This window comes from Hyperolius riggenbachi, chromosome 1 (assembly GCF_040937935.1).
Source record: "Hyperolius riggenbachi isolate aHypRig1 chromosome 1, aHypRig1.pri, whole genome shotgun sequence".
NCBI lineage: Eukaryota > Metazoa > Chordata > Amphibia > Anura > Hyperoliidae > Hyperolius > Hyperolius riggenbachi.
In genome coordinates this window covers 298,064,339-298,352,696 of record NC_090646.1, presented here as the reverse complement: position 1 = coordinate 298,352,696, position 288,358 = coordinate 298,064,339, and the positions used below count along the sequence as shown (strand labels likewise).

The 288,358-nt window shown below is 44.3% G+C and overlaps 2 protein-coding genes across 4 annotated transcripts in view; one reads left to right on the top strand and one right to left on the bottom strand.

Moving 5' to 3' along the window:
- The first annotated feature begins 51,730 nt into the window (after positions 1-51,730).
- LOC137508598 (rho guanine nucleotide exchange factor 18-like) lies at positions 51,731-219,868 on the top strand. Of its 3 annotated transcripts, none has more exons than XM_068233766.1 (19): positions 51,731-51,865; positions 57,506-57,612; positions 68,348-68,488; positions 69,859-70,106; positions 91,256-91,381; positions 99,557-99,674; positions 102,165-102,410; positions 108,406-108,482; positions 122,966-123,144; positions 125,269-125,357; positions 125,478-125,663; positions 126,723-126,851; positions 149,071-149,153; positions 155,717-155,770; positions 173,145-173,192; positions 187,994-188,458; positions 191,960-192,296; positions 205,881-206,003; positions 216,575-219,868. In XM_068233766.1, the coding sequence occupies exons 1-19, from the start codon at positions 51,801-51,803 to the stop codon at positions 216,736-216,738; spliced, it is 2,985 nt and encodes a 994-aa protein (XP_068089867.1). In that variant the 5' UTR covers positions 51,731-51,800; the 3' UTR covers positions 216,739-219,868. The 3 variants fall into 3 exon arrangements, with proteins under 3 accessions (XP_068089867.1, XP_068089868.1, XP_068089866.1); XM_068233767.1 differs by having other exon boundaries at positions 102,162-102,410; positions 187,994-188,398; XM_068233765.1 differs by having other exon boundaries at positions 102,162-102,410.
- Positions 219,869-268,514: 48,646 nt separating this feature from the next.
- The window catches only part of ZAP70 (zeta chain of T cell receptor associated protein kinase 70), a 188,315-nt gene continuing 168,471 nt past the window's right edge, over positions 268,515-288,358 (bottom strand). Inside the window, exon 13 of the mRNA XM_068233768.1 lies at positions 268,515-268,681. Within this exon, the coding sequence (XP_068089869.1) occupies positions 268,561-268,681 (121 nt within the window). The 3' untranslated portion in view covers positions 268,515-268,560. The remainder of the gene's footprint in view (positions 268,682-288,358) is intronic.

The window sequence follows — 288,358 nt, the reverse complement described above, 5'->3', positions numbered from 1 at the left end:
CTTCATTTCACTTCTCAAATATCACTGTTTGTGTGTCTCCTATACGATATTTAACTGACATTTTTTATCATAACAACCAACGATTTATACAGGAAAATCATGACGATTAACAAGTTTGCCCTACATAAACATATGACTATGGTAGGGATTAGATTGTGAGCCCCTCTGAGGGACAGTTATGTGACAAGACACTCTGTACAGCGCTGCTGAAGATGTCGGCGCCATATAAATACTAAATAATAATAATAAATAAAGACAGGACAAAAAAAGATGAAGTAATATATACTTTTCTATGTGCATTTTAAAATCTTAAACCCAATTCCAGCAAACAGAATGTGCAAAACCCACCACAAGATCCTCCCCGTCAGACAGTCAGCATCCATCCGCTATACACCAGCAGACTTTCTGCCAATGTGCTGAAAAGATAGATTCCTCTCTGACAGACATCAGAGAAGGATCTATCACTGCCACACACTGCACAGCATTTTTTTTAATGTATTACAGCATGGTATCTATTAAAAATCAATAGCACTGCTGCTCCCCAGGTGTCCTCCTTACTAATGCTGTTCTCCCCAAGCTCCCTGCAGAGTATTAGCGCATTGGACCTGTCCGGCTGGTGTGCTTCCATGGTCTCCTGATGCCCGTACTGTGTGACCCAGAGGTGCTACCCCAATTTCAATATGCTGCTGGGTCACACAGTACGGGCACTGGGAGATGACGGAAGCACACAGGAAGTAGAGCACCAGCCACACGTGTGTGTGTCAGATTGTTCCACACTATGCTAATACTCTTCAAGCACCGGAGAGAGCAGTAATGGGGGGCAGGGGAACCACACCTGCAGGGCCCTTTACTGTCCCCTCAGGTACATACCACTGTGGCCCTGCCTTTTCAACAAAGAAACCCCATCCTGTCCAATTCGTAATGACAATCAATTCTGGACAGAATTGGATGAAAAATGACAATCATGCATCATGTTAGGGTATTGGTCTTCGGCACTTCAATGCATTCAGCATTGGTTTTCGGCACAATCTGCTGGGGATTACTGTATAGTGTACGTGAACCTTAAAGAGACTCCGTAACAAAAATTGCATCCTGTTTTTTATCATCCTACAAGTTCCAAAAGCTATTCTAATGTGTTCTGGCTTACTGCAGCACTTTGTACTATCACAGTCTCTGTAATAAATCAATGTATCTTTCCCCTGTCAGACTTGTCGGCCTGTGTCTGGAAGGCTGCCAAGTTCTTCAGTGTTGTGGTTCTGCTATGAACTCCCCCATCCAGGCCCCTCTATGCACACTGCCTGTGTATTATTTAGATTAGGGCAGCTTCTCTCTTCTCTCTTATCTTTTACAAGCTGGATAAATCATCCTCTGAGCTGGCTGGGCTTTCACATACTGATGAATTACAGACAAGGGCAAAGCTCTTTGCAGGAAGCAAAGAGCAGCCTGAAACTTTAGTGCATGAGAACTGCAGGGGGAAAGAAACACACAAATGATCGCTTGAGATTCAAAAGGAAGGGTGTATACAGCCTGCTTGTGTATGGATGTATTTTCTATGTGTGGACATACTGTACATCAACCTACTTCCTGTTTTGGTGGCCATTTTGTTTGTTTATAAACAAACTTTTTAAAACTGTTTTTAACCACTTTTAATGTGGCGAGGAGCGGCGAAATTGTGACAGAGGGTAATAGGAGATGTCCCCTAACGCACTAGTATGTTTACTTTTGTGCGATTTTAACAATACAGATTCTCTTTAAGAGGTGCAAGGCTGTAAATGCAGCTATTATGGGTAGACCAGGTAATTATGGCACCCTTTTACTTTTTTTTAAGCCTCGTGACAGACAGGCCTCTAAAAAGTTTTAAAGCACGTTTTTTGAGGTAAACCTCAAAACCTACCTGTTTATAAGCAAAGGTGGGCCACTATACTCCAAGGGAGAAGGGGTGAACAATTGAGGCGTGGCTCTTTCCTGGCTACAAATATTGGGGGAGTATATATAAGGTATTTTTTTTTGTGGCGGGGGGGAGACTATTGAATACTGCCCAGCAGTAGCATATGATCAGGCAAGTCTTTTTCAGTCCCTGTAGCCCAAGAGTTAGCATTCTACCTTCTGTTACAGTTCTTTTTATTTCTTTGTAGTAGAGGTTCTGTAGTAGAAGTCTTTCCTCAGCAGCCTATGTCGGGAAGTCCAAGCCTATTCAGCGGTCTCCATCAGTACTATGACTGGTGCAAGGCTCTGTGTACACGAATTCGTGCCCTGGCGGCCGCAGAGTGATGATGTCAGACATCGAGCCGTGTGTAATGCGCAGGAGCGGGGAAGGGAACCCGGAAGAGACTACAGGGTAAAAAAAATATGTTACGAATGTAGTTTCAGTGTCCCTTAGACTGGTGGCAGTATGGAAGTGGAGGGCAATTCTACAGAGGGGAAGCCTAAGACCACACAACCAGCACCAGCTCAAGTTTCGACCACAGGATCGGTAAGAGGATCGTGCTTTAACCTTGTTAGGAGCTGTTATCTGTCAAGACTATCTCAATTGAGCCGTATGATGTGTTGTTGCAGGTCTCCAAGGCCAATAGAGGACTTCAATCATAAAGATGTCCTCAATATAATATATAGTTTCCTTCGGCTACTCCCACCAAAGTAGTTTGTCAGAACTGTACGAACTCTCTAACTAGATACAAGCCCACTAACGTTCTGAAAGGATTTATAGTAAACTAAAAGATGCACGTTATTTTATAGTTGTTCTGAATACTGACAGCATTCAACCTCTAGAGAGTCTTCTCCTCCTGCTAGATTTCCTTTGCTGCAACCGCTTCCCCCCACCTTTTTTTTCCTTTTTCTTTTTAGAGGAGAGTGAGTAACCTGAAGAAAATGATCTTTCCAAGAGGCAAGACTCTGGGGTTAAAGTGTATCTAAGGAGTAATAAACTTGGAAATTCATATACATAAAGGACAACTGAGGTCCATAGAGGTCTATGGAGGCTGCCATATTTATTTCCTTTTAAAGTATACCAGAACTGTAAAGAACTGTAAAATAAAAAAGGAAGATTTGTCACTTACTGGTGGCTTCCTCCAGCAGCATAAACATGTGTGAGTCCCACCCTGGCCTCCCGCGGTCTGCCATTCAGCTGCAATCAGCCCCGGTAATAAGCTCAGTCGAATCCAGTCTGGGTGTTCTGTGCATGTAGACCTGGACTAACACGACTGAGCCTATTACTGGGGCTGATCGCAGCTGGTTGGCAGACCGCGGGAGGACAGCGTGGGACTTACATGTGCTTATGCTGCTGGAGGAAGGCGTGGGTGAGTATTGAATCTTCTTTCTTTTACAGCTCTGGTTTACTTTAAAGGAATCATCAGGCAGTTTTAATATATGTCCGATTTACTTACCTTGGGCTTTCTGGAGCCATTCGCAGCTAGCTGTCCCACGCTGACAGCTCAGTTCGCAGCCGCCGGCCCGGGGTCCCTGCACGGTGCAGAGGACGACCTCGAGGTCTTCCTTAATGCGCCTGCGTGTAGCGATGCTGTCAATCCAGCTCATGTTTTCTGCGGCGTACTGCACAGTTCTGTGCCTGCGCAGTACGCCACAGACAACATGGGCTGGATTGACAGCGGCGCTTCACACAAGCACAGTAAGGACAACCTTGGTCATCCTCTTCAGTGTGCGGGGACCCTGGGCCGGTGGCTGCGAACGGAGCTGTCAGCTTGGGACAGACAGCTGCGAGGGGCTGGAGAAAGCACCAGGTAAGTAAATCGGATATATATTAAAACTGCCTGATGATTCCTTTAAGCAGTAGCAGTTGCTTGATAGCCCTGCTGAGCTATTTGGCTGCCGTAGTGTCTGAATCACACCAGAAACAAGCATGCAGCTAGTCTTGTCAGATCTGACAATAATATCAGAAACGCCTGATCTGCTGGATGCTTGTTCAGGGTCTGTGGCTAAGTATTAGAGGCAGAGAATCAGCAGGACTGCCTGGCAATATGTATTGCTTAAAAGGCAATAAATATGGCAGCCTCCATATACCTCTCACTTCAGCTATCCTTTTAAAGTAAACCTAAGATAAAGAATAAATCATACATACCTGGGGCTTCCTCTAGCCCTCTTCAGGCTAATGGGTACCTCATTGTATTCATCCGGGCCCCAGATATTACACTATAGGTCCCAGTAGCGTGCCGGGAGCATTCTGTGCCTGTGCAGTAGTGTGCCTGCGCAAATTGCTCCTGGCAGTGGGAGAGTAACATGGGAGCACGCGTGGCCGGACTGCACCTGTGGTGACTGGCCAAATTACCAGGACCCGTAGCGGAACATCGAGGGGCTGGAGGAGGACAGGGAGGGACCAATTAGCATGAAGAGGGCTGGAGGAAGCCCCAGATATGTAAACATTATTATTATTTTTTTTATCTCATGTACCCTTTAAAGAGGAGCTGTCAGCCATACTATCTCAGGAAAAAAAAACCACATATATAAGGAAACAAATACTCTACTTACATAACATACAGTGGTTTGCAAAAGTATTCGGCCCCCTTGAAGTTTTCCACATTTTGTCATATTACTGGCACAAACTTGAATCAACTTTATTGGAATTCCACGTGAAAGACCAATACAAAGTGGTGTACACGTGAGAAGTGGAATGAAAATCATACATGATTCCAAACATTTTTTTACAAATAACTGCAAAGTGGGGTGTGCGTAATTATTCGGCCCCCTTTGGTCTGAGTGCAGTCAGTTGCCCATAGATGTTGCCTGATGAGTGCTAATGACTAAATAGAGTGCACCTGTGTGTAATCTAATGTCAGTACAAAAACAGCTGCTCTGTGACGGCCTCAGAGGTTGTCTAAGAGAATATTGGGAGCGACAACACCATGAAGTCCAAAGAACACACCAGACAGGTCAGGGATAAAGTTATTGAGAAATTTAAAGCAGGCTTAGGCTACAAAAGATTTCCAAAGCCTTGAACATCTCACGGAGCACTGTTCAAGCGATCATTCAGACATGGAAGGAGTATGGCACAACTGTAAACCTACCAAGACAAGGCCGTCCACCTAAACTCACAGGCCGAACAAGGAGAGCGCTGATCAGAAATGCAGTCAAGAGGCCCATGGTGACTCTGGACGAGCTGCAGAGATCTACAGCTCAGGTGGGGGAATCTGTCCATAGGACAACTATTAGTCGTGCACTGCACAAAGTTGGCCTTTATGGAAGAGTGGCAAGAAGAAAGCAATTGTTAACAGAAAATCATAAGAAGTCCCGTTTGCAGTTTGCAACAAGCCATGTGGGGGACACAGCAAACATGTGGAAGAAGGTGCTCTGGTCAGGTCAGATGAGACCAAAACAGAACTTTTTGGACAAAATGCAAAACGCTATGTGTGGCGGAAAACTAACACCGCACATCACTCTGAACACACCATCCCCACTGTCAAATATGGTGGTGGCAGCATCATACTCTGGGGGTGCGTCTCTTCAGAATGGACAGGGAAGCTGGTCAGAGTTAATGGGAAGATGGATGGAGCCAAATACAGGGTAATCTTAGTAGAAAACCTCTTGGAGTCTGCAAAAGACTTGAGACTGGGATGGAAGTTCCCCTTCCAGCAGGACGACAACCCTAAACATAAAGCCAGGGCAACAATTGAATGGTTCAAACAAAACAAAAAACATATCCATGTGTTAGAATGGCCCAGTCAAAGTCCAGATCTAAATCCAATACAGAATCTGTGGCAAGATCTGAAAACTGCTGTCCGTCTAATCTGACTGAGCTGGAGCTGTTTTGCAAAGAAGAATGGGCAAGGATTTCAGTCTCTAGATGTGCAAAGCTGGTAGAGACATACCCTAAAAGACTGGCCGCTGTAATTGCAGCAAAAGGTGGTTCTACAGAGTATTGACTCAGGGGGCTGAATAATTCCGCACACCCCACTTTGCAGTTATTTTTTTTTTTTTTTTTTTATGTTTGGAATGATGTATGATTTTCATTCCACTTCTCACGTGTACACCACTTTGTATTGGTCTTTCACGTGGAATTCCAATAAAATTGATTCATGTTTGTGGCAGTAATATGACAAAATGTGGAAACCTTCAAGGGGGCCGAATACTTTTGCAAACCACTGTATGTATTGCACTGTCCACTTTGATTTTAGTGATTTTTCTATAGTAAAAAAAAAGAGAAATCCTTTATTATTATTATTATTATTATTATTATTATCATTGTATTTATAAAGCTCCAACATATTACGCAGGCTTCTCCTGTTTAACTGTGTTTATCTTGAAGCCAATCCTGATGTCATTTCCTCCCTTACTCTCCTCTTCCTGTTTGTGTATGCATTGCCTGCCCTCCTCCCAGTCTTCATGCACTCCCACCTAGCTCTGCAATAGAAAGTACATTGTCTCAGCATGAGACATATTGGCCAATCAGAAAGGAACAGAGGTGTGGGAGGGGAAAACAGGAGGGAAAGAGGCTTCAGCCAATCAGGCTGCATTAGTTTGAGGGGAAATAAAGAAGCAAAAAGAGACAATCCAGCATGCCCTGCAACTTCCTTTGTGCAGCAATGCACCAAATAAGAGCCTTTAACTTTTGGATTGCCTGGTTAGCATCCTTATTGTTTACTTGATAAAAATAAAGAATTGATTTTTTTATTTTATGCCCGACAGTTACACTAGGGAAACCTCTGGCTCCTAATGAGGCTTCCCTTAGCATTCTGCCGTCCCCTGTTGTCTCTTGTGGTCCCATCAAAGATTACCAACAATGGCTTGTTTGTAATCTGATTGGGGGCATGATTCTCTTCTGGCACGTGTGTGGCAGGGTTGCCAAATCTAAGTTATGCTGGTTCTGGGACTCCTTGCACATAATCAGTGCCTTAACTGCAACTAACTAGCCACAAGACCTGTATAATTCACGTGTCAGTATTTAAAGTGAACCTGAGATGAAAGCCTTCCCAGGTTCTATACTTACCTGGGGTTTCCTTAAAGAGACACTGAAGTGTCTTTTTAGTTACCTTATTTTCCTCTTCAGCTATGTTCATCCTGTGAATCCAAGCTAATTTGCCGCATTCCCACAGAAAAATGAGGTATTTATACCCCTGAAATAAACCTGCAAAGTTCCACTTCTTTGCAGGTCGTAGAATTAGCTGCCCGGGAGAGGCAGGAAGAGGCAGAGCTGTGTGCAGTAGCTCTGCCTTTTGCTGTGTCAATCTCTGCCATCTCCACCTCTTCCTGCCCCTCTGATTACTGTGCCCTTAATTATTCCTCCCCCTCAAGTGCACCCATGCCTGTGAGACTCCCTGCACAGAGTGAGTGAGTCAGTAAGTTGCAAAGAGGGAGAAGCTGCGGGATGTGCAGCCATCCGTGCGGAGATGCGCATGACCAGGTGCATATCATTAGCATAAAATTAGCCGGGCTGGAGCTGTGACATGGAAACAGGAAAAGGGGTTGTGGCAATTTTATCCAGGAAGTCCTGGATTTTTGAAATTGTTATAAAATGAAAAATAATGGGCTCAGAGCGGCGGTAAGAGGGGGAACAGCATCCTTGAAGTAAAAGCTTTACATTACTGTCATTTAAAAAAAATAATAATAATTTCACTTCAGACTTTCTTTAAGCCCCCTTTGAGGCCGCTGGGTCTCTCTCTGTCTCCCCGGGTGGCTCCTGTCATCTGCAATACAGCCCAAAAGCCTGGCCGAGTAGCACTTTGTTGCGCATGCGTGTTCCAGCCATGCGCGCTACCCATTGTGCTCCTGTCCCCGGGAGCGTTCTGCGCCTGCGCAGTAGTACTACGCAAGTGCAGAATGCACCGGTTGGGCCATGCATGCACAACAATTCGCAACTTGACGCGGCTTTCAGGCTGTATTGCGGGTGACAGGAGCCACCCGGGGAGACATCAAGGGACTGAATAGCCTCCAGGGGGCTTAAGGAAGCCCCAGGTAAGTATGGTACCTGAGATGGCTTTCATCTCAGGTACACTTTTTAAAGGGTTGAGTTGGCAAGAAGTGGTTGACCATAAAAGATAACTCCAACTGCAAGGTGTTCAATACTCCAAAATGTTGCAAACAAACTAGGTTGAAGGGAACCAGAGGTGAGTTATATGGACAACTGTAGTAAGTATACCTCTTACTACAGTTGTCCTTTAACATCTTAGTAATTGAACATTGGCAAATGGTTTTTATTCATGAGTTTTCACCATCAGCAGAACACAGAACAGCAATCTTGTGGATGACAGGGTAGCAAGGAAAAAAAACACTGCCTACCTCCAAAATATTGCTAACCATATATTGTTTGCGACTATAAGAAAGTTTTGTGGTCAGATAAAGCAAATTAGAACTTAAAGGACACCTGAAGTAAGAGGTATGTGGGGCCTGCCATATTTATTTTTTTTTAAACAATACCAGTTGCCTGGTAGCCCTGCTGATCGATTTTGCTGCAGTAGCGTCTAAATAACACCAGAAACAAGCATGCAGCTAATCTTGTCGGATTTGATGCCAGAAACACGTGATCTGCATCTGCTTGTTCAGGGTATATGACTAAAATATTAGAGGCAGAGGGTCAGCAGGGCTGCCAGGCAACTGGTATTGCTTAAATGGAAATGAATATGACAGCCTCCATATCCCTCTCTCTTCAGCTGTCCTTTAAGCTAGTACACACCTGTGTTTATTACCCTGAGGAATCTTTAGGGGACTAACTATGGAAACCTCTTTGGTGTCCAATCCCCTCCCTCCATCTGTAGAGATTGGCAGCTGAAAGCAATGTTGAGCAAATGTCATTCATTTGATCCGGAATTATTGCAGACTGCCCAAACTTGTGTTCCGTTTGTCGGAACTGATTTTCCCCGAAAGGACTGATGTGAATGGATCCTGATGTGAATGGAAATTGCTTTGCATAGGATCTGTTTCATTCTACTCAGTGGAACTTTTTTGCCGCCTCCATTACAGGCTCTCCCTGCCTCTGCTAGCTTCCTTCAATCGGAAACCAAGCCACGACCCTGGAAGTACTCCTGGAAGAAGCTAGCAGAGGCGGGGAGAAGTGGGGGGAGACTGTAATTGAGGCGGCAATGCAAAAGAGGCTCATTGACAAGCCTCAGTTAAACAGACGGCTAGCGACAAGCAGATTGTCGCTAGTCTGTCGATTATTTTCAGGGGGGACAGCAGAGCCATGGGGTGGACTAGCAGAGGCGATAAGACACAGAGGCATGTCATTGTGCACATGACATGCCTCTGGGTCCTATTAAGATTTAAATATTCAGCCTCGGTTTCTCTTTCAGCTCTAGGGTTTTTTATTTATTTGTGCGAGGGATGCTATGTATGTGTTCATTTCATGAAAAGTTTTTATCTTGGAGTCGGATCAATCAGTTCAGTGCTAAAATTTTGATTAGGTTCAAATCCAAGCTACATACATTACATTTTGTAAAATTAACATACAATTTGCATGTGCTTGAAATGATTAGTCTCCTTGACCATTTCTAGTTTAAAGTGGACCTGAAGTCTTGCACAGGACAGAAGGAAAACAAACAGAAATGCACCCTGTATGTATGTAGAGAGTTTAGCTTGTCTAATTCCCCCTCATTTATGTCTATCACAAGTTGTAATTTAATTTCTCCCCTGTTGTCACCTGACTGCCACGGCAGATGAGCTCATTTGAAAGCACAAGATGTTAACAATATTCTGATTCCGTCAAAGCAGGAAGTAGAAACAGTGCAGATTTATTGCAGTATTTGCATTAGCTGTAACAAAGAAATGTTTTCCTTTAAAGGTTATTATGCTGTTGCATATTTTTCAGAGCAGAGAGGAAGTGCTGAGTTCAGTTCCGCTTTAAGGCCCTATTTACACTTAATGCGCTGCGTTGCAACCCATTTGCCAAATGGGACGCAACGCATCATATTAAGTGTAAATAGGGCCTCAAACACACAGTAATGCAGTGAGGGAACCGACTCCTCAGTTTATGAACCCACTAACTTCTACTCCAGGTACCCAAAATTGCTCTGACTCCTCTACTCCGACTCCACAGCCCTGGATGGAACAGACAATGTAACTCCTGCTTGACCCACCCACAAGTTGAAAAAACAGATGTCAGTTTACAGACAGGGGGATCTGGCTGATGAAAACTGTTTTGTCCATGGCTTTGCTTCTATACACTGTTTGTATTCACTTAACAACCCAATTGCTTTTAGAAATTTCCTTGTTCAAATGTGGGTTTGGATGCTATGACAATCCAAAGACATCACAACAAAAGTTGTTTAGGTGATACCTTTAATGACTAACACTACAAGATTTCTTTGCAAGCTTTTAAAACTTGAAGTCTTTTTATCAGGCATGATATTATTATTGATTTATGTAGCACCAGCATCTTCTGTGGTGCTGTACAATAGCATAAAGCAAATAACAAAACAAAATAAACAATACTAAAGTTAATACAAGACAATAGTGGAGTACAGCTGATGCAATGAACAAATCCACTACATATTTTTACACAGGGGTGGATGATATGCACACACATTACACAGCTTTGTGAGACAAAAGGGGAGAAGGGTCCTGGCCAAAAGGCCTTACAGTCTAAAGGTTTAAAGGGTAGGACAGTAGGTAAAGGGAAGCTGTGTATGAGGTGGTAGAAATGGTGGCCAGCGGACGAAGTGTCCTAGGTAGGAGAGTATGCTTGCCTGAAGAGGTGAATTTTTAGATTGCGCCTAAAAAGTGTAGGTGAGTGGCAGATGTGTTAAGGGAGAGTGTTCCAGAGGAGGGGAGAGGATCGAGAGAAGTCTTGTAAGCGGGAGTGAGAAAAGGTGACCAGAGAAGAATTCAGGAGAACATTGTTAGTAGAGCAGAGATTGCGTATAGGATACAGAACTGGATCAGAACCGTACAAAAGTAATGTCACCTACAGAGGCTTATATATGACTTTCTAAGGTATACAGCAATCTGACACCATGTTATATAGTCTTCCTCTTTTTGAAATGTAAAGGATCTCCTCAAAGTTTAGATCTGTTTACCCTGATACTCCGAGAGCCCCATAAAAAGCCCCATACACACGCTCAACAGCGGTCTTTTATGCAGCACAATTGTTGAACAACTTTTGTTGTGAAACAAGTTGAAACAGCTAAAAAAAAGTCTTTTGCTATTGTTCAAAAAGCTGATAAAACTGATAAGAAGTCAGTCCAACAGTTGTGCTGGGAATACACATTACGTTTTTTTTGCGGAAAATCATTCCAATAGATGCCTTTGATGATAAAACATAAAATCCGACATGTCCGATTCTCTGCTTTATTCTGTTCCGCTCGATTTCTCATAGAAGTGAATGGAAAAAAAGATAAGAAAGCGGAAGATAAGAGAATCGAGCAGAGAATCGAATGGCTAATAGATCGTGCGGAGAATCAAACGCGGAAAACGCAACGTGTATTCCCAGCATTGGATTGACTTCTTATCAGCTTTTTGAACAATAGCAAAATACTTTTTTTTTTTTTTTTAGCTATTTCAACTTGTTTCACAACAAAAGTTGTTCAACAATTGTGCTGCATAAAAGACTGCTGTTGTGCGGGTGTATGGGGCTTAACACTGGAAACTTTGGTGAGATCCTTTACATTTCAAAAAGAGGAAGACATTGTGTCAGATTGCTGTATACCCTAGAAAACCATGTACCATATTTTTGGGACTATAATGCTAGGTACACATGATACAATTTTCTGACAAATTTACTGTCGGATTTATTATTTCCAACAAGTACGATATGATTTCCGATTGATTTTCTGATCAATTTTCCATAGAAGTAAACGGAAAATTGACGGAAGTCAGATCGGGCCTGTTGGAAATAGTCGATCTGACAGTAAATCTGTCAGCAAATTGCATCGTGTGTACCTAGCATACGACGCTCCAGACTATGAGATAAAAAGAGAAAAAAATATATGCCAAACCTGGTGCGTCTATGGTCCAGGGCATTCATCCCGCAATTATTGTGTCCTCCTTCTGTCCTCCTTTGTGTCCTTCTAATGTCACTATTTGTGGCCTCCTAATGTCCCCTCTATGTCCTCCCCCTGCCCCTCTCCATGTCCCCTATGTCCTCTTGCACTGTCCTGCACAGAAAGGTATCCCTCACCTGATCCATAGACCCCACAGCGATCAGCTTCTTGTCTCTCTCACAACTTCCGCCTAGTGCAGTGATCTGCAAACTTGGCTCTCCAGCTGTTAAAGGAGAACTGTAGTGAGCGGTATATAGAGGCTGCCATTTTGGATTCCTTTTAAGCAATACCAGTTGCCTGGCTATCCTGCTGATCCTCTGCCTCTAATACGTTTTGCCCTAGACCCTGAACAAGCATGCAGTAGATCAGGCATTTCTGATATTTTTGTCAGATCTGACTAGATTAGCTGCATGCTTGTTTCTGGTGTGATTCTGCAGGCAGATAGCTCAGCAGGGCTGCCAGGTAACTGGTATTGCTTAAGATGAAATCAATATGGCAGCCTCTATATACTTCTCACTACAGTTCTCCTTTAAGGAACTACAAGTCCCACAATGCATTGCTGGAGTCTGACAGCCACAGTCATGATTCATAAAAGCAAATTCATTGTAGGACTTGTAGTTCCTTAAAGAACAAGTGACACCCATGCTAACCTAGAAATAAAAACCACAAATATAAGTAGATAAATACTACCTCTACTTACATAACAGATGTATTGTGCTATCCACGTAATGATTCCTGTGAATTTTACAAAGGAAAAGTAGCAAATCCTTTTCTAGGCAGTGGCCATCTTGCCAAGCTGATGCTGACATCATATCCTCCCTGACTCTTGTTTCCCACCTCCCTTCTCTTGCTCATTGTGTATTAATTAGCGGGCCTCCTCCCAGAGTCTTTTTTTTTTTTTTTTTTTTTTTTTTTTTTTTTTTTCTTCTTTCTTTACACATCCAATCACCGAGTCACCTCAGCCTTGCTTGTAAACACAAGTGATCAGCTAGGCAGGGAAATAAATGGAAGATGAGGAATATATTATAGATAAAAAGAACTCCCAGCATTCAACTTTTTGGCACTGTTTGGCACTAGGGCCAGTGCTCCTATTGTATGTAATAACTCCAAACCATAACAGCAGAAAAAAGTTTTGAATGCAGGATTAGCATCTTTATCACTTAATACCAGTTGCTGTTGAAATTTGATTTTTATGGTGACAATACCGCTTTAACAGCTGGAGAGCCAAGTTTGCAGATCACTGGCCTAGTGCCAGCACTTCCTGGTTGCGTCATTACGCATGCGCCCGACACTAGGGGGAAGGAGTGATAGAGAAAAGCAGCTGATTTCCGTGGGCTCCAAGGATCAGGTGGCTGCCGCCGCTACTTATATTTACAGAGGGGGAGCTGGGCAGGACACCAGAGACAAGGAGGACAACACCAAGGACATGTAGGGGGACAGCAGCTGATTGCCGCGGGCTCCCAGGATGAGGTGAGTGATAGTGGCTGTCGCTGCTAATTACATTTATACAGGGGGACAGTGCAGGAGGACCCTGGGGAGTGCAGGGAGTCCCGGACATGGCGGCGGGTCGGCAGTTCGCATCAGCGGGCGATTGTATGTCAAGGACTCTATATATTCGGACTATAAGACGCAGGGACTTTTTCTCCCCACTTTTCAGGGGAGAAAATTATGGTATAAGTTTCTGTATGTGACATTACCTTTGTACGGTTCTGATCCAGTTCTGTATTATGCCTGAAGAAGAAACTTAAAGTTTTCAAAGCTTGCAACAAAATATTGTACAGTTAGTAATTAAAGGTATCAGCTAAACAACTTATGTCTTCATATTCTCTCCATGACTAACAAACAGACCACACGCAGTTGCTTTGACAGTTTTACTTTTACTCAGATATGTATTTTTAAGGAAATATACCAGCAAATACATTGTTAAATGTTATGTTTTTTAGATTGTGCTGTAAATGTTCATAAAACCAGCAAGGCATTACTCCCTGAATGTAACAGCAGCAAGCCAAAGGTAATTGATCATTATTATTTTTTATTGCATTACATTTAGTAGCAAACCTCTATATTCAGGTTATTTGCTGCAAGTTACCATTATGTTTAAAGTGTGCCTGAACTCTAAATGATTTTTATTTTGTTCAATAAATAAAGGTATTTGTAATTTCTCTGAGCCAGGATTACTGGTATATGCATATTAGTAAATGTATGCCCATTGGGCATTGCATAGTTTGGAGGATAGGTTACAGTGAGGTTGATTAGTACTATAGACATGGGTATGGGCAAGTTTGAGAACAGTAGAAGTAAGTATGAGTATAGATATTGTATACACCATGTATTGAATGGAGTCTGTACTGCAAAGTAGAGAAGCACTGGTGCTATGTGGTTTTAAAACTTGCACGGCAACCTGTATTACAGACCAAAGCGATGGTAAAATATTAACTGTAAGTATGTGTGGGAAATTGAGCGGCGTGTTTGTCTCTGTGTGTTATTGTTTGTTGCAAATAAAGTTAGTTTTAAAATATGTACTTTTTGTGCTGCTTTTTGAATCAGTAAAAATGTGTTTATGATAAACAAACTGTTGGTTTTGGCATTAACACTTGAAAGCTACAACCACTAAGGGCACACTCGGTAGGCCATCCTGGAGCATTAGGTAGTCCTGACTAAAATCCTGGTCTCCTGTGTGAAAGGTAGTTTCTTTAACTAGTACACTATTCAGCCACTTCTGCTATTGCAGACCTCATAAAAGAGCTCATTAACCTCTAGCCATGAATGCGGCAGTATACCTACACCCTTCAGTAAGACTGTTCCCATCCCACGGACATAGATATGCGTCTTCTACTTCTAATCTGAGGCGCGTGTGCATGCGTGCGCCCATGACCTCCCCCCATGGAACAGTATTAGTACACTGATCAGTGAATGGGAACGCTCACTGATCAAAGTGCCTGTTATCAATGATCTTCGGCATCAATGAGATGCCAGTGGTCATTGACAAAGTGAAAACTTGCATTACTTCCTGTGTACTGTTCACAGTACCCATGAATATAAAGTGGGGGACTTCTAGTGGCCAAATAGTAAAAATACACACTAATTAAATAAAAATAAATCCCCCATTGAAATTAACCCCTTATCTCCCCCACTTTCCCATAGTTACCAAAATAAAACCTTTGTATATTAAAAAAAATGCATAAATAGTTATTTAGGGACTCAACTTTTTTAATATGTATGTCATGTTGGTATATTACAGTTATTTTTGCAAAACTGAAAAATACACCTTTATTTCCAAATATAATATTGTCGCCATACATTGTACTAGGGACATATTTTGAAAGTTGTAACAACCAGGACAAATGGGAAAAAAGTGTGGGTTTTATCCACAGTAGCACACTTTATTTTAAAACTATAATGGATGAAAACTGATTTTTTTTTTTTCCCATTTTTTTCTTATTATTCCTATTAACTTTTTGGTGACAACAGAAAGCTCTGTTGGTGGGGAGAAAAGGGTGGGGGAATCACTTGTGTGCTGAGTTGTACGGCCCTGCAGCAAGCCCTTAACCACCCTGGCGTTCTGATAAGATCGCCAGGGAGGCTGCGGGAGGGTTTTTTTTTTAATAAAAAAAAACTATTTCATGCAGCCAACTGAAAGTTGGCTGCATGAAAGCCCACTAGAGGGCGCTCCGGAGGCGTTCTTCCGATCGCCTCCGGCGCCCAGCATAAACAAGGAAGGCCGCAATGAGCGGCCTTCCTTGTTTTGCTTAGATCGTCGCCATAGCGACGAGCGGAGTGACGTCATGGACGTCAGCCGACGTCCTGACGTCAGCCGCCTCCGATCCAGCCCTTAGCGCTGGCCGGAACTTTTTGTTCCGGCTACGCTGGGCTCAGGCGGCTGGGGGGACCCTCTTTCGCCGCTGCTCGCGGCGGATCGCCGCAGAGCGGCGGCGATCAGGCAGCACACGCGGCTGGCAAAGTGCCGGCTGCGTGTGCTGCTCTTTATTTGAAGCAAATCGGCCCAGCAGGGCCTGAGCGGCAGCCTCCGGCGGTGATGGACGAGCTGAGCTCGTCCATACCGCCAGGCTGGTTATTAAAGCAGTAGTGGGCCAGTTAGTGAAAAATGGCCTGGTCTTTACAGGGGTTTAACACTGCGGTCCTCAAGTAGTTAAAATACATTTTAGAATAAAATAATTCTTAGCAAAATGTACAACCCAAAGAAAGCCTAATTAGTTGAAAAAAAACCCCCAAGCTATAGATTATATCGTTGTGATAAGTAGTAGGGCTGCACGGTTTTTCGGTTTAAAACCGAAACCGCGGTTCGTGGCAAGACGATCTGCTGATCGTCAGTACCATCGGTTTTTTCGGTCTGCTGTTTAATACTTTGCTTCTGGCCCCGCTGTGCGCGGATTGGCCAGAAGCAGTGAATATGTATGAGAGTTAATGAGCGGGGGGGGGCGGATCCACTCCAGCGAGCGGCCGGGCACATACAGCATTACCAATCACTGGCTAGCATGGAATGACGGCAGCGGTAGGCGGAGCTGTATGCTCTGTACAGCTCCGCCTACCACTGCCGTCATTCCATCGCTAGCCAGTGATAGGTAATGCTGTATGATGTGCCTGGCCGCTCGCTCTAGTGGATCCGCCCCCCGCTCATTAACGCTCATACATATTCACTGCTTCTAGCCCCGCTGTGCGCGGATTGGCCAGAAGCAGTGAATATGTATGAGTGTTAATGAGCGGGGGGCGGATCCACTTGAGCGAGCGGCCAGGCACATCATACAGCATTACCTATCACTGGCTAGCGATGGAATGACGGCAGTGGTAGGCGGAGCTGTACAGAGCATACAGCTCCGCCTACCGCTGCCGTCATTTAATCGCTAGCCAGTGATTGGTAATGCTGCATGTGCCCGGCCGCTTGCTGGAGTGGATCCGCCCCCCCTTCCCCGCTCATTAACTCTCATACATAAGTATTACGGACAGGACCGGGCAGTGCGGACCAACCTCTTCCCCCCCCCCCCCCCAGCATTTGAAAAAAAAATCGGGGAAAAATCGAAATTGCAATTTCTGAGAGAAAAATCGCAATTTCGATTTTTCCCTAAAATCGTGCAGCCCTAATAAGTAGTGATAAAGTTATTGGTGAATGAATGGGAGGAGTGCTGAAATTTGAAAATTGCTCTAGTCCATAAGGGGAAAAACTCCTTAGTGGTAAACTGGTTAAAAGCAAAACCAAAATGTCAACCATGACTATTTGTTTAATGCGATAGGCTGCAATGAGAGCACTGCCTTGGAAATGATTGGTGATGATTGATTGTGTGTGCCTGATTCAAAGTAAAGGTGCGCACACACGTCGGATTTGCGCAAACGACCCGTTGTTTGGACGTCCAAACGACCGGTCGTTCGGATGTCAAATCGGGCGTGTGTACAGTCTGTCGTTCAGCTGATAAGAGTGGTGGATCGCTCAAGTCCGCTCTTAACAGCTGAACGACAGACTGTACACACGCCCGATTTGACGTCCGAACGATGGGTCGTTTGCTCAAATCCGACGTGTGTATGTACCTTTAAGGCATGCTGATTGGGTATTAGTGTAATTATGCATAACTTTCTAGGGGCACAAACCAGGGAGGTGTGCGTGACATCATAATCGGTCATCCTTCAACTTTACAGCTTTAGAGTGCATTTTAAATAGGTATTCTAGATATTTGCGTGAAATTAAGTAGCATGTTCAGATGTCTCTGTATGTTTAAGTGTCTGTTCTAATTACATTTTGTTTTAGAAAGCTGCAGCCACTAAATGCACACACAGCAGGCCACCCAATAGCATTGGGAAGCCTTTGCCAAAGAATAGGTACTGACTCCAGCCGGGATACAAACCCTGGTCTCCTACGTCAGAGGTGGTTTTTCTGACCAGTACACAGACGGGGTTCTTTCAGTTGGTGGTTTTTTTTTTTTTTTGGTTGCTGAGGAGGCATAAAATCGCTGATAGTTCTTGTGGAAATATTTAGGAGTGGAAGATTTAGAGAAGGGAGTCTCTTGGATGCAAATTAATTCAGGGTGACATTTCTGGTAATCAAGAAACGCTTTTCTATGTTTGGCTGGGCAGTTTAGACCTTTTGCATTTTGGGATATGATATTAAAGGTGGGTGTGTTGGGGGTTGGGATTGAATGCTTAAGTGGTTAAAGGGAACCTAAACTGAGAGGGATATGGATTTTTCCTTTTAAACAATACCAGTTGCATGGCAGTCCTGCTGATCTCATTCGCTGCAGTAGTGTGGCTTAATCACACATCTGAAACAAGCATGTGGCTAATCCAGTCTGACTTCAGTTAGAGCACCTGATCTGCCTGCTTGTTCAGGGGCTGTGACTAAAAGTATAAGAGACACAGGATCGGTATGAGTGTCAGGCAACTGGTATGGAAGAATCCATATCCTGCTCAGTTTAGGTTCCCTTTAAGTAGAGAAAGAGTGGGAACTCAACGTGCCATGCCTCCTGAGCAACTCTAAATTGGAACCCTATTGGATCAATAAAAAATATAACATTGAAAACATAAAAACAGTGGAGCATTAAAGCTCCAAGTGAGGTTAATATCCTCAAAGTTATGGGACCCATTGACAGCAGAAATAATATACTTAAAATTCCACACCCCCTCATGCCAATATGCTCACCAGATAAAAACCACCTCTATTAGGTGAATATCACGCTTTGCAACTCACAATGTGTCCCTTGCACTCCTATCTCCTGCAGACTGTTCAATCTACAATGAAAATACTCTCGACATAGGGTAATACTGTTATGACACTTATCCACAACAACCAGTGACCCCTGCCAACAGTGATGCACTTCGTGTTGTCACACTCCCAACACCAAAAATTTTAAACGCTCACCAGATGCTGCCCACCTCTCAGATAATAGGTGGAAACTGCACTTGTGGTATTAAATCAGCTCTGGCTAGACGACACTTCTTGTAGCAATTCTTATGACCTGGTAGGTCCTGGTTTAGTCCATAAATCGGTCTCTCAAAGATAAAACATAAAAGCTTCCATAGCGTAAAAACATTAACCACTTCCCGACCGCCGTATATACAATTGGCGGCCGGGAAGTGTACCCTGCGAGGACCGCCGCATGTGCAAATGGCGGCGGTCCTTGTACGGGCATGGGCGGCGAGATCGCGTCATTCGCGGCGCGATCGGCCGCCGGCGACTGGCTCCGCCCCCCTCACGCTGTAACCCGCCGGCCGTTCGGAAGCGCCGGCGGGTTACTAGCACCCGGATCGCCGCATACAAAGTGTATAATACACTTTGTAATGTATACAAAGTGTATTATACAGGCTGCCTCCTACCCTGGTGGTCCCAGTGTTCGAGGGACCACCAGGGCAGGATGCAGCCACCCTAGTCTGCACCCAAGCACACTGATTTCCTCCCCCCCCTGCCCCCTGATCGCCCACAGCACCCCTCAGACCCCACCCCCCCTGCCCACCCCCCCAGACCCCTGTTTGCACCCAATCGCCCCCCTAATCACCCATCAATCACTCCCTGTCACTATCTGTCAACGCTATTTTTTTATGCCCTAAACTGCCCCCTGCTCCTTCCTGATCACCCCCCCACCCCTCAGATTCTCCCCAGACCCCCCCCCCCCCGTGTACTGTATGCATCTATCCCCCTGATCACCTGTTAATCACCCGTCAATCACCCCCTGTCACTGCCACCCATCAATCAGCCCCTAACCTGCCCCTTGCGGGCAATCTGATCACCCACCCACACCAATACATCGCCCGCAGATCCGACGTCAGATCACCTCCCAAGTGCAGTGTTTACATCTGTTCTCTACCCTAAACACCCACTAATTACCCATCAATCACCCCCTATCACCACCTGTCACTGTTACCCATCAGATCAGACCCTAATCTGCCCCTTGCGGGCAACCAATCACCCGCCTACACGCTCAGATTGCCCTCAGACCCCCCCTTATCAATTCGCCAGTGCAATATTTACATCTGTTCTTCCCTGTAATAACCCACTGATCAACTGTCAATCACCTGTCAATCACCCATCAATCACCCCCTGTCACTGCCACCCATCAATCACCCCCTGTCAGTGCCACCCATCAATCAGTCCCTAACCTGCCCCTTGCGGGCAATCTGATCACCCACCCACACCAATAGATCGCTCGCAGATCCGACGTCCGATCACCTCCCAAGTGCAGTGTTTACATCTGTTCTCTACCCTAAACACCCACTAATTACCCATCAATCACCCATCAATCACCCCCTATCACCATCTGTCACTGTTACCCATCAGATCAGACCCTAATCTGCCCCTTGAGGGCACCCAATCACCCGCCTACACGCTCAGATTGCCCTCAGACCCCCCCCCCCCCCTTATCAATTCGCCAGTGCAATATTTACATCTGTTCTTCCCTGTAATAACCCACTGATCACTTGTCAATCACCCATCAATCACCCCCTGTCACTGACACCCATCAATCACCCCCTGTCACTGACACCCATCAATCAGCCCCTAACCTGCCCCTTGCGGGCAATCTGATCACCCACACCAATAGATCGCCCGCAGATCCGACGTCCGATCACCTCCCAAGTGCATTGTTTACATCTGTTCTCTACCCTAAACACCCATTAATTACCCATCAATCACCCCCTGTCACTGCTACCCATCAGATTAGACCCCTATCTGCCCCTAGGGCACTCAATCACCCGCCCACACCCTCAGAACGCCCTCAGACCCCAGCCCTGATCACCTCGCCAGTGCATTGCTTGCATCTATTCCCCCCTCTAATCACACCTTGAGACACCCATCAATCACCTCCTGTCACCCCCTAGCACACCTACCCATCAGATCAGGCCCTAATTTGCCCCGTGTGGGCTCCTGATCACTTGGCCAAACCCTCATATCCCCCTCAGACCCCCTTCCGATCACCTCCCCAGTGCATTGATTGCATCTATTTTCCCCTCTAACCACCCCCTGAGACACCCATCAATCACCTCCTGTCACCCCCCTAGCACTCCTATTCATCAGATCAGGCCCAATACAACCTGTCATCTAAAAGGCCACCCTGCTTATGACCGGTTCCACAAAATTCGCCCCCTCATAGACCACCTGTCATCAAAATTTGCAGATGCTTATACCCCTGAACAGTCAATTTGAGACATTTGGTTTCCAGACTACTCACGGTTGTGGGCCCGTAAAATGCCAGGGCGGTATAGGAACCCCACAAGTGACCCCATTTTAGAAAAAAGACACCCCAAGGTATTCTGTTAGGTGTATGACGAGTTTATAGAAGATTTTATTTTTTGTCAAAAGTTAGCGGAAATTGATTTTTATTGTTTTTTTCACAAAGTGTCATTTTTCACTAACTTGTGACAAAAAATAAAATCTTCTATGAACTCGCCATACACCTAACGGAATACCTTGGGGTGTCTTCTTTCTAAAATGGGGTCATTAGTGGGGTTCCTATACTGCCCTGGCATTTTAGGGGCCCTAAACCGTGAGGAGTAGTCTTGAAACAAAAATGACCTGTGAAATCCTAAAGGTACTCATTGGACTTTGGGCCCCTTAGCGCAGTTAGGGTGCAAAAAAGTGCCACACATGTGGTATCGCCGTACTCAGGAGAAGTAGTATAATGTGTTTTGGCGTGTATTTTTACACATACCCATGCTGAGTGGGAGAAATATCTCTGTAAATGGACAATTGTGTGTAAAAAAAAAAAAAAAAAAAAAAAAAAAAAAATCATTTACAGAGATATTTCTCCCACCCAGCATGGGTATATGTAAAAATACACCTCAAAACACATTATACTACTTCTCCTGAGTACGGCAATACCACATGTGTGGCACTTTTTTGCAGCCTAACTGCGCTAAGGGGCCCAAAGTCCAATGAGCACCTTTAGGCTTTACAGGGGTGCTTACAATTTAGCACCCCCCAAAATGTCAGGACAGTAAACACACCCCACAAATGACCCCATTTTGGAAAGTAGACACTTCAAGGTATTCAGAGAGGGGCATGGTGAGTCCGTGGCAGATTTCATTTTTTTTTTTGCCGCAAGTTATAAGAAATGGAAATTTTTTTTTTCTTTGTCACAAAGTGTCATTTTCCGCTTACTTGTGACAAAAAATTATATCTTCTATGAACTCACTATGCCTCTCAGTGAATACTTTGAGATGTCTTCTTTTCAAAATGGGGTCATTTGGGGGGTATTTATACTATCCTGGAATTCTAGCCCCTCATGAAACATGTCAGGTGGTCAGAAAAGTCATAGATGCTTGAAAATGGGAAAATTCACTTTTTGCACCATAGTTTGTAAACGCTATAACTTTTACCCAAACCAATAAATACCGTATATACTCGCATACAAGCCGGATTTTTGACCCACAAAAAGAGGGCCAAAAGTTGGGGGGTCGGCTTGTATGCGAGTCATGTTGGTCCGCGTGTCCCCCCCCCCCCCCCTCCGCTGGTCCGCGGGTCCCCCGCTCCCCCCACGTCCGCCGCCGCTGCTATTACCTGCCCGCATCTTCTATTCTTCTCTCCGTGCTTGTAAACATTCACAGCAGCGCGCCCGGCGCTGCTACTGTGACGAGGCAGGAGGCAGGAAAGAGCGCGGCTTCCTGTTACTATGGGAACCGCTCTTTCCTGGCTCGCCGCTCGTCACAGTAGCAGCGCCGGGTGCGCTGCTGTGAATGTTTACAAGAACGGAGAGAAGAATAGAAGATGCGGGCAGGTAATAGCAGCGGCGGTGGGGGTGGGGAGAGCGGGGGACCAGCGGAGGGGACCCGCGGACCAGACTATACTACCTACACTGGGCACTTTACTAGCTATACTGAGCGCTATACTGAGCACTATACTAGCTAAACTGGGGCACTATACTATCTATACTGAGCGCTATACTAGCTAAACTGGGGCACTATACTATCTATACTGAGCACCATACTAGCTAAACTAGGGCACTATACTATCTATACTGAGCACCATACTAGCTAAACTGGGGCACTATACTATCTATACTGAGCACCATACTAGCTAAACTGGGGCACTATACTATCTATACTGAGCACCATACTAGCTAAACTGGGGCACTATACTATCTATACTGAGCGCTATACTAGCTAAACTGGGGCACTATACTATCTATACTGAGCACTATACTAGCTAAACTGGGGCACTTTACAAGCTATACTGAGCACTATACTAGCTATACTGAGCACTATACTAGCTATACTGGGCACTATACTAGGGCACTAAACTAGCTATACTGGGACACTATACTAGCTATACTGGGACACTACCTACCCATACTGGGCACTTTACTAGCTATACTGGGACAAACTAGGGGAATAAGGCGGCCAGCATTTCCTACCCCCGGCTTATATGGGGGTCAATCATTTTCCCTTGGTTTTTCAGGTAAAAGTTGGGGGGTCGGCTTATATGCGGGTCGGCTTATATGCGAGTATATACGGTATACACTGAATGGTTTTTTTTTTAATCAAAAACATGTTTGTCCACATTTTTCGCGCTGCATGTATACAGAAATTTTACTTTATTTGAAAAATGTCAGCACAGAAAGTTAAAAAAAAACATTTTTTTGCCAAAATTCATGTCTTTTTTGATGAATATAATAAAAAGTAAAATTCGCAGCACTCAAATAGCACCAAAAGAAAGCTTTATTAGTGACAAGAAAGGAGGCCAAAATTCATTTAGGTGGTAGGTTGTATGAGCGAGCAATAAACCGTGAAAGCTGCAGTGGTCTGAATGGAAAAAAAGTGCCTGGTCTTTAAAGAGACTCCGTAACAAAAATTGCATTCTGTTTTTTATCATCCTACAAGTTCCAAAAGCTATTCTAATGTGTTCTGGCTTACTGCAGCACATTCTACTATCACAGTCTCTGTAATAAATCAATGTATCTCTCTCTTGTCAGACTTGTCAGGCCTGTGTCTGGAAGGCTGCCAAGTTCTTCAGTGTTGTGGTTCTGCTATGAACTCCCCCATCCAGGCCCCTCTCTGCACACTGCCTGTGTGATATTTAGATTAGTGCAGCTTCTCTCTGTTCTATTATCTTTTACAAGCTGGATAAATCCTCCTCTGAGCTGGCTGGGCTTTCACATACTGAGGAATTACATACAGGCAGAGCTGTCTGCACTCTGCAGGAAGAAATAGCCTGACACTTCAGTGGAAGATAGCTGCAGGGGGAAAGAAACACAAATGATCTCTTGAGATTCAAAAGGATGGCTGTATACAGCCTGCTTGTGTATGGATGTATTTTCTATGTGTGGACATACTGTACATCAATCTACTTCCTGTTTTGGTGGCCATTTTGTTTGTTTATAAACAAACTTTTTAAAACTGTTTTTAACCACTTTTAATGCGGCGAGGAGCGGCGAAATTGTGACAGAGGGTAATAGGAGATGTCCCCTAACGCACTGGTATGTTTACTTTTGCGATTTTAACAATACAGATTCTCTTTAAGGGGGGTAAAGCCCACGGTCCTCAAGTGGTTAAACACCTGCCGCTGGGCGCATACAAGTTACACTTACGCTTCCAGCCAGGTTCTCAGCATATGACAAGTGTTCCCATCTCAATGCCCATCCGTCCGGGGATGTTGTGAAGCACTTGCGGCGTTCCGCTCGTCACTCCCCGGTGGTACGTCTGCAGCGTGTGCTCTTCCGTGGCTGGCCGACCGTTCCTGCGTGCGTGGTGATGTCAGACATTAGCTCCGCCCTACACGTTTCGTCCTCTCAACAGACTCATCAGGGGCTCCGCCTCCTGACGTCCCGCTCCACCTTTCAAGGCAACTGGTGCCCTGTGATTGGTCCTGCATCCCGCACCTTCTGTGATGGGCATCGCTCACATAAAATTACATAAAACAATGTATAATTAATCCACATTACTGTGAACCGCTATTTAAACCTAAAACTTGCTAAAATGTTGAAACATTAATATTAGTGTGCCTATACTGTATGTGTCACATATTACCCTATTTGCTGCCCTCCAGTGGTTAGTTGTTAATATTACTGTTTACTTCATATAAATCTGTTTTAAAGCGGTATCGTCACAATAAAAATCAAATTTCAACAGCAACTGGTCTGAGTGTATTAAGTGATAAAGATGCTAAGCCTGCATTCAAAACTTTTTCTGCTGTTATGATTTGGAGTTATCACATACTTAAGGAGCACTGGCCCTTTAGTAGTCGTGCCAAAGAATTGCATGCTGGGGGTTCTTTTTATCTATAATCTATTCCTCCTCTTCCCTTTATTTCCCTGCCAGCTGCTTATCTGAAACCTAATCCCCTACTCACTTGTGTTTACAAGCAAGGCTGAGGCGACTCAGCGATTGGAGGAGACAAGAAAAAAAGTAAAGGGCAGAAATTACATCACAAGTTAGCCTTAACTGTGGGCAAAAGACATGGCCCCCACCACTAACAGAATTCTCGTCATTTATTCTATAACATTCACTGAAATCAAAACGTGGACAGTATAATACATGTGTTATGTAAGTAGATCAAGTATTTATCCACTTATATATGTGTTTTTTTCCCTGGCATAGTATGGCTGATCCTACTGCTTTAACGATATCCTGATTCCCAGTTGTGCCACCCTAGTGATAATATTGCCATACACATATGACAGTGTGATTTATATATAAGTAAAGGGATTTGAATAATTGTATTAATTTGTAATTAAGTGCTGTGGAGTTATGCATGTATTTATATTGCCCACATACATGTAAAATTATTATGCTTCTATTCTGAGTTAAGCATACACCTGTATAGTGGTATTTCTTTCTTCTACCTAAGTAGTGATATAGTGGTACTTTCTCTCATCTAGCTGATTAGTGATGCCCTAATCATTAGCTATGTGACAATTTAGGTAAAATTCTATATTTAAACCTCCAGGTGTGAGGGTCTTAAGGCTAAATATCCATCTTCCTTCTGCCTTTGAAATTTCCTTAGTTAAATTTGATCCTCTCCATTTCTTCATATACTTTTCCAAGGCCATACATTTTAGTCCAGCTGGATTTTGGTTATGATAGATCCTAAAGTGATTTGATACACTGTGTGTCTCAAGTGCTTTTTTGATGTTATGGACATGTTCTCTAATCCTTTTAAATAATTCCCTAGTAGTTATTCCGACATATTCCAGTCCACATGGACACCATAGGATATACACTACTCCTTTTGTTTTACAAGTAATACATAGCTTGATTTTATGAATGCTCTGAGTATTTCTGGACACTATCTGGTCCCCTCTTACTGCTGTGGCTTCCTTACATCCCATGCATCGCCTGCAGGGGAAGAAACCATTCTGTCCCAACATGTCTCCCCCACTGCTTCTGGGGGGTTCAATGCAGCTGGATACCAGTTTTCGATTTTAATGTAGGTGCCTTGCGATATATAAACTTAGATCTTGCTGGGAGTACCTTCTTCAATGTTCCATCTGTTTTCAAGATGTTCCAGTTCTTCACAATTATATTCTCCAGCTCTTTGTGGTGATGATTAAAGTCAAATAGAATGGAGTACTCTTGGTCATTGACCTTGGGTTTAAACTTCTTCTGTAGTAATTCATCCCTATCCATATACCCTACTTTCACCCTTTCTCCTTTCAGTATGTGATCGTCGTATCATTTTTCTTTAAACCTGTCTATCAGTGTATCACTTTGAGTGAGATTGTCCTCCATCTGGGAACAGTTCCGCCGGATCCTCATAAATTGTCCTCTCGGAATGTTGTGCAAACAGATCTTGTGATGGCAGCTGTGTTTTGGTATATAACCATTTCTATCAGTGCTCTTAAAAAAAGTTCTGGTCAATAATCTTCCGTTATCCTTAATGATTTGTAGTTCCAAAAATGCAACTTGTTGTAAACTAATATTCACCGACAACATTCTCAGACAACAAAGATGGTGCTGCTGATGGCCGCCTCGGCACTAGGCTCCTGCATTTTCGGATTCTTTACAGCTTTCCCATTTCTTTCTTTTTTTTTTTTTTTTTTTGTCAGTAGTTAGTAGTAGTTTTTGGTAGTTAGTAGTTGTTAGGATATAGATTAGATAAATAGAGTAAGTTTTTAACAGTGTAAATCAGTCAATAGCTGTAGCTATTGACAATGTGAGCGCAGCGCGGCAAGACCAACCTCACAGCCGACCAGCGATCTCCCCGCTGCCTCCGAGTCCCCCGTGCAGATGACCCGCTGTGGCTCCCAGACTGCCAACAGTCCTCCGGGCGGTGCAGCTCGCCTCCACGTGCCGCCGACAACAACAGAGAGACACCGCTCACTGGAGTCCCGTCCCTCCACCGACATCGGGCTTGCAGACCGCAGCCTGCCATTAGTCCCCTGGCGCCCGGACAGAAGAGCAGCTCGGCACAGGAGCTGCTGATAAGCAGAGGGACGGCGCTCTCCGCACCCTGAAGTCCCGGTCCTCCACTGCCACCTGAAGCCTCCCCAGCCGCTGCCAATCTCTGGCCTGCGCGGCCACCCACGTGGGGTCCACATGGTGCAGCAGAGAGCACTACGGGCCGCTCTCACCACTGCCTCCTCCGGGCTCCCAGCAGCAGTTCAACCTATCCACTGCAGCTGGAACAGCCATACACCAACACCGCTGAGCAGCCCTCTGCCGCCACCTCAGGCCCCCCAAAGACCACCCACGTGGAGGAGCCTGCTACCGCTGGACCACTGGATCACCACCACCCAGGAGCTCATCCATCCATTCCACCGCACCCGGACCCAAGAACTCAAGGCTCCACAGACCTGCAGCAATTGCACCCCTCACAGACTCCACGGAAAGGGTAAGGGGCCTAACTCTCTCTACCACCCTTCAGTGGGCCTGCTCTCTTCCTCACACGTGTTGACTCCCCTATGCCCAGCCTGCTTGCTGCTGCATTCCCTTGAACTGTGTATGCTAGAGGTGAACTTTGTGCTGCTTACTGCTGAACTTTCAAGAGGTGAACTTTGTGCTGCTTACTGCTGAACTTTCAGGGATTTTATTGTTGTTTGCCAGCTTCTGCTTTACATACAAACTTAGGTGAACTTTGTGCTGAACTCTGCACTTAGTGCTGAACTTTGTGCCTGGCCAGCTTGATAACCTAGCTTAGAAAGCGTCTGGCACTGTAGCTTTAATTCAACACAGCAGGTGTACAATGAAGTGGCAGTGAACACGATTAGCCTCCGAAGAAGCAAGGCTCACCCCTACGTGAAACGGCTGTAAGGCCGTGCACCCTCTGGCGCCCACAGTTGCCTTCCCACCCTCAGCAGAAGCACGATAAGTACCAGCACCATCAGCATCACTTGAACTTTGTATTTTGCATATGTTCACTGCCACTTCATTGTACACCTGCTGTGTTGAATTAAAGCTACAGTGCCAGACGCTTTCTACTCTCTCCTTTTGTATGATATGGTCACCATGCTTATACTGTATGCGTCTTGAGCACGTAGATGCTGCTGAGGCTTCCTGCACTGTACTCGATGGTACGATTTCAATCTGCAATTATACTGAGTGCCTACCTACCCCTTTTTGAGTTTGATAACCTAGCTTGCCTAACTTGGTACCTGCTGCTGCGTACCCCTGATCTGCCAACTTTTAGTACCTGCTGCTTGCATACCCCTGACCTTCCAACTTGAAGTACCTGCTGCTGCATACCCCTGAACTGCTTAACTTCCTGGGTCATGTCGTGCCAGTTGTGCCATGTCTGGCTAACTTGCTAATCGCAGTATTTGCTGCCCGCATATCCCTGAGCTGTGCTGTTACCGCTGAACTTCTTGCTGTGTCCAGGCTGAACCCTTTTCGAACTTTTAGGCTGGACGCTGCCCGACCTGTGCACGCTCAGGAGAGGTACACAGAAGGCCTCCACTGCAATGACATGCTCTACCACCCCTCCCTGGCGACCCACCAATTCTTGCCCCCACACCGAGATCCATGGCCCACTCACTGCCACGCACACTACCTACACCAGGGAGCAGCTCCTGCAGTGGAATCCACGTGGCCCCTCTCCCCCTGCAGCCAGGCTCCTGTCTAAACTGGTCTGGGAACACATACGGGAGATCCTGGATCCGGCCCTCGACCTCTGGGCAGGCCAGCGGCGTAGAGGCTGTCGGGCGGGAGCCCGCGTGAGACTTAAGAGGAAAGGTCTACAATCAGCTTTCCCCTCAGTCCTCCTGGCGAATGTGCGTTCCCTTCCTAACAAGCTGGATGAACTGCGCCTCCTCTGTGACAGGAGAGACCTCAGCAAGACAACTCCAGTCCTCTGTTTCACGGAAACTTGGTTACATGGGGACATACCTGAGAACGCTCTCCATCTCCCAGGCTACAGCCTCACTCGAGCAGACCGGGACCCTGTGTTGTATCTGCTTTTATATCAGCTCATCATGGTGCCCCTCTTCATCATTTCTCATCAGGAAGTGCTCCCCTGACCTTGAACTCATACTTATCAACTGCAGGCCATCATTCTCACCACGTGAGTTCTCCTCCTATGTCCTTGTCGGAGTGTACATTCCTCCTGCCGCTGATGCCAAATCTGCCCTGCTGGAGCTAAGTGAGACCATCTCGCGGTGGGAGACATCCCAGCCAGACTCACTATTCGTCATCATGGGGGACTTCAACAAGGCCAATCTTCGCCGGGAAATGCCACGTTACCACCAGCACATGGCTTGCCCCACCAGGGGCATGAACACCCTCGACCACTGCTATACAGCACTGAAGGATGCCTACAAGGCAGTCCCAGAGGCGGCCCTGGGCTCCTCCGATCACTGCCTCGTCCATCTTATTCCCACCTACAGGAGACGCCTAGAATCGGCAAAACCGACCCTCAAGTCCATCAAAGTATGGACAGATGAGGCCAAGCTTAAACTCCAGGCCTGTTTCGACTGTACCAACTGGGAGTCCCTGGAAGCGCCAAACCTGGATGAGTGGGCTGACAACGTTGCCTCATACATTGGTTTCTGTGAGGACTCCTGCATACCAATCAAATCCTTCAAGGTCTACCCGAACAACAAGCCGTGGTTCACCAACAAGCTACGGAAACTCCGAAGGCGGAAGGAAGTCGCACACAAGTCCGGCAACCAGGAGGACTACAGGAGGGCGAGGAACGACCTTAATCGAGAACTGAGGGCTGCAAAAAAGGACTATGCTGAGAGGATGGAGCAAAACCTACGCTCAAATGATTCACGAGCCGTGTGGAGGGGGCTTAGGACTGCCACCAAATACAAGCCCCCCCCCCCCTCAACACGCATCACCCAGCCCAGAACTAGCCGAAGAACTCGGAAAGTTCTACTGCAGGTTCGAGAGACAGGAAGAACGGGGGGAGTGCCTGGAACCTCTCACTCCCCCTCCACGCACCGAGGAGAACATCACGAGCACACTCCCCTCTCTAGCGGTGGGAGAGGCTGATGTCCTGCAACGCCTGTCAACACTAAACATCAGGAAAGCCCCTGGCCCTGACAGCGTGTCTCCAGCCTGCCTGAAAACTTGCGCCAGGCAACTCGCTCCAATCCTCTCCGCCATCTTCACCAAGTCACTAAGCGAAGGAAAGGTCCCCGCCTGCTTCAAGAGGTCGACCATCATCCCTGTCCCTAAGAAACAGGGGGTTTCCGAGCTTAACAACTTTAGACCAGTGGCCCTTACGTCTGTCATAATGAAACCCCTGGAGCGTGCAGTTCTATCCAACCTCAAAGTCTCCACTCTGCCTTCTGGATCCCTATCAATTCGCGTATAGGGCAAACAGGTCCACTGACGACGCAGTAAACATCTGCCTTGAATCTATCTATGACCACCTGGACAAACCAGACACGTACGCCAGAATACTACTCTTGGACTTCAGCTCGGCGTTCAACACCATCTGCCCACGCATTCTGCAGGAAGAACTAGCTGCACTGGGAGTGCACCCAAGCCTACGACTCTGGATCACAGACTTTCTCACCAACAGGACCTAAGTCGTCAGGCTGGGGGACATCAATTCACGAAGTATGACCACAAACACAGGTGCACCTCAGGGTGCGTCCTGTCGCCACTGCTGTTCTCCCTTTACACAAACAAATGCAGATCCAGGGCAGACTCAGTTAAGGTCATCAAGTCCGCCGACGATACTACGATCATTGGACTCCTCACCAAGGACAATATCCAGGAGTACTGTCAGCAGGTGGAGAGAATCTCCCGCTGGTGCAAGGGGAACAGGTTGGTGCTTAACACCGCAAAAACTGTCAAGCTTATTGTCGACTTCAGAAGGTCCGCCCCCACCCCACCCCCAATTCACATTGATGGTACGGAGGTGACAAGAGTACCCTGCGCTCGCCTCCTGGGCACCACAATCTCCAGTGACCTCACCTGGGGGCCCAACATCACTGCGATACAGCGAAAAGCCCTGCAGAGACTATACTTCCTCCGCCAGCTGAGGAAGTTCGGCATGGCCCAAGAGATTCTGACCAATTTCTACTCCGCTACCATTGAGTCGATCCTCTGCTCATCCATCCTGGTCTGGTACGCCGGTGCATCCGCCAGCGACAGGCACTCACTTCAGAGGGTCATCAGGGCGGCGGAGAGGGTCATTGGGAGGCCTCTCCCCTCACTTGCCCTCCTACATAACAAAAGACTGAGATCGAGGGCACTAAAGATCGCTAACGACCCCTCTCACCCGGGCCACTGTTACTTTCGTCCGATGCCACTGGGACGGAGGCTTCGGGCCATCTCCACAAAGACGGCTAGGCATAGTAATTCTTTCTTCCCCTCAGCCGTCAGCCTTCTGAACTCCCTCCACATACTCCCATCAGTGCACCCCTATGATATATAGATCTGTTATGGTCAGAGCTAACTGCCGCTATAGTATGTACAGTGTAAATGCAAATGGCACGTACAATGTAAATGAAACTGTAATGCAAATGTAATCCTCTGCTACTGACATGTGTAACTGTAAACTTCTGCTCCTGTTGTTCTCTGCTACTGACATGTGTAAATGTAAACTTTTGCTCCTGCTGTTCTATGCTATCGATTGATGTCTTTTCTGAGCTGAATGTACTGTGCCAAACCCAAATCCAGGCATGACCCAGTCATGCTTGGCGAAATAAACTAATTCCTGATTCCTGATTATCCTTATTTCGGTCCATATCTTGTTAAGGGCCTCACAAAATTCACTCAGTTGTTCCTCTGAGCCCCGCCATATAAAAAAGAGATCGTCTTTGAATCTAGTCCATATCAATATCTTATCATAAGTTTTTATTTTTTGTACTTGCTCCTCCCACCTCTCCATATATAAGTTAGCTACACTCGGGGCGAATCTGGCTCCCATTGCACATCCAGTCTGTTGCACATAGAAGGATCGATCATACCAAAAGTAGTTGTGATGTAATGAATAATTCAATAGTTGGACAATAAAATTAGTCTGCTCATCTTTCAGCCTTCCCTCTTTCTCCAGGCTCTCCTGAACTATTCTTACACTTTTATCATGCTGGATTACTGTATAAAGCGAGGCCACATCGCCCGTGACCAAATAATCACCTTCCTTTATCTCCAGCCCTGCTATAATTTGAAGCATATGTTCCGTGTCTAAGTAAATTGGGTATCTTGGTTACCTGAGGTTGCAAGAATATATCTATATATTCTCCCACTCTCAGTGTGAGGGATCCCATCCCGCTTATTATAGGACGTCCCTGTGGGTTCTCTGCATTTTTATGTATTTTTGGGTTGAAATAAATTACCGGGATCCTTGGAGTGGTGGGAAGGAGATATTTTAATTCTTCTGTTGTAATGATATTATCTTTCTCACCTGCCAGAAGTATGTCCTTTAACTTATCCTTAAAATTAATAGTAGGGTCTCCCCTGAGTACTTTATATGTTTGGCTATCTCCCAGGATATTCCTCATTTCAGTCTCATATTGTGCCCTGCTCATAACCACTAGCCACCCCCCCCCCCTTATCTTCTGGCTTCAGTATTAAATCATGGTTCTCCACCAGGCTTTTGATTTGTTCTTTGACTCGTTCCCTGTGTTTTCTTGGTTTGTATCTTTTCTAGATCACCAAGGACAGCCTTCTAAAAAGTTTCCACTGTATTTTCTTTACTCAGGTCTTGAGGTTAAAAAGAGAACGGTTTCTCAAATTTGTATGTTTATGGTAAGTGGGGGGAGGGTTTATTTTACTGCTCGGGCCCTCTTTACCTAAGAAGTATTTTTTGATATTTAACTTCTGAGTGTTCTTTTGAATATCCTGGTAGGCTTCAAATTTATTGAGCGGTTTGGGCGGTGCTTAATTAAGTCCCTTGTCCAGGATCTTCAATTGGGGCTTAGTCAGTGTTACCCCACTAATGTTGTATATTCCTTTTCCTATTACGCATCACAGTATGAGGTAACACTGTTATAGATAGTTACTCCAATCACTATAAAATATGGAATAATAAAATTGTCCTAACTCACAGCTGTTTGTGAGGTAGGACAAGTCGAAGTGCACCATTTATAACAATAAAATTTCGAATACCTAATCGTGACTCTTATGAGCCTTTATATCCTGCCAAACAGCTGTGAGGTAGGACAATTTTATTATTCCATATTTTATAGTGATTGGAGTAACTATCTATTACAGTGTTACCTCATACTGCGATGCTTCCTAGACCGGGTTCCTCCTACCCCATTCAAATGTAGTTGACCTTACCTCATATATACCATATATTCAGGGTGATTTAGTCGAGTATCCCGACAAAAAAATCATTTTTCACCAGGAGCAGCGACCAGCTGGGAAGCAAAAGGCCGAGTGGAGACGGTACTTCTCCACCTGCGAATACAAGTGGTTGCCTTTGCTGCAACCTACACTTGTGAGTATATACTCTATTGTTTTTATCGTATCCATATATACTAACGATATTGCACCAGAGTGGGCTCCCGGACCTGTTTGTGTTTTTCTCGTCGCCTTTTCATAGCTTTTCCTATTACGTCCGTTTTTTTTCTGCTGTCTGGTTCCTCCCCTGCACCCTCTTCGTTTCCTCTTTTGCTGCCTCTGCCCCATCTTTCCTCCTCTCTCTCGTGTATGTGTTCCCACTGATTCCATTGATCCAGCCCTAAAAAACGATCCCCGTCTTCCTCCAGGGGCTGGTATCTGTTATAGGTAGGTGGATGCTGGTTTTCTTCTTCAGATCAGTATCTATTGTGGGGAGGTAGGTCTCTGTCTCTAAGGTGATAATATTGAGTTCCATATCTGTCTTGCTTTTGTGGGTATTTTGGGGGTCTTCTTTGTTTTGAGCTTCAATCACAGGGCACCAGTTGCCTTGAAAGGTGGAGCGGGACGTCAGGAGGCGGAACCCCTGATGAGTCTGTTGAGAGGACGAAACGCGTAGGGCGGAGCTAACGTCTGACGTCACCACGCACGCAGGAACGGTCGGCCGGCCACTGAAGCACACACGCTGCAGACGTACCACCGGGGAGTGACGAGCGGGACGCCGCAAGTGCTTCACAACATCCCCGGACGGGTGGGCATTGAGATGGGAACACTTGTGATATGCTGAGAACCTGGCTGGAAGCGTAAGTGTAACTTGTATGCGCCCAGCGGCAGGTGTTTAATGTTTTTACGCTATGGAAGCTTTTATGTTTTATCTTTGAGAGACCGATTTATGGAATAAACCAGGACCTACCAGGTCATAAGAATTGCTACAAGAAGTGTCGTCTAGCCAGAGCTGATTTATTACCACAAGTGCAGTTTCCACCTATTATCTGAGAGGTGGGCAGCATCTGGTGAGCGTTTCAAATTTTTGGTGTTGGGAGTGTGACAACACGAAGTGCATCACTGTTGGCAGGGGTCACTGGTTGTTGTGGATAAGAAGTGTCATAACAGTATTACCCTATGTCGAGAGTATTTTCAATGTAGATTGAACAGTTTGCAGGAGATCGGAGTGCAAGGGACACATTGTGGCTTGCAAAGCGTGATAGCCACCTAATAGCAGAGGTGGTTTTTATCTGGTGAGCATATTGGCATAAGGGGGTGTGGAATTTTAGGTATAACACTGGGCACCGTGAATCACTAAGGTGTTGACAGTTGAACCTGAACGTTATTACCCTATGTGCAGTATTTTGTTCTGTTCTAGACACCTATTGAAGAACGCAGCAGCTATTACTTGAATTATATGAACATTGGACTTTGTTGCAGCATTCCCTAAGGTGGTAACGAGTAATAAGTGGATTCCTACATATTTCTCAAGGACATTGGCGAAACTTCATAAAGTGAGAAATAATATACTGGCAATGTGGCTCATCAGAGTTGGGGCAGCACTTAGAACCTCGAGTAGCAGAGATCAAGCCTATGAAGACTAAATAATAGTTATATAGTGATGGGCGGATTTATTACCAAACAGCACCCAGTATGAACCAATATAAAATAGTGCAATTAACCTGCATAATGTGTAAAACACCTGCAATGAGATTAAGGAATCAACCTGAGTACACATAGTAGTCAAAAGTTAGTTCTAAATATTCAACAGAGAGATAAAGTATTTGAATAACTTGGAGACCACTCTTTCATCTCAAGTGCAACATCTTTTTCCAGGACAAAGTAAGTGAAAAATAGGCCTACAGTGAGGGCACGGGCTAGCTAGAGATGAGAGGGGGGACAAGGCCTCCAAAACAGAAGCAGCTCCCATCCCATCGCTGCCAACAACGGACCCACACACGAGCCAACACCATCATCAGAGAACAATCATCAGAATCGGCCAGATAAATTTAGTTGTAGTTCAGAGTATTTATGATAAAGACATCATGATTATAGATTAAATCTTCAGTCTCAATATGGTGAAGCTATGAAAGGATTACCGGTAGGTGTTTCATGGTGATCTCCAGGTTCAGAGGACTTTGAGGTGCCAGGCCAATTAGCCTCTAACGCATAAAACTGATAGAAAGCAGCAAGCGGAATGGCCTCTGGAGCAAATAGATTAAAGGGGCAGTAGGCCAGAGAGTACTCAGTTTATAACAGGTCAAGGCCCAGGTGCAGAATGGACCACAGAACAGATTAGAGACAGTGGACCAGTTCAGGTTTCTGGAGGCCACGTGGAGAAGAAAAGGTGTCAAAAATGTTGCTTGAGAGCAAAACGTGAGAGGTGAAATCAAGGCAAACGATGTAGGGGAAAACAAACAGTCGTTAAACGATACCAGGTTGGCATAAGCCCGTTGGAGAGAACCCTGGAGAGATCGCCATTGCCCTAGATGGGTGGGCTAGAGCATCCAGGCAGAGATGAACGATGACGGGAGAAGACCGTGGTCCAGACTCTAGCTGGTCTCAGAGGTCTCTGTGGCAACGGTACCTGTGTCATGGGCTCGATTGGGATTCCGGCCTGTTCTAGGTGATGTCTTCCCTCCTTTGCAGATTGAGAGGTGTAGGAGCGGCCATCATGCTGGAAGTTGATGAAGAACGGGAACCCCCATCTATGACGATTAAGGCTTTGGTAAGTGAGTCATGGGGCGCATTGCTCTGCGCTTCTGGATGGTGGTTGGCACCAAGTCTCAGAACAGCTTTACTCGTGCAGTGTTCTCCCCAGAATTTTTTTCCAGCCAGGTGGCACGAAATAGTAGCCAGGTGGCATGAAAAAGCAGCCGGGTGGAGCGAGATGAGAGCATGCAGGGCTTGTGGTTCTGTGCACAAATTTGCTTACAGTATAGGAGGAGGTGAGCCGATGACAGCCGGGTGCTGACAAAAACTCAAAAACTAGCCGGGTGGAGCACCCGGCTAAAAGAGCCTGGGGAGAACACTGTCGTGACTGGGACGCCCGCTAGGGAGGTTAGATTCCTGGCTGCTTCCAACATGTCACGTATCCTCCTCGTATTGCAGTTTAAGGACGTCCCTTGGGAGGCCAGGGTTGTGCGGTCCTACAAGCGATCAATGTGTCCGTACGATTCAAGGTTTGTTGGTTGGATCAATCTGGGGTAGTAGGGCACTGAAGAGGTTGAGAGCAGTTACTTTGAGCTTGGATACCTCCTCCGGCATCCCTGGAATGCGAATGTTAGCCCTCCGACTTTGATTCTTCATGTCTTCGAGCTTAAATTCTAAGTTTTCTATTTAGTTACTTGTTCGTCTATAATGGCTTTGTCTGCTTCCAGGGCTTCAGTGATTGCGTCAGTATGATTCTCCAGGTCGCCCACTTGGCATCCGAGATCACACAGTTGTTGTGAGATGTGTCTGACCGCTTCTTTCAGTTCCGTGTGGAAAACATTTTTAATGCCAGCTACTAGAAATTCCAGGGAATGCTGTGATGGCGGTGGGCCACCGAGATCCTGGTGTTGCATAAAGATCGGCGGTGTAGAGAGTCCAAGCTGTGAGGCCTCATAGTCGTCAGTCGCCATCTTGGATTTGCGGCTGCTCAAGTTTGATTATTCCGCGGGGTATTTTTAGGCGAGGGTGTTGGCGATCCGTCTCCCTTCGTTTTCCTCCGACCCCTGGGCATATCAAGCAGCTTTTAGAGCAGTTCACGGGGTTGTTGGCTAGAGTAAAAGTGCTAAATTAGTAAGTTGTCTGCCACTCGAGCGGAGGGCCAGGAGTTCGGACCAAGCAGACGTGCAGTGCATGCGCAGTGGAACAGGACTAGCCAATTTACTGTAGTTCACCACAGGACAATGCAGAGGCCAGGGAGGACAACTAGGGAGCCCACAGTTGACATGGGGCTAGGTAAGTATGAATTTATTGTATTAACGTTTCGTGTTACCTTTAACAGGTAACTATTATCCGCTTTAAAACTCTTTTTTGCTCATGAAATCAATTTTAATTAAACATATTAAACAACAAAAATAATAAATAAAAAAAAAAATGTAACATATGTCAAGTTTTGATTGCTTAAAACATGTTCAAAGATTATAATGCCAAAATGTTAGGCGTTTCCATTATTTTGTCCAACCCCTGTATGCACTCCCTGCACAACTATCGTGAATCCACTAAATTTTGTCATGTCCAATGGAAAGCCTGACAAAAGAGCTTTTTTTTTTTTTTTTTTTTAAATCGGGGAATTGTGTATAATGTATAGGACTTTAGGAAAAAGGACCATTTCAATTAAATTGACATAGCCCGCAACTGAGAGCGAACATTTGATCCATGCTGATGTTTTAGCCTGTATTAAAGCTAGTAGGGAAACATTATTATGATAGTATTTTGTGGGATCAGCTGATACTAAAACCCCCAAATACTTAAAGGACGTAACAACCTGCAGAGGAGATGCAGAGACTGCCGGATCATCAAGACCCATAATTACTGACTTGCTCCAGTGCAGACAACCCAGAGCAGCTACCCATCTCACTAATAAGGTCAAAAGCCACACGGAGAACGGTGTAAGGATCAGCGAGATATAGAATTGTATCGTCTGCATATTTGCTTATTTTCTCTTCAATTCTTCCAATGCAAAAACCCTACATGCGAAAGCCAGCCCTAATTCTACGAGCCAATGGCCAAGTCAGGTCCTAAAATGTAGATCTGCTCGTTAAGCCAGGTGTAACAAACGTTGGAGAGGCAGCTGCGGTGAACAGCGCTACCACCGCAGCTGCCTCCAGCTCTCTGCCTAGCAATCTGTCCATGCCTCGGGCGTCTAGCACGCCGAGGACGGGTCTGTCAGCTGCACATAGGGTCGCATTGTCGTGCGCGCGCACAGACAGGACCTTTATGCGGGGAGGAGGACGCGCGTCAGCTGACCGGCCGGTCGGCTGAAGTCAGAGGAGACGCTCGCCGCTCCTCATTGGCTGACAGGAGGGGGGTTGCCGAAGGGGTCTCCTCTGCTTTATAAGCCTAGTGGAATCACTCGCAACTTGTCTGCTTAAAGTTTACTTCATTACTTCATTACTGTGATATTATCTGTGTATGACTCCAGCTCATTCTGACTACTCTTCCGCTCAGTGATTCTGTACCTTTGCCCATCTGATCTTGCTGCCAACTCTGCCTGTTTAAACCTTCCTGTCTCTGCCTTCCGATTTTGTACTGCATCTGTCTGTCTGTTGCCAACTCGATTAGACTGACCACTCTACTCTCACCAGAGGGCCCTTGACTCTGGTGAGGGGCTCTGTACTGTTAGTACCCACCAGCTCCTCTGGTGAGGTATATCTCTCTTCTCTCACCAGAGGGACCTTGACTCTGGTGAGGGGCTCTGTACTGTTAGTACCCACCAGCTCTTCTGGTGAGGTATAGCTAAACCTATCAGTACTACTGTTGCATCAATCACTGTACTTGCTATTAGCTATCACATTAGCTGTCTGGTATACTTGCATTATTGGTGATTTTGCAGATCACCATATAATCAGGTATATATCTGTATTATAGGTGATACTGCAGATCACCTAATAATCAGAACTCTGTTCTTGCTGACACAAATTGTTACACCAGGGTTGTCAAAGAGCCCGACGTCGGTAAACCGTGGAGGAGGGAGCCACCGAGTCAATGGCTGAAGTTAAGGTGATGTTATAATGATCTGCTTCTAGTTCATGGTCAGTAAAAGAGGATAGAGTAAGTAGAGGATGCAGAGAGGTTGATAGTGTTTGGAGGTTGAGATTTCAAATGTTGCGGAACTTGTGTACAGAAGTGTGTCGTGGGGATGTGTAGGGACTGGATGGAAGAATGTTGAATTTAAGTAAGATATGATCAGACACTGGGAGGGAAGAGGTGATGAGTTTGGATAGGGAGCAGCAACTAGTGAAGATTAGATTGAGTGTGTAACCGTAGGTATGGGTTGCAGTGGTGAGCCAAAGTGTGAGGTCAAGGGAGGTGGTAAGTGACAGGAACTTGGAGGCGCAGGATTATTTAGTGTCGAAGGGGATGTTGAAGTCCCCTATGAGGACCGAGGGATGCTACATCTGTCATTGTAACCACCAGTTCTGTATTTTGTACCAGTGTCCATATTTCATGTAAATCATTGTCTGTATCATTAGGTACCCCTTGTCCATTTTCCTACTTTGTTCAGCACCACGGGATTTCCAGCTACAAAATCCCAGTCCTCAGAAGCTCTTACGAATTTCCAAAAGTTCCGCCACGAAGACCATGATGGCGCCAACTCCCAGCCTGCGTCAGAGAATGAATCTGGTTACTCGAGAAAACAGCGATGGCCGACTATTGTTAAGGTGTTGAAGGTGATTACTGCGTGTCAATCTAGCCTCATCCAGATTACCTCTACGTTGGACAAGGTAAAGGGTGACGCTTCCTTTTTATGCCAAGACCACTGCAATCTTAAAGACCGCGTCGGGGAGGCAGAAGAGCGCATCGGCTCCCTAGAGGACCCTGAAAGACCCCTACACCTTGAAATGGGCCAACCTCAAAATGGCCTTAACGCCATCACGGATCATCAAGAAGACCAAGAGAATCGGATGCGCCACTCATATATAAGACCACAAGTCAATGAAGAATCGCACACCACCATGGAGGTGCTGGAGCCATTATCCAATATAGCAAAAATCCAAACGGTCCGCACAATCAATGATCCATATATGGTAACATTTTAACCATGATAAGTAGTAGAATAGATTTTAGGATGTTTTAGGGTTGAGGGCTATGTTTTGGCTGGATAGTGTACTGGTTAATGGCTCTGCCTCTGACGCAGGAGACCTGGGTTCGAATCTCGGCTCTGCCTGTTCAGTAAGCCAGCACCTATTCAGTAGGAGACCTTGGGCAAGCCTCTCTAACACTGCTACTGCCTATAGAGCGCGTCCTAGTGGCTGCAGCTCTGGCACTTTGAGTCCACCAGGAGAAAAGCGCGATATAAATGTTCTGTGTTTGTTTTGTTGTGCGTGTTTGTGTATTCTTTTTAGTAACAAACTGAATCAAAAGCAATAACATTTTCGTATATTCTGTACCAAAACCAAGAGTTGTAAAATGAAAACCAATTGACAAAATGTAAAAAAAGAATTAAATTGTTACCTTAGGAACTTGGCTTCAAATGTGTATGCCATGAGGGTATATTGCTGGTATTTTTGCAAATAAGGTCTTGTAATCATCGATAGTGCACAATAAGAAAGTAAAATGCAGAAAAATGAAAAAAAGACACCATTATTTCCAAATACAATATTATATAAGAGAGAACAGAGGCGCCAAAAGGATAAAATGGGTTTCAAAGGAGCTTAAAAGCCAAAACTTGGTAATTAGAGGAGGCAGTGGTGGACTTACCCCCTCCAAGCAGACACAACACGACTGTACATTCAGTCTATTTATTAACGAACTCCAGATAAAACAAAGCAACGCGTTTCACGGGTCAGCACCCGCTTCCTCAGGCAATAGAAAAAGGAGTTACAGCATCTAGCAAAACAAACGACACTCAGGCAGAGGCGCTGAGTGTCGTTTGTTTTGCTAGATGCTGTAACTCCTTTTTCTATTGCCTGAGGAAGCGGGCGCTGACCCGTGAAACGCGTTGCTTTGTTTTATCTGGAGTTCGTTAATAAATAGACTGAATGTACAGTCGTGTTGTGTCTGCTTGGAGGGGGTAAGTCCACCACTGCCTCCTCTAATTACCAAGTTTTGGCTTTTAAGCTCCTTTAAAACCCATTTTATCCTTTTGGCGCCTCTGTTCTCTCTTATATAATATTGTATCCACCCTTGGTGGAGGGTTGTGACCCTTTCTACTATCTACAGAGAGCGACTTCTTATTCCTCAGTGGGGTCAGGATAATCTCCCCACCTGCCTTTACAGTGGTTGCCTATTGGTGACCCATGTTTGTGAGTATAACAACTATTACTCTTTGTCATTACCCCTTTGTCAATACATACTACACTATTGGGGCTCTTGGTGTTCCTCTGTTTATCTCGTTTCCAAATACAATATTGTCACCATACATTGTGCTAGGAACATAATCTAAACATTGTAATAACTAGGATGGATAGGCAAATCAAATTTGTGTTTAACTTATACTTAGCACTGTTTGTTGTAAAGCTACAATGGATGTAAATGGAGAAATACTATGTTTTTTTTTTTCTATTTCTTTCCCCTTATTTTCCCTTTAAAATGCATAGAAAATTATTAAATTATTAAACTAAAATATTACTCACTAAAGGGTCTAATTTGTCCTGAAAAAACAATATATACCGTATTTTTCAGACTATAAGATGCTCCGGACTAAAGACGCACCCAGGTTTAGATGTCAAAAACCAGGAAAAAAAATATACTAAACCTGGTGCATCTATAGTTCTGGGGTGTCTTGTAGATCTTTTTCCCCAAAACTGTCCCCATCTAAGCTTCAGTACCCAGCTCCACTAACCCCTGCTGTCCCCACCAGCCAGACTAAGTACCCTACACTAACCCCTGATGCCCCATGAGTAACATTGCACTATACTACATTACACTTATCCCTGATGCACCACACCAGTTACTGCACTACACTAACCCACCCCTGCTGCCCTACCAGTAACTTTGTGCTACACTACACTACACTACACTACACTACACTACACGACACTAGTCCCATGTCACCACCAGTTACTACACTACAACACCTCTGCTGCCTTATCAGTAACACTACACTATATCAAACTAATCCCTGCCTCCCCACCAGCTACACTAACTAAACATTACAACTGCAAAGTGGATAATCTCACTTATCCAGATGTCCATCCACACACTCTGTCCTTTTCCAGCAGCACGATCCAAGCATCTCCGCAATACCAGCTGCTGTCTTCCATTCCCCCTATACTGGCGGTGGTGGGGCAGAAGAGCGGCGATCAACATGGTGGCTGCAGCAGCTGTCATTTGTCCCTCTCTCTGTACTGGCGGCGGTAGGGCAGAAGAGCGCCGATCCATGTGGTGGCTGCAGCGGCTGTAACGAGTACTGATACTTTTTTTATTTCCTTGTTTACCAGCGCCTCCTCATGACGTATGACGCACATGGTTATGAGGGGGTGCCGGTAAACAAAGAAACACAAGGGCATCAGTACACGTTACAGCCACTGTGGCCACCACATGGATCGCCGCTATTCTGCCCCACTGCCGCCAGTACAAGGGGATGAATGACAGCCGCTGGAACCATATGGATCGGCATTCTTCTGCCCCACTGTCGCCAGTACAAGGGGATGAATGAGAGCCGCTGAAACCACGTGGATCGGCGCTCTTCTGCCCCACCGTTACCAGTGCAAGGGGATGAATGATAGCCGCTGGAACCCTGTGTATCTGCGCTTTTCTGCCCCATCGCCTCCAGTACAAGGGGATGAATGACAGCCACTGCAGCCACCTTGTGGATCGGCGCTCTTCTGCCCTGCAGCCACCACGTGGATCGCCGCTCTTCTGCACCACCGCCACCAGTACAAGGGCATAAATGACAGCCGCTGGAACCACGCGGATCGGTGCTCTTCTGCCCCACCGCCGCCAGTACAAGGGGATGAATAACAGCCACTGCAGCCACATGGATCAGTTCTGCATCTGGTGTTAGGGGACACATTCGGACTATAAGATGCAGCGACTTTTTCTCCCCACATTTGGGGGAGAGAAAGTGCATCTTATAGTCCGAAAAATATGGTATATCGTTTAGGTGTGACAAGTAGTAGTAAAGTTATTGGCGAATGGGAGCAACGATGATATGTAAAAATTGCTCTCGTCCTGAAGTTGTTAAAATGACACATTGCTTAGGTCTGTATCTCATCTGGTTCCTGAGAAAATGGCAGTTTAATATTTCCGAACACTGCAATTTTTTATGAAAATTAGAATAATTTAGTACTTAATAACTTTTGAATGAAAAGCAGAATTTTATATCTCCCATTTCTAATCATAACTATGTAAGGGCACAAGATATAACACGTTTAATCAAAATCTGAGAGGTCAAGGAAGATTTTCATACAAAACTGTGTTGATTTGACATGGAATGACTCATTTTCAACATAAGCTATAAAGAGACTGGCAAAATGCTGGTGTATGGAAAGTATAGTGTTGTGCAAATGTAGTGTGTTGAACTATTTAAATGTTTTTGTTTTGTTTTTACAGAGGGACAGTTCTACCAAGCCTGTGACATCTCCATACATATCCTCTTTTTACCAGCAAGGTATAGTTTTCTCTGAATCTGTTGTGTTTTAAGTGATTTTATTGTATTGGGAAGTGTGCCATCCCAAACCTTGTTAATATAAAAAAACTTAAAGATCTGTCTTACTTTGTTTTTCTGTTAATTTTCAAATTTGATTGCTTCACAAATTTCTCTTGCAGTATCTAGTAACAGTGGAAGATCATTTAGTAAATGTTGGAACAAACGTAAAGGTGAATACACACATGCTGTGCTAAACTCGGACATTTGTTGCCCCATTTGCCGAGAAGCGAGCTTGTGCACAGGTGTCCCCTGAGCTTGTTTAAAGACCCAGAATCCTTGATCTGAAAATTTCAGCTAGCTGGGCGCATCGTTTCCCCTCCCTACCCCATATTGTGTCAGTATACTAGAGTGACACATCTGTGCAGCATTTGTTCCCTACAGTATCATCCCCATCCCTCCTTATTCCTTTTTTCTCTTTTTTGCTCCTTTTATTTTCTCTGTTGGCTAACGGAGCTGCCAATTGGATTAATACACCAACAGTACAGCTCAGGCAGGAAGATTTGGAAAATTATTACTTGGTATCTGCAGCAAGTCCAAAAACCTTGAGGCTGGTTCTACTTAAAAGTAGCATATGCGGAGACATCGCACCGCAACGCACAAAATATATACAAACATATGACTGTGTGGCAGAGTTTGCCAATGGGATCATATGCATAGCGTTGCCCTCCCACACTCCCCTCTCCCAGTGATCTTCTGCCTACTGGACAGTAAGTACTTCACTGGGATTCCCAGGTTTCCTCATCGTATCCCCGCTCTGCTGGGTGCCGCACTGCCATCAACATCAGCCATTGACTTACATTACTTCGGCTGCATCACTGCGGAAGTCGGCTGGTAACGCGTTGTTGAGTTTGCGGCGGCTTGGCGGTGGATTGGGCACTTCCGGCGCAACGCTGTGAGCATGCTAGGCCCATTGCCTTGTATTGCCGTTGTGTCACCCTGCGGTAAAACAGGGTAACACAACGCAGGTTTCCAGTGCAAGTGTAAAAGGGGCCTTAGGCTTGCCTAGTATGTGGTTTTACTGCTTTTTCATTGTTTAACCTTGAAGAACCACATGAGGTACATTTCAAACAGACAAACAACATTCTTAGCATAAAATGAAAATGTGTAGAAGGTGAGCAAGTTATGTGATATATTTGTATGTCTTTTTTTTATCTGTTTGACTTGAATTGAAACAGTGGTTTGTGTGGTTTAGTTGCAGGGAAATTACCTTACAGTGTACTGTACTATTTGGAACAGAAGATGCACTTTTTCTCCCCCAAAGGTGTTGTGAAAAAGTCAGTGCATCTAATGGTCCGAATAATGCATATTCTTACTTACACCTGGTATCCTTTTCACAAGTACTTGTGGCAGCGTCTGATGATGGGAAGGCTCTAAAGCCCTCACCCTTACTTTATGTACCACAGCATAACTACTTATCTTGTTACAATGTGCCTCCCTCTGATCTCACCCTTTGAAGCACTGACCTCTACATCCCCCCCCCCCCCCCCTGTACATACTTCGACCAATCCGGCACACGCAAAACCGCACAAACTGCCCAGCCTTGACCTCTGTCAAACTCTGGCTTTGTCCTGGTCAAAAACCGAAAACGCTTACCGCTCTGCAAACATTCCGACGGACAGCTCGATTGGTCAACTCTTTCTTCTTTATTATTCTTTTCTTCCAATGCTATGTACCCTCTTATCCCCCTGATCTCTATCAGGGAACTCATGTTACCTGTGAATCAAATCACTACAGGCACCCCCCTGATATGACTCAGAGGGCTGCTTCTTATGTATCCATTAGCCGTCTGACAGCTACTGCGTATTACCCCTGCTGATATTCCTGTACACAAACGATGGCCACACTCCGTGATTTCACATCCCAGGCTGTCCTGCTCTTTAGGGTGTATTCTGTATCAGCCCAGCACAGCAGAGGAATCGGCTCATCTATGGGTGGTACCGCACCCACAGGCCTGGCTAGATTTACTCCGCTCTCTTCCCTCAAACCCCCCTCCCTCCTGGGGGTGGGGGTGAGGGTGAGGGTTTGTCCCTGGACTCAAAAGACTCTTCCCATTAGAGCCTCATGACTGCCTGGGATCCGCCCCCAAAGTCAGAGGCACCATTTTGAGTCCTGGAATATCAGACAAAAATGGCCGTTTCCCATAGCAATGCCCTCTACAAAAAAACATGCTTGACACATTTGCATATCACATTGCAACAATACAACTTAATGTTTCGACCAGCTGAGAAGAGAAAAACCTGGATTCAGGAAAAACATAAAAAGATAAAACAGCACTTTCCGGAATTTCACATACACAGAACCCTAATCACCCCTCCCACAAGAAAGGAGGGGGGAAATCTTACAGGCGTTAACAGATTTCCACAAAAATGAAACGATTAAACCTTTCAAAATGAAACCAAATATTCGTCCCTGAGAAATACAAAGCAAACAGATAACTCATGGAAAAGAAAAAAAAATTCTCACTGCTGTGCCCTGCCTAAAACTAAACTAGAAAAAAAAAGTCAAACCTTTACCATTTAAACTGACACGTAGCATTGAAACTTTGCAGAATGTCAAAAAACAAACACTGTTACAGCTCTCTCTCCCTCCACCGACATCTAGTGCTGCCCATAGAAAGCGAGAGAGACAGAGAGAGCGAAGGAGAGAGAAAAGAAAAAAAAAAAAAATACACATTATACTGATACACTTTGCAGACTTCAGCCACTCCACCCCCCCATCTCTGCTGCGGGGGGACGCTGTGCTGTCAAGTGAAAGGAAACATGCATGTTTCCAGACAAACATGTATAACACCTACTCGCCTTGTCAAAACTCCTTGCGTCGCATGGCCTCTGTACCATACGAGCTCTGAGTCTACTTCCCAGCAATCTTGGTGCAGTTTTCTCACAGGCATCCGATGCACTGAAGCTCCTAGTGGGATCTGCTCAAACCCATTGCCTTGGACAACTTCACCTGCATGTACAGTCACAGGCCGCACACATCGGCACCTGCCGCCGGGAAACTTCCAGACTCACTCAGCACTGTGCTTATCTCCTCTTGATAAGCTTTGCTCTTCTCATCTCTGGCCTCCGTAGCCCACCCTTAACTCTTACAGCTCAGCTCTGAGCTTCTCCTGTTCTATTATTGTGCTTGCTTCACAGAGATGTAAGTCGCTGCTTCAAGAAGTCGTAATTAGACTGACTCTTGTGCACACCTGGATCACCAATCATCGATCTGGGATTGGCCTAGGGTTTCAGGCACCAACTGTAAGAATCTATATGTTGGTTGCTATTGGCAACAGCACAACACACCTTTTACTCCGGCACCAGCAACTCATTAGAGCTGCAACTCACAGCGACGGCATACAGGAGATAGAGCTGAGACAGCCACCTTCACCTTTCAGGGGTTTATTCAGCAATCGGGCATCTTTTGTTACATGTTGATTTCTTCAGAGTATAAACAGTCTTTCCTATGTCCTATGTACAGCACACATATTTACAGCATACAGACATGAAGCTAGTATTCTAACTAGGAAGCGTAGAGAGCAGGATAGCATGCAGAAGACGAAGTAGAAGTAGTCTCTCTGCCATCCTGTCTCTTTTATATGAACATCAAAGAGTTAAACTCTGATATCACCCAAGCCATACCCCCCAAACCTACAATTGGCGGGCATGGGCATGTGACCCACATTATCATCTAATGCACCAGTGCTTTATGCCCTAGATGCACGGAATGCAATGTTTTCCAAAGATTGGCTTTGTTTACCGTTTCGTAGACTCAATGTCGGGACATTCAGACCTGAAAACATATTGGGCTTGATTCACAAAGTGGCGCTAACTGTTAGCGCCGCTGTGAAAAGCCTTTAATGCACCTTAAGTAGTTCTGCGCGCACTAATGGCCGCGCAGAGCTACTTCGCGCACAGCCCCGCTCAATGCGCCGCTTCGGGGGCACCCGGTGCGCTGTTAACATTGCACCGGATGCGACGTTTAACCACTTCGCATCCAGACCACCTTTTCACCTTATGGACCAGAGCAGTTTTGCCGCTTTAGCCATGTCCCTACTTAGACAGCCATAACTTTATCCCTACTCAAGACACCTAAATGATCTAGGTATCTGTTTTCTTCAGGACATACTACACATTCATAGGGGGTATTTTGACCCAAGAAAAAAAAAATTCTATGCATTTTAATGGGAAAAAGAGGGGGGGAATGAAAAATTGCATTAATCCTTAGGTTTCACCAATTCTAGTAAAAAAATAAATAAATACTACAGTAGATAACAAACATGCCACCAGTATTACGTCCACCAAGGATAGATAGCTAGGCGTGTCCCCAGTGTCAGCCCCCCCAGTATAGCCAGATGTGCCCCCCAGTGTCAGCCCCCCCAGTATAGCCAGATCTGTCCCCCGTATTTGCTAGCCCCCCATATAGATAGACAGATGCGCCCCCCCGGAATAGGGCCCACCATTATAGCAAGATGTGTCCCTGGGATCAGTGTTCCCCATTGTAGCCAGATGTGCCCCCAGGATTAGAGGATTAGTGCCCCCTCCCCATTATAGCCAAATGTGCCCCCAGTGTTAGGTTGTGGCCCCCAGGACCATCAGATGTGCCCCCCATTATTCCCCACCCCCTGTTACCCTGATGGACCCCAAAATACATTTCAACCCCTCCCCTTTCAGAACACTACCCCCACCCTCCGTTATGGGTAGCCAGATGTGCCCCCCCCCCTTACTACTCTGCCCCCTCCCCCCCCCCTTACTACTCTGCCCCCTCCGTGGCCAGATTAATTAAAAAAATGCCTCTGCAAGCAGAATATCTCACCTTACCTGGTTCCTGCGATCATCCTTCAGCCCCAGCTTCCATTCACCGCGGTGCACGCAGCCCTGTGATACCGAACACCGGGTTCCGGCTTAATGACGTCACCACGTCAGCCCCAGCCTCCATTCACCGCGGTGAATGGAGGCTGGGGCTGAAGGATGATCGCAGGAACCAGGTAAGGTGAGATATTATCCTTGCAGGGGCATTTTTTTTTTATCGATCTGGCGCGGAGGGGGAGAGATGAAGGATCACCGCTGTTTGCTACAGTGGTGATCGTTCATCCGCAGGGGGGTCACTAATTGGCTACAAGGGAACATTTTTCCCTTTCACCAATTAGTAAGGCAGCTGACAGTGCCGGGAGGTGCGCTCTGAAGCGCACCCGATCGTGCACAGCAGGGCTGCAAGCAAATTAGTATATCTACGTCATGGTGGCTTGGAGGGTGCCACAGATGACGTAGATATACTGTAGCAGTGGACAAAGTGGTTAAGGGGCAGTTGGTGCGACATTATCGTCGCACCACTTACTAATACAGGCGCACCCGCGCTGCGTGCACAGTGAGCGGGACTCAGAGTGATGTGTGGGCGCAAACTGCTTAGTGCCGTGGTTTGCACCCAGTAAGTGATAGGGCTCACTAACCGGTTAGTGAATCAAGCCCATTATGTGTCCTTCTAGAGGAAAATGCTTCTTGTAAATGACTATATAATTTCTCTCCGAGAAAATAAGATTAGAGACCCTGCATCTCAAGTCTTTACTAGGCTTTATTACCTGAGGCCTAGAATTCAAGTATACTTACATTATAACACCGGAGAGATATGTAGAGTGCGCACTTCTCTTGCGCAGACTGGCCGCGACTGACCAAAGTTATGGACCTGGTACCGGCGATACAGAATGCTGCGTACAGCGGCGTGTGAGCGATCCATGCACATGGGGCTCGAGGAAGCCCCAGGTATTTATAAACTTTATTTTACATGGTCTCTGGTTTCTTTTAAAGGACCACTATCACAAGAAATATAACATTTAAAATACGTGTACACATATATCTAAGAAGTACATTTCTCACATAAAATGCGCTATAAACTACTTTCCTCCTGTGTTCTTGTCTCTTACAATAGGCGTGGGGTATTTTCAGGGTTTTCTTTGTTTTCAGAAGCACTTACTGAAAGGCATGGCCCCATATGTGCACCATGGCACAATAAAATGACTGATCCTAGCCACAGTGTGCGGAACCTCCTCTTTACCCTTTGTGCCTACTCATTTGCACGCTATTTTGAAAGTTTGACCACTAATGAGTAGGCACAAAGCGTAATGAGGATGTTCCGCACACTGTGACTAGGATGAGTCATTTTATTGTCCCATGGTGCACATATACATACAATCTATGTATACTGAAGATGGTTTTGTCCTGTAATTTCTTCTGTCTGAGATACCTTGACCTTGATAGAGGAAACAGGTGACTCTCTGAAGAGATTCATTTTGAAGGGTTGTCTGAAGACTAGCACGGTGGCGTAGCAGTTACGTTCTCGCCTTGCAGTACTGAGTTCCCGGTTCGAATCCCAGCCAAGTCAACATCTGCAAGGAGTTTGTATGTTCTCCCTGTGTCTGCATGGGTTTCCTCCGGGCACTCCGGGTTCCTCCCACATCCCAAAAACATACAGATAAGTTAATTGGCTTCCCATAAAAATTGGCCTAGACTATGACACACGATACATACAAAAACATATGACTGTGGTAGGGTCTAGATTGTGAGCACCTCCGAGAGACAGATAGTGCAAGATAATATATATTCTCTGTACAGCACTGCGTAAGATGGCGCTATATAAATACTAAATAACAATGATAATAAAATAAGACTATCTCTGGTATAAATGACAGAACCCATCACTGTCCAAACCAGGCTCTCTCATAATGCTGCAGGCCCTTGGGAGGGGGTTCTTAGGGTTAACTACCTGATCCGCAGCAATTCAGACACGTGTAACACAGTCTGTCCCCTCCTCAAGGATGCAGCCGCACCCATGTTTCCGAAGTCTGCTGAAGCTCTTCGTAACCTCCACCAACGTTGCTGTGGGCTGCCCACAGCTCGCAGTCACCAGTTAGGCCATGGCTGCTGAACTAGGGTAGGGCCGCGGCAACGCAGATGGGGGTGGCCAGAGCCTCAGCAGAAATTTGAAAGTACCTGCCGCAGCAGCATTTCCAAGGGAGGGGGATCGATCACCTGTATGAATGGATTATATATATATATATATATATAATCCAACAATCCATTATAATAATATAATAATAGCAAATATAATAATATAATAATACCAATAGCAAAAATGAAGCACTCTGTAAAAACACATAGGCTGACCCATTCCAGGTCAAACAGATCCTCCATGTCTCCACGTCACACGCTCTGGAGCTTGTGAGGCAGTGACATGGAGATGTGGCTGGAGGATTAATTTTTTTGCTATTCTGACTTAACTCTCAATGCATTTATCAGTCTTTACAAATTCAATAATTTGTATTATCTCATGCTGAGATGAAGAACTCTCATTTAATTGGTGTAAAGGAGGCATGCTCATTATAAGAAGCAGTAGAACAGTTTTACACTTGTATGGATTTATCCGTAGATTGCCAGTCTACTCTTTCAACAAAGCAATTTGACACAGCTAAAATTGGCTGTTATAAGGCAACACATAGAATTGTGTTTTGATTGCCAGTCATGCAAGCTTGGTCAATAATGGTTTGTTAAGCTGCAGGGGTGTTTGTAGCGTCATCACTAGAGAGTTCAGCTTTAGAAATCCTGAGATACTAACAGAGCATTTAGAGTCAAGCAGTGCATGGATTCAACATGGGGAATGCCAGCCTCAAAAAAGAGAAGGATAGTGGTTGCCAGCCTTACCCTTCTAAAATTTCCCTGTACAGCTCATTTTCAAAGAAATGGAGCAGGAACTTTGTTTTGGAAAATGAACTCCTGACATTTCGCATTTTCTCTGCACTACAACAGAAAGCTGAGAGGAGCTTCCAACATGATGGTAGTAATTTCTATTCCAAATCTATGTTATCATCTTTTGCAGCTTCATTAAAGGATCATCCGCGCATTTCTATTGTGGGCCTGGATGGTGCTGTTTTGCATGGACGGGGGCTCGGAATGACTGTCACCAACAGAGGGAGTTCAAGAGTAGAAATACAAGCAACATCAGGCTGCAAAACTAGGTAGGTTTCAATTTGCTCATTTACTAATGTATGCTTTTGTTACTATGAGTTTTAAGTGGTAGTACCGTATTTTCCACCATATAAGACGCTCCGGAATGTAAGATGTGCCCAGGTTTAGTACATTTTCTCCCCCAAATGGTGTCCTTCTGTGTCCCCCATGTGTCCCCATGTCTCCTCATGTGTCCCCCATGTGTCCCCATGTCTCCTCATGTATCCCCATGTCTCCTCATGTGTCCTCCTGTGTCCCCATGTCCCCCAATGTGACATCCTGTGTCCCCATGTCCCCCCATTTGGCCTCCTGTATCCCCCATGTGTCATCCTGTCACCCATGTCGTCCTGTGTCCCCCCCCATGTCTCTCCCCCATGTCTCTCCCACTTGTCCTCCGGTGTCCCCCATGTCTCCCTATGTGTCCTCCTGTATGCCCCATGTGTCCTCATGTGTCCCTAATGTTACCCCATGTGTCCTCCTGTGTCCCCAATGTCTCCCCATGTGTCCTTCTCGGTCCCTAATGTGTCCTTCTCGGTCCCCCATGTGTCCTTCTCGGTCCCCCATGTGTCCTTCTCGGTCCCCCATGTGTCCTTCTCGGTCCCCCATGTGTCCTTCTCGGTCCCCCATGTGTCCTTCTCGGTCCCCCATGTGTCCTTCTCGGTCCCCCATGTGTCCTTCTCGGTCCCCCATGTATCTTTCTGTATCCCCCATGTGTCCTGTGTCCCCAGTGTCTCCCCCATGTGTCCTCCTCTGCCTCCATGTCTTCTGTTTCTTCTTCTGTCCCAGCACGTGCCTTCGCACCCAGGGGGCCAGGAGACACAAGGTAGAGGTCCCTTGTGTCTCCTGGCCTTCTTGGGGTGTAGCGTCAGTTTCCTTACCTAATACATGGTCCCCGCGTGGATTGCAGACATCCATCTCCTCCGTGCAGCTCCCTCTAGTGATTGGCTTTTATTGATCACGTCGTCAGTACAAGCCAATCACTAGAGCACAGAGGAGATGGATGTCTGCAATCCCTGCGGGTACCATGTAGTATTAGGCAAACCAGCTGCTGCTGTTACACACCCGGGGGCCCAGGAGACGCAAGGGGGAGGGAGCGGACATACAGGCAGAGAATCTCCGCCATATCGGCGGGAGTTCATAAGTCAGGGACTCCCTGCCTTTGCTATATAAGATGCAGGGACTATTTCTCCCCATTTTTTTTTTCGATTGAGCATATTAGAAAATTGACAACGTTGCACAAAAGACCCTTTGGGTCAGAACAAATATGCAACATAATCCCAATGAATAGTGTCATCAGAGCACAGGAAAAGAACATTAAACACTATGGTCTCGATTCTGGTTGGGTTTTCGAGTAATTTACCGCTTGCGGTAATGAAATTTAGCAATTTTGTAAATTTTAGTCATGCAGTAAATAATGCGGTAATTTGTGCAGTAATTTGCCTTAATTTTACCGAAAATTGCTATTCTCATGGAAATTAGGGGGCATGTTAGCACATAATTTACCAATCCGTATAAGACCTGCCTGTATCTGGTGGTAAAGTCAATTTGTATGCATTTTGCAGTTTTTAGTGGAGTTCCTATTGCTGTTTTAGTGGAGTTCCTATTCAGGCTGTGTAATAGAAAAAAATTAGTAGAAATCAAACTCCAAATATTTACTGAATTTTTTTTTTTATAGGGGATGCCTATAAATATACATTTCATAGGTTGCTACATAATCAAATACACTTCAAATAGAAACTGTCACAACAGAAGGTACATTGACTTCAAGAAAGAAAAGGAAAGAGATGAAAAGAAGTAGAGAATGCTCATGGGAGAGACTTCATCACCCACTATTAACCATGAACCTCCATTATTGCTTTATAATCGTCTGAATATTTGATCTCAATCCTGGTAGCCCATGTGATATTATATGTCAATGGGGTTGTGAGAGATGAAGACCTCTACTTCTAAATCACCATAGTAATTGATCTTCTTAATCCAAGCAGCCAAGGTGGCGAAGTGAGCTTCCAATTTAGTGCTGTTTCACACTGCAAGAGCTTTTATAGTGCTAGTGATTTGAAATTCTATGCAATGCAATGCTATGGGATATTATTATATTTTTTTATAAAATCATATTTCTCAGATGAGAACACACACGTTAGTAAGCGCTTTTCAAATCAAAAGTGCTTTGAAAAAGCTCTTGCAGTGTGAACCAGCCCTTAAAAGGATCAGAAAGTGGGCAGAATTAAATGTATCAAGATAGATTTTTTGTGGGACTTGAACCCTTAAAGGGACTCCGAGCAGTGCAGAAACTATAGAAAGATGCATATCATTTTAAAGCTCTCTTTCTCCTCTTTCCAATGATATATAAACCGCTGCCCTACGCCTTTTAGTTTTCGCTATTTTCGCGATTGAAATTGCCGCGGCCGTGATTTCAATCGCGAAAATAAAGAAAACTAAAAGGCGTAGAGCGACGATTTGGGTGTCGCCAGAAAGAGGAGAAAGAGAGCTTTAAAATGATATCCATCTTTTCATAGTTACATTGTATTACACAGGCCGACTTTTTCTGCTGAATGGAGCTGCTGACACTGGGGAAAGTGTCGTCCTGTGTAATACAATATAACTATGGCTTGATGGATATCATTTTAAAGCTCTCTTTCTCCTCTTTCTGGCGACACCTAAATCGTCGCTCTATGTCTTTTAGTTTTCTTTATTTTCGCGATTGAAATCGCGGCCGCGGCAATTTCAATCGCGAAAATAGCGAAAACTAAAAGGCGTAGGGCGGCGGTTTATATATCATTGGAAAGAGGAGAAAGAGAGCTTTAAAATGATATGCATCTTTCCATAGTTTCTGCACTGCTCGGAGTCCCTTTAAAAAGATGTAGTAAGAATGTCTCCAGAGTAAACCGAATTTTACAACATGAGAACATTTTGACTATCTGGTTGACTTGACTCCAAAACTGCTGCAGCAGTGGATACAATTTGCAAAATTGAACCCTCCTGATTATCACATCACCAACAGCAGCAGCTACAGGTGGAATGAAAATTCTTGTGCGGAATCTGAGATGTTCTATACCAACAGGTAAGTATTTTGTTAAACAAGCTCCTGCACATCCACATGTAGTAAGTTCTTATGGTTGGCTGTCCAGATGTTCTGCCACTGATCTACCAAAAAAACAACACCCAGGGCCCTTTCCCACTTGGTCTCAAAAGAAAATTTAGCATCCCCTTGCGGGGTTGAAAGGTATTGATATAGCAAAGAGATCATGTGCCTATGCTGACTATCTTCCAATATCAGATTCTCAAATTCTGTTGTCAACCTGAATAAATTAGATTTAACTCTGTGGGCCATATGCAATTGACTTTTTCTCGTTCGTTTTCTCCTAGGACATGATTTTTCATCTTCGATTTAATATAACTTTTCAGCTCTTTTCAATTGAAAAAGTACCAAAAAGTAGGTGAGAAGGTACAATCAAAATTATTTTTAGTATTTTTTTGCTTGCTGGTGGTTTAAAGAGAACCAGAGATAAAGCATCCGCATGTATTTTACTTTATAAATCAGTGGGAACATGACAGTAAACACCTAATCTGCCCTTTGTTTCATTGTTCTCTGTGTAATCTGACTGTTATCACCACTGATAAGAATCCCCGACTGAGCAGTCAGGCTGCTCTGTCTAGCTTTGCTACAGAAAGATTATAGCTAAGTCTGTCTTCTGTGGTGTTATTTCAAGCCCAAGCCTGCCCCCTTGTGGCTTTGCTATAATGACTCAGCAATAATCATTCCCAGCAAAGCCAGATTTAATTGCTCAGTCAGCTTGTGACTGCTGCTAACAGACACTTTTAGCAGTGAGGATGAAACAGACAGCATGGTAAGTGTTTTCTCTAATGTTCTTACTGATATACATGGTAAAATACACAAGGGTGCTTCGTCTCTGGTTCCCTTTAAAGGCATTTTATTGGAAAGTCTAAAAATATTACCTATGGGAAAACTCAGGAAAAATGTTAATTGCATATGGGCCTTTGTATGATTCTTGTATAATTTGTATTTACAGGGCTTTTTCCTGATTCTTTTGTATAGGCTTAATTATCTATTGTTCCCGGATATCTAACCAATTCACTTTCAATTGATTGTGTGCAGTTTATCAATCGTAACTCTGTTTGGACATGTTGGAAAATCTCCACCTGAGGGATGTGGGGTGTTTGTTATAGGGTATCAATAACCCCTAGTTCAGTCAACACCAAATAGATTTTGCTGGTACAGTTGTTAGTCTATTGATATTGAGTTTGCCATTTAGGGTAGGAATCGATCACTATCTAGTTTGATTCTTTTCGGATAGGGATTGATCAGCCTGGCATATTGAACCATAATGAATCATGTATGGTTAACTTAAGTTTCTCTAAAATAATGCTTACATTACAAGGGGACGGGAGGGAGGTGGGAGATGCCAGTGTACTGGGGGCAGTTTATTTACATGTTGTCACATTACATCAAGCCACCCAGGCAGATGTGGTATGTTGTCATGTCCTTGTGCCACCGACGCTAAAGACGATGTCCGGAGGGAAGCCACTTTTGTCCCAACAGGCTGCTGGGAAAGGAGCTGCACTCTTACAGGCTGGAGAGTAACAAGCTGCTGAGGAGACGCCTGGTGGAGGAGTGCAGCAAGGAGGAGGGCGAGTTTCAACTTGGCATGCTTTCAGTGCTCATTCAGTATGGTTTTAATGCACACTGTAGTGCTGGTCTCCAAAGCACACTTATCTCAATAGTGGTGGTCAAGGATTGGCTTTCAAGTATTCACCTACTAAAATTCAAAATTAAAATGAGGCTTGATTGCCTCAGGTGTGACCACATGAGACGGGGGGTTTCTTACCCAGAAGTCCGTCGGCTTCTATGCATCTCACTCCCCTCGCACGCGACCTATGGGACGCGTTGCATGACTCACTACCACACTTCCTCCTTCCGGCTTGAAGAAGGAAGTGTGGTAGTGAGTCATGGAATGCTTCCCATAGGTCGCATGCGAGTGGAGTAAGACGCATAGAAGCCAATGGACTTTTGGGTAAGTAACCCAGTCTTCCGTGGTCACACCTGAAGCAATCAAGCCTCATTTTAATTGTAAATGTAAGTAGTTGAATGCTCGAAAGCCCAACCCTGGTGGTGGTCTGTGGCATGCTGCATGGGGGAAGGAGGGGGGGGGGAGATTGTCTGCGGGTCATGGTAATTTTCCATTTTCTTTTTTTTGAGGGGAGGGCAGCTTATTTGCAAGTTTATATGACAACCCTGCTTTAGAGGAGGACATGCAAATGCTTTTTATTCAAATATGAAGTCTAGAATACACGTACAATTGAAATACTTTTGAATTCTGATAGCTGCACAAGTGGCACATATTCACCCTTTTCTCCAGAGCACCAGTTAAGTATCTAACCTATGTGTAGTGTACAAGGGCACTATGGCGAACAACTGTAAAATTTAAGATTGATCTGTACACATACAAATAAGATGTACATTTATCCCAGAGTTGATGCATTATAAATGTTTTACTTTCTATGTAGCTGACTCTTACAAGCATTATAGTCTGCTAATTGGAGACAAACAATACTGTATGTTTCTTTTGCCTTTGCTATATAAACATGAAAAACAATTATTTGTAACATGTCACTTTCTCTTTTGATTCTAGCTCAGCAGATATGGATGAATTGGACTCAGGATTTGGCAAGCTAAAGATATTCACAGATGATAATGTCTCTTTGGCTCCTTCAACTACCGAATCCATATTTGTTGAAGGTAAAGTTATATTTTTATATTTGTACATGTTCATATGTGCTGATAAAGTGCAAATCAGGAGTGGATTTGAAATAAATGCCACACAACTTTGAAGGTAGCATATGCTTTGACAACACACACCTACTGGCCACTTTGTTAGGTTCACTTGTTTAGTTTCTTGTTAAAGGACAACCGAGGTGACATGATGAAATAGACATGTGTATGTACAGTGCCAAGCACACAAATGAGTATGCTGGGTCAGACTATAGCACAACCCTCACTGATAAGAAATTACAGCCATAAAACACTTTCAGTCAACTGTCAGTGAATGGGTTCTGAGAGCAGGAAAGAGATAAAACAGGTCAATAGTTCATAGATCTGAGCTCTGGTATACTTCAGTGAAGGTGTCATTGAGCAGCGACAATAAAACAGTAAAAATTTAAAAACTAGTTTTATATATAAAAGAAAACTGGGATATCTAAAAAAGTCATTTTTAGGAGGAGGAGGATATATATTATTTTTTTTTATCTCATCAGTTTATTTTCACCTCGGATGTCCTTTAATACACATGGCTAATGATGCATGTTGAACATAAGGGAATTTAAATGACTTTGAATGTGGCATAGTTGTTCATGCCATAAGAGCTAGTCTGAGTATTTCAGAAAGTGCTAATTCACACTATTGTTGTTTTTTTTTACAAAATCACATCGCTCCAGTTGGAAACACACACATAGGATAACATTAGCAAGCGCTTTTAAAATCACAAAGCGCTTAGAAAAGCTCTTGTATTTTGAACAAGCCAAACCTGTGGATCTTTTGGGATTTTAACACACAATTATCGCTAAGGTTTGCAGAGAATGATTTGAAAAAGATAAAATATTCAGGGAGCAGCAGTTGTGTTGATGAAAATACCTTGTTGGTGTCTTAGGAAGCACATAAAATAAAGGTGTTAAAGGATAGTCTGAGATAAGAAAGTCTGTCAAACGCTTGTCAATTGTGCCTCCCTCATCGTCCTCCCAGACGGCTCCATTTATCTTAAATTTTCCTTGGTGCAAAAGCTTTAGTTAAGCCAGTCAGGCTGTACTATGCATGTGCGGCCTGGCAGTTCGCGCCCCATTGCAATCCTGTCGCTGGCACGTCCTGCACAATACTACCTGTGCAGGCACACAATGCTCTCACTGACAGGAGTGCGACGAGGGTGCGCACCCAGAGCAGCATGACTGGCACAACTGAAGCCTTTGTATTGGGGTAGATTTAAGACTAACTGAGCTTGCCCAGGAGGACCGCAAGGGAGTCCACGCCGGGAATGGGGCTTGAGGAAGCCCCAGGTAAAGTGCATCCAGAAATTATTCACAGTGCATCTCTTTTTCCACATTTTAAGTTACAGCCTTATTCCGAAAGGGATTAAGTTCATTTATTTTCCTCAGAATTCTACACATAACACCCCATAATGACATTGTGAAAAAAAGTTTTCTTGAGGTTTTGACAAATTTGTTAAAAATAAAAAACTGAGAAAGCGCATGTACATAAGTATTCACAGCCTTTGTCATGAAGCTCAAAATTGAGCTCAGGTGCATCCTGTTTCCCTTGACCATCCTTGAGATATTTCTGCAGCTTAGAGTCCACCTGTAGTAAATTCAGTTAATTGGACATGATTTGGAAAGGCACACACCTGTCTATTTAAGGTTCCACAGTTGAAAATTCAAGCACCGCCGAGACAGGATTTTCTCGAGGCACAAATCTGGAAGGATTCAGAAAACTTTCTGCTGCTTTGCAGGTCCCAATAAGCACAGTGACTTCCAACATCCATAAGTGGAAGAAGTTTGAAACCACCAGGACTCTCCCTAGAGCTGACTAGCCATCTAAACTGAGTGATCGGGGGAGAAGGGCCTTAGTCAGGGAGGTGACTAAGAACCCAATGGTCACTCTGTCAGAGCTCCAGAGGTCCTATGTGGGGAGAGGAGAACCTTTCAGAAGGACAACCAACTCCAGCAATCTACCACTCAGGCCTGTATATCGATCCAAACTACAGCGCACAATCATCAGGCACATGTAATAACAGTCGACCAGTGCTTCAGAACATCACCATGCCCACCACCTGGATTAATGTTATGCTCACCAGATAATAGGTTATCCAAGTTACTAGGTCTTACAGCTCATGTCGCTCCACATAAGCTCCACTGATCTTGGCTGATGGTGTAATGGTTAAGGGCTCTGCCTCTGACACAGGAGACCAGGGTTTGAATCTCGGCTCTGCCTGTTCAGTAAGCCAGCACTAATTCAGTAGGAGACCTTTGGCAAGTCTCCCTTACACTGCTACTGCCAATAGAGCGCACCCTAGTGGCTGCTGCTCTGCTCTGGCGCTTTGAGTCCGCAAGGAGAAAAGCGCAATATAAATGTTATTTGTCTTGTCTTGATCTTGATCATATTTTCCCATATCTCACTGATCTTCGTGAATTGCAAATGTATTAGACCCAGTATGGCATAGGAAAATGAACAAGGTTCTAAGTGTAGACTGTTTCAATATCTTAATCTTTAATCATAAAACATCAAAAAATATCGTCGTAAAGCCGCTTTATATAACATAATGATCACCTGTAAATGATTGCTCCTCCATTTGGAAGTTGTGTCTCTGCCATTTTACTACAGGGCAGGACTGCCTTCATTAATCGGTAATAGTAAATGGCTATGTGAAAAAAGGCTCAAAGCGGAAGTGTTATTTCCGCCATTGTGCCAAAGGACATTGTCACCTCCACGTCAAATATCCATACAGATTAACCACTTGCCGACCGCCCACAGCCCATGGACGGCAGCAAAGTGGATGCCTTAAGGACCGCAATACGCCTTAGGGCGTTGCGTCCTTTTCCTATGCCGGGGGAGCGATCGCGTCATTGATGACGCGCGCTTCCCCCGGCAACTGGCTCTGCCCACCCGCCGTTACATCCCGCCGGCCATACGGAAGCGCCGGCGGGATGTTAACCCCGCGATCGCCACTACAAAGTGTATAATACACTTTGTAATGTATACAAAGTGTATTATACAGGCTGCCTCCTGCCCTGGTGGTCCCAGTGTCCGAGGGACCACCAGGGCAGGCTGCAGCCACCCTAGTCTGCACCCAAACACACTGATCTGCCCCCCCCGCCCACTGATCGCCCACAGCACCCCTCAGACCCCCCCTGCCCACCCCCCAGACCCCTGTTTGCACCCAATCACCCCCCTAATAACCCATCAATCACTCCCTGTCACTATCTGTCAACGCTATTTTTTTTTATCCCCCCCCCTGCCCCCTGCCCCCTCCTGATCACCCCCCCACCCCTCAGATTCTCCCCAGGACCCCCCCAGACCCCCCCCCCCCTGTGTACTGTATGCATCTATCCCCCCTGATAACCTGTCAATCACCTGTCAATCACCCATCAATCACCCATCAATCACCCCCTGTCACTGCCACCCAACAATCAGCCCCTAACCTGCCCCTTGCGGGCAATCTGATCACCCACCCACACCAATAGATCGCCCGCAGATCCGATATCAGATCACCTCCCAAATCCATTGTTTACATCTATTCTCTCCTCTAAACACCCACTAATTACCCATCAATCACCCATCAATCACCCCCTATCACCACCTGTCACTTTTACCTATCAGATCAGACCCTAATCTGCCCCTTGCGGGCACCCAATCACCCGCCAACACGCTCAGATTGCCCTCTGACCCCCCCTTATCAATTCGCCAGTGCATTAATTACATCTGTTCTTCCCTGTAATAACCCACTGATCACCTGTCAATCACCTATCACCCATCAATCACCCCCTGTCACCCCCTGTCACTGCCACCCATCAATCAGCCCCTAACCTGCCCCTTGCGGGCAATCTGATCACCCACCCACACCAATAGATCGCCCGCAGATCCGACATCAGATCACCTCCCAAATCCATTGTTTACATCTATTCTCTCCTCTAAACACCCACTAATTACCCATCAATCACCCCCTATCACCACCTGTCACTTTTACCTATCAGATCAGACCCTAATCTGCCCCTTGCGGGCACCCAATCACCCGCCAACACGCTCAGATTGCCCTCTGACCCCCCCCTTATCAATTCACCAGTGCATTAATTACATCTGTTCTCCCCTGTAATAACCCACTGATCACCTGTCAATCACCCCCTGTCACTGCCACCCATCAATCAGCCCCTGTCATTGCCACCCATCAATAACCCCCTGTCACTGCCACCCATCAATCAGTCCCTAACCTGCCCCTTGCGGGCAATCTGATCACCCACCCACACCATCCGATCGCCTGCAGACCCACAGTCAGATCACCTCCCAAGTGCATTGCATCTGTTCTCTCCTCTAAACACCCACTAATTACCCATCAATCACCCCCTGTCACTGCTACCCATCAGATTAGACCCCCATCTGCCCCTAGGGCACCCAATCACCCGCCCACACCCTCAGACCCCAGCCCTGATCACCTCGCCATTGCATTACTTGCATCTATTCCCCCCACTAATCACACCTTGAGACACCCATCAATCACCTCCTGTCACTACCTGTCACCCCCTAGCACACCTACCCATCAGATCAGGCCCTAATTTGCCCCGTGTGGGCTCCTGATCACTCGGCCAAACCCTCAGATCCCCCTCAGACCCCCTTCCGATCACCTCCCCAGTGCATTGAGTGCATCTATTTTCCCCTCTAATCACCCCCTGAGACACCCATCAATCACCTCCTGTCACCCCCCTAGCACTCCTATCCATCAGATCAGGCCCAATACAACCTGTCATCTAAAAGGCCACCCTGCTTATGACCGGTTCCACAAAATTCGGCCCCTCATAGACCACCTGTCATCAAAATTTGCAGATGCTTATACCCCTGAACAGTCATTTTGAGACATTTGGTTTCCAGACTCCTCACGGTTTTGGGCCCGTAAAATGCCAGGGCGGTATAGGAACCCCACAAGTGACCCCATTTTAGAAAAAAGACACCCCAAGGTATTCTGTTAGGTGTATGACGAGTTCATAGAATATTTTATTTTTTGTCAAAAGTTAGCGGAAATTGATTTTTATTGGTTTTTTTTTCACAAAGTGTCATTTTTCACTAACTTGTGACTAAAAGTAAAATCTTCTATGACCTCGCCATACACCTAATGGAATACCTTGGGGTGTCTTCTTTCTAAAATGGGGTCACTTGTGGGGTTCCTATACTGCCCTGGCATTTTAGGGGCCCTAAACCGTGAGGAGTAGTCTAGAAAACAAATGCCTCAAAATGACCTGTGAATAGGACGTTGGGCCCCTTAGCGCACCTAGGCTGCAAAAAAAGTGTCACACGTGGTATCGCCGTACTCAGGAGAAGTAGTATAATGTGTTTTGGGGTGTATTTTTACACATACCCATGCTAGGTGGGAGAAATCTCTCTGTAAATGGACAATTGTGTGTAAAAAAAAATCAAACAATTGTCATGTACAGAGATATTTCTACCACCCAGCATGGGTATGTGTAAAAATACACCCCAAAACACATTATACTTCTTCTCCTGAGTACGGCGCTACCACATGTGTGGCACTTTTTTACACCCTAAGTGCGCTAAGGGGCCCAAAGTCCAATGAGTACCTTTAGGATTTCACAGGTCATTTTGCGACATTTGGTTTCAAGACTACTCCTCACGGTTCAGGGCCCCTAAAATGCCAGGGCAGTATAGGAACCCCACAAATGACCCCATTCTAGAAAGGAGACAACCAAAGGTATTCCATTAGGTGTATGGCGAGGTCATAGAAGATTTTATTTTTTGTCACAAGTTAGCGGAATATGACACTTTGTGAAGAAAAACAATTCAAATCAATTTCCGCTAACTTGTGGCAAAAAATAAAATCTTCTATGAACTCACCATACTCCTAACGGAATACCTTTGGGTGTCTTCTTTGTAAAATGTGGTCATTAGTGGGGTTCCTATACTGCCCTGGCATTTTAGGGGCCCTAAACTGTGAGGAGTAGTCTTGAAACAAAAATGACCTGTGAAATCCTAAAGGTACTCATTGGACTTTGGGCCCTTTAGCGCAGTTAGGGTGCAAAAAAGTGCCACACATGTGGTATTGCCGTACTCGGGAGAAGTAGTATAATGTGTTTTGGGGTGTATTTTTACACATACCCATGCTGGGTGGGAGAAATACTTCTGTAAATGACAATCTTTAGATTTTTTTACACACAATTGTCCATTTACAGAGTTATTTCTCCCACCCAGCATGGGTATGTGTAAAAATACACCCCAAAACACATTGTACTACTTCTCCAGAGTATGGCGATACCACATGTGTGGCACTTTTTTGCACCCTAACTGCGCTAAAGGGCCCAAAGTCCAATAAGTACCTTTAGGATTTCACAGGTCATTTTGCGGAATTTGATTTCCAGACTACTCCTCATGGTTTAGGGCCCCTAAAATGCCAGGGCAGTATAGGAACCCCACAAATGACCCCATTTTAGAAAGAAGACACCCAAAGGTATTCCGTTAGGAGTATGGTGAGTTCATAGAAGTTTTTATTTTTTTGTCACAAGTTAGCGGAAATTGATTTTAATTGTTTTTTTTTTTCACAAAGTGTCATGTTCCGCTAACTTGTGACAAAAAATAAAATCTTCTATGAACTCACCATACTCCTAACGGAATACCTTGGGGTGTCTTCTTTCTAAAATGGGGTCATTTGTGGGGTTCCTATACTGCCCTGGCATTTTAGGGGCCCTAAACCATGAGGAGTAGTCTTGAAACCAAATGTCGCAAAATGACCTGTGAAATCCTAAAGGTACTCATTGGACTTTGGGCCCTTTAGCGCAGTTAGGGTGCAAAAAAGTGCCACACATGTGGTATCGCCGTACTCAGGAGAAGTAGTATAATGTGTTTTGTGGTGTATTTTTACACATACCCATGCTGGGTGGGAGAAATAACTCTGTAAATGGACAATTGTGTGTAAAAAAAATGAAAACATTGTCATTCACAGAGATATTTCTCCCACCCAGCATGGGTATGTGTAAAAATACACCCCAAAACACATTATAGTACTTCTACTGAGTATGGCAATACCACATGTGTGGCACTTTTTTGCAGCCTAACTGCGCTAAGGGGTCCAAAGTCCAATGAGCACCTTTAGGCTTTACAGGGGTGCTTACAATTTAGCACCCCCCAAAATGCCAGGACAGTGAACACACCCCACAAATGACCCCATTTTGGAAAGTAGACACTTCAAGGTATTCAGAGAGGGGCATGGTGAGTCCGTGGCAGATTTCATTTTTTTTGTCGCAAGTTAGCAGAAATGGAAACTTTTTTTTTTTTTTTTTTTTGTCACAAAGTGTCATTTTCCGCTTACTTGTGACAAAAAATAATATCTTCTATGAACTCAATATGCCTTATTAGTGACAAGAAAAGGAGCCAAAATTCATTTAGGTGGTAGGTTGTATGAGCGAGCAATAAACCGTGAAAGCTGCAGTGGTCTGAATGGAAAAAAAGTGCCTGGTCCTTAAGGGGTAGAAAGACTGTGGTCCTCAAGTGGTTAAAACTGAATTACTAAAAAGAAAGAAAATAATATATATACAGTATATCGCTGTCTAGTTATAGCGCATACACATGTAATATACATATTCATCACTGCGCTGCTGCCCACACATGTAAGAATTGTCAAATCATAAATTCAATACCATATAAATTATCACTTACAAAAAATATCATATAGTAATCATACATTAATTTAGCTATGTGATAAAATGATATATATTCCAAGTTTTCTTCATATATCCTCCAGATCAATAAAAACAATAATCTTGGACACAAACCACATGGTGACTCCCAGCGCCACCATGGAGTTTACAAAAGTACAATACAATTAGTATAATCACACAAATACTTATTCACCAGGTTGTATCATAAATTACTCGTAAAACAATTAGCATCTAGTTCAGCTCATGAATTATCTATAAAGCAGTTAACGTCTAATTCAGTATTTAATCCCAGTGTTAGGCCTAGTGCACACCAGAGCGGTTCTGCTGCGGTTTGCGATCCGCTTGCGGGTGCGGATCGGGTGCTAGGGTAATATATTTAAATGGGCTGGTGCACACCAGAGCGGGAGGCGTTTTGCAGAAACGCATACTCCCGGGCTGCTGCAGATTTAGGATTGCGGATGCGTTTCTGCCTCAATGTTAAGTATTGGAAAAACACAAACCGCTCTGAAAAACGGCACTTCAGAGCGGTTTGCCAGGCGTTTTTTGTTACAGTAGCTGTTCAGTAACAGCTTTACTGTAACAATACATGAAATCTACTACACCAAAACCGCTACACAAAACCGCAAGATGCTAGCTGAAACGCTACAGAAAAAGAAGAAAAAGCGTTTCAAAATCTGCTAGCATTTTGCGGATCTGCTAACGGTTTTTGGTGTGCACTAGGCCTTCGTGTCTTCAAAAGGTACATATATTTAGTCTCCATACGTGATATTCCCATTTTTATTACAACCCCTCCAATGGGGTATACTGTCAGTCAATCCTGCAAAAAATCAATCCACTCTGGTCCTTAGTGTATCGCCGTAAAATGAAAAGGGACGAAATGATCTTCCACTCCCTTATGGTATCAAGTAATAAAATGCTTTATGCCAAAATTCTGGTCACCGCTACTATTTAAGTAAAACTCTCTTCTAGGGGGTTTGGGACAGTGTCGGCAAGTAAAACACTTGCCACACTTATAGAATACATTCGAGTTGTCTAAGGTCGTCCTGCCTTTAACTGGTCATTGAAAGCTAGCAGTAAGGCTGTCTCTTAGGCTAGGAGCTTGTCTGAAAGCCACTCTTCTTCAGTAAGGTAGATTAGGGCCCAATAGGGGGTCTAGCTTCAATATCCCCCAATGTTGACCAATAATTTTCTCATTTTCTCTGAGACTGGTTGAAGTCCATAATAAAATGAGGCCTGTATGATAGTGGCCAGACAGAAGTCACTCCCCAGTAAAAGGCACATGGCAGCCCTCCTGGAGTTTGCCAAAAGACATCTGAAGGACACTCAGACCATGAGAAACAAAATTCTCAGGTCTGATGAGACAAAGATGTCTTTGGTGTGAATGCCAGGTGTCACGTTCAGAGGAAACCAGGCACCGCTCATCATCAAGCCAATACAATCCCTACAGAGAAGCATGGTGGTGGCAGAATCATACTGTGGGGGTGTTTTTGAGCAGCAGGAACTGGGAGACTAGTCAGGATAAAGGGATAGATGACTGCAGCAATGTTCAGAGACATCCTGCTCCACAGCTCTCTTGAACTCAGACTGGGGCAATGGTTCATCTTTCAGCAGAACAACAACCATAAGCACACAGCCAAGATATCAAAGGAGTGGCTGGAGAGATCTTAAAATTGGCTGTGAACCGACCTGTCCAACCTGGTGGAGCTTGAGAGGTGCTGCAAAGAGGAATGGGCAAAGCTGGCCAAGGGTAGGTGTGCCAAAGCTTATGGCATCATATTCTAAAAGGCTGTAATTACTTCCAAAGGTGCATCGGCAAAGTACTGAGCAACGGCTGTGAATACTTATGTACATGTGATTTTTATTTTTAAATACATTTGCCAAAACTCTTTGTAAAAATTTTCACGTTGTCATTATGGGGTGTGTGTGTGTGTGTGTGTGCGTGCGTGCGTGCATGCGTGCGTGCGTGCATGCATGTAGAATTCTGAGGGAAATAATGAATTTAATCCATTTTGGAATGAGCCTGTTGCATAATAAAATGTAGAAAAAGTGATGCGCTGTGAATACCAATATATCAAGTAAGTGTTAACTCATTAGTAGGTCACACTGGTGACAAGCAGCAGCCCAGGGCGCCAGAGTGTGACAGAAAACACCCCTTTCTGGTTACGCACATGGATTATACCATCCAATCCCTGTTTGACATCTGCACACGTGCGGCCCTGGAAAAGCTGCACACTGATTTGGCCTACAAATGACTTGGTAGTAGACTGTATTGTCAGCATACAGAAGCACACAACATGTTTCAGCCATTGCCTTTCCACACCTAAGGAAGGGTAACACCCAAAACCTGTTGCGTTCTTCTGTACGCTGACCAAACAGTCTATTGCTGAGCCATTTGTGTGCCGTCTCCGTTTCTGTTATTTTTAGCCCCTGATGAAGCAGGGAGTCCTTTGAAACTGCTGTCAGGCTGCATTCCTAGCATTTCTGGCCACCTCCTTTCTCTTTCCCTGCTCCCTCCTTGCAGAGTCGCAAGCAGGCGATTATCGGGGTTAAGACGTACCCATTTGCCGCTTCCTGCATCGCGTCTCCATGGTAACTACGTCACGTGTTAAACGCCAGCGTATCACACGCTTGCAGTGAGTGTGTCATATGACGATGTGCATGTGACGCCATTACCATGTAGACACGATTATCAGGAGGCATAGCACAAGAACGGAGGGGTTGAAGATGACGGCAAGGGAGGCCATGGTCCTTGTGGGGTTGGAGGAAGCCCCAGGTAAGTATAAATAGGGACCAAATTACCATCTCAAGTTTACTTTAATACTTACACCCCCATCTTGATTTCTAATGTGTATTCTTTTGGTTGCCAACAGTTGTACAGTTAATATGGGTGTTAAAATGATTGATTTCACTACTCCATAATAAAAAATTTGTCACCATTTTATACCTCTTTTCATTAAAACAGGGAAATCTATTTATTTTAGATCACAGCCTTATTTGCATTACAATCATTTTACAGTTTTCAAAATATCTTCATTTGTTTTTTAATCTTTCAGATGCATTTTATTCCTCTGTGAGATCAGAATTAGAAGCTGATGCTGTTGACCTTGAGGCTGAGTCTTGGAGCAGTGCAGTTGAACCTCCGTTTGCCAAGAAGCAGAAAAAAGAAGTCATCAAGAGACAGGATGTAATTTATGGTGAGAAATCATACTGCCACACAAATGATCATCCAGGCAGTTCAAATAATGTAGAATAGTGCCAGTGCTAAAGGCAAATGGCTCAGCTAAACAACTGTTAGCACTTTGCAGTCCAAGCAGTACAGTGCAGTCCAAAATACGCAAATGAGGCCAACAATTGAGGCCTTTTTTTCTCCAAGAGTTATAGTATTTTGCACCAAGCTAATTTAGGGTGAGAAGGTATTTTCTATTGAACAGGTACCTGCAAGGAGCCCTGTAAAAACAGCGCTGGAGATTTGGGCTTAGCCGGCGGCGCCATAGGCCGTAACAGGAATTACGGCTACAGCGGCGCTCAGTGAGTAATTTGGGCAACGTCATGGTCTTATTTTTAACGGATAAAAACCTAGGTGCAAAGTTTTGACTGCCTTAGGTGGAGAAAAATGTTTATTCAGTGAAATGTTGCATTGGTGAACTCCACTGTTTCCTGCAATCACAAGTGTTTTTCTCAGATACACAGGCGTATTATGACTTCTAATATGGTATCAGAGTATTAAGGTTCCAACTGCACAGAAATAAGAATTTAGGCCTCTAAATGACAGTTTCTTATAGCAAGAAAAAGAGAACCTGAGGCTTATTAGATGTACAAATGAGATTTTCCCTAACACGTTTATCTCATCTTGGGGGTGTATTCACTAAAGTACGGTAAGCAGAATAACATGACTAAAGTTTTACGCATGATGAGTAGAATGAAATGCATTGCATATAATGTGTTGAATTATGCTGTACTCATCGTGCGATAAGACTTTACGCACCTTACTTAGTGAATACACCCTTGTTACAAGTCACTTCATGATCCATTTAAAGAGTACCTGTGATTCCAGTATACTGGCCTTATTTATACTTACCTGGGGCTTCCTCCAGCCTGATAAGGACCGTGGCCTCCCTTGCTGTCCTCTTCGGCCCCTCCATTCTGGCACTATGACTTCCGGAAATCCGGTCAGTCACCACCAATAATGGGCTTCTGCGGATGCTCGGCCTTGCACGCACTCCCGTCCCCGGGAACGTTCTGCGCCTGTGCAGTACTACTGTGCAAGCGCAAAATGTTCTGGCTATAGGAGCACGACGAGGGGTGCGTGCACGGCCGAGCCTTGCATGCACAGAAGAGCGTGGCTGGCTGGAGTACTGGGAGGCATAGAGCAAGTGTGTAGGGGCCGAAGAGGAGGGCGAGGGAGGCCATGGAGGAAGCCCCAGGTAAGTATAAATAAATAAACGCAATTTTTACATCTCAAGTTCACTTTAACTTGGATCATAGGGTGGTATGGTGTTGGTTACTGCACATTTTGCATTTGAAAATTATTTAACTTTGCCTTTTTTTTGTTTTATGTTTTTAGAGCTTATGCAAACAGAGATGCATCATGTGCGAACACTTAAAATCATGTTAAAGGTTTATTCCCGAGCACTTCGGGAAGAACTGCATTGGAGTGAAGAGGTTAACAAGCTTTTTCCTTGTGTGGATGACCTGTTAGAGCTGCATGGGCAGTTCTTGACTAGGTTTAAGGAGAGACGCAAGGAATCTTTAGAAGAGGGGAGCGATCGTAATTACATCATACAGAAGATTGGAGATATTCTTGTACAGCAGGTAAATAGGTTATCATTCATAAAGCCTTAATGGCATAGCAGATGTACTTATCAGTTGTGTAAAAACTTCAAATGCCCTCAGTATTGGAAATAACCATCCCCACTGTAAGTTTCTATCACTTTTGGAAGAGGCTCAGGTCCGTATGCAATTAACTTTTTCTCCTGAATTTTTTCCTAGGTGAAAATGTTTTATCTTCGCTTTATATAACCTTCTAAGCTCTTTGCAATTGAAAAAATATCACAAAGTAGGTGACAAAGTACTATCAAAATTATTTTGAGTATTTTCTTGCTTGCTAAGGGTAAAAAAAGACATTTTATTGACAGGCGTGAAAATTTCACCTTGGAGAAAACTCAAGAGAAAATGTTAATTGCGTATGGGCCTCAGAGTCTATGTACACTTTTATTTTTTTTTACAGTACAATCAGAACATTCAGCACCAGAAGTGTGAAATATATATTAAAGTAGTTTATGGATGGCATGGATCCATCCAGCCATATGATTCCAGAAGTCCAGGCTTTTATTTGTGTTTTCTTTTTATTATCTGTAGCAAACCTTTCTCTTTCTCTTTATGCCACCACTTGGTTTCTATGTCACAATGCCTGTCTCCTTGCGTATGCCACCTCATTCTCCCAGGCTTAACCATCTCTGTTGCCTTGTTTTGTCTCCCACCCATCTTTTCTGACTTTCTCTTCCTCTTGAGGTGCATACACATTTTAGGTTATAATCCCCTTAAATGACCATACTAGATGGTTTGGGGTCTCCATTTCAGAACAGTCGGTGTACAAACATGCTGCTGAGTACCAGACAGAACAGCTTATTATTTTCCTAAAGGGGGAAGACAAGCAACAAGCACTGCTTTTCAGGAAGTGAAGTTCTGCAAGAACAGCTGATTAGTAATTGATCCTGCATTTTTGATCAGTAACAACCTTGTCACTGACGTTCTGGAACCAGTATACACTCTAAATTTTTGCCCAACACTAACTCAGATAGCCGAGGAAAATCTAAATAGTGCACATAGCTTTAGCTGTTTTTTTTACTTCTTTTTTTATCCCACTTTGTGCACTTTTATTTGCTGATCCTTACAAAACTGTCTCATTTTTTTCTTGCTCAGACAAGGACATACATTTGCTAGTTTTTCTCCAAACGGCACATAAACTTTTGTTATTAAAACTACAGTACTTCCTTCTTAACCCAGTATGTAATTGCTTGTGAGCATTTCCATTTAGACCAAATGCAACACCCATTAATCTTCTGTAGCCGGCGCAGTTCTGACCCCTTAAAGGGACTCCGAGCAGTGCAGAAACTATGGAAAGATGCATATCATTTTAAAGCTCTCTTTCTCCTCTTTCCGATGATATATAAACCGCTGCCCTACGCCTTTTAGTTTTCGCTATTTTCGCGATTGAAATTGCCGCGCCCACGATTTCAATCGCGAAAATAAAGAAAACTAAAAGGCGTAGGGCAACGATTTAGGTGTCGCCAGAAAGAGGAGAAAGAGAGCTTTAAAATGATATCCATCTTTCCATAGTTACATTGTATTACACAGGCCGACTTTTTCTGCTGAATGGAGCTGCTGACACTGGGGAAAGTGTCGTCTTGTGTAATACAAGTAACTATGGGAAGATGGATATCATTTTAAAGCTCTCTTTCTCCTCTTTCTGGCGACACCTAAATCATCGCTCTACGCCTTTTAGTTTTCTTTATTTTCGCGATTGAAATCGCGGCCGCGGCAATTTCAATCGCGAAAATAGCGAAAACTAAAAGGCGTAGGGCAGTGGTTTATATATCATTGGAATGAGGAGAAAGAGAGCTTTAAAATATGCATCTTTCCATAGTTTCTGCACTGCTCGGAGTCCCTTTAAGGACTAGAGCCTTTTTTCCAGTTTTTGGCTGTGATCACTGGGATTAGCTCACAGTGATTGCAAAGTTATTGGCTCCTGACCAGCATATGGATCTTCACTGTTATTAGACAGCTGGGTGGAGTGATGATGGTGTCTGGGATGGTGGGAATGGAGATTAACCTCCTGGGCGGTATGCTCGACACTGTGTCAGGCAAGAACATTTTGCTAAAAGCAGTATGCCTGGCACCATGCGGGCATACCGCTAAGGTTTGCAGCAGCAATTTCCCCCCAGGTCAAGTTAAATAACTATAGCAGTCCCAGTACAGCTGCCCCAACCCCGCCACCCCCCTTGCGATCCCCAGCACTGTGTCAGTTACTTACTGTGCCTCCAGCCAGTGCCGATCGCATCACCTCTGCTGCACAGCTCCAGTCTTGTATGTCAGGAGCATTGGGACTTGGCGATGTGATGTCATCAACGACATGATGTTATGACTTCACCGACATTATGTTGCCCAATCCCGATAATATTGCACAAAGTACCCTGCACTTTTCCTCATGATCAGGATTGAGTATTTTTGTGATGCATGTTATTTATGGTATAATGTTTCCAAGTTCATGCAGTACAGTATAATCTCGTTTATAATAAACTCTGATATAGTAAACATTCTGGTATAGTAAACTACCTTTTCAGGTCCCGGCCAATCTCCATTATAAGTCCAGTGTTCTCACTAGAATTTTTTTTCAGCCGGGTGGCATGAAAAAGTAGCGGGGTGGTGTGCGAGGGGGAACACAGGGCTGGTGTAACTTTGCTTACCGCGTAGGAGGAGGATGAGGAGGCAAGCTGATGACAGCCGGGTGCTCACCAAAATTAGCCAAGTGGAGCACCCGGCTAAAAGAGTCTGGGGAGAACACTGATGTCTATAGGAGCAACTCCTGGTATAGTAAACTCTGATTTAATAAAACTTCTGTTATAGTAAACATGTTGTTTTTTTTTGGCCTCTATGTGATGCTGACTCTGGATATATTAAATAGTGTGCGGTGCATGCTTCATATGTCAGTGTGAAACCCATGGTCAGCTGCTCTCTTCAGGCTGGTTGCAAGTGAGTTGATGTCGGATTTGTAAGACAAGAAGAATGGCGCTGGATATACAGTACAGTACAAATAAGCAGCCTGGGGAAAATGAGGAATAATGTGAACGTAAACAAGAGGATGCAGCATTACCACTTCGCCATCACTGATAAAAGTATTGCCACTGTCCCCCCACAGAATTGTATGCACTCCCTTGTATCTCTTCCTTTGTGAGCACTGACACTTCTGGTAGCATGTGGAGCTCAGTATAGGCTTCTTTCACTGGGTGTGCAGATCAGAGTGGGCCTACTTGTTGCAAAACTAAGGCTCAACACACACCATACAATCTTGGTTGTTCAATCTTACCACTTTCATGTAGTATAAGAGCTTATCCAATCAATCATTACAGGTATTTTCAATCTGTTGGCCCTTATACTACATAGATTTGGTAAATCTGTACAACCAAGATTGTATGGTGTGTGTTGAGCTTAAGAGTGAAGAGGAGAGTGCTAAGTCCCGTCTGTGGAGGTATCGAAACCACTCGCATTAAAGATGCGAGTGGTTTATCGTGATTTTCTGTATTTAGAAGTGAGGCTTCATGACTGGCTCAAGTGTGAGCAGAAAGTTTTGCAGGGCACGTGTTGCAAGTGTGAGTCTCACCTGTGGAGGTATCAGAGCCACTCATAGGAAGCGAATGGCTGACTCTATTCAGTGATGGCTGCAAAAAAAGGGCCCTAGATACTGTACTAGCAGTTTGTCCAGCCTGGCTATGCAGTACCAAGGTATACTTAAAGAGGAACTGTTGCGAAAATCGTAAAATGTAAAACACATACAAATAAAAAGTGCATTTCCTCCAGAGTAAAATGAGCCATAAATTACTTTTCTCCTATGTTGCTGTAGCTTACAGTAAGTAGTAGAAATCTGACATTACTGACTACCGATTTTGGACTATCCCATCTTTTCATAGGGGGGTTCATAGGGTTTTCTTTATTTTTAAAAGCACTTAGTGAATGGCAGTTGCTCCATCCAACTGCCAAAAAAGTGTGCAGGGAGGCTGACCAGCATCTTTGTGTAAATCTTTTTCAGGGAATGTCTTTATAAAGAATAAAGGCCATGCTGAGAATCCCCCATGAAGAGATCGACTAGCCCAAGATCTGTTGGTAATGTCAGATTTCTACTACCTACTGTAAGTGTCAGCAACATAGGAGAAAAGTAATTTATGGCTCATTTTACTCAGGAGGAAATGTACTTCTTATTTTTGTGTTTTAAATGTTAAGATTTTCGCGACAGTTCCTCTTTAAAGAAGATCTCCATCCTGAAAAACAAAATCCCTTACACATGTGATGCGCGCTTGCCCTCACCTACTGATTCGGGTATGTGGAAGTGTATTGTTTAAATACACTGTCGCGCATGCACGCCATGACGTTAGGTCGGAATACTGCATTGCAGCACAATTTCTGAAAGGGGGCGGGGGATTATTCTCTGCTCAGTATGTCCCAGTACATGTTGGCCTTCATGGTTCCCACAATGAACTGTAGCACCCCAGTGCCAGCAGCATTCATACAGCCCCAAACCCCCACCATACTTGACTGTAGGCAATTCTTTGTACTCGCCTTGTTGCCACCGCACACACTTCACACTATCTAAACCAAATACGTTTTTTTGGTCTCATCACACCACAGGACCTGGTTCCAGTAATTCATGTCCTAGGTATGCTTGTTTGTAGGCTTTCTTGTGTATCGCCTTTAGAAGAGGCTTCCTTCTGGGATGACAGCAATGCAGACCAATTTGATGTAGTGTGCGGCATATGGTCTGAGCACTGACAGGCTGATTCTCCCCCCCACCTCTACAACCTCTTCAACAATGCTTGCAGGATTTATGTCTGTTTGCAAAAAAGAACCTCTGAATGTGAATCTGAGCACGTGCACTCAACTTCTCCGGACAACCATGGTGGGGCCTGTCCTGTGTAGAGCCTGTCACTTTAAACAGCTGTATGTTGACAACCTAATTTTCAGGTTGTAGGCTATCTTCATATATCCCAATCCATCTTTAAGGTAGAGGAACAATTCTTTTTTTTTTTTTTCCTCAGAGAGTTCTCTGCCATGAGAAGCCATTTTGAACTTCCAGTGACCAGTATGAGAGAGTGTGATAACACCAAATTTAACACACCTGCTCTCCCCATTCACACCTGATACATTGTAACCCTGAGTAACATGACCTGGGGAGGGATTTTGTCTAATTAGTCAGAATGTTGACATTCTTTACTTTAAAGGTGTACTCAGTTTGGCTGCAAGGGGTTCAGACATTTATGGTCGTGTGTAGTTACTTTGGTAGGAGAACAAATTTACACTACATTGAAGCTTTACACAAACTACTTTACATTGTATCAAAGTGTAATATCTTCAGTGTTGTCCAATGAAAAGGTATAATAAAATATTTACAAAAATATGTGAGGTGTACTCACTATTGTGAGATACCGTACATAAAATCAACATAAGACACCTGGTTTAGATGATATTCGTCCAGGAGCATTAAAGTAGCTGAGTTCAGTTATTGATAGGCAACTTTTTAATTTTATCTGTGACTCTCTTTCAAGTTCTCTATAATTAGTGTACAGTAGAGATGAGCTAAACTGAACATGAATTAATAGTGATTGTGAGTTGTAAAATATCTTGCCAAAAGATGCGGTTATGGCATATTTTATATTTGCATTTAAAAGAGACTATGAAGGGCATCCACAGTTGGGATTATCAAGTTAAAGAGAGTCTGTAGCTAAATTATAAAACAAAACAGATACTTACCTAAGGAGAGGGAAGGCTCTGGGTCCTATAGAGCCTTCCCATTCCTCTCCTGACCAATGGGTCGGAGACTGCCCTCTGCTGCTGCCCGAGGCTTCAGAAGTTCATGTTCTGTATATAGAGTAGGGTATAGTACAGTATCAGCTAGGCCTGTTTTTAACATCGAGTCTCAAGCAACCATAAAGTGCACCAGCCAATCAACGTCACTGTTGGATAACGGGGACTTTGCTGTACATTGACCCAGTTAGGCAGATTATTTTTATCCTTGTGACTTTTCTTTCCTCTAGACAAAGGTACAGTGGGGCTAAAGAGGTTTAATTTTGTATATGTTTTTTTTTTACTGTTGAACTATGTAGTTAAGCCTTGTATACACACTTGACAGAAACTCTGCCAAGACGGCCATTGTGGGCCATCCCAGCTGTAAATCATTTCTCAACCTCCTCATGCTGGAGGAACCCGTAAAGTGATACTGAAGTGAGACTAAAAATAAAAACAGATACTCACCGAGGAGAGGGAAGGCTACGGGTCCTATAGAACTTTCCAGTTCTCCTACCAGTCTCCTCGTTTCCCTGCAGGCTCCTCCGTTTGAATCTCCCACCGTGGGAAACTTCTTAAGTCTTTGGAAGCACTCGGGCTCCCGAAGACCAGCGTCTCTGTACTGCGCACGCGGTGCGCAGTACAGCTGGCGGAAGAGAGCAGTCCACAACCGAACAGGGGAGCCTGCGCGGGGAGCGAGGACACTGGGAGGAAGGCTTTATAGGACCCAGAGCCTTCCCTCCCCTATCTTTTTTAAATTTTTATTCTCGCTTGAGGCTCCCTTTAAAGATAAGATTTCAGGGATCCTCTGCGTAAAAGTTACACCTTTTTGGGAATTGGTAATGTGGGAGGAATGAAGATTTATTTTGCAGGAGGCATGGTTTTAAAAATGGTTGTGGTTAAACCCAAATCGTTTTTTGAGTTACAATAGTCTCCTCATTTACCGCCGAATTTGTGGATGTCATTTGCAGTGCACTCATATCATATACTCTGCATTATGTTTTCTATTACAGTAGCCAGATTATATTTTTGCTGGCTACTATAGCACACCATCACAGAGCTCATTATTAAAGTGCTCCCCTATAATATTATACTGCATCCTATTACAGTATTACTGACTGGAATCACTGATGCCGGCTAAGTGTGCTTTCGGGCTACTTGGCTCATTGTTTAAAATGGGCCTAGCTAAGACTCCCTAACACTGCTACTGCCTACTTACCGAGCAAGCCCTAGTGGCTGTAGCTCAAGCGTTTTGAGTCCGCCAGAAGAAAAGCGCTATATAAATGTTATTTGTCTTGTCTTGTCTAATACAGTACTATGCCCTAATCTATATGCATACTATGAACTCTGGATTAAATATTAAATTACAGTGATTGGAAGTGTATTAACCTTGGGGGAGCCTTGTAGCCTTCTAACCCAGTCTCTAAGAACAGCAGAGCCCAAAAAAAGCCTAAGAACTTGGCCTTCATCAACACTGAGTAGTGCCAGCGATTTGTGTTGTGTGGTTGAGAGAGAACTGCTGGCTCCGGTTAATCGGGACTGTACTGCATATCCTTCATAATACTGTCTACATATGGCCGCGCTTATTTTTACTGTGCCTCCTTATTGATTTGGTTTTAGTCCTAAGTGTGACCACTGTACCAGTGGTAAACAAGTAGGGAGGCTAAAACAGGTAATGAATGAAGGGAACACAGAGTAGCCACTTGAGTCCGTTCTCACAGTAGTGTTATAAGGGGGGGTGAGGGGGGCAGGCTGCACCTGGTGATCACCAAGGCAGGGGTGTCACCCTGGGAGAAGCAGTCAGAAGCAATTGATGCTCCAGCCTCTGCAGTGGTTCTGGCCACTGACTGAGTATCCGTGCTGCAGTGTGTGGCGTGTCCTGTCCAGACTGGGGGGGGGGGGGGCAAACAGTTGCTCCGGTGCTGCCCAACTGAGGGGAGGAGGCACCTTTTAAAGCAGGACTGAACAAAAAAAATAGGGTTTTTACACCCAATACCCCTTATTCTACACACACACACACACACACACACACACACACACACACACACACACACACACACACACACACACTACCAGGAAGTACACCACTGGCCGAGGGGAGTGTGGTAGGGGGGGGGGGGCTGATGCTATGCATATGCGCCATACTCTGCTGCAGCATCATATGTTTGTGGGGGCTTTTTTGTGTTGTAATGTGGTGAGTGCAAATGTGAAACCGGCCTCACTGTCGCTTTGCCTGTTTTGGGAGGAACCTCTGACCCCCTGCCTTTGAGTTAGTTTTTTTGCTATGCTCACATCCTCTCATAGCCGTGCCCAATTTTTGCACACTTAATCTTTTTCCCACAAACCTTGCCCCTAGCTACACCACTACATTCTCACCTAAATGAAAAATGCTAGGGAACTTCTGCAGGGTCCTCAAGAAACCCTGGGGTCCCACAGAATCCTGGTCAAGAAAGTCTGATCCTAGCAGATGTACAAGTGTACCCCAAGCTTGTTTAAAGATCTGGAAGCCACTCTATCCTCCCATCCTACCATAGAGATGGTGCACCTGTGACAGTTGTACCCGAGTTGTGCGTTTGCAGCATTTTTTTCCTGTGTGGTTGCCCACAGGATTGAGCTCAATCCTGGTGGCTGACACTGCAAGTGCATATGTGTATACACACGGTTCAGAATACACAAAGAGTATTTGGATTGTGTTTTTTTTTTCTATGTTAAAACAAGGCTATTGCTTTCAGTTTATGAATTTAGCAGCTGGCTATGCTTAAACTCTTCAGCTATTCTGTATTTCAGCTGATATGTGCAACCAACTTTCACATCTGTACCCAGTGGGAAAGTGTACAGCAACATACTTCTGCTGTTTGAAATAACTTAAGAAATTAGCTTCTAGGTAAATTGCCTCAGCTAGGGGCCTAAATGAAAGTTTGGTTACGGACCAGAAACTGCTGGTACTAAAAATGGGGCTTAGAGTCATCACGCCGCTGTTGCCATTCATGCCATTAACCCGTCGCTAAAGCCTATTCGCTCTGACAGCAGAGCTCTGTGAGCTGGTCAAGAGCCGATTTCATTGGCTTCTGACCCTGTGATCAATGTGAGCCAACGTGCGGTGGGGAAGTGGAATTCTGCGTCCAGGCAGGGATAACAGGTCCTAAACGGGGCGTAGATTTCAACTAGCGTAGTCTGGAAGCATTTAAGTGAAACAAGTATATTAGTAAATTCCTAGTCCTCTTTAAGAATTAAACGACTTTTTCTAACTTTCATATTCTTCCTACATCTGGGCCCCTTGCTGATGCAGTCAATGATCTTTGGATCTATAAGGGTATCAATTTGTAACTCATTTTTATATTGCTCGTAACCACTGGTGATACTTTTGCAAGATGCAACAATTGATTTAATATTCTGGTGAGTCAGCATCACAGCCCTATTTGTCAAATTGTGTTGGAAAATACAGTGGGATGCGAAGGTTTGGGCAACCTTGTTAATCATCATGATTTTCCTGTATAAATCGTTGGTTGGTTACGATAAAAAATGTTAGTGAAATATATCATATAGGAGACACACACAGTGATATTTGAGAAGTGAAATTAAGTTTATTAGATTTACAGAAAGTGTGCAATAATTGTTTAAACAAAAATATGCAGGTGCATACATTTGGGCACCACTAAAAAGAAATGAAATCAATATTTAGTAGATCCTCGTTTTTGCAGAAATTACAGCCTCTAAAAGCTTCTTGTAGGTTCCAATGAGAGTCTGGATTCTGGTTGAAGGTATTTTGGACCATTCCTCTTTACAAAACATCTCTAGTTCATTTAGGTTTGATGGCTTTCTGAGCATGGACAGTTCTCTTTAACTCACACCACAGATTTTCAATTACAGTGGTTTGCAAAAGTATTCGGCCCCCTTTAACTTTTCCACATTTTGTCATATTACTGCCACAAACATGAATCAATTTTATTGGAATTCCACGTGAAAGACCAGTACAAAGTGGTGTGTACACGTGAGAAGTGGAACGAAAACCGTACATGGTTCTAAACATTTAAAAAAAAAACGAAAAAACTGCAAAGTGGGGTGTGCGTAATTATTCAGCCCCCTGAGTCAATACTTTATAGAACCACCTTTTGCTGCAATTACAGCGGCCAGTCTTTTAGGTTCTGTCTCTACCAGCTTTGCACATCTAAAGACTGAAATCCTTGCCCATTCTTCTATGCAAAACAGCTCCAGCTCTGTCAGATTAGATGGACAGCGTTTGTGAACAGCAGTTTTCAGATCTTGCCACAGATTCTCGATTGGATTTAGATCTGGACTTTGACTGAGCCGTTCTAACACATGGATATGTTTTGTTTACTAAATTTTTATTGAAAAACAAAGTCATATACAGACAAAGAATTCTCAGTAATAAAATACATCAGCACATTTTACATTGTACACATTGATGTTGTTTTCCAAGCGTATAGAAATAGCTTTTCCGGGTATATGTGCATATATGGTGCGATATCAAAGTGCTCAGAATGGAATTAGCTAAACATAAGAGAATTCAAAATGCTTAATCCTTTAAAGACCAAATGAACCGTCTAAGGGAAACATATACATCCAGGGTCACATATCATTCCTGCCTCCAAGCCGATTTAAGGATTGTTGAGTGAAAAAGTATCAGAACTGGACCACTCTTCCCAATCGTAATTATATTTAGGTATATTGTCATGCATGGTATGAGTAATATAATCCATAAGTCTAATGTCTTCTATCCTAGAATAAACCTGTTCTAAAGGTACCGTGGGTTGTTTCCAGTTTCTCGCAATTGCCCACAATAAAGCGCTGATCATGACATAATACACCCGCTTCCATTTTTTAGGGATACTGGGGTTAGGAGCGAATAATAATACATGATATGGTTCTAATGTGATTGTGCGTACGGTTAATGCACCTAGTTCAACTTTAATCCTGTCCCAATGAATACTCACAGCACTGCAGTCCCAAAACAGGTGTTTCAGGGTGCCTTCACTCTGACATCCTCTGTAGCATTGTGAAGATACTGCTGGAAAAATTTTATGTAAATAGACAGGGGTCTTGTACCATCTGGTTGCTAATTTTAGTGCAGTGTCCTTCAATGCAGGCGTTCTAGTAGAACTAATTAGGTTAAGGCCTACTTTATTCCATTCATGAATGTCCCAGTCAAGCTGCAGTTCCCTCTCCCAGTCTAGCATACTCTTAGTTTTAATCTCTTGTGTTAGATCAATTATGTGTGAATATATTCTAGAGATTATTCCAGAATTAAGTGCTGGAGTGAGATTAAGGTTTTCAAAAAATGTGCAATTAAGTCTAGCATTTGGAGCAGTATTTTTTAAGAAAAAGTTCTTAATTTGTATGTATCTAAAATGTTCTACTGTAGGGGCCTTATAATTAAATTGGATTAAAGAAAAAGGTAAAAATGTATCGCCTATCCAAAATCGGTTTGAGGTTGTCAATGAGTTTGCTATCCACCATTGAAATTGTGAATGGTCTTCAAATGCAGGGGGGAACTCTGGGTGGCCGACAAATGATAAACAAGGAGGTTTCATGGACTGCAGCTTCAACTTGACTCCATGAATATGCCTTAATAAGAAAGAGGCTGCAACTATTAGGTTTAATGACTTGAGCTTTTTATAATTTGCTTTTTTAAGGGGAAGTATAGTTGTTAAGTTAAAAGGGCTAACCGAGTCTCTTTCGAATTGTATCCAGGGTGTTTGTTTTTCTGGGTTAAACCATGCTATTAATTGTGCAAATCTAGCTGCCAAGTGATAATAAGAAAGATTAGGTAAACCAATTCCTCCCTTAGAACTGTGTCTATATAGATAAATATTTTTAAACCTTGCTGATTTTCCACCCCACACAAATTTGTTTAGTAATTTCTGCATTTTGGAAATTATCTGGTTTCCAGGATTTAAAGGAAGGGCTCTCATATAATATAGTACACATGGTAATATTACCATTTTTATAGCAACTGCCTTGCCCAACCACGAGATCCTATACTGTGACCATTCCTTGAGTGTACTCTCAATATTTTTAAGTAATGGCTCATAATTAGCCTTAATAAGGCCATCAAATGTAGGGGTTAATTTAATCCCCAGGTAAGAAAGCTCTTTAGACACCCATTTAAAATCAAAGTTGGCTTTGTATAATTTTATCACTTGTGTGGGTAAGTTTATAGGTAATGCTTGGGACTTTGAGGGGTTCACTTTGAGACCGGACAGTTCACCAAAACGCTCTAGTAATGGAAGTAATGTGGGCATAGATGTCAAAGGTTGTGATAGAAATAATAAAGCGTCGTCAGCATACAAGCTAAGTTTGTATTCTTTATCTTCTTTCATATAACCTTTAATATTGGGATTCGTTTGTATTGCAAGAGAGAGGGGTTCAATCGCTATAGAGAAGAGTAGCGGGGAGAGGGGGCACCCCTGCCTGGTGCCTCTAGTGATCGGTATTGGGTTGGAGAGAATGCCTGGCAATCTCAATTTTGCCTGTGGAGTGTTATACAAAGCTAAAATTGCTTGGACAAATTCTCCAGAGAAGCCCATTTTAGAAAGTACTGCGTGTAAATAGGGCCACAAGACAGAGTCGAACGCTTTATGTAAATCTAAACTCAAAAGGAGGAGTCTTTGATCATTCAGCTTAACGTCCTGTAAGATATTACAGGCCAATCTAGTGTTGTCTGTAGTTTGCCTCGCAGAGACAAAGCCAGACTGAGAGGGAGAGATTAAAGAGGAACTCCAGTGAAAATAATGTAGTAAAAAAAGTGCTTCATTTTTTACCATAATTATGTATAAATGATTTAGTCAGTGTTTGCTCATTGTAAAATCTTTCCTCTCCCAGATTCACATTCTGACATTTATTACATGGTGACATTGTTACTGTGGGCAGGTTATTTAGCTGTTTCTAGCTGCTCTGTCTGTTAGACAGCTAATAACAGCTATTTCCTGTCTCTGAACATTGTTACATTGTGGCAGTTTGCCAGCAGTACCGCGGTATTCAGAGCCTCTTGTGGGAGGGGTTTCAGCACAAAATCAGTCACACAGCGCCCCCTGATGGTCTGTTTGTGAAAATCATTGTCTTTCTCATGTAAAATGGGGTATCAGCTACTGATTGGGAAAAAGTTCAATTCTTGGTTGGAGTTTCTCTTTAAGTATGTTATAACTGAAGATAAACGGATGGCTAGGATCTTTGAGAAGATTTTAATATCATTGTTTATCAATGAGATAGGCCTGTAATTTTGTGGGAGGGTGTGGTCTAAATTGGGCTTTGGTATCAGAGACACAAATGCTCTAGTGAGGTCTGGAGGGAATTTCCGACCACTCAAAGCATCATTATATAAAGAATGGAGCTGAGGGATAAGAATTTGTTTAAATTTCTTGAAATAAAGACCAGTAAAGCCATCAGGGCCTGGGGCTTTTGAATTTTTTAGTGAGGAAATCGCTGCTTCAATTTCTTTAATAGAGATCGGGGCATTTAAGGAAGACTTTTGTTCATCAGTGATTCTAGATAAGGGCAAAGACTCCAGCCATCAGTCTAGGTCAGGGTTTGGTGGTAGCTGAGGGGCGTGAAAGAGGTTAGTATAAAAATCTTCGAATATCTCAAGAACCTTGTGGGGAGCAGACTCAACTGCACCGTGTTTGTTTTGTAGCCTATATAAATGAGGAGGCTTATAGTATTGTGTCAGTTTTCTAGCAAATTGTGTGCTAGGTGAGTTGCCATAAAGTAAAAATCTTGCCCTAGAAAATGTCAACGTTTTCTCCACTGAGTCAGAAAGAAGCTGATTCAGTGCCTGTCTCTTTTCCCGGATCTGGATCAGCCTATCATGATCTAATGTAGAGCTATGCTGATTATATAAATTGTCTAGCTCAGTCGTAAGCTTCAGAATTTTTGACAATCTTTCTTTTTTCCTCCTAGAAGCTAGTTGTATAAGTTTCCCTCTCAATACAGTTTTGTGTGCAGCCCACAAGGTTCCAGCAGACACCTCTCCATTATCATTCAACAGAAAGTATTCTTCAAGAGATGCATGAACTTCTTGTACAATTGCAGGGTCCTGTAGTAATAGATCATTAAGACGCCAACTTTCATGTGAGTATGGCATTCCAAGGAATCCCAAATTACCTGTGACAATGTGATGGTCAGACCATACACAATGTTGAATATCTGAGGAAGTGGCATTAGCCATCAAGATGAGTGAGAGAAATAAGTAATCCAGCCTGGCATAAGTATTATGTGGATTGGAGTAAAAGGAGTATGATCTGTCCCCCATATTGAAGGCCCTCCAAAGGTCTGTTAATTGGTGCGTTTTCAGGCATCTGCGAAGCGTTTTAGGAAATGACTTACTAACCTCTGAAACTGAACTTCAATCAGATAAAGGGTTACTCACGCAGTTCAAATCCCCTGCTACTATCAAATGGCCAGAGATATATTTATCAAGTATTATAAAGAAATCGCAAAAGAATGATGCTTGAGCTGAGCTCGGAGCATATATATTACATAATGTGACATCCTTCCCATTTAGAGAACCTTGTATAATCAGGAATCGACTCTCAGGGTCTTTATATGTCTTTACAGGATCAAAAGCAATGCCATTTCGGATCAGAATTGCAACGCCCCTAGTTTTGTTTGTATAAGTGGTAAAATATGCTTTTTGATAAGCTCTATCAAAAAATCTAGAGCAAGCCCCAGTATTGTAGTGAGTCTCCTGTAGAAACAGAATGTCAGCCTTGAGCTGTTTATACTGATTGAAGGCTTTCCTCCTTTTAGATGGGGAGTTGAATCCCTGTACATTGTGGCTAATTAAGCGAATGGCCATATTGGAAAGTATAGAAAAAATAGCTCAGAATTACTAATGGCGGTGCAATTCTTTTGAGAGTGGCCCAGTATGTTCAAATCGGCTTGGAGTATATGTTTTGTAAATAAAAGCAAAGTGTGAAATATCGACCCTGGAACAAGCATATCATAAACATTCAAAATAATAATGTTAAGGAAAAAATTAAAAAATAAAAGAACAGCAACATTAACAATCCTAAGTTCAATCATTACAATAGAACTAACAGTAGAGTAATAAGTTCAGCAGGTAACAACCCCAATATTATTAGGGAGTGAGTTCCTGTGATACAACAGCAGAAGGGATATAAATCCAAAGGCTGAGGGGGGAGAATAATGCGCTAGGCCCAATCCAGAGGGAGCCGCTGCTATCTGAAGCTTAGTTCAAAATAGGTGCATTATAGGGTAAACAAAGAACGATTCTCATAAGTGTCATCCTGTAATATACAGGTGCAATACAAAGAAGTAATAATGCTTGCCAGTTCCAGTCTCACGTCAAGTAGGATCCTGTGACCTCGAGGGAGAGCTTCTTGCAGAAGAAGAGCCAGAACGATTCTTTGATTGTGACCAGATGAGGGTCAGAGGCCTTCGCTGTGATTGTGATTTCTGAGGAGGCATCCTAGATAGGCCCAGCGAGACCAGCAGCTTTTCACCTTCTTTTGGTGTCTGAATGATGTGTGTCTTGCCGTTCGATGTTACGATTAACTTAAAGGGATAACCCCATTTATAGCGAATTTGTTCCTTAATCAAGACCGAGGTGATTGCTTTCATGCTTTTACGCTTTTCCAAGGTGATCGGAGAGATATCTTGAAAAATTTGGATATCGTGATCCTCATATTTGATAGGCCCCACGGTTCTTGCAGCTTGTATGATTTGCTCTTTGATTAAGAAATCTTTCATGCATAGGATGATATCCCTCGGTGGCAAGTTTGGTGCTGGTAAAGCTCTGAGAGCTCGGTGCATTCTGTCGCAAGTAAAAGCGCCATCAGCCGTATCAGGCAACAGTGTTTTAAAGATGTTATTGACATGCGGGATTAACTCCTGGTAAGATTCCGGAAGGCCCCTAATCCTCAAGTTGTTCCGCCGATTGCGGTTGTCTAGGTCCTCTGACTGCAACTGGAGCGTTTGTACAGACTCCTGCAAAGATCCATGTTCAGCCTGTAGCTCTTTATGGGACTTAAGTAAGTCATCATGCTTAGTTTCAAGTAGGTCTGTTCTCCTACCGAGAGAAGCGATCTCATGGGCTAAAGTTTCTTCCACCCTTCGCAGCTCTGATTGAAACTTCCCCGCAAGCTTAGTGTACATCAGCTCCAGACTGTCTTCTAAGTCTCTTTTAGTAAGAGGTTTTTCCCTTTCAGATCTTGATTCAGTCCAGTCTGGGCCTGTATCGGGCAGGGAGTCTTGTGACGCAGTTGGGCAGCTGCGGCCATCTTGGGTCGACATGGCTGCTACTCGCGGTCTGAGAAAATAGTCTGAGACTGACCTCTGTGTTGATGAGGATTCGGTCTTTCGCCTCCGAGACATGCACCAACAGTTCAGGAGGGGATGGCTTGTATTTTAGTGTCCAGCAGTGCTAAAGAACCCTCCGGTTAGCGGCAAATTGGATCAGTAACGAGCGGAGCTACTCCTCCATGCTTCCTCCTTCCGGCGCGTCGCGCATGCTCCCCCGGATATGTTTTGTTTTAAACCATCCCATTGTTGCCCTGGCTTTATGTTTAGGGTCATTGTCCTGCTGGAAGGTGAACCTCCGCCCTAGTCTCAAGTCTTTTACAGACTCCAAGAGGGTTTATTCCAAAATTGCCCTGTATTTGGCTCCATCCACCTTCCCATCAACTCTGACCAGCTTCCCTGTCCCTGCTGAAGAGAAGCACCCCCAGAGCATGATGCTGCCACCACCATATTTGACAGTGGGGATGGTGTGTTCAGAGTGATGAGCAGTGTTCGTTTTCCGCCACACATAGCGTTTTGCATTTTGGCCAAAAAGTTCCACTTTGGTCTCATCTGACCAGAGCACCTTCTTCCACATGTTTGCTGTGTCCCCCACATGGCTTGTGGCAAACTGCAAACGAGACTTCTTATGCGTTTCTGTTAAAGCTGTTTAAAACTCTGACATTTTCAACAAAAATGTGTTTTCCTACTTTTTATAACCCATACAATTATATTTGCTTTTGTGCACAAGTATTATTATTCATTTAGAAATTATAACTTCCTAAAGTTCAGTTTATTTATTTTTAAAGCTGCTGGTGCAATTTATTCATAACTGTTGTAATTCTGTTGTGAATGCAGCCACCAGTAATTTCTGACCTGTGTTTCACCCCAGGACTCATCAGCTGAAGTCCTGCACAGCCAGAGAATGTTTACATAAATGTATCAAGTAGAATGTGTGCACAAGATAAGCTTAACAGCAGTTCGGATGTGGTTTCTCCTTGCAGAAGAAATATTCAGCCCTGTGATGTAACCCTTTGAATGCTGGTTTAGTAAAAAAAAACACAAAAAAAACCAAAAAAACACTGTTTGTATATTATATGCTGTAAATAATCGTTTAGAGCAAAGAAGAAATTCTGGGTTATATTCCACTTAAACAATGGCTTTCTTCTTGCCACTCTTCCATAAATGCCAACTTTGTGCAGTGCACGACTAATAGTTGTCCTATGGACCAATTCTCCCACCTGAGCTGTAGATCTCTGTAGCTTGTGCAGAGTCGCCATGGGCCTTTTGACTGCATTTCTGATCAGCGCTCTCCTTGTTCGGCCTGTGAGTTTAGGTGGACGGCCTTGTTTTTGTAGGTTTACAGTTGTGCCATACTCCTTCCATTTCTGAATGATCACTTGAACAGTGCTCCGTGGGATGTTCAAGGCTTTGGAAATCTTTTTGTTGCCTAAGCCTGCTTTAAATTTCTCAATAACTTTATCTCTGACCTGTCTGATGTGTTCTTTGGACTTCACGGTGTTGTTGCTCCCAATATTCTCTTAGACAACCTCTGAGGCCGTCACAGAGCAGCTGTATTTGTACTGACATTAGATTACACACAGGTGCACAATATTTAGTCATTGCACTCATCAGGCAATGTCTATGGGCAACTGACTGCACTCAGACCAAAGGGAGCTGAATAATTTACGCACACCCCACTTTGCAGTTATTTATTTGTAAAAAAATGTTTGGAATCGTGTATGATTTTCGTTCTACTTCTCACGTGTACACCACTTTGTATTGGTCTATCACGTGGAATTCCAATACAATTGATTCATGTTTGTGGCAGTAATATGACAAAATGTGGAAAAGTTCAAGGGGGCTGAATACTTTTGCAAACCACTGTAATTGAAAATCTGTGGTGTGAGTTAAAAAGAGCTGTCCATGTTCAGAAGCCATCACACCTGAGTGAACTAGAAATGTTTTGTAAAGAGGAATGGTCCAAAATACCTTCAACCAGAATCCAGACTCTCATTGGAACCTACAGGAAGCTTTTAGAGGCTGTAATTTCTGCAAAACGAGGATCTACTAAATATTTATTTCATTTCTTTTTTTGTGGTGCCCAAATGTATGCACCTGCATATTTTTGTTTAAACAATTATTGCACACTTTCTGTAAATCTAATAAACTTAATTTCACTTCTCAAATATCACTGTGTGTGTCTCCTATATGATATATGATGAAACTTCAAGGGGGACGAATACTTTTGCAAACCACTGTATATTCAGATTCAGCTTTGTCACCGATTTGTCACTTGATTAGCCGCCGGATCGCCTCTTCCGCGTCCCCGCTCGCCGCGCGTGCGCCGGATTCGATTCCCCGCTCGTCCCCGCCAGCGCTGCTTATCTTCTGCTCGATTCCCTGCCATTGTCCCCTTGCGGGGAGCGAGCAGGGAATCGGCGGTGGGGAGATCCGTCCTGTCGGATCTTATCAATCGAGCTGCATCAGCGGCTCGATTGATAAGCCACATCGCCGCCGCATCTACGCGTGTAGATGCGGCTTAACTGCACATTAGTGCTGTTACAGCTCCTCTGATCTGCCGTACTTCTCAGGATAATGACGTACGCCTCTAAAGAAAAAAATGCTCCCCGCTGAGGCCCCCACTTCAGAGAAGCTGGCACAGGCAATGACACCTCTTGTTGTCAGTTGCCGTGGAGACCAGCTTCTCTTCTTATGCACAGGATTTTCCAGCGTCTTGATTCAGCGCAAGCAAGTGCTGTGTAGCCTGTGTCCTGCGTGTTTCTCTGAAGGGGGGGCCTCAGCAGGGAGCATTTTCTTTCATCAGAGCCATACATCATTGTCCTGAGAGGTGTGGCAGATCAGAGGAGCTGTAACAGCACTAATGTGCAGTTAGACACCACTGGGTGAAACCTCTCTACATCAAAGGGGGAGATTACAACTACAGATGAAACGTCTGATAAGGCAGCCTCCTCCTGCAGAATGGAATGTGCTGGTTCAACATCGCTTAGCTTTCTCTGGCGATGGGACTGCAGCACTGATTTAGGGTAAAGCAATATTGAAACAGAGTTTTTTTTCAGCCACAATACAAGTCTTACACATTGCTACAATTGCACATATTTTATATTAAATGACAATATAAGCATCATTTAGCCATAGTGCCCCTTGAAACAATTATTGCGCATTTTCTGTAAATGCAATAAACTTAATTTCACTTCTCATATATCACTGTGTGTGTGTCTCATATATATATATATATATATATATATATATATATATATATATATATATATATATATATATATATATATATATATATATATATATATATATATATATATATATATATATATATATATATATACATACAGGGCTGTGGAGTCGGTACAAAAATCCACCGACTCCGACTCCTCAGTTTAGAATTCCTCCAACTCCTCTAATTTGCATATTACAATCTTGTTAATTAAAAGTATGGAACATGAAATTTGTCTCTTAATTGCCAACGCTTAGAATTTTAGTGAGAAGGATATGTAGACTGCCATATTTATTCCCTTTAGTCATAGACTAAAACTAGTCCTTGGTAAGAGTACTTGTAAAAGGTACAGATCGGAACAAAGGACATCTATCAGGCCCTAGGCAATGTAACTGTGGGTACATGTAAGAGTGATGTGCAGGTACTCTGCAGGGGAATGAGGAGATTCTACCTCTATTACACATTCTTCATGCACAATCTGAACATGGATAAGGGAATGTGACTGTGGGTACATGTAATGGTGGCCATACAGGGTACAATTTGTTCATACAATCTTACTATTTCTATGTAGTATAAAGGTAAATTAAGTGAATATACTAAAAGGATAATTTAGGCAGTTCCCTTATATTACATAGAAATGGTAAGATTGTATGAAAAAATTGTACCATGTATGGCCACCATAAGAGTGATGTGCGGCAGGTACGCTGCAGGAGAATGAGGGGATTCTTCCTCTATTACACATTCTTCATGCACAATCTGAACCAGGTTTATGGGTGATAGACATCACCTCTGTGTTCAATGTGCACAACATTCTCAGTGGATTCCCTGCAGCTCTGTGGTGAGTGCATATGTAGAGTATAGTACTACTGTGTAACAAAGTAAACCTGAGACAGATGAAATTAAAGTTTTATACATACTTAGGGCTTCCTCCAGCCCCCTTCAGGCTAATCAGTCCCTTGCTGTCCTCCTCCGCCACCTGGATCTTCTGCTGTGAGTCCAGGTACTTGAGCCAGTCTTGCATAGTGCATACACTCCACCGCCGGGAGCCTACTGCACCTGCATAGCACTATTGCGCAGGTGCAGAATGCTCCTGGCTGTAGGAGCGGCACGGGGCTGGACTGCGCTGACTGGCTAAATTACCGGGACTTATAGCAGAACATCCAGGTGGTGGAGGTGGACAGTGAGGGACTGATTGGCCTGAAGGGGGCTAGAGGAAGCCCCATGTATGCATAAAACTTTTTTTTTCATCCGTCCCCGGTACCCTTTAATTCGTAGTCACCAAACCAAATTTTAACATATTAAATTATTTGATTTCATGAGCAAAGAGTGCATACATTTGCATAAATCAGCATCAACGCACAATTATTTCCATCTCATTGACCATCTCTATTAGTGACACAGCTACACATCAGGCTTTATTCTTACTGCATAGATATTATTTAAAATATATATAAAAGATTCCTGTGTACACTTCATATATACAGTACAGTCACAATCAGATATGTATATTTGACTTTAAAAATACGGGGACTGCTTTATTGAAGTAGCACAAGTGATTAATTTTGATTGGTTTATTTCATTTTTCTGGACTAAGCACAGCTATTACTACTATATATAAATTATTTATGATGACTATTCTCTGAGAAGTAGAACATTTTATTATATTTTCTATTTTAATTACAGTTTAAATTCATTAGGAGTCGGTGCATTTTTTTCCGACTCCAGGCAACCAAAATTGCTCCGACTCCACAGCCCTGTTTTTATGTACGTTTCTTTTTTGCTTTTGAAATTAGCTGCAGTTTCTTTCTTTTCATTCTTTTTTCTAAAGGGCGCAATTATATTTTAGTTAAATGTTACATTTTTATTTTGTATCTGTAATATCTTTGGTTGATGTTAGTTCTCAGGTAACACTGGCGAGAGGATGAAGACAAAGTATGGAGTGTTCTGTAGTTCTCATAATAGAGCAGTCAGTCACTACAAGTACCTAATGAGGGAGAATAAGAAGTTTCAGAACCTCATGAAGGTGAGTAGAAAATTTGTCAAGACGGTAACATCAGCAATTAACATGATGCAAGTTCTGTATTACGTTTAAGATCTGTTTCCACTAAATTATCTCAGAACTTTTCACTGTGTATATGTTAGTGGTAATTGCATTTTTTAATCAAATGCAAACAAACCTACAACACACATCATAGGTATATAAATGAAAAATAAAAAGTGAAGCAATGTAATAATATTGAACAGACTTCAGTAGAATCTCATTCTAGGAAACTCTGATATATAGTAAACCTCTGGATATAGTAAACTCAGTCCTCAATGTGACATGCACAGTCGCCCACCAATTCCTGTTCCCTTTGCTGCAGTTTACCATAAGGCTGCTTCCACACAGGGACTAACGTGCGCCTGTAACGCTCCCCCAACGCACAGCAATGTAACACAAGTGGGCTGTTCACACAGCCCACGTTGCGTTACATGTAACGCTGCACGTTGTCGGGAAACTGCAGCATGCTACGGCGTTAGAGCGGCTATAGCCGCGTTAGACTGTTTGCACATGCTCAGTGGGGGGCGGAGAGGAGGCGGGGAGATGCAGCTACAGTAGCCGCGCACATGGCTACTTAATATTCACTGCACTGGCGGCCGCTGATTGGCCGGCGGGACCACGTGATGTGGAGTGTCTCGCTCCGCATCACGTTGTCCCGCCGGCCAATCAGCGCCACTCTGGGAGACCTTATAGGGATAGAGCCGCCTAACGCGGCTCACTCTACCGTCCTCTCTTGCAGCACCATACGATGCGTTAGGTGCACGTTATGCGACCTTAACGTGGCACCTAACGCAACGTCTTGGTCTGCGAGTAGCCTAAAGCCTCAGACCCTTAAGGGAACCCTGAAGGCAGTCAGAACTGCAAGTAAAGTAACCTTTTGGATTGGTTGGTGAGTCCACACACAGTCCAATTTCGATTGTGTGTACAATCGATACAATCTGAGCTCTCATATAGAGGCCAGGTCGCTGCCACCAATCCGCAATAAAGCGTGCGAATACGCGAAGTCTAACTCTAGCTAAATCCTGTAGGAAAAAAGGTTAATTTGACAACCTTTCTAGAGATGGCAAAACTAACAATAATTAATATCAAAACCGTTATGGTAACGTCTCTATGGAGATATGAATTAGTTAACGGAGATTTTTCAGAACAGCACTTCGACGAACGATTTTTAATAGTTTATTTAAAGAAATAATGCAAAGCAAAAATATAGCAATAGAAACAAATCGATACAGAAATAATAGGGATTAAATGGGAAAATAGCTATTGATAGTCTGAGCAATTTGTCAAGTTACCGTGTCCTTTGTGATATGAAGTCCAACAGAAGATATGAAGTCCAATTCTGGAAAGTTCTGTGGGTTGGATATTAGTCCTTTTATAATCCAGCCAAATCCGTGATGGTAAAGGATTGCTGGAGTCTCTCCCCAGGCAGTGTGTCAGTCTGTTTTTAACCCTCTCTCTGCCAGAGGGTGTGGATGGTAACAGAGGTTTCTCCACCCTTAGCAATCTGACCTCAGGCTGCTGAACTCCGCCCCTATTGTCTGAGGGACAGAATTGGCAGTTTCTCCAATTATGCCATAACTCAGCGGATATCTGACATATCATATAAAAGCCAACATTTTTCATTCCGTCATCATGTGCTGAACCAATTGATATCAAACTCGCTTGGAGTGACACCTTCCCTGCCTATGTAATCGATATCTCAGGCTGTGAGGCAACTATGTGATCGATTAACATCTCAGGAGGTGTGCTGCGCTGGTCGCATGATGCACTGCGAGTTGTGGACCGCTGGGCCCAAACGGTTCTGCAATATCCATCGAATTATGGACTACTGTGAAATGCGATATCAAAAGCTCATTAAGGGACATGTCTCTGGGTATCTGCAGGACAGGCTACAGGCAGGAATGTCACCTAATGATTTTACGATGCGTTCCTGTATCCTGCTTCTTATCAGAAGTTCTTTGTAGTAGGAACCAGTGACTCTGCCATCATGGTTTATGGACCCCTATCTAGGGAGGCATAAACACCACATCATTTCCTCTAATGTTTGGCTGGCTTGAACATGCAGAATGTTTTCTTGTCCATATGTCTTTTTATCAATACCTTTGAAGTAGATTTGTGAGCTATGTGAATGCTCTAGTTTTTTTTGGTTTATTGGTTTTTTTTGGTTTTTTTTGGTTTTTATTTGGTTTATTGGTTCTAGGGAACAATGACTGTAAAGTGGATCTGTTGCTTTATGGCTCCCTTGCCAGGGAGAGATATACATTTCTTCCCTGTGCATCAGAAGTCTGGGCTTTAACTCGGCTGCAGTTGTGAGTATGGCGTGTGTTTGTTTATTTACTGTTGCTCGGTGATGGCGCTACCTTGATTGGCTGTGAGCGCATCCCCTGTAGCTCTGACACGCCTCCCACTGCATAGAGCCGTGGCTGGATGTTCCCCATTGGCCGCTTGAGCAGCGCAGATGATGGGCTCTAGTGGCCGATCATGTGACTTGATCACGTGACCCGCAATGACGCTCTTCCGGTTTGTATGCGGAGGTGCTTAGAGCGTGATGCGCTCGTTTTTTCCGGAAGGCTGATGGGTGGACACTGGCGGTTCGCCTATGGGATGAGATACCTGGTATGTGTGTATATATTATCCTGTCTGATTGGACGATTTGAATAGGTTCTAAGTTCCCCATCAGGTTTGCTCTTACCTTCCTGCCTGCATACCTTGTTGGGATCCGCCCTAGGGGCGGTGTTTGGGGTATATATAAAGGGTGTTGGTGATGTATGTACACTTTTTGGCATGTTGATAAAGGCCTTAAAGGCCTTAACGGCCGAAACACCGGGCTGTCGCTGCCTTGTCACTTTACTCATGCAATAAAAGTATAAGAGCTTGAAATACATTGGAGTGCGGTGCCTATCATTTGGAGTTGGCAGTTTGTGGACCCTCAGGTACAAGGGTGAGGATTTGGGCACGCCTCACTGAAATTTTCGAGCCGGGTGTGTGTGCTCCTGGATACTTGTTTGGGCTGAAATCAACACTGTTTTCTACAAACAAGCTAAGGAATTTAAGGGGGTACTCCAGATCATATTTTGTGCGCATTTTTGTATGACTGCGCAGATGGCGTGGTTCTGCTGGTGAACCCAACCATCACTCTCAGGTCCCAGCAAATGTGTCTGTATAAATATACAATGTATGACCAATTTTAACATATGGTAAACTTCTGATATAGTAAACTACTTTTCCTGGTTCCATGGAGTTTACTATACAGGGATTTTACTGTAGTATAGTTAAAGGACAACCGAGGTCATGTGACATGATGAGATAGACAAGTGTATGCATAGTGCCAAGCACACAAATAACTAAGCTGTGTTCCTTTTTTTCTTTCTCTGCCTGAAAGAGTTAAACATGTATGCAAGTGACAGTTTCTGTCTGGGAAAGGACCAGGTTAGACTGGGTCAGACTATAGCATAACCCTCACTGATAAGTAATCACAGCCATAAAAAACTTTCCTGTCAGTAAATGGCTTCTGAGAACCTGGAAAGAGATAAAAAGGGTCAATAGTTCATAGATTTTAGCTCTGGCATACTGCAGTGAAGGGGTCATTGAGCAGTTACAATGAAACAGTAAAAACTTAGAAACTAGATTTAAATATAAAATAAGACTGTGGGATAATTAAACAACTTTTTTTAAGAGGAGGATAGATACAATTGTTTTTCTAATCAGTTTTTTTTTCACCTCAGGTGTCCTTTAAGAACACTGTTGGAGATGGCCTAAGATTTTTATTTAAAAAATTGCAAATTATAAATCGTAGTAGTTTGATCTTAACTCCTTCAAGGAACAAATCATATTAGGTAGATACAATATTTATTGATGCACGCAAGACAAACATTTCATGGGTGACTGAGGTCAATACAAAGTGCCTAAGTTGCAGTGTTCACTAGTGTGGGCACCTCTATTAACCACTTAAAGAGCAACTGAAGCCAGAGAGATATGGAGACTAACATTTATTTCCTTTTTAACAATGCACATTGCCTGGCTGTCTCGCTGATCCTCTGCCTCTAATACTTTAAGCCATAGACCCTGAACAAGCATGAAGCAGATCTGGTGTTTCTGACATTGTCAGATTTGACGAGATTAGTTGCATGCTTGTTTCTGGTGTGATTCAGACACTTCAGCAGCCACATAGATCAGCAGGGCTGCCAGGAAATGTGTATTGTTTAAAAGGAAATACATATGGCAGCCTCCATATTCTTTTTACTTCAGTTCCCCTTTAAGCCTAACTGGATGAATATATTTGTCCAGTGTATTTGTGGAGAGTGCACCACCAGTTTGTTACTAAATGATGCACATGTGGTATAATTTTAACCGTGAAGAGCTGTAGAATACATTTTTGTGTGTCTTAAAGCTTAGGCGCATTTCACATAAGAAAATGGGTACGGACAAACTCAATCCAACATAAAAAAGTAATTTTAAACAATATGATCAAACTTGGGAAAGTTGTAGCAAAACTACAAGAGACATATGTGGTAACATTTTAACACTAAGGAGATCGCAAAGGCCGCCAACAGACCAGCCCAACTATTCCGCACAGTTGATAGACTATGTAATCCATCCTGTCTAAAACCCACTATAACTCCCTCAAAGGAGCTATGTGAGAAATTTGCTTGCTACTTTGCTGACAAAGTATCTTCTATTCGGTCTCTCATTCAGTCCACAGCACCCAAGACTCATGCAACTAATAGAAATAGCTGCAAAAACAACCTAACACCCTGGACTGACTTCAAAAGTATTAGTGAGGAAGAGATCTCAGACATGCTCTGTCGTCTCCGCCAGACAACCTGCGACCTGGACCCTGGACCAACTAAACATATGCTGAAATGCCCTGACCTGCTTGGTCCAGCATTTCACAAAATAGTAAATTGCTCTCTGCAAGCAGGGAGGTTTCCCACCTCTCTAAAAGAAGGAATCATCAAGCCCCTTCTTAAAAAACCTTCCATGGATCCAGATGCTATGAGCAGCTACAGACCTGTCTCCAACCTCCCCTTCTTAGGTAAAGTTATTGAAAAGGCTGTCTATCTGCAACTTGAAACCAGGCTGTCAGTAAACAACATCCTGGACCCTCTACAATCTGGCTTTAAGAAACACCACAGCTGTGAAACAGCCCTCATCCAAGTCTGCAACGATCTGCTCATGGCAAGGGACAGAGGGGAATGCTCCATCCTAATCCTGTTGGATCTCTCAGCTGCTTTTGATACAGTTGACCATAAAATCCTGCTTAACAGACTGCAGGAGTACTGTGGCATCAGTGGATCAGTCCTCCAGTGGTTCAGATCATTCCTGACTGACAGAACACAGAGAGTATCCCTAGGACCTATAATGTCCAAACCTGCACCTCTACAATTCGGAGTGCCACAAGGATCAATCCTATCCCCTCTGCTGTTTGCAATCTACATGTTGCCAATCGGTACACTTATCCAACGACATGGCCTGACGTACCACTGCTACGCCGATGACACACAGCTATACCTGTCCTTCAAACCTGGTGGAACAGACCCTACCCCAAAAATAAACTCTTGCTTAGCTGAGCTTCAGGCATGGATGAATGATAACTGGTTGAAACTGAATGCTGACAAAACTGAGGTCCTGTTTGTCCAAAGCCAGTGCTCGCCATCAAAACAGCTCTATCCTAAAGCAACACCAATCAGGATTGGGAATTCAGACATAAACAGCTCCAACCTTGTGCGCAGCCTTGGCGTACTAATCGATGGGGAATTGAGTTTCAGAAACCAAATTTCATCTGTAGTTAAATCTTCCTTCTTTCATCTGAAGAACATTGCAAAGATTAAACATCTGATTCCCCCAGAGGATCTTCAAACCCTAGTCCACGCCTTCATCACATCACGGCTGGACTACTGCAATGCCCTTTATGCTGGCCTCCCCAAAAAGGACCTGCGTCGCCTGCAATTAGTGCAGAATGCTGCTGCCAGATTGCTAACAAACCAGCCTCGCCACTGTCACATTACACCGATCCTTCGCTCACTGCACTGACTACCAATAGAATGGAGAATACTCTTCAAGATTGGACTGCTGACATTCAAATCCCTGCACAATCTGGGCCCTGGATACATGAAGGACTTGCTGAAGCTGCACCACACCTCTCACAACCTCAGATCAGCAAGTTCTATAAACTTGGTCAATCCCAGAGTGCACCTCAAAAAATCTGGAGACAGAGCCTTCTGTCATGCTGCCCCTACTCTTTGGAACTCCCTACCACACCCAGTAAAGACAGCACCATCCCTGGAGCTATTCAAATCCAGACTGAAAAGCCACCTGTTTAGCCTGGCATTTCCAGATTTATAAAATTCTTCCTCTGTACCACGATGGTCGGAGCCATGCTTATGCGCTTTGAGTCCCACGGGAGAAAAGCGCTTTACAAATGTTATTTGTTGTTGTTGTTGTAATAAGTTGTAGAATGGAGTTTAGAGAGTTTTAGGGTTGAGGCCCATGTCTTGTGTATTTTTTTTTTTTAAACACAAACTGAATCAAAAGCAAATTCATTTTCGCATAATCTGTACCAAAATAAAACTTGTAAAATAACTAAGTGACAGAATATAAGAGAAAATACATGTATTTTTACCTTAGGAACTTGGCTTTTTTAAATATGTATGCCATGAGGGTATATTACTATTATTTTTGCAAATAAGCTCTCATCGATAGTGTACAATGAGAAAGCAAAAAACAATTAATCAAAAATTACACCTTTATTTCCAAATACAATAATGTCACTATACATTGTGCTAGGGACAGAATCTAAATGTTGTAATAACCAGGATGGATGAGCAAATAAAATGTGTTGGTTTACTTATAGTTAACACTGTTTATTGTAAAGCTACTGTATATTGCATGTAAATGGAGAAATAGTGTGTTTTTTCTATCTTTTTTACCTTAATTTCCCTTTAAAATGCATAGAAAATAAGGTAATTACTAAACAAAAATATCACTCACTAAAAGCCTAATTTGTCCTGAAAAAAACAATATATAATTTAGGGGTGATTAGTAGTAATCAAGTTATTGACGAATGAATGGGAGCAGTGCTGATAAGTGGAAATTGCTCTTGTCCTGAAGTGGTTAAGTATTATTGCGATATCAATTATTATTGTTAATAGAGGCTTAACTTGGTCTTTTTAACTTGGTTCAAAAAAAATAATGACCTGGTTTCAATCAAGATGATTACCAAACACACAAAGAGGGAAATACTCACTCCCAAACAGTCCTCTGCTGCTTTATAAAGCCTGCAGGCTGCTTATAAGCCAATAAGAAGTGCACACACACGTTACACCTAGTCTGCAGTGATTAATCAAGCAAAAGCTGAGCAGGTCAGCCAATCGTTGGAGAGGGCTTCAGTTGCATATAGACAATGGCTATATGACCAGCAGGGGGCACCAGCGTGCAGGATATTCCCTCTCATCTGCCCCCCTCCTAACTGAACTGAATTTTATTGTAGATTCCCATGCAGTTCAGTTAGGAGGGGGGCAGATGAGAGGGAATATCCTGCATGCTGGTGCCCCCTGCTGGTCATATAGCCATTGTCTGAAGCCCTCTCCAACGATTGGCTGACCTGCTCAGCTTTTGCTTGATTAATCACTACAGACTAGGTGTAACGTGTGTGTGCACTTCTTATTGGCTTATAAGCAGCCTGCAGGCTTTATAAAGCAGCAGAGGACTGTTTGGGAGTGAGTATTTCCCTCTTTGTGTGTTTGGTAAGTTTCAGAGCAGTTGGGGACAGGCTCTTGGGGGTGGCAGCTCCAGGGCTTGACTGCGCTCACATATGGTGTTACATGCTGGTTCTGGGGCCCCGGGCAGTGAGAGTTCCCGGGGCCCCAGGCTAGCTTGTGCACCATTGTTTTTAACAATCAAGATGATTGTCATAAAATACAACATAAATGATCCAATAAACAAAATACTGTAGCATCTGTTCACTGAATAGTGTCATATTTTCACCATTCCATTTTTTTTTGGGGGGGGGGCGGGGGGGGGGGGATTTGAAGTAGACAATTATGTTTATGTTGTTTTATTGTCATTTGTATAATTTTGTTTCTGTAAGTAGTTCAACTTGGTAATGGAATGAAAAATACATTTTAAGTGTTGTATTTTCTCGTTTCCTTGAAACAGAAAATAGGTAACTCCTCTATCGTAAGGCGACTAGGTGTCCCAGAATGTATCCTCTTGGTTACACAGAGAATTACAAAGTATCCAGTTCTTGTAGAAAGAATTATTCGAAATTCGGAAGGTGAGTTATTATTTACTATGTGTTTTATCATTTATACAAAACGAATCATATATCATATCTACTTTGTACAGCGCCACAGAATATGTAGGCGCTTTATAAATCAATAATAATAATTTCATGAAGGGCACATTGAGTGCAACTTAAAGGGACTCCGAGCTCAAAATAAAAATGAAATTGCTACTCACCTTGGGCTTTCTGCAGCCCAGTGTAGGTTGGGAGGTCCCACGACTGCGTCCTGGCTCTTCTCCTAGGCCCCGCTCAGAAATGGCTGCCTGGCGGCTCCCGGTGACACTGGGACCGAGTGTCGGGCTCCTTCTTCCTCATTCGTCATGGCTGTCGTCACCACGCCGGCCGCCTCGCTTCATCACGGGGGCCGGCGTGACAGTACGGCGCATGCGCAATTAAACCGCGCATGCGCCATAAGGTCACGCCGGCCACCGTGATGACGCGAGGGGGCCGGCGTGGTGACGACAGCCATGACGAATGAGGAAGAAGGAGCCCGACACTCGGTCCCAGTGTCACCGGGAGCCACCGGGCAGCCATTTCTGAGCGGGGCCTAGGAGAAGAGCCAGGACGCAGTCGTGGGACCTCCCTACCTACACTGGGTTGCAGAAAGCCCAAGGTGAGTAGCAATTTCATTTTTATTTTGAGCTCGGAGTCCCTTTAAGTACCCTGAAAGTGTAGTTGATTTAGTGGAATACACTGATTATATATGAGTTTTAAGCCCCAGTTCAGAGTCCCTTTTTCTTAATACATATTTTACTGCCTGTGTAATATCTCTTAAATTTTCAAAAGCTTTTCATTAAAAGAGGAGATCAATAATAAAGATTGAACCACACATGATACAGGTTTGTCATTACATTGAACAACAAAATGTCAGTTGTTCAAACAAAATACAAGTAATGAACATCAACAGTATTTTGTGGCATAACATTGTGCTATCTGATTGCATTTGTGCATACAGTTTAATGACGTTAACAGACATCTTAATATATTGTTTTAACTTGTCTAACTGGCATGGTAAATTCATATAAAATGTTTATTAGTGAATATAAAGACGTTCTTCAAGCAATGATCTAAATATACCATAAAATAGCTTTGAAAAGTGTTATTTATTTGAGAGTTACTAGCAGGCTTGAGGATATGCCTACTTGCTTTCTAGAGCATACACTGTATACCCCACTGTTCAAACTGCCATCTAGGTAAACACAGACTGAGATTTCTGAAAAGATTACAGCCTATAGAAATGCAAGTCTCTGGTTGTTGTAGTCAATGTTTTGTAAGGGATTTATTTGACACTAGATAGAAAAAGATATTTCTCCACAGAAAATCAGGCACTGTTATAAATTTCCTACATGGAACGTGGAGAAAATTGGTTCCTGGGTTAGGACTTTAATCACTTTGCAGCCAATCACCATTCTAATGCAGTACAACTATACCAGTTCTCTGCCAAAGTCCTGTTCTAGAACCACACTTGAATTGTGTCTTTTTAAGCCACCATTAACCGCTAAATAGAAAATAACACACTGATGGCACAGTATCTTGGGGGAAAATGCCTGATTAAAAATACTAAATGAGTGAATCACTAGCACTATAATAATGGTTGGTATATTTTGGTACTGAGTGAGGATTTGTAGTGGAAGTAGTCTTGGGGCTAAATCCTTGATGTCTCCCCGTAAACTGCCCCTACTGTCACAGCCAGCTTCCTGTTGGGTCACATCATTTAGCAACCACAGGGATTTAGCCCACATATCATAGGTGAGGGTGTATCTCCTCTTTCATCTCAAACCAGACCTCCCTCTTGGAGACCCTCAGTGATTAGCTAATTTAGTTAGGCAGTATCTATCTAGTAGGCATAGTGTTAACAGCGTTGGTTATATGACTTGTTTCACTACAGGAGGCTTTGTTCCATTAGCATATTTACCATAAAACACTGTACAGGTGCCTGATGATGGAGAGGTGGCTATCTCCCCTCCCTACGTGCTTCCCTCCCACCTTACCTATGTAAAGTCCTGATAAAAGTTGGGGGTTTGTAGGTTCATGGAGGGCAAAGTCTAAGGTGCCAGGACATCTATGCCTATATGCTCATGTAAGGTAAATCTGGGCCTGAGCTGCTAGATAATTGATCAGCAGTTGATGACTGTAACTTTATACTTACCCAGAAAGAGTTTACACATTTCCTTTTTTGGAGCATTTTTTGCCAATTACTACTTGGTACCAATATACATTTCTGTAGTGGCATGAACTGCAAGCTAAGGCTCAATAAGATTTCTATCATATTGTGTTAGGTATGTTTGTGAAGTTTTCACCACCTCTGCAGTTCCCATTTTGATTTTCTGTAATGCAGTCCTTATTAAATTTAGAAATTTTGCAAATCATTTTCTTAACCTGTTTAAATTATATATAAAAATGTTTAGTGTGTTTAGGTAGGCTTGGTGGAGTTTATTTCAAGTTCTCTTTATGTTCTCTTGTGTGACATTGATCTAGAAGGAACTGAAGACTATGATACGCTGATCCAGGCCCTCACACTTCTTAAGGAAACCATTACTGAAATAGACACGTGTGTTCATAAGAGTGAAAAGGGGCAACGTCTGGATGAAATTATAGCTAAAATGGAGCCAAAGTCCTCTGGTAAACTAAAAAATGGTATGACCTTTAGGAAACATGACATGAAACGCCGACAACTTCTCCATGATGGTATACTTTACTGGAAGACTACTTCAGGACGCTTGAAAGGTGAGTACACTATGTAAACCTTTCTGCTAAAAGAAATTGAGACAATGGGCATGATTCACAAAGCTTTTTTTTTTATCTGTTTCCCTCTGTTTTCAGCTTATCCATATTACATTTTTAAGCTCTCAAAGAGCAAATATATAATAAAGGTAAGAAAAGTAACATTGAAATGAGGAATCAGGAACAACTTACTTTGAGTAATAATTTTGCTTGTAAATATGTTGAAATGTTATTTTTATCACTTAGGTGATAAATAAGTCATTTATGAGAAGTTTTGTGAATAGAGCCCATTGTCTCTTTAGTAACCTGTGTAAAGCCAGTCAAACACTAGTTATTCTTGAAAATGTTTGGCCAATTAGTATAGGATGGGGATTATATGCAAATGGATGGCCAACTACAGTATGTAGTTGACCATCCATTTGCATATAATCCCCATCCACATTGTAAAACCGTGTCTGCTAGAGCTTAGAGCTATGGTTTCACTCACAAAATCTCGACAGAGTGAGTTCAGATTCAGTTGTGCATGTGGTTTCTCCATTTTTCACTGGGACACATACACATAGAAACACAATGCTAAGGTGGTGCTTAGCGGAAAGTCAAGTTCAACGGGACAGAAAAATGATCAAAAACGATAAAAAAAAAAATAGAAAAATCGATCGAAATTCAGATAGTAAAGTAATCAATCTGGCAGGTAAATCTAACAGAAAATTATATGGTGTGTACCTAGCATAAATGTTGTTATGCCGTCGAGTATCTTTTAGAGCAGAGAGGACATACTGAGTTCAGGTCCACTTTAAGAGGTATGAAGTTTGGTCTGTCTGTCGCTATGGAAGAGTGGAATTGGATCATTTTTTGGGGTTGCCAATATTTGTCAGTCTTACTCTGTTGACAATTGATTTTTTTTTATATTTGCAGAGACTACAGCTGTTATTACTATATGATTGTAAAAATGTGTTGTAATAGCTAATGTTACTATGGTGGTACCAACTTTACATTGGCAATATTGTGCCTATTTCTTGAAAAATCGAATAAAAAAAAAAAAACACGAAAATTGTGTGAGTAATATGTAGCTTTAATCTGGTTAGTAACATTAGATTACCTTTTTTAAGGAAATTTTGGAAGGACAGTAAATTATTCTGTATCCAACACAATAGAAAGGTAATGGATTTAACCTTTTAGAAAACTATGGGCTAATGTGAGATTGTGTGTAGTTGGATTTTATACCTAAATCTTCTTCAGAGTTTAAGGATGTGGTAAGTCATTGGTGAAGTGTTACATGATTAACTTACCCAAGGCTTCTTCCAGCCCCCTGTAATGGTTCTGGTCCCTTGCCATCGTTCCACTCTTCTCCATTCAGCCATTCTCCCCTCTGAAAGCTACATGCACAGTTCATAAAAATTGCAACTGCGCATGTGCTTAATCCTCCCATCTATGGTGGTTCATGGCCATGGCTGGCAACTGGGTGAGTCGGCCAGCCTTCCAAAGGGTACTTTGACTGAAGGGAGCAGCGCATAATGATGGTGAGGGACCAGGAGGACTACAGGGGGCTAAAAGAACACCTAGGTAAGTTAAACTGTGGATTTTTGTGTCACTTTACATACCTTAGCTAATTGAAAGCCCATGTTTCAGGATCTAGGTCACTGTACTATCTTTTAAAGGAAACATCAGGCATTTAACAAAAATACAGTGCTGCCCATAATTATTCATACCCCTGGCAAATTTTAACTTAAAGTTACTTTTATTCAACCAGCAAGTAATTTTTTGACGGGAAATGACATAGGTGTCTCCCAAAAGATAATAAGACAATGTACAAGAGGCATTATTGTGAAAAAATAATTTTTTCTCAGCTTTTATTTACATTTGAGCGAAAAGTGTCCAGTCCAATATTTTGCATACCCTCCTCAATAATCAATAGAAAGGGCCTTTTTTGGTTATTACAGCAATCAAATGCTTTCTATAATTGCAGACCAGCTTTTTGCATGTCTCCACAGGTATTTTTCCCATTCATCGTTAGCAATGAGCTCCAAATCATTCAGGTTGCAGTCTCTTCTTGATCTCACCTGGATCTTTAGCTCCATCCACAGATTCTCAAGTCAGGACTGGGCCACTCCAAAACGTTAATGTTGGTATTTGCTAATCATTTCTTCACCACTTTTGCTGTGTGTTTTGTGTCATTGTCATGCTGAAATGTCCACTGGTGCCCAAGGCCAAGTTTCGATGCAGACTGCCTGATGTTGTCATTGAGAGTCCTCATGTATTGCTTTTTTTTCATGGTGCCGTTTACTGTGATTAGGTTCCCTGGTCCATTGGCTGAAAAACCACACCAAAAAGCATTAGGCTCCCAGCACCATGTTTGACAGTGGGAATGGTGTTCTTTGGGTTAAAGGCTTCTCCTTTTTTATGCCAAATGTAGGAAACATCATTGTGACCAAACAATTAAATTTTTGTTCTGTCTGACCATAACACAGAAGACCAGGAGTCTACTTCTTTGTCCATATGAGCATTTGTAAAGGCCAAGCGAGCTTTTGTGTGCCTCATCTGGAGAAATGGCATCCTCCTTGGTCTGCATCTGTGGAACCCAGCAATGTGCAGGGTCCATTAGATTTTCTGCCTTGAGATATTGCCACCAGCAGAGCCCAGATTCATCAGGAGGACCTTGGTAATGATCCTTCGATTTATTCTTTATTTTACCTTTCTCACTATCCTCCTGGCCAGCACAGGTGTCACTTTTGGCTTCCAACCACGTCCACAGTGCGGAACATCTTGTATTTTTAATAATATTTTGCACTATAGCCGTTGGAACTCCAAAACATTTAGAAATGGCTTTGTAGCCCTTTCCTGACTTGTGAGCAGCCACAATGTGCAGCCGCAGGTCCTCACTGAGCTCCTTTGTCTTAGTCATAACTGTCCACAAACCAACTGCAGAGAGCTGCTATTTTTCACCTGTTGAGTTGATTAAAACAGCTGTTTTCCAATTAATCAGGTTAATTTTAGAATGCTTTAGAACAGCCTTAACTATTTTGAATGGTATAGAACTTTGGATTTTTCCCCAGACTGTGACAGTTTGTAAAGGGTGTGAATAATTTTGGACTGGACCCTTTTTGCTCAAATGTAAATAAAAGCTGAGAGAGGTTTTTTTTCCCCACAATAGTACCTCTTTTACATAGTCTTATTATCTTTTGGGAGACACCTATGCCCCCCCGCCATGCTTCACACATAGCATTGATCCATGGGCCCAAACAGTTCTAATTTTGTTTTATCAGTCCACAGAACTCTACCACAAAAGTTTTGGGATAGTGTTTTGTGGACCGATGAAACAAAATTAGAACTGTTTGGGCTTTTGGATCAACACTATGTTAGGAGGAGGAAGCAGTTGCAGCGCGCAAGCCTAGGAATGTGACTGAACTGGAGGCTTTTGCCCATGAAGAATGGGCTAAGATACCCGTAGATCGCTGCAAGACACTTGTGTCAAGCTATGCTTCAGGTTTAAAAGCTGTTATAATTGGAAAAGGATGTTGTACTAAGTACTAAGAATGAATGTTACTTGGGGGTTGAATAAAACTGATAATGATGTCAGCACAGAAAAGGCATTTGTGGTTATTTCATTATGAATGTTATGTTATATTTGTCTGACTAACAAGTGCCTCCTTGATTTAATTGTAAACAAGATGACTGAAATGATCAAAATCAACGTCAAACTGGCCAAAACACTCAGTTTCAGTGGAGGTTGAATAATTTTGAACACAACTGTAGCTCAGCAGCTAACAGCATGAAATACTATATTGTGGCACATTACCACATTTTGGGTGTTTTTATTATTAATATTTGCCAAAAAAAGGTCCGTCTTTTTATAAATAGGCCAACACAGTTTATATTTGGACCAACATTGCCATGCTTCCCAAAAATATAAAATTTAAAAGTAGGTCCCTGTGTGTGGTAACCCTTAGCAGTCAATCAAAATATTCATTTAGGCCTGGGACCCACTTGCAGCATTTTGGCCAGCATTTGCTTTTTGAAAAATGCTCTCTCATTCCCTTGAATGAAGATTACAACAAAGTAGAACAAGCTACACATAAATTTCAATTGTTACTTCTCTTAATATATAATTACCATCAGATAAGATATTATGCACAATCGCTCCAAGGCTCATCCCTCTTTAATAAACCTACTCCTTTTGAATTGTTATGTGCAAGGGGGTCACACACAGCCACATCTCATATCTATGATCTATCAAATTATCCATACTCCCCCATTAGATTGTCCTACCACTCATAGATATGACTAAATTGTCACAAGATCTATCCATTGATCTTACGATGCCTATGTGGCAGAAAATTTGGGGGCGTCCTCTCTACTTCCTCTATGCATTACTTACAAGGAAAATCATTTTAAGATTCTTTTGATGTGGTACAGCTACCGGATGTTATCAACAAATGGGATCCTAGTGTACCAGCTGTTTGTTGGAGATGTCAGAATGCCAGAGGCACGTTACTAAATATCTTCTGGGACTGTATGACTGATACACATATTATTCCTTTTTGGGAATCCGTTGCCCAATTAATGAGATTTTGGAGACAAAGGTGGAACGCAAACCACTTTCGTTGCTCTTAGGATGTCTGCTCCCAAAACAATCTCGCAAACTCAATAAGCTTACAGCTATTATTGTTAGTGCTGCTAAATGATCTATTGCAGCCCTATGGAGTCGAACAAGAGATATGCTACTTGATAACATTTTACAGGTGAAGTGAATGGAGGAGATGACAGCTAGACTGAATGATACAGTGGATCAGTTTGATGCTATTTGGCATACGAGGGAGCTGTGGAGAATTATCCAGGACTATGTCCCCCTTACATAACAATATTTGAGTGATGTAGATATTCAGACCTCTTCATAACCATTGGATTTTTATGCTTTGTGTTTCCCTTTTTACTGTTTTTCTCTAGGTTCACACTTGGGCTTTCCTTGACTGGTTACTCTATCTTTTTATTCCCTTTCCCACAGGTTACTGATTATTTGTACTTGATTTGTGGTAATGTCTGATGTGATTTATATATACACACAGTGTAAGCTGCTGTTTAATTGTTTCTTTATTGCATGATTTTGTGATATGACCTTCTAATGTTCTGGCTGTTCATGCTTATGTTGAAAATGTAATAAAAATGATAATATATAAAAAAAAAATCACCACAAAATTGCCACAATTTTTCAAAATTGTGGCAAAATGTTTGCATCAATTTGGATGCATTTCTCAGTCAAGTGAATGAGAGGGCGTTTTTCAAAATGTCAACACTAGTAAAAACACTGCAAGTGGGTCCCTAATGTAAGATTACTTTAAAACCGCTGAATGATTGTTTTATTTTTATTTTTTTACTTTCTGGTCTGCTTAGGGCTGTTGCACACCAAGAGAGCTTCTGAGCACTTTTCAAATCGCCATTGCATTGAACACCACTTGGCTAATATGAGGGTGTTCCCACAGCAGCATTGCGATTCTTCCAAAACTGCAAATGCACTGCATGTAGCATTTTCTGGAGTGATTCAGCTTGAATAATTGAGCAAAAACGCTCATTCAGTCAAAAATCGCTTTAAAAAAAAAATCACAATTACTAAGCTCTAGCGATTGCTATTGCGTTTTTGGTGTGCACTAGTCCTTAGCTGTATTTTGCAAACTGATCAGAATTGTTTTATTTCGCCAAGTACAAACAGAGTCTGTACCCGGAATTGTTTTTGCACATACAGGGTCGGTGATGGTACAGTGAATAGACATGCAATAGTGTACATTCTGTACATAGAAGTGGACAGAACAGTTGAAAATAGAGAGGCCAGAGCCCCAGGTGCTGAAGCTACCTATCTGGTACTATCTTGATTGTATTCATTGTTAAAAGGCCTTGTTTCATGCAGCTTAGAAAAATGTTATTTTTGCTCCCTAAATTATGTTATTTGCAATACTTTTGAAGGTCTGTGAGACTGACTATTCACATTTGTTGTCTTGTTTTGTAGATATCTTGGCTGTTTTATTAACAGATGTTTTGCTCTTGCTTCAAGAGAAGGATCAAAAGTATATATTTTCTCCTGTGGTGAGTAAGTTTGTATTAAAAGCAACCTTTGTTACCTTTAAACGCTCTCTAAAAACACACTTGTTCCAACAAGCATATGCGCTACCTTAGGCCACTTCCCTTTGTACTAAGACCAAATTGCACTCCTACTAGGTATCCTAAAACACAAAGCCTCTATATATTTGCTGCATACTACCCCTCCTCCTGTCCCCCCCCCCCCCCCCCATTCCCTTTAGATTGTAAGCTCGCAAGGGCAGGGCTCTCTCCCCCTTTTGTGTCTTGGTAACCATTATACATTTTATTTATCATGTTAATTTTATCACTGTCATTACCAACTCTCTAATTTGTATTTTGTATCATTCTTTGTATTTTGTCACTAATTATGTATCTTGTATATTGGTGTACACCATTGTCTGTATTATTATGTACCCCATGTTTGTTTCTTACTTTGTACAGCGCCACGGAATATGTTGGCGCTTTATAAATCAATAATAATAATAAAAATTAAAAGAGTTCTAAGCTATGGGGGATACTTTGCTATTTATATAGACAGTTTATGGTTAGGCTTTAAAGAGACTCTAAAAAAAAATTTCAGCCTTATTTATTATATCTTATAAGTTCCTATACCTGCTTTAATATGGTCTGGATTACTGCAGCCTTTTCTAGTTGCACTGTCTCTGTAATATATGTAATCTTCTTTTCTTTGTCAAGCTTTGTGGAGCCAGGGAGGAATTGGCTGCCTCTGTTGTAATGAATACAAGTTATGCACGCCCCCTCCAGGCTCACTCCTGTGTGCTTTGTTTATTACTGTGATGCAGTTTGTGAGGCTGAGGTGGGAGGGAGCTGCCTGTCACATGCTGAGAAACTGTGACAATTCCAGACTGGAGTGCAGATAATTCACTATGTAATGAAAATATACATGCACACATATTAGTGTGTGTGTGTGTGTATATACACACACACACACCACTTCCTGGTTAGCGGCCATGTTTTTTGTTTGTGAACACTGCCCAAAACTGGTGATTAAAAGCCAGGATCGCGGCGGGTAGCAGCAGAAATGGTAAAGAGGGATCCAGGTGATCACGGTGACTCGATTGGTATGTTTTTTATTGTACAAATCGGACAGTACAGATTCTCTTTAAGCCCCTTATTCAATTCACTTTTTCTCCTAAGTTTTCTCCTTGGAAATCATTTTTTTTATCTTCTGTTTAAAATAACTTTTCAGCACTCTGCAATTGAAAAAAAGTTCCAAAAAGGAGGGGGAAAGGACTGTCAAGTTTATTTTGAGTATTTTCTCACTTCATGGTGGCTTAAAAGGCATTTTATTGACAAGGTGTGAAAATGTCACTTTGGAGAAAACATAGGAGAAAAAGTTAATTGCATATGGGCCTCCCTTTAGCTGGGTTAGATTTTATTGATTTAAAGCCACAATTCTTTTTCAGAACAGGCCTTTCGTACAGCAACCGATTTGATGGTTTTGGTCAAAATCAATCAAAATTGGATTGATCGGATCAATTTGATCCAATTTGATCAGAGCGAGCAAATCTACCGAGAATTGCATGGGAAAATTGGTGTGTATGAACACCTTAAAGGGAACCTTAACTGAACGGGGGGTATAGAGTTTTACTTACCTGGGGCTATTACCAGCCCCCTGCAGCAGTCCTGTGCCCTCGGCGCCGCTCTGGAATCCTCTGGTCCCCCGCTGTCACTTAGTTTTGTTTTTGACGACTCACCAGTCGCCGGCCACCATGCGTATTATTGGACGCTTTCACCAATGCAATTAGCGCTATTGCGTTGCCGCATTCCGCACGCGTAGATATGCGGCAACGCTTATTTTTGTACACGTTGCGGTCCGCAATAGCGCTAATTGCATTGGGACCAGAGAATTCCAGAGCGGCGCCGAGGGCACAGGACTGCTGCAGGGGGCTGGTAATAGCCCCAGGTAAGTAAAACTCTATACTCCCCGTTCAGTTAAGGTTCCCTTTAACGGAGTTTGTCTGTTACTAATTACTGCAGATGACTGTTCCTGAGATGAAAGCTTCTTGCTCTGTGTAACTAATGACTCATGAAGGAATATGAGTGTTATTTTAGAGACTGCACTAAATTCTAGTCACTTTGTGGCTGGAAACCTTTATCTGCATTTATAGGCCCTTTCTCTAACCGTCATCCAGGACAACAGGAGAGATCCAGTCCCAACTCTGGATCTGAGGAAACCATCAATCAAGAAAAGATTACAAGTCCCCCGCCCTCCCTCGCTCCTCAGTGCATCTGTGTTTCCCTCCAGGCAACACCTTCAGAAAATCGGCTCCCGTTTGTTATTTTATAGACCTTACCAGAGGGTAAGGTGATTACCGGAGGGGAGGGGCTGGTTGGTTTCCAGAGGGGATCGTTGTCTGGGCCTTCCTCTTTCCATGGCGGGGTTCAGAGCGCTGATGGAGAAAGGTTAGGCGCTCTACACCCGCTCCCCTGCAGCACATGCTGTCTTTCTGGTAGCAGATGCCGGCTGTGTATTGCGTATAGCGGGGATGTCAGATGCAGAGGTGGTACATTGGACAGAGCGCGCTGACGTCATCACGGTGGAAGGGGAGGCGTTTGGGAGGACCAGGAGAGTAAGCAGCGTGTTCCTGGCGTCCTCCGAGCTCACGACATAGCAAGATGGAAGCCTCAGCAGCAGCTGCAAAACTTCCTAGCCAGCCACAGCTGCAAACATTGGCCTCTGGTGGGCTAAGTCCTCCACTTGGGGGATTTTATGCTGTGATTCATATATTTAAAGGTAAGACTCAGTATCCTATATTTGTATCTATATTTTAGGCTAAGACTGAGCCCAAATCTTCTGCTACAGCTCCTGCTCCAGAGAAAAAGTATGAGATGTGTTTTTTGTAGCATTAAAATACCTCTTGAAGCCCCTAAGAATGCATGTCAGTCCTGCATAGATGCATTGGTAGCTTCTGAGACTTCAAACATTTTGAAGGGAGTTATGGATTCTGTGAATGTTAAAATGCAGGAAACTTTAGATAAATTTAAATAATCTTTTATACCTCCACCTGCAGAGTCTGTTCCAGTGCCTTCCTCTGCTTCCCTTCCAGGTCCTTCTCTCTTTTTTTTTTTTTTTGTCTCAGCCTTCCTGTCTGATATTTTGGGGGTTGAGGATGAGGAAAAGGGGGGTGAAGAGGAGGGGGAGGAGGTTTCTCAGATTATATCTTTAGACGAAGGGGAACATCCTCAATCTGAAGGTTCGGATACGGAACAATTGAATAAGACTCGGAGATTTCTTTTTTCACCTGATGAATCTTCTGAGTTACTTAAGGCTGTTTACGCTACTGAAAAAAATTAAGGAAACAGTTACTGAATTAACCCCCTCAGGATTTGGTTTATTCAGGTTTGGCTAGACCTGCCGGCAGGGTTTTTCCCATCCATAAATCTTTACAGGATATTATTTCATCTCAATGACAAGATCCTGTAAGACATGTATTTGTGCCTAAGGTCTGGAATCAGAAATTAAAATAATGTGAGCGAAACAAATAATAATTCAGGTTCCTCAAACGGAGGAGTGCCAAGGTTATTACTCGCATGTTTTTCTGGTGAAAAAGGCGAACAGGGATTTTCGGTTCATTTTGAACCTAAAGTCTCTGAATCCTTTACTAATCTACAAGAAATTTGGAATAGAAAGCATTTACTCAGTGAGAGCCCTACTTCAGGAGAAGGAATTTTTCATCTCAATAGACCTTCAGGACGCGTACCTGCACATTCCGATTTTTTTTTTTTTTTTTTTCAGGCCATCAAAAATTTTTGAGGTTTTCGATCAGAGATCAGTACCAGATTCGGCATTACCAGTTTCAGGCTCCGCCTTTTGGCATAGCGACAGCTCCCCATATATTTACAAAGGTTTTAGCGGAGGTCATGAAGGAGTTGAAACTACAGGGGATTTCAATTGTTCCATATTTGGACGATCTCCTGGTGTTTGCACAGACAGAGGATTTACTGTTGGCACACAGGGATATTGTGATAAATACCTTGACTCGGGTAGGATGGATCATAAATTATGCCAAGTCCTCTCTAAACCCAGTACAGAAAATAGTTTTCCTGGGTTATCAGACAGATTCCCTGGAAAAGAATTTTTTTTTTACCACAGGAAAATATAGTAAAGATTCAGACGGAAATAAGGAAACTGCTGGCTTTACAGAACTGTTCCCTTTGTCAAATCATGAAGATTCTGGGACTATTCACGGCAATGATTCCAGCCGTGATATGGGCTCAGTTTCACGACAGACTCTTACAGAATTGGGACAAATCTCAGGATTCCCTAGATTCTTGGATTTCCCTCCCAGATCCAGTAAGAATCAGCCTACTTTGGTGAATGGATCAGGAAAATCTACAAAGGGGAAGATGGGGGAGACAACTAGACTTGATAAACATTTTCACGGATGCGAGCTCCTGGGGTTGGGGTGCAACAGCGATGGGGCACCATGCACTGGGCTGTTGAACTCCAGCTATAAGAAAAAAGTTGTCCAATTTCAGGGAACTGATGGTGGTTCAAGAAGCTCTTTTTGCTTTTCTAGAATTGATTCAGGACAAACATGTCCTTGTGTTTTCGGACAACGTAACGACGGTGGTTTATTTAGTGAAACAAGGGGGAACGAGATCCAGGAATCTCCTGGCCATTTCCTCAGAAATCTTGTCCTAGGTAGAGCCCAGAATTCGATCTTTGTCTGCAATTCATATAAAGGGGTCTCTAAATTGGGAGGCATATTTTTTTAAGCCGACAAGAGATAAGTCAGTCGGAATGTAGTCTTCATCCGGAAGTGTTTCAGATGGTGTCGGAGACTTTCGGAGTCCCTGACATAGATCTGTTTGCTTCTCCGGAGAATGCAAAGGTGAAACAATTTTTCTCCCTTCACAGGGATCCAGGGTCTCTGGGATTGGATGCACTCAGTCTTCCTTGGCAGTACAATCTGTGTTACACCTTTCCCCCATTAATACTCATAACTCAGGTGTTAGTAAAATTACAAAGAGAAAAAGTGAGAATGATCTTAATAGCTCCCATGTGGCCAAAAAGGCCATGGTATGCAACTCTGTTGAGACTGTCGGAGAAACCTCTGCTTCCTCTACCCATACGCCAGGATTTACTCATCCAGGGCCCTCTGATCCATTCAGACCACCAGTTAAGCTGGTGGCCTGTATCCTGAGAGGTTGATTCTAAGAAAGAAGGGTCTTTCAGAAAAAGTTATTGAGACTCTCATGAAATGCAGAAAGCCTGTAACTCAAAAGATCTATTGCAAAGTCTGGAAGGTTTATTTATCCTAGTGCACGATGAAAAATAAGAATTTTGGTCTCACTAGTTCAGTTTTAGATTTTTTCCAAGATGGTTTTGAGATGAAATTAGCGCCCAGCACTCTTAAAGTTCAGTGCTCAGCCTTGTCAATTTTATTGGACAGACATTTGGCGCAGGAGGAATTAGTAAAGAACTTTTTTAAGGCGGTTCAAAGATCTACGCCTGTCAAACAAAAGATTTTTCCTCAATGGGACCTATCTTTAGTCCTTAACCTCCTCAGCGGTATGGACGACTATACACGTCCATCACCGCCGGAGGTCGCCGCTCAGGCCCTGCTGGGCCGATTTGAGCGAAATAAAAAGCAGCACACGCAGCCGGCACTTTGCCAGCCGCGTGTGCTGCCTGATCGCCGCCGCGAGCAGCGGCAAAAGAGGGTCCCCCCAGCCGCCCGAGCCCTGCGCAGCCGGAACAAAAGTTCCGGCCAGCGCTAAGGGCTGGATCGGAGGCGGCTGACGTCAGGACGTCGGCTGACGTCCATGACGTCACTCCGCTCGTCGCTATGGCGACGATGTAAGCAAAACAAGGAAGGCTGCTCATTGCGGCCTTCCTTGTTTATTCTGGGCGCCGTAGGTGATCGGAAGAACGCCTCCGGAGCGCCCTCAGTTGGCTGCATGAAACAGTTTTTTTTTAATTAAAAAAAAACCCTCCCGCAGCCGCCCTGGCGATCTTAATAGACCGCCAGGGAGGTTAAAGGTCTCATGAAGTCTCCTTTTGAGCCGATTGAAGAGATTGACATTAAACTACTTACCTTTAAATTAGCTTTCTTAATTTCTATCACCTCAGCTAGGAGGCTGAGTGATCTACAGGCCTTGTCTATTAACCAGCCTGGCGTTCTATTAAGATCGCCAGGCTGGCGACCAGATGTTTTTTTTTTTTTTTTTAATTAAAAAAAAAACTATGGCAGGCAGACAACTGAAAGTTGGCTGCATGAAAGCCCACTAGAGGACGCTCCGAATGCGTGCTTCTGATCGCCTCCGGCGATCAGAAGTAACAAGAAAGGCCGCGATGAGCAGCCCTTCTTGTTATGCTTTCCTCGTCGCCATGGCGACGAGCGGAGTGACGTCATGGACGTCAGCCGCCTCCGATCCAGCCCTTAGCGCTGGCCGAAACTGTTTGGTCCGGCTGCGTTGGGCTCGGGCGGCTGGGGGGACCCTCTTTCGCCGCTGCACGCGATCAGGTAGCACACGTGGCTGGCACAGTGCCGGCTACGTGTGCTCCTTTCTATTTGGTGGAAATCGGCCCAGAAGGGCCTGAGCGGCAGCCTTCGGCGGTAATGGATGCGCTGAGCTCGTCCATACCGCCCAGCTGGTTAAAGACCCATTTTTGATTATTTGTCCAGACAGTGTTCATTTACGACTCGACCCGGCCTACCTTCCGAAGGGTGCCTCAGAGTTTTACCATTCTCAGGAGATTATTTTGCCTTCCTTTTTGTGCCAATGCGTCTTGTGACAAGGAAAGAGAATTCCACTGTTTAAACCTTATGCAAGCTCTGTTATCATATTTAGCCAGAACTAGGGACTTTAGAAAATCTAGTAACCAGTTTCTTCTATTTGCTGGGAAAAATAAGGGCCAGCAAGCATCCAGACAGACCATTGCCAGGTGGATTAGGCAGGTTATAATTCTTACCTATCCGAGTAGTAATTCTCCATTACCACCCAATATAAAAGCACATTCTAATCGTTCCTTATCCACATCCTGGGCTGAGAGGGCAGGAGCATTGATGCTACAGATTTGTCAAGCGGCAACTTGGGCAAGTCCATTTACTTTTATCAAGCATTATAGAGTGGATGTACTGTCTCAGCAAGAAATGTCGTTTGGCAGAAAGGTGCTCCAAAAAGTTTTCCCTCCCTAGGTGAGTCTTTTTAAGACTTCTTGGCTACCTCTCCTGTTGTCCCGGATGACAGTTAGAGAAATACTCCTATTAGACCTACCAGTAATGGAGTTTCTAAACGTCTTCCGGGACAACCTCTATAACCCTTCCTTTTCTTCTGAGCACTCTTTCTGATTCATACTATGGGTTGGTTTTACAACACATCATTAGGTGTCTATGCATATCTTCATTTCTTCCGGTGGTTTGTTAGTCTGTTTACTTTTAGATGCACTGAGGAGCGAGGGAGGACGAGGGCATTTTAATCTTTTTTTGATGGTTTTCTCAGATCCGAATGTGGGACCGGATCTCTCCTGTTGTCCCAGAAGACGTTTAGAAACTCCATTACCAGTAGGTCTAATAGGAGTATTTCTGACATTCATTGTTCGATGCAAACCGAAATAAAAAGATAATTTAATGTAACAAATTATAAAAAGACTTGTGTTTCACGTTGTCAGAACATTTTTTATTAATGTGGTAGAATTTCATCATGGTCTAGTTCACAGTGGTCAATTGCATTGCAGAATAATTGTACATGTCAACTCACTGCCTATTCAATTCTATGGATCTGTTCACAGTACTGCGTTGTAACTGATTGTGTTAATCTAACTTGCTGCTTGCAGGCTTTGTATTAAAGTCTATGCCCAGTCTCCATTGCCTTTTACACACATTTTAATGCATAGGTTATGCAATTGACCACTGCGAACCTAGCGTTAATGTGCATTTTATCACCTGTCTGCAGGTGGGTAATCCCTAAACTGTTATTGGTAAAACAAAGGTAGTAAAACATAATTGTATAAAAATAGAAAGCATAGGCAATTATAAATCAAACTATATCCCTTTTGAAATGTAGTGCTCTGAAAAGAGCACACATATCAATCTTTTTAAGTATGTCTATCAGTATTTGACCATGAAAAGTATGGTTGTGTAAAAAATAATAGCAGTGTGTTTAATAACGTGAACAAAGCTCAAAATCCTTCTAATATCTTTTATTTCCATACAAACAAATGCATTGGGAACACTACACATTATATTCCAAATCAAAACATGAAGAAAAATATTTTACATTTGAGTTGTTCCTCTAAAGATATTGAAGAAAAGTGAATATTAGACTGTTTAAAAAAAATAGTGTTTGCGTTCTTCTTTACAAAATCAAACATTCACTATATAAACTGAAAAATGTTTTAAGATTTCTGCTTCTTTCCTTTAAATCACTGAACTAATACAGTGGGATGCAAAAGTTTGGGCAACCATGTTAATTGTCATGATTTCCCTGTATAAATCATTGTTTGTTACGATAAAAAATGTCAGTTAAATATATCATACAGGAGACACACACAGTGATATTTGAGAAGTGAAATGAAGTTTATTGGATTTACAGAAAGCGTGCAATAAGTTTAAACAAAATTAGGCAGGTGCATAAATTTGGACACCACAAAAAATAAATGAAATCAATATTTAGTAGATCCTCCTTTTGCTGAAATCACAGCATCTAAACGCTTCCTGTAGGTTCCAATTAGAGTCTGGATTCTGGTAGTTTGGACGATTCCTCTTTACAAAACATCTCTAGTTCATTCAGGTTCGATGGCTTCCTAGCATGGACAATTCTCTTTAACTCACACCACAGATTTTCAATTATATTCAGGTCTGGTGACTGAGATGGCCATTCCAGAACGTTGTACTTGTTCCTCTGCATGAATGCGTTAGTGGATTTTGAGCAGTGTTTAGGGTTGTTGTCTTGTTGAAAGATCCAGCCCTGGTGCAGCTTCAGCTTTGTCGCTGATTACTGGACATTGGTCTCCAGAATCTGCTGATACTGGGTGGAATCCATGCGTCCCTCAACTTTGACAAGGTTCCCAGTCCCTGCACTGGCTCCACAGCTCCACAGCATGCTGGAACCACCGCCATATATTACTGTAGGTAGCAGGTGTTTTTCCTGGAATGCTGTGTTGTTTTTCCTCTATTACGAACGCCCCTTGTTATACCCAAATAACTCCATTTTAGTTTCATCAGTCCACAGCACCTTATTCCAAAATGAAGCTGGCTTGTGCAAATGTGCTTTAGCATACCTCAACCAGCTCTGTTTGTGCTGTGGGCAGAGAAAATACTTCCTCTGCATACAGCATCTCCTTGTGCAAAGTGCGCCGAATGGTTGAATGATACACAGTGACTCCATCTGCAGCAAGATGATGTTGTAGGTCTTTGGTGCTGGTCTGTGCGTTGACTCTGACTTTTCTCACCATTCGTCACTTCTGTCTATCCGAGATTTTTCTTGGTCTGCCACTTCGAGCCTTAACTTGAACTGAGCCTGTGGTCTTCCATTTCCTCAATATGTTCCTAACTGTGGAAACAGACAGCTGAAATCTCTGAGACAGCTTTCTGTATCCTTACCTTAAACAATGATGGTGAACAATCTTTGTCTTCAGGTCATTTGAGAGTTGTTTTGAGACCCCCATGTTGCTACTCTTCAGAGAAAATTAAAAGAGGAGGAAAACTTACAATTGACCCTCTTAAATACTCTTTTTCATAATTGGATGATTCACCTGTGCATGTAGGTCAGGGGTCACTGAGATTACCAAGCCAATTTGAGTTCCAATAATTAGTTCTACAGGTTTTGGAATCAATAAAATGACAAATTTATGCACCTGCCTAATTTTATTTAAACCATTGTTGCACACTTTCTGTAATTCCAATAAACTTCACTTCACTTCTCTAATATCACTGTGTGTGTCTCCTATATGATATATTTAACTGACATTTTTTTATTGTAACAACCAACGATTTATACAGGAAAATCATGACGATTATCAAGGTTGCCCAAACTTTCTCATCCCACTGTATTTAGTTGTAGTACCATGGTTTCTGAGAACTGCTGTACATCTGTGTTGCATGAAGTCAACTAACTTCTGGCACCTGTGAACAGGTATTCCAACCCAGAATGATTGGACTACATTTCATGGCTCTTCTTTATTTCTTGGTTTTGCCTCAATAACTGCATTTTTGATGTCACTACATAAGTTTTCTCTAGGATTAAGGTCCGAGGATTGGCCTGGCCACTTCATAACATCAATCTTGTTGGTCTGGAACCAAGATAAACTGCTAAATTGGTGCAGTCTCTGTTAAACTGTCGTTCAGGAAGATGGTGCTTAATTAGCAGCCATGACCAAAGGATTCTTGCCTTTTTTTTCCCCCATTTTCCTAACCAATTCACCTCGTTTTTCTCCCCATGTGTAGTGTAGCCTTGGACACTGGTGCGGGTCATGGGGAGTTGAGGACCAGGAGTTTTTTCTACCTTGCCGCTGCCTGAGTCCGTTGTCTGTGCAGGTACAGGCCTTGTTGAGTCCACTGCTGCTACCCAGGAGATCAGGGCTACACTGAGGTAGGACACTGCGCTGATTGGGAAATCTTTGGCCTCGCTCGATGCCGGTTCTATCCATCCATCCATCCATAGGCTGCTGCTGCTCCACTGCAGCTGAGTGTTAAGCTGTGAGGAATACAGGTGCCGTTTACCGCCCCACTGCGATACGGACTACCCAAGCACAGAGTCTAAGTGACCACGGGTCTTCACCCACACCCCCTTGAGGGGAGTGCAGGACTTTGCTGCCTAGTGCCCACCAGGTTGCGCTTAAGGTAATCCCATAGTGGTTTGGAGAACAGATGACGACTCAGTGTGAAGAGCCAGGAACAGAGAGTTCTCGTAGTCGTGGACGGAGCAGAGGGTCAGGGCAGGCGGAATACTGGAAGGTCGGAGACAGGCCGGAGGTCAGGACGGGCAGCAGACAGACGTAATCGGTTAAACAAGCCAAGGGTCAAGACGGGCAGCAATCAAGAGTAGTCAGGGTCACAAGCCAGTGATCAAAACCAGAAATCACGATCAGGGTAACAATCAGCTATTAAGGCACACGCTGTGAGAACTAACAGCACTGCTCAGGAGGGCAGTGCTGTTTAAATAGAGGCTTGGGCGCCAACAATAACGCCTGCACCTGTGCATAGCGCGCATGCGTGTGACCTTTTCGGCACACTGCGCATGCGTGCGACCTTACGTGCGCACCGCACAACGATGTGCTCGCCAAACAGACAGGAGCAGCAATAAAGCTCAGCGTGCCCGCCCGCGCGCGTAGAGAAATGCCCGCGGGAACGCCGGAGCAGACCAGGACGGGGAGTATGACACTGAGACACCCCTGGTTCAGCCCCTCAATGATGCTAGCCACTAAACCAGAAGTGATGGCCACTGCAGCTGGATGCTTCTGGGACAGCCAGATTATCTTGACCAGCCCTGCTAAATGCTGCCCAGGAATCGGGACCCACCACAGAAATTAACACTACTGCACCTTTTGAACTGGAACACCTTGGCCAGCACTGCCAGATGTCAGCAATTAGGATCCTCAGCAGCGTCAGCCATCACCGCAGGTTTCTTTCATGAAGAACTGGGTCATCACTGCGGAATCTTCCCCCTGTCCCCCTCCCCCCATGTCTCCTTAGGGATGAAAGATGTTTGCCAAGTGCAACTGGTGGCACCGTAGTATGGCAGCCTTGGCTCTTGACTTTGAGACGTTATCCCCCCATCCTTCCAGAACCTGCATGAGCAAAACCATTTCCGAGTACCAACCCCCGTTTGTACTTGGCATAAGAAATGATTCTGAAGATGTTGCGTGTTTACTGGTGTGTTTAGGGTCATTGTCTTGTTAGAACACCCATTTCAAGGGCATTTCCTTTTCAGAACAAGGCAACATGACTTTTTCAAGTATTCTGATGTATTCAAACTGATCCATGATCCCTGGTATGTGATAAATAGGCCCCACACCGTAGTATGAGAAACATCCCTATATCGTGATGCTTGCACCTCCATGCTTCACTGTCTTCACAGTGTACTGTGGCTTGAATTCAGTGTTTGGGGTTCATCTGACAAACTCTGGCCACTAGACCCCTCAAATAAACATTCTTCATCAGTCCACAAAATGTTGCCCCATTTCTCTTTGGGCCAGTCAATGTGCTCTTCGGCAAATTGTTACCTCTTCAGCATGTCTTTTTTTCAACATTGGGACTTTGCAGGGGCTTCTTGCAGATAAGCTTGGCTTCACACAGGCGTCTTCTAATTTAAACAGTACTCACAGGTAACTTTAGACCTTCTTTGATTTTTCTGTTGCTGATTGTTGGCTGAGTCCTTGCCGTTTTGGCTATTCTTCTATCCATTTTAATGGTAGTTTTAAAGCTTTCTTCCACCTCTTTCAGGTTTTAGTTGGCATTTTAAAGATTTTGCAATCCTTTTAGCTGAGCGTCATTTTCTACACTTCGTTACATGTTTTCCCCTCTCCAATCAAACTTTTTAATCGAGGTATGCTGTTCTTCTGAACAATGTCTTAAACATCCCATTTTACTCAATTTCAGAAAGAAATGCGCTATAACCAGCATGTACAACATTTGATGCCTTAAAGAAAACCCGAGGTGGGATTTAATTATATTAGTGGGGCACAGAGGCTGGTTGTGCACACTAACACCAGCCTCTCTTGCCCCATGGTGTACCTCCAGGACCCCCTGTGCGCCGCTATACCCCCCGCAGTGCTGGTGACACACAGCATATCGCCAGCACAATGTTTACCTATGCCTGTCTGTTAGCGCCGCTCCCCCGCCTCCTCCGTATCGGCGCTACCCACTCGCGTCCCTTCCCTCCCGCTGATTGGAGGGAAGTGACGCGGGCAGGTAGCGCCGATACAGAGGAGGCGGGGGAGCGGCGCTAACAGACAGGCAGAGGAATAGCGCGTGCACACATACACCTCAAAAAAAATAAAGGGAACACTGATTGACCATAAATTTTGCATGCTGTGCAAATGGAATAGGCAACAGCAACAACAAATTATAGGCAATAAGCAAGACATCGCCAATAAAGGAGTGGTTTTGGCTGATGTTTTGGTAACTTTTTGCTTTCACTCTAGTGGTAGCATGAGACAGATTATACAGCCCACACAAGTGACTCAGGTAGTGCAGCTCATCCAGGATGGCACATTAATGGGAGCTGTGGCAAGAAGGTTTGCTGTGTCTGTCAGCGTAGTGTTTCAAGCATGTGATGCTCCTTTAAACTTACCCGGGGCAAGTAACAGGTGTGGGCAATTTAAAAATCACACCTGAAAGCAGATAATAAGGAGAGAATTTAAAGGGACTCCGAGCAGTGCAGAAACTATGGAAAGATGCACATCATTTTAAAGCTCTCTTTCTCCTCTTTCCAATGATATATAAACCGCCACCCTACACCTTTTAGTTTTCGCTATTTTCGCGATTGAAATTGCCGCGGCCGCGATTTCGATCGCAAAAATAGAGAAAACTAAAAGGTGTAGGGCAACGATTTAGGTGTTGTCAGAAAGAGGAGAAAGAGAGCTTTAAAATGATATCCATCAAGCCATAGTTATATTGTATTACACAGGGCGACTTTTTGTCAAAGTCAGCAGCTGCATTCAGCAGAATGGAGCTGCTGACACTGGGGAATGTGTCGTCCTGTGTAATACAATATAACTATGGCTTGATGGATATCATTTTAAAGCTCTCTTTCTCCTCTTTCTGACGACACCTAAATCGTTGCCCTACACCTTTTAGTTTTCTCTATTTTCGCGATCGAAATCGCGGTCGCGGCAATTTCAATCGCGAAAATAGCGAAAACTAAAAGACGTAGGGTGGTGGTTTATATATCATTGGAAAGAGGAGAAAGAGAGATTTAAAATGATATGCATCTTTCCATAGTGTCTGCACTGCTCGGAGTCCCTTTAACTTAGTCTTTGCATTGTGTGTCTGTATGTGCCACACGAAAGGTGCGTAAACTACTACGGAATCCAGCGACGGGTCCGTCAGACCCTCCCGCTGGGCGGACTTTCAGCCTGCAGTAGTGTGTGTGTACGCACTGTCGGCAGACCGATAAGGCTGTTCCTGAACAATCCACTGAGCAGCCTTATCAGTCCGCCGACAGTGCGTACACACACACACACACACACACACTACTGTAGGCTGAAAGTCTGCCCAGCGGGAGGGTCTGATGGACCCGTCGTTGGCTTCCGTAGTGCGTGTGTACTCACCTTAAGGGCGCCAATAATTTTGTCCAGCTTAATTTTGGAGTTTTGTGTGACATTATGTCCCATTTGCTTTTTTTCCTTCCCTTTTTTTGTTTTGTTCCAATAAAACACACACACACACACACACACACACACACACACACACACACACACACACACACTCACTCACTCACTCACTCACTCACTCACTCACTCACTCACTCACTCACTCACTCACTCTATATAATTTTTATTTGTTTTATGTTAGGATACAAAGCCTCCAGTTATTTCACTTCAAAAGCTGATTGTTCGAGAGGTGGCCAATGAAGAAAAGGCAATGTTCCTTATAAGTGCTTCACTGAATGGTCCAGAGATGTATGAGATTTATACTTCCTCCAAGGAAGAAAGAAACTGCTGGATGACACTGATTCGAGAGGCTGTGGAGAGGTACATTTGGCATAAGCAATGGGTGTATTATTATAATGTTGTTTTCACATCTGTGTTTTATTTGCTTTGACTATGCATGTGAAAGAAAACTAGATGCATGCTATGCAAAGAGAGAGAGATTTTCCATGAATGCACCCTTAAAGGGAAGGTCCAAGCAACATAGAAAAATGAGTTTAACTTACCTGAGGCTTGTACCAGCCCCATGCAGCCATCCTGTGCCCTCTTAGTCACTCACTGCTGCTTCAGTCCCCCGCTGGCAGCATGCCGACCTTGGAGGCCGGCGGGCCGCATTGCATACATTTTTACGCATTCCCGCTAGTGCAGGAACATTAACACATACATTTTTACATGTTAGTGGTTTAATGCGTAAAAATGTACGCATTGAATAACTAACGCATAAAAATGTATGTATTAATGTTCCTGCACTAGCAGGAATGCGTAAAAATGTACACAATGCGTCCCGCCGACCTCCGAGGTCGGCATGCTGCCAGCGGGGGACTGAAGCAGCAGTGAGTACGAGGGCACAGGATGGCTGCATGGGGCTGGTACAAGCCCCAGGTAAGTAAAACTCATTTTTTTTATTTTGCTTGGACCTTCCCTTTAAGTGGCTTTTGGTTAAATGCATTTTATATTCTGAGAATTGTATTAATGTTTTTACAGTAATTAAAAATGTGTGACTCTCAATGCTGACTGCATAGAAATGTTTAAATCCTGGAGCAAACAGTAGCTTTAATTTAGTGAATATTGCTATGCATCTGAGCTCTGATTGTTCTATACAGCTGTGGTCAAATTTATTTGTTCACCTGCAGTTCATTGAGAAGTCAGTTATGCCTCCTGAAAATTAATAACCATCCATGACCCTGGATAGGCCGATCTGTGGATATGGCATTCGTTTTTTTGGCTTAAAAAACTAGGCCATATGTTGTGACCAGTGGGTAAGCTGACCCCTAATGTGCCACTCCTGCAAAGTGCATGTTGAATATGTGCCTGTGAAAAAATAGCTACCTCTCCTCACTCCAGCTTGTATTCTCGCTTTTCCCTATCAGTTTCTTAACTTGCCACTAGAGCTCCAGGCTCAATGTCGTATGCAGTGGGCCTGGAGTTTGAGTGGCCAGTTAAAGTGTACCTGATGCAAATTTTAGCACTTGAATTTATATTGCCTGGGCTTACTCTTTGACTTGGTTCAATGCTTTCTGCCCATAAAACGCCGTTGGTAGATGTCCTTGTCGACAGCCTGTCGATAATAAAGAGGAGCCATCAGCTGCAATGGGGATGCCTAGTGCATACCCATTACAGCCAAAAACACGCCCCCCTTCAACATTCAACTGCGGCACTCCTATTTACATGCCACAAAGAGACGTATACTACTGGCATGCTGATGACTTTGGGACCCCCTCTGTCCCATTGTCACTATTGCCCAATGCTTTTTTCTGATCTAAAACCAATTCATAAAATGTGATTTTATCTGGGAAAATGGCTATGACCCTGGAACTACTACTAGGGCCACGGCCGTCTTGCCAGATACATTTTTTTTTTAGATTTTTGAATTTTAGATCAGAAAAAAGCAGTGGGGAACAGGACAGGGTTCCAGAAGACACGAGTATTCAGGTAGTAGTCTTTTGTTTTTGTTTTTTTTAGGTTTTGCAAACCCACAGGTTTTGTTTTAAGAAGCTTGAATCCTCTAAGGAGATGTAAACTGAAGGGAGTAGAGATGGCTATAATGTCAGGCACACTTCCAACCTGTTCTCTGCATGGTGGGTCCCTTACTTATGGAAAGTACGTTTCTCCCAGATTACTGGGGCTATAAATTAGTTTTCTCTGATGTTGCTTACAGTAGGCAGGAAAAATCTATGGGGGATTCTCAGTATCTACTTTATTTATTTTTTTATAAAAGCAATCCCTGGAAAGGATCCTAAAGCTATCAGCCTTTTTTTTTAATTTTTTTTGTCCAAACCATTATCGTTATTAATTTGAAATGTTCTGTTAATTAAAAACTGGTGGGTGAAAGAAAACACCAAAGATGGGTGGGCTGAAGAAAACAAATTTTTGTGTATGTGCGCGCAAACTAGTGTGTGTTTTTGTGTTGAATTGTTTTTTTTACTAGGTTAATCCATTTTTTTTCAGCTGCCCTGATGAAGAAGAAATAGCCAGTGAAGCAGATATTGAAAGGAAACAGATGTCCGAGCGCAGTGTTAGAATAAGGGAGTACCAAGGCAAGAGAATAATTACAGCTGCTTTTTTCCTACGTGCTGTAATGTATGAAATAAGAAGGCTATAGCACGTATATACATGTATTTCAATGCATACTAAATGTGTTATGTTTACTTATACAGAGCGTCTCAGCACAAAGGATGTAGAACTAATGCAAATTTTGAGTGAAAAACTACAACTTTATTCAGACATGGCTGAGCTTTATGGATTTGATGATACACAAGGGCCTAAAGTGAGACTTCTTATTGGACCTGAGAGCGCAGACAGCCTCCAAGGAGAAAACACACTACTTGCTGCAATATCAGAAGGTATACCGTATTTTTCGGACCATATGATGCTCCGGACAATAAGACGCACCTAGGTTTTGTGGACAAAAATCAGGAAAAAAAAATCTATACTTATCCTGGTGCGTCCATGGCACAGGGGCATCTTCTGGACCTTTTCCCCCAATCCCTCCAAATAATGTCTACCTTGTACCTTTTGTGTCCCTCCTTGTGCTACTCAGCCCTTGTTTTGTCCATCCTGTGTCCCCCTATGTCCTTCCTGTGTTTGTTCTATGTCCCCATCTCTGTCCTGTGGCCTGTTCCTGCATCTCCCACATGGCCCCTTCAGATGCCCGCCGGCCAATCAGATTTCCACCCATCACACCAATGCCCCAGTGGGTCACTCACTTTAATTGTAATTTCCATGTGACCTCCTCCCATATTCTTGCTTCAGATGCCGGCCATTAATGTGGGGGCGTGTTTGACCATGACTGACAGAGCAATGAGGTAAATTCCAGAAAGAGCAAGCCAGCACTCTAGAGGAGAAGACTTGTTAGAAACGCACAGGACAGCCGACCCTGACCCCGGAAACATCAGGCCAAGTGGAAGTGTGACGGCAGGGGTCAGCGTGTCTGGCCGCTGCAGCGGCCATGATTGACAGCCCCCCCACATTAATGGCCGGCATCTGAAGCAAGAATATGGGAGGATGGAAATTACAATTAAAGTGAGTGACCAGCTGGGGCATTGGTGCGGCGGGCGGCAGGGGTCAGCGTGTCTGACCGCAGTATATGTTGTGTGGGTTCCTGGTGCTGGCCCCAATTGTTACCTTCGGACTATAAGACGCAGGTACTCCCACACACACTTTTAGGGGAGAAAAAGTGCGTCTTATGGTCCAAAAAAATACGGTAGTTTCATTTGCAAGAAAAATATCAGTTGATAATTGGTTTGTTTGGTTTTTTTTTTTTTTTTCAATGATTTGTAATGAGGGAATCTGTACTTTTGGCATAAGCAACGGGTGATGCATTTGGCATAAGCAATGACTATTTCCCCATTTCATTAGTCAGTCATGATTTAAATATGGTCTCCCTTTCTTTTTTCCCCCAGCTGAAAAAATTAATTCCTTTGTGCTATCGCTCTTCTCCACTCCATATACTGATCCAACCACAGGAAGTAGTGCTCTGCCGAGAAGATCAGAGACTTTTGGAGGTTATGACAGCACTGGGCACTCAAAAAGTGAGATTATGTGTTTATTAACAAGGAATGAAGAACAATAGAGAAAAATATATAGTGATAACTAATATTTTCACATTTTTGTTATTATTACTTATAGCTTTAATACTTTGTATGTGTTTTCTCATCGGTTTTCTTCAGGGAATTAACCGATTTATTGCAGTTCAATAAAGGATAACAGAGGTGCCAATAAGTATAAATAAAACTTTAAAAAGTTTAAAATGGTAGGTAAAGGTGGACTTGCCTCACCAGGAAAGAGCCAAAAACAATGGTATTTCATATGTATTTTATTGAACAGTTAACTTTACAGCAGTTTAACAGGACAAGTTACTCATGCTCAGCTTTATATAAGATGTTGTCGTATGCAAATAGACAAATGAGTGCTGGCTCAATTGCATAGATTGCTGCAGAGATTAAGATGGGATGGGGGTATTGTGGTTAGCGGTCGTCCCAGACAGAAGCTTCTTCTAAAGGTGATGCACAAGAAAGCCTGCTGAAGACAATCAGGCTAAGGGCTGGATTACTGACTCCATGTTCTGTGGTTTGATGAGACCAAGATAAATGTATTTGGTTCAAATGGTGTCGAGCGTGTGTTGCGGCAACCAGGTGAGTCGCACAAAGACAAGTGTATCTTGTCTCCAATCAAGCATGTTGGTGGGAGTGTCATGGTTTGGGGCTGCATTAGGGCTGCCAGCACTGGGGAGATAACGTTTATTAAAGGAATCAAGAATGCCAACATGTACAGTAACATACTATAGCAGAGCATGATCCCCTCACTTTGGAAACTGGGCCACAGGGCAATATTCCAAAATAACAACCCCAAACACTCCTCCAAGATGCCCACTGCCTGGATAACTGGCCAAGCATGTCTCCATGTTGCAATAAGTACTGGACTTTATGTAATATATCAAAAAAAATTGCGTGAAAATGCAGTGTCTCAAAGATAGTACAAACACTTTATTGATACAAAACACACAACTTGACATGAAAAATCAATGTAACTTGAATAAAGAGGTTTAATAAAGGCTTATTCAAATGGTTTGGCTGGCAGAAAAAAGGACCATATTAGTAGAATTGGCACATCGTGCTCCACACCTAGCTGCCTCCTCTATGTAGTGCCAGTGGATTTGCACATTGTGTACCTGTTAGGCTCAGGTGCCTTTCTCCGTTCTTTGCTCTCTTGGCTCCTTACGCTGGCTGACGCCTCGCAGAAATTGTAAATTCGCTTATTTGGCCTGACGAAGGGTATATTCAGCCCAAAACGGACTAGTGTCATTGCCAATTCAACCATTATGCCAATTCTACTAATATGGTTCTTCTTTTTCTGCCAGTTAAACAATTTGAATAAGCCTTTATTGAGCCTCTTTATTCAAGTTACACAGATTTTTCATGTCAAGTTGTGTGTTTTGTATCAATAAAGTTTTTGTACTATCTTTGAGACACTGCATTTTTGCGCAATTTTTTTTTTCATATATTGAAGTCCAGTACTTATTGCAACGTAGATTATATGGGTATAGTGGAACACCCGCTACATGGACTGTACTTTTTTTGCCTTTAAGTTTTTAAAGGACAGTACCCACAATATATATTAACCACCCTGGCGTTCTGATAAGATCGCCAGGGAGGCTGCGGGAGGTTTTTTTTTTAATAAAAAAAAAAACTATTTCATGCAGCCAACTGAAAGTTGGCTGCATGAAAGCCCACTAGAGGGCGCTCCGGAGGCGTTCTTCCGATCGCCTCCGGCGCCCAGAATAAACAAGGAAGGCCGCAATGAGCGGCCTTCCTTGTTTTGCTTAAATCGTCGCCATAGCGACGAGCGGAGTGACGTCATGGACGTCAGCCGACGTCCTGACGTCAGCCGCCTCCGATCCAGCCCTTAGCGCTGGCCGGAACTTTTTGTTCCGGCTACGCTGGGCTCAGGCGGCTGGGGGGACCCTCTTTCGCCGCTGCTCGCGGCGGATCGCCGCAGAGCGGCGGCGATCGGGCAGCACACGCGGTTGGCAAAGTGCCGGCTGCGTGTGCTGCTCTTTATTTGAAGAAAATCGGCCCAGCAGGGCCTGAGCGGCAGCCTCCGGCGGTGATGGACGAGCTGAGCTCGTCCATACCGCCAGGCTGGTTAACAAGCATGTCTCCAGACAAACCTAAACCCTATTGAGCATCTGTGGGGCATCTTTAAATGGAAGATGGAGGATCTTGAGGTCCCTAAAATCCACCAGCATCGTGATGTCACCATGGAGGAGTGAATGAGGATTCACATGGCTACCTGTACAAGACTAGCAAACTCCATGTCCACGAGAGTTAAGGCAGTGCTGGAAAATAATGGTAGGCACTCAAAATATTTACACTTTGGGCACAATTTTGACATTCTTCACTTAGCAGTCTACTCTATTTTGTTGCCAGTGATTTAGACATTAATGGCTGTGTATTATTTTGATGGGACAGCAAATTTACACTGATCTAAAAGCTGTACACTGATATCAACGTATCATATATACAATGGTGTCCTATGAAAAGATATAAAATATTTACAAAAATGTCAGAGGTGTACTTGCTTTTGTGAGATACAGTATGTGGTTATGATACCTTGTAGTCTTTTTGTGCCTTCCACATACTCCAAATCTTGTATTTTACCCAATGAAGCCGGGTTGTCCCATGAAACATTTATTCGATAAAGTGTATTTGAAATACCATTGCTATTAGCTCTTACCTGGTAAGTTAGGTCCTCCTATACCTACCATTTTAAACATATTTTTATTTTATTTATTTTTTTAATACTCATTGGCACGTGCGTCATCCTTCATCAATCTTGTTTCCCACCCTTAGTGGGAAGGTTGTTACCTCTTGCCACCCCAGAGAAAGACTTATTAACCCAAGTGAGGCCAGGTTTATTCTCCTTACCCTCCCTAATTGCCAGAGGTCATGTGTATGACATCAAAAAAAGAAAAAAAAAAACAAAAAAAACGAAATCTTTTTTCCCTCTACCCTTTCCTGCTTTCCGCCTCTCCCATCCCAAAAATCTCCTCCCCACCCCTGCTCTTTTCTTAATACGGAAGTTCAAAAAAAGGCTAGTTTTCGCAGGATGTTCTAAGTTAAGTAGATGTAGTCCTTCTTCTTTTACATCCCAGACAGCTGAGCATGTCCACCTATTATAAATTGACTTATGTGCCACCAGGAAACCAGTATGAGCTAAATCTGATACATTGAGTCATTGATTACTATTTTATACATCAGGACTAAAATAATTGAACAAGAGCAGAATATGTTCTTAAAAATAATGTAACATTATTAATACTGTACTAGTCAAATAATGAGAAACCTTGACGCAAAAATCTGCAATAACTGGGCATGTCCAGAAGCAATGTACCACATCTGCATCTACTGTACCACATTTGGGGCATTCTGTCTTTTATAGCCTTCCGGACGTGATTTGTAAAGGATATTAAAGGCATATTTTGCATGAAACCACACCAGGAGGTGTGAATCTCTCAATTTCTCACTAACTATGATTTTTCTACCAGTGTTATTACCTTCCATGATATGTTCCTCAAGGTTATTCATCAGGAAATATTTGGACCATCTTTTTAGATTCACAAGGGCGTTAGTTTTCACAGTGAGTTCTTGAAGGCCTTTCTGTATTGCAGACAGGGACAAGGCTCCTCCATCAGTTTTTAAGAATACATCAAATGGTAAAATCTTAGCTATGTCAGGGATGTTGGTAAGATGACTTTTAGCAAAAGATTTAACTTGTGCATAGTGCAAATATTGTGACTTGGCAGATTATAATGACTTCTAAGGTTGTCATAGGTAAGCCATTTTGCAAGCCTTTGTCTTCCCCATGTTGCATTCCAGCCTAAAAGGTTGGACTGCCATATAGATAGATATTTAGAAAGTCTCCATGGAAGATGACAAAGCTTTTGCACATCTTTCCATGTCACTGTAGTATCACAAAAAAAGGCCACTGTGTTTCAATCTAACGGGAAGAGCATACTAGGTAGAGTGCAAAAGACCCGGCAACGTCCATGGTTCTGCTACCTCTTTTTCAATGGCATAATTATAGAAGATACTGGTACCACAGATCCCAGTCCCACAGCGTCTGAACAAGCACATCAAATTGTATCTGCAAATGTCAGGCACCCTGAATCTCGCCCCCCCCCCCCATATGTTTTAGGACTCTTATTTTACGAAGACTTACTCTTGTTCTCTTGGAGTTCCATATACATTTAGAAAAGGCCCTATCCGTGTTTTGGACATCCAGGTGTTTAAGTAGAAGGGTTAAAATTTGTAAGAGGCAGAGGAGGCGTCCAAAGATTTTCATGTGAATCAGAGTTGCTCTTCCCATAACTCCCAGTGGGATTTTGGACAAATGATCGAACTATGAAATCGCTGCCTTTATGTAGTATACAGTAACTGAGGACATATAGTTGAGCAGGTTTTCATGAGAACTTAACCATGAGTCCCAAATAGTTGTATTGTGCATTACTGGAATGCCAGAAATAAAGGCGGGTTTGGGTGCCTGCCTTTGTAGATAAAAAAGATAAAAAAAATAAATAAAAAAAACTCGCTCTTAACCACTTTACCCCCGCGCGTACGTATTTCTCCGCCCCTTTTTCCATCCTTTAACAACCAGGGACGGAGAAACACGTACTTTCCGCGTTCCCGACGCTGCCCGCGCTCCCGCTCGTAAACACGCCGCCCGCCGCTAGTAAACACGCCGCCGCCCGCTCGCCCAGAGATCAATGAACGGGAAAATCCATTCCCGTTCGTTGATCTAAGCCCCGCAATGATCAGCTGCTCTCCTATGGGCAGCGCGATCATTGTGAGAAAAAACTCACGTGTCCAGCCTCCTTATACTTCCTCCAAGCTTCCGGAAGGAAGCTTGGAGGTCGCATTAAAACAAAAAGTTACTGTGGCCATCTTGTGGCCAAATAGTAAACTACACCCTACACATTTTTCACATACAAATAAATGACTTTTACACATAAAATTAACTCATTACCTCCCACACTCCCCATTTTTTTTTTTTTTGTAATTAAAAAAAAATTAAAAAATTTACAATTAAAAAAAATACATAAATAGTTACCTTAGGGACTGAACTTTTTAAATATTTATGTCAAGAGGGTATAACACTGTTACTTTATAAACTATGGGCTTGTAATTAGGGATGGACGCAAAAATGAAAAAAATGCACCTTTATTTCCAAATAAAATATTGGCGCCAAACATTGTGATAGGGACATAATTTACCGTATTTTTCGGACTATAAGACGCTCCGGACCATAAGACGCACCTAGGTTTAGAGGACAAAAACCAGGAAAAAAAATATACTAAACCTGTGTGCATCCATGGTGCAGGGGCATCTTATAGAACTCCCCCCCCCCCCCCCCCAAGCACTCTCCGCCAGCTACAATAACTGAGCTTAAGTGCCTAGCTACACTAAACCCTGCTGCCCTCACCTGTAGAAGTACCCTACACTAAAGCCTGATGCCCCACCAGTAACCCTACCCTACACTACACTACATTACATTACATTACACTAGTCCCCAATTACCACTCCAGTTACTACACTACATTAACCCACCCCTGCTGCCCCATCAGTAACAATACACTACATCAAACTAGCCCCTGCCTCTCCATCAGCTACAACTTGTGATCTCACCTATCCAGCTGTCCATCCACGCACTCCTGTCCTTGATGTCAGCTGTGATGATCTTGACTGGCAGGGAAGCAGCAGCACAATCATGACATCCCTTTATGAGGGTAGATCTCGGTGGGGGCTGCACCGGCTGTCTTCATGTATTGTGAGTGATTCAGGGCCAATTGCAGCGTTAGTCATCTACCATCGTGGTTGATCCTTCTCTGTGCCGCCGCAATAATCCGCCTCAGCCAGCTCTCCAATGCGCCTCCATGGCTGCTTTCCAAGTCCCTGCACGGTGGCAGCTGCAGCGTGGCATTAGATGGGAGATCTTAGGGATAGTTATGACTACCGATGTTTCAGTACTTCCTTGTACTTCCTTCCCCCGCATGAGCGTCAGACGTCATTAGGGGGCGTAAACCAGGAAGTACTGAAGCATCGGTAGTCATAACTACCGCTACGATCTCCCATCTAATGCCACGCTGCAGCTGCCACCGTGCAGGGACTTTGAAAGCAGCCATGGAGGCGCATTGGAGAGCTGGCTGAGGCGGATTACTGCGGCATGGAGGAAGATGATGGCGGCGGGACAGCAGCACTGGAAGCCGGCATGGAGGAAGATAATGGGGGCAGCGGGACAGCAGCACGGAGACCGGCATGGAGAAAGATGATGGCGGCGGCGGGACAGCATCACGGAGATCGGCATGGAAGAAGATGATGGCGGCTGGACAGCATCACGGAGATCGGCATGGAAGAAGATGATGGCGGCTGGACAGCATCACGGAGATCGGCATGGAAGAAGATGATGGCGGCGGCATGGATGGCAGCGTGGAGGCGACTAATAGGCGGCAGCATTGAGGGCGGGTAGACCGGCTGCGTTGAGCTGGGCTGCAGTGGGGGGTACTGAATAAGGCTGGCGAGGAGGGGGAAAGGTGTTTGACTGCACCGCACGCACAGAGAACACTAAACAGTAAGAAACGTTTTTTTTTTCTTTTCCAATTTGTGTACTACTTTTTTCTACATGCGGACTATAAGACGCAAGGACTTTTTCTCCCCACTTTTGGGGGAGAAAAAGTGCGTCTTATAGTCCGAAAAATACGGTAAATGGTTTTATAACCGGGACAAAAGGGCAAATACGTTTCATGGGTTTTAATTACAGTAGCATGCATTATTTAAAAACTATAATGGCCGAAAACTGAAAAATAATTATTTTTTTCCCCACATTTTTCCTATTTTCCCATTAAAACACATTTAGAAAAAAATAATTCTTGGCATAATGTCCCACCTAAAGAAAGCCTACTTGGTGGCGGAAAAAACAAGATATAGTTCATTTCATTGCGATAAGTAATGATAAAGTTATAGACGAATGAATGGAAGGAGCGCTGAAAGGTGAAAATTGCTCTGGTGCTCAGGGGGTAAAACCCCTCAGTGGTGAAGTGGTTAAATTTGTTTATCTTGAACCCGGAGTCTAATCCTATACTGGAAATTAGGTTAAGACGAATAAGATGTCATCGGTGAAAAGCATCTGTGCTATTCATTTGTCATTTATAATTATACCCTGAACTTGTTTATCAAGTAGTCTCGCCATGGGCTCTGATGGTAAATTAAAAAGTATAGAGGATTGTACCCTACTGCAGCTGAAATGAGTCTGATATGAATCCAGTCCCAGCACACTGCATCAAAAGCTTTATCCACATCCAAACTTAAGATCGCCACTGACTTATGGGTCACGGGGGTATGCTTTGACCTGCTCAAGGACAGTCATCAGCTTCCTGATATTAAAGTGAACCAGAGACGAAGCACCTTCATGTATTTTACCATATATATCAGTGGGAACATTAGAGAAAACACCTACCCTGCTCTCTGTTCCTTTCTTCACTGTTCAGCTTGCTTCTTACCAGCCCTGATAAAATCCCAGACTGAGCATTTAGTCTGGCTTTGCTATAATGACTCAGCTATAATGATTCCTGAGCAGAGCCACAAGGGGGCAGGCTTGAGTTTGAAAAGACACCAGAGAAGACAGACTCAGCTATAATGATTCATGAGCAAAGGCAGACTGAATGCTCAGTCAGGGATTTTATCAGGGCTGAAAAGAAGTATGCTGAACAGTGAAGAATGAAACAGAGCAGGGTAGGTTTTTTCTCTAATGTTCCCACTGATAGATATGGTAAAATACATGAGGGTGCTTCTCAAGGCGTAACCACACGCCTTAAGAAAGGGGGACCCTGCGAGGCCCCCGAGACAATTGTCGGTTTCTTGTGGATATGTCAGCTCAATAAAAAGAGCGTGATTTCTTTGAACGTTTTGGAGAGTGCTGGTATATTTGAATACAGACTTTGATGGTGGTTTGCCTATGCCACAATACCAAGCACCCGACTTTTCATGGTGTGCCCTACCACAACTTTCGATACTGCTTCGTCTCTGGTTCATTTTAAATACAGCAGACCTTAAAACACCAGGGCTTCAATTCATCAAGCATTACCGCATTCGGTAATGCTGAAAACAGCTGACTTAACGGAGCACTTTCGAAAATGTTAATTCATCAAAGCTGTTACCGAATGAGAAGCTGAAATGACAGAGCAATGAGATAAATTACCGACATGTGCTCAACACGTCAGCAAATGTCAGTAAATGTTAATTCATCAAGGTTACCGCATTAACTCACACATTCGGTGATTATCTCCAGCTCTCCCCTGTCCTTATAGACTTCGAAAGCCTTCTGTGTGAATGTTTTCATGATTAGCAGGAGCAGGCAGCCAATAGAAACAGCCCCTGTTCTCCTGCAAGTGCCGCTGATAGGTGCTTATTTTTCAGTTTCTCACTTCAGTGCTCACTTCCAGACCCCCCAGGCAGTGAGCAGAGAGAACGGTGGTGTAACCCTTTGAGTCCCTGTTTGAATATGCAAAGATGCAAGTGGTGAAATCACCAAGCATGGCATTTGTAATGTCTCCAGGAAGTTTATTTGTGGCAAATAAGTAAAATGTTAAGAAACACTGATGGACAGATTCAGAGCAGCAGAGGCAGTATAAGTAACAGTAAATATAACACGTTTACATGTAAAGGGATGTCTGGATGCCTTCTATTGTTATCAGCTTGTAACAACACAGAGACATTCCAAGCTGTTCTGCACCACTCTGCCATTATCTAACAGCCTTTGATGAACTGAAGCCGTAGTACTTCGGTAACTTAACGAACCTCTACCTCACATGTGAAAATATTGATGAATTAGCACAGTGAAGTGTAAAATACCGAATGCGGTATTTTAAGGACTGGGATTTTGTTATCGAACACCCTTTGATGAATTGAAGCCCAGGTGTCCAGCAGCTGTATGGAGTGTATGGTATTAGCTAAAGGGGAAAGAGTTGGTTTATACATTGCACCTATGCTTTGACTCGATCTATCTTTCTGGGCACCTATCGTATTCCAATCCCCTCCTACTATACTAATGTCAGTATTGTTGATGCTAAGATACACTGGATATGCTGGATGCAACGAGAACAAGTCTGCATTAGGAGCATAAACATGAATGACCAAGATGTCATGAAGTAAGTTTAGAGAAACACAGGCCCATCCTCCCTCATCATAGTAGATTTGTCAGTACTGTTATTACCTAAACTCTTGCCTATTAAAATTATGACCCCCCTGCTTTTTTTGCTTTTCTCTGGAGAGCAAAAACTGTGCATCGCCCACTTCTTTTGCAAGAATATAATTTTGTCTGCACCGAAGTGCATTTCCTGTAACAGCGCTGTCTGCTTGCAATTCTTTTAAATACCTGGGCTTGCTTGATGGGAGACCTCAGGCCTTTAACGTTCCACAAAACTACCCTAGAGGGCATTGGTAATAAATCTTTAGGTGTGAGGACAAAACAGGCCCATTAAAATGAAGAGTCTTATACCACACATTGCAGAAATATACCTTTACCTGAGAAGAGAGTAGCCCTCTCCAGTCCCCTCCCCAACTGACTGCAACTAGCAGCAGAAGTTCAGTAAGCTGTGCATATAAACATGAACAAAAATAAGAGTAGAAATCCTTAACCAAGGAGTGGACTTCTCTTTTTTTTCCCATAGAGTGAGCTAATAACATAGGAACTTGCTAAATAACAATCAACCAGAAATGTGCAGTTCCATGTGTTCCGCTACAACTGTGCAAGCATATCATGTTTTAATGGTAACAAATCTATTCCTGAAGCAAGTTCAGTCAACCGCCCTATCTTTTGGCTACGGCATATTTTGTCTTTTTTGGTTTCTTTCCTCCTCGGAATCAGTAGAGCAAATTCATGCTTTCGCCTCCTGTGGATGTTGAAAAACGTGAGCAATTGTTCTTGTCAGTGACTCTCTGCACTGCAGGGTGCAGAATTGCACATTTTAACCCTTTGTTGAACAGAGTGGAGCAGATAGGGCTAAAGGTCTGTCTCTGCTTGGTTACTTCAAATGAATATTCAAATGAATATTCTTGATAAATTAAAGCCTCACATACTAACCTGAAGGCATTAAAAATCTTAGCTTTTACATTATATTCAGGGTATCTTACCATGACCATACTGTCAAAAACCTGTGCGGTTCTAGCCTTTTTCATGATTGCTAACTCAGTAAAGGACCAGCCTTTAAAGTGTTGCTATCATATAAATCCGGCATAGCTGGGTCTGAACCCTCTATAACATTAATTATAGATTGACGGTATACCTTGAAATGAATCAGAGCACTCAGTATATGATGTATATAAAAAATTGTATTTGCTTATCATACAGCGTATATACAAAATATGAACAGTTCCAAGTAGTGTTTCCTTCTAACAGTATTCCATCTCATCAAGGCTTTAGAGCCAAGCAATTATCAATCTTCTACATTCAAAAAAGAATATAACCGTTGTGTTATGTAGAATAAGATCAAAAGTAGTCTCATCTGTATCAATAGCTGTGTATATAGTAGCTATGTAAAACTTGTAGTAATAAAAAATAGCTTCTAAAAAAACTTTTTACTAATATTTGAACAGAACTTAATGCTGAAAAATTAAGAAAGTAAATCACCAGAATATTAAAGGGAAGGTTCAGGGACTGTCCCGACCTGGCCAGGCCGGCGGCCAGGTCGGGCTCCTTCCGCGTTCCAAAATGCGCCTCACGGCGGCGCACTGACGTCATCGGACGTCCTCCGGGCTTTACTGCGCAGGCTCAGAACTACTGAGCCTGCGCAGTAAAGCCCGGAGGATGTCCGATGACGTCAGCGCGCCGCCGTGAGGCGCATTTTGGAACGCGGAAGGAGCCCGACCTGGCCGCCGGCCTGGCCAGGTCGGGTCGGCCACCGGAGACCACCGGCAGCGTGCGGAGCGGCGCCGAGGGCACCTCCTGCCTGCCACGGGCTGGAGGAAGCCCCAGGTAAGTGGATGCAGATTTTTATTTTTTTTAAACAGTCCCTGAACCTTCCCTTTAAGCATATTACCCCTTCTCTGTCATCCCTTCAACATCTAGAACCACGTGTAGGAAGGTAGCTTCTGTCTCGTGTGTCTTCTTAGGAGATTGGTAGGCTAGTGCAAATTATGAGCTTTCAGCTCCTACTTTTATAATGATTGGATGCAATATGGCTGCCTAATTTGGAATTTCCCTAAATCTCAAGTTCTGATTGGCTGAAACTTCCATGCGTCTATGCTTTATCATGTTTTGAATACCTAAGTCATAATATTTTTGTTTATAAATTCCTTAATTAACTTATCTTGTGAGAATTAACGTATTTGGAGTGTTTACACATTCTGACATTTGATATCGGGTCATTTCTGACACAGTTAATAAAAAATGGACGTCACCAGCCATCTTGTCTGCTGGTTGACTTATTTGCCCCAGACATTGGGACTTTCAAACATTAAACAATGTCCTTCATGACGCATTTCTAGATAATGTGTCCTTCTGCTAATTTGGAATGTGTCTGTCCTTTCCCAGACATAAGATTAGTCAGGTTGATACTAACACAGACCTGTAAGAGTCTTCAGCAATTTAAGGCTTATTGAAACATACAGGGCTTCTATTATACTTATTTAAATATACAGCTTATTATATAATTTTTCTTAAAACAATCACATAATATATAATTGCACATTAAAATTTCATAATATAAAATCATGTTCTATATATTTGCCTTTCTTATGAAGAAATAAATATAAGAATTTCCATCGGCAGAGGTCACCATTTAATCATGTAAATAAATAATTGGGAAAACCCCTTCTTTTTGCTTTATATTTTTCATATTTTGACTTTCCCTGGCTGGGAAATTGTATCTTTTCTTGCTGGCAGTAACTCCCTCGTAACAAGTACATGTCAACAATCTTCTAGCTTACAAGTTAAAACAATCTTATGAAAGTTTTACTGTCTCATCTATCACTGGCAAAATCCAGCTTTTAACTGTAATTCAAAGTAATAAATTCTATTATATGTAATTATAGGGTTTAACAATAATTATTTCTTTAAAAATACTGTATTGATTATTATTTAGATTAATAATATTTGTATAATAACTGATTGATGTATATATATATGACCGCTGCAGTAATGTGACTTTTAAACTTGTTTCTTTTCTTCACATACTGCGCTGTCTAACCTTGACATTTGAAAGATGCTTGTAACATAAACAAAAATGTTTTCGCTTCTGTAACTAAAAAAATCTTCTAAGTTTCACAGCCTGGAATATGCTGAGATGTCCCAGAGCAATATTTGAAAGAAGTACCCCAACTTTACAGTTTACAATAAACGTTTGCATAGAACATCAAAACTTAAAACCGCTTAAAACAGCTGACAGCTTTTCCTGCATAAATAAACCGCTAGAATTCTGACAATACGGGGCGTTGATATTTGGCTGCTAGGAAGCTCTGTGCCTACAAGTGCACTACTAGTGCAGTGCTTTCTCGACTCAACATGGCCCCTCCACACCGAGGAGTTGAGGAAGGGTAGCTTCACAAAATACCTGCAGGGTACTCTGCTTGTACTGCTCCACAGATTCACAGATTATTGCATCTGGATCAAGATCAAGGATGCTTGTACATGACTCCTGCTTGATCACCTCTTTTAGCTTGGCTGATCTAGATCTTCCTCGCATTGCTGTATATGGCCCTCAGCAGCTCTTGCATGATTTCGTCAGTGCCGTATTCAGATTTTGTCACCGCCGTCTTAATGATGCCCTGTAAGTCCAGAGAGATTTGTTTGGCTACTTTCCTTGCCAGCTACTGGCTGTCCCGACTGACGGATGCACTGCGATTGCCTTTGTTTGAATCAATGCATCAACCACGATGCTCTTCTGCGAGTGCTTCCAGCACATGTCTCGGATGGTGGCGCGCCATCTTGGAGCTGCCTGTAGTGTTATCCCCTTGGCCATGCTTGATCGCTAACCGCCTGAAGTAGAGGTCCATAAAGCTCCCCACTGATGTGGGTGAGTGGGTACTGCCTTTTGGGGCGTGCCAGGTGTGTTGCTGGCACTTGCCTGCCTTGTATATGTTAGCGGCAATGCAAAGCTCCTTTCTCCTGCTTCCTCACATATAGGCGCTGGAACCGGAAGTTCTCATGTATAACCATTTTAGGCAGCCTAAGGCATGTGCCACCAGTCCTGTACGAGCATCACATGCGTTCACCCGGGGATGAGCTGGTCACTATGGCTACACACGTCATTACAGTGCAGCAGGTCACAGTGACACCGCCTTTGTGTGCTGTGCCAGCACCTGCGTGCATTACTAGTAAATGCATTGCCTGCAGCCTAGTCGCCTGGGAGGCTGTCCTCATCAGCACTACCGCCAACAGCATAGAGAAAGGACGCCACGCTGGGACAGTGGGGGCGGAGGCAAAATGCAGTGGAAAATTTCAGCTAACATTAAACATTTTTGTCATGAGCACAAGGCTGTTATGCAGTGTCTGCAATATAAGTGACCATTTACCGTGCATAAGATACTGTATTGACATTGGCAGGCGAAGGTTCCACTGATTCTTTCTCTGCCCAGGGCCATCACAAGCCTAGGGCCAGCCCTGAATTCAGCATAGGGAGTTCAGAACACCTGATTATGCAAGTCATGGAACTTATGTAACATGCCAGTCAGTAACCTCCTACTGACTCTGTCAGCTTGTTTGGTTGTTAACAGGGGTACTCAAGAGTATTTGATATGCTGAATTCAGACACCAACAATACAGTGGGATGCAAAAGTTTGGGCAACCTTGTTAATCGTCATGGTGTTCCTGTATAAATCGTTGGTTGTTACGATAAAAAATGTCAGTTAAATATATCATATAGGAGACACACACAATGATATTTGGGAAGTGAAATTAAGTTTATTGAATTTACAGAAAGTGTGCAATAATTGTTTAAACAAAATTAGGCAGGTGCATAAATTTGGGCACCCCAAAACAGAAATGAAATCAATATTTAGTAGATCCTCCTTTTGCAGAAATTACAGCCTCTAAACACTTCCTGTAGGTTCCAATGAGAGTCTGGATTCTGGTTGAAGGTATTTTGGACCATTCCTCTTTACAAAACATCCCTAGTTCATTCATGTTTAATGGCTTCCGAGCATGGACAGCTCTGTTTAATTCACACCACAGATTTCCAATTATATTCAGGTCTGGGGACTGAGATGGCCATTCCAGAATGTTGTACTTGTTCCTCTGCATGAATGCCTTAGTGCAGAGTCCCCCAACCCTGTCCTCAAAGCCCACCAACAGTACATGTTTTGCAGATAACCACAAACATGCACAGGTGAGGAAATTAGTGTCTCAGCAGAGCTGATTAAACACCTCTGTGGATTTCACTGTTGGTGGGCCTTGAGGACAGGGTTGGGGAACACTGCCTTAGTGGATTTTTGAGCAGTGTTTAGGGTCGTTTTTGAAAGCTCCAGCCCTGGCGCAGCTTCAGGTTTGTCACTGATTCCTGGACATTGGTCTCCAGAATCTGCTGATACTGAGTGGAATCCATGCGTCTCTCAACTTTGACAAGATTCTCAGTCCCTGCACCGGCCACACAGCCCTACAGCATGAGGGATCCACCACCATATTTTACTGTGGGTAGCAGGTGTTTTTCTTGGAATGCTGTGTTTTTTTTTTCTCTATGCATAACGCCCCTTGTTATACTCAAATAACTCAATTTTAGTTTCATCAGTCCACAGCACCTTATTCCAAAATGAAGCTGGCTTGTCCAAATGTGCTTTAGCATACCTCAAGCGGCTCTCTTTGTGCTGTGGGCGGAGAAAAGGCTTCCTCTGCATCACTCTCGCATACAGGATCTCCTTGTGTAAAGTGTGTCGAATGGTTGAACGATGCACAGTGACTCCATCTGCAGCAAGATGATGTTGTAGGCCTTTGGTGCTGGTCTGTGGGTTGACTCTGACTGTTCTCACCATTCACCCCGCTTCTGTCTATCCGAGATTTTTCTTAGCCTGCCACTTCGAGCCTTAACTTGAACTGAGCCTGTGGTCTTCCATTTGCTCAATATGTTCCTAACTGTGGAAACAGACAGCTGAAATCTCTAAGAAAGCTTTCTGTATCCTTTCTCTAAACCATGATGGTGAACAATCTTTGTCTTCAGGTCATTTGAGAGTTGTTTTGAGACCCCCATATTTCTACTCTTCAGAGAAAATTAAAAGAGGGAAACTTACAATTGACCCCCTTAAAGCGGGAGTGTCACCATAAAAATCTAATTTTAACAGCAACTGGTCTGAGTGTATTAACCTCCTTGCCGGTCTAAAAAATCCGGCAAGGAGGCAGCACCGCACTCTTTTTTTTATTTATTTATTTTTAAAATCCTGGGCTCGCTACATGATAGCCGCTGAGCGGCGGAATTCCCCCACCCACTCCGATCGCCTTAGGCGATCAGAGTTTGCAGGAAATCCCGTTGAGAACGGGATTTCCTGCAGGGCTTCCCCGGTCGCCATGGCGACGGGGAGGGATGACGTCACCGTCGGGACGTCACAGGGAATCCCGAACCGCCCCTCAGCGCTGCCTGGCACTGATTGGCCATGTTGCGCAGGGGTCGGGGGGGGGCGGCTCGGCGCAGTGGGTAGCGGCGAATCGGCGGCGATCGCGTACTACAAGCAGCTAGCAAAATGCTAGCTGCGTGTAGGAAAAAAAAATTATGCAAATCGGCCCAGCGGGGCCTGAGAAATCCTCCTGCACAGGTTACCCCGAGCTGAGCTCGGGATAACCGACAAGGAGGTTAAGTAATAAAGATGCTAATCCTGCATTCAAAACTTTCAAAACCTTTTCTGCTGTTATGATTTGGAGTTATCACATACTTAAAGGGATACTGTAGGGGGTCGGGGGAAAATGAGCTGAACTTACCCGGGGCTTCTAACGGTCCCCCGCAGACATCCTGTGTTGGCGCAGCCACTCCCCAATGCTCCGGCCCCGCCTCCGGTTCACTTCTGGAATTTCTGACTTTAAAGTCAGAAAACCACTGCGCCTGCGTTGCCGTGTCCTCGCTTCCCCTGATGTCACCAGGAGTGTACTGCGCAGACACAGACCATACTGGGCCTGCGCTGTGCGCTCTTGATGACATCAGCGGGATCGAGGACACGGCAATGCAGGCGCAGTGGTTTTCTGACTTTAAAGTCAGAAATTCCAGAAGTGAACCGGAGGCGGGGCCGGAGCATTGGGGAGTGGCTGCGCCAACACAGGATGTCTGTGGGGGACCGTTAAAAGCTCCGGGTAAGTTCAACTCATTTTCCCCCGACCCCCTACAGTATCCCTTTAAGGAGCACTGGCCCTTTAAGTAGTCCGTGGCAAACAGTTGCATGCTGGGGGTTCTTTCTATCTATAATATATTCCTCCTCTTCCCTTTATTTCCCTGCCAGCTGCTTATCTGAAATACGATCCCCTGCTCAATTGTGTTTACAAGCAAGGCTGAGGTGACTCAACGATTGGAGGAGAAAAGAAAAAAAGTTAAGGGAAGAATGACATCAGTATTTAGCCTCAGCTGTTGGCAAAAGACATGGCCCCCACTAGGAACAGAATTCTCTTTATTTACTATATAAAATTCACTGAAATCAAAATGTGGCCAGTACAATACATGTTATGTTAGTAGATCAAGTATTTATCTACTTATATATGTGTTTTTTCCCTGGCATAATATAGCTAATCCTACTGCTTTAAATGCTCTTTCTCATAATTGGATTCACTTGTGTATGTAGGTCAGGGGTCAGTGAGCTTACCAAGCCGATTTGAGTTCCAATAATTAGTTCTAAAGGTTTTAGAATCAATAAAATGACAACAGTGCCCAAATGTATGCACCTGCCTAATTTTATTTAAACAATTATTGTGCACTTTCTGTAAATCCAATAAACTTAATTTCACTTCTCAGATATCACTGTGTGTGTCTCCTATATGATATATTTAACTGACATTTTTTATCGTAACAACCAACGATTTGTACAGGAAAACCCTGACGATTAACAAGGTTGCCCACATTTTCACATCCCCCTGTAAATGCTTTAAAGATTGAAGGATTCTTTAATTGGTCCGGATCAGTGTATAGGGAGTGGGAGAGAACTGGCAGCAGATTCACATATCCTTTTGCCAGTCTTCATTTTTCAGTATAGTAAGGAATGTGGTGGATCAGATTATGGGGAAATGTACATGGAATAAAACACTATTTGTAGGAATGCGTAAGCAGTGGTAATGTACCCTATTTTCTTTCCACCTGGAGAGGCAGATATCTGGTGACTCCATTATTGTAGAAGGCTTTGAGATTCTGCCCCAAGTTACCTACCATATATACTCGAATATAAGTTGACCCCCATGTAAATGTTGACCTTGTGTATAAGTTGACCCTCAAAAGGGGGATGTTTTTTAAATGATTCAAGTATAAGTCTATGTAAGATTTGCCCCAGTATAGGTAGGTAGCCACTATAGTTGCCCCAGTATAGGTAGGTAGCCACTATAGTTGCCCCCAGTATAGGTAGCCAAGTATAGTTGCTCCCAGTATAGGTAGAAAGCCAGTATAGTTGCCCCCATATAGGCTAGCCAGGTAGGTGCCTCCAGCATAAGTAGCCAGGTATAGTTGCCCCCAGTATAGATAGGTAGCCAGTATAGTTGCCCCAGTATAGGTTGGCGAAGTAGATGCCTCCAGTATAGGTAGCCAGTTATAGTTGCCCCCAGTTTAGGTAGATAGCCATTATAGTTGTCCCCAGTATAGGCTAGCCAGGTAGGTGCCTCCAGTACAAGTAGCCAGTAAAGTGGCCCCCAGTATAGGTAGGTAGCCAGTATAGTTGCCCACAATATAGGTAGGTAGCCAGTATAGTTGCCCCCAGGGTAGTCAGGAGATTGTGAAACTCACAGTACCGTGTCCTGTAGTAACTGAACCTCCAGAGAAGCGTGCTCAAACTGCACCTTAGATGTAAAAACTTGATGTAATCCCGACATCCAGCGGGCCAATTGCGGCTAGATTAGCAGCAAGGCTCCGCTCTGCGAGCTGTAGGCAAAACACCAACTGCCTGGATTCCCCGATCAGGTGACCTCTCTAACTTCCTGCTTTTGCCCGTTGTGAGTTCTACGGTGGTTTCTTCCTCTCTGTTAAGCCATTGATAGCCCGGCTGATGCCTCCTGGCTGGAGAAGATAAAAGGAACAATAGTGCACTCTGCTGGAAGAAAGGGGCTGCAGACTGGGATCCACTTACTAGAAAACTTCTTGTTTATTGGCACATAACAAAAAGTAGCCTTCACTTCCCGACTCAAGTTTCGGCATAATGCCTTCGTCACCCCCTGATTGAATAATTCCAATCAGCATGGAAGTCCTGAGCTGGAAGGAGTTTGGTATGGACTTTTTGGGGAGAACCCAGCATTTCTTCTTTGCTCTTAACCTTCCTGGCGGTAAAGGGGTAAGCCGCGCAGGAGGTTTTCTCAGGCCCTGCTGGGCCGATTTGAGTAATTTTTTTTTTGCTGAACGCAGCTAGCACTTAGCTAGCTGCGTCAGCACTTCGATCGCCGCCGCCCCGCGCTCGATCGCCGCTATCCACGTCGCAACACAGCCCCCCTCCCCCCTAGACCCCTGCGTTGCCTGGCCTATCAGCGCCAGGCAGCGGCAAGGGGTGGATCGGGACTCCCTTAGACGTCATGACGTCGGTGACGTCATCCCGCCCCGTCGCCATGGCGACGGGGGAAGCCCTCCAGGAAATCCCGTTCTTTGAACGGGATTTCCTGATCGCCTATCGCCGGAGGCGATCGGCAGGGCTCGGGGATGCCGCTGAGCAGCAGCTATAATGTAGCGAGCCTTAGGCTCGCTACACGATTTAAAAAAAAAAAATATCAAAAAACGGCTGCGCTGCCCCCTGGCGGTTTTTAATAGACCGCCAGGAGGGTTAAAGATTATTTACAGCAAATACCGTAATATACTACCACATTTGTTTTAAGCAGAACAGCATTCAAGGCGTTACAACACAGGACTTACCGTATTTTTCGGACTATAAGACGCACTTTTTCTCCCCCAAAAGTGGGAAGAAAAAGTTACTGCGTCTTATAGTCCGAATGTAACATTCAGGTACTTGTTTCCTTGGTCCGCAGTGGGGTGTCAGCAGTGCAATACATTCTGAGCTGCATATAAAAAGATGCTATTCTCAATCCCCATGCTGGCCCTTTGATCTGTAATCTCACCTAGCAGTGCGATCCCCATTGTTTCTAAGCGGCATTGGAGCAGCCGCTGTAATCCTCACAATGCCTGTCCTTTGATCTTCCGTCTGCCTCAACGTTCCCCGCAGCGCGATCCACAATGTCTCTAAATGGATTAAAAAAAGCAGCTGTAATCCTCCACAATGATTACTCTTTGATGTTGCCCAGCAGCCCCGCAGCAGCGTGATCCATGCTGACATAGCACATCTTCAGCCGCTATAGCGGCAGAGTCAACAGCGGCTTCCGTACTGCTTTGTTTACTTTCATCATCACATGACCCCGGCGCACTTGCGCCGGGGTCATGTGATGATGAAAGTAAACAAAGCAGTACGGAAGCCGCTGTTGACTCTGCCGCTGTAGCGGCTGAAGATGTGCTATGTCAGCATGGATCGCGCTGCTGCGGGGCTGCTGGGCAACATCAAAGAGTAATCATTGTGGAGGATTACAGCTGCTTTTTTTAATCCATTTAGAGACATTGTGGATCGCGCTGCGGGGAACGTTGAGGCAGACGGAAGATCAAAGGACAGGCATTGTGAGGATTACAGCGGCTGCTCCAATGCCGCTTAGAAACAATGGGGATCGCAATGCTAGACACTCTGGGTGAGATTACAGATCAAAGGCAGCTCCTATGCTGTTTAGGAACGCTGTGAATCACGCTGCTGCTGATGCCACCACCTCATTAGGACATCATGGACACCCAGACCGGACCCAGCAATTGCCACCCCGGCTGGTGAGATCTCATTTAATGCTATTGTATTGGTTGGTTATTGTAGCTGGGGTGGGGGTTGTGTAGTGTGGGGTTGTGTACTGTAGTGTTAGGTAGTGTTGTGTTGTGTAGTGCAGTGTAGCTGGGCGGGTGGAGGTAAGCAGGGGTTTGTGTAGTGTAGTGCAGTGTAGCTGGGGGGGGGGGGGGGCAGCAAGGGTTAGTGCAGTGTAGTTTAGTATAGTTTGTGGGGGCAGCAGGAGTTGTTAGTGTAGCCTAGCAGTGTAACTTAGACATCTTGGGGGGAGGAAAGGTCCATAAGACACTTCTGGACCATTGATGCACCCAGGTTTAGTTTTTTTTTTTTCCCCTGGTTTTTGCCCTTTAAACCTAGGTGCGTCTTATAGTCCGGAGCGTCTTATAGTCCGAAAAATACGGTACTTTTTTAATAGAATGCTGCCTGCAGGGAGATCCGCATCTAAACTAGTGATAACATTATCTTGTGTTTACTTAATTGTAGCAGAGAGGAATGTAAACATTCCCTGACTGCGTGCAGAAACTTCTTCTAATGTGTCCTGAACTGAAACACTGCTCAGAATCATTACTGGGTACATTACAATATAAATACACCAGTTATGAATAAAATGCTATGGCAGCTTTCTGAGCAAATAAAACTGTACTTTGGGAACTTTTAATATCTAAATCAATAATAATACTTATGCACAAAAGCAAATATAACTGTATGGGATATAAAAAGTAGGAAAACACATTTTTATTGAATATTATGTCAGTTTAATACCGCTTTAAGCAAGACATTTGTTAACCTCCCTGGCGGTAATCCCGAGTGCAACTTCGGCTAAGGATTACATGCTGGGAGCAGTAAGCTTGGGCCTAGCTCGGGCTAGCTAAAATAACAGCTCCAACTGCTTACCTGGATCCCACAATCTAACTAAGCTATCGACGCTGCTCAGTGGGTCTCCAGGCCTCTCTTGCCAGCCACTGGGATCCCCATCTCTTTTCTGCTTCCTGGATCCCGGTGGCCAATCAGCGGCGGTACACGTGCGGCGATACATCATTGTTGGGGGCGGCGCGGAAATTTAAAGTGGAACTGAACACAGGATAGAAGGAAAAGAGAGAAATTCACCCGGTATGTATTTAGAGTTTAGCCTGTGTAATTCCTCCTCATTTGTCTCTAATCACAATTTGTAATTTAATCTCTCCCCGTGTCACATGACTGCCATGGCAGAGATGACAGATAAGCTCATTTGAAAGCACAGGATATTAACGATATAACAATTTGGTTCCCAGCTGCTTCTGAGCGAAGTGCTTCTGCTGATTTGCCTTACTGTTACTGATTGCTGACTGGATTTTGACTACTCTCTGCCTGCCGCCTGCACCAACCTCTGCCTGGATTTTGACTACTCTCAGCCTACCGCCTGCACGACCTCTGCCTTGATTTTGACTACTCTCTGCTTACTGCCTGCACCGACCTCTGCCCGATTGTGATGTCGCCTTCACTATTTTTTAAGTTTATTCCTAAATTTGATTATTTCAACAATTTTGTGTCCTAGTCTTTTATTACACACGGGATGGCTACAGAACCTTGATTCGGATATATTTCTGTGAGTTATGACTTAAAGGATACCCAAGGTGACATGTGACATGATGAGGTAGACATGGGCATGTACAGTCCCTAGCACACAAATAACTGCGGTGTTTCTTTTTTTCCTTTTTCTGCCTGAAAGAGTTAAATATCAGGTATGTAAGTGGCTGACTCAGTTCTGACTCAGGAAGTGACTACAGTGTGACCCTCACTGATAAGACATTCCAACTATAAAACACTTTCCGAGCAGAAAATTGCTTCTGAGAGGAGGAAAGAGATAAAAAGGGTCAATAGTTCATAGATTTTAGCTCTGGCATTCTTCAATGAATGTGGCATTGAGCAAAAACAATAAAACAGTTAAAACTGAAAAAGTTGATTTAAACATAAAATAAAACTGGAATATCTTAAAGGTCATTTTTAGGAGAGGAAAGATAGGTAGAAGCGTTTTTCCTTTATTTTCTCTTTGGGTGGCCTTTAAGAATTGGAGGCCTAAAATTCTTGAAAAAAATGTACCACTTTTAGACCCATGAATCCAGAAAGAAATGAACCGCCAGAGACGTTAAATTGCATGCTTTGCACAATGCAGGTAATTAGAATTGCCTTTGAATGGGAATGTATTTAAACTCATTGCTATAACAAATTATATGCCTTTTTTTTTTTTTTTTTACAGCTGGCAGCTTTAAACAGAAGGTAAAAGACCGGCGTATAACATCCAGCAGTTCAGAAAACCATCTACAAGATGTGTGTGATGAGGTAAAATCTGATACAGCAGATTTATTGTGTGTGTGATGTGTTTGCACTTATATATTTTTATTCAATCTTTTTCATGTTGTTTTTATACACACTCACACGCTTTACTTTTCATTATACATAAAGTTATGGTTCGGTATATTGGCCTCCATTCTTGTAGGGTTAGCATCCGTTTTACTGCATGCGTGTCAAATTATCACATTTGGTAATTGCAGTTTGCAATTCTGATTTTAGTCATTTATTACCGGATGCGGTAAATCAGTTTTTTAATGTGCTGTATTTTGCCCCTATGGGGTACTTACCCTGGTAGGGGGAAGCCTCGGGATTCTGAGGCTTTCCCCCGTCCTCCTTCATTCCTCTGTTCCAGCGCTGTCAGCCACTGAAAATCATAACAATCCTGTGTCAGCCTCACTCAGACGCAGTTGTGACTTTCCTTCAGGCTAAGGCAGAAATAGCCGAGCACGATCAGATAAAATCTACTGAGCACACGCGTCTGCCCCTGTGCAGTAGAGTGGATCCAATCGAGCGTGGCTATTTCCACCTAGAAGGAAAGCCGCTACTGCACCTGCGTGAGGCTCACACAGGATTGTTAAGACTCGGGAGCCCCAGTGGAGCTTCATGGGCTGGCAACGCTGGAACAGAGGGACGGGGAAAGCATCATTCAGATCCAGAGGCTTCCCCCTCCCAAGGTAAGTATCCCCTATAGCAGGGGTCCCCGACCACCGGGCCGCGGCCCACTGCCGGTCCGTTGGCAGTTTGACACCGGGCCGCGGCAGGTCTGGCCTCTCGCCCCTCCCCACGGCTCCTGTTACCTTATCATGACCAGGCGGCCGTTTGTTCTATTAGATTCCCCCATAGCCGCTCTCCTCGCATCTCCTATTACAGCAGTGCACTCGGCAGCTGCTGTGATAAGCAGGAAGCGGTACAGCGGTTCCCATGGTAACGGCGATGCATATCGCCGCTACAGGAAGCCGGTGTACCGGTTCCTGCTCAACACAGCAGCCGCCCAGCGCGCTGCTGTAATAGGAGATGCGAGGAGAGCGGCTAAGGGGGAATCTAATAGAACAAGCGGCCGCCCGTTCATAAGGTAACAGGAGCGGCGGAGGGGCACTACCTACCCATACTGGGACGCTATACTGGGCACTATACTAGCTATACTGGGCACTATACTAGCTATACTGGGCACTATACTGGGGCACTACCTACCTATACTGGGCACTATACTAGCTATACTGGGCACTTTATTGGCTATAGTGGGGCACTACCTACCCATACTGGGGACTATACTAGCTATACTGGGGGGCACTACCTACCTATACTGAGACTATACTAGCTATACTGGTCACTATACTAGCTATACTGGGACACTATATTAGCTATACTGGGGCACTATACTAGCTATACTGGGGTAACTATACTTGCCATACTGTGGCAACTATACTCCCAATACTGGGACAACTATGCTAGCTTTGCCACCGCACCCCAGCCCCCCTCTCCCCCCATAATCCGCTGCCGACGACACTGTCCACTATCTTACAGATTCTCATTAAGACCTGCCTGTACCTGGTAGTAAAGTAATTTGTGTGACAAGTGTTAGAAGAAAATGGAGCCCTCTGAGATTGTTTTGATTCAGCTGCGGATGATTCAGAGGAGAAGGCATCTGCAGAGAAGAGTTTTTGTGATATTGCCAAGTTCCTGTCTGCAGTAGAACGCCTTACAAAACCTACTGCCACTTGGTTTTTCTGAAATGTTTACAACTTCTCCTCCGTCTTCCTGCTATCCTTATACAAGTTCCTCCACCATAAATAGACGCAGGAATGCATTTGCATACTTCCTTATAAGGACAGAGGTGCTTGAATGGTGCCAAAATCGGGTCACATGGGTTGATTTACCCATAATGCAACTCGCAACTATTTTTTTGGGTAGAATACCACATTTTTAGAGATTTTACCGCATGCTTAGTGCAGAAATACTGCACATTTTCCCACACTTTCTGAAAATTACCAAAAAATGGTCGCATGCAGGAAAACCTTTCAGAAAATCTAAAAATCCTGGAAAAAAAAGAATGCTATATTTTCCTGTAAAAGATTATTTTACTGCACTACACTACCAGAACTGAAGCCATTGTGTACCCCCACTTCTCAACATTTCAGCTTTGCAGTACACAAAGCAGAGGACCTACACAGACTGACAAGGGAAACTGTTGTATAGATTTTCCTAAGGCGATTATGCTCGCAAGTCCTGAAATCTGCTAGATTTTAGTAGTCTGTAATTGGACACGGATTACAAGAACTCATATTTCCAAATACAATACAATAGAAAGACTGAAACCAGATCTTTTTCTAATATACATTTTTATTGTTTTAACAGGTTATTTAAACATGGGTTTACAAGAAGCCAAGTATTAATACAAATAAATGAAATGCGTGGCATGTATAGTATCATTCCACTGTACACAATTTTCCTTTGAATTATAAGCAAGAAGTTCTGAATCAGGATGATAAAATTTATTGGCTAACTTAAAATAAAAAGTAAGCTTTGAACTATTCTGCCTTCATCAGATACAATCCTGTATGCCTACAAAATGTTAGAAGACAGCTGTATACATGCAACATCAAAAGGGGATACATAGATTTTTTTTTAGAAACCTAAATGCATGCCACTAAGATGCCTTAAAGGATACCCGAACTGACGTGTCAAGATGTGGTAGACGTGTATGTACAGTGCCTAGCACACAAATAACTATGCTGGGTTTCTTTTTTTCTTTCTCTGCCTGAAATACTTAAATATCAGGTATGTAAGTGGCTTACTCAGTCCTGACTCAGACAGGAAGTGACTACAGTGTGACCCTCACTGATAAGAAATTCCCCTTTTTACCTCTTTCTTGCTCTCAGAAGCCATTTTCTGCTAGGAAAGGGTTTTATAGTTGGGAATTTCTTATCAGTAAGGGTCACACTGTAGTCACTTCCTGTCTGAGTCGGGACTGAGTCAGCCACTTACATACCTGATATTTAACTCTTTCAGGCAGAGAAAGAAAAAAAAACACAGCATAGTTATTTGTGTGCTAGGCACTGTACATACACATGTCTATCTCATCATGTCACATGTCAGTTCAGGTATCCTTTAATTGAAACAAAACAATCAAATGGGGTCTTGAGAGGGTGTTAGCTATTCTCAAACATTTATTGTTACCATAGTTTGCTTTTTTAACCACTTAAGCCTATCTGGCACAACTAAAGGCAAACTGTATTCTCGACCAGTTTTCAAACAGCAGTACCTGTGTGGTGCGCGGGGCTGCAGTCCGCGCACCCCGGCGATTTTCCATTTTTGCAATTGGTGAAGAGAAAGAGAGCTTCTCTGAACCAATTGCCATGCCTGTGATGAATAGACATGACCTCGATTAATTTCATTCACGTTCAAACACTTCCTTGTAAATCAGAAAAGTGAAATTAGCCTGCACAGATTTTTTATTAAAAAAAAAAGACAGTAATATACCCTCATGACATACATATTTAAAAAAAAGATACGTCCCCAAGGCAACTATTTATGGATATGTTTTTATTTTATTGCAATTTGGTAACAGGGGGAGGAGGCTTTGTAAGTGATTTAATTATATTAATTTTAGTAGATAAGGGCTTATAATTGATGGGACACGAAAAAATATACCTTTATTTCCAAATAATATATTGTCGCCATACATTGTACTAGGAACATAATTTAAATGTTGTGATAGCCAGTACTAATTGGCAAATAAAATGGGTGGGTTTTATTTATAGTAGTGTTGCTTATTTTAAAACTATAGAGGGTGGAAATGGAGAAATAGAGTATTTTTTATTTTTTTCTATGTGTATTTGCCGTTAAAATGCATAGAAAAGAAAATAATTACTGAAAAACAGTATTGCTCACAAAAAGCTTAATTTGTGGCGAAAAAAAAACAAGATATAGATCATTTACTTGTGATGAGTAGTGATAAAGTTATTGGTGAATGAATGGGAGGAGAGCTGACAGGAAAATTGCTTCCGTCCTGAAAGTGAAAACACCTGCGGGCTGAAGTGGTTAAAATATTGTGAATTGTTACAATTAGTATAAATTAAAACATATCATACAATCAAAGAGTCAGCTGTGTTAAAGAAATGAACCTGGGGAGTAAACAGCCATGTTGTACTGACAAGCTGAGGTCACTGAAGACCTTTCAGGGTTCGAAAAAAAAGAAAAAGCCCTGTCAGAGATGTGAAGGGAGAAACAGGTTTCTGTTTTCCAAGCTTCTCTGCAGATGCATCAAGAAACTTAGTGCAGCTGACACTACATCATTCTGAGTTCCCTTTACAGTCAGAAGATGTCCTATATCAACATCAGTTTAGACCTGGAAGAAACCAGTGGGAATCAGATATATGTACAGTCCAGTGAAGGCTGGTCAGAAATGGCTAAAAGGCCATAATTCTGACTTGGAATCATGGCCACATGACTTGCTTCTGCATGAAATACCTGGAACTGGTGTGTAGAAAAATAGTAGCAGGTACTCTGTACTTGAGAAGTCGCACTTAAATATTTGGTAAGAAGTTTTAAATCAGGATGATATCATTTATTGGCTAACTAAAAACTTTGCAGCCTTCGTCGGGCTTACATTGGCTATCACTCATAAACTTGCTGGCGGTAAGGAGAACCCGTGCTGGAGAATACCGCCGTCGGTAGTTTAGCCTTCTGGGTGGTCATTCATAAAAATTGTGCCTGGTGCGATAGCAGTGCAGAGGTTTTCTGGAGAATGGTGTCGGTAGGCGGGCGGTAGGCATACGGAAAATACAGAAGCTGCCCGATTCCCTCCGTGCGCTGCTCTCTCTTCTGCTGCTTGGGAGGTCCGTCCCATTCACTTACAAGTACTCCGCAAGCTTCTCGCTACATCCAGGGGATCGGTAATCCCCTTCCGCATACCGCTATGCGGAAATGTTTATGAATGGACATTTTGCTACTTTTTCTGGATAACTGCGTATCAACACCGCACAAGGCGGTAAGTTAGCACTCTGCACGGGAATGTCAGCTCCGCATGCGGAAAGAGCCTTTATGAATTGACATTCTGCAATGTGGTCGGTAATGTCAGCAGTATTCAGCATTTCCGCATGCGGGAATGCTTTATGAATGATAGCCAATGTGTTTTGGGTTTTTTAGGAAACCTGGAGAACAATGCAAAGATTCATCTTCAGGCAAAAGATAATTCTTGCAGGTTTTGTGCTATACGTACAGCATCAATAAGACCAAGAAGGAGCTGATATGGCCACCACGGCCCTAATCTCAAAATCAATGAGTCTATCTGCGATTACATGTAGAGGCAGAAGCAGCTAAAATGGCATATACCCACTGAAAATCTGTATATTCTGGTATATAATGCTAGGTACACACCATACAATTTTGTGTTAGATAGATGGTTCGATAGATAATTTCCGATCTTATTTTCGATCAATTTTCTGATCGATTTCTCATAGAAGTGATTGGAAATAGATAAGAAAAGATAACAAAATTGAATCGGAAATCGATCTGAAAATGAAATCGGAAATCGATCGGATGGAAAATCGTCCGAAAAAAACGCATCGTGTGTACCCAGCATAAGACTTTTTAACCCAGGAAAATCTTCTCAAAAGTTGTGGGTCGTCTTATACGCCGGGTGTCATCTTATACGGCGAGTGCTGAAACTTCCAAGCCGGACTGGAGAATATGCGGCTGCTGCATATGGTGGGGGGAGCTCAAAAACATCCGCAGCAGCATCCCCACCATATGTGGCGACCAAATGAAGGCAGCAAGGGCGGTGCTGTACACGTATGGTAGAAGAAAATACACTCACCAGGATTCCTGCAAAGAAGTGACTTAACGCGGTCCCAATGACAAGGTGAGGGGGCACTTTACTGGGAAGGCTTTGTATACAATAACCAGCCAATCACCAGTATAGTACAACACTTGCCGTGATTGGTTGGTTGTTTTATACTGTGCACCACATACAGCACCAGTATCTGTACCTGTTTATACAATATAGCACCAGTACATACAGTAAAGTATAAAAATGTCCAAAAGTGAGTCTTATAGGGCGAGTATATTCCAAAATGTATATTTTAACTGGAAAAGATGGGGGTCGTCTTCTATGCCCAGTCGTCTTATAAGCCGGATTATACGGTACATCTAAAAAAAAAAAAAATCTAGCTGCTTAGTTCCATTTATAAAATAAACCAAAACCTAAAAATTGGTGCTGTTGAGCACAGCGTAAGTCAGTGGATATTGCTTTGCACAGCATATGCGTGTACAATACATAAGTGCGTTTGAGGTAAGTTTACTGTAAAGCGCGTGTGTATAGCATATGATGGCCAACTGTAGAGTGCGTGCGTAGACAGCCTTGGTTTACAGCCTGTAAGTATGTATGTGCACCGCAATGAATAATTGTGGAGCCTGTATGTGTACTAAAAAGCAGAAAATAGTGTATGCATTGGAGTTCATTAGATTTACAACATGATGAGATGCTTAGCATAGATTTTTGTCATTTTGTTATGAATATTCTAATTCTTTTATTTAATTTTATATCATAGCCTGAAATATCAATGTTGGAAAATAACAATACTGCTGCAAGCCAAGAATATGAGGTAATCAAACAAAGGGTTAATTCCATTTGTGCCAGTGGCTTTTAATGTGGCCAGGTTAAAATTCTAGGACGGTTTTCTTTTTAGAAATTGTTTAACGGTAATTGGTTTTAAATTAAATCACTATTCCTTATAGAATGTTTCAGTTTTTACATGTGTTCACACAAACCATGAAGCTCCCTCTCAAAGGGGAAAACCTTCCTGCAACATAACCGTATATCACATGATGGTTGTGCTTTCAGGCTAATTTACACTACCTGGCATTTAAAGAGTAACTGTCAGGCTGCAGAAGCTAATTTAAACCTCTATTCTCCTGTGTTAAACAGTTTAGACAGAAGCCAAAAGACATTACTAAAGATAAAAATCTCTCTTACATTTAATGTGTGCTTATCACCAAAGCTAAGCTCCTAAGGAGGACGCAAGCCGCATTCCATACTGCAAAGCATTCTGGGGCCCTCCCCTCGGCTGCTAAGGAGAAGACGGGATCAAGTTTCAGCAGCTTCTAAACTCACAGCACAGATAAATCTCCGGGAAGATTACTCTGCAGGAGTCCGCTATTGTTCCTAGCCACATGGCTCATTAATATTCACTGCACACTGTGTTATTCTGTACGAGCTGTTCTGTGATCAGAAGCAGGCAGGACATGACGACACATTTGGCTTCACAAACATGGAACCTGCCATGGGCTGTCAGGAGCATCATTCTCTGCATATACTATATACAAATTCTGTGAAATCCAAACGTGGACAGTGAAATGCATATGTAATGTAAGTACAGCCAATCTTTAGCTACTGATATATGTGTTTATTTTCTCTGAGACCTTATACCTAACAGCTCCTCTTTAACACCACTTCACAAATCTAAAAGATGCTGTTGTTAAAAAGGGAATGGTTTTTACAACAAGCCTGGCTAGTGATTTGATGTCTGTGGGATTCAATATACGCATCAAAGGGCTGTTTTAAAGCTTAAATTGGCAGTTCTCACCAACCAAATAAATTTTACCTCCTTCTTTACCCCTTTTCTTCCCACATATAGTCTTTTAGTAGTCTCTGATTGCTGCTGTGATTTTAAATAAAAAATAACCTCTTTTATTCCCCCTTAAATTAGCCCTAGACTGCGATCCGTTCACTACAGTACACATACATAGGCATCAGCCTATGATAGGGATTAGATTGTGAGCCGTTAGGTGGGACAGTTAAGTGACAGGGCTGTCCCCTGTACAGCGCTGTGCTAGATCGCAGCACTGTACACATTTTATTTTTTTTAGTTAAAATGAGTTTGCCAGCTCCGAGCGCGGCTGGCAGACTGATCACGGAGCCCCGCTTTGTTTACAGCAGGGAACGTGCTTATTCCCTGCAAATCTTGCTCCTCGTGAGATCACACCCCCTGGCGTGATCAAGGCAAGAGGAAGCCACTCTGCAGCTGCGACCCTGCGTTAGGCGGTCGCAGAGTGGTTAAAATAACTTTTCAAATGCTTACCTGAGGTAAATGTATGCATGCTCTAACACCAAGTTTTAACCCTAGCAAGTCTGGCTCTGCAAATCTGGCTCAGTTGGCTATTCATGAGGCAATGGTCATGCAAATATGCATTTGCTTTCGCACGCCAAACTATGCAGGGTCAAAAAACGAATACCGCAAAGCGGTCGCCCTGCGGGAATTAGTTCATGCCACATAAGCACTATCCAGGAGCGCCACGGGGAGGCTTCCCAATGCCCCCATACAACCAGGGGACCGTGGGGTCCCAGGCACTCTCACCGCCTGGGAACCACAGCAGCACCCCGGAGGGGGAGGCTGGGTGGCGCAGGCGACCCCCCCCAAGCATGGCCAGCGCCGGGGGGAGCCGTCCGCTCCAACCTCCCAAAATTAAAAACAGGCACTTACCTTAACGTCCATTGCGTTCTGCTACATGCGCATTAACTTGGGGGCATTGGGAAGCCTCCCCGTGGTGCTCCTGGATAGTGCTAATGTGGCATGAACTAATTCCCGCAGGGCGACCGCTTTGCGGTATTCGTTTTTTGACCCTGCATAGTTTGGCGTGCGAAAGCAAATGCATATTTGCATGAGCATTGGCTCATGAATAGCCAATTGAGCCAGACTTGCAGAGCCAGACTTGCTAGCGTTAAAACTTGGTGTTAGAGCACGCATACATTTTCCTCAGGTAAGCATTTTTTGTAGTTGTATCCTTTGGAGGCAGGTGGAAGATGGCTTGCTCTGGTGGTGTGAGCCCTGGAGTGAGTTGTTTGCACCTGTCCTCCCCCCCCCCCCTCTGGAGTGTTGTGTGTGAGCCAGCCCTGAGCTCTAAAGCTTGGGGTGACCCATGCTTCACTCCTTTCTCATGTGGTGCCCCCAAGTTAATGCGCATGTAGCAGAACGCAATGGACGTTAAGGTAAGTGCCTGTTTTTAATTTTGGGAGGTTGGAGCGGACGGCTCCCCCCGGCGCTGGCCACGCTTGGGGGGGTCGCCTGCGCCACCCAGCCTCCCCCTCCGGGGTGCTGCTGTGGTTTCCAGGCGGTGAGAGTGCCTGGGACCCCGCGGTCCGCCGGTTGTATGGGGGCATTGGGAAGCCTCCCCGTGGCGCTCCTGGATAGTGCTAATGTGGCATGTACTAATTCCCGCAGGGCGACCGCTTTGCGGTATTCGTTTTTTGACCCTGCATAGTTTGGCGTGCGAAAGCAAATGCATATTTACATGAGCATTGCCTCATGAATAGCCAATTGAGCCAGATTTGCAGAGCCAGACTTGCTAGGGTTAAAACTTGGTGTTAGAGCACGCATACATTTTCCTCAGGTAAGCATAAAATAACTTTTCAACACTTTGCAAATTAAAAAAGAACCAAAAAGTAGGTCAAAAAGTACCATCAAAACTATCTTGAGTATTTTCTCACTTGCTGGTGGTTTAAAAGGCATTTTATTGACAATGTGTGAATATATCACCTAAGAAGAAAGCTCAGGAGAAAAAGTTAATAGCATATAGGCCATAGTCTCATTGAGATATGAGACTGATGGACAAATCAGGACAAGATGTGGAACTTGACAGAGCCCTCAGTGTGGGTAACCTATATGCAAGTAAAGGCAACAAGGCTAGAGATTTGGCCTGCACATTCCATTACTTTCAGAAGGAAGAAAAATTAATTCCAAATATATATATTCAAAAAGAAAAAGACTTCTAAAAGGCAGGCAGAGCGGTTTCATTCTGAACCTTACACACTTGGGCTTTGTGGGATGTTGAGATTGAGAAATATACTCCAACCACTCACCAACTGAGACTCATTCCATAGTTTAACCACTTCACCTCCAAGGATTTTTTCCCCTTAAAGAGAATCTGTATTCACAAAATGAAGTATAAACAAACATCCCTGCATGTTTGGGGTCATCTCCTAGCCCCCTCTGTAATATTTTTGCTGCTCTCCGCTGCAATAAAGAGGGTGAAAAAACTGTTTTATAAACTGTTTTGTAAACAGAAAAGATGGCCACCAAAACAGGAAGTACATCAGCAGAGCAGTGAACTCAGTTAATACACAGTGAGTACACAGAGAATTCAGTGAGTTGCACATTGAATTCAGTCTCCAGAGGTGTAAGTTTTGAAAGAGCTCTGTGTCAATGAAGCATGACAAGCTGTGTTAGAGCCTGGAGTCCTGTCAGCCTGACAGGCAGCTTCCTCCTCAGCCAGCTATTCTTTGTTCAGTTTATCAGTCTGTGTTTATCAACCTCACAGATAGCAGACAAGCTGACAGTGAGAGCAAGGGACATTGTCTGTGAGGAATAATCCTCACAGGAGCACTGGAGGGGCTTGGAAGGAGTTAACTTGTTCACATTACTGAAAAGTTGGCAGCCTTTCAGACACAGCCGACAAATCCGACAGGGGAAAGATAAGTTGATTTATTACAGAGATGGTGTAAGTAGAAAGTGCTGCAGTAAGCCAGAGCACAATGGAACAGCCTTAGGAAGTTGTAGGATAGGAGAAATACTGCTGAAATTTTTGTTACGGAGTCTCTTTAAAATGACCAGACCAATTTTCATCTGTCAGTGCTCCTTCCATTCATTCTCTTTATTACTACTTGTCACAATGAAACAATCTATATCTTGTTTGTTTTTTTTTAGGCTTTCTTTGGGTAGTACTTTTTTTGCTAAGAATAACTTTATTCTAGCTGCATTAACCCTCCTGGCGGTCTATTAACCTCCCCGGCGTTCTATTGAGATCGCCAGGGCGGCTGCGGGAGGGTTTTTTTTTTTATTAAAAAAAAATCTATTTCATGCAGCCAATTGAAAGTTGGCTGCATGAAAGCCCACTAGAGGGCGCTCCTGTTGCATATTTCTGATCGCCTCCGGCGATCAGAAGTAACAAGAAGGGCCGCGATGAGCGGCCCTCCTTGTTTTGCTTTTCTCGTCGCCATGGCGACGAGCGGAGTGACGTCAGCCGCCCCCGATCCAGCCCTTAGCGCTGGCCGGAACTGATTGGTCCGGCTGCGCAGGGCTCGGGCGGCTAGGGGGACCCTCTTTCGCCGCTGCTCGCGGCGGCGATCAGGCAGCACACGCGGCTGGCAACGTGGCGGCTGCGTGTGCTGCTTTTTATTTGATAAAAATCAGCGGCAGCCTCCGGCGGTGATGGATGAGCTGAGCTCGTCCATACCGCTCAGGAGGTTAAAAACCGCTGGGGGGCAGCGCAGCAGTTTTATTTTTTAAATCATGAAGCAAGCCTAGGGCTCGCTACATGATAGCCGCTGTGCAGCGGCATCCCCCCACCCGCTCCGATCACCTCCGGCGATCTGCAATCAGGAAATCCCGTTCAAGGAACGGGATTTCCTGGAGGGCTTTTCCCATCGCCATGGCGACTGTCATGATGACGTCATCGACGTCGTGGCGTCATCTCGGGAGTCCCGATCCACCCCTCAGCGCTGCCTTGCGCTTATAGGCCAGGCTGCGCAAGGAGTCGGGGGGGGGGGGGGGGGGCGGCGAAGAGCGTCGGCGATCGGTGTGCACACGCAGCTAGCAAAGTGATAGCTGCGTGTAGCAAAAAAAAAATTATGCAAATCGGCCCAGCAGGGCCTGAGAAATCCTCCTGCGTGGCTTACCCCCGAACATAGTTCGGGGTTACCGCCAGGAGGGTTAACAGGAAAAATAAGAAAAGAAATGAAAAAAATCATTATTTTTTCGGCCATCATTTTAAAATACATGCTACTGTAATTAAAACCCACACATTTTATTTGCCCATTTGTCCCGGTTATTGCAACATTTACAATTTTTCCCTAGTGTAATGTATGGCGCCAATATTTTTGGGGGAAGTAAAGATGCATTTTTTAATTTTACATCCATCACTTATTACAAGTCCATAATTTAAAAAGTAACTATAATATACCCTCTTGACGTACATATTAAAAAAGTTCAGCCCCTAAGGTAACTATTTATGGTTTTTTTTTATTGTATATTATTATTATTATTATTTTTATTTTTTTTACTAAAAAATGTTTGGGGTAACTATTGGGGAGTGTGGGAGGTAAGGGGTTACTTTTAAATGAAAAAAAAAAAGTCTCAATTATTAGTATATATTTTTGAGATGTTGGGATACGGGGGTTTGGCGTTTGAGAGACCACACTTATGTTTTTGTTGTTGTTAGTTCAATGTTTGTTTCTTTCTTAATTTTATTATTGGATGGTAATCCTTCTTAAGGTGCTACTAATTGTTCTGCTTTTCTCTGACAAGATACTATGGTCTTTATGTACTATTATCTAATAGTTTGTGCAGTTACTCCTATGTTCTTGTTTACACTGTTTTTGACTTGCTGGTATAATATTCTCTTTGCACTTTAATAAAACTCGTCTTTATATAGGGAAAAAAGTCAGTTAGTGTAAAAAAATGTTTCTAGATGTAATTTTACTTTTTGGCCACAAGATTGTTTCGCGCATAACTTCCTTATGGGTAGTATTACTAAGCAAACAGGAAGCAACGTGTGGAAGTGTAAGTATCGGGTTTTGTGAATGACGGCGGCTTTCATTCACACAGGGACTTAGATCAATTAATGGAAACTGTGTTATCATTCATTGATCTCCCGGCTAATTATCGGCGGTAGTAACGAGCACGGTGGGGGGTGATCGGGGGAGGTGGCGCGCGAGAGTGTACGGCAGCAAGTGACGTAGTAGCTACGTCCTTTCAAGAAGATACGGGGAAATGCAAGGACGTAAACAGAATAGGACAGATCATATCCCTTTAAAAGAGTCTGAAAGACAACAATAAAACCACCTTCCTCCACTACAAACCCTTCTCTAAAACTTTCTAATGGCAAACATTTATTAAAAATATTGTGGATGTACATAGCTAATGTAAATCTGTGTCCTTATCTTTCAATTCATGTGGTCTCTAAATCTATCTATATTCCTGACTATTCTCCGTGATGGCAAATGCACTATCCTCTTAGGCCTAGTGCACACCAGAGCGTTTCTGCTGCGGTTTGCGATCCGCTTGCAGGTGCGGATCCGCTAGGGTAATGTATTTCAATGGGCTGGTGCACACCAGAGCGGGAGGCGTTTTGCAGAAACGCATACTCCCGGGCTGCTGCAGATTTTGGATTGCGGATGCGTTTCTGCCTCAATGTTAAGTATAGGAAAAACGCAAACCGCTCTGAAAAACGGCACTTCAGAGCGGTTTGCCAGGCGTTTTTTGTTACAGTAGTTGTTCAGTAACAGCTTTACTGTAACAATATCTGAAATCTACTACACCAAAACCGCTACACAAAACCGCAAAATGCTAGCTGAAACGCTACAGAAAAAGAAGAAAAAGCGTTTCAAAATCTGCTAGCATTTTGCGGATCTGCTAGCGGTTTTTGGTGTGCACCAGGCCTTAGATCTAGAACCTTTATGCTGAGAATACGCAGAAAGAAAAAACAATCAAAATCAGATCGGACCTGTCGGAAATTATCTATCGAGCTATCTGTCTGCTGAAAAAACTCATGATGTATTCCCAGCATTAGAGTTACTTGATAAGAGGCAGGAGTAAAGTATTCATCTAAAAAATGTGCTAGAGAATTTAGGTACTGGATATTACCTAAAGTAGAATATTGGTAATTTTACTGCTATTACCCTAACTAACTTATTTCTCACCTACTCCTAACCTCACCAATGCAATGTGATAACCTCTGTAAGAAATAACATATATGAAGTAGAACCTTGGATTGAGAGTAACTTGGCTTAAGAGTGCTTTGCAATATAAGTAATACAATTCCACGGAGACAGCCTCTGTGGAAGCGCATGTTAGCGTGAAACGACCATCAGGCGATTAGTTCCCAGCACCCACCGCTAACACCACACTCCGCAGCACTGGTATGTTGTTCTTGTTCACTTGTATCTGTATTGAACATTGAATCTGAACATTGTGCCTCACTTTGGTAATAAAAGTCACTTGCAGTGCCGATCCCTCCTTCCTCCTCTCCTGTACATACACATATTTATCTCGTGATGTCATGTGTTACTTCATGGTAACCTATGTAAAATGAGTTATTTCACATCATAAAATTAAGGAGGAAATATACAGATAGAACGCTTATTCTTATCTAGTCCCTGGATAGTGTAATGGTTAAGGGATCTGCCTCTGAGTTCAAATATTGGCTCTTCCTATTTGGTAAGCCAGCACCTATTCAGTACGATGTTCTTGGGCAGTACTCCCTAACACTGCTTCTGCCTACTGAGTGTAGTCTAGTGGCTACCTCACAAGCGATTTGAGTCTGGAGAAAAGCACCATACAAATATTGGAATTATTATTATATTATTATCTTGGAAACCGGTCCTAGAGTGAGTCTCTAAGTTAAGTAAAATTTTCTATATGTATTTTATTCACTTCACAGTATCTCCATGATTCAATGATTTTGGTGTCAAAAGGAGGCAAATAGTAAATTATAGGAACCAAATGTAAACATCACAAATGGAACTCTGAGGCTTTTGAGCAGAGCAGATTGTCCAAATAATGGTGCTATTATTGAAGAAAAGTCAACTACAGTTGTTCTTGCCTAGTTTGCGACATATTTAAATCCTTAATTGCTAGCCAGCTGCTCCTGTGTGGACAGACCACAGACAAATCACAGATCTGTCCTGTGTGGACAGATCAGACATTCCAGCTTCCAGACTGTGTCTCACGACTTTACAGGCAAGAGGAGGGCGAAAAGCCAGGAGAGAGAGATACTCTGTGTGTGTAATTCCTTAGTAGCCAAGCATTGCCGTAGACTAGAGCTTGTATTTTACAGACAGAAAGTTTTGAATCAAGATTATTATCCTGATTCAAAATGTCCTGCCTGTAAAATACAAGCTGTAGTTTATTGTAGACTTATTTATTTTTTGTTTATTTATTGCAAGTTTTAAAAGAAAAACTTCTATGGATGAATAGAAAGTTTAGAGATACAATTAAGTGGAAAAAGAATGCCTATAAGGTCATAAAACAGGAGGGGGCCGAGGCTGCATTAAGCAATTATAAGGAGTGCAATAAAGGTTGTAAAAAAGAAATTAGGCTGGCAAAGATTGAAGCTGAAAATCAAATCGCTAGAGATATCAAATCTAACCCAAATAAGTTTTACAAGTACATCAACTCTAAAATAAGAAAGGTTGACTGTATTGGACTTCTGAAGGATGAGGGTGCGAACTCAATGGTGGATGATCAAGGAAAGGCAGGGTTATTAAATGCTTTCTTTGCTTCTGTATTCACAAGGGAAACATCACTGTTGCAAATTACAGATGCAGAAGAGTCTCAATTTTCCAATCGTAATATTAAATACTTAACGCAGGAAGAAGTGAAGGCAAGACTAAATAAATTAAAAATAGACAAGGCACCTGGCCCGGATGGCATACATCCTCGGGTCCTAAGGGAATTAAGTTCCGTTATTGATAAACCACTTTATCTTATCTTTTGTGACTCTCTTTCAACTGGCAGAGTAGATTGGCATACAGCCCACGTTTTCTTATTATTTAAGAAGGGCAAAAAATCAGATCCGGGAAATTATAGACCTGTAAGCTTAACGTCAGTTGTGTGCAAACTATTGGAGGGGTTACTAAGAGATACTATACAAGACTTTATAGTAGAAAATGATCTTATTTTTCAGCATCAGCATGGGTTTACTAAAGACAGGTCCTGTTTGACTAACATGCTCAGCTTTTATAAGGTAGTAAACACTAATGTGGATATTGGGAATGCTGTAGATGTGATATACTTGGACTTTACAAAGGCCTTCAACACTGTTCCCCACAAAAGTCTGGTGCAAAAGTTGAGGATGCAAGGACTGGGGAAGTCTGTGTGCATGGATAGGGAACTGGCTAATGGACAGAAAACAAAGAGTTGTAGTCAATGGATCTTATTCAAAATGGGAGACTGTTGTCCAGTGCTCTTCAATGTATTTATTAATGATTTAGTAGATGCAGTAGAAAGCAATGTTGCTATTTTTGCAGATGATACAACATTATACAGAATCATCAACTCTCAGGAAGATAGGGACATATTGCAACAGGATCTGGATAGGATAGCTATATGGGCACATAAATGGCAGATGAAATTCAATGTTGAAATGTTGAATGTAAAGTCATGCATTTTGGTCATACCAATGGTCTAACGCCATACAAAATGAGATACAGATGGGGACATCAAACTTGGAGAAGGTCTTAAGAGTATTCATCGACAACAAGTTAAATAATTGTATTCAATGCCAAGCCGGTGCAGCTAAAGCTAATAACATTTTTGGATGCATTAAAAAGGGAAATGAAAACTTGAGATGCTAACATAACATTGCCCCTGTTTAACTCTCTAGTAAGGCCACATCTGGAATATGGAATTCAGTTCTGGACACCAAATTACAGGTAGGATATTGCAGTTTTAGAGTGGGTGCAGAGACGGGCAACAAAATTGATACGAGGGATGAAAGGTCTCAGTTATCAAGAAAGGTTAGATAAACTGTGTTTGCTTAGTTTTAGAGAAAATACGCCATAGAGGGGATCTAATTAACATGTATAACTACATCAGAGGGCAATGTAAAAGCTTGGCGGATGAGCTCTCTAGGCCTGTCCTTAAAGGAATAGAGGACATGATCTGCGCGTGGAGGAAACACGTTTCAGCCATTTATTTAGGAAAGGGTTCTTTACAGTAAGAGTGATTAAGATGTGGAATGCATTGCCACAGGAAGTAGTTATGGCAAATGCTATATATGCGTTTAAAGGGGCTTAGATGCTTTCCTTGCATTGAAAGACATCCATGGCTATAATTACTAGGTAATGCTCAGTGATGTTGATCCAGGGATGTTATCTGATTGCCATCTGGAGTCGGGAAGGAATTTTTTTCCCTTTTGGGGCTAATTGGACCATGCCTTGTAAGTTTTTTCACCTTCCTCTGGATCAACAGGGATATGTGAGGGAGCAGGTTGGTGTTGTAGTTTGCTTTCTGGTTGAACTCGATGGGCGTATGTCTTTTTTCAACCCAAATAACTATGTACTGTATATACTCGAGTATAAGCCGACTTTTTGAACCCCCAAAAATGGCCCATAAGTGGGGGTGTCGGCTTATACTCGAGTCACTTCTTCCAAGTACCCCCGCCATGTGAAAAACGGAGGCAGCTCTCCCTCCGAGTGCCTTGCCGGCATGTGTTTAAAGCGAGTGTCCCCCTCATAAACAATGTTGTGAATGGCGTGCAGTGTTGTTATACGTATATGCAGAGTGATGTGAACTGTGCCCCCCTGGATGTAACCCCTTTCCCCCCCTTCCCCGTATATGCAGAGTGATGCGCAACGGTGCGGGCTTCCTTTACTCACCGTTCAGCACCGTCCGCCTCGATTCCGCACCGCCCTCTCTCTCATCGCTATGACACCCGGTTAGCTCCGTCCACCTCGATGCCATAACAGCCTCTCTCTGTCTCACCGCTATGACGCCCTCTGGTGGTGGAGGGCGTCATAGGGATGAGACTGAGAGAGAGACTGATACGGCATCGAGGTGGACTGAGCTAACCGGGTGTCATAGCGATGAGAACGAGAGAGAGGCCGATGGGGAATCGAGGTGGACAGCGCCGAATGGTGAGTGAAGGAAGCACGCTCCATTGCTCATCACTCCGCATATACCGGGGGGAGGGGGTGCGCAAATTACTTCACATCACTGCATATACTGGTGGCGCCGCACTTCACAATCATCACCACCGCATACCTGCACATGGAGGAGGCAGGCAACAAGGATCTGCACACCAGCACAGCACTGTTTATGAGGGGGACACTTGCTCTATACACAGGCGGGCAAGGCAGTAGGAGGGAGACAGCACTCTGTGTGAAGGGAGTGCTGTGACATTATTTACAGGCAACACCCTTCTTCCTGGTACCCTCCCTGGCCTTCCATTACTGCCTGGGTCCACATGGCTCACAGACAATATCACACTGTGCCAGGAACAATGACCTGATTGAGACTGGGCAGTGAGCATGCTTGCAGAATAGGAAAGGAACAGCTGCAACCTCTGAGCCCCTGTTCTTATTCCATTAGACAACATTACTTTTAATTATTAGCATAATAATTGCACCCATACCACCAAAAAGTTGCCATTTACATAACTGGGGCCTCTTCCAGACCCCCAAAGTCTATTGGGTCCCTGCAGCATTTACTACCCTCGGCTTATATAGTCAGGTCACTCACTTTTCCATGTTTTTTGGGGTAAAAGTTGGGGGTCGGCTTATACTCGAGTATATACGGTAAGCTTTGAGCTTGTAAGCCTTCTTCAGGCTCTATTCCTGATGACTGATAATGTTAGAACATACAAGCAGAAGGAGGTAGAGATTTTTATTTTATTTATTTTTTTGCAAATATACCGGTAAGTGTCATTCAGATACATTAATTACAAGGTATCTTGCAAGGATTGTGAGGTATTTATGGTAAATAAAAACCCTTGGTTTACTTAACGCCTACACGGACACAGGCTGATAGAAATACCATATTCTGTTCAGTGTCCACTGCTGGAGCCCGTGGAAACAGTTAATTGTATGTTACGGGGGAGGGGGGGGGGGCGACACAGGAGCAGCCCCAGCCTCCTGTGTCGGGAATATAATAAAACTCGCTGATAAGCAAATTACAGCCATACAAATTTTCCTGGCTGATTGCAATTTCTGAGGGCGGGGAGGGATGGAAAAAGGTCAATAGTTCATGAATTTTAACTCTGGGATTCTTAATAGACTGCCGTTGAGCAGAGACAACAAAACATTCAATCTACTTTGTAAATGTTTAAATATAAAATAAAACCTTGGGATATCTAATAAAAATTCATTTTTAGGAGTAGTTTATCTCATCAGTTTAATTTCATCTCGGGTTCGCTTTAAAAATGTGACAACTGTAATTTAATAGATTTAAACTGTAAGTTGAAAATATATATATTTTTCAGATAAAAGTCATAAGCAGTAACTTGTATATACAGTAATTGCAGCACTGAGTACAAAAACTAAAATATAACTAATTTAAAAAAACTATTTATAGTGCTGCTGTAATAAAGCAGCCACTGAACGTTCAAAATCAGATATACATATCTGATTATGACTGTATATCTGAAGTGTACACAGAAATCTTTTATGTATATTAAATAACTTCTCTGCTGTATGAACTAAGTTCACTGCATTGTCACTAGTATTATGTCAAACTGAGCTATTATGCAAACTGACTTTCCCACATCTTAATATAGGTAGTCCCCGACTTACGAACGACCCGCCGATACGAACTGCATGGATTCAGTGTTTCCATGGGAACAAGCCAAAACATTTTTTTTTTCAAATTGGACTTTTAGTCTTTGAGAAAATCGATTTTAAAAAATTCTAAGAAAAATGGCTTTTAACCACTTTACCCCCACCCGTACGGATTTCTCCATCCCTTTTTCCACCCTGTTACCACCAAGGGACGGAGAAATCTGTACCTGACACCACTCCCGCCGCTGTCCGCGCTACCGCTCGCTCGTCCGCGCGCCCCCGCGCTCGTGCAAGCCGCCGCCCGCTCGCCTGGAGATTCATTGATCTAAGCCCCCCGCAATGATAAGCTGCTTCTATGAGAAGCAGCGCGATCATTGTGAAAAAAAAAGTTGCCAAGCCTCCCTAAACTTCCTGCAAGCGTATTTCCTGTACGCTTGCAGGTCGCATAAACAAAAACTCACTGTGGCCATCTTGTGGCCAAATAGTAAAACTACACCCTAAAGCATTTTTCACATACAAATACATTAGCTGTACATTACAAATGAACTCATTACCTCCCACACTCCAGAATAATTTTTTTTTTTTGTAATTTAAAAAAAAAATACAATTAAAAAAAATACATAAATAGTTACCTTAGGGACTGAACTTTTTAAATATTTATGTCAAGAGGGTATAACACTGTTACTTTATAAACTACTATCCGACCCGCAGCGTAGCATAATAGGGTAGAGGGCAGGAAGGGGGTATTGGGCACAGCTGCGGGGAGGGGGTTGGACCCTCCCTCACCTGGGTCCCCCATGTGCACTCCCCCCTCCAGCTTAAGCACAGTAGCAGCCGACACTATTAGTAAGAGGCAGCGGGCGGGGATTATTATTATTATTTTTTTTATTATTATTAAGTATTTATATAGCGCCGACATATTACGCAGCGCTGTACAGTGTATATATATATATTGTCTTGTCACTAACTGTCCCTCAAAGGAGCTCACAATCTAATCCCTACCATTGCCATATGTCTATATTATGTTGGGTAAGTACTGTAGTCTAGGGCCAATTAACTTATCTGTATGGTTTTGGAATGTGGGAGGAAACCGGAGTGCCCGGAGGAAACCCACGCAGACACGGAGAGAACATACAAACTCTTTGCAGATAGCGCCCTTGCTGGGATTCGAACCAGGGACCCAGTGCTGCAAGGCGAGAGAGCTAACCACTACGCCACCGTGCTGCCTCACCTCTTCCGTGTTCCATTGTGCGTTCCACTGTCGTCACTTCCTGCAATGCTGCACACTGTATTGGTGTAATTTGCCTTTTTAAAAACTGAAGGAAATCTGCAATAATTCAGCTACAAGTGAACATTTGTGGTTACCCACAATGCACTGCTACTAAATATGCAATTTACCCCTTTTCCCCCTTGGTAAGCCGAGCAAGCATCCAAATCTGCTGGTGTATAGCGAGCATATAGCTTTAAATTTTACACAGTCATATCAAACCCACATGTAGACAGCCTGTTTCAGACTTTTGGTCCTCATCAGTACATGGCAGGGATTGATACGGCTGTATGAGATAGGGCTTGGACCAGTACAACAGAGTAACCAAGCAGCTCAGGGTGACCCAAACCACTCGGAATGTATAGAGGGATAAAGGGGACCAAAAAGACCTCCTACTAAAAAAAGCAAAGCTTGGTGTAAATTGCCTTCCTAAAACAGAAGGAAATATGCAATAATTTAGCTATAAGTGAACATTTGTGGTCACCCACAATGCACTGCTACTAAATATGCAAATAATTATTTCCACCCTTAGTAATCCAAGCAAGCATCCAGAACCACTGGTGTATAGCAAGCCTATAGCTTTACATTTTACACAGCCATATCAAACCCACATGTGAGAGCCTGTTTCAGACTTTTGGTCCTTATCTGTACATGGCAAGGATTGATAAGGCTGTATGAGATAGGGCTTGGACCAGTACAACAGAGTAACCAAGCAGCTCAGGGTGACCCAAACCACTCGGAATGTATAGGTGGATAAAAGGGACCAAAAAGACCTTCTACTAAAGAAATCAAAGCTTGGTGTAATTTTACTTCTTAAAACAGAAGAAAATCTGTAATACCTCAGCTATAAGTGAACATTTGTGATTACCCACAATGCACCGCTACTAAATATGCAAATTATTCCTTTTCACCCTTGGTACATCAAGCAAGTTTCATACGGTCAAATCAAACCCACATGTGACAGCCTATTTCAGATGTTTGGTCCTCATCAGTACATAGCAGGGATTGATAAGGCTGTATGAGATAGGGCTTGGACCAGTACAACAGAGTAACCAAGCAGCTCAGGGTGACCCAAACCTCTCGGAATGTATAGGAGGATAAAAGAGACCAAAAAGCCCTCCTACTAAAAAAAAAGCAAAGCTTGGTGTAATTTTCCTTCTTAAAACAGAAGCAAATCTGCAATAATTCAGCTATAAGTGAAAATGTGTGGCTACCCACAATGCACTGCTACTGAATATGCAAATTATCCCTCTTTGCCCTTGGTTTGATATGACACTACTTCTTCTTCTTTCTTGGACCAGCCCCTTCTTCTTGCTTGGACCGGCCCTGGGGGCAGGGCGCTACTTCTTCTTCTTGCTTGAAGGTTGAGGCACTTACTTTATTATATATATAGATGGGCTTGTAATTGGGGATGGACGCAAAACTGAAAAAAATGCACCTTTATTTCCAAATAAAATATTGGCGCCAAACATTGTGATAGGGAAATAATTTAAACGGTTTTATAACCAGGACAAATGGGCAAATACATTTCATGGGTTTTAAAGAGACACTGAAGCGAAAAAAAAAATATGATATAGTGAATTGGTTGTGTACTATGAATAATTACTAGAAGATTAGCAGCAAAGAAAATATTGTTTTTTCTAACATTACATCATTCTATAGTATGTGCAGATTACACAACACTCAGCATTCAAAATGAGTCTTTCAGAGCAGTCTGTGAAGTAATGACCTCTCCTCTAGCAGAGGAAAAGTAAATAGTCCAGGAACAGTTGAGATAATAAAAGTCAGATAACAGCCCGCTCTACGACTAACTTAGTCGGAGAGCTTAATGGTTTGTTTGCATAGAGATAACAACTGGAGTTTCTCAACTCTTCCTGTACTGGAAACAATTACACTGATGTATCTGATCTTAATGTTTTATTTCTTAGCTGTGCTACACATACAAATCATAATATCATTTTTTTTTTCGCTTCAGTGTCTCTTTAATTACAGTAGCATGCATTATTTAAAAACTATAAAGGCCGAAAACTGAAAAATAATACTTTTTTTCCCACATTTTTTCCTATTTTCCCATTAAAACACATTTAGAATAAAATAATTCTTGGCATAATGTCCCACCTAAAGAAAGCCTAATTGGTGGCGAAAAGAACAAGCTATAGTTCATTTCATTGTGATAAGTAATTATAAAGTTATAGACGAATGAATGGAAGGAGGGCTGAAAGGTGAAAATTGCTTTGGTGCTCAAGGGGTAAAACCCCTCAGTGGTGAAGTGGTTAAACTTGTGTAAGCAGGCACAGAGGGCAGAGGTGACACTGGGGGGGGGGGGGGGAGGGGACACTGGAGGCAAAGGGGGGCACAGTGGAGGTACAGGGAACAGGTACATTGTTCCGACTTAAGAACAGATTCAAGTTAAGGACAAACCTACAGTCCCTATCTCGTATGTTAACCAGGGACTACCTGTATGTATTTTAGTACATTACAAAAATAATTAATTTTATTTGAGCTTTAATATGTCTTAACAACTGTATTTGAGTGTTAACACATATAACTATTGTTGACTCCAGGACTAATTCCACATGATATTCAAACTCACTTTGCTCATAAAGTCAATTGTGATATGTTATTTAATTTGGGGTTAGTGTGTACAGTTTAATCATAGTTATACAGTACTACTACTGTATATTCTCCTATGCTTTCTGCTCTTATAAGTCCACTGAGAACATTGTGCAAATTGAAAACAGAGGTGTCTATCACCAGATTGTGCATAAAGAATATGTAATAGAGTAAAAGTCCCCTTTTTAATTTGCAGAGTAACTCCACAATTAAAGGTTAATGAATGTTACCAGAGTCTTTAATAAAATAAATAAAAAAGCTACAATGACAGACTTAGCTATAAATTTAAGACCCAGACTTTACCAGTCTCCTCATTCATGTTGGCAGTGACGGTCCTGGATGGCCTACATAGTAGTGTGCCCACTTCCTGGCCAGGAGCTTTGTTTCGTTCCCAAAAGGACATACCATACTAACGTAGTTTTAAAATTGTCAAGCTTTGGCAGTGATGAAATGCCTTTTTATGTTTCATTCTTTGAACTATTAGTCAATGTTAACATAAACTGAGGAGTCTGAGTTGGAATGAAATGATTTTCTTGCCAACCCCACAACATTGAATTTTTAGCCTTTTAGCTAGATGGTTTTTGCTAGATGTTTTTCGCCAAGGTTCTCGGTTGGGCTTGTCTATTCTGAGAATATAACGTGTATGTCAGCCCCCGATCCCTCTCCATTGCATCTCAGAGAGATTTAGACTGGGGGAACATCTGAGTAAAGCTCAGGCTGACCCTATTATTCTACTCACCCAACCCACTCCATGCTGCTTTGTGCTGTCTTTTATAGCTTACACTAATTTGTGAATAGGGGTTGTTACAGTTTCTGCTCTTTTTTGCAGATCATTACCAGCATGCAGATATTATTGCAGTTGCTTTATAGTTTACAGGTAAGTAATACCCTTCCTCTTTTTATTGGTTCAGTACACATGTTGAGTAAAATTGTACCTGTAATGAAAAAAATAAAAAGCTAGATCCTTATTTCAGTAGGACCAGTTGCATAAGTTAAATATTTCAGAGGCTTCCTGGACCTTTCTGAAGCCCATTCTTCCAGTACTGGGTCCCTCTAAACCTATGTAAACCAAAAACGTTCTTGTTGCCGTGGTCCTGCATGCACTGGAATGGTGGGCTCGGCAAGAGTCTGGGAAGCCAATGGAGAATGGAGGTTTGCTTTAATGAAGCTCATGATCTAATTTTCAGTAGGTTTTTACAGTGTTATCCCCAGGCTCTTTTAGCCGGGTGCTCAACCCGCCTAGTTTTGGTGAGCACCCGGCTGTCTTCGGCTTACCTCCTGCCATGCTGTAAGCAGAGTTGCGCAGAGAAGCGCTGGCCCTGCATTCTCTCATCTTGCCCCACCTGGTTACTTTATCATGCCACCCGGCTACTATTTCATGCCACCCAGCTGGAAAAAGTTCTGGGGAGAACACTGCATTTATTTACAGTCAGCGGGAAAGCCCGGCTTTACACAAAGAACATTTGTTACAGGATAAAACTAAGCAAACGGACATCAAAGTTTTAAAGGGAACTTGAAGTGAGAAGTACTGTATGTGGAGGCTGATACATTTATTTCCTTTGGATCAATGCAAGTTGCCTGGTTATCCTGCCTCTAATACTTTGACCCATATACCCTGAGCAAGCTTGACTGACTGAAGTCCTATTGGATTAGCCACATGTTCGTTTCAGGTGTGTGAGTCAGACAGGGTTGCCAACTATCCGTCCATAGAAAACATAGCGCAATTGGGCTTCCCTTTCTTGCCTGTACATTCTCTCAGGGTGTCCGTTCAGTCCAGAACCTCTAGTGCCCATGTGTGTTAGTGTGGCCACAGCACTTTAAAGTTACAGCTCCTCCCTCTGGCTGTAATGCATGACTACTGTGCTAGCAACTTTATGTGGTGCACAGAATAAGAAAACATCTTCCCCCACCTCATCCCTATGAAAGAGAGTGACAGCAGTGCTTCAGCTCCCTCTCTATGCCCCATCAAGCTGGAGAAGCAGCACGAGGTATGGAGATGGAGAGATATATTGAGGAACCGCCTTCCTCCTTTCAGTGATCAAGAGCAGGATGTGTAGTATCAAGTGTCCCCAGCAGCAGAGAGGAGGAGGGTGCAAAAAGCAATGAGACTACCTGGTCCGGTCTGTAACTTTGTGGAGTATTGTTGCCTGTGCTGAAAAAGTTTTAGTAGAGATCATGGAGATTTGTCAAGTCCCTGTTAACAGATGATATGGATGTAAAAGTCAGGCACACAAATCTAGTTTGATGAGCGTCTTTTTCCATGCATTACTGTAGTAAATGGCCAGTTCAATGGGCCTGATTCACAAAGCGGTGCAAACTTTTTCGCGGACTTTTGCGCGCGCAAAGTGCCGCGATCGCGCGAATTGCGGCACTTTGCGCGTGCAAAAGTCCGCGAAAAAGTTTGCACCGCTTTGTGAATCAGGCCCAGTGTGTGTGGCCTGTGCTGCAAAGTGTGCTGATTCTTTCTACCGGAGAAAGGGCTGCATTATTCCTATTTAACTTTGTCAGTTGTAGTTAATTAGAATTGGAAGCGTCACTTTTAGAGTTTCTTGCAATTATGTTTTTTTAAGCATTTAAATGCTCTACTTAAAGCAAACCTGAAATGAAAATAAACTTATAAGATAATAGGACACCCAAGCCACTTATTTATTGGTTATATAATTATTGGATATAACAACTAATACCGGTTTATAGGTGATGTTTGTATACCATCATGTGATGGCGAGGGTGGATGCACCTGTCAAGTTTTATTGTTTATTTAAAGAGACACTGAAGCGAAAAAAAAATGATGATATTATGATTTGTATGTGTAGCACAGCTAAGAAATAAAACATTAAGATCAGATACATCAGTGTAATTGTTTCCAGTACAGGAAGAGTTGAGAAACTCCAGTTGTTATCTCTATGCAAAAAAGCTATTAAGCTCTCCGACTAGTCGTGGAGAGGGCTGTTATCTGACTTTTATTATCTCAACTGTAATTGAACTGTTTACTTTTCCTCTGCTAGAGGAGAGCTCATTACTTCACAGACTGCTCTGAAAGACTCATTTTGAATGCTGAGTGTTGTGTAATCTGCACATATTATAGAATGATGCAATGTTAGAAAAAACACTATATACCTGAAAATAAAAATATGAGAATATTTTCTTTGCTGCTAATCTTCTAGCAATTATTCATAGTACACAACCAATTCATTATATCATATATATTTTTTCGCTTCAGTGTCTCTTTAAATCATTACAGAAAAAATTGAAAAACAATAGAGATTACGGTTTGTACATGTTTGTCTATTCTGTTGATAGACATGCTGTAATTTATCTTCTGTTTTTCTCCAATAAAAACGAGTTAAAAAAAAAACTTATGAGAAAATGAATTGTATATGTAGTACAGCTAAGAAATAGAACATTTAGTAGCAAAGAAATTAGTCTCATATTGTTTTCCAGTATAGGAAGAGTTAAAAAAAAACAAAGTAAGTTATCTATGCAAAAGAGCTTCTCTGAGCTATTCAACCCAATTCAGTCCTGTTTTCTGAAGCATTTAAACAGCTAAGAAACATTGAGAGACAGCTAAAGATAAGGTTTTACTGCAGGAAAGTTCAAATGGTAATTATTTCTGCTTTATAGCTTACAAGACAGAATGCGGTTTTAAAACTGCAACTTTGGAAGTATGATGCAATGTTATAAAAAGAGGCTATATAAACTAAAGTTTTTGCCATCTATTCTGAAAGGGTCTGGAATATCTTACCTCAGGAAGTAGTTATGGCAAACCGTGTGTCTGCATTTAAAGAGGGCGTGGTTGCTTTCCTTGCATTGAAGGTCATCCACGGCTATAATTATTAGGTACCGTATATGGCGACTGGGCGTATAAGACGACCCCCCAACTTTGCCAACTAAAATGTAGAGGTTGGGTTATGCTCGCCGTATAAGACTACCCCAGTAGGAGTGTCAGGGTGCCGGGTATCAGGCAGAGCTGTAATTACCTTATGCTGCAGTAATCCGGTAATAAGAAAGATAGATTGCGTTCTCAGTTTAAAAAATAACTTGTTGTAACAGCTTCTTGTGAGCAGCCGCTCGTGGAGCTAGCAGTGCAGCTTCCTGCGTCCCTTGACTGGTGACGTGTGCGCTCCACTGATGTGGCTCACGCCGGAAGAGATTGCCGGGCTGTATTGTGGAGCGCACACGTCACAAGTCAGGTGACGCCGGAAGCTGCACTGCTACCCGTGCAAGCGGCTGCTCGCAAGAAGCTGTTACAACAAGTAATTTTTTTAAACTGAGAACGCGATCTATCTTTCCTATTACCGGATGACTGCAACATAAGGTAATTACAGTTCTGCCTGACACACGACACCCTGACCAGACCTGACATTCTGACACTCGGCGTATAAGACGACCCCCGACTTTTCTGAAGATTTTTCAGGGTTAAAAAGTCGTCTTATACGCCGGTATATACGGTAATTCCCAGGAGAGTTGATCCAAGAATTTTTCTTACTGCTAACTGGAGTCGGGAAGGAATTTTTCCCTTTTAAGGCTAATTGGCCCAGGCCTTGTAAGGTTTTTTCCCTTCCCCTGGATCAACTGGGATATGTGCAGGTTCAGGATGGTGTTTTTCTTTTTTTCTGGTTGAACTTGGAAGGATGTATTTTTTCAACCAAACTATGTAATTAAAAATAAAAATATGCAAATTCTTTGCTACTGATCTATTAATTATCTGTACTACACATACAATCCATTATATCATTTTTTTTTTTTGCTTCAGGTCTTCTTTGTCTGACCTCATGCAGTATCCCACACATGCCTGTGTGTTACTTCATAGAAGAAGCTTTTCATGGCATCCAAATAAAAGTCACATGCTGCATCCTCAATCTGTTCAGACATGTTGCTAATTGGAAATACCAGACAGGTTTAAAATAGCCTGCTGCAACCATTAATTAAACTTAAAGGGAAGGTCCAAGCAAAATAAAAAAATGAGTTTCACTTACCTGGGGCTTCTACCAGCTCCATGCAGCCATCCTGTGCCCTCGTAGTCACTCACTGCTGCTCCAATCCCCCGCTGACAGCTTACCGACCTCGGAGGTCGGCGGGCTGCATTGCGTACATTTTTACGCATTCCCACTAGTGCAGGAACAGTAACACATACATTTTTACGCGTTACTGGTTCCATGCGTAAAAATGTACGCATTCAACCAGTAACGCGTAAAAATGTATGTGTTAATGTTCCTGCACTAGCGGGAATGCGTAAAAATGTACGCAATGCAGCCCGCCGACCTCCGAGGTCGGCAAGCTGCCAGCGGGGGACTGGAGCAGCAGTGAGTGACTACGAGGGCACAGGATGGCTGCATGGGGCTGGTAGAAGCCCCAGGTAAGTGAAACTCATTTTTTTATTTTGCTTGGACCTTCCCTTTAAAAAAAATGAAATAGTGACAGTTTAGCCCCAACCCACACAACACTCTGTAAAGCCCAATCTACACGATACGATTCTTTGTACGATTCGGTTACGATTCTATTTATGATTCGATTAAATCCGACATGTCCGATCGGGATTCGATTAGATGCAATTCAATGTGCCATTGTTTTTCAATTACGAATCGAACTGAATCGAATCGAATCTCAATCAGACATGTCGGATTTAATCGAATCGTAAATAGAATCGTAATCGAATCGTACAAAGAATTGTATTGTGTAGATTGTGCTTAAAAGTGTGCAGCTGACCGCATCGACCACTCAAATACCCAACATCCCACCAAACCCACCCCTGTCCAGATTTTTTTTTTTTTTTTTTTTTTTTTTTGTGGTGTCCAGATTTTTTGTTCCTTTCACCCATGAGAAGGTAGAAATGATGTTGGCATGGTTGATATATTTTAAAAGGACATAAATATGGCACCATCAATATCCCTGTCACTTCAGATTGATTTCCTTTAAAGGGATCAGAAAAAAAATAAGTCTCAGGTTACATGCTTATCTGTGGCTACGTTAATCCACCTTGAAGCCACTTGGTCCCTCACTGTCTCCCTCACTCTCTTTCCGGTTCACTCTTGTCCCCGCTGGACGGCCTGGTAAGTATGGTACCTGAAACTGTTTTTCCACTCGGGTACACTTTAAGATAACAGAAACGTTTTCCAGATAGTCCTCTTTAACCAACTGGAGACTGTGCTTCTCTGGTCCCTTTAGGACCAGAGCCTTTGTTTAATTTTTCACTTTGATCACTGTGAGCCAATCACAGTGATCACACAGGATCAGGGGGCAATTCAATTGTTGTTAGACAGCTGAGTCTAGTGGCAGAGGGGACATGCGATTGCATCACATATGGCGGAGCTGGTGTAGTAGAAACGATGCCATATCAGGCTTAAGCAGCCACAAATGAGGCATAGATTTTACTACGGGTTGTCCTAAAGTAGTTAAACTCAGTCTGTGTTGGGATTTTGTGTTGAACCAAAAGCAAAGTAGCACAACAATAAATAGACTGTTTCGAGTATTGTATTATAATTTACAGAGACAAGATGTCTGTGATTTCAATTCAAAGCAGAGACCAGGGAAATAATTTTAAATTTAATCGAAAAAGGTTTCCTCAAGGATTAATTCTTGGTCATATGAAAGTTCCCTGCAACTTGCATGCCTGGCTTAAAGTAACAAAAGAGAAGCATGGTGTATGTTCATTACTAAGAAGCACCTGTGTTTATAATTATTTTGTTGGAGGTAGTTTGTGGACGACTCTCCCGGATGCTGGCCATGCTTGGGGGGGGGGGGGGGGAATGTCTTTCCAAGAGTCAGCAATTTCTGTACCGCATAAATAGAGTATGATTTTCTACTGATGTGCTTATTTTAAGATCAGTAGCCAGTGCCCAGGTATTTGCAGATGATAAATCCGTCTGTTATGTCATTTATGGAAATGGCTAACAGAGCAACCTCCATTTTTCTGAGGTAATTTTCCTATACCTTGTTAATAAAAGTAGTTGCCTGGTTACGTGACTCTGCTCAGAGATTTAGCAGTCTGCATGTTTTCCTTCCAACAGTGCCTGCTGTCTCTTTTCCTTAGGCCAGCTTTAGAAACCGCTTTTTGTGTGTCAAATTCTTTATTAATATTTTCAAGTAACAAGAAAATAAACAAGCGTATTAAACATCCATAAAGTGAATGTCACATGTCGATCGTATAAAAAGACAACGCATTACAACAATGTAAAAAGAACATAAAAAAAAAACTAACATCAACAGACACGGGATTAGCAGGACTGATACGCTTCCGTTGTGCTCCAGAAGATTTAAACCAGCTTTCTGAAGTAGTCATATAACCAGTGTAGGTGCTGGTCCAACTGCGGAGCAGGAGGACCAGAAGGTACTTGGACTGTGGCGATTTGTCTGTTGGTTGTGACATCACGCCTGAGTAGACTGTAAGCTAAGATCTGGAGGAGTGAGGGGAGAAAAGGCAAGGAAGCAAGAGGAAAAAAGGAAAAGGAGAAAAAGAAGAGAGAGAAGAAAAAAAGGAGAGAAAGAAAAGTGGGGCATATCTCACAGCCTTGTGATCAAGGCATCATCCATGAAAGGGTATTCTAGATTAAGCCCGATATTCCAGGTCTTTTCAAATCTTTTATGAGTGTCTCTCAAAATGCAAGTACATTTTTGTTAATCATAAAGGAATTAATCTTTGATTTCACTTCCCAAAGCCAACCATAGGCTTTTTCCAGTTATTTGCAATAGTCATGGCCGGCAGCTGAAAAGAACAGAGAGGACAATTTATTTTGTGATGACATTAGTCTATTTTCTCATGTAATAATGCCTGCCAGGGGTCTTTGGCGATGGGTTTATGGAAGAGGGAAGATAGCAATTGATAAATTGAGGTTCAGAACTTGATAAGGCAAGGGCATGACCACCAAATGTTGAGCATGTCTCTCTGTATATTGCAACCTCAGAAACAAAAAGGGTTAGCAGTAGGGAAGATTTTTGGTATGCGGGCTGGGACCAGGTACCAATGAGTCATAAGTATGAAGGTTACAGGAGAAACTGGAGATCCTGCTCCAAATATCTTGTCTTCTCTGTCTTTAGTTCCCATCAGGTCCTTTTCCCACCTGGTGACGTATGCGTGTTGTATAGGATGCTTAAGGTTTGTGACAAAGGAGTATAAAGTGGAAATAAGACCCCGGGAGTTGTGGCAACAAAGGCGAATGTTTTCGTAAGCGGTGAGATCCAAAGGGGGGTCCACATGCTTAATCAAAGTGGAGACCCAATGTCTTATCTGCAAGTAGCGAAAAAATTTGCTCTGTGGGGCTTCAAATTTATTGTGAAGGTCAGTCTACATTGTGAGGCCTCTAGAGGTTAGGAGGTGGGTGACTCTGGTGAGGCCTTTAATTATGCCACCAGTTAAATGCTTCAGGGTTGTATCTCCCTGGTGGGAAGAGGGGATTGTGAACTAAAAGGAAAGAGAGGCATATGAGAGGACTGTAAATAAGCGGAATATCGTATAGGGTCGGGTCAACTGTGCTATTGTGGCGGCACGATAATATGAGCAATATTGCAGGACAACCAACTCACCGTCAAATTTATGGGCATACACGAGGCCCTGCCTCGTGCCCCTACGGATGGGGAACACAGTGGAGCTGTGCCCAGAGTATTTCATAAAGACGGAGGGGCAGGAGTACATACCTTTGATCCAGTTTAAAAATTGTGAATCCAGACCCCACTTGCTTAGAACTTGCATGAGATAGTCCCAAGAGAGGGTATCAAAAGCTTTAACAATGTCTAACGCCAGAGCAATTCCAGGGATTTTTTTGGTTTGAAAGTAGTGAGCAAGAAGTATAGCATCCATAGACATAACAAAAGTTGTTTAGGTGATACCTTTAATGACTAAGTGTACAAGATTTCTTTGTAAGCTATATCAAAGCTTGCATAGAAATCTAGTACAGTTAGTCATTGAAGGTATCACCTAAACAACTTTTGTTGTTATGTCTTCTGATTCTCTCCATGACTAATACCGGACCACACGCAACCTCCGGGTGCCATCCTCTGCCTTCCTCCCAGGGACAAACCCTACTTGGTCTCTTTGAATGAGAGCTTGGAGGACTCCATTCAGTCTAAGGGCCAAGATTTTGAGGTCTATGTTGATAAGGGAGATAGGGCAGAATTGGTGCGCTGCTAAACAGTCCTGGTCTTCTTTGGGGATCATAGAGATATGTGCTTTAAGCATGTTCCCCGGGGGAATTGTACCTTCTCGCATGAAACTTGTTGAAACAGCAGGCCAATGTGGGAGCTAGGAGGGCAGACATTTTTTAATATTATTGTGCTAAAAACCCATCAGGGCCAGGTGTTTTATTTTTTTTCAGGGTCTTGATGGCAGATAAGACTTCTGCAGTAGCAATGGGGGCACTAAGTGACTCAGAAGCAGCCTGGTTAAGTTCGGGGAGGGGGATTTGGTTCAGAAAGTTTGTCTTGCTCGGGAGTTGACGTGGGCTTGTCATATAAGTTTGAGAGAAATTTAGCAAATATGTCAGTAATTTTCCGTGGGGTGTCAGTTGGCTTTCCAGTGTGGTTGTGTACCTTGAGTATATGTGGATGAAGAGGACGATTTTTTTTAAACATCTAGCCAATAGTGTTAGTGGTTTGTTAGTGTTATAATAGTACATTTGCCTTCGCCAGCGCAATTGCTGCTCTACCTTATCTGTTAGTAACAGTTCAAGTTCAGTACGGGCTCAGTCTCTGATTAATCTGTTAATGCAAGAAGGGGCCTGTTTCCAGTCTTGTTCTGCATTGTCAAGTTTCAAAGAAAATGCCTCAATTTTAAGATTCCGTTGTTGCTTAAGCTCACTCGCCATTCCAATATGGAAACCACGTATGGAGACCTTGTGAGCCTCCCACAGAATTAATGGGGAATAGACAGAGCCAGTGTAATCTGCAAACTATTCTCTAATTCTATCCTGCAGATGATTGAGTAAGGCTTCCTTAGAGAGCATGGAGTCGTTGAGACGCCAGTGAAATTCCTTATTCAGAGGGAGGGAGACTGAACATATTTATCTAACAGCTGCTTTATTTTAGTTCCTTGAATGTCAGTAGTCTCAGAAGGTGGTTTTGGGGTGGTGTTTTTCTGTCTGTCTAATTTGGGGTTGAGACTGACATTAGTGTCGCCTGCTAGGATTATTTGGCCAGAGCCATGTTGCATGAGGACTTTTAAGAAATGAGAGTAAAAGTTGGATTGATGAGCATTAAGGGTATAATAAGAAGCGAATGTAATGTCTCGCTCGTATAGTGTGCCAATCAGGATCAAGTATCTGCTAGTGGGGCCCACAATTTGCTTTGCACATAGGAAGGGAAGGTTTTCCCTGAAAGCTACGATCGCCTTGCGTACCTTAGTACATGCACAAGCAAAATAAGTGGAGGGGAAGTGGCGGCTAAGATATCCTGGGCATGAGGTTTGCGCCAGTCTGGTCTCCTATAAGCAAACCACGTCTGCATGACTCGCTTTGTTATAATTGAATGCTTTGGTTCGCTTATGGGGAGAACCGAATCCCAGTACATTATGAGAGAATATTTTTAGGGTATCCGCATTCATGGAGGCTGAGTGAGGATGTAGGCTAGAGTTGTCAACACTGTGAGATAGAGGCCCCAGCAGGAAGTAGAAGAGAGGAGGAAAGGAAGAAAGACCAAGGATAGCACCAGTGTAGAAAAGGTTCAGTACTAGAGGACAGTAAGGATTCCAGGAAAAAACTAAAGAGCACATGGAGTGGGAGGTGTGACCCATAGGGGAATCTGGTCCGAAAAGATGTCGGAGTGTGTGGAGGTACATGGAGAAAGGAACTCCAACAATGGCATGAGGGGGCGTGTGGTGACCGACCGCTCTGCTGGCTGTTGAGAGCTAAACAAGGATGTCCATAACCAGTGAGCATGGTTAAATTTAAGATAGGGGGAGCAGAGGCGGGATAGGTTATAGGATCCTGTTTATTTATAAAAGGGGTAAAGAGAAATCAGCCAGCAGAGCAATTGGTCGCCCTAAGTTAAAGAGCATATACAGGGGAATAAAAACACTGTGAGTGCCATGTTGGCAATCAACAGTCGCGAAAATGCTTGAACATTTTAATTGCCTAACAATGAGGATTATTAGCGGAGTATAAAATAGGCTTAAGGGGAGGGGAATGGGGGAGGGTCCAAACAGGGACCCTGGTGTATGAACCAGTAGTAGGAGCAAATGATTTAACCAGGGATAATGTCCTTCTTAAAGGAGGTAGAGATAAGGAGAAACAGGGAAAATATCTAGGTGATTGCCTGTTGTATACCTGAAGAGAGAAAATTAGTGCCCAGCGCTGAGCCCAGAACCAACGAGGATAGTGTAAGCAGTTGTGGAAGAGGGTAGGCAAGTGGATCTGCAGAAAAATGGGAAATAAAAAAGGCCCTCCAAATGTCATTGGAAAAATATATATTAACTAAAGGGCTTCAGTTCGGCTACTTGCACACCAAGACGTTGCGTTAAGTGCTACGTTAAGGTCGCATAACGTGCACCTAATGCAACTTATGGTGGTGCGGGAGAGGACGGTAGAGTGAGCCGCGTTAGGCGCTCTATCTGTATAAGGTCTCCCAGAGTGGCGCTAATTGGCTGGCGGGACCACGTGATGCGGAGCGAGACACTCCGCATCACGTGGTCCCGCCAGCCAATCAGCGGCCGCCAGTGCAGTGAATATTAAGTAGCCATGTGCGCGGCTACTGAAGCTGCATCTCCCCGCCTCCTCTCCGCCCCCACTGAGCATGTGCAAACAGTCTAACGCGGCTATAGCCGCTCTAACGCCGTAGCATGCTGCACTTTCGGCAGAATGTGCAGCGTTACATGTAACGCAATGTGGGCTGTGTGAACAGCCCACTTGTTACATTGCTGTGCGTTGGGGGAGCGTTACAGGCGCACTAACGTGCGCCTGTAACGTCTTAGTGTGTAAGCAGCCTAAAAGAGCAGTAATAGGCAAAAGGGTTGTAAAGAGGGCCCTATGTCATCCTCCAGTGGAGAATTGGAGGGACTGTTATGTGATAAAGTTATTGTGAGAAAAGTAAGGGAGTAGTGTAGGGATGCGATTATTCCGAGGTCAGCACTGAGCACATACATCAAATAAATTGGCAAACTGCATTTGCATTTACATAGCAATACTCATTGCCTGAGCAACGTGCAAGAACATTAGTGCTATTCAATAGTGATGCCAAGCGCAGACAAAGTAAGGATATTGCAGAAAATCATATCACCGTAGGCAGGGGTGCCCTTTGAGTAGATTGCGATCTACCGGTAGATCACAAAGGACTTCATGGTAGATCCCGACCACACTACATTTTCCATTCTGTATATACAGTTGTGTTCCTAAAATTGTACATCGGTAGATCATTGTGACTAGTTTTTAAAGAAGCTCACAAGCTGAAAAAGTGTGGGCACCTCTGACCTCTGACTATGTTTGCATTACTCAGCAATTTGTAGGCTGAAAGGCAGTTGGATTTCAATTAGCAATCATATCACGGTGACAGGGGAGTTGAGGGGAAAGAGGGAGAGGGGTGCTCAGTGACGGAAGGCCGCTCCATGCAGCCTTGGGGTATGAGCCTGTACGGGATGGGGGGGGGGGAGACAGGGGAGGGTAGCACAAAATCCAGAATAGTTGGACAGTAATATACATAAGAATAGGCATAAAAAAGCAAGAGGTCCATAAGCATGGAGAATAATCCAGGCGATATGCGTGTTCAGGCAGTCCAGGAAAAAATCATTGGGGGAGGGTATGCCAAGTGGAAAGTACTGTTTGAGCTAGAGTAAAGTGTGTGGTAGGGATACTGGTTGGAATAAGGCCAAAAGTTAAAGTATAAGTAGGCATAGGCAAAATATACGTAAATTATCTGAAACATCTGTGACGGACTAAAACTGAGAAAGTTTAACTGTTTGCATTTAAAAAAAAAAAAAAAAAAAGGTGGTAGTAGAAGCATAGATGGAGGGACAACATTAATTTGCAGGGCATCCAAGGTATTTAATGGCCTCAGTGTGGAGTATCATCCCGGGTAGGTTGGTTCCGTAGCTCTAGGGGGTTTCTTGGTGGTAGCTCCCTGACGCCAGGCATCTTGAAGGGTTGGAGAGCTCTGCGGCGGTCCGCCTGATGAAGGTTTATTATTAACATTGGGAAGAAGGAGATGCAGCCGTTCCAATAGCTGTTGGGCTTCACGGGTGAGGAAACTGAGAAGGTTTTGCCAGATACTGCAAATACTAGTTTGAAGGGGAAGCCCCATTTATATTTTATATGAGGCAAAAGCCAGGGCCGTTGTGTATGGCTTCATTGCCTTGTGCTTTAGAATCGTGGTAGGTGCAAGATCTGTGAAAATCTGCTACTGGTGTTCCTGGAAAGGGGCTCTTTTTCTCTCGCTGCCTGTAGTATAGTCTCATTGGTTCAGGAGAATGTAAATTTAATTAGGATATCTCTCGGAGGACCGTCTGCTCTTTTGGGGTCTAAAGCCGGTGGATCCTGTCGAATTCCAATTGCTCGATAGGCAGGGAGGGCACAAGTTCCTGGAACATGGCTATTGCTGTTTTGGTGAGATCTAGGATAGATTCCAGGAGCCCGTAGATCCGTAAGTTACTCCTGCAGGAGCGGTTTTCGGAACATTCGAGACAGAGTTTTTCCTCGGTGAGCTCCATTTTCAAATCCTCCAGCTCTCTTTCGTGTGCATCTAAGACTGTGGCTGCGTTGTCTTCAAGATCCCCAGTGGGGGTCGCTAGTTCATGGATCTCCTTTTTTAGTTGGGTAGCCGATTTAGAGTCTACTGTATCTAGCTCTCTGTGAAGCAAGGCCTTGAACTTTTTCAAGCAGTAGAGCATCTTTGGGAGTCCATTCGGGAGCGTCATCTGCTGCGATTGATTTGTGTGGGGAGCCTCTGAGTGTTTTGGCCTGTGAGCGGGCCTGTGAGATGATGGTGACATCAGAGCGTGAATAGGCCACGCTAGTTGGGCCGTGGCGGGAGCTGGCAGAGAGGGTGATCTTCAGCTCAAGCCTTTATATTTTCAGCTCATCGTTGCCTGAGTGTATAACGTGTCTCAGGGGGTAATTACGAGGTGAAATGGTGACTGGCGAGGCTCTGCTGACAAGCAAATGCAGTCGGTCATGCGGAGCAGCACTAAAGAGCGGCCATCTCATCAGCGCGCCAGTCACACCCCCCTTTAGAAGCCACTTTTTAAAGAACACGGTCAGGCACATTTTTTTTTTCTGCGTGCCAGCTGCTACTTCATCTTGATCCATTAGTCTTGGTCAAGACTGAGAACATTAGAGCTGTTTGCCAATCAGTCTGAGGAAATATAGAAAATAAGCAACAATTGTTTCTGCTCTATGTGCCTGTTAATTCATTGACAAAAGGGAAAGTACCTGAGGTGTCTGTCCGGAAAACTCTTTAAACAGAACATGGATTCAAAGATAAAAATATAATTGGCTAACATTACATTGCAGGAACATTTAAGCATCATTATTATTATATGCTCCTATTTATTGCCTGAGGAAGTGGGATATACCCGCGAAACGTGTTGCACCTTGTTCGGAGTATGTAAATAAACTGATTTTTGCTTAAAACGGCAATTTTTTGTGTCTGTTTTGGAGGGGTAAGTCCACCCATACCTACTTCATTTTATCCATTTTAAAGAAATATAGTTTTTACCCTGTTGGCGCCTCTGTACTACTATTGCATTTGAGCATCATTGATATGTCTTTATAGTAACCTTTAGCTAGAGTGGAAATTCACTTGCCAAAGGAACATTCACGACAGGCTTGCCTCCAAGCTGCTTTACAGCCCTAGTTCAAGCGGACATCCAGTGTGAGTTAATGTTAGTGTCAGAGAAAATAACTTTATATGTTATAATGAATTACGATAGATGATATTTCCTTTACACACTTGCGCTACTCCATATAAGGTAAAGGCCCTGCTGCCTTAATGCAATAACTTCATGGCATTTTATCTGGGGGCTGGGTTATCTCTTCCACAGCCCATCCTCCAGCTCTGTAGCCTACACCAAGCTCTTTGGCCACAGTATAATTGTGTAAGATTTCCTCTCAAAAAGCAATTACTCTGTGGCCACAGACCGGGGAGCAGGCTTCCCTTCTGAGCACCTGGCGGCTGCTTACCTACTTAATTCTTATAGAAGTGTTACTTAATTACTTAATTTTTCACACATTGTTTCTGCATTTTAGCTTAGAATGTATGTATGTGCACAGTAAGTGATGCTTGGTAAGTAACCCCTCACCTCTCCTCCGTTCTTACAGCTCATGGCTTGTATTAAAACTAGCTATCTTTATTGCATGTACCAGTGTCATTAGGCGAGGACCCGGTGCAGGCAATTACAGGAGACCAGTGCAGTACAGTGCCCAGAACAGATGAGAGGTGAGAGGATGCTTGCCCAACATCACTTTCTGCTGCCGATCTCTTCAAATGGGGAGATTGGACACCATGGAGGGATTCCTGGTTATTCCTAAAATCATCCCATGGGTTGTCAAGCATATGCTAGCACAACCCTGTCTTCATTACTGACTTATATTTAAATAGACTGTTGTTGTGTTTACAATTATTCAACTTCAGGGTATTAAAGACTTTTCCATGCTACCACCAAATTTTATATTGACTGTGTAACTAATTTGGTATAACCTTTCATGATGTTGACGAGTCAGTCTTTCTTTTGTAAAAGACAATACCAATATGTCATTCTTTTAGTCAATAATAGCACAACAAGACAGCTACTTTGAGGTGCAGAGAGAACGTGAGAAACTACTGAGACAGCAATCCTCGAGAGGTAACTGGCTCTTAGAGCAAGAGAAACAACGGAATTTTGAAAAGCAGCGAGAGGAGTTGGCCAGTATACAAAAACAGCAGGAGCAACTAAAACAAGAAAGGCAACGATGGGAACGTGAAAGGAGTAAGCAGCAAAAGGAGATGGAGGATATGGATCTAAAGATGCGACAGCGAGAGGAGTCTTCTCGGATGGAAACTGAGAAGTTACTCCAGGAAAAATCGGACCTAGAAAAACAAAGAGAAGCATATCAACATGATTTGGAGAGGCTACGTGAAGCACAAAGAGCAGTGGAGAAAGATCGAGAACGTTTGGAACAGCTAAAGAAGGTAAAGAAACCAAGTGTTAGTGCTGGATCCTTTTCACCAGACTTGATCCAAGCAACAATGGTAAGAATTTATTTGTTGATCTCTTGGTAATGATCCTGTTCATGTGTTGCAAAGTGTTAATTAGCCTTATTCATCTATAATAGCTTAAACCTCCCTGAGGCATGGAACCCACTACAAAGCGCTATCGCAATCACTAGCGTTGTTAATGAGCGTTTTCTGGTGATTTTGGTAGCAATTTTAAAGAGACTCTGTATTGTTAAAATCGCACAAAAGTAAACATACCAGTGCGTTAGTGAACATCTCCTATTCCCCTCTGTCACAATTTCACCGCTCTCCGCCGCATTAAAAGTGGTTTTAAATAGTTTGTTTATAAACAAACAAAATGGCCACCAAAACAGGAAGTAGGTTGATGTACAGTATGTCCACACACAGAAAATACATCCATACACAAGCAGGCTGTATACAGCCTTCCTTTTGAATCTCAAGAGATCATTTGTGTGTTTCTTCCCCCCTGCAGCTCTCATGCACTGAATTGACAGGCTGATCGTTTCTTCCTGCAAACAGCTCTGCCTGTGTCTAATTCCTCAGTTTGTGAAAGCCCAGCCAGCTCAGAGGACGATTTATCCAGCTTGTAAAAGATAAGAGAGCAGAGAGAAGCTGCCCTAATCTAAATAACACACAGGCAGTGTGCATAGAGGGGCCTGGAGGGGGGCTTGCATCACAGAACCACAACACTGAAGAACTTGGCAGCCTTCCAGACACAGGGCGACAAGTCCGACAGGGAAAAGATAAGCTGATTAAGGGCCCGTTCACACTGCACGCGTTTCCTGCCGCGTTTTGGAAACGCGTGCAGGTGGCTGATACGCACGACATCAGACATTGCATAGAGTGCAATGTCTGATGTTCACACTGCATGCGTTCCGGACCTGTGCGGTCCGGGAACGCATGCTGCACGCAGATTTTGCTAAACCGCGTGGCTGTCCCATTCACTTTTCAGTGATGGGATCAGCCACGCAACGCACACAAACGCGGATGGCCATGCGTTCGTACGCGTTGCGGTCCGCACGCGTTCCGCACGCATGGCCATCCGCATTTGTGATCTGAACGGGCCCTTACTACAGAGATGGGGATCGTAGAAAGTGCTGCAGTAAGCCAGAGCACATTAGAATAGGTTTTGGAACTTGTAGGATGTTTGAAAACAGGATGCAATTTTTGTTACAGAATCTCTTTAAAAAGTGTAAGCATTTTGCCAGCGATTGTGTAGCGATTTGGGATTATGCAGTAATTTAAAAAGGCTAGCAAAATCTCTCTGTATAGCGATTCATAAGCGATTTCGCCAGCGTTCATATACTTTTCATTGCAGAAATGCTAACGCAAAATGCTGCATTGTGGGAAATAGCTGTTTACAGCGGTTTCCAACTGCCAAAAACCATGCAGCAGCTGCATCACCTGTCAGCAGTAAAATGTTCACTGGAGTTCCTCTTTAAGCGGGGGGAGGTTCGGGGGAGGTTCATGTGAAGACGATCTGGTGATCGTCACTATCTGCAGTTTTCATAGTGCGTGGCGCTGTCTGTACGCTTGTCTGGCCCGCCTACCGCTGTGCACCGATTGGCCAGAAGCAGTGAATATGTATTATTGTTAATGAGTGGGGGGGCGGATCCACTCGAGCGAGCGGCGCACACAGCTTTACCAATCGCTGGATAGTGATGGAATGATGGCAGCGGTAGGCGGAGCTGTACGCTCTGTACAGCTCCGCCTACCGCTGTGAAGTGCAAAAAGGATCCGCAAACCAGAACAGGTTGAGGTAGAAAGAGGCTGAAATGTTTATTTGAAAATCCACAGACAAGGCAATAAAATCACAGGGTCAACTAACGCGTATCGGGCCTACCATCCGCCCTTAATCGTAGTTGAACGCCTACCGCTGCCATCATTCCATCGCTATCCAGCGATTGGTAAAGCTGTGTGCGCCGCTCGCTCCAGTGGATCCGCCCCCAGCTCATTAACAATAATATATATTCACTGCTTCTGGCCAATCGCTGCACAGCGGTAGGCGGGCCAGACAAGCGTACAGACAGCGGACCTGGCACTATGAAAAACCGAGGATACTGATGATCATGACACGAACCGTGGTTTCTGTTTTAAACTGTTAACCGTGCAGCCCTAATTACCATCTCCATTATGTGCTGCCAAACGGATAGCTGGTGGTTGTATTGGCATAGTACCATCTCCATTATGAGCTACTGAGTGACATTCTCCCATTTACTAATGCTTCTGTAGTGCACAAATATGTTCCATGGATAATATGGTGCTTAGATGATGCTACAAGCTCTGCTGGTGGCTGAGGTGTGGTGCTTTTATCTATAGTGAGGTATGGTGGTGTTGGGGTAGAACAGGATGGCAGTGCTGCGGGTTAATGCCGGTTGGACTAGTGCTGCATGTTTGAGAAGTGGGGCAATGTTATGGAGTGGGGAAATTGGCTAGGGCCAGTGCTGAGGTGAATAATCTGGCATAGTGCTGTGCAGTGGATGCCATGTGGCATTGCTATTGGGGGGGGGGGAGGGGGGGTGGTTGTGAGAGAGTGGTGCCTGTTTAGGTGTGGAGGATTATGCCAGTGCCTCTGCAGGAAGACTGCTGGGGAAACTGCTTCCCCCTCATAAGCACATCTCACTCACAGCCAACTGTCTTTCTGCCAGTATCTCCTCTTTTCTGCCACTTTGCGCTTACTGTTCAGTATTGTTAATCTCTGCTCAGTTTTGCTTTCACTACCACCTCCCTCTTGGTGTCAGTTGTCTGTCTGCCACTGCTTTGTGCCACTTTTCTTCCAATACCACATTCCTTTCCTCAACTATTTTCTCTTATCATCTCCCCCACTTTCTGTCCAATATTTCCCTTTCCCAATGCCTCTTCGTTATTGATGCTTCTTTTCTGTATGCTGCACTATCCTGCGTCCACCTCTCCCTTATTGCTCTCTCTCTCTCTCTGTCCGTCACTATTGTCTATCAGTGATAGGCAGCCTATTGGGCCAATCAGCGCTGGGATCACATCCATTAAAGCCACTGGACCCCCCCAAGGCTCAGGGCGGGACGAGTGGAGCGGCTGTTAGTTACAAGGAGGACACTTAAGTTACCAGCGCATGCTACGCAGCACTACCACAGCATAGCGTGTGCTGAGCTTGCACTCCTCTCATTAAGCTGCACTGCTAAATCAAGCCCTATGTTAATTAACATAGTAGCAGCCGCACTAGTGGAGAATCGCAGTACTTTACAGCAGCGGCCAGCACTTAACGGAACACGCGTTGCTATGCAAGCAACGCGTGTAACAAACAAAGGCCTCCCTGAATTTAGTTTGCGGTGCTGCCATGTAACTCGCACTTCATGAATCAACCCCAATGTGTGCTTTCATAGCTGCCTATATGTCAGGGTATTTGTTTTGCAGATTCTTTATTTGTGCAACATAACACACCAGCATCTGTGTTTTTTCTAACAACTAGCTACCTGTTTAACAGTGGAATTACAAATTCATCTATTTCTACATTGTTTTATGTTTTTACAATTTTTTTAGGCATTGTCTCATTCAGCAAGCTTTAATGGAGAAGGAATGCAAAACCCGGAGGCCACAGGTCAGCTAGCTATGAAACCTTCTGCCAAACTTAGTGCATCCATATCAACAGCTGATTACTTGGAGAGACCTGAAGTTACACGACGGGATAGTAGCTCTACAGACACGAGACCAACATTGAAAAGTGATGTGCCTATTCACTTGTTAAGTGCCACTAACCAGATCCAAAAACAAGCATTACTAACAAAGCAACAAATTCCAACAAAATTAGCTGCCCTAAGCAAGAGTGGAAAGGATAAACTTGGCAGAGGAAAAGCCTCACACCGTACAGATAGTTCAGGTTGGTGTATATTTAAATTTTCTGAACCTGTAACTGTTCCCAGACAAATGTTTTTCATGTGTGAACTGTATTTTTGACAACTGCTTTTGAATCATTCCAGATCTGCAACCTCTTTCCAGTTAGGAACTCTGGTCCAACTCTCAATTCCACATTCAGCCTTTTCATATATAAAGGACACCGGAAGTTAGAGGGATATGGACGCTACCTTATTTATTTCCTTTCAAAATTATATACTCAGCTAAAGTGAGGGAAGCCTCAGGATCCTATTGAGGCTTCCCTCCCTGCTCTGATGTCACCTGTCGCTGAGTGCGGCCCCCAGAAGATAATCAACAAGGCAGGCATTGTCGCTAATCATATTCGGGCCACGCATCTCTTCTTCCGCCAGCGTGGCCGCGCAATAGCCAACCAAGTACTGCGTGGGCAGGGTAGCGCAGCTACTGTGCGACAACGCTTCAGGAATAGGTGTTGCGTGGCCCCGATGTGGATGGGGTCACGCTCAGCAACGGGGGACAATGGAGTTGAGAAGGAAGCCTCAATAGGATTCTGAGGCTTCCCTCTCTTTAAAGAGAACACGAGGTGTGATGGTCAAATCCTAATAGGACACAGAGGTATGTTCTGTGTACAACAACATGCCTCTGTGTCCTTCTATTGTGCCTCCAGCTCCTCCCCCCCCCCTCAGGCTCTGCTGCCTCCCCTTAATAAAGCGCCAGGCTAGCAACAATCTGCTTATCACTAGACTATTTACCTGCGATTATCATTCATCGCCGCTCCCCCCGCTTCCTGTATTGCACGGCTCCCCGTCTGTGTCCCTTCCCTGCCCGCCTCCGTAAGCTTCCTCCAATCGGAAGCTAAGCCGCGACTTCCTGGGTCACGGCTTAGCTTCCGATTGGAGGAAGCTTACGGAGAGGTGGGGAGCCGTGCAATACAGGAGGCGGGGGAGCAGCGATGAATAACAAGCGCAGGTAAATAGCAGGCTAGTGACCAGCAGATTGTCGCTAGCCTGGTGTTTTTTTTTATGGGGGGGACAGCAGAGCCCGGGGGGAGCTGGAGGCACAATAGAAGGACATGGAGGCATGTCATTGTACACAGAACATGCCTCTGTGTCCTATTAAGATTTTTATCCTGCGCTTTGGCTCGGGATCACTTTAAACAATACAGTTGCTTTGTTTGCATCCTGCTGATCTTCCATGCATCAGTAGTGTCTGAATCACAGACCTTAATCAGGTATTCAGCAAACTTTAGTCAAACTTATGATCTGCATGCTTGTTCAGGGTCCGTGGCTAAAAGTATTAGAGGCACAGGACAGCCAGGCCCTTTGCATTGTTTATAGGGAACCCGAGGTGAGCAGGATATAGAGGCTGCCATGTTTATTTCCTTGTAAACAATACCAGTTGCCTGGCAGCCCTGTTGATCTTCTGGCATAAGGAGTGTCTGAGTCAAAACCCTGGAACAAGCATATGGCTAATCCAGTAAAACCTGAGTCAGAGTGTCTGATCTGCATACGCTTGTTCAGGGTCTATGGCTAAAAGTATTAGAGACACAGGATCAGGAGGACTACCAGGCAACTAGTATTGTTTAACCTCCTTGGCGGTCTGATTCTTTCCAGATTTTAGGGTCTAAAAGCGGTGCAATTTTTTTTCACTCTTTCAGACCCTAAAACCTGAAATAAAACATTCTGGCAGGGAGATCTGCAGCAAAATAAAAAAAAAATGTACCTTCCTGGGCTCCTGTGCTGCAGTTTTCTCTTTGCCCACAAGATGGCGCTAATATACATATAAACAAACTTCTCTATATTTCTCTAATATAGAGAAGTTCGTTTTCAATATTAGCCCCGCCCCCGATGACGTCACGCTGCCACCACTGCTCTGCTGCCACCACGGCTCCGCTGCTCCAACTGGCTGCCGGGTCCCCGGAAGAATAGCGGGGACATGGGGGATCCCGGCGGCCAGGGAAAGACCCCACACTGCCGGGGAGAGAGGCTGGAGTCCCGCTGCGCAGCGAGATCGCGCGCGGGACTCCACAACTTCAAGTAAAGCTCTGCAATGCATACCCCGACCTGAGCTCGGGATCACCGCTAATAGCTTGTTTTTTCTACCCCGAGCTCAGGTCGGGAAAACCGGCAAGGAGGTTAAAAGGAAATAAATATGGCAGCCTCCATATCCCCTTCATCTCAGTTTCCCTTTAAAGGGAAAATACAAATGGCAGCCTGCATATCATTCTCACTTCATTATTCCTTTAACCACCCTGGCATTCGATTTCTGCTGGATTTGTGTGCAAAAAGTATTTCAATTAATTTTCATAACATTTTTGCCTGTAACTTACCAAAACGTGTCAAGCAAGGGTATACATTTTTAGTATAAAAAGTTTCAAACACAAAATCATGTCAAAAAATAAATTTAATTTTCCCCCTCTGCCAGACCACAATTTCCCCACTCTTCAGCTTTTTGGCAGAAAACATGGTTTTTTAATATGTGTTTTTTTCACATTAAAATATTTGCATTCATGTGCAAATTTCACATGCAGGTTTCCAGAGCATGCGAAAATTCACAGAACATACATTTTTATGTGAAAAATGCATGCAAAAAAATTAGAATCGAGCCTTTAAAACTGGTGGACAAGCCTGACTTGTTCATATCATTTTATCTATTTTTCGTTGGACGTGTCAGGCTCGACCATACAGCCAGGGAGTCTAAGCAACCCCTATCTAGCTTCCCTTCTATGTCTTATAACTGACAACTCTATAAGCAGGATCCCACACTCTATTTAGTCACTTGACATTCATTAATCCTTTCTAATCAAAATATAAAATCATTGTGGATATTTATATTGATATGTACTGGGTAATGTATTAGAAATCAAAACATGACACATCGTTTGAATTTAGCCCTCTATAGGTTGATAATTTTCATCTAAGACAGCCTGTAAATCAAATTGAGAAAAAAAAAGTGGCAGACTATTCCATTTTGCTGAAAGGTCATTACAGCAAATGAAAATGACTTGCTAGTTTGTATGACCACCACGTGTTTGTGTGCAAGCCTGACAATGTGGGCATTATTGGACAATGTGAGATGCAACTTGCGGCTTGCATAGGTTGAGACACAACGTCCTAGAGGTGTTCTATTAGATTTAAAGAGACACTGAAGCGAAAAAAAAATTATGATATTATGATTTGCATGTGTAGCACAGCTAAGAAAAAAAACATTAAGATCAGATACACCAGTCTAATTGTTTCCAGTACAGGAAGAGTTGAGAAACTCCAGTTGTTATCTCTATGCAAAAAAGCTATTAAGCTCTCCGACTAACTTGGTCGTGGAGAGGGCTGTTATCTGACTTTTATTATCTCAACTGTAATTGAACTGTTTACTTTTCCTCTGGCAGAGGAGATGTCATTACTTCACAGACTGCTCTGAAAGACTCATTTTGAATGCTGAGTGTTGTGTAATCTGCACATATAGAAAAAACACTATATACCTGAAAATAAAAGTATGAGAATATTTTCTTTGCTGCTAATCTTCTAGTAATTATTCATAGTACACAACCAATTCATTATGTCATATTTTTTTTTCCGCTTCAGTGTCTCTTTAAGGAGAGCACTAATGATCCAATTTCTAGCGAAAAATCATTTGCGCGATCAGAAATTCTGATCAAAACAAAAATCGTTCACGACACCATCAACGAATCAATCTTTGCTTCCTATCTATAACAACCAATCAAGAAAATCCAAATTTTGGTTTGACAAAAATCCAATCAGACGACTATTTTTATAATCGTTCATAATCGATTGTGCCCATCAACTGAGAATATTTTCAACCAATTCGATCTAAATTTCTGATCGCTCTAATGATTTTTCACTAGAAATTGGACTATTAGTGGCCACCTTTAGGTTATGGGAACCAGTCAGTAATATCAATTCCAGGAACTGTCTACGTACTCTCCCATTATGTGGTGGTGGTGGTTGTCGAGTACTTGTAGTAAATAGCTCTGTATAGAGCTACTGCTTGAATGTACAGTTTCATCTCATCCTGCTCACCAGTAACCCCAGACTCAGCAGTATACCCTGCAGCAGCATTAAAGCAATCCTGAAGTCACAAAAAAAGGTTGGATACTTACCTCAGTAGTACCGCACTTTCCTGGAACTAAAGAAAGACCTGAAGAAACTTGCACAACTTGACAGCGACATCTTTTTCTTGACTACATGCAAAAAGGAAAAACTTATACCTCAAGGACTAAGGATACAGAATCCCACCCTGCATACATACAATAGCAGGTTTGCAGAAGAAATCTGCAGGAGGAGCTCGGAGAGAATACGGAATTACCTTATAAGAGTCTGCTATAACCGTAAGAGGATTACAAAGGATGAGATACAGAGCCTGAAACTGTCTCTGAATGATGACCACACTGGAGCATGGGATAAACTACAGATTTTCTATAGGAAACTTCAGAGATTCCTAATTAACAACAAAAAGAAAAAACTACAGAGACTTAGAATTAAGAGTGGATGCCTGGATGCACAAGCAGCAGAAAAAGAGCAACCCACAGGTGTAATGAATCTTTTCTCTTATCAGGTTACTGAAGCTGAAATGTCAGTACTCTCCAAAGGCCTGTCATTCTGCCCTGCAAGACCCATAGACAGGATTGCACTCTGTGGAGATATGGAGGAATTTTTCAGAAAGCTGCGACTCAAGGAACACTACCATGATAAGGAAGCCTGTGATACAATGGATAATGGACCAAAACGCACCAGATCTAAAAAGAAGAAAAAAAGATGGACCCCCAAAGAAGGAGAAAACGCGACCCTGGATAAATACATCAACAAATTCAGACGCAGAATCTCTGACAGGATCCTGAGTAAAAGAAAGACACTGGCCCAGAACGTAACACCACAGGAGCGACAGGCCATCAGATCCCTTAAGGAGAATAAGGACATTATTATTAAACCAGCGGATAAAGGTGGTGCCATAGTCATAATGAACACCAGTGACTACACCCAGGAGGCACAAAGACAATTATCCAACACCGCTCACTATGCCAAATTACAGGGGGACCCCACAAAAGGCTACAGGATGGCACTTAATAGGATGGTTAACAGATTGCCTGCAAATATCAGACTACATGTAAGGACCCTTATCGCTGAAGAGCCTAGAACAGCCTGCTTTTACATGCTTCCCAAGATCCACAAAGAGGGAAACCCAGGCAGGCCCATAATCTCAGGGAGCTGAACTTTTACAGAGAACATCTCAGGGTGGCTGGAAAACATCTTGAAACCTCTTGTCTGTAAAAGACCCAGCTACATACAGGATACCACCCACCTCCTGAACAAACTGACAGCCATCGGCCCAGTACCTGAGGGAACCATACTGGCCACGATGGACGTGGAGTCCCTGTACACGAACATTCCCCATGATGATGGTATTGCGGCCTGCCGTAAATATCTTCAGGGTCAGGGCATACCTGTAAAGCCTATTGCTGGACTGATCAAATTCATTCTCACTCATAATTATTTCACTTTTGGACAGGACCTCTATTTACAGCAGATGGGCGTGGCAATGGGTTCGCAATTCGCACCACAGTATGCAAATCTCTTCATGGCCAAAATCGAAGAGGAATACCTCAATGCATGTGGCATAAAACCCATGGCCTACTTCCGCTTCATTGATGATATTTTAATCATCTGGTCCGCAAGTGAGGATGATCTTCTCCAGTTCCACAGGAACTTCAATGCCTTCCATCCTACAATCAAATTGAAACTTACCTACTCTCACACAGAGATTAACTTTCTGGACACCACCATATACATCAAGGGTAACAACATACAAACCTCTGTGTATCGCAAACCTACAGACCGTCCCACATACCTAAGATATGACAGTTTTCATCCTAAGCACATTAAGAACTCTATAATTTACAGCCAAGCAATAAGGTACAACCGGATTTGTTCTGACAGGATGGACAGAGACAAGCACCTGGATCACCTTAAGAACACTTTCATTAAACAAGGTTACAGTCCTCCTATGGCTGAGGCCCAAATCAGGAAAGCCAGCAACATCCCCAGGACTGAACTCCTGAAATATAAGCAAAACCAGAAAGAGGAACGTGTCCCTTTGGTTGTCACCTACAACCCACACCTGGAAATCTTGAGGATTGCTAAGGAACTACATCCCATTTTACACAAGGATCACAGACTGAGAACGATATTCCCTAAACCTCCACTCTTGTCATATCGGCAACCACACAATCTAAAACAGATGATTGTCAGTTCTTTGAATAGGCCTCAACAAAACGGAACATCACCCTGCCGACAAAAAATATGTGGGACCTGCGGACACATTTACTCCACTGACAGGGTAACGATACCAGGTTCACAACAATAGTACAGAGTACAAGGTACATTTTCCTGTGGTTCCACCAATCTGGTGTATCTGATCATGTGTGCTAAATGCCCCAATGTTATGTACGTGGGAGAAACTGGACAAACTCTGCGCAAACGTATGAATGGACACAGGCACACTATATTAAAGATACCAAATCTGGGCTCCCAGTTGCTACACACTTTCGGTCCAACGGACACAGCATGGATGATCTTCGTGTCACTGCCCTGAAGGGTGGCTTCAAAACGTCAAATGATCGATTAATAGCAGAAACAAAATTTATAAATTGGTTCAAAGCTGTGCAGAAGGGTTTGAATAAGGACAACAACTTTCTATATTGGTATGAGACTGATGAGATTTGAACTTTTCTCAGCCATTATAGCTGAACTTGTGAACTAAGAATTTACGATACCTCTGTGTCAGTCCAACTCCCAGGTATGTGAGCAGGGAGTAAACAAGGATTCTTATCTTGGCTTACAACCTCTAACCCCAGGTCGATGGTCTGTGTGAATTAAGGCATCTTAATGACATGTATTTATGCTTGAAAAAAATATCTGTTTTCCCTTTTGATGTTGCATGTATATAAGCTGTCTGTACCACCAGTTTGCAAACTAACAGGATATAAGTCAGACGAAGGCTGCAAGGCCGAAAGCTTGCTTATTTTATTCATTTTTAGTTAGCCAATAAATGGTATCATCCTGATTTAAAACTTCTTGCTTTTACCTCAGTAGTAGGAAACATCTGGATGGCTCAGAGACTTCCTGGATCCTTCTCCAGCTCAGCATTCCAGCGAAGGATCCCCCTTTATATCTTGTCCGGTAGTGCATCAATGGACGAACGCATCCACCCTGGGCATGCGTGAGTATGGTCCACATATGCCCAATAAAAGTAGCCGCTCATGTGCTTCCCTTTTCCACCTTCCAGGAGCGCTTCATTCTGCTGGGTATGAGCAGACAATTCCTGTTCATGCTCAGTTTGGATGCGCTCTTTCAAAATCGTGTTTCCTGACAGAAGAAGCACATTTGACCTTCTGGGTTGCATATGTTTAGAAGGACCGAGCGCTGGAATGGTGGGCTGGAGAAGGATCCAGGAAGCCTCTAAACTCTCCAGAAGCCTTTCACTGTTGGGGTAAGGTTTTTGGTGATGGTGGGGGTGGCAGTGCTTTCGGACTGTTTTAAAAGAGTTACCAATTGGTTTGAGATTTGGACTCCAAAGTGTGCAGACAGTACCTCTGGGCCAGTTTACAGATACCGGTGTCAGCATAAATTATGGATCCTCCTTTTCTAGATCTCATCCTCCATATCCCTTTCACTTCAGGTTCCCTATAATGCGTTAATCTAAGCGATTTCTTTTTTTCTTCATTCCACCCAGATGTTCACTGTAAAATTTGGCTTCATACTCTACATAGCCAAATGCTTAAGAGCATCAGCCTGGTACTAATAAAAGTCCAAGTGTACAAGTCCTTCATTCATCTGATATCTTCATTGCACAATATAGTAAACCATATACGCTCACCAGATCTGTAGGCCAACCTAAATTGATCGGCAAACACGCTTATGACACTTAGTCAGTATCTCCAAACGCTCCCGCTTGTTCCAATCACGCCTCCTCAGTATTCAGGTCATGTAAATAAAACATACATCCATAGGGTAATACTGTTTGGCAGTTAGATTAACCATTCCCTTTCTAGGCTCAGCTGCAGTGGTTCCCTGAGTTTAACAAAACACCCAGTGCGACCTCCACCAGATTTCAACAAAGCCTCTCACCGTATGTCTATGCTGACCCAGCACAGACCAGCCAAAAGCGCTTGTTTGTAGCTGTATCACACTGTATTATCAGATCAGATTGTCAAAGTGGCAGTTTTCGCCGTCGCTGATGGTACCTTCTGGTACGCCACTGGTCGTTGCCTCTTCACTACAACTCACCATGCGCTGCAATGCAGTGAGGCTGGAGGGGGCCAAGAGCAGAGCAGGTACCAGCGGTGGTGAGGGGAAACCTATAGGGTGATCTGGCTATATACTCTAAAGGGGGATCAAACTGTATACACTTGAGGAGGATTTGCCTATATACACTAAAGAGGGAGGGGGGTTCTGGCTATGTACCATATATACCCGCATATAAGCCGACCCGCATATAAGCCGAGGTACACACTTTTCACCCAAAAACCAAGAAAAAGCGATTGACTCACAGATAAGCCCCCTCCCCAATATAGCCCCTCCACAGTATAGATAGAAATGTGCCCCCAGTATGAGTATTAACAGTCAGTCTAAAATATGAGACATGAATATAAACATGAATAAATGAATGAATAAACATGAATATTAATAAAAATTAATACTCATGCATCCAGTTATTGGAGCTAGGACACCAATGCACCTGCTGACTGATTAATCTGGTCACAATCTCTAACATCTCGGTCTATGCATTCTCGTCTCACACAAACCGTGTACCTGTACTCAAGAAAAAACTACCAGATAAAGAAGAGGGCCTGTAAGAGTTCACCTATTTGCATGCAAAAGGCCAGTTCACACAAAAAATTGGAATTCCTCAAATGCAATCCATTCTGATCTATAGCCAAAAGATGACCATGATACACTTTCACAGCACAGGAAAGCAATGCAAAGCAGGTCCAGCTAGTGACAATGCAAAGCAAGTCCAGCTAGTGACAATGCATCAATAAGCAGATTGATGCAATAGGGCGAACAAAACAGCCTCCTCACAATACAATACCAGCAAAGGTTGCAAAGGTGGAAAGCTGTCAACTACCTGCAAACCCTGAACTGCTGCACTACTGCCGATTACAGCAACAGCTGAAAGAAACTTCTCACCACTCCTGGCACTGCGATCAGTCCATCCTCTGCATCAGGCCCCTCTCTCTGCATAAGATGATGTGCTGCCAGGTATTCCTTGCACTTCTCAGCTGGCTGTGTGGTGTCTGTGCCCCCCCATCCTCCACAACATGGTTTCAGGCTCCTCTTTCCACGTGAGATGCTACGCTGCGGCAGCTGCCGGATACTCCCTGCACTTGTCAGCTGCCTGTGTGCTGTCCGTTCTTCCCATCCTCTGCAGCATGGTGAGTGCCTGGGAGTGCGATGTACAGCACTGTCCTGAGCCCCCCGGGCTTGTGGAACGGAGTGAGCAGCAGAGTGTCAGCAACGGTGTTGAGCAGGGATTCCCTCTTCTCACTTGCACTCGTGTCTCAAGGCGCCAGTAGATGGCGTCATAGAAATGAGACACCGCCAGTGTTATACAGTACAAGAGGGAACCCCAGATTATTGCACGGCACAAACTTCTGCACGGTCCGTTTCCCAAGCCCGGGGCACATGACAGTGTTGTACCGCGCACTTCTGAACGCTACATGTTGCTGCAAGAAGGTGGGCACGGACATAGTGACTCACATATAAGCCGAAGGGGGGACTTTTCAGCACATTTTTTGTGCTGAAAAATTCTGTTTATATGCGAGTATATACGGTACATTAAAGGGGGAGATCTGCGGCACCTATACACTGGCTAACCTGAACTTAGGCACTTATACTGGCTAACCTATAGTCAGGCACCTTTAGCTGGCTAAACTATACTGGGAGCACCTATACGTGGCTACCTTTACTGGGGGAACTCATACTCCCCATCGGTGTGCTGATCCATAGTTGTGTATTGAAAATGGTGGATCGAATGGAAATCGCAATTTCTGACACAAATTGTGCAATTCAATCTTTTCCTAAAATCATTTAGGCCTAACGTATACTGTAAGGCTTTGTTCCCACTAAATCTAAGAACCGACATTTTTGGTCCTCTCTCTGCTCATTGAGTGAACAGCTCCTATTTAATAAATAAGAGCCTTTCACACTTGTCGCACTGCGCAGGAATCTGTGGCAGTAAGCGGACCACATTTCTGTGCAGTCCCGGGTAAGCGGAGGCATTCACTCGTATAGCCTTTGGAGGTAATGCATCTGCCCCAGGCTGCAGCCGGACCATCGGAGCGCACATTACTCTATCCGCTCCTGCTGGTCTGGTACAAGTGGGAACCAAGCCTAAATCTAGGCTGATGTGCATTAATTAAAGGTGCCCATTAATGGTGCGATTTTGTAGTCAATAAATATATTTTTGAACAGAATATTCAGATTAAATTGTATGGATACAGAGAAGCTGATAGACCCAATAAATCATAAATGATTGCCTTATCCATTTTTTCCCCTTAAAGCGGAACTAAAATGACTAAAAAAAAAAAATAAGCGTTTCACGCCTCTGCCAGCCCCGTGCAACCTTCCTGTCCCGCGCCAGTCCTCCACAATCCTCCATTCTCCCGCCGCCAGCTACTTTTGGTTCCATTGACTCTGCAACTGCACCTGCACACCCCGGGCCACGTGCATCTTTCTCCGCAATAGTGTCTTGCACTATTAGTGCAGGAGGCTATTGCGGGCGAGAAAGATACGTGTGGCTTGCCTTCAACTTTCAAGTCGGCGGCACAACAGTACCAAAAGTAGCTGGCGGCAGGAGAACGGAGGATCTTGGAGGACCCGCGCGGGACAGGAACACTGCATGGGGCTGGCAGAAGCCCCAGGTAAGTGAAACCCTTTGGTTTTTTTCTTAGTCCTTCCAGTTCCGCTTTAAAGCACACCTGACCTAAGGCAAGGGTAAGCACGGCGGTATTTTCAAGCTGGATGCACAAAGCTTTGTGTGTTGTTGTCTATTTCCCTCCATATCTGCACATACACAGTTTTCAAAAGAATGAACCATGCATGTGCAGAACACTACCGGCAACAGGATCCGCAATTGTGGAGCGTGCGGACAAGACTGCACATGCACGGTGGAGCTCCAGTCACAGGGATTTCATTGGGAGTGGACCCAGAGGACGCCGAGGGACCTGACTACAAGGACGCTGGAAAAAGATAGTTTAAAACCCCCAAATTTTAATCTTGTTCTGGTGTGCTTTAAGGAAGTAGACTTTTTTCTTCCACATACCTATACATACAGTCACAGCTGGTTTTGATATTGTGAATAGGGTGGATCCATTAATGGATCAAATAAGAATGATCATTTCATTCTGTAGGAAGGATCTGATTGAAAATAGGATTGTTCACTAAAAAGCAACCCCTTATTACGCACCTTTAGGTATTAGTAAACAGTAGGTGGCGTTTGCAAAAGTATTCGGCCCCCTTGAAGTTTTCCACATTTTGTCATATTACTGCCACAAACGTGAATCAATTTTTATTGGAATTCCACATGAAAGACCAATACAAAGTTGTGTACACATGAGAAGTGGAACGAAAATCATACATGATTCCAAACATTTAAAAAAAAAAAAAAATAACTGCAAAGTGGGGTGTGCGTAATTATTCACTCCTCTGAGTCAATACTTTGTAGAACCACCTTTTGCTGCAATTACAGCTACCAGTCTTTTAGGGTATGTCTCTACCAGCTTTGCACATCTAGAGACTGAAATCCTTGCCCATTCTTTTTTGCAAAACAGCTCCAGCTCAGTCAGATTAGATGGACAGCAGTTTTCAGATCTTGCCACTGATTCTCGATTGGATTTAGATCTGGACTTTGACAGATTCCCCCACCTGAGCTGTAGATCTCTGCAGCTCGTCCAGAGTCACCATGGGCCTCTTGACTGCAATTCTGATCAGCGCTCTCCTTGCCGTGCAGAGGGTCCTTAAGTGGGGGGTGCTCAAATTTACAAAAGGGCCCCCCTCCCGAAATGAACAGCTGGATTTCTACTGACATTAGATTACACACAGGTGTACTCTATTTAGTCATTAGCACTCATCAGGCAATGTTTATGGGCAACTGACTGCACTCGGACCAAAGGGGGCTGAATAATTATGCACACCCTACTGCGCAGTTATTTATTTGTAAAAAAAAAAAAAAAAAGTTTGGAATCATGTATGATTTTCATTCCACTTCTAATGTGTACACTACTGTGTATTGGTCTTTCCCATGGAAGTCCAATAAAATTGATTCATGTTTGTGGCAGTAATATGTCAAAATGTGGAAACCGTCAAGGGGCTGAATACTTTTGCAAACCACTGTAAAGTGGTCTGAAAGTCCGTATTTTTACTTTGCTCTAAAAGATTCCTCACGGCTTGAAAGCTACTATCCCATAATATTTTTTTTAAGCAGAACATCACTGAAATGGTTAAACAAAGCACTTTGTCCTGCTATTCAACATCAAATCCGCATCCAGACTGCAGATAACAGTATCTTTGTTTGTATACTAATGTTGATACAGTGTGTGTAAACACAGTGTAACCACAGTGTAACAAGTGAAAAGGGGCTCTCTGTGAAGCTCTCTGTGCTTCAAGCACACAAACAGCTCCGAAAAGCTAATTAGAAGATGTTAATATATAATAAAAAGCAGTTTGAATAAAACGCAATGGCAGGTTTCATGACAAGATAAACTACACTTTGTAAACAGACAATATTACTTATGCACAAAAGCAAATATGATAACTGTATGAGTAATAAAAAGTAGGAAAACACATTTTTATTGAATGTTATTTTGGAGTTTCAGACCACTTCAATCCATTATTGCTTACCAATTCACAATGCACATAACTCACAAGTCTGCATTTATCTCCTTATATGCACACACTATCGCACACTGCTTAAAGGGAACCTGAAGCGAGTAAAATTATTTAAAATAAACACATGATGTAGCTGTAAATGAATATTACATACTAACCTCACACCTCACTGTCAGTTCCTCTCAGAAGCTCACCATTTTCTTCTTACAGTGATCCCTTCCAGTTCTGACAATATTTTGTCAAAACTGAAATATACCAGTTGCTGTTAGTTATATATCAACAGCTGTCAGTTACAACTGAATGTGCAAGGTAATGCCCATGTTTTCCTATGGTTCAAGTGGGTGATATTACAGTTTAACAGTGTGCTGACCAGGAAGCTGTTATGGGGTAATGACCATTTAAAAAATGGAGGACGGAGAATTACATTGATCACGGACAAATGGGACGCAGGAGAGGAGAAAGAGGTTGAGGCGTAGACTAAATAGGAGGTACGTATGACCTGTGTATTGTTGTTTTGACTTTTTATTTTCAGTTCAGGTTCTCTTTAAGCAAGCTCAGTGGACACACTTATAGTACATTAACAGCTTTTGCTGCTTTTTGTTGTTGTTTTCTTTCTGTTTTGTTTTATTTTTGTGATAAATCACAATTATATTTATATAGTTTTATAATGTTTTTTGAATTGTTCACAGCATCCATTGATCACAAGCCAGTCTTCCCGTCCAAGCATTCTGGAAAGGATGAAAGCATAGTGAGGAACAGAAGAGCAGCAAGTCCTAATTCAACAAATAGCCAAATTACATTCTTTCAGCAAGGTGAGCTTTTGAAAGAGAAATGTAAACTTTATGTAAATACCACCTCACTGAAAACTGACTAGTGCAGGTTACATAGTTTTAATTGTGAATTGGATACACCTACAAAACGGCCAGAAATATCTTTGCTATATACAGAAGTTGTGCGCCTCCCTGGTTTCAATAAATTTGTATTTAAAGGGATACTGTAGGGGGTCGGGGGAAAATGAGTTGAACTTACCCGGGGCTTCTAACGGTCCCCCGCAGACATCATGTGCCCGCACAGCCACTCACCGAAGCTCTGGCCCCGCCTCCAGTTCACTTCTGGAATTTCAGACTTTAAAGTCTGAAAACCACTGTGCCTGCATTGCTGTGTTGTTGTTCCCGCTGATGTCACCAGGAGCATACTGCGCAGACACAGACCATACTAGGCCTGCGTAGTACGCTCATGGTGACATCAGCGGGATCGAGGACACGGCAACGCAGGCGCAGTGGTTTTCAGACTTTAAAGTCTGAAATTCCAGAAGTGAGCTGGAGGCGGGGCCGGAGCATTGGGGAGTGGCTGCGTAGGCACAGGATGTCTGCGGGGAACCATTAGAAGCCCCGGGTAAGTTCAGCTCATTTTCCCCCGACCCCCTACAGTATCCCTTTAATTATGTTATTTTTCAATTTCCACTGCCCCAATCTTGCTGCGATCCCGTCAGTTTTACTGCACAATTATGGTGCGATATGTGCCAGGGGGAAAAAAGAGCTACAATTGGAGCGCAAAATGCTAGTAGTGGAAAAGGGCCCTTACAGTGCTGAATCAGAATATGTACAGATATCATAAAATGTATCCATCTATTAAAGCAAATATATATCCGAGTACAATTTCTTCCTCATGGTTAACCAGTTCGCGTTCCTTGTTTTTTACCCCTTAAAGAGACCCTGTAACAAAAAAAAAGTTCCCCTGGGGGGTACTCACCTCGGGAGGAGGAAGCCTCAGGGTCCCAATGAGGCTTCCCCCTCCCCTGTAGCTGCAGGCAGTCCAGCGCTGGCTTCCCTGAAGTGTCCCGGAATCCTCCCTTGACAAGATTGATAAGCGCTGATTTATTTACCTTTCCTGGCTCCAGCGGGGGCGCTGTTGCGGCTTTCCGCACGGAGATAGGTTAAAAATAGCCGATCTCCACCGTGCCCGCTCTACTGCGTAGGCAACTTGCGCTTGTGCAGTAGAGCGTCCCAACAGCGATCGGCTATTTCCGCCTATCTCTGAGGCGGAGAGGCGATCATGCGCTGGAGACGGGAAGGTAAATATTTACATCACCACTGTTCGGGGAACTTTATCACGGCCGCCGTGGGACCGAGGAGGACGGGGGAAGCCTTAATAGGATCCAGAGGCTTCCCCCACCCGAGGTGAGTACCCCCCAGGTTTCTCTCAGTACAGGTTTTCTTTTAAGAGAGCCTGAGGTGGGCTCAAAAAAAGAAAAAAAAAAAGGCTACCTGATCCGCAGGGCTGAGCGGATCAGGTAGCCGCAAAAACCGCCGCTCCTGTGGGCCACAATGGGCCACTCTCACTTGCGTGACCTATGTGACAGTGTGTATCTCATAGCATGCAGGGAGGCGGGGGAGCGGCAGGGGGTGCGGCCAAGGAGAGAGAGCTGCCCAATGGCAGCTCTGTAAACCCTGTAGGAATGCCCCTGGGGAATTCTCTCCTCAATGTCTACCTCCAAGATAGCGACAAATATTGTTGCTAATCTCGTGGGGAAAGGGGGGGGGGGGGGTATAGTGCGGCAGTGGGGGGGGGAGCGGCGGTGTGGGGACACAGATCCATGTCAAGAGGCAGAGAACATGCCTCTCTGTCCCAAAGATCCACCCCGGGCTCTATTCCTGACATTCTGTACACTTTAGCTGTGTCGCTTTGAAACAGCAGTAACCTTTTTTTTTATTACTTATGCCATTTTAGTAAGGTGTGTGTGTGTGTGTATATATATATGTATATGTATATATATGTATATGTGTATATATATATATATATATATATATATATATATATATATATATATATATATATATGTATATATATATATATATATATATGTATATATATATATATAGTGTGTGTGTGTGTGTATGTATATATATGTATGTATGTATATGTGTGTATATATATATATATATATATATATATATATATATATATATATATAATATACACACACCTAAAGGATTATTAGGAACACCATGCTAATACGGTGTTTGACCCCCTTTCGCCTTCAGAACTGCCTTAATTCTACATGGCATTGATTCAACAAGGTGCTGAAAGCATTCTTTAGAAATTTTGGCCCATATTGATTGGATAGCATCTTACAGCTGATGGAGATTTGTAGGATGCACATCCAGGGCATGAAGCTCTCCCGTTCCATCACATCCCAAAGATGCTCTATTGGGTTGAGATGTAGTGACTGTTGGGGCCATTTTAGTACAGCGAACTCATTGTCATGTTCAAGAAACCAATTTGAAATTATTCCAGCTTTGTGACATGGTGCATTATCCTGCTGGAAGTAGCCATCAGAGCCATTGGATTAATGAGAAATTGAACAGGTGTTCCTAATAATTAGGTGAGTGTATATAGTGCTGCCCATAATTATTCATACCCATGGCAAATTTTGACTTAAAGTTACTTTTTGTTCAACCAGCAAGTAATTTTTTGATGGGAAATTACATAGGTGTCTCCCACAAGATAATAAGACTATGTACAAGAGGCATTATTGTGAGGAAAAACAACAATGCTCAGCTTTTATTTGCATTTGAGCAAAAAGTGTCCAGTCCAAAATTATTCATACCCTTCACAAACTGTCAGTCTGTGGGAAGATCCAAAGTTCTATATCATTCCAATCTACTATCTACTCTTTCAATCTAATATTTCTTTGGGTAATATTTCTTCCCTGAGCTATTTTATAGTCAGTTTATGGGGAAAAATTGGGCATAAATGCAGCAAATACACGTTTTTCATTATTCACGCTTCTTATTTTCACATGACACGTCCCACAGTTATAAAACAAACAAAAATGAATTATTTGGCCCTTCCCAGGTGAAATGATACCCTCTACAAATCACTGTGGCATATGAGTCCAGGCTGGATGCTCTGCACAGTGGGTGCTCAAACCACCGTAAGGCTAAACGATTTTCAGTTTTTAAACCGAAAATCGTGAGCAGGAGCAAGATCTTGGTATCGTCAAATCACAGTGGGAGACATGGCAGCGCTTTCAAACAAAACTCATACCTGAATGATTTATCTGTATTGATGTGCAGAGCTCCAATAAATGGACTACATTACACAAGTAGCACTCACTACAGGCAAAGAGGGGTGTTAGCTTCAGTGATAATGTGTGCTCAAATTATTACCTAATTTTAGATTTCAAAATTTTAGATTAGAATTAGCACATAATTTGCATCTGTTTTATATTCAAGGCATGTATTTAGTTCCAGAGGGGCTCTGCATTGCCTCTGTAGGTTTACATTTCAGGTGCATCCTTGAGCGCTGTCACTTTTTTTGTCTGGGATCATCAAATCGGTATCTGCTCTGCTCCGCTCCGCTCTCTGCCCCCTCCTCCAGTAAGTTCCGTTCCCATTCTGCTTCACCACATTGCATTGCTGCGTGGTGAGCCACGGAGAAGTCAGTGAGTGTTCGGGGCCTGTACCAGGAAGTGTAACATTACTTTCTGGCAGCCACCGTTGCTAGGCAACACTTGCTGCCTCTTCATCGCGGCTCACTGCACGGCAATACAATACTGTGAAGCCAGTTGGGATCAGAACTTTCTAAAGGAGGGGGCCGGGAGCAGAGCAGGTACCAGTGGCGGCACCTATACACTGGCTAACCTGTACTGTGGCACCTATACACTGGCTAACCTGTACTGTGGCACCTATACACTGGCTAACCTGTACTGCGTCATCTGTACACTGGCTAACCTGTACTGCGGCACCTATAGCTAGCTAACCTTTACTGGGGCACCTATAGCTGGCTAAACTATATTGGGGGACCTATATGTGGCTACCTATACTGGGGAACTCATACTCACGATCAGTGTGCTGATCCATAGTTGTGTATTGAACATCATGAATTGAATCAAATTCGCAATTTCTGACAGAAATCGTGCAATTCAATCTTATCCTAATATCATTCAGGCCTAGACAAAACTCAGGAGCTGACCAATGGCTGCTGAACCAGAGACTCCAGTATGTGAACAAGAAAACTGTCCGCTCTACTGGTATTAAAACTTCTTCCTTAGGTACAAATCTATCGATATGTGGAATACAGGCTAAAGTTTTACTACCAGTAGAGTGGACCGTTTTTCAGTTTTCTTCCAATAGTGGATTTATCAACAGACTTGCGTAAGAGCAAGAGACATCGTTAGCATCTTAAGTTGGCCACACATTAGTAAACCTGCCATTCAATAGATCCCTCTCTGATCGAATCTCATCAGAGAGGGATCTTTTGCCTGCCCCTACAGTGCACACCAAATTCCAATAGTTTTCAGTATGAAATATATTGGAAATTGTCCTGCTGCCACCCTCCATATGTATCCCCTCTGTGCTCGTGTGCAGTGTTGAAGGCTCACCTGTCACACACCAATGCAAATCCTGGCTTCTGGTGTCTGGCATCACCACGAGCACCTGCACCACCTGACACAGCACATGTAGTGATGTTGCTACACGTACCTGTGTCTTGTGGTACATGCCCTCGTGATGACACCGGAGAAGGCCAGGATTCCTGCCAGCATGACAGGTGATCCTTCAACACTGCACATGGAACAATGGGGACACATATGCACTTGGGGGGGGGGGGGGGGGCGGCCTGGCACCCGTCGGTCGTTGCAATATCAAACACAATTACTGCTGCGCAACCAGTCAAGCCCATGAGAAAGAGATTTTCCACCATTCCCGATCAATTCCATTGACCCTTCGGGCCGCAAATTCGAACAATGTATGGGCATCCTTAGACATCAGCCTGGGGTTCTTTGACATCACCTGAAGTATTGCATATCTTGCTGTTCTTGTGGTCTATTTGGTCGATTAGGAATCTCTTGAAAGCAGTAACATGTATCACAGATGCTCCTGCTGGAAAAGGCTGCAAATCAAAAAAGAGGAAGCAAAGAAGAGTATTGCACCTTTTAGGACCACTGAAGCCAGTTTCAGAGATCACTGACTGTCCAGTCATGGTTTTGGGGAGCACTAAGGAACGACTTCTCCCAGTTGGACGTTTATATACCAAGTCCTTTTATCTTAGTTATACAAACTTTTTTTTCCATTAGCAAATGGACAGTTGGTCATTTGTAAAAGCTTACTTTTCACTTCTAAAATAGCACATAGCAATGAAATAATTTTTAGATATCGACAGCATAATAGATAAAGTTTGTAAAAAGGCCATCCTTCAGCGAAACGATTTTTTTTTAAAACCGCATTCATACTCTAGTTATCAAACAGCAAAATTACAGACAGTCCCCTACTTACAAAAGACTCGAGTTTCATGCATACAATGTTGTCTTCATGTACAAAATCTACAGTAGTTTTTTATGACGACATATTTTTGTTTCATTTTACAGTACAATATCGTCTAAATATAATTGTAAGGAGTTGTATGTTAACACTTAAAAGCACATTGAAAACAACAAAAAACTTTGTTCATAATACATGACCAAATCCAGACTTTTCCTACAAGTAAATAATTTATCCATGTTTCAGTATGTATAAAATATGACAAAGCTTAGCCATATACCCTCGAAAATAAGTCGACCTTGTGTATAAGTTGACCCCAAAATTTGACCCTCTTAAGCTGGATTTTTTTATTGACTCAAGTGTAAGCCTACCCAGCAAACTTAATGGCTGCACTTGAGGACCAGGAGGGGGTTCATGACTTCACTGCATAAAGTATTGCAGCCTTTAGCCACTCATGGCCCTTAAGTGCAGCCAATAAGTTCTTTAGATTCCCAAGTGCAGCAATTATTCCGGAACCCCCCAGCCCTCCTTAGTAAGCTCTGCAGCCTAGTATCTTTCCCCTGCCCTCTCATGTTAATTGTTTTTGCCAGGATTTTCAGACCAGTGTTTTCTTGGCATTTCCTTTATTAATAATGTATCGCTTACTACTGTCTAAATTGATGAAAATGGGAATGTCACAGCACATACATTACTCGGTGTGCTCAGTGTTGCAGCCATTGGTTGGTAATGGATGCCTCTAAAACCTTATCAAAAGTAAGCTATACAAAGTAGTGCTTTTCCAAGCAAAAGCTGATGGTGGGAGGAGGTTATAAAGCATGCTGGCTGCTGTGGCTTGCTTTATAAACCCCCTTATAATTTAGGTCTGACTCGTCTACAAGTCAACCCCTATACTTATTATTATACTTGTTATTTAGTGAGTCAGACCTACATTTCTACACTTATAGTCGAGTATATACTGTAAAAACAGTTTTTGTTTTTTGGGTTTTTTTTTACTCTATTTTTGCCCCTCCAAATCCTTTTATCATGAAGCTAGTGGAGATCGACTATTCAATTGTTTACAGATTCTGTCCACCAGTCAGGCTTGTGTTGTGAAAATACCTCAACAGGCCCGGAGGTAGCAGATGACTCTGTCATTAATTCAGGGTATGCTACTTCAGAAAGTGGTTGCCCCAGAACCTGAACAGGAGAGAATGAAGTGATATTTCGTTCAGCAGTGGAACAAACTCAGCTTAGAAGTTACGTTACATTTCGAATAGAGAGAATCTTTCATTTTAAATGATTGTGATGAATATCATCATGTATAGTTACATAGTTACATAGTTATTTGGGTTGAATAAAGACATGCGTCCATCGAGTTCAACCAGATCCTGACCCCTCACATATCCCTGTTGACATATCTTACAGGTAAAAGTAATACAGTGCATCTGGAAAGTATTTACAGTGCATCACTGTTAAATTCAGTTTTTTCCTCAGAATTCTATACACAGCACCCCATAATAACATAAAAAAGTTTACTTGAGGTTTTGGCAATTTAATAAAATAAAATAAAAAAAAAATAAAAAAAAAACCCCAAGGAATCACATGTATGTAAGTATTCACAGCATTTGCTCAATACTTTGTCGATTCATCTTTTTCAGTAATTAAAGCCTCATGTCTTTTTTTAATATGATGCCACAAGCTTGGCACACCTATCCTAGGCTAGTGTCGCCCACTCCTCTTTGTAGCACCTCTATAGCTCCATAAGGTTGGATGGGAAACGTTGGTGCACAACCATTTTAAGATCTCCCCAGAGATTTTCAATTGCATTCAAGTTTGAGCTCTCGATGGGCTACTCAAGGACATTCACCGAGTGGTCCCGAAGACACTTCTTTGATATCTTGGCTGTGTGCTTAGGGTCATTGTCCTGCTGACAGATGAACCGTCGCTTCAGTCTGAGTTCAAGAGCACTCTGGAGCAGGTTTTCATCCAGGATTTCTCTGTACATTGCTGCAGCAATCTTTCCCTTTATCCTGACTAGTCTTCCAATTCCTGTTGCTGAAAAACATCCCCAAAGCATGATTCTGCCACCAGGAATGAGCTCCGGATGAAATCCAAATGGGTTTCATTCGGATTTCATCCAGTTAATTACTGCACCTTAGCGGGCAGGCGAGAGATGGTTCTTACCCAAAAGCTGTCACCTTTAATGTTTCCCACGGCGCGCCTCACGCTGCGTTCCAATTGGAGGTCACATGACTACCACGCTTCCTCCTTCAACCCCGGAGGAAGCTTGGCAGTCATGTGAACGCGGATTGGAACGCAGCGTGAGGCATGCCCTGGGACGCATTAAAGCAGACGGCTACTGGGTAAGTTAACCATCCCTCACCCGCCCGCTCAGGTGCAGTAATGATCTGGATGAAATCCGAATGAAACTCATCCAAAACAGCCACCACCATATTTCACTGTAGGGGTGGTATTGGCCTGGTGATGAGCGGGGCCTGCTTTCCTCCAAACATGACACCTGATATTCGCACCTAAGAGTTCAATCTTTGTCTCCTCAGACCATAGAATTTTGTTTGTCATGGTCTTAGAGTTCTTCAGATGCCTTTTGGCAAACTCTAGGTGGTGTATTGCTGCATAGATGGTTGTCCTTGTGGAAGGTTCTCCTCTCTCCACAGAGGACCTCTGGCTGGTGCACACCAGGAGCGGTTCTGAGCATTTTATAAAACGCTTGCGGGCTGAAAAATGCTTGGCTAATGTATTGCAATGAGATGGTGCACACCAGAGTGGATTGTTTTTTTCCCCAAACGCAAACTCTGGTCCTGCAGCATTTTTATTGATTTCTGAGGCAATTCTGCCTCAATGTTAAGTATGGAAAAGTGGAAAACTGCTCTGAAAAACACTAGATCAGAGCGGTTTTCCAAGCATTTTTGTTACAGAAGCTATTTAGTTACAGCTTCTGAAAACGCTTGGCATGTTTAGAAAATCTCTCTAAACGTGCCTAGAATTGCTCTGAAAAAGTGCTTCAAAAACTGCTAGCGTTTGCAGATCTGCTAGCGGTTTTTGGTGTACACTGGCCCTAAGGCCCTTCTCCAGAGTCCTGGTGGTTTTGAACTTCCACTTATGGATGATGGAGGCCACTGTGCTCATTGGGACCCTCAAAGCAGCAGAAATGTTTCTGTAACCTTCTCCAGATTTGTGCCTCAAGAAAATACTTTGACTTCATGTTTGGTTTGTGCTCTGACATGAACTGTCAACTGTGGGACCTTTTTATAGACAGGTGTTTGCCTTTCCAAATCCTGACCAATCAACTAAATTTACCACAGGTGGACTCCAGTTAAGCTACAGAAACATATTAAGGATGATTTATTTATATAGCGCCAACATATTACGCAGCGCTGTACAGAGTATAATGTCCTGTCACTAACAGTCCTTCAGAAGGGCTCACAGTCTATTCCCTACCATAGTCATATGTCTATGTATGTATCGTGTAGTGCATGTATCGTGGTCTAGGGCCAATTTAGGGGAAGCCAATTAACTTATCTGTATGTTTTTGGGATGTGGGAGGAAATCGGTGTGCCCGGAGAAAATCCACGCAGACACAGGGAGAACAAACAAACTCCTTGCAGATGTTCATCTGGCTGGGATTCGAACCGGTAACCCAGCGCTGCAAGGCGAGAGCGTTAACCACTACCGTGCTGCCCTGATCAGGGGTAACAGCATGCACCTGAGCCTAATTTTGAGCTTCATGGCAAAGGCAGCGCATACTTACTGTATGTACATATGGTTTCTCAATGTTTTTATTTCAAATACATTTGCAAAAATCTGTAGTAAACTTCTTTCACAAAATGTGGAAAAAATGATGCGATGTGAATACTTTCTGGATGCACTGTAACTTAAAGGGAACTTAAACTATAAGGATATGAATTTTTCTGTTTAACCACTTGAGGACCACAGTGGTAAACCCCCCTAAAGACCAGGCCAATTTGAACTAAAATGGCCACTGCAGCTTTACAGCCAAGCTGCAGGGCCGCTCAACACAGCACACGAGTGATTCCCCCCTTTCCCCCCACCAACAGAGCTCTCTTTTTTTAATAAATATTTATTTGTGCGTTTTTTAAACAAAATGTACATTGTACATATGTACATATAGTACAGCGCTGATCGCAGCGCTGTACTATATGTAAAGACGGCAGTTTCACCGACTAACAGTCTCCGACTGAAGAGGGGGCCGAGCTTCGCCCCCAAGCAGGAGACGCGCACGCAGCCTGCGCGCAATCTCCTGCAAAACAGAGCCCCAGGACTTGACGCCAATTGGCGTTAGGTGGTCCTGGGTCTGCCGCTGTGGCCACGCCCATTGGCGTTAGCCGCTCGGCAGGTAGTTAAAATAATACCAGTTACCTGCTGATCCTGTGTATCTACTACTTTTAGCCACAGCCCCTCAGAAAGCATGCAGATCAGGTGCTCTGACTGAAGTCAGACTTAATAAGCTGAATGCTTGTTTCAGGTGTGTGATTCAGCCACTACTGCAGCCAAAGAGATTAGCAGGACTGAAGAGCAACTGGTATTGTTTAAAAGGAAACATCCATATCCCTCTTAGTTAAGGTTTCCTTTAATCACAAGTAGCAAATATGTTTCATTAAGTGCAGCACATGTTGGAGATTGGGAAAGGGTAGGGCAGGCAGACATTTGGGATTTGTGGTTCGACAAGGAGTAGAGGATGATTGGACAATGAAGTCCAGGGAGTGCAGGACAGGTTGAAGGCCATACAATGTGGGTGGGTAAAGCTAGCTGTGTACCATGTACATTTTGTAATGCTTTAATTGTTAACTCATTTAAATATTAAAAACTGACATGTTCATATATATATTTTTTTCAAACATTGGTTTTTCATATAAATTGAGCATGGCATGAGATACAGTCTATGGCTGTGTAGTTTTTGTAACTTTGTACTGCAACTAACAGTACAAATGTAACTATGGCAGATATTGCGCCAGTTTTTTGCTCCAGCCTTTTTGAATGTGCAGAGATGCAAAGTGGTATAGAAGGGATGTGATCTAATTTAGGAAGCTCAACTGTTTACCTGATGTGCCACATATCTAATAGTGGCTACTTTTATATTTTTTTCTTTTTTCCCCATTTAGAGCCTTCAGGACAAGGAGATTCCTCCAGTGAACTTCCGCCTCATACTTCAAACTTGTACAGACAAAGCAGTGCCCAGTTGCTGACAACCTCCATTGCTCCTTCACCACTTCCTGATGCAGTTACTGAAGAAGATACAAATAAAGAAGATGTTATATTTTTCTAGCTCCATCACTGACTGCTTCTACGTGGTATTGACTGCAATATTGTTGTTTGTTGCATGTACCACCAAGGCCTTTCGAGTTTTTAATGTTCAGATTATGATGTTTATGGATACTGTAAAGGAAACCGGTTTTATGATGTTGGCAATCAGTCCAAAGAATGGAGACACATTCACAGTTAAAACTGTAAACTGCATTGTTTTAAGAAATGATTTTATTTTGGACTTACAGACTTTCTGACCACACGTAGCTGTGAATATTTTAAGTACAACCATAGAAAGATAGTGCATCAGACTTTTAAATTATAGCCTTACCTACTAGAGAAGACATATCCATTTTTAGTTTAAAATGGCACCTGTTTGAGTCTCTTTAAAAAAAAAAACATTTTACGAGTCCAACCAGTTGATATTTCCAGAGTCCCGTTCCAGCACCCCACAAGATAATGCATTGAATGTTTTCACTAAGTAACTGTAAACTGCTTAGGACAAGCACATTTTACATGTACATATTTTCTTAAAACAAGCACTATATATATATAATTTTTAGGTTTTATCTTCAAAAGCGAATAAAGTAATTGCAATTCAGGCGTATCAATACGATATTTCTAAAAAAAAAAAAAATACTCTTAAGCAATTTTTGTAATAGTTATCAAAATGGTACTTTACTTAATTTTAGGTAGCATTACTGTTGTGGCCGTTGGAGCAAATGTAGTATATCACAGCGATAGATATATATATATATATATATATATATATATATATATATATATATATATATATATATATATATATAATGTTGGCTTTCAGTTAAGTTCAGATTTTGTTTTTTTTCTTCTTTGGTTGTTTTTTTGGGATGAATGTAGATCCTTTCTGAGTAGATACAATTTGTAACACTGCCTTACTTCTTGGTGGTACACACACTATTCTATTTCAGTTTGATTTCATTCAAGATACAGCCACATAAGGAACAGCACTACTTTTCCATGTACAAAATAAAGAATATTTCCAGTGCCATGTTTAAAATTGTAAGAATCAGTGTTCTGTACTTCTGTTTTTAGTGTTTTTTTTCTTTTCCTATATTCTCTGAGCACTTTAGTTCAGTTGTGAAATAGCTATAAAAAATAAGTTCTTTTTTTCATAGCTGATTTGGCTTCATTGCAGCCTAGTTTAAATGCAAATTGTGTGTATGTTGGATTTTTTTTTTAATATTGATTCCTTATAATTTTATAGTGATTGGACTGAAAGGGAAATTGTCAATATAAGCTTGTGTACGCTTGTAATAAAAATTTCATGCTGTGAATGTTAAGTGGACAGTTTTATGGTATTTTGAGCTTAATCCCGTGTGCCTTCTATGTTTTTCTTTTGTTACGCTTAAGTTAGTTCACTTGTACAACAATTAAATACACCAGGCCAATAGTCATTTAGCATCTTAACACATTACTATGGAGTGGCTTGTTATTTTGGAGAAGGATATATACTATGGAGGAGAGGTTTAAAGAGGAACTCCAGTGAAAATAATGTAATACAAAAAGTGCTTAATTTTTACAATAATTATGTATAAATGATTTAGTCAGTGTTTGCCCATTCTAAAATCTTTCCTCTCCCTGATTTACTTTCAGAATTTTTTTTCACATGGTGACATTTTTACTGCTGGCAGGTGATGTCAGTGGAAGGAGATGCTGCTTGCTTTTTTTGGCAGTTGGAAACAGCTGTTATTTCCCACAATGCAACAAGGCTCCCACAGTGTGATGTCAGAACCATGGTCCTGACATCACACTGTGGGAGGGGTTTCACCACAATATCAGCCATACAAAGCCCCTTGATGATCCATTTGTGAAAAGGAAATGATTTCTAATGGGAAAGGGGGTATCAGCTACTGATTGGGATGAAGTTCAATTCTTGGTTACGGTTTCTCTTTAATGTTGATAGGAGGCAAGAGAGCTGGAGCTTCTTTTGAAACCGTAACAGCTGCTATGTTGACAGAATACTCCTTACTATCAACTTTTTTTTCAGTCAACTTCCTGGTTCTGTCCAAAACAATGCAGCATTTCCCCAATTGAATATTAAAGTGCACTTCTCATTAGAGAGTTTTCAGCCACTGTTCAATAATTTAACCTTTCCTGACCCTGGAACCGATTTGTAGATTAGGACAACTGGACACAGTTGTTTCACATACTTTTCCCTGGTTGGTGGAGCAAGTAAGACATTATTAGGGCCTATTCACACTAGGGCGATTAATGGGTGATTCCCACTAATCGCAGAAGCGCCAGCGCTTTTTAAAGCTCTAGCGCATTTGTAACCCTATGGCAGTGATCTCATTGCCGCAGATCGCGGGCGTTTCGTGATTAACGACAATTGCAAAATGTGTTACCTGCAGCATTTTCTCGTGGTTTTGGAGCAATCGCGATACAGTGCTTATAAAATCGCTGATCGTGATCGCTCTGAATCGCAAAAGCGTACAGTGATTTTACCGCATTAATTGCGGTAAATTCACCTGCACAAAATGGTAGTTTTGCGACTTACAAGTGTAAATGGGCCCTTATAGCCAGAGGATCAGCCTTACAGCTAATAAATCAGCATTTTTAGATCAAAATGACACATTTTATAGCCCTTTAATGACAGGGTAAACTACGTGGAAATTAAATTTTTAGAAAAAGCAAACGATTAAAATGCATAGTACTTATTTACTAACCTACTTTATTCACAATAAGAAACTGATTATCATTTTAACATAAATAATGTTTACTTTTCAACCCCTCTGAATGCCATATGGTGCAGTTACAGTCATTCTTATGCTAGGCATACATTTTAATATGTGGTAAAATATTGATATTTACCTAATATTGATTAGTTGCCAATGTACTGTATCCCTCACTTGATTTTAGTTCAGATCTCACCAAATATCTCATCCAGAATGCCTCTTCCTGCCACAGGGACTAGCTTTGTACTGCTCGCTGCAGTAGAAGGCAATGCTCTTTTGTGCAGCTCCTGCCTGTTAAACCACACACCCCCTCGATGTTCCGTACAGCAACCTTTCCGTAGTAAATTTTCATAAGGTTTCATGTTGTTAAATTTAATGTCTAGTCTGTTAAGGAAAACCTGTAACTAAAAAAAGTTCCCCGGGGGGGGGGGGGGGGGAGTACTCACCTCAGGTGGAGGAATCCTCAGGATCCTATTGAGGCTTCCCCCATCCTCCTGTGTCCCACGGCGATCTCGCTGTGCCCCTCCGAACGGCGAGGATGTAAATATTTACCTTCCCGGCTCCAGCACAGTATCGGCTCTCCGCTCGTAGATAGGCGGAAATAGCCGATCGATGTTGGTCCGCTCTACTGCGCAGACGCAAGTCTCCTGTGCCTGCGTAGAAGAGCGGTCCCGACAGAGATCGGCTATTTCCGCTTATCTCCGTGCTGAGAACCGCAACAGTGCCCCCGCTGGAGCCGGGAAGGTAAATATATCAAGCCTTATCAGGCTTGTCGAGCCAGGATTGCGGGACGTTTCCGAGGAGCCAGCGCTGGATTGCCTGCAGCTACAGGGGAGGGGGAAGCCTCATTGGGACCCTCAGGCTTTCCCCTCCCTAGGTGAGTACCCTCCAGGGGAACTTTTTTTTTTTTTGTTACAGAGTCTCTTTAAGAATGTCTTATATGCTATTTCTCTTTTCAAAAAAAGCATAAGCCAACTTACATCACACTGTTCTTTGTCCTGTACTTTTGTGGTTTATAAATACACTGAGCTTTAGAGGAGCTTAATTCCAGTATCAACAAGCATGTCTTTAAATCATATGCTAAGATGGGCAGTTAGAGTTGTTAGTTTATGAGAGTCTTTGGGAATTCTAATAAAACTGGTGAGCTGTAACATGGAAGTTCCACCTATCCTCTGTAAAGTTGACTGAGAGTCTCTCTACCACCACCATCTTCCAGTCTTGTGTGTTACAGTTGAAGGTGATCTTACACCATAGAATCTTGTCCAATCTTACCATATCTCTGCAGCATGAAGGCTCACTTTATGAATCCATGCAATGTAAAATCAGCCTGATTATAATAGTACTACCTAGATTTGTTAAAAATGTGCAAAATTGTTCAATTAAGATTTTATAGTGTTCAGACAGCTTTAGTCCGTGAGTTAGCCCATGACTGGGATGTACAAATAGACATGCCGATGAGAAGCGTGCAGCTAAGGCTACACACTGATTTACAGGGGAATGTGACTTCTACAGCACTAGGTTTATGAATTCCCAGGGGCTCTCACAATAAGTTACAGGTGCATGCATTGCGTAAGTTTGATTTAAGGGCACATTTCTTGTAATTATCCACCATAAAGCACAATCATTGCAATCATATTGCTATACTAGATATTTTTAAATATTAGTCTAGTGGAACTGGTGAAAACTGATAAAGGACTCTTTTTGGTTAGTTATGATCAACAAGCTTGTATAATAAATGCTAGTTGTCACTGCAAATATGTCATTTTTCATTAAAAAAAATCTTCCCTAATCTTTTACAAGACTTCATATGAGCATTTGATTACATGATTTTATGGTACTCTAAATTTTGTAATGATTAACAACTACTGTCTATCAAGAATCAGCGAGTACAATAAAGATTATAAGCAAATTATGTTTATCCCTTTAGTAATAATATGTAAAGCAATAGTGGGATAGTGAAGGTGTTCAATTCTAAGTAGTCATTGCATAAAGTATGGCAAAGATATACATGCTGTTGCTGCCAAGCTTGGGCTTCAACATAAATTTTAGACAGTGCAGTCATGTATATGTATGCTTAGGGTGTGAATATATATATATATATATATATATATATATATATATATATATATATATATATATATGTATATGTATGTATGTATGTATGTATGTATGTATGTTGGACATCCCTGATATAGGCTGCATAGCCTTATACAATATGATTATGGGGCTTAAATGCAATTTAAAGTGTATAAAGTACTAGGTTCTGGAAATTCAGCTTGGCTTCAAGCACATATGAATAGCAATATGTTTAAAAAGTATGACAAATCCAGTGGTACATGCCTGTATAGTTTGTAAATATGTCAGTACATTTTATTTCTGGAAATGTCTATATGTTATGTGTATCTCACACATTTATATTTCTGTTATGTTTTTCATGAACAAACACTACCCTTCAGTATAGTTATGCTGATAAATATGAATCACTGTGTATGTGTGAGGGACTCTTCAATCTGATGTAATCTGTTTTATTAATTATATAAGCTTATACTGTTAATTTCACAGGGCTTATAATGTCTATATTCTGATAAATCTGCATTTTTAACAATTAAAAAAAAACATCCAAAATGTTTGTTTTCTTACATATAAGGAATGTACTTTTGGAATATAGAATATGAGCATTGGGGTCTTTTAACCACTTCAGCCTACAGTGTCGAAAATCGTATGCAACCCGAGCAAAGTTCACCTCCCATTCATTTGCCAATAACTTTATCGCTACTTATCACAATTAATTGATCTATATCTTGTTTTTTTCCGCCACTAATTAAGCTTTCTTTGGGTGGTACATTTTGCTAAGAATTATTTTTTTTCTAAATCCACTTTAACGGGAAGATTAAGAAAGAAATGGAAAAAAATCATTATTTCTCAGTTTTTGGCCATTATAGTTTAAAATTAATACATGCTACCATAATTAAAACTGATGTATTTTATTTGTCCCGGTTATTACACCGTTTAAATTATATCCCTATCACAATTTATGGCACCAATATTTTATTTAGAAATAAAGGTGCATTTTTTCAATTTGCGTCCCTATTTACAAGCTTATAATTTTAAAAAATATAATAAGATACTCTCTTGACATACTGTATATTTAAAAAGTTCAGACCCTTGGGTAACTATTTATGTTGTTTTTTTTTTTTTCTTAATTGTAATTTTTTTTTTTTTAATTAAAAAATGTATATGGGTAATTTTTGGTGTGGGAGGGAAACAGATCATTTTAAATGTAAAATAATGTAATGTAAAAAATGTATGTGGGTGTAGTTTACTATTTGGTCACAAGATGGCCACAGTCAAAAAAGTCCTGGAGCGTACGATCACGCTACCAGGAACTATTAAGAGGCTGTAATTTTTTTTAATTTTTTTTTTTTTTGCAGAAATACCGCACACTCTCTGATTAGTGTGCCTCAGGCAGCTGCACAGTCTATCTGGACGGATATATCCGTCAAGACAGACTTTAGTGGTTAAAGGGAACCAGAAGTGAGAGGGATATGGAGGCTAACATGTTTATTTCCTTTTAAACAATACCAGTTGCCTGGCTGTCCTGCTGATCTGCTGCCTCTAAGGGCTAGTTCACACTCTGTGCTTTGAGCACTGCTTGCCCGCAATCGTGATGAGAATCAAAGCACAATCGCCCCTGAAAACGCTGCATGCAGCACGTTTGTGATCTAAATCGCAAACGCTGCAGTGTGAATGTATCCATAGGGATACATTAATTACAGTGCTTTGCTGATCGCCAGTGATCAGCAAAGCGCTGAAAAATTGCTGAGTGTGACCAGCCCTAACACTTTAAGCCATAAACCCTAAATAAGCATGCAGATCAGATGTCTATGACAAATGTGACAAGATTAGCTTGGTGCTTGTTTTAGGTGTGTGATATACACCCTATTGACCAGAAAGATCAGCAGGACTGCCAGGCAACTGGCATTGTTTAAAAGAACATAAATATGGCAGCCTCGATTGGTCTCATGGGTTCCTCTTAAATGGGGAAGAGTTTCATGGCTCAGGTCTTGAACTTCCAGCATAGTGCGCTGAATGGATTGATTGAAAAGTAACTGTTCTGCTTTGGTGCTCAAATATGTAGCAACAATTAGCACTTAATTGCTTCCTGTTACCCCATTTTCTTTTCCCTGTGGCTGACGGCTTTACTTAACTAACCATTGTGGCTAGGTAAGAAAGAAGGATGCCAGGAGAGGAAGCTTCTGCTGAGGCTGTGGCTCATCAGTGAGAGAAAATATACTGGAGAAAGACAGTGGGGCAGAGAATTGAGTGCTGTTTTTGGAATCCTCCTTTTTTGTCTCCAGAAAATGCAGAAAGTTAACCTATGTACATACAGCCTAATTGTCTCTGCGGGGAATTGCTACCTAATTATGTTTTTGGAAGACACACATCAGATTTAAGAGGGTGGGAAAACACTTTGTCGAGAATCTAGTTATTTAAAGTGCAAGTAGGCAAAGTACTGTAAGTATTTCTCCTTTTTTAGCATCAGGCCCATAGAGGCTGAGGCTGAGTGGGGAGAAATGTCACAGGGAAAGATTGAGAAGTATAGCAAGGAAAAAGAAAGCTGGCAGCACAGCCAACGTTTTGTCAGATAAATAATGTATACAAGAAAGAAAGACTGCTAAGCAGCAGAGATGGTAATATAGGTGGCAGACTGAGGGAGTGAGGAGTGCTAGTTGATTGAGGTTCTTTAAAGGACCAGTTTCACAAATGTGTTTTTTTTGTCAAATAGATAATTTTAGTGCTGCTTTAGTGCTCTCTGCGCTCGTGCATTTGCTACATTTATATATACTCTCGCGCTGTGCTTATATACAAATGTAGCAAATGCACGAGCGCAGAGACATATTTCTGCTTGACTCCCCTCCAGGTGAAAACCCCGCCTATGGGACAGGAAGCACAAGATGCAATTAAATAGCCGCATCCTCCTACCTATCCTCAGTGCTTATCTGGACAGACAGGATGCGATCTCTGGATCACCCGGGGGTCCAAGGGTAAGACCAGCCTGTCCCTGCCTGCGGGAGTTCCTAGACTGGGACTCCACAAGGCGACCCTCAGCGTGGGGGGTCTGGGCAGGCGACTGCTGGTTCAGCTGACACCTTGCAAGTGCATATGCACCGCTGCAGGTCTTAGAACATCTACCGCGTCTGGCCATAGACTTGAGCGGTGGGCGGAAGGAGTCACTGGTGGCTACCCGGAACTTCCGGCGGCGAGGAGGCAGACTTCATCCACTCCTCAGGTAGTCCCACCAACATTGGATTTGGAGTTACCTAGTATATTTGGTGGGGGGGGGGGCAACCATGACTCCACTGACGGGCCCGAGGCCCGCAGGGGGCCCGGGACCCCTGCCCCAACCCCCTCCCCCCCACACAGGGCCTCCGCTAGCTACAACAAGCTGGGCCCTTTGTTTGGGCCTGGCTGCCAACACCCTTTTGCACCTTGTCTCCGCCCGAATCCCCCTTCCTTCCCTGTGCTCCGGGCTCCCTTCTACGTTAACTCACATGATAGCCCCGATCCACGTGCCGGAACTCGCCGCGCTCCTGCATAGCGTTCTGGCCGTCACCATGGTTACTTCCGGTACGCACATTTGACGTCATGAGATGCGCATGCTGGAAGTAACCATAGTCGGGACGCCATGCAGTGAGCGGGAGAGCGGCGTGCATCGGGCCATGTGAGTTAATGGAGAAGGGGCACGGAGCACAGGGAGAGGAGAGTTAGGAAAAAGGCGCACTAAAGGTGACATGGCTGGGGCCCTAGGGACAAGAGATGACACGGAGTGGGGGGGTGCATTAATGATGGGGAAAGTTGGGGGAACGTGAGATGACAAGGGGGGGGGGAGCTGGGGGTGGACAAGAGATGACACATGGGAGGCTGGGGAGACATGAGATGACAAGGGGGTAAGCTGGGGGGACAAGGTGACAAAGGGAAGCTGGGGGCCAAGAGATGATACGGGGAGCTGAGGGGACATTGATGACATGGGGGAAGCTGTGGGACGAGAGGTGACGAGGGAAAGCTGGGGGAGGGGCAAGAGATGACACAGGGAGCTGGGGGGACATTGACGACACGGTGGGAATCTGTGGGACAAGAGAGGTGACACTGGGGGGGGGGGGGGGGGCAACATGACATGGGAAGCTGAGGGACATTAGTGACACAGGAGGAAGCTGAGGGGACAAGAGATGACACGGGGAAGCCGGAGGCACAAGAGGTGACATGGGGAAGCCTGGGGGCACAAGAGGTGACACGGGGGGAAGCCGGGGGCACAAGAGGTGATGGGGAAGCCAAGGGGCACAAGAGGTGACATGGGGAACAAGAGGTGACAGATGGAGAAAAAGGTGACAAAGGGGGAACGAGAGGTGACACAGAGGGGGATGAGCTGACACAATGACAAAAGAGGCACAGCGGCTCAAGAGGTGTGATACAGAGAGGGATAAAATAGGAACGGGGAACAGAGATGACGGTGATGAAGACAAACAGAAAAACACAGAGGACATGAGGTGACACGAGGGGAACAAAATAGGCAAAGGGGAACAGAGGTAACACAGAGCGACATGAGGTTACACAGAGGGGTACAAAAGAAACATGGGAACAGAGTTAACACAGGCAGATAAGAGAGAGGTAACACAAGGGTACAAGAGGTGACACAGGGCAGGCAGACAAGAGATAAGAGATTTTTGGTCCATGTTGACATGATAGCATCATGCAAGTAGTTCTTCCCGCATGTATGGCCACACCCATTTCTCACCGTGGCACGCTTTGCACGCCTCTCCCTTTCTATTGAGGATGATATGTATTCAGAACAGCTTGTTCAGAAACAGGTGGCAATGGTGGATTTGATTGTTGGTGAGTGGAAAGAGCCTGATAAAAGGCTATTTCTCTCAAAATCATTTAATAGGTGTTATCCTTTTAATGAGGAGGAGGTAATTAAATGGTCTAAATGTCCTAAAATTGATGATGCCATTTCTAAATTATCTAAAGACTCACCTATTCCCTTTGAGGATACGGGTTTATTAAAGAATATTTCAGATAGGGAAATGGAGGCTCTGCGCAAAAAAGCATGGGAGGCAATTTCTCGTTATCTCCTAATTTAGCAGCCACCTGCACAGCTCGTTGTTTAATTCTGTGGCTGCAGGAGATGCAGGCTCGTTTGAAAGAGGGTGCTCCACTTGAAAACATTTCCCTATCGGTTGCCACCCTAAAACTAGCCGCTAAGTTCCTTGAGGATGCTTCTAGTGAGGCTGTGAGAATTTCTGCTAGGAGTCTAGCTTTAATCAATTCTGTGCGCAGACTTTTATGGCTAAAAAATTGGGAAGGTGGTATGGCAACTAAAGTCAAACTTTGTGGCCTTCCATTTGAAGGAGACTTGTTGTTCGGTTCAGCCCTTGAGCAAGCTTTAGAAAGGGCAGCTGAAAAGAAAGACTTTTCCTCCTTTAAAGAAAAAACGCCCTAGGAAGAATTATAGAAATAAAGAACTGAATAAAAACTGGCAGGCGAAAAAAGGCCTCAAAGCCAAAGGCTTCCTCTTCAATTCACAATCCTGAAATACCCCCAAACAACCCAATACTGAACAATGACTATGTTCAGGTGGGGGCAGGTCAGAGTTGCCAACCCAATTTCTTATTTTTCCTGGACAAAATGGTCAAAAAATCTGGACACCTCAAGGTTTGGACGGACAGGGGGTGGAGTCAGGGGCCGGAGTCAGTACCGGGCATTTTTGGAAACTTCTTGTGGTTTACAGGAGGAGAGAAACCTAGCTGAAGCAGGTGATTACTGCATAAGGTTCATGTGAAACAGGCCTACTGAGCTGACACACAATGCTGTCCTGAGGAAGCCTGACACACACAATGCTGTCCTGCAGAAGCCTGCCAGTGCCACACACAATGCTGCCCGGCAGAGGACTGCCACACACACAATGCTGCCCTGCAGAGGTCCGCCACACACACACAATGCTGCCCTGCAGAGGTCCACCACACACTGCTGCCCTGCAGAGGTCCGCCACCCACAATGCTGCCCTGCAGAAGTCTGCCACCCACCGTGCTGCTCTGCAGAGGTCCGCCACACACCGTGCTGCCCTGCAGATGTCCGCCACACACCGTGCTGCCCTGCAGAGGTCCGCCACACACTGTGCTGCCCTGCAGAGGTCCGCCACACACCGTGCTGCCCTGCAGAGGTCCGCCACACACCGTGCTGCCCTGCAGAGGTCTGCCACACACCGTGCTGCCCTGCAGTGATCTGCCACACACCGTGCTGCCCTGCAGAGGTCCGCCACACACCGTGCTGCCCTGCAGAGGTCCGCCACACACAATGCTGCCCTGCAGAGGTCCGCCACACACCGTGCTGCCCAGCAGAGGTCCGCCACACACCGTGCTGCCCTGCAGAGGTCCGCCACACACACTGCTGCCCTGCAGAGGTCCGCCACACACACTGCTGCCCTGCAGAGGTCCGCCACACACAGTGCTTTCTTGCAGAGGTCCGCCACACCCGTGCTGCTCTGCAGAAGTCTGCCACACACCGTGCTGCCCTGCAGAAGTCTGCCACACACCCTGCTGCCCTGCAGAAGTCTGCCACACACCGTGCTGCCCTGCAGAAGTCTGCCACACACCGTGCTGCCCTGCAGAGGTCTGCAACACACCGTGCTGCCCTGCAGAGGTCTGCCACACACCGTGCTGCCCTGCAGAGGTCTGCCACACACCGTGCTGCCCTGCAGAGGTCTCTCACACACACACACACATAATGCCTTCATAATATCAGAAGACAGTGATAAGATATAGGGCGGGGATAGGGAGAGAGGATGGGTGGATAACAGCACATGGAACAGAGATGGGAGGCCACAACTGGAGGAAAAGTAAGAGAAACATGGTAACATCATGGTAGAGACTGCGCTAGGTGAAGGGCATACAGTACCAGTACATTAGTGTTGTCCGGATCATGAACGATTCGGATCTTTGATCCGAATCTATTTTGTGAGTCGAATCATCTGAATCATCAAAATGAGTGATTCGGATCGAAAAAGGGGCGGGGCAAGGAGCGACACGCCCCCTCTCAGCGGGCAGCGGGGTCCTGGAAGCAGAGCAAGGATGGATCGCTGAGTTGGAGGGGAGCCAGTCTTGCAGGGAGACAGGTAGATGAGAGAGAGGGGACATCGGTGCCACTGCCAGATATGTGTAGAGCACACATACTGGCTGCAATGTGCTGCCCATTATAGGCTGGCTGTTCCGTAGTGCTGCACAGTGATCACATTGGACACTTTTGGCTCAGCACAGCTCAGTAACTTTGCAGGCACTGTGATTGAAAGGCAATATGATCCTCCTGCACTCGGCACTAAACAGCTGCACTTCACTTCTGGGAATGCTTTGGGGAATGCTTTCTTTCACTGCAACGTTTGCTTTCAAAGTACACAGATGAACATATAGGTGAAATACATATAAAGCATATGATTGCAGCATGTGGGTATTGTGTGCAAGCAAACATTTCTGCTCTCTGCTCGTCCCTCCTCCCTTCTCTGTCCACTCCCTGCCCTCTGTCCATCTTCTCCCCTTCTCTGTGTGTCCACCCCCCTCCCCTTCTCCTGTCCACAGCAGGGAAAGACCTGCCCTGCTGTTCATTTCACCCCCAATGCTTCGGTAGTAAAATGATCCGAGATTCGGATCAAAGATCCGGATCTCTTCAATGATCCGATTCGAATCATCCGGATCATTGAAAAGATCCGAACTTCCCATCTCTACAGTACATTGTGTAGGGAGGAGGATTATACATTGGAATGAGGCAGAAACAGTAAGACAAGTCTATCTTTGCAGAAAAGAGGGGTGTGTTCATGTCCCCTCTTTTTTCAACAGCGTGGTTGTGATTGTAAAAGGGGGGAGGGGGAGCACAACACTGTGACCAGATCAGATACAGGCAGTCAATTCCCAGCCTTTATAGCTCAATACACAGAGGGTACAACTAGCTGCTTGCCACATCTAGCTTGGGGGAGATAGACACAGCAGGAGAGATGATGTGACTGCACAGCTCTGCACTTCTGTTTACATTCAGTTCGAGCAGAGGGAACACTGCATGCTGCTTCACACACAGCCTGTCACTGAGGCTGCACTGCTTGTGTTTCATCTGCTCCCAACATAAATGTAAACAACTGTGCATAGCTCTTCAATCACATCACCTCTCCTGCTGTCTGTCAGTTTCTCCTCCACCCAGCTGGATGTGGCAGGAGCTAGTTCAGTTCTCTCCATTGCAGTGCATTGGTGTGGTGCTATTAGTTGTTACCTGTCTGGGAGAGCTGTGAGGAGGTTACGCAGACAGAGGGTGAATCAGCCGCTGCCTTTGGCTGTTACTTCAGGACTGACTCTGGTCCCACTTGGTGCAGTTTCACTGCTAACTTTCCTGCAGGATGCTGCCGCTGGACGGAGATGTGTGGGCGGGACCAGCTGCCTCTCTTTTAATTGGCAGGAGAGGGGCGCTGGCCGTTTTTCTCATTGGAGCTGGAGCCAGGGAGGGAGGGGTTGGGGACAGAGAGGAGGACCTTAGCTGCCCCAGCCAGTGAGCGATCTGCGTGAAAGGCACGCATGCGCAGTAGCCAGCGCTGTAAAAACCACACTAATTAGACGGGCACCTGTTCCCAGATACGGACAGGAATGGACAGCGGCTTTTGGGGGTAATAAAGACGGACTGTCCGTACTTTTACGGACGGTTGGCAACCCTGGGGCAGGTTGAAAGCATTTTTCCCGGCTTGGCAAAAAAAATTCAAAAAGCAAATGTATTTGCCAGACAATCGGGGAAGGGTACAGAATTCAATGTTCCAGAAAACCTCCCAAAAAATTCAGAGTGACAGGTTTTTTTGCAGTCCCCAGTGAAGCAGTCTGCTATGGAAAAAGCTGTGGAGAATCTTTTCCAGAAGGGAGTTGTGGAACAGGTTCCAGTTCAGGAGAGAGCAACTGATTATAAATCTTCAGTTTTTGAACCGTTTTGTAAAATACAAAAAGTTTTGCATGGAAATCAATTACTTCCATAATTCAACTTCTGGGGAAGGATTCCTTTATGGCGTCCATAGATCTTATGCCTCATATTATCACGTACCCATTCTGCCGGCTCACTGGAAATATCTGAAAGCAGCAGTTTGCATTCGATCTCAGGTCCTTCACATGCAGTTCCCTTTGGGAATTCAAGTGCTCCCAGGATCTTTACAAAGATCATGATAGAGGTTGCAGCCCATCTGAGAATGCAGAAGATCATTCTAGTACCTTATCTAGACGATCTGCTGATAGCTGCAAAATCCAAGGATACTCTCCAAGACCATATTCAGATGGTTCTGAAGGACCTGGAATGGATCTTGAATCTAAAGAAATCCGACCTTACACCAGATCAGAGAAAGGAGTTTCTTGGGGTGTCACTGGACACAGTGAACCAGATCTCCTGTCTGCCACAAAGAAAAGTGATCACTAGTACTCAGGATATCCTGAGAGCAAAGTATTTCACAGTTATGCTGGGCATACATGGTTCGTTTATGCGCCGGTATCGAGCCAGCACGTCACCGCTCGTCCGCGCGGATCGATTCCCGCTCGTCCCCGCGGGCGCTTCTTATCAGCGCTTTGTTTTTTTCTATTGTCTGCCCGCGGGGATCAAGCGTGGTATTGACCCGCCGCGTTGATCGGACAGGTTGGAGCTTATCAATTGAGCCATCAGCGGCTCGATTGATAAGAACTGTCTAACCATGTATGCCCAGCATAAGACAAGCTATGTCTCTCCTAGGCAAGTACTCAGCATGTATTCCAGCTGTGGCCTGGGCTCAGGCAAACTTCGTAATCTTCCAACTGACAATGCTATTGGCAATCTGGAAGTCTCTGCAGAGAGTGGAAAGTCTGCTTGTAAACAAAAACGTGATTGTTCACTCAGACAACCAGACGTCAGTGATTCACATAAACAAGCAAGGAGGGACTCACAGCCCTCCGCTAATCTCTCCTTAAAGTCATTTCACCTCAAGGGAAAGGACAATGTTCTAGCGGATTGGTTAAGCCACCAGGAGCTAAATCAGAGCAACTGGTGTCTGAACAAAGAGGGCTTTCTGATGATTTGCAGAATGTGGGGTCTTCCATCCATAGACCTGTTTGCTGCTTGGAACAATGCACTTCTTCCCCGATTCTGCTCCCTCAATCCCAAGGGCTCTTCCGATTTGTCTAGATGCATTCCTTCCTGCTTCACTGGGGTCTGGAGAGAGCATTTGTACACCCACCTTTGAAAGTGATCGGGAAGGTACTACACAAAGTAATCAAAGTCCAGGCCACGATAATTCTTATTGCCCCAGACTGGCCAAGAAGGCCTTGGTATCCTCTGTTACTCTCCCTAGCAGTAGAGGAACCCATGGTCCTGCTTATCAGGGAATATCTGCTATATCAGGGACAAGTATACCATCCTTCAGTGGTCAGTCTGAACCTGAAGGCGTGGCTTTTGAGTGGCGCTTATTATTGAATCAAGGCCTATCCGAGAAAGTGGTTTCTACCTTGCTACATGCAAGGAAACCTGTCACTTCCCCTATCTATCTCGGGGTTTGGAAAGTGTTTTGTGAATTTAACAAAGACACTCCAGAAAATCTTCCATCCCAAATATTCTAGATTTCCTGCAGAAAGGGCAAGATATGGGTCTAAAATTGAACACCCTTAAGGTGCAGTTAGCAGGCCTGGGTGCATACTTTGATTTTCCCTTTACCTCAAATTCTTTGATTAAAAGGTTTATTAAGGCGGTTAAAAGGAAAACAGTGGTGAAGAAACCAACTGTTCCGCCTTGGGACTTGAATTTAGTCCTAAATTCTCTTATAGCATTCCCCTTTGAGCCCATGAATCAAATTTCCATTAAGGACTTAACGATAAAGGCGTGTTTGTTAGTAGCAGTGACTACAGCCAGGCGTATTGGGGAAATACAAGCCTTAACCACCCTGGCGTTCTGATAAGATCGCCAGGGAGGCTGCGGGAGGGTTTTTTTTAAATTAAAAAAAAACTATTTCATGCAGCCAACTAAAAGTTGGCTGCATGAAAGCCCACTAGAGGGCGCTCCGGAGGCGTTCTTCCGATCGCCTCCGGCGCCCAGAATAAACAAGGAAGGCCGCAATGAGCGGCCTTCCTTGTTTTGCTTACACCGTCGCCATAGCGACGAGCGGAGTGACGTCATGGACGTCAGCCGACGTCCTGACGTCAGCCGCCTCCGATCCAGCCCTTAGCGCTGGCCGGAACTATTTGTTCCGGCTGCGCAGGGCTCAGGCGGCTGGGGGGACCCTCTTTCGCCACTGCTCGCGGCGGATCGCCGCAGAGCGGCGGCGATCGGGCAGCACACGCGGCTGGCAAAGTGCCGGCTGCGTGTGCTGCTCTTTATTTGGTGCAAATCGGCCCAGCAGGGCCTGAGCGGCAGCCTCCGGCGGTGATGGACGAGCTGAGCTCGTCCATACCGCCAGGATGGTTAAACATAAAGCCACCATTTATGAATATCCAACCGGATAGAATCATTTTTAAATTACTTTCAAGTTTTTCTCCAAAAGTTGTCACATTTCCATAGAGAACATGAAATCTTTATCCCTTCTTTTTGTCTGAATCCTTCAAACCACAAAGAGGAAAAGTTTAGTTCCCTGGATGTCAGGAACATTATTTTGTTTTATTTAGATAAAACTGCTGAGTGGAGAACAAAGGATAATTTATTTGTTCAGTTTCAGGGTGCTCGTAAAGGTTTAAGAGCATCCAAGAGTACTCTCAGTAACTGGTTAAAGTTATGAATAAGCAAAGCTTATGAAATAGCAAGTAACCCAGCTCCTGTGAATGTCACAGCACACTCTACTAGGGCTGTCTCCTCTTGCTGGGCAGAAAGAAATTCTGCCTCAGTACTCCAAATTTGTAAGGCTGCCACATGGTCCTCTTATGACACCTTCATAAAGTACTACCGTTTGGATTTGCCAAGTCACCAAGACTTGGAGTTTGGTCGCAAAGTATTATCTGCGGTGGTCCCGCCCTGAGAGAGGTATTATTCTAACTCTCATTGTTCACCTGGAGCGGAGTCAAGCAGAAGCCAAAAATTACTCTTACCGGTAATTGGATTTCTGCGTAGACTCCACTCCAGGTGGGCATACTGTAATGATCCGCTCAGCTGCCTGCGCAGGCAGGCAGCTTTTTGACCACTGTTCAGGTCTGCATTCTGCAGGTCTCTGGAAGAGAGACCTTTTGTCAGTTTTGCAGCTTGCTGCTGCTAGGGAATTTGCATGCGTTGGTCATGCAAATTTCCTAGCCACATCCTCTGGAGGTTTGTACCATAAATACTATGTGATATCAGAGACCTGCGCTGGTCATAAGGGTTAGTCCTGTGAAACACTCCTGAGTGTCAGCCTTGCTCATTGTTTAAAAATTAGCTTAGTGTAATTCCTGGGACTGCACTAGGCAGATTCCCTAGTGCAGTTAGGATTGCATATCTGTTTTGTTTGTCTGTTGCGATTGTTCTGTCCCAGTGGTGGTTGACAGGAAGTCGTTCTGATCTTTGTTCTTGGAGTATAGCTGGAGCAGCGGTTGCTACCAGCTATCTCATCTAATCTGTCTTGCCTGGATCGCACTCGCCTGGCGCTAGTGCTGTGGATCCGTCTCTCTGACTCCTGTTTTCGTGTATCTGTCTTGTCTGCTACGAACGCTTGCTCGGTGAGGTAACCGTTAAGCAAGCGCTCCTGTCCTCTGTTTTATGTTTGTCTGTCGGTGGTTAGTTAGGCGTGCTTGTCTCTGTTGTGCTTAACACGCGGAGATCGCGCATAAACGCGTGCACTGTTGCGAATGAGTGTGGTGTTCGCGTTTAGTTAGCGTTCGTTATTTTCCTTATCTTCTCATTGTATATTTGCTGTGCCTTTGCTACTCTCGTGCTCTGCCTTGCTGTAGCCTTGTGTCACCTCTAGCAATCGCCTCTCTCGCGATTGCGTTCCTACTTCATATCTGCTGTTGTATGTGCACCGTCGCGGGTTGGCGACTAGATTGGGGCATATACATACATTCTGTCCCTGTGCTCATTCTCTTTCGTAATCGCTTCTCTTGCGATTGCGTTCTCACTTGGTTTCTTCTGTTGTGTGTCCACCGTCGCAGGTTGGCGGCTAGATTGGTGGACATACATACATTCCTCATCTGTGCTTATTCAGTCTAGTGTCGCTGTTAGCAATCGCCATCTCCGGCGATTGCCTTCTCACTTTATCTTCCTGGTTGTGTGGTCATCGTCGCAGGGTGGCGACTAGATTGGTGAACACACATACCCTCTGTCGCTTTGATCTCTCTCTTTCAGGGCTATCTTGCCCTGCGTTCCTTCCCTTCGTGCAATTCCTGTCTTGCGTCTGTGGCAGGGCAGAGGAGCTGTTCCTCTGCACTCCACAGCTCTACCTGCCGACAGGAATTTCCCTCTACAGGTGCATTGCACCTTTTGCTGGGTTCCCTCAAATTATACGCTTGTGGAGGATTTCTGTAGTGTCAGCGCACACCCTGTGCGCTGATCACGGAGAGAATTCCACAATCGTTACACATACCCACCCAAATCTAATGGTAAGTCTCCTACTGAGTCATGGTAATAGTCTAGCACTGAGGATAGGTAGGAGGATGTGGCTATTTAATTGCATCTTGTGCTTCCTGTCCCCTAGGCAGGCGGGGCTATCTCATTGTTCACCTGGAGTGGAGTCTACGCAGGAATCCAATTACCAGTAAGAGTAATTATTGGCATCTATGTCCTCGTGGCTTAGATGAAGTCACAGAGGACGTAGATATACTGTAGGGGTGGATAAATAAGTAAAGCTTTTTTCTTTTTACTATTGTATATCATAAGGGTATATTAAGGTGCCCATTAATGATATAATTTTTCCTTCAGAGTTGATCTTTTGACGCAATTTTTATGATCGAATTGTATAGAAAACTGCTCCGTTTGTGAAACAAATCGATGTGATACCATTCTTTGGTCAATTGGAAAAGGAAAAAAAAATTATATGAAAATTGGATTTTATGATCTAATCGGAATGTACAAATTTCTTAAATCGATCTGTTAATGGGAACAATTGATAATTGCCTTCCGATTTCGTTTCAATTTTTCGAATCGAAGAATCGAATCTGAAGAAAAAATCGTACCCTTAATGGGCACCTTTACTGTTATTTTTGAAAATAAAGGCTTGTAGTTATTGATCTGGTACAAAAAAATACAAAACAGTAACAATACACCTTTATTTCCAAATAATATATTGACGCCATAAATTCAAAGAACATAATTTAATCATAATAACCAGGACAAATGGGCAAATAAAATGTGTACGTTTTATTTACAGTAGCATTGTTTATTTTAAAACTATAGTAGATAGAATTGGAGAAATAGTGTATTTTTTCATTTTTTCCCCTTGATATTACCTTTAAAATGCATAGAAAATAAAGTGGTTACTAAAAACAAGTAAATCACACAAATACAGTGTAAAGATATGCACTGGTATAATACAGTGTGCTGGGCCTGGCACAGTAAAGCAAGGTCCAGCTGCGACAGACAGGGCTGTATTTATGCAGTGTCACCCACAAAGAGAGCTATGGTATAGTGAGTTAAATCACACAAGTACAGTGGAAAGATATGCAACTAATGCTTTCCCTATCTCCAACATTGTCTCTCCCTTCCCCTAACTACAGCAGCAGGCAGAGACTGAGAACATGGCCGACGCTGCTGTGTTTTTATTGGTGTGGAGGGTCCAGGAGGGAATGCAGCCTGATTGGCTGCCATGTGTCTGCTGACTGTGATGTAGAGTGTCAAAGTTTAACCCAATGACGAGGTATAGGGGCGGGTCAAACACGCTATGTGTTCGCGTCCCGCTACAATTCACACGAACTACACACCGGGCGAACCGTTCGGGCCATCTCTACCTCACACCCATGTTGCCAAAGCCAGCGTAGCTCTGGATTGGGGAGTGGGGAATCGAGAGCGAGTTATTGGTGTCTTGGATGGAATTCCTGTTGCTACAGTGTTAGGCACTGGTCTGAAACACTTGTGTGCCAGTATGACTACTACTCCAACATTGTGGAGGCCCGAGCAGGACTCTCTGGACAAAACCACGTAATGTGCAATCCTTTGGGGGGACAGTGTACTTGCTGCTCCAATAGTACCTACTTCATCTAGATGAGAGGTATTGGATTTAATGTACAACCTGGAGATAATCATCTGTTTATTTCTGATCCTGCCAAATGCTGTTGTAAATGCATGTGTCAGCCAAGGAGACATGAACTGTGATGTAGATTGTGTTATTCCTGGTTTAGCCATTACATGTAATACTTCTAAACACCTGAGATTCAGGGTCACCAGAAGGGGTCCCAGCCCAGAGTATATTCTCTGATCGCTTTGAAGTCCAGGTCACTGATATTGTTGAAAGAAATGTTGTGTGTTAAAAATACAAGTGGAACTGTGCTGGCAGACACTGCCAGTGTTTCCAGTGACCTGAGCTCTCAGAGCAGGCCACTTCACCTAACTCTGACCCCAGGAAACGTATCTCTCTGCAGCTGACTTTATATGTCACTGGACAGCTAGCTGAGACGTATACCCCTGCATTCTTGCAGGCATTGCAGAGTGATTCCAGCCTGGAAACACATGCCCTAAACCCCGCCCCTTAACACATGCCATGCCCTCTGGTCAGCCTGATGTGTCCCATTAAGCAGTCCCCCAAAACAGATGTGCCCCGCCTTCCCCTTCCCCTAATAGATAGTCAGATGTACCCCCTTTTCCCTTCCTCCAACCAGTACAGTTAGCATCCCCTCTCCAGCACCAGTGAGTCTCTTCATACACTCTTCGCTCACACTCTGCAGAGGGAGAGAAAAGGAGCACTTTGGCGGCCAGTGAGCCACCTTTCACAAATGGGCTACCTGCATGCACTAGCCTACAGTGCCTATTGGTAAATCCAGCCCTGCCAAGTGTATTGGGACAATGGTTGGCTCTACAGCGAATCTGTACAAGGTGACTTTGGTAAGTACACGAGGTGGTTGGTGATACCCAGTGAGTTCAAAGTGCATGTGCTCAAGACAGCACATGATAACCCGCTGGCCGACACACAAAAACCAGGAGAGTGTTCACAAACATTTGTATTGGCTTAAGTTGTAAGTGGATGTGACAAAATATTGCAGGTGATGTGCTGTTTGTTAGGAGGTGAAGAAGTCCAGGGATACCCATGGGGTTCCCCTATGTCCACCGTCACTCAGTGAACACTTGTCGGGGGTGGCTGTCAACATACACGGCTCACTGACCATTGCCTGCAGTCCTGAGGGCAAGCACATCCCAATGCAGTGGAGAAAATGCACTGCAAAGTGAAAGGCCTTGTGATGCAAAATGCTTAAAGCCCATGAAGACCTACCCCAGTTTGTCCTAGTGGTGTGCAATCAGGTAGAATAGGGAAAGATCGTTCGGTTGCTAGACGTGCTAGTGGACGTACGGGAAGTGGCCAACAATTTGAACATCAACCTCCATCTCTCCTGTTTCCAGTAGGTTCAGCTGGTGGAAGTGCTGAGCACCCATAGGCAAACATTTTTGTAAACACCTGGGAAATCTTCTTCAGCAGTTCACAGAGTAGATACGGGGATCCACAAGCCTATACGGCAATTCCCCTATCGCACCTCTCCTGAGGTGCAGAGAGAGATAAAGAGTGAGGTTGAGGAGATGCTGCAGTTAGGGGTCATTCAGAAATCCTCTAGTCTATAGGCCGCACCAGTTGTCCTGGTACCCAAGAAGGACAAGACCACCTGGTTGTGTGTCGACTACAGGAAACTGAATGACATCACCACAAACGATGCCTCAGATTTTGGTCTAGGAGCTGTCCTTAGCCAAATGGACATGACAGGAAACAAGCACCCAGTTGTCTACCTGAGCTGAAAGTAACTTCCTAGGGAAGTAGCATACGCTACCACTGATGCCTTTTACCTTCATGGATGGTCGTTCGCAATCATCACTGACTATAACCCACTTAACTGGTAGTAACAAAAAACTCCTACGCTGGAGCCTGGTGCTAGAGCAGTACGTTTTCACAATCCAGCATAAGGCTAGAAGTCACCACCAGAACACAGATGCCCTTTCTCGCTGTGGTGGACCCTAAAAAGCAGCAAGAGTGGATTACTCCAGTCAGGGCATTGTGCGGCCCTCCCACCGCAATTTTTAAGCAGGGAGCTGTGATGGACTTGCCTTTCACACGAAAGTTAGCACTCAAAGACTTGCTCCCCTTAAATTGGAGTTTTTGTGGATCCTAATGAGTCTTCCCCTGTCTTCAGCCAGCCTGATCCAGTGCTGTTACCCCAGAACAAGTAGCCACAATAATATTTACATTTGCTGATGCGCGCAGGCACACTAGCAGCTTTCTACACGGGCTCCGCTCCACAGGCGCAGAGGGTTTGTGCCTGCTCGGTAGAGCAGAGCTGCCCTGACAAGCAGACTTTTGGGGGTGCAGTTTAAACTTTAACCTTCAGTTTCACACCTTTTACCAGCAATGTGCAACTGAGAGATACATGTGTGATTGATTTGATTGATTGATTGATTGATTGATTGATTTGTTTGTGAGTAATATTAGATACAACTTATGTTAACTCATGCCATAGTAAAAGAATGATCTAAACAAACCCAGAAAAGATGTTTTAAACCTCAATATTTGTGATAACACTTTGGGAGTTCAAACAAGAAGATGGTTATTTATGGGTTCTTGATTTTATTTCTTGATATAGTGACCTTCCATACAACCCTAATATGAGCTGCTGTAAAAACATTAACTAGAAGTTTTGAATCAGGATGATACCATTTATTGGCTAACTTAAAAGAATAAGAGTAAGCAAGCTTTCGGCTTTATAGCCTTCATCGGGCTTCAATCCTGTGTGCTCATAAGATGTTGGAACAGACAGCTATATACACTCACCTAAAGGATTATTAGGAACAGGGACAGATCTAGACCAAGTTGCGCCTGGGGCAAGGTCAGGTTTTGGCGCCTAAAGGTCCTGTTTTGGCGCCTAAACTGCCATTCCCCATCCAAATTTTGCTGCCTTTTTAAGAATTCAACAAACTGCGCCTGGGGCAAAATACCTGCCTGCCGCCCCCCCCCCCCCCCTCCCCCAGATCCGTCTCTGATTAGGAACACCATACTAATATTGTGTTTTAACCCCTTTCACCTTCATTACTGCTTTAATTCTATGTGGCATTGATTCAACAAGGTGCTGGAAGCATTCTTTAGAAATGTTGGCCTATATTAATAGGATAGCATCTTGCAGTTGATGGAGATTTGTAGGATGCACATCCAGGGCACGAAGCTCCCGTTCCATCACATCCCAAAGATGCTCTATTGGGTTGAGATCTAGTGACTGTGGGGGCCATTTTAGTACAGTGAACTCATTGTCATGTTCAAGAAACTAATTTGAAATGATTCGAGCTTTGTGACATGGTGCATTATCCTGCTGGAAGTAGCCATCAAGGGATGGGTACATGGTGATCATGAAGGGATGGACATGGTCAGAAACAATGCTCTGGTAGCCCGTGGCATTTAAACGATGCCCAATTGGCACTAAGGGACCTAAAGTGTGCCAAGAAAACATCCCCCACACCATTACACCACCACCACCAAGCCTGCACAGTGGTAACAAGGCATGATGGGTCCATGTTCTCATTCTGTTTACACCAAAGTCTGACTCTATCGAGACTCATCAGACCAGGCAACATTTTTCCAGTCTTCAACTGTCCAATTTTGATGAGCTCGTGCAAATTGTAGCCTCTTTTTCCTATTTGTAGTGGAGATGAGTGGTACCTGGTGGGGTCTTCTGCTGTTGTAGCCCATCCGCCTCAAGGTGGTGGGTGTTGTGCCTTCACAAATGCTTTGCTGCATACCTCGGTTGTAACAAGTGGTTATTTCAGTCAAGGTTGCTCTTTTATCAGCTTGAATCAGTCGGTCCTTTCTCCTTTGACCTCTAGCATCAACAAGGCGTTTTCGCCTACAGGACTGCCGCATACTTTATGTTTTTCCCTTTTCACCACCATTCTTTGTAAACTCTAGAAATGGTTGTGCGTGAAAATCTCAGTAAGGCCCAGTGCACGCCGAGCGGTTTTAGCAGCGATCCGCCAACCGCATCCGCCTGTGAAATCCCTTGGCTAATATATTTCAATGGGATGGTGCACACCAGTGGTTTGAGGTTTTTAGCAAACCGCAAACATGCCTCCTGCTGCACGTTTGCGGTTTGCAGAAGCGTTTCTGCCTCAATGTAAAGTATAGCGAAAAACCCAAACCGCTCTGGAAAACGCTAGATCAGAGCGGTTTTCCAGGTGTTTTTCTTACAGAAGCTGTTCAGTAACAGCTTTACTGTAACAATATATGAAATCTGCTACACAAAAACGCTCCCAAAAACGCTAGGCATGTGTAGAAAATGTCTCTAAACATGCCTAGAATCGCTCTGAAATCTGCTCCAAAAACCGCTAGTGTTTTGAGGATCTTCTAGCGGTTTTGGTGTGCACTGGGCCTAACTGAGCAGATTGTGAAATACTCAGACCGGCCCGTCTGGCACTAACAACCATGCCATGCTCAAATTTTCTTAGATCACCTTTCTTTCCTATTCTGACATTCAGTTTGGAGTTCAGGAGATTGTCTTGACCAGGACCACACCCCTAAAAGCATTGAAAGAACTTCCATGTGATTGGTTGATTAGATAATTGCATTAATGAGAAATTGAACAGGTGTTCCTAATAATCCTTTATGTGAGTGTACATGCACATCAAAAGGGGATACATAGATTTTTTTCAAGCATAAATACATGTCATTAAGTGAAACAGAACATCTAAATGGGGTGAGAGGTTGTTAGCTGAGATAAGACTCCTTGTTTACACACTACTCACAGTACATTACATTATCACAATACATTAACTAGTTAAAATCCACATTATCCATCATACATGTAAGAAAAAACTTTCCAGAATTTTGTGAATCTGGCAGATTTTTCTGTAGTTGTTTTTTACCCTCTAGTTTACCTAGCTAGTCTGTATATTTTGGGGGGAGACAGGTGAGGCTGTCTTTTGGCACTTTGCATTAATTATAAATTTAGTTTTACTAAGTAGAAAAGAAAGAAAAGTTATGTAAAATGGATTTTTGTTGTCTTGATAATAAATTAAAGCGGAATATAACCCTGCATTTCAACTTTGCTCTAAAACATTATTTACAGCATATTATATGCAACCAGCATTTTTTTTTTTACTAGACCAGCATTGGAAGGGTTACACACAGAGCTTTAAAGTTCAGTGGAGAGAAATGCAGACGCATCCGAAGTTTAGATAGATACATTTAAGTAAACACAATGTAACAAGTGAGAAATGTGACTCACTCTCTCTCTGTGTCCGGGAGCTCCTGCACAGTCAGAGTGTGTGTCACATTCCACACTTGTTACATTGTGTTTACTTAAATGTATCTATCTAAACTTCGGCTGCGGCAGCATTTCTCTCCACAGAACTTTAAGGCTACTTATACACCAGGACGTTGCGTTTAGGGGACGTTATAGGGCACATAACGTGCCCCTAACGCAACGCCTGGTGGTGTTGGAGCAGGACGCTACCAAGAGCCGCGTTACAAGCAGCTCTTGGTGCGCCTGCTCTGTCGGAGGCACTGTGGAGACCACGTGAGCGGAGTTCTCCGCATCACGTGGTCCCGCCAGCCAATCCGCGGCCGCTCCAGGATGTAACACTGCAAGCGCAGTGAAAATTAAGTAGCCATGTGCCTGGCTATGTAGCGGCCTCTCCCCGCCTCCTCTCCGCCCATAAAATGAAAAAAAAAAAACCTACTGAGCATGTGCAAACAGTCTAACGCGGCTTAGCCGCGTGTAAAGTACTGCATGCAGTACGTTATGTAGACGTGCTGCGTTACAATGTAACGCAACGTGGGCACTGTGAACAAGCCCATTGATTTTTCATTGCTGTGCATTGGGGTGCATTACAGGCTGCTCTAACGTGTGCCTGTAACGTCCCACTGTGAAAGCAGCCTTAAGCTTTGTGTGTAACCCTTCCAATGCTGATCTAGTAAAAAAAAATGCTGGTTGCATATAATATGCTGTAAATAATGTTTTAGAGCAAAGTTGAAATGCAGGGTTATATTCCGCTTTAAGTTTATCTGTGGGCTTTATTTACCAAGCCGAGGGATTGCAAAATGCGATCCTTTGGCTTAGTCAGCCAAAGCAGCTGTGGGCAGTGATGTGGCTGCAAAGTTCTAAAAAAAACCTTAAAATCCTGCAACACTCAGCAAAACCCAAACCAAAACTTGAATCCATTATGCAAATTCAAAAACAGATTTTGCCAATGTGACGAACATTACGGAAAGTCGTGCGCGTAAACGCCAACGATTTTCATATGGCCCCGCACAGTTACTGTCAGCCCTGGGTAGAATAACAAATACCTTTCTTTTGCTCTTCTTCTGAGAGCATTGCAGAGAGTACAGTAACCTTCCCCCACATCCTGTTCAGGTCAGGAAAGAATTTAACAAGTGGCTAACTCCCCTGCCGAGAAGCCATTTGGTCACCCAGCTCATGTTCCCCAAGCCAGCTCAAACTGGTTGATATTCAAAATTCCCTCCAAACTCAGAGGCTCAAACAAAGGAATCCTTAACCAGTTCACCCCCAAGGGTTTTTATCCTAACGGACCAGAGCAATTTTCAGTTGTCAGCGCTCCTCCCTTTTATTCCCTAATAACTTTATTACTACTTATCACAAGAAAATGATCTATACCTCGTTTTTTTCGCCACCAATTAGGCTTTCTGTGGATAGTACATTTTGCTAAGAATTTTTTTATTCTAAATGCATTTTAATGAGAAAAACAGAAAAAAAAAGAAAAAAAATCATTATTTCTCAGTGTTCAGCCTTTATAGTTTTAAAATTAAACATTCTCCTGTGGATAAAACAAACACGTTGTATTTGCCCAGTGGTCCCGATAATTAAACCGTTTAGATTATGTCCCTACCACAATGTATGGCGACAGTATATTATTTTGAAATATAAGTGGTTATTTTTCTGTTTGTTCTGGCCATAATTACAAGCCCCTATGTAATAAATTAAAATTAATTTTCCCCCATAAAATATAGAATAAAAAAAGCTGAGTCCCTAAGGCAACTATTTTTTTTTTTTTTTAAGCTGATTTTTTTTTTTTTACAAGTGTTTTTTTTGGGGGGGAGGGTTGGAAGTGTAATTTTATTAATGATGTGTATATACTTGAAAATGTATGTATTTTGTAAGTGTAATATACTTTTTGGCCACAAGATGGCGCTGGTGAACACTCATAGGACGTGTTCACTTTTTTTTTTTTTTTTTTTACACACTTTATTAAACTGTTACATTTCCTGTTTATGTGAATGGACGTAGCCGCTGTTCGCGGTCACGTCCATTCACTCCAGGCACTGCGATTGGGTAGAGGACTGTTCAGTCCTCTTCCCCAATCGCCCAGCACGGGATCCCGACGGTAATGGCGGCGGTAGCGGCGGACACACGGCGGTAGCAGCGGCGGGAATGCGCGACGTATTAAAACGTCATGTTGCTGTTAATAGCGGTAAGCATGACGTTTTAATACGTTAGGATGGCGGTAAATGGTTAATGTATTAATAATTCAAAATAGGTTTGGCACAGAAAGACAACAAACACATTTCCTGATACCCAGAAATCAGTTCTATCACTCACATGATTTATAATTTTCTGGCTATCAGGAATCAATAGATAAACCACATTATCCGGCCTGCGTAGAGCGAGTGCGACAGACTAGGCGTGTATAGCCTCGTTTAACCACTTGCCGACCGCACGCTTATACCGTGCGTCGGCAAAGTGGCAGCTGCAGGACCAGCGACGCAGTATTGCGTCGCCAGCTGCAGGCTGATTAATCAGAAAGCAGCCGCTCGCGCGAGCGGCTGCTTCCTGTCAATTCACGGCGGGGGGCTCCGTGAATAGCCTGCGGGCCGCCGATGGCGGCTTGCAGGCTAAATGTAAACACAAGCGGAAATAATCCGCTTTGTTTACATTGTACGGCGCTGCAGCGCCGTAAGGCAGATCGGCAATCCCCGGCCAATCAGCGGCCGGGGATCGCCGCCATGTGACAGGGGACAGCCTGTCACTGGCTGCACAGGACGGATAGCATCCTGTGCAGCCCGGTCACCAGGGGGGCCAGGTAGGAGAGGGAGGGGGAGGATTTCGCCACGAAGGGGGGCTTTGAGGTGCCCCTCCCCGCAACACCCGGCAGGCAGGAGCGATCAGACCCCCCCAGCACATCATCCCCCTAGTGGGGAAAAAAGGGGGGCGATCTGGTCGCTCTGCCTGCACCCTGATCTGTGCTGGGGGCTGCAGAGCCCACCCAGCACAGATCAGCTAAAACAGCGCTGGTCCTTAAGGGGGGTGTAAAGGGTGGGTCCTCAAGTGGTTAATAGAGGGTCGCAAGCTGCTTAGGAATATAGTCTCGGATTGGCGATATGCCAATCTGGGGCGGAATTACACAAATTATTAATAATTGGTACATTCCTTGCTCCGAGTCTGTGGGTGGCAACCTGACTGCCAGGAGGTAACCCTGCCTTAAACACACCTACTTTCCAGGTAGTGACCGCCCCAAAACTCAAATCAGTAAAAAGTGTTGCGAGGAACTCCTCCCTCAGTTCTCCAAATTCCATCGACCAAGGAACGTCTATGCAGGCGCTAAGGAGAGCCAGCGCCGGCAGTGTTCAAAGACTTTTAACCTGAATGCCTACCTTTAAACTGGACTATTTTCTTCATTCTTCAAATGGACTGCTCAGCTAGCTAAGTAAGAATTTTCTGATTTTATTCCGTCTTATTTTTAAGCTCTGTGTTTATATGTTCATAGGTGTATATAACTGTATGTAATGCATTTTTGTTATTAAACGTTTTAAAAATCATTTAGCGGTTATGACCTGTTGCTGAACATACACAATCGTACCTATTCTCCTGAAATCGCTACCCTGTGTTTAATAGAAGTATACACTTATAACCCGTATGCGAGAACCCGGCCCAGACATAACGATCTGACCCAGATTCTTGCATACTGCTAAGGGTTAATAGAGCGTTCTCGAAGTCCTAGTAATATTACAGTAGCGGGCTGTGTAACTCGCTTGGTGGCAGATCTTTGAATTGTATGTGTGTGGTGAATCGGTTGGTATCAGAACGCTCCGTTCGCGAGTCAGTTCATCAAATTGCGAACGCGGGTTACCCTTCGTGATGAACAAATGACCGTGTGAGAGGATTTCTGACGCTGATCGATTTACCCCATCCGCAGACCGGCCTAGCGGTCTGTGACATTGTTTGGCAGCTTACTGGGATTTGTGTATGTTCAGAACATTGACGGCAACGTTATTTGATTAACCTGCCAGAACAGATCAAAAATCTGTGGTCGATAACCGGTGCATTACCATTTATATAGACTAAACGTGTAGCACAGAGTTCCCCCCCAATCTCTTTTGCTATCCTATCTTTTATTTGGCAAAAATGGCTGCAGCAAGATACAAGAAAATGTCAGTGGCAGACCTAGTGAACTTGTGTGAGGAAAAAGGCATTGTGACTTATAGAAAAAAGAAATCGCAATTGATCGAGGACTTGTTGCGACTGAATACCCAGCCGGAGCAGATGCTGGGAGAGCACACTCCTGCTTCAGACGGTGCTGTAACTGGGGCAGAGGGAAGTGAGCGGTTGGAGCAAAGCAACCCACTTCCAGACCCAGAGGAAAACGGGACCGCGTCTGAACCGGTCGCTGTAACTGCTGAGGAGCATGGTGGCCGGCAGGAGCCCGCCCATGCCAACCTGTTCTGTGTTCCTGATGCTGGAATGCAACCTGGATTACAAAGGCTGTTGGAGACAAATCCTGAGCTGTACATGCAGATTGTCAGAGAAAATGCTGACCGTGCAGAATGCCAGCGCCAGGCGGAAATGGAAGCCTCAGAACGCCAGGCGGAACGGGAAGCGGACCGTGCAGAGCGCCGGTCGCTTCCTGAGAAAGAGGCGGCAGAGAGAGAATCCGCCCGCCGACACGACCTTGAAATGGCCAAACTGCGAGGGCAAGGCCAAAATCCCTCCCAAAGTGCTCCGGAACCCCGACCCACAGCAGGCCCGTTTGGGACTCCAAAGTTTAAATTCCCAGAAATGGAGAAGGGAACCGACCCGGACACTTATTTACACTCCTTTGAAAAGACTTGTCGTCAGCATCATCTGCCCCAGGAGCAGTGGGCGAGATATCTGACACCCAACTTGCGGGACTAAGCGCTTGAGGCGTTTGTGGACTTACCCGCTGAGAAAGACAATGACTATGAGGCAATAAAAGCTGCGATTATCGCCAAATACCAGCTGACCCCAGAGGTCTATCGCAAAAAGTTTCGCTCCCTGCAGAAAGGCCACACCGACTCTTACACCGACCTGGAGAGTCGCCTGCTGACCGTGTTCAGGCAGTGGTCGCGGGGCCTCAAAAAGGACTCTCACCAAGGTCTGGAGGACCTCATCGTACAGGAGCAGTTGCTGAACTGCTGCACTCCAGATGTCCGGCAGTTTGTCTTGGAGCGGAAGCCTGAATCCGCCAAAGCTGCCGCAGAACTTGCAGACACTTTTGTGGCCACCCGTGTGCCGGACAGCCGCAAACCTCCAGTCCAGAGCTAGAGAGGGGGGAGACCTATGCAACCCAGCTCTCCTCCCCCTGCGAACCGTGGGAATCGGGTCCCACAGCCACAGAGGCCGGCAGCTGCACCTGCTGCTCATTCGTCTGATGCGACCTATGTCCCCAAGTGCTACCAGTGTGGCGATCGAGGACACCTCAAGTCCGCCTGTCCAAAGGCAAAGATGACAGGTCCAGAGCCTAGTCAGAGGCTGCCTAGCAACCCCTTTTCCTCCCCATCGGCTCTGGTTGTCGGCAAGGAGGGCACCCATCGCAGCTCCGATAACCATCAGCTTGTACGGGTGAACGACCAGATTGTCACTGGCCTCCGAGATACCGCCAGTGGTGCTCAGCAGAGCTCGAATATTCGAGTAGCTCGAATATTCGAGCTCTTTTCCAGCTATTCGAGCTCGGTATTCGAGCTCCGAATAGCTGTAGCTATTCGAATGGGCTATTCGAGTACACTCGAATAGCCCATTCACTATTCGAGCTATTCGAGCAAAACGGCGCTATTCGAGCTCGGTACCGAGCTCGAATAGCGTCATAGCCCAGATTGATGTCCTTAGAGCCAATCAGAGGGCTCCCAGGCCCTCTGACGGCAGCCAATCACAGAGGGGGACCCTGGCCAGCCCCTACCCTATAAATAGCGGCCGCCATGTTAGGTTTCTCCGTGCTTGCCTGAGACTTGTACAGAGAGAGAGTTGCTCCTTTGTGCTTTGGCTTAGCAAGAGCTCTATTGTGGTCATTTACCTAGCGTTTTTGCTCACATACACCTCCTATACACACCTATATTGTTGTTAGTTAGTTAGACATTGTATTTTAGTTAGTAGCTTTTGTGTTACATAGAGACAGGCCAGCTGCTGCAGGCTTACAGCTTTAGGCCTCAGGGCCTTGCCTGTGTGGGCAGCTGTCCTCCTGTCCTCTGTTTATTTCTCTCTATTCTATACCAGTATTTCTGCTGTCCTTTACTACTGATTGTATTAGTATTGTAGTTATATACTGTAACTGTACTAGGACACTCACTGTCACTGTTCATAGGCTACTAGCTGCTCCTGCGTGTGTGCACTCACTTTCTGTGTACACACTACACACACTCTATTTCCTTCTGATAACTGATTGATTATTGTAATTGATTATTGTAATTAGTTAGTTGTACTTACTGTTACTACTTACTGTACTAGGAGTCTAGGACACTCAGTCACTGTTCATAGGCTACTAGCTCCTGCGTGTGTGCACTCACTGTCTGTGTACACACTACACACACTCTATTTCCTTCTGATAACTGATTGATTATTGTAATTAGTTAGTTGTACTTACTGTTACTACTTACTGTACTAGGAGTCTAGGACACTCAGTCACTGTTCATAGGCTACTAGCTCCTGCGTGTGTGCACTCACTGTCTGTGTACACACACTACACACACTCTATTTCCTTCTGATAACTGATTGATTATTGTAATTAGTTAGTTGTTTGTACTTACTGTTACTACTTACTCTTACTGTACTAGGAGTCTAGGACACTCAGTCACTGTTCATAGGCTACTAGCTCCTGCGTGTGTGCACTCACTGTCTGTGTACACACACTACACACACTCTATTTCCTTCTGATAACTGATTGCTTATTGTAATTAGTTAGTTGTACTTACTGTTACTACTTACTCTTACTGTACTAGGAGTCTAGGACACTCAGTCACTGTTCATAGGCTACTAGCTCCTGCGTGTGTGCACTCACTGTCTGTGTACACACACTACACACACTCTATTTCCTTCTGATAACTGATTGCTTATTGTAATTAGTTAGTTGTACTTACTGTTACTACTTACTCTTACTGTACTAGGAGTCTAGGACACTCAGTCACTGTTCATAGTCTACTAGCTCCTGCGTGTGTGCACTCACTGTCTGTGTACACACACTACACACACTCTATTTCCTTCTGATAACTGATTGCTTATTGTAATTAGTTAGTTGTACTTACTGTTACTACTTACTCTTACTGTACTAGGAGTCTAGGACACTCAGTCACTGTTCATAGGCTACTAGCTCCTGCGTGTGTGCACTCACTGTCTGTGTACACACACTACACACACTCTATTTCCTTCTGATAACTGATTGCTTATTGTAATTAGTTAGTTGTACTTACTGTTACTACTTACTCTTACTGTACTAGGAGTCTAGGACACTCAGTCACTGTTCATAGGCTACTAGCTCCTGCGTGTGTGCACTCACTGTCTGTGTACACACACTACACACACTCTATTTCCTTCTAATAACTGATTGATTATTGTAATTAGTTAGTTGTACTTACTGTTACTACTTACTCTTACTGTACTAGGAGTCTAGGACACTCAGTCACTGTTCATAGGCTACTAGCTCCTGCGTGTGTGCACTCACTGTCTGTGTACACACACTACACACACTCTATTTCCTTCTGATTACTGATTGCTTATTGTAATTAGTTAGTTGTACTTACTGTTACTACTTACTCTTACTGTACTAGGAGTCTAGGACACTCAGTCACTGTTCATAGTCTACTAGCTCCTGCGTGTGTGCACTCACTGTCTGTGTACACACACTACACACACTCTATTTCCTTCTGATAACTGATTGATTATTGTAATTAGTTAGTTGTTTGTACTTACTGTTACTACTTACTCTTACTGTACTAGGAGTCTAGGACACTCAGTCACTGTTCATAGGCTACTAGCTCCTGCGTGTGTGCACTCACTGTCTGTGTACACACACTACACACAGTCACACACTCTATTTCCTTCTGATAACTGATTGATTATTGTAATTAGTTAGTTGTACTTACTGTTACTACTTACTCTTACTGTACTAGGAGTCTAGGACACTCAGTCACTGTTCATAGGCTACTAGCTCCTGCGTGCGTGCACTCACTGTCTGTGTACACACACTACACACACTCTATTTCCTTCTGATAACTGATTGCTTATTGTAATTAGTTAGTTGTACTTACTGACTGTTACTACTTACTTACTTACTGTACTAGGGACACTCACTCAGTCACTGTTCATAGGCTAGCTCCTGCGCGTGTTTGCGCGTGCGTGCACTCACTGTCTGTAGTGTACACACACTAAATTTACTTGTGATTACTACTGATTATTGTAACTGCTAGTTGTACTTCCTGACTGTTACTACTTACTTACTGTACTAGGGACACTCACTCAGTCACCTCACCCACCAACCCACTCCATTAAAGTACCCCACTTTTCACCAGCCCTTTTAAAAAACTTTTGTCTATACACGCAAAACATCGAAGATGTCTGGAAGTGGCAGCCAGCGCGGTTTGGGCAAGGGGAAGGGCAGCAAGGGAATCAGGAGGAGAGGGAGCAGCATTGTGGCAGGCCGCGGCCGCGCCACCATGCACAGTTCCGCAGCAGCAGCAGCAGCGTCAGTGGCTAACATTCCTCCCATAGCCACTGGCCGTGGACGCCTTGGGCGCCGCCCAGCAGGAGCATCTGCAACTCACACTGCAGAGACACAGCAGCAGCAGCGTGTAGCACCTGCTCCGATTTTCCTCCAGCCGGGTCGGAAACGTCCCATTGAGGAAAAGCATGCAGACACTGTGGTGCAACTCATGACGGAGGATGAGCAGCCCGCCATCAGCTCTGCATCCGAGGCCTCCACCCTCACCACCACCACCACCACCCCTGTTCGCAGCAGCCGCCCAGCAGGGTCTGGGGAGGAGGCCAGTTCACCGTCACTTGCCGACCTGTCATTCAGCAGTCTTTTGACCCCAGGCATCATGAGTAAATTGTCTGCTGTTGTTGGCGATCTTGAGGAGGAAATGCTGATGGGCACTTTGGGGGATGAGGGATTGGACAGCAAGCAGCCCATCCATGCATCAGGAGAGGAGTTTGGGGGGTCATCATCCCAGCAGGACATGTTTCAGGAGGGGGAGGATGATGATGACCCGGTGACAGACAGAGACTGGGTGCCACCACCTCCAGGGGATGTCGTCCTCAGCAGCTCTGAGGAGGAGGAGGAGGATGCGCTTGTGGGCCTTGCAAGGAGGCGCATCATTGCAAGCATTGGCAGCAGTAGGCAGGTCCCACAGCCTGCTGGCGTCTCAGGCTCAGCAGCAGCAGCAGCAGCAGCATCTGCCAGTACCACCACCAGCCGCACCCAAGCCCCCCCCCCAACCACCACAGGGAGACAGGCAGCAGCGCTTCCATGCCGTAGGGGGATGTTTCTGTCACCAATCTGGCGATATTTCACCATGCCCACTGTGTACAGCAAGTACGCCACTTGCAACCACTGTCAGCGGAAGTTGAGCAGGGGTGCAGACCCCTTAAAGTTCAGCACCAGCTCGCTCATCAACCACCTTGCTGCGAAACATTTCCACCAGCATGAGGAGTTCCAGAGGCTGAAGGCATCTGGTGCTGGCAGTGGCACCACACCCATCACTGCACAGCCTTCAGCAGCAGCAGCAGCAGCAACAGCAGCCACCCGCCCTCCTGCTCCTCCAGCAGCAGCAGCAGGAGTGCGGAAACGCACTGCTCCTCCCCCCTCTGCAACTCCTGCCGCCGACACTGAGGCCTGTTCTGGCAGCCAGTCCTCAGTGGCCTCCTCCGCTGTGTCTGCTGATTCCCGTGCCAGCAAAAGGCCACGCCAGAGCCTTTTGAGCGAGTCCTTCCAGGGGGTGGTTAGGGCTCTGCCTCCCAGCAGCCGTCGCGTGCGGCAGCTGAACGGCTTGTTGGCACGGGCCATGTGCTCCCAACTCCTGCCGTACACGCTCGTGCAGGAGGGAAGCGACATTCGTGCGCTGCTTGCTTGCGCAGCCCCAGACTGGCAGCTCCCCAGCAGACACTTTTTCTCCCGCAAGGCCATTCCTGCACTGCACCGCTTTGTGATGGCCAATGTGGAGCGAGGGCTGGAGCACGCGGTTGGTGAAAGGGTCCACGTCACCATGGACTCCTGGAGCAGCCGCTTCGGGACAGGCCGCTACCTGTCCTTCACTGTCCACTGGGTCAGCTTGGTGGAAGGGGGTGAGGATGGGAGAGCAGCAGCGGGCACAGCAGCAGCAGCAACACAGTGGGTGGTGCCACCCCGCAGGGTCAGGGGAACTGCAGCAGGTTCCTCCGATCCTCTGCCATCCTCCGGCACACCTGGCCAAACCCCCCGCCTCAGCAGCAGCGTGAAGGCCCGCCACTGCCAAGCGCTGCTGCACTTGGTCAGCCTTGGGAAGACCAAGCTGACGGCAACCCATGTGTTGGCCAAACTCCAGGAGCAGGAGAGGATTTGGCTGACCCCCAGAGGCCTCAGAGTCGGAGAGGTGGTGGCCGACAATGGGGCCAATCTGGTTGCCGCAATAGACAGGGGAAACCTGACCCACATCCCCTGTCTTGCCCACGTGCTGAACCTGGTGGTGCAGAAGTTCTTGCGCACCTACCAGGGGATGGGCGAACTGCTGGAAACGGCAAGGAACGTTGAGCGTCACTTCCGGCGCTCGGCTGCAGCCTGTGCGAGCCTGGAAGACGTGCAAAAGGAGCTGGATCTGCCACGCCATCGGCTGATCCTTGACGTTCCGACTCGCTGGAACTCCACCCTGGTGATGTTGGAGCGTCTGGTTGAACAGAAGCGCGCTGTCAAACAGTACCTTGCCCTGGCCACTGTTTCCGCCGCTCAGAGAAGGGACAAGACCAGCAACATCCCGTCCATCGTCCCCGATGATGACTGGAGGCACATGCAGCAGGTGTGCTTAGTGCTGGCTCCCTTTCTGCAGGCCACTAACATGGTGAGCAGGGACCATGCTATGGTCTGCGAGTGGGTGCCCCTGTTTTGTCTGCTGAACAGGGCCCTCGATGCTTTGCTGGAACAGGGAGCGGCAGCCTTGGACCAGCAGGAGCGGCAAGCAGCTGCACAGTCCACCTCTGAGGGGGAGGAGGAGGAGGACTTGGTGGAGGTCCCTGACCTTGCTGCTGATGAGGGGGAGCAGCACAGTGCAGCTGAGTTGGTGCGGGGGTGGAGAGAGGATGAGGCTGACGAGGCAGAGGAGGAGGATGAGGACAGCAGCACTGCCGTCGATGTGCCAGCAGACGTGGCCCGCCTCTTCCCAATGGCAGCGCACATGCTGACGTGCCTGCGCAGAGACCCCAGGGTGATCCAGATGAAGCAGAGGGAGGACATCTGGATCAGCATGATGTTGGACCCACGCCTCAAGGGGAAGTTGAGCCAGTTCCTGCCGCCTGCAGGAGGAGACCCAGCGCAACAAATAAGGAGCTTGCAGCAGGCCCTTGTTGAGCGCTTGGAGGAAGCCTTCCCCCAGCCTTCCACCCCCACTGTCCAGCAGCCAGCACAGAGGCAGCAGCAGGTGCCTGCATCCAGCAGCAAGCGCCCCACAGACCTGCTGTCTCTCAGCCACGAGCTCTACAGGACTGTAGAGGCTCCGGCAGCAGTGACTAGAGAGGAGGTGCATGCAGCAGCATCCTCCTCCGGTCACAGCCAGCGCCTGACCCGCATGGTGGCTGACTACATGGGGTCCTACAGCGGGCTTGACAGCGATGCCCCTGTTGATCCCATGGAGTATTGGGTCAAGCGCCTGGAGATCTGGAGCGAGCTGGCGCAGTACGCCCTGGAAGTGCTGTCCTGCCCCCCTTCCAGCGTGCTGTCCGAGCGCTGCTTCAGTGCAGCTGGTGGCGTGGTCACCGAGAAACGCTCACGTCTGTCTCACAAGTCTGTGGACAGGCTGACGTTTCTGAAGATGAACCAGGCGTGGGTGGAAGGCGAGTTCCTGGCCCCTGTTGTCGGCGAGAGGGGGACATGAACTGGCTAAGAACCATCGTTAATGTGCCTTACCACCCTTTACCACCTCCTGGCTCCTGCTCACTAAGCCAGCCTGGTTCAGTTTGACTATTACGTCGCCTGCAGCCACACATTTTACACCTACAGTGGGCTGCTGTGTACTGCCCTTCTGCTGTCTGTCTGTGTTTCCCACTGCCAGGGTACACAGAATTACCTTCTGCTGCCACTCTGCCACCAGCTATTACGTCAAAAAATAGCTATATCTGTGTAATTGGTTGTAAAACCAAAACCAAAAAACCATTACAAAAAAAAAGGTTTAATTTTTCTGAGGTGCCGGGTTGAAAACTGTGTTGTCCCAGTTGTGTATTGGACACGATGTGGGCTGCACGACCGCTGTCTGGGACCTCCTGTTGTGTTTATTTACAGCCCTGGTATCACCGCTAGGTACCAGGGCTATTATGTCACGCTGCCTACCTGCTGCCACACTCACACTGCTCCTCCTCCATTCCTCCTCCTGCTGCTGCTGCTGTCTGTCTGTGTTTCCCACTGCCAGGGTACACAGATTTACCTTCTGCTGCCACTCTGCCACCAGCTATTACGTCAAAAAATAGCTATATCTGTGTAATTGGTTGTAAAACCAAAACCAAAAAACCATTACAAAAAAAAAGGTTTAATTTTTCTGAGGTGCCCGGGTTGAAAACTGTGTTGTCCCAGTTGTGTATTGGACACGATGTGGGCTGCACGACCGCTGTCTGGGACCTCCTGTTGTGTTTATTTACAGCCCTGGTATCACCGCTAGGTACCAGGGCTATTATGTCACGCTGCCTACCTGCTGCCACACTCACACTGCTCCTCCTCCATTCCTCCTCCTGCTGCTGCTGCTGTCTGTCTGTGTTTCCCACTGCCAGGGTACACAGATTTACCTTCTGCTGCCACTCTGCCACCAGCTATTACGTCAAAAAATAGCTATATCTGTGTAATTGGTTATAAAACCAACACTACAAAACCATTACAAAAAAAAAGGTTTAATTTTTCTAAAGGGGGCCGGGTTGAAAACTGTGTTGTCCCAGTTGTGTATTGGACACGATGTGGGCTGCACGACCGCTGTCTGGGACCTCCTGTTGTGTTTATTTACAGCCCTGGTATCACCGCTAGGTACCAGGGCTATTATGTCACGCTGCCTACCTGCTGCCACACTCACACTGCTCCTCCTCCATTCCTCCTCCTGCTGCTGCTGCTGTCTGTCTGTGTTTCCCACTGCCAGGGTACACAGATTTACCTTCTGCTGCCACTCTGCCACCAGCTATTACGTCAAAAAATAGCTATATCTGTGTAATTGGTTGTAAAACCAAAACCAAAAAACCATTACAAAAAAAAAGGTTTAATTTTTCTGAGGTGCCCGGGTTGAAAACTGTGTTGTCCCAGTTGTGTATTGGACACGATGTGGGCTGCACGACCGCTGTCTGGGACCTCCTGTTGTGTTTATTTACAGCCCTGGTATCACCGCTAGGTACCAGGTCTATTATGTCACGCTGCCTACCTGCTGCCACACTCACACTGCTCCTCCTCCATTCCTCCTCCTGCTGCTGCTGCTGTCTGTCTGTGTTTCCCACTGCCAGGGTACACAGATTTACCTTCTGCTGCCACTCTGCCACCAGCTATTACGTCAAAAAATAGCTATATCTGTGTAATTGGTTGTAAAACCAACACTACAAAACCATTACAAAAAAAAGGTTTAATTTTTCTGAGGTGCCCGGGTTGAAAACTGTGTTGTCCCAGTTGTGTATTGGACACGATGTGGGCTGCACGACCGCTGTCTAGGACCTCCTGTTGTGTTTATTTACAGCCCTGGTATCACCGCTAGGTACCAGGGCTATTATGTCACGCTGCCTACCTGCTGCCACACTCACACTGCTCCTCCTCCATTCCTCCTCCTGCTGCTGCTGCTGTCTGTCTGTGTTTCCCACTGCCAGGGTACACAGATTTACCTTCTGCTGCCACTCTGCCACCAGCTATTACGTCAAAAAATAGCTATATCTGTGTAATTGGTTGTAAAACCAAAACCAAAAAAACATTACAAAAAAAAAGGTTTAATTTTTCTGAGGTGCCCGGGTTGAAAACTGTGTTGTCCCAGTTGTGTATTGGACACGATGTGGGCTGCACGACCGCTGTCTGTTACCTCCTGTTGTGTTTATTTACAGCCCTGGTATCACCGCTAGGTACCAGGGCTATTATGTCACGCTGCCTGCCTCATTGACTGCCTGCTGCCACACACTCATCCTCCTTCTCCTGCTGCTGAATTTACCTCCTGCTGTCTGTGTGTTTCCACTGCCAGGGAGCACATACAATGGCGCTTCCAACATGCGTGCGCCCACCAGCTATTTGTTACGCTCAAAAATAGCTGCATTTCTTTAAAAAAAAAATGGAAAGAGAAATAAGTGAAGAAGAAGAAGACGATATAGAAAAAGAAGGAGAAGAAGAAGAAGAGGAAGAAGAAGAAGAAGAAGAAGATGAAGAAGATGAAGAAGATGAAGAAGAAGATGAAGAAGATGAAGAAGATGAAGAAGAAGATGAAGAAGAAGATGATGAAGAAGAAGAAGAAGATGAAGAAGAAGAAGAAGATGAAGAAGATGAAGAAGATGAAGAAGATGAAGAAGAAGAAGAAGAGGAAGAAGAAGAAGAAGATGAAGAAGATGAAGAAGAAGATGAAGAAGATGAAGAAGAAGATGAAGATGAAGAAGAAGAAGATGAAGAAGAAGAAGATGAAGAAGATGAAGAAGAAGAAGAAGAAGAAGAAGAAGATGAAGATGAAGAAGATGATGAAGAAGAAGAAGATGAAGATGAAGAAGATGAAGAAGAAGAAGAAGATGAAGATTAGAAGATGAAGAAGAAGAAGATGAAGAAGAAAAAGAAGAAGACAATATAGAAGAAGAAGAAGAAGATATAGAAGAAGAAGAAGAAGAAGAAGAAGTATATACAGTACTGAACAAAATTCTGGACACAACTTCTCTTTCCACCTTTTTTTTTTAAAGGAACATCCCCACATAATCACTTGCTGTTGTTACTTGGAAAAAAAGATGTTTCTTGCATCATTCACCCTCAAAACAAGTGTTGGAAGCTATTTAAGGCCAATTCGAATAGTCAGCTCGAATAATGAGCTCGAATACCGACTCGAATAGTCAGCTCGAAGTCCGAGGTCGAATCGAATAGTAAAAATTATTCGACTCGAATATTCGACTGACCTCGAATAATTTACTATTCGAATTCGACCAAACTCGAATTTTAAAAAGGGGTATTTGAGCACCACTAGCGCCGACATCACCTTGATTCGTTCCCACCTTGTTGCGGAAAAGGACATTATCCCTGACAAGCACCTCACCCTCACAGGAGTGGGGGGCACCCTTTCCCACATTGCCCAGGCTCGTGTGGAGATCGACTGGGGTGTAGGCCCCCAAGAGAAAGTAGTCGGCATCTGGGATAATATCCCTGTTCCCGTGTTGCTGGGAACTGACCTGGGCAGGTTAGTGTCGTATTATGAGCCTGCCGCCAGCCAACGGGAAACCCCTGCCAACCCTCAGGTACTGTGCACCCTTGGGACTGAACAGGAGGGGGGAGGAGATGTGGTAGTACCTTCTACGGAGGTACTGGGGTTTAATGTACAGCCATCCAATCCTGGCTTTTCTACTACAGAACTTGACAATGATGCTCTCAATATATGTGTAACTAATGTAAATGATGACAATGATGGTGATGATGTCATACCTGTGTTATCAGTGACTCGCAGCAGCACTGCTAAGCGCCTGAGCTCGGAGCAAGCAGGAGGCGCTGCAGCCCCCCTCCTTGCTCCAACCGCAGGGATAGCACCCCTCAACAGCTGGTCACCTATACCACAGGCCAGCTGGCTGAGACTAACTGTTTTGTTCAGGCACTGAGGGACGATCCCAGTCTGGAGTCGCTCAGAAGGCAGGCCTCTGAGCCACTCGCAGACGCGCAGACGGTGCTAGTTTTAAAGTGTACTGGGAAGGTGGGAAGCTGTATAGTGAACCGATACAGCCCGCCACAGAGGAGACAGGCCTGGATGCCAAGTGGCTTGTGGTACCAAGGGCCTACCGAGGGCATGTGCTGAAAGCTGCACATGACATTCCCCTGGCAGGACACTTAGGGATCCACAAAACATTTGATCGCATTCAACGGCATATCTACTGGCCTGGAGTTCGGTCAGATGTGACTAATTATTGCCGGTCATGTGCGGTGTGCCAGAAGGTTAAGAAGGGAAGAACCTGCAGGGCTCCTCTTTGTCTGCTGCCAGTCATTGGTGAACCCTTCCAGAGGGTGGCAGTTGACATAATAGGACCCCTGCCCATTCCAAGCAGCTCTGGGAAAAAATACATCTTGATGGTGGTGGATTATGCCACCCGCTATCCAGAGGCTGCCGCACTCTCCTCCCTAAGGGCAGACAAAGTGGCAGATGCGCTACTTGGCATTTTTTCACGAGTAGGCTTCCCTGCTGAGATGCTCTCAGACCAGGGACCACAATTCATGTCTGACCTTATGGGGGCTCTCTGTACGAAAATCCAAATGACGCACATCGTCTCCAGCCCCTACCATCCGCAGACCAACGGCCTCTGCGAGCGATTCAACGGGACGCTGAAGCAGATGCTTTCAAAGTTCGTCGAGTCGCAAGGGGGGGGACTGGGAGCGATATTTGCCTCACCTGTTATTTGTGTACCGAGAGGTGCCACAGGAGTCCACCGGGTTCTCACCCTTTGAACTCCTGTACGGAAGGAATGTTAGAGGTCCCTTGAAGCTGATCCGGGAGACGTGGGAAGGAAAAGGTGACCCCACCGACTCGTCCGTGATTGATTATGTCCTTAAATTCAGGGACAAAATGGAATCACTCATGGAGGTGGTAACTGAAAACATGGCCCGGGCACAGGCCAATCAAAAAATGTGGTATGACCACAATGCCAGAGACCGAGCATATGAGGTAAATGACAAAGTGTATGCGTTACTCCCGGTAAAACATAATAAGCTGCACGCCGCATGGGAGGGACCGTACACTGTAGTGAAGCGGGTCACCCCTGTTACATATCTAGTGAACATGGGAGGTAGAAGGCAAAAAAGCTTCCACGTGAACATGTTGAAGGCCCACAGAGACAGAACGCAGTATGCTTTGCCAGTGTGTAGCCAGCTGGAACCAGGAGAGACAGATCCCCTTTTAGATTTACTGGCCGACGCACGGGGGTTCGAAGGTGGGGTCAATGTCAACCCCCAACTCACCCCCTCACAGGAAGCGCAGCTGCAAGAGGTGTTAGGAAGGCATGGCCAGACATTCACCAGTACCCCCGGGCGAACCAATCTCGCTGTTCACAGAGTAGACACAGGAGCCCATTCGCCCCTCCGGCAATCTGCCTATCGCATCTCTCCTGAGGTACAGGCAGATATGAAGAGAGAGATAGAGGAGATGTTAGAGTTAGGGGTGATTCAGAAATCCTGCAGTGCATGGGCCGCCCCAGTTGTCCTTGTCCCCAAAAAGGACAAGACAACTCGGTTCTGCATGGATTACCGGAGGCTAAATGCCATCACCACCACTGACGCCTACCCCATGCCTCGCATCGATGAATTGTTGGATAAGCTGGCTGCCACAAGCTATCTAACAATCATGGACCTGAGCCGGGGGTATTGGCAAATTCCTCTTGCACCCGAAGCGCGAGAAAAATCCGCATTTGTCACGCCATTCGCCTTTTCGAGTTCACGATGATGCCGTTTGGCATCAAAAATGCACCTGCCACGTTTCAGCGGGCTGTAAACGACCTGCTGGCAGGGATGCAAGACTTTGCCGTAGCCTACCTGGACGATATTGCCATGTTCAGTACCACCTGGGATGAACATCTCAATCACTTGTCGCAGGTTCTAGAGAGGCTGTCCTCTGCCAATTTGACAGTTAAACCAAGTAAGTGCCAAGTTGGCATGACAGAGGTACAGTATTTAGGACACCGGGTGGGAGGCAACACCCTGAGACCTGACATTGGGAAGGTTGACGCCATCCTAGCATGGCCTCGGCCTATCACCAAGAAGCAGGTCCAGGCCTTTCTAGGCACAGCAGGCTACTATAGGAAGTTTGTCCCAACCTATAGTACCCTGGCCAAGCCCCTGACCGACGCCACTAGTAAAAAGCACCCCAAGATAGTCAGTTGGACCCCGGAGTGTGAGGCCGCTTTTCAGGCATTGAAGCAGGCGCTAGTCAGCGCTCCTGTGCTTCAAGCCCCGGACTTCAGACGTCGGTTCCTGGTGCAAACCGACGCCTCTGACTACGGACTCGGGGCAGTTCTCAGCCAGGTAGACGAGAAGGGCGGGGAACACCCTATCCTCTACCTGAGCAGGAAGCTGCTTCCCCGAGAGGTAGCGTATTCAACCACCGAGAAAGAATGCTTGGCGATTGTATGGGCCCTACAAAAACTACAATTGTACCTGTACGGTCGCTCTTTCACGATCATCACGGATCACAACCCCCTTACCTGGCTGAATCGTGCTGCTGGAACCAATGGCAAACTCATGCGTTGGAGTCTGTCCCTGCAGCAGTATAACTTCACAATCCAGCATAAGGCGGGGAGTCGGCACCAGAATGCCGATGGTCTGTCGCGCTGCGGAGAACCCGTTCAGTAGCTACACGGCGCGTTGAGCAGGTCTGGCAGACCCACTCTGTGCGTCCGACTGGTAGGGGAGAGATGTGACTGCATCTCCACAGATCCATCTGTTAAGGTTCTGAAGTTTGCAGATGACACAACAGTAGTTAGTCTCATACAAAACGGGGACGAGTCTGCATACAGGCATGTGGTGGGACAGCTTTCCTCCTGGTGCAGCAGCAACAACTTGGAACTAAACGCTCTCAAAACTATGGAGATGATAATAGACTTTAGGAGATCTCCCCCCAAGCACCTCCCATAAATGGATCCACAATAACCCAGGTAGAGTCATTCAAGTTTCTTGGGTCCACGATCTCAAACAACCTAAAATGGGACAACAACACTGCCACTATTGTCAAGAAAGTGCAACAGAGGATGTACCATCTACGGCAGCTGAAGACGTTTGGCCTACCTCAAAATCGAATGGTGCAGTTCTACACTGCAATCATCTAATCCACCATAACATCATCTATGACTGTATGGTTCGGCTCCTGCTCAGCATTAGAAAAGGGGAGGCTGCAGCGCATCATCCGATCAGCGGAAAGGATAATTGGCTGTAGCTTACCTTCTCTGCAGGATCTTTACGCTAGCAGGTGCAGAAAGAGAGCGACCAAAATTGCCTCTGATCCCTCTCACCCAGCTCACTCCATCTTCCAGCGCATGCCTTCAGGAGAAAGATTCCGGTCAATCGCTACCAAAACCTCTAGACACAGGAACAGCTTTTTTCCTCAAGCGGTAGCCATACTTAATGCTGAACCACATTAGAGCTGGTAGGACTTGAAAGCAGGGGCGTAGGGATCGCCATAGCAACCATAGCGTTGCTATGGGGCCCCATGGCTGGCCCTACGCCACAGAGGGCCCGCAGCTGAGACTGAGGACTTGTTTTTTTTTAATATAAATAACTAACAAAGCTGGGCACCACCGCCGGGCCCCCCCTCCCTGCCGAGTCCCCGCATATAGCATTTAATGAGGGACTATCTTGGGCTGCGGATTGATCTCTCCTGGCCGGACCCGACAATTACTCTGTAGTTCCGGCCAGGGACTCTCTTCACAAGTGACTGGCTGCTGTTCTCCTTGTTCTGCCCCTCTCCAGCCGCATTAGCCAATCAGAAGAGTAAGGGGAGGCTCTCAGTCCTTTGAACCCAGGCGCGCCAGTTTGTCATCATCAGGAGACAGGATATGATAGATTACATGCTGCCAGCCTGCCACAGCTTCCCGGAGGAAGAGTAGAGATGGGAAGTTCGGATCTTTTCAATGATCCGGATGATTCGAATCGGATCATTGAAAAGATCCGGATCTTTGATCCGAATCTCGGATCATTTGACTACGGAAGCATTTCGGGGGTGAAATGACTAGCAGGACAGGAGAAGGGGAGGGGGGTGGACACGCAGAGAAGGGGAGAAGATGGACAGATGGCAGGGAGTGGACAGAGAAGGGAGGAGGGACGAGCAGAGAGCAGAAATGTTTGTTTGCACGCAATACCCACATGCTGCAATCATATGCTTTACATGTATTTCACCTACATGCTATCTGTGTACTTTGCATGCAAACGTCGCACAGTGAAAGAAAGCATTCAGTGCAGCTGTTTAGGAGGATCATATTACGCTGCAATCACAGTGCCTGCAAAGTTACTGAGCTGTGCTGAGCTGAGCCAAAAGTTTCCAATGTGATCACTGTGCACAACTACGGAACAGACAGCCTATAATGAGCAGCACATTGCAGCCAGCATGTGTGCTCTACACATATCTGGCAGTGGCACCGATGTCCCCTCTCTCTCATCTACCTTTGGCTGCAAGGCTGCCTCCCATCCAACAGAGCGATCCATCTCTGCTCTGCTTCCAGGACCCCGCTGCCCGCTGAGAGGGGGCGTGTCGCTCCTGGCCCCCCCTTTTTGCGATCCGAATCACTCATTTTGATGATTCGGATGATTCGACTCACAAAATAGATTCGGATCAAAGATCCGAATCGTTCATGATCCGGACAACACTAACGAAGAGAGCCTTCCTCAGCACACATTCAGCTAGCAGTGCACTGTCCTGTCCCCTACAGCACAGGAGTGCACTGCTGCTGAGAGAGAGAGGCTCCACAGACGTGCCTGACAGCGTACAGCCCTGTAATGTCTGCAAACTGTAAGTAAGAATCACATGGCACGCTGACAGGCTGTGTGCAGGGAGCTCACTCTGCACAGAGATGGGGGAGGGAGATAGACGTCTGGGTGCAGACAGAGAGAGGCTACTAAAGGAAGTCTGTAGCAGCCAGTGATCAGTTATCTCCTTTTTCCTGCTTCTTCTCTTCCTGGTCTTCTTTTCTTTCTCTCTCCCCAGCTGTATTTTGCCTCTCTACTGTCTCCTTCTTGCTCTCTTCTTGCCATCTCTCTGCCTTAGCTATCTCCAGGGGCGGCGCCAGGGGGGTGCTTGGGGGTGCTCGAGCACCCCCTAGAATTGTCCAAGCACCCCCAAAGCACCCCCTGGAGTGAACTGACTTCAGGCGTCTAAAAGACGCCAAGTCAGTTCACACAGCGGCAGCACGGAGCAGCAGGCAGGGCTACGGTAAGATGGCCGCCCGGAGCCCTGTTCTGCAGACTTCGAGTCTGCAGTGCATGGCTTCGGGCGGCCATTTTCCCGTAGCCCTGCTCTCTGCATGCAGGCAGGAAGTCTCGTCGTGACGTCGGGAAGGAAGAGGATCGTGGGCGCGCGGGCGCTGCGCGCCACAATGAGGTCGGGACAGGAGGTCGGGAAAGAAGGTCTTCTGGCTGTAGGTGAGTAAATGGGTTTTTCTTTTCTTTTTCAGGTGATGCTGATTGTGCATATTGGGGTCATATCTGCTACGGATTGTGCATATTGGGGTCATATCTGCTACGGATTGTGCATATTGGGGTCATATCTGCTACGGATTGTGCATATTGGGGTCTTATCTGCTACGGATTGTGCATATTGGGGTCATTTCTGCTACGGATTGTGCATATTGGGGTCATTTCTGCTACCGATTGTGCATATTGGGGTCATTTCTGCTACCGATTGTGCATATTGGGGTCATTTCTGCTACCGATTGTGCATATTGGGGTCATTTCTGCTACCGATTGTGCATATTGGGGTCATTTCTGCTACCGATTGTGCATATTGGGGTCATTTCTGCTACCGATTGTGCATATTGGGGTCATATCTGCTACCGATTGTGCATATTGGGGTCATATCTGCTACCGATTGTGCATATTGGGGTCATATCTGCTACCGATTGTGCATATTGGGGTCATATCTGCTACCGATTGTGCATATTGGGGTCATATCTGCTACCGATTGTGCATATTGGGGTCATATCTGCTACCGATTGTGCATATTGGGGTCATATCTGCTACCGATTGTGCATATTGGTACCATATCTGCTACCGATTGTGCATATTGGGGCCATATCTGCTACCGATTGTGCATATTGGGGCCATATCTGCTACCGATTGTGCATATTGGGGCCATATCTGCTACCGATTGTGCATATTGGGGCCATATCTGCTACCGATTGTGCATATTGGGGCCATATCTGCTACCGATTGTGCATATTGGGGCCATATCTGCTACCGATTGTGCATATTGGGGCCATATCTGCTACCGATTGTGCATATTGGGGCCATATCTGCTACCGATTGTGCATATTGGGGCCATATCTGCTACCGATTGTGCATATTGGGGCCATATCTGCTACCGATTGTGCATATTGGGACCATATCTGCTACCGATTGTGCATATTGGGACCATATCTGCTACCGATTGTGCATATTGGGACCATATCTGCTACCGATTGTGCATATTAGGGTCATATCTGATAACGATTGTGCATATTGGGGCCATATCTGATAACGATTGTGCATATTGGGGCCATATCTGATAACGATTGTGCATATTGGGGCCATATCTGATAACGATTGTGCATATTGGGGTCATATCTGCTACCGATTGTGCATATTGGGGTCATATCTGCTACCGATTGTGCATATTGGGGTCATATCTGCTACCGATTGTGCATATTGGGGTCATATCTGCTACCGATTGTGCATATTGGGGTCATATCTGCTACCGATTGTGCATATTGGGGTCATATCTGCTACCGATTGTGCATATTGGAGCCTTATCTGATAACGATTGTGCATATTGGGGTCATTGGACGTGTTTTTTGTTAAAATCTGCTCACATTACGTGTATTTTCTTGAGAACACCTGCACAATTATGTGAATTTTCTGGGAAAAGGGTCACCAAAACTTGGGCCCTCTGTCTTTGCGTTGCACCTTTAAGGGGAACCCGAGGTGAGAATAATATTGAGGCTGCCATATTTATCTCCTTTTAAGTAATACCAGCTGCCTGGCTGCCGTGTTGGTCCTCTGCCTCTAATTCTTTCAACCATAGACCCTGAACAAGCATGCAGCAGATCAGGGGTTTCTGACAATATTTACTTTAAATTACAGTTAGCCCCGCCCTCATCCGGTCATGACCACGCCCATTTTTCGCCCGCAGGTTGTAGCCGCACCCATTTTTTGCCGCGACGCGCTTCGCGCGCCGCAGGTCATCAGCTCCCCCGGAAATTGGTCCAGCACCTGCATAGCACCCCCTAAAAAAAATTCCTGGAGCCGCCACTGGCTATCTCTATCTGCCTCTAGCTGTCTCTCTGCCATCGCTATCTGTCAGCTGTCTATTTGCCTCTGCTGTCTTTCTCACTCTCTGCCTCTAAGCTTTCTCTCTCTTCCATCTCTGTCTGCCAGCTGTCTTTCTCTCAGCTGTCTATCTGCCTCTCCTCTCTCTCTCTCTCTCTGTCTCTCTGCTGTCCCTCTCTACCATTTCTATCTGCCAGCTTTCTCTCTTTGCCATCTCTATCTGCCAACTGTCTCTCTGCTGTCTCTCTCAGCTGTCTATTTACCTCTGCTGTATTTCTCTCTGCCTCTTAGCTGTCTCTATTCCATCTCTGTCTGCCAGCTGTCTTATCTCTGTATCTGCCTCTCTCTCTCTTGCTCTGCCCCTCAGATGTGTGTCTCTACCATCTCTATTCACCAGCTGTCTCCCTTTCTGCTGTCTCCCTTCCTTTCTCCTGCCCCCTCTGGTGTCTCTGTGCCCCCTCTGGTGTCTCTGTGCCCCCTCTAGTGTCTCTGTGCCCCCTCTGCTGTCTCTATCTCTCAGCTGTCTCTGTGCCCCTCAGATGTGTGTGTCTCTGCCATCTCTATTCACCAGCTGTCTCCCTTTCTGCTCCCTCCCTTTCTGCTGTCTGCCTCCCTTTCTCCCTCGCTCTCTGCTGTCTCTCCCTCTCTGCCTCTAGCTTTCTCTCTGCCCCTCAGCTGTGTCTCTCTGCCATCTCTATCTGCCAGCTGTCTTTCTGCTATCTGCCTCAGCGGTCTCTCTGCCCCCTCAGCGGTCTCTCTCTTCCATCTCTGTCTGCCAGCTGTCTTTATCTCTCAGCTGTCTCTCTGCCTCTCTTTCCCTCTGCCCCTCAGATATGTGTCTCTGCCATCTCTATCTGCCAGCTGTCTCTCTCTGCTGCCTCTCTCTTTCTACCATTTCTATTTGCCATCGCTCTCTCTCTCTCTCTCCTGTCTCTCACTCTGCCTCTTAGCTGTGTCTCTCTGCCATCTCTAACCGCTAGCTGTCTCTCTCTGCCGTATCACCCTCAGCTGTCTATCTGCCTCTGCTGTCTTTCTCTCTTCCACCTCTGTCTCTCTCTCTCTCTCTCTCTCTTTCTCTCTCGTTAAACTCTGTGCATAAATACTGGGTGTGTTTCTCTCTAATTCCCCCTCATTTATGGCTGATCACAAGCTGTAACTTGATCTCTCCCCATGTCAACTGACTGCCATGGCAGATAAGCTCATATGAAAGCACATGATGTTAACAATTCGTCTACCTCCATGGATGTAGAAACAGTGCCGATTTATTGAATGTTATTCTGCTGTTATGTATCTTTTACAGCAGAGAGGAAGTTATGAATTCAGATCCACTTTAAAGGAAACATCAGGGTTTTTAAAAAGAGCAAGTCTACATACCCGGGGCTTCCTCCAGCCCCTGGCAGCAGCTTATGTTTCCCTCCCAGCAGCAGCTCCTTTCCCAGCCGGTCCAGGTCCCCTCCGTTGCAGCAGCCGACCTGGCGAAGTCGGCAGGCTCTGCGCTCGCATAGGCACAAAGGCTGTCAACCTCGCCAGGTGGACTGCTGCAATGGAGCGGACCTTGGGCCACCAGCTGGGAACGAAGCTGACACTGCTAGGATTTGGAGGAGGCCCTAGGTAAGTAGATCTACTTTTTTTTTTTTTTTTTTTAAGTTTCCTTTAATCAATAGAGATTTTTCCATCCAGTCTGATTACATTTTAACATAAAATGGATCAAAAATATTGTTCTGACTAGATGAAAAATCTTTGTCGAGGTTGAGGGTTCAGGAGGGGTGTGTGTGTGTGTGTGTGTGTGGGGGGGGGGGGTCCATGAAAAAAATTTGCTATGGGGCCCAGCCATTTCTAGCTACGCCCCTGCTTGAAAGTAATCAGCACAGAACTGAAAATGAACAATGCTCACATTGCTTATAATGTCCTTGACTTGTAATATACTTATAATGTCCTTGACTTGTAATATACACACTGTCCTAGTATTGTTTTTGTTTGTGTTTGTTAAGCAACTGCCAGGACAAATTCCTTGTAGGCGCAAACTTACTTGGCGAAAATAAATTGATTCTGATTCTGGAACTACTGACCAATCTATGTATGTTTTCCATATGAACTTATAAATGAATAGAGTGTAGTTTATATAACCACTGTTATTTCATACAGTGGCTGGATAGTGTATTGGTTAGGGGCTCTGTATCTGACATGGCAGACATGGGTTCAAACCTTGACTCTTCCTAATCAGGTGAGCATGCAAATACTGGAACTATTATCTTTCATATGCATTTGACACATCGATATATGGGTGTCTAAGTGTTAGACTGCTGTTCATTTGCAAAGATTATACTCTACCCCCATTGTTATGCTATATGTAGGTGGTGGGTGTGCCAGCCCGTTCATACTTTGATTCTTTTAATTAACATTAATAAAAGTTATATTTTAGGTATTATAGTTACCGGTTAGGAGGGGCTTCGTATCAGGGACTGTGGATCAGTCCCAGGGTTTTGCTGTCATTTACCCAATCCTAGTTCTCTTAGTACAGTGTTTGCTACAGTTGACTTTGGATGGAGCAGCAGCGTGTGTAGGTAATCTCTCAACTACTTGAAAGTGGTAAAATTTACAATTGTTTGTAGCAGGCTTTAACCTCTAGCCAACCGCATCACGCCGAAGGGCGTGGCCGCGGCGGCAGCCCCAGGACCGCCTAATGCCGATCGGCGTAAAGTCCTGGGGCTCTGTTTTGCAGGAGATTGCGCGCAGAGTGTGTGCGCATCTCCTGCCTGGTAGGCAGAGCAGAGCTCCGCCTTCAGTCTCCGAGCGGCGATTGTCACTCGGGAGACTGTTAGATGGCGTAACCGCCGTCTAATTACTGGTACAACACTGCGATCTACAGCAGTGCTGTACTGGGGACAGCCGTGTGACACAGCTGTCCCCTCCTGAGCCACAGAGGTGATCGGCTGTCATAGGCTGAAGCCTATGACAGCTGATCACGGGGATTGGCTGGCGGAGGGAGGGGGGTATACAATGGAATTTAAAAAAACAAACACTTTTTATAAAAAAAAAAAAAAAAACATAAACAAACACAAACAAACAAACATCGGAGGGGCCATCAGACCCCCCAACAGAGAGCTCTGTTGGTGGGGAGAAAAGGGGGGGGGGAAATCACTGGTGTGCTGTGTTGTGCGGCCCTGCAGGCTTGGCCTTAAAGCTGCAGTGGCTAATTTAATGAAAAATTGCCTGGCCTTTAGGAGGTTTTACTGCGGTCCTCAAGTGGTTAACATAGAGAACACACATTATGATTTTTTTTTACCTTTTTATTTAACAAAAAAGTACACACAGAATATGTGATAACAGTAGTTTTTTTATTCATAGAACAATTTGGGTGTTAATTAAGCTGTTTTCTTTTCTGTAGGTGCACCTGTAGCTAGATCTTCAGTTTTGTTAGCAATACTATAATAATAAACTCTCATGCGTGATTCCACTTCCTTAAAATCTGGTCGATCCTCCATCCTGTTTAGAAACAAAGATGCTTAATTATCTCACATCATTACATTTTAAGGCTAATTACACTTATAATGTACAGTTATCCTAAGCAAAAAATACGATAAGTGGTCATTTCCATCTGATTACTGCTGATTAGTACCCACTCAGCATACATGATCATGGACAGAGTCGGGACAAGGTCCTCTGGCACCCAAGGCTGAGACACCAAAGTGCTTCCCTCCATCCCTCCCACCCCAGCCGTCACACACCGATTGCTATTACACTAAGAGGTGCCCCAGGACCCCCAACACCTTAATCTCTAGTTATCTGGCTTGCAGTCACTGCTATGTATCCCCTTTTCTTATTTCTCTCTGCTTCAAACACAATAGGGGAATGATAGCTGAGTGAGTTGTGTGCCCCCTCCCACACTGCACCTTGAAGCTGGAGCCTCTCTCACCTCTGCCTCGGCCCGCCCTAATCATGGAGGAGGCTGTGTGATAGTCTAATGCGCAGAATGACTGCCACCCTGAACTAAAAGTCATTCCATAGTATTTTGCAGTGGCATGGAATAGCCTCTGGTGTACACCACATTGTTCAGTGGTTGATCCTACCAATGTTCTACAAATAAATTAATATGTTTAAAGAGGAAATGTAACCAAGGATTGAACTTAATCAGTAGCTGATACCCCTTTTCCCATAAGAAGGTCTCTATTGCTTATATTCGGGTGAAATGCCTTGTTGCATTGTGGAAAATAATGTCTGTTGGCTGCCAAGCAACTAGTATCTCCCTCTGTGCATGTGTATATCTATAGAAAAAGAAAAAAAAACCTTGTAACCTACCTCATTGTTAGGGGGTGTGGTTATAGATAATGGAAGTTGATGCTGTCTGTGTTTTTCATGTCTGCCAGTAATACAGATAATTACGTGCAGGCTGATTGTGGATGAAACAATATGAACAAATTACATGCCGATGCTCAATCATTTCTTGATCTCTCTTCTATTCTTTCACTTTTCACTTTGCAATGTATTGATTTACTTTTTTCCCCTTTTCGCTATAGTCCCTATAATGGCTGGTTCAGATTCTGAAGCACATCTGAACCAGCACCCCTCAACAGAACAGCCCGGCAACTCGTTCCAAATGCTTTTCTGCAATAGATTTTTTTATTTTTTCTCACAACGTATCATTTTCCACTAACTTGTGACAAAAAATAAAATTTTCTATGAACTCACTATGCCCCTTGTGGAATACCTTGGGGTGTCTTCTTTCCAAAGTGGGGTCATTTGTGGGGTGTGTTTACTGTCCTGGCATTGTTTGGGGGGTGCTAAATTGTAAGCACCCCTGTAAAGCCTATAGGTGCTCATTGGACTTTGGGCCCCTTTGCGCAGCTAGGCTGCAAAAAAAGTGTCACATATGTGTTATCACCGTTCTCAGGAGTAGTAGTATTGTTTTGGGGTGTCTTTCAACACATACCCATGCTGGGTGGGAGAAATATCTCTGTAAATGACAACTTTGTGTAAACAAATTGAAAAAATTGTCATTTGCAGAGATATTTCTCACACACAGGATAGGCATGTGTGAAAAGACACCCCAAAACACACACTACTACTCATGAGTACGGCGATACCACATGTGCGACACTTTTTTGCAGCCTAGCTGATCGCAGCGCTGTACTATATGTAAAGAGGGCAGTTTCGCCATCTAACAGTCTCCCGATCGCCGCCCGGAGACTGAAGGTGGGGCAAAGCTCCGCCCCCCCGAGCAGGAGATGCGCGTGCAGCCTGCGCGCAATCTTTGCAAACTGAAGCCCCAGGACTTGACGCCAATTGGTGTTAGGCGGTCCTGGGGCTGCCACCGTGGTGACGCCCATGGGCGTTACCCGGTCTTCAGGTAGTTGAGAAGGGCAAAAAATCAGATCCGGGAAATTATAGACCTGTAAGCTTAACATCATTTGGGTGCAAACTATTTGAGGAGTTACTATGAGATACTATACAAGACTTCATAGTAGAAAATAATCTTATTTCTCAGCATCAGCATGGGTTTACTAAAGATAGGTCCTGTTTGACTAACATGCTCAACTTTTATGAGGTAGTGAACGCTAATGTGGATATTGGGAATGCTGTAGATGTGAAATTCTTGGACATTGCAAAGGCCTTCGACACTGTTCCCCACAAAAGTCTGGTGCAAAAGTTGAGGATGCAAGTACTGGGGAAGAGTCTGTGTGCATGGATAGGGAACTGGCTAGTGGACAGAAAACAAAGCGTTGTGGTCAATGGATCTTATTCAAAATGGGTGACTGTCAGCAGTGGGGTTCCACAGGGGTTAGTACTGGGTCCAGTGCTCTTCAATGTATTTATTAATGCTCTAGTAGTTGCAGTAGAAAGCAATGTTGCTATTTTTGCAGATGATACAAAATTGTGCAGAATCGTCAACTCTCTGGAAGATAGTGACATATTGCAACAGGATCTGGATAGGATGGCTATATAGGCACATAAATGGCAGATGAAATTCAATGTTGAAAAATGTAAAAATAAATAAACGGGATACAGATGGGGACATCAAACTTGGAGAAGGACTTAGGAGTACTCATTGACAAGTTAAATAATCGTATTTAATGCCAAGCCGCTGCAGCTAAAGCTAATAACATTTTGGGAGGCATTAAAAGGGAAATAAAAACTTGAGATGCTAACATAATATTGCCCCTGTTTAACTCTCTAGTAAGGCCACATCTGGAATATGGAATTCAGTTCTGGGCATCACATTACAGGAAGGATATTGCAGTTTTAGAGCAGATATTTAATTTAGAGAAAAGACACCTTAGAGGGGATCTAATTAACGTATAAATACATCAGAGGGCAATATAAAAGTTTGGCGGATGAGCTTTTTGTCCCTAGGCCTTCTCAAAGGACTAGAGGACATGATCTGCACATGGAGGAAAAACGTTTCAGCCATTTATTTAGGAAAGGGTTCTTTGCAGTAAGAGTGATTAAGATGTGGAATGCATTGCCACAGGAAGTAGTTATGGCAAATTTTATATCTGCATTTAAAGGGGGCTTAGATGCTTTCCTTGCATTGAAAGACATCCATGCCTATAATTACTAGGTAATGCCCAGTGATGTTGATCCAGGGATTTTGTCTGATTGCCATCTGGAGTCGGGAAGGAATCTTTTCCCATTTGGGGCTAATTGGACCATGCCTTGTACGTTTTTTTTTGCCTTTCTCTGGATCAACAGGGATATGTGAGGGATCAGGCTGGTGTTGTACTTTGTTTTATGGTTGAACTCGATGGACGTGTCTTTTTATCAACCCACATAACTATGTAACTATGGTCAATGAGATGCTACTTGTTCTCTGACTTGTGTGCAAAGTGTATGCGACTTGGAATCGGGGCAATCAAATGCACTTCCTGCTTTTTGCTGCTATGATGGCACCCAGCTTCGGTGCACGGTGGTGTTTATATATCTGGCCTGGACATATATGTAATGCCAGTAGTATTGCACCTGTTAGACAGGACTTGTTCAGTGTTTCATTTGTTGAAGGGCATGTTCGTATTGCCACCAACGATGACAAAACTGGAGAACAGGAGACGCAACTAAACAGACATACTAAAAGAGTCAGAAGACCACCTTGTGCCTTTCTCAACAATGGAAATGGTTGAACCTTAAAGGACATTGCAGTTTTAGAGCAGGTATCGCGAAAAATGTAGGCAGTTAAAATCTGACAGAACCGACAGGTTTTGGGCCAGTCCATCTCTTCATGGGGGATTTTCAGGGTTTCCCTTGTTTTCAACAGCATTACCTGAACAGCAGTTGCAAAGTCTAACTGACAAAATAGTGTGCAAGTGAGTAGTGAGGCTGGCTGGTATCTTACTATTTTGGCAGTTAAACTGCTGTTCAGGAAATGCAGCTGAAAACAAAGAAAATCCTGAGAATCCCCATGAGGAGATGGACTGGCACAAAACCTGTTGGTTCTGTCAGATTTTAACTGCCTACTTTTTTTTTGCGATGGTGGTCCCTTTAATTGTAGTGTGATATCACAAGTGTTGGGTAATCAAAGCTGCTGCTCTTTTCAAACAAGAGATGTGCTTTGGAGATACTAAAAGACAAAAAGGAAAAAGTGAATGCTCCTTGGTGTATTAACCTTTTTATGTCAAATATTTATGTCAGATATTATTATTATTTATTTATATATATAGCGCCAACATATTCTGCAGCGCTTTGGTTAAGGTGTTTCCTCCCAGCTCCACAAACATCCAAGCACAAATGGATGGTGCAGTCACTGAAGCGGTGAAGTATGCCTCTGTGTAGCAAGCTCTGTGGACCACAATCTGGCGACATGTTTCATTGTAAAGGTGGCTTGGCGGCCGATCGACCATCCAATTCAATTATTATAATCAAATTGGATGAAAATTGGTGCTGCCATGTGCATGTGCAACCGACAGTGACCAATTCCGGGATGGATATTGGTCACATTGTTGATCACACATGCTGCAAGATGTCAGGCCGAATTTGGTTGTTCAGGTGTTGGAACGAGCGACAAAACCCCTGCTGCCGCAATGTATAAATGTGCCCCCCATGTGTGCATTTATACATTACCTGTCCAGTGTCAGCCTCCATGTGGTGTCCGTCCATCTCACCGGGTTCCGCATAAACTCATGCACCGCTAGCGTGTATGCGACTGTTAGAGCGCGGCGAGATGGACGGACACCACATGGAGGCTGACACCGGACAGGTAATGTATAAATACACACACGGGGGGCACATTTATTCGTTAGGGGAGCAGCGGCATGGCGGACGCGGCTGGCTCAGCCGATTCCCCGGAGATTTCATGCTGAAATTGGATGAGAGACGGCCTGTAGTAAAGGGGCAGATTCGACTAGAGACAAATTTTTATCTCTAATCAGATTCAATTAGAGATAAAATGTGTCTCTTTGTTGAATCTGCCCATAATTGTCAGGTCTATGGCTACCTTTAGGCATCTTCCTCAGCTCAGGTCAGACCTGACCTTTAACCAAACAGATAGGCAGTGTCTGTTTTTAATCCTGTATGTGGAATTCTTAGCACACTTTATTTTGAAATAAAAAGGGTAATGGACCAAGAAACACCAGCTTTTTCCATTTTTGTTTTGTATGTGATGTAGTTAACTTGCATGATATTGCTCTGTGTTATAATTAGCATACTTAACATTTAGGTAAAGAAGCTTTGTAACAAGACTGGGCATGTCCATACATCTGGCCTGTAGATGAAACTGTGCTACCTGCATTCCTTACACCAGGGGTCAGGAACCTTTTTGTCTGAGAGAGCCATAAATGCCACATATTTTAAAATGTATTTTCGTGAGAGCCATACAATATGTTTCAAACTGGGATAGTGCGCATGCGCAGCAGAGGGCTCATGTCCCTGTTGCCATGGTGATGTGCATACAGTTGATCTGTTGGGCAGCAGAAGACATGTATCAGACATGTGTCAGACATGTCTTCAGCTTTTCTTGGTTTTCAGCAACATCAGCGATTTCCCAGAGAGCTAGACAGGAGAAATACGGACTAACAGCTTGTACAATTAGGTAGCTGACTTAGGGGTTGATTTACTTTATAAGACGAGATTCCCGCACTTTGGCCCAATAGGCAGCCTATTGGGCCAATCAAAGTGCAGAGATCTCATCCTACAAAGTCACTGGACCTGACAGGGTCCAGAGTGGGACAATTGGAGCAGCTTTTCCTTTGGGGGGGACTGCGAGTAAGTTAGCAGTGCACGCTACAGCAGTAGCGTGCCTACTTTGACAATTTTACTTGCGCTGCCACACTAAGCTGTGCTGCTTGAGCAGTGTAGCTTAGTGAATCCTGTTGGAGAAATTCAACAGAACTGCAGCTTAGTCTAAATAAGAACTGACTGCAATTTATATTCTGGACACTAGATGTCGCTGCTGCTGATGCCTCTACAGTGATGTCTATGGTTATCTCTCTATGTTTCTTTTAGGTGTGTCCAGTGCTTCCTGTGTGTGTTCACCGAGTGTGTTTTAGCCTGTCACCATGTTAGGTGATCTTGCTGTATGTTGCAGTGAACCTGCAACCTGGGAAGAAATATTTCAACTTCCAGAAGGGGAAGCCAGTAAATGGATGAAAGCTGCTGAGGAAGAGATAAGATCCATGAATGACACTAAAACTTGGACACTTACAGAACTTCCACCTGAAAGGAAAGCCATTGGTTGTAAATGTACTTTTAAATTGAAGTACAATGCAGATGGAACGATTGAACGATACAAAGTGAAACTGGTAGCCAAGGGATACTCTCAAAAACACGGAGATGACTATGATATGACATTTGCTCCAGTAGTCAAATATGCCACAATAAGAACTTTGCTAACAGTGGCGGCGAAAAAGAAAATGGAAGTGCGACATTTTGATGTGAAGACCGCCTTTATACACGATGAGTTAGCAGAAGAAATATATATGGAACAACCACCAGGTTTCAAAGACGAACAAAGACCGGACCTAGTGTGCAAACTTCATAGGAGCATATATGGCCTGAAACAAGCAGCCAGAGCATGGAACATAAAAATAAACGAAGTGCTTACACATCAGGGCTTTCAAAGGAGTAAAGCAGACCCCTGCCTATAAACAAAGAAATTGGCAAACAGATGGATCTACATGCTAATTTATGTTGATGATATCCTGATTTGTTTTGAGCAAGAGGGGGATAAAGCAAAGGTACTGAAGAATCTGAATAGGCACTTTGAGACCAAAGATCTTGGTGACATAAACAATTACCTCGGTATTCAGATTGAGAGAGAGGAAGATGGCAGCTTCCTTCTGAACCAAAAACACAAAATACAAGACATAATTCAAACATGTGGAATGGAAGATGCCAAACCAGTCAAGTCTCCTATGGAAACCAACTATCTAAAGGAGATGAACAGCCAAGATAACCCTTTACCAACTAACACTCAATACTGGCAAACAATAGGGAAATTGTTGTACCTTACCACTGCTACAAGGCCTGACATCGCAGCAGCTGTTGGAATCTTATGTAGAAAGGTTTCAAAGCCAAGCCAGATGGACTGGAATGCTGTGAAGCGAATCATTCACTATCTTAAAGGAACTCTATGTTACAAACTAAAGTTACCAGCAAGTGATGAGTGCACCTTAACTGGATTTGTGGACGCCGACTGGGCAGGAGACACCAATGACAGAAGACTACCAGTGGTTACTTATTTTTTTTGTCGGAGGTGTCATCAGCTGGACTAGAAGAAAACAGCTTTCTGTTACTCTGTCCTCCACTGAAGCAGAGTACGTTGCAGCAGCCCAGGCAAGTCAAGAAGTTATATGGCTGAGACAATTACTAACAGACTTGGGTAAACCACAATCGGGACCAACACAAATCTATGAGGACAACCAAGGATGCATTGCACTTGCACAAATGGAAAGCGTTAACTCAAGAACCAAACACATTGATGTGAAGTTCCACTTTCTCAGGGATCTTCAGGAACAGGGATTCCTTGAGTTACTTTATTGCCCAAACGAGGATATGATAGCGGATATCCTTACAAAGCCTCTGACAGCTGAAAGACACTCATGTCTTACAAAGAAGATGCATTTAACAGACTAAGCCTTAGCTGTTGAGAAGGGGTGTTGGAGAAATTCAACAGAACTGCAGCTTAGTCTAAATAAGAACTGACTGCAATTTATATTCTGGACACTAGATGTCGCTGCTGATGATGTCTCTACAGTGATGTCTATGGTTATCTCTCTATGGGCCTGATTCACAAAGCGGTGCTAACAGTTAGCACCGTGGTGAAAAGCCCTTTATCACACCTAAACTCACTTTAGGCATGATAAGTTTAGGTGTGATAAGTTTAGGTGTGATAAGTTTAGACATGATAAGTTTAGGTGTGATAAGTTTAGGCATGATAAGTTTAAGCACCAACTGCGTTAGCACCGCAGTGCACAGCTGATCAAAAGTTTTGCGCTAGCAAAGTCTGGTGCACTTCGCATAGAGTTTAATGGTGCTGCTATGCGTGCGGGACTTTGCATGCTATCTACACTTATCTAAACTTAGCATGCCTAAACTTATCACACCTAAACTTATCACACCTAAACTTATCACACCTAAACTGGCTTTTCACCAGCGTGGTGCAATGGTTATCACGCCTAAAGTCTCTAACTGGGTTAGCACCGCTTTGTGAATCGAGCCCTATGTTTCTTTTAGGTGTGTCCAGTGCTTCCTGTGTGTGTTCACCGAGTGTGTTTTAGCCTGTCACCGTGTTAGATGATCTTGCTGTATGTTGCTGAATCCAAGTTTAAGTAAAACCAAGTTCCTGTTACTACTTCTTGTCTGGACTGCAGTGCTTCATTATGGCCCATACTCACGGGCAGCATTTGCGGCCTGTCGCCAGCACACGTGAGCGTGTGGGCGACAGGCCCGCGACAGCTCCTCACCAGGTCCCTCCGTGTACACACGCGGAAGAGGGACCAGCGGCGTGACGGAAGCTGTCGCCGACGTTCCTCCTCCCCCCCGCCGGAAGCTCCATAGACTTCAGTGGAGGTTGCTGTCGCTAGTCCGCGTACTCACGCGGACTAGCAACAGTTGCGGCGGAGTTGCGGCGGCGACTGTCGCCAGGCGATTGACCACGCCAATCGCCTGGTGACATCAGCGACGGGCGACGGTTCGGGGTGCGCGCCCGTGCAACGCCGCATACTCACGGGCGACCTGTCGCCGCAACACGCGCGCGCCGTGTGTTGCGGCGACAATTGTAGCCCGTGAGTATGGGCCATTAGATCCAGTAATCAAGCGCAACTCTAACAAATCCACCCCTACTGATTTGTCTGTGAGCCAGATGTAGCCATCAAAGGAGCCACATCTGGCTCCTGAGCCAAAGGTTCCCTACCCCTGCCTTACAGGTGGATCTGTACTGCTGTGGGTTGTTGGTCACTGTTTATGCTGAATAACAACAAATCCACAGGCCTCTACAAAGCAAACATCACCTTTATTAAAACAATTAGCATAAACTATGAAAACACCCTATTCCCCCATAAACAAGGGCATCAAAACAGTGGGACTTCACACAGCCAGCTGTGATGCATACAAACACTCATTCATACCAGTGATAAGCGAAAATGCAAATATTATTTTCGCTGAATTTTCGCTGAAATAAGTACAATTTTCGCTTCGACAAGCGAAAATTCGCCCAAATGTTTTAGCGTTTTTATTTTCGCCTAATGTCCGTGATTTTCGCGGTAAATTGCAAAGCCCCCTTACAAGCTAGAATCACCAAATTAGCATAGTATGTTAAGGAGAACAGTGGGTATAAGGGGAAAAAATAAGTTTTCAAAAAGACCTTATAGGTTTGGAGAAAATCAATTTTAAAGTTACGATAGGAAAAAAATATTATTATTTTTTTTAATGTTAACCACTTGAGGACCACAGTCTTTTCGCCCCTTAAGGACCAGAGCCTTTTTTTCCATTCAGACCACTGCAGCTTTCACGGTTTATTACTCGGTCATACAACCTACCACCTAAATGAATTTTACCTCCTTTTCTTGTCACTAATACAGCTTTCTTTTAATGCTATTTGATTGCTGCTGCGAGTTTTAGTTTTTATTATATTCATCAAAAAAGACATGAATTTTGTCAAAAAAATGACTTTTTTAACTTTCTGTGCTGACATTTTTTCAAATAAAGTAAAATTTCCTATACATTTGAGCGCGAAAGTTATTCTGCTACATGTCTTTGATAAAAAAAAAAACATTCAGTGTATATTTATTGGATTGGGTATAAATACCCCCCAAATGACCCCGTTTTTGGAAAGAAGACACCCCAAAGTATTCAGTGAGAGGCATGGTGAGTTCATAGAAGATTTTATTTTTTGTCACAAGTTAGCGGAAAATGACACTTTGTGACCAAAAAAAAAAAAAAAAAAAAAAGTTTCCATTTCTTCTAACTTGCGACAAAAAAAAAAATGAAATCTGCCACGGACTCACCATGCCCCTCTCTGAATACCTTGAAGTGTCTACTTTCCAAAATGGGGTCATTTGTGGGGTGTGTTCACTGTCCTGGCATTTTGGGGGGTGCCTAATTGTAAGCACCCCTGTAAAGCCTAAAGATGCTCATTGGATTTTGGGCCCCTTAGTGCAGTTAGGCTGCATAAAAGTGCCACACATGTGGTATTGCCATACTCAGTAGAAGTAGTATAATGTGTTTTGTGGTGTATTTTTACACATAACCATGCTGGGTGGGAGAAATAATTCTGTAAATGACACATTTTTGATTTTTTTTTAAACACAATTGTCCATTTACAGAGAGATTTCTCCCACCCAGCATGGGTATGTGTAAAAATACACCCCAAAACACATTATACTACTTCTCCTGAGTACGGCGATACCACATGTGTGGCACTTTTTTGCAGTTGCTTGGCAGCCCTGCTGGTCTATTTGGCTGCAGTAGTATTTCAATCAAACTAGAAACAAGCATGCAGCTAATCTTGTCAGAAATCTGACACAAATATCAGAAACACCCAGTGGCGTCCCTACCATGGGGCGGCCAGGAGCGCTCCGCTCCGGGTGTCAGCTCCAGGGGGGGTGTCATCAAGGCCTCCCCAGAAGCCTTGATGACACAGGAGGGGAAGCAGCGCTGAAGGAGGGGTGGCAGCGTCGGCGGGGAGGGGGGAAATACCCCCCCACATCTCCCTCACCTGGGTCCCCTCCTTCGGCGCTTCCCCTCCACGGGCGCCGGCAACGGGCACTGACAGGGCGGCTGATAGCCGCCCTCAGTTTACCCGAGCAGGGCTACGGGAAGATGGCCGCTGAAGCCCGCACTGGAGACAAAAATAGACGGCAAGATGGCCGCCGACGCCATCTTGCCGTCTATTTTTGTCTCCAGTGCGGGCTTCGGTGGCCATCTTCCCGTAGCCCTGCACTGATGACGCAGCAGGAGACGGCGCGGGACATTCAAGAGGAGCTGCGGAGGCTGCCTGGGATTCGGAAGAGAGGTTTCATCTGCAGGTAAGTGAATGGGTTTTTTTTCTTTTACAGGTGCACCGGCCCGGCCACCCACCGCTGCTGCCCACCTACCCACCGCTGCTGCCCACCACCTACCCACCACTGCTGCCCACCTACCCACCAGGCTACCCACCGCTGCTGCCCACCTACCCACCGCTGCTGCCCACCTACCCACCAGGCTACCCACCGCTGCTGCCCACCTACCCACCGCTGCTGCCCACCTACCCACCGCTGCTGCCCACCTACCCACCAGGCTACCCACCGCTGCTGCCCACCTACCCACCGCTGCTGCCCACCTACCCACCAGGCTACCCACCGCTGCTGCCCACCTGCCCACCGCTGCTGCCCACCTGCCCACCACTGCTAGCAGGCTACCCACCACTGCTGCCCACCTACCCACCACTGCTGCCCACCTACCCACCGCTGCTGCCCACCTACCCACCACTGCTGCCCACCTACCCACCAGGCTACCCAGCAGGCTACCCACCGCTGCTGCCCACCTACCCACCACTGCTGCCCACCTACCCACCACTGCTGCCCACCTACCCACCACTGCTGCCCACCTACCCACCAGGCTACCCAGCAGGCTGCCCACCTACCCACCAGGCTACCTAGCAGGCTGCCCACCTACCCACCACTGCTGCCCACCTACCCACCACTGCTACCCAGCAGGCTGCCCACCTACCCACCAGGCTACCCAGCAGGCTGCCCACCTACCCACCACTGCTGCCCACCTACCCACCACTGCTACCCAGCAGGCTGCCCACCTACCCACCACTGCTACCCAGCAGGCTGCCCACCTACCCACCACTGCTGCCCCCCTACCCACCAGGCTACCCACCATGCTACCCACCTACCCACCACTGCTGCCCACCTACCCACCAGGCTACTCAGCAGGCTGCCCACCTACCCACCACTGCTGCCCCCCTACCCACCACTGCTACCCAGCAGGCTGCCCACCTACCCACTAGGCAATCAGGCTGCTCACCCTTAACCACCTACCCACCAGGCTATCAGCTTGCCAACACTCAAATCTGCTACCGATATTGTGTATTTTGTGGTCAGATCTGCTACCGACATTGTGTATTTTGTGGTCAGATTAACTGCCGACATTGTGTATTTTGTGGTCAGTTTAACTACCGTCATTGTGTATTTTGTGGTCAGTTTAACTACCGTCATTGTGTATTTTGTGGTCAGTTTAACTACCGTCGTGTATTTTGTGGTCAGTTTAACTACCGTCATTGTGTATTTTGTGGTCAGTTTAACTACCGATATTGTGTATTTTGTGGTGAAATCTGGTGCTGACATTGTGTATGTTCTGGTCAAATCTACCGCAAGATTGAATGATTTTTTTCTGGTCAAATCTGCCGACATGATTGAATGTATTTTCTTGTGAAATCTGCTCACATAACGTGTAATGTCTGGTGAAATGTTCTCGCATTACGTGTATTTTATGTTGAAAGCTTCTGACATTTTGTGTATTTTCTGGAGAAAAGCTGCGCAATGATGTGAATTTTCTGGAGAAAGGTTGACTAAAACTTGGTTTAAATTAGCTCTGCCCCATCCGGTCATAGCCACGCCCATTTTTCGCCGCGGCGCGCGAAGCAGGTGGTGAACCGTGGGTGGGGGGTGTCTTTCAATACCTAGCACCGGGTGTCAAATGCCCTAGGTACGCCACTGGAAACACCTGATCTGCTGCGTGCTTGTTCAGGGTCTATGGCTAAAAGTATTAATGGTAGAGGATCAGCAAGATAGCCAGGGAACTGGTATTGCTTAAAAGTAAAAAAAAACATGGCAGCTTTAAAGGTCAACTGTAGCAAGATGAATATGAAAGCTGTCATATTTATTTCCTTTGAAACAATACCAGATGCCTGGCTATCTTGCTAATCCTTTGCCTCTAAGGGCTCATTCACACTTGAAAGCGCAAAACGCAGGCGCTTACCACCAGCGTTTTGCGTGAGTGATTTTTCAGAGGGAAAATCTCTGAACACTGCGGCGATTTTTCCGTGATCGATTTTAGCGCTTCTATAGCACTGAAACGCAATCGCTGGGAAATCGGCTGAAAATGGTGCAGGCGACGCATTCGCGAAAATCGCCCAAGTAAGAACGGGCCCATAGGGTTTTACTACAATAGCACTTTTAAAAAGCGATAGCGTTTGAGCGTTTTGCCGAAATCGCGGCAAAACGCTCTAGTGTGAATAGGCCCTAATACTTTTAGCCATAGATCAGGTGTTTCTGACATTATTTTCAGATCTGACAAGATTAGCTGCATGCAAGTTTCTGGTTTGATTCAGACACTACTGCAGCCACATTGATCTGCAGCACAGCCAAGCAACTGGTATTGCTTAAATGGAAATAAATATGGCAGCCTCCATATACCTCTCACTACAGTTCTCCTTTGAAAAAGACTTTTGTTTTAGAAAACAACTACAATCCAGCCTACTGTAGCTTGTATTTGTGGAAATTTTCAAACTACAAACACACAGTAGACTGCAAATAGATGAGCAGTAGCTAGCCGTGGCGTAGCTAAGGAGCTGTGGGCCCCAATGCAAGTATTGCATTGGGACCCCCCAAGCTCTCTATACATAACAATTGATACGCCACACCAAAACCAACCAAGGACAACCACAGTGTCAGAAGTGCAAGAAAGGGATGGGAAACAGTGTATTCATGATCACTGCTATTCTAATCATCTATAGAAGTGAATATTATCAGCATACAGGGCCGGTTCAAGTAACAATTGGGCCCCAGGGCAAAATTAGCCTGGGGGCCCCCCAACAGACACCTCCCGACCAAAAAGCGTCATTAGAGGCCCTTTGTTGCAGCCAAATTTCCCTCCTGGGCCCCTGAGCTGGCTGCGGACCCTTCCCCCAATAACCTCCCAACTCAACAGACTCTGCAGAGTCCCTGGGGAGCAACAGTTAACATGGGGAGGGACAACTTGGGGGCCCCTACAGGCTCTGGGGCCATTGCCTATTTTTTCCTATGGTAGCTCCGGCCCTGTCAGCATAGGACCAATAAAAAGCTAATACTGTGGTTGAAGGTGGGCCCCTCGGAGCCCCTCTAGCACAAAGGGCACTGATGCAGTGGCTACCTATGAAACCCCTATTGCTATGCCCGTGGTAGCTAGCTAAGCTCTTTCTACTCCTATCACATCCACTAACTCTTCCCAACAGAGGCTGGTGTGTCCGAGAGCTAGTCTTCTCAGGGGGCTGTGTGTTGTCTGATTGGTTGTAGTTATATGGTTCCTGGGTCAATTCTGCAGCTAAGAATCATGGGAAACCTAATATGTGGAGAGAAGACATTATTTCCTATCAATTTTCGAATTTTCATGCTAAGCACATGTTGAATATAGCAGCTATTTCCAAAATTTAGTATTTGGGTGAAAATATGGCACTTTCCCTTTAAATTTCGCTATTGGGCGAAAATGCAAAAATGTAAGCTAATTTTCGCGAACATTCAGCGAAAACGGGATTTTCGATGCGAAAATGACTGGCGAAAATTCGCAAGCAACACTGTTTCATACCAAACACTAGCACACCTGAGAAGGCTGGCCAACCGCATATACAGTTCTGACTCTGACCTCGGGGTCGGCGTTCCCGCTGATGCAGGAACATTAACACATACGTTTTTACGCGTTAGTGGTTCAATGCGTAAAATTTACGCATCGAACCACTAACGCGTAAAAATGTTTGTGTTAATGTCCCTGCACCAGCGAGAATGCGTAAAAATGTACGCAATGCGGCTCGCTGACTCCGAGGTCGGCAAAAACTAAACTAGCTGACGGAGGGGGACCAGAGCAGCAGTGAGTGACTACGACAGCACAGGATGGCTGCATGGAGCTGGTAGAAGCCCCATGTAAGTGAAACTCATTTTTTTTTTTTTGCGTGATAACTCCTTTAAGGAAAAGAGGATGCAAACTAGAGATACCCCAGGTAACTTTAGAGGATTTATCGCTAATTTTTCTCTTTTATGTACTGTTCCGGCAGAGGTGTATCTAAGGTATGTCAGCAGGCATGGCTTATGCTATGGGTTTCAGATTATTCAGGGCACAGTGCTTGTTATAATTGATGCAAACCTTTAGGCTAATTTCACACATGGAGCCTGATTCACTAAACCGTGATAACTCAAATATCACACCTTATCAAAGATAAGTGGTGTGGTGCGTACTCCTGCACGCACCACACCACCCAACACCCCCGTCATCACTTTCAGCAAGTCTCAGCTTACCGCCTGGGAAGCACATTCTGCCTTACACCCCAAGGACTGGCATCTGTACAACTCTGTGTGGAGCCATGCTCTAATGATCGCAGGCTCCACCCATAGCCCTGGGGCGAGACAGCGCAGGAGGGGGTGCCGAGCAGGAGCTCGAGTCAGACTTCAAAGGAAAGGTCTGAGGTCATCCATCCCCTCAGTCCTCCTTGGAAATGTCCGCTCCCTCCCAAACAAACTAGATGAATTCAATCTTCTCAGTGACAAGAGGGGGCTCAGCAGTCACACACCAATCCTCTGCTTCACGGAAACGTGGCTCCACGACGGCATCCCGGACAATGCCCTCCAACTCCCAGGCTTCAATCTTATCCGGGCTGACCGCGACACCGCCCTCACCGGAAAAAAGAAGGGAGGCGGCATCTGCTTTTAAATCAGCTCACTATGGAGTCCCTCCAGTTCTGTGCTCGCCAAGAAATGCTCGCCAAATCTCGAACTTCTGTTGATCAACTGCAGACCCTCATACTCACCTAGGGAGTTCTCTTCCCTCGTACTTGCAGGGACATATATACCACCAGACGCTGACATCAAACAAGCCCTGAGCGACCTCAGTGACACCATCACACAGTGGGAGGTGTCCTTCCCAGACGCGCTGTTCATTGTCATGGGGGATTTCAACAGGGCCAACCTTCGTAAGGAGCTCCCGCGCTATCATCAGCATGTTGACTGCCCTACCAGGAATCTGAACACCCTGGACCACTGCTACACAGTCCTGAGAAACGCATACAAAGCAGTTCCGCTTGCAGCACTTGGCTCCTCGGACCACAGCCTCATCCTCCTGTTTCCAGCCTACAAACGGAAACTGGAGACAGCGAAACTAGTCCGGAGATCAACTAAAGTGTGGTCAAGCGAGACAAAGCTCCAACTTCAGGCCTGCTTCGACAGCACTGACTGGAGGGCTCTGGAAGCACCAGATCTGGATGAGTGGGCCACCAATGTCGCCTCATACATCGCATTCTGTGAAGACTCCTGCATTCCAACCAAGACTTTCAAGGTCTACCCGAACAATAAACCGTGGTTCTCAAACAAACTTCGGCAACTGCGGAGACGCAAAGAAACAGCGCACAAGTCAGGCAACCTGGACGAGTATAGAGCAGCGAGGAACAACCTTAACAGGGAACTCAGGGCAGCCAAGAAAGAATACTCTGAGAAGCTGAGGCAAAATCTTAGCTCAAACGATCCACGAGCCGTCTGGAAGGAACTCAAGTCTGCCACCAATTATAAGCCCCCCCCCCTCAGCACGCCACACCAAGCATCAAGCTAGCCGAAGAGCTCAGTGCCTTCTACTGCAGGTTCGAGAACCAACCAGAACCAGCGGGGCCCCCAACACCTTACGCCCCCCCCCCCCCCCCGCAGATGCTGAGGGAGAATCGAGCCCACCTCCGCCGAGGGCAAGTGAGGCCGAGGTCAGGCGTCTTCTGGCCTCACTCAACCCTAGGAAAGCCCCTGGCCCGGATGGGGTGTCACCAGCATGCCTAAAAGCTTGCTCGCAACAGTTAGCCCCTGTCCTCTCCTCCATCTATGCCAAGTCCCTACAGGAGGGCAGAGTCCCCAAATGCTTCAAGAGGTCCACAATCATCCCTGTCCCCAAGAAGCAGGGCATATCCGACCTAAATAACTACAGACCTGTGGCCCTCACCTCGGTCATCATGAAGACCTTAGAAAAGGCAGTCCTGTCCGAACTCAAGAACTCCACGCTACCCCGACTGGACCCGTACCAGTTCGCGTACAGAGCAAACAGGTCCACAGACGATGCCATCAACATCTGCCTTGAGCTCATCAGTGATCACCTGGATAAACGTGACTCATACGCCAGAATTCTCCTACTCGACTTCAGTTCGGCATTTAATACAATCTGCCCTCGCATCCTACAGAACAACCTGGAGGCACTTGACGTTCACTCGACCCTACGCCACTGGATCACGGACTTTCTGACCAACAGATCACAGGTCATCAAGCTGGGCAATATCTCCTCCCAAGAAAGGTCTACCAACACAGGTGCCCCACAGGGCTGCGTTCTGTCGCCAATTCTGTTTCCCCTCTACACTAACAATTGCAGATCCACAGCAGACTCGGCCAAGGTCGTCAAATTCGCTGACGACACCACCATCATCGGTCTGGTGACCAAAAATGACGAGCACGACTATCGTCAGCAGGTCGACAGAATTTGCCGGTGGTGCAAAGAAAACAGGCTGGTCCTTAACACAGCCAAAACCGTGGAGATGGTTATTGACTTCAGGAAGTGGGCGCCCACCCCACTCCCAATCTTCATTGATGGCACCGAGGTGGAAAAGGTATCTAGTGTCCGCCTCCTTGGTACGCAGATCTCCAGTGACCTGTGCTGGAAGACGCACACGAGCACCACACAGAGGAAGGCCCAACAAAGACTCTTCTTCCTTCGCCAACTGAGGAAGTTTGGGATGGCACAGGAGCTTATGGCAAACTTTTACTCTGCCACTATAGAATCCGTCATCTGCACCTCTATCCTGGTGTGGTATGCTGGATCCTCAAAACAGGGACAAATACAAGCTTCAGAGGGTTATCAGGTCGGCGGAGAGAATCATTGGGAAACCACTCCCTTCGCTTGACCTTCTCTACAACTCCAGACTGCGCTCCAGAGCACAAAGGATCGCAAACGACCGCTCACACCCAGGTCACCATTATTTTAATGTGCTCCCATCCGGCAGAAGGCTACAGACCATTTCCACCAAGACAGCTAGGCATATGAACTCCTTTTTCCCTGCTGCCGCTAGACTCTTGAATTCCATTCACTGGCTCCCCCCCTCAGGCCAGTAGTCTGATCATATTGTTCCAACGATATGAAGTGATAGGTCACCCACTGACTGTGTTTTTGGTTTTTCTGCCACCATTGCTCCCCCTTCTTAAAGCTACACCTAGTTACTGTAAAATTTACTGCACTCTTTTGGGTTTATCTGTAAGTGCGTCATCCACCCACTGTTGGGGGTTGGTTGTCATGGTTGTCTTTTAATGTCTGTGTTGTTGCCTTTTGTATCGCTACTGTTGCCTTGTTGTTGCTGAGTTCTCTGTTTGTGCCGAACCCAATTCCAGGCATGTCCCAGTCATCCTTGGCGAAATAAATCAGAATTCTGATTCTGATTCTGATATCACACCTTATCAAAGTTAACACGCCTTATCACAATAGCATAGCAAGCGCTACGGACTTATGCTTGCTATTTGGCAAAAGCACTCGTCCATCCCTTAGCCCCTGTGGGTTCGTAGTGCTCGCTATGCTACTCTGATAAGGTGTGTTAACTTTCATAAGGTGTGATATATTTGATAAGGTGTGATATCTTTGATAAGGTGTGATATTTGAGTTATCACAGTTTAGTGAAAGTCCCTGGTGTGGTGCGATTGTCATAATCACTTATTTCACACACCCTGCAACAGCGCAGACAAGGTGATTTGTGTAGCCCCGCTTAGTGACATGCTAACTGCTGGATGGGAGGAACGTCACTGAAATCTGAACGATTGGTGCATGCGCACCGCACATCTAAATAGATTGTTGCAGTGCCATTGACAATGCACTGCAGAGTCTGCATTGCCTCTGCGTCGTTCAAAGTACTTCCATCGCACCATGGGTAGTGTGGCCAGTCTTATAGGGACCAATGGCCACTGTGATAGGAAGCCTACTGCAACACAACGTGTGAATTGTGAAAGGAGCCTCAAAGTCTGCCAACCTCAGGGAGAAGTTTGTAGTACGTTGTGTGTGTTTTCTGAGTGAAGAGGGAGAAGGAAGCTGCTGACATAATGCACCCGCACACTGCTCGCCTCCTTCAAAGCTCTCCTGATCTCTGACCTTCTGGGAGTGCTGGCTGTAGTAATGGTGTGAACAGTATAGCGTAACCGTGTGTCTTCAAGCTTTCATGCTCATTCCTTGCTGAAAGTTCCCAACTATGCCTAGATTCACTGCTGCAGAACAGCCTCAGATCTTAATGGCCCCTGGGAAGGGGAGAGCGGAACTGTCACTGGTTTCATCCTCTTGACTTCTCCTATTATCCATTCACTAAGGAGATAGCTTCCAGGTGTTGTGTGACTGAGGCTAACACAGGCTGAGTGCTGATGGGAAGATAGAGCAAGAGGTTTTATCTTTTACTGGGATCTGTCATAAGGTGGCTGTCTGTTACTGAGGTCTGTGATGAGTTGCTGCCTGTCAGAATGTCATGATGATCTGGTCTTTCATTGGCATATGCTGCCTAATTGTCAGGGTCACCTGGTGTTCCTGTGGGAGCAGCGGCATTGGGCACTTGGGTTGTCTTGCAGGCTCCAGTTGCTGGTACTTCTGGGCTCCGGCTGGCGTGATCGCGTGTTTTTTCTGCGTCTCCAGCCGTGGGTTGGTACTTGCGGCTGGGGGCGTATAAGGAAATGGGCAGCGCGGCGTTGGGCTCTGTGCGCCTGTGCACAGAGATCGGCGGTCACATATACG

What these genes read in the sequence shown, in the direction of transcription:
- LOC137508598 (XM_068233765.1), top strand. Translation starts at nt 51,801, where the DNA reads ATGACTGTCACCAACAGAGGGAGTTCAAGAGTAGAAATACAAGCAACA. An exon ending in ACATCAGGCTGCAAAACTAG is followed by an intron (nt 51,866 to 57,505) that starts GTAGGTTTCAAT and finishes TTTTGATTCTAG; the next exon opens with CTCAGCAGATATGGATGAAT. An exon ending in GAGATATTCTTGTACAGCAG is followed by an intron (nt 70,107 to 91,255) that starts GTAAATAGGTTA and finishes GGTTGATGTTAG; the next exon opens with TTCTCAGGTAACACTGGCGA.